Genomic DNA, 280,885 nt, shown 5'->3' with positions numbered 1-280,885 from the left:
GTCCGAAAACTGCGAGTTCCGAGTTGTCTCGAATGCAGCGTGAGTGCTATTTAGCGGCCTCGGAACGCCCCCTGCCTGCTGCTCACCATGGATAGATAGATGGATAGATGGATAGATAGATAGATAGATAGATAGATAGATAGATAGATAGATAGATAGATAGATAGATAGATAGATAGATAGATAGATAGATAGATAGATAGATAGATAGATAGATAGATAGATAGATAGATACATACATACATACATACATACATACATACATACATACATACATACCTTGGTCAAAGTTATGTCAGAGCTCAAGTCTCCTGGGTTTCCCACTCCTATGCATGCTGATGCTTTGTTTCCCCTTTTCACTCCAAAATTGTAGAAAACAAAAAGTATACACTGATATTGCTTAAAATATTGCAAAGGAGTGTTTCATGTTTAACGTTATGCCTTCTGGAGATCATTTAATCTTCCACTGCTTAACTGTTCACATTAACAGAAGTTTTGACCAGTGGTGCCCAAACTTTCACATGCCACTGTATAGGTTAGACATGTTGCAGTGGTGTTTTCATTGCATGGCAAACTGCTATTACTGAATATACCAAGTTGCAATAATACAGGGCCTTGAGACAAATCTGGATTGCTTACTGGGCACTTTTTTTTAATCTTGGTGAATATTTGACATAGAGCCAGCAGAGAGCAGAGAGAGACTGTGTGTGTGCTTATTCACAGTAGCCTATAGGTATCTTAGGTTTATATTAAGTTTGAGATGTGTGTCTCCTTTCATATTCACAGATGAGCCCTTTCTCATCCAAGTCTTCTAGTTTTCTTAGATCTATACCGTGGTTGGTTTGATTTAGAGTGAGATATAAAATGGGACTCCTACAAAGGGAAGGTGTTAGGTGAATACAGCATGCATTTGCCTTTGATTGCTTTCTTCTATAAACCTCTCTGTAGTGTTCTCCAGTCCTCCTCCACTTGTCCCAGGATTTCTCTTGTGAGGCATCTCACATAAAGTGAGGTCATCCTTGTATATGTGGCTCTCTCCCAGTAATGAATCCACTGCTGTTACTCTCCCTCCCTCTCTACCTCCCTCACTCCCTCACTCCCTCCTTGGAGACTTGGCCGCTGCACATAATCAGTCAATAATGTATAGACAACAAATGATACCACACAGGGAGGATGGGAAACGCTCATACTTTTTGAGAATATCTGCAGGGTTTGGCTGCACTGCTCGTTTTCCAAATTGATTCAATATGGTGTACATGATTGAGGACACTAAAGTGATGTTCCCATCAATGGCCAGAGAAGCAAATGGCAAATGATAATCATCCTGTGTAATCAATGTGTTCCAGGAGCTATATTTAGACAGAATAGCTGCAGCTGCCCAGCAGTTTTTCCTCCCAGTCTTTCTGGTCTCCTTAATGAAAAAGTAAAAACACATAAATGCATTTGCATGGTTTTGCATCGTTCTCAATACCCTCACGTTTGTGCCTTAAGGTGCTTGTGTGACTCAACCCTCCCGCCGCACAAAACCCCCTCCTACTGGCCTCTCCATCGTGAAAGCCCTTTTAAAGATCAGAAGAAGAAAAAACAGTGAAGCTAAGCCAAACGCCACCAACACGCATTTATCTCCAGGATTAAAACAGCTTTAGGCCACTCTGTGAGTCAGCAGACTAAGGCTCTGACTGTGCCACAGTGCTTGCAACATCTTGGGATCAAGGCCCCACTCATCTATCATTTACAATAGCCACCGTCACGTGCCTCATTGTGATGTTTTCTCTCCCGTGCATCCAGTAAAAAGCAGAAAATGTCAAAAATGTCAAAAGAAAGACAGCTTTACTCTGCAAATCCTGTGTCTAATCCGCTATCTGTCTGTGTTTGTATGTGAGCCCAGAGCCCAGCGGTTCTGCCCATGTGACCGACAGGGTATAATCTCTAGGTTGCACTGACTTACATAATACCACTGCAGCAGCGGCAGCAGCAACATCTGGGAGCTCCCACCTCACAGCTGGAGTGGATACAGTTTGTTAGTAGTTTATGTGAGAGGTCAGCGGGGATGTGCATGCTGTTGTTGTTAAAGGGATAGTTCAACTTTTTGGCAAATTGTCCCATTTCCATAATCGCTATAGTTTTAGGAGTAGGTTCGTTACCTTTAATTGTTGGTGCAAACTATTTTTAGAACGGCGGAGCAGAACCGCAAGCTGCTCAGAGCTACGCCACGGAGGCTAACGCTAACTCCAAAATGCTCTGGTGGACAAGTTGTGACCTGCACATTCACCACGCTATGAGATAATAACAGAACGTTACGAGACAGAGTTGTTTTCGAGGTAAATTCATGCAAAACCGCTGATGCGCGTTCCCGTCGGGAGCAGTATTTCGGCAAGAATTTACTTCGAAAAGTTCCGTTATTATCTCATAGCGTGGTGAATGTGCAGGTCACAACTTGTCCACAACAGCGTTTTGGAGTTCTGCTCCGCCGTTCTAAAAGTAGCTTGCACCGACAATTAAAGGTAACAAACCTACTCCGAAAACTATAGGGATTGTGGCAATGGGCCAATTTGCCAAAATGTTGAACTATCCCTTTAAGGTACAAACCCCAGATCTCTAAATGTCAACAAAGAAGAACTTTCCATTTACAAGATTACAAGATAACTTATTGATTTAATTTAAATACTAAGACAGAGTTTCTCTTGGACCATATTCTTGTGTTTACTCCACAGAACACGTCCCTTGTGTTTATGTCTTGAAACCACGTAACACACACATTATATTAGCCGAAGTAATTCCATATACTTTAGGCTTCATGAAGCATAAGTCAGAACATATCGTGTGCTGTGGCCACGCACAGTTGCTGCCACTTGAAATGCTGCATGCTTAATACAAGGCTGCGTGCCTCAGACAAGAGGAGCGCTGCCCAGTGATCCATAATGCCCTTGATGTCTGTCATGGAAGTGAATGGCCGTATAGATTGATAATGTCTGGCTGTCTTCCCAGCTTGCTATTGAATTTAGCTTCAGCTATACTGCAATCTTACAAGTGCTTGTCATGTTGTAGGCAATCAGGGTGGAATTACTTACCACGCTGCCTGGTTATAAGAAGAAGTTTGTGTGTGTGTGTCTGTGTGTGCCTGAAGGGTTGAGCATTATTTGTATAATTCATGCAGGATGTAAAGATTTGCCTAATTTCAATTGTGGGTGCGGTTGCTATTGACAAAACAAGATCTGGCATCATATCCGTACACTGATGTGGCTACAGGATAATTTGGTACAATGCAAATAATTCTGGCTCATGTTTTGTGAACATGCAACAGTATAATTAAATTTTTTGTCACTTATTTAACAAGTAAAAACAGGGAAGTAGGAAGAGTAAGGATGCATAGGCCTTGATTATATATATTAAGAGCTGTTAATTGCATAACTGCATTATTATTACTGATAGATGAACATATACACAGGTAGGTATGAAATGTAGTGGTTTGCAAATAAAAAAGTAGTATAAAATGAAATATACAAGTGTCAAAGCAAAGGCATTTAACGTGAATTTAATTCATCTTTAACAATCAAATTTAGAAATATGTTGGGGGGTTTTTTTCTTTGAGGAAAGAAGCAAGTTATGCAACACATATCACTGTTGTAAAAAAACAAGCTCATGTGCTATTTATTTTAATATATTGTATATACTACACTGATGTATTGTGCAGCATTAAATTTGACTTATTGTCTTATTAATAACAGTTAAGCATCAATTTACTGATGTCTACGCTCTGGAAATTAACACTTTACTCATCAGCATCCAAACACTCATAACTGTGTGCACTGTATACACTGGAGGAGCAGTGACTGATGACTGGTAAGATATTATTATTGATGGATTATTGAATATAGGTCAGCCGCCTTACATGGGTGTGTGAAAAGAAGAAACTACAGGCGTCTGATGTAATTTTGAAATATGGCTGCTATATAGAAGAAAAAAATCAATATTACTCCTACTTTCAAAATGATAGTATCCACGGACTCGGGTCACATATGTAAGAGGAAAGTGTTTCTTGTCCATCAGTTTGTCTCTTTTTCTATAGATTTAGACTCCCAGTGACTCACCGCTCTCGTGCTGCTGCTGGTCAGTGTGCATGTGTCAGTGTTGGACTGAGTTAATCCATCAGGCCTGTTTAACCATACTGTGGCTGATCCTCTTGGTAAATACACCAGCACTAAGTGGCTTTCAATCATTACCACCAAGTATCCCTAATAGTACTAATAGGCTTAGGACAAGTTCCCCCCTCCCTCCCTGAGTAGACCCCCCCCTCCTCCTCTCTCTGTGTGATACGGGTGCTTACACAGACTCCAGCTTCCACTATGTGGGCATATTAGTGTCTGTCTTGTTGCATTAGCATGAATATCTGTCTTACAGTGGTGGACCAGGACTCCCGGGAGCCAGGCTGGAATCGTCGACCCACCACTTACGGAAATAGAGAATAAATGAATTGGCTTTTAAAGTGATTGGTTGGATCAATAAAAAAAGAACTGACAATTAATCTTGAAAAATTAATAAATAATACGCTGCTTTTTGAAGCCAGGACAAGTGTTAAAGGCAAAAACAAGAGGCGTCCAGAAAGTCAGTGGCTAATGGGTGGGCTATATTCTTGATGTTGCAGTCATGTTGATTGTAAATTTGTTGGTCTTTATGAATTAGGGTGACCAGGTGTGTCCCAATTTTAACCCCTTGTCCTCGCGTCACGGTAAAGAAAAGCTGCTGCTTATTCCTCGCCACATTTGCAATGTACCTGCAATGACTGGGATTCAAACCCTGAACCTCTCATCCAGGATCATTATAGCTAACTAAAACTAAGACTAAAACTAGCAGTGAAAAAATAATTTAGTAAATTAAAATAAAAATGACAATTTTTCCAAAAACCACAACTACGGTAAATAAAAATGAGCAATGCAAAACTAACTAAAACTAAACTGAATTACAGATAACATCAACTTAGTTTTAGTTTTCATGGCTAAAGTTGCAGGAAGCTGCACAGCTCCATATAGGACGACTTCGAGTACGACCCACAGGTAGATAAGAGTGAACGCAACATTATGAGGACTAATGGGAATTAACTAGTCAATTCCTCAAAAATAAAAACTAAATTAAAACTGCTTTATCACTTGTTGAACTAACTAAAACTAAACTGAAATAAAAAAGCAAACTGAAAAAGCTCATGATCAGTGGCTTTACCCACTGAGCTGTCCAGCTGCATGTGTTGATTAGGGACTCGCTCCTCTGACTGTCCACACACACTCACACACCTGCACACAGACAGGTTGACAGCTCCTACATGTCAGTATTCAGAGGGAGAGAGAGAGATGAGATGATCATGTTCCTGTTGGATTAGCTCTGTCTGTACAACGTGTGACTCCTTATGTGAGGGTTGTTGGTTCAATTCCCATGTTGACAGAGATCAGAGCATGTCTGTACCCTCCATGGCACTGTCTAAATTTCTACTATTTCTTTCTATTTCACTCACTCTTTCTTTCTTTATTTGCTTTGTAATGCAGTTTTGCATTTGGAGGATGAAAGCACCAAAGCAGTTCGATTGAAACAGTTTTTTAGCCTTCTAAACCATTTCTCTTGGTGCTCTGTGCTCTGTCTTGTCTTCTTAGACAAGATTTTCTGTGTATAAAGTGTTGTCATATTTTTGACCATGAAAGTGAAATAGAGGTGAGGGACCCTGATTATGAGACATTCTCCTCTGATGAGAATGAGACTCTCCATGTTGGCCCTCCGGTGTCTCTCAACTCTCTCTTTTCAATTTTAGGTCAATCAATGAGATTTCATTGTGATCTGCATATCTCTCCATAGTCACTCACATAACAGGTGTTTTGGATGTAAAAGGGGGGAATTCTTTTTATTTAAAGGGCTCAAACAAACAAACATAAGGTTCCTGACACATAAACTAGGACATTATAATACATTTCTGGAGGTTTAAATCGCTGGGGTCAAATTGACCCCAAGGATAAAAGGTGTTAGTAAATTCGAGGGTTACTGTAATAATTCTCGCCAGGTGAAAGCTGCATGTTTGAGAGCTGATGTGTGGTGTGAGTCTCCCTCTTGTGGACACACTGTGGTGTTACACCTGCAGGTCAATCTTCTCACTGTAATGCCAATTATAAAAATGCAAGAGTTACAACACTGCATATGCAAAACACTAATTCTTATTATACATGTTTTCCACTGTGTGTGTGTGTGTGTGTTTTGTGTGTGAGACTTTAGTTCCTAATCGGCTGCTTAAAATTCCTGAAGGCAGTTGGTCACAACTGGGTGAATCACTGCAGCTTCACTGTGTGTGTGGGTGTGCACGACACTAACTGTCAAGGTATATGTCTATGAGTGTGTATTAGTGTGTATACGTGTGTGTGTGTGTGCCAGGCGGCCAGGTGGGTGGTATTGGGTTTCCTAAGCAGCTACTAATTCTTCACCTAACACCCTGACCCCCTTACTCTGTGACCCAGAGAGACGGAGGGAGGGCAGCTCTTCATCCACTTCACTGGACCTGGTCACGGACGACAAATTGTGTGTGTATACCTTTGTGTGCGTATGCATGTGTGTGTGTGTGACTGATGGATCACTGCTGAATGAACCTGGATCTTTATAAATAATCCACAAACAGCGCCGGTGAAAGGTTTTTCCTTTCACTGCAGTGTTTGTCTTTGCAAATGAAACTCTAATAGGATTTTAATAGGAATGTCTTGATTAAGGTGATTAATTAAAAACTGATTTCTTTCCAACTCAACTATTAAAGCACATTTTAAAACGAGGAGCGCTGGTGTGATCTGGACTTACGGTAAAAAGGCTTCGGGAAGTTGTGTCCTGTGGAGCATCTAGGAAATCACTGGTTTGCAGATGCACAGTGACATTTAAAGGGGATGTCTGCTAAATTAAATTAAAGCTTCCCTGTTTGTGCAACTCCAGGATGTAGCCATGGTTTTTGTTTTGGCCTCCTCCCCGGTTTTGTAATACCATCAAGAAATGTGAGATAAGGACGATGTAGTTTTCTTCTTTGTAATTACATCAACAAAAGACTGATCAATTACAGAGCATACATACAAACATACATATCAGGGTTAATTGTACAAAAAAACTGTATAATCGTCCAAATTATCTTCAAAATAATTGAAGATGTCCTTTTCCTGTAAAAGAATTACTTGTCCTGTTATATTGATATTGATCTGTTGTGTAAATTGTGTGGGAATGAAGAGGAAACAATTCATCATCTGTTCTATCAATAATGTGGATTTTTCCTCCTTCTCCTCCTCCTCCTCCCTGTGTGTTGAAGGTGAGGTCATTCATGTCAGTCATAATCACTTTGTAACTCTGAATGTGACTGTTTTTCTTTTTCTTTTTCTTTTTTTTGGCACAAACAACCTTTGATTCAGTAGTTTACATCTGATAATCTGATATCTCAGCTCACATCCTCAGGTTTACTTCGTTGCAGCATTTATATTCACCAAACAGAAACTGAATCTCAGACATGAGTCATGTTTTTTTTTTGTTTTTTTTTGGCGATGCACTTGTCAGATACGGTGCCATGTGGCAGCTGCTGCAGCCGAGCCCGAGCCACCCACGGTGCACCGCCTCTGAATCTCTTGTCAAAAGGTTGAGTAAGATGCTGATGGTGTGTGTGTGTGTGTGTGTGTGTGTGTGTGTGTGTGCGTGTGTGTGTGGGAAGGGGAAGTCTATGCTTTGCTGCTTTTCTGATCTGCTTCATTTCTACCAGGACAAGCAGCTGCTTGAAAATGCAAACCCTCTCCCCTCCATCACTCTGACACACACAAACACACTGAGTGGTTTGGTTAAAGACGTGGTTGATAAATAAAAAATAAAAAAAAATCCTGCCTGAGATGTTAGTTCACTGCCTTGTCTGCACAAATATAGACATTTATTTTAAAAATGTGTATAATGAAACACAGAAAACATAGATTTCAGGGCTTGAGGGCGATATTTTAACTTTTATCTAAAGTGTTTGAATGACTTTTGCTTCAGTTATTGTCGTATGATGTGAAAGGTTGGGCAAACTCTACTGTGTGTGTCCTGACCTCTTTATTTTCTATTTAAAATGTAAATTAGACACAACACAGCATAACCAGGACAGTATGAGGAGAGGAAGACCCTGCGTCGTCTATAATGAACTGTGGTGACGCCTCCAACCTCGACCACACACCAGCAGCAGCAGCAGCAGGTCTTGAGTCTGTTGACTCCAGTGGGAGAAGTGAACATGAGCTCAGATTCTGGTCGATTCTTTCGCTCCAGAGTCACTGAAGTAAATATTGGACTCATTTCTCACAAGACACATCTCTTCTGAATGTTTTGACACGAAAATAAACAAATTTCAGACAATGTCTGAGAAGTAGAGGATCTTTGAATCACACTTAAAGTTGATGCTCTGGTCCTGGTACCAGCTGTGGTTCTGGTTTCAGTCCTGGTTGTGGTCCTGGTACCGGTTCTGGTTCTGGTTCTAGTATCGGTTCTGGTTTTGGTTCTGGTTCTAGTCATGGGCCTAGTACCGGTTCTGGTTCTGGTTTCAGTCCTGGTTCTGGTTCTGAATCTGGTTCTGGTTCTGGTCCTGGTACCGGTTTTGGTTCTGGTTCAAAATCTTACCAAGAATATTTGTCTTATTTCTAGTCAAAATAAATCTAGTTATACATAAAATAAAATTTACCACATTAAAAAGTAGCTTGTTTTTAGACACTTTTTACTTCTTTCAAACATATTTTCACTTGAAATAAGTAGAAAAATCTGATAGTTATGCTTATTTACAAGCACAAAAAACTTGCTTTCACTGGCAGATTTTCTACTCATTTCAATTAATAATTTGTTTGAAACAAGTGAAAATTAACTAAAAACAAGTTCATTTTTAGGTGCTGAGTCTTATTTTAAGTGGAAAGAGATTAGTTTTGACAGGAAATAAGACAAATATTCTTAGAAAGATTTAAATTTTTTGCAGTGCACTCATCCTCTTCTTCATGACGTGTGTGTGTGTGTGTTTTTTTGGAGGAAGTTGCTGTGGTAACCCCAGCTCACAACATGCATCTGCCTGTGTAAATGTATTATTGTGTGTCTACAGTGTGTGTGTGTGTGTGTGTGTGTGTGTGTGGTTGTTTGACGTTGCTGTAGCAACCTCGGCCCCTGCTGACCTTGGCCTTTAGGAGCCCCTATCCCCTCTCTCGGCTCCCCGGCTTGTGGGATTGTGACTGAGCGGCAGCTGGTTTGGACTGGTGTGTGTATATATATGTGTGTGTGTGTGTGCGTGTGTCTACATGAGTTCAGACACGCTCAGTTTGTTTTAGCGGGCGGCGAGCTCAGCGATAAGTCGTCTCTGCTTATCCTGCGGTGGCAAAAATTCTCCCTCCTTCACCAGAGACAGAGGCAAAAACACACAGCAAGAAAAACGTTTACATTTTTTTTTTTTCTAAAGGGACCTCAAATGCGGAAAATGTTTATTATACCATGTTATGATAAGGAAATTTTGTTGATGATGGACTGCAGCACTTTACTGTTGCAGCTGGTCCTGGTTTTACCAAATATATGGACATATTATTAGTTCTAAAAAATGATGGGTAACACTTTATTTGACGCTTATCTCTATAACACATTATAACCATACTTATAATGAGTTATAATGCAGTTACTGTATAACTATAGTTATAAACACTCATAAATTGTCATAATGCTTTATAACAATAATCATAACACATTATAAAGCATTTTATCATGACTTATAAGGTCAGGTATTATAATATGTTATAATTGTTTGTAACTCGCTGACAATGCCCACATCGATAATACATTATAAATCGGCTTATAGTTGTAATGTATTATAGCTAATTGTCTTATAAACATGTATAACTATCATTCTAAACACTCATAAATTATCATAAGGCTTTATAATAAGCATAACATAACATAACATAACATAACATAACATAACATAACATAACATAACATAACATAACATAACATAACATAACATAACATAACAGATAACAGAGCATTATAAGCCATTATAAAATGCTGCTATGCTTATTGTTATAAAGCATTAATATAAACCCTAATGCGTTATAGAGATAGGCGTCAAGTAAAGTGTTACCAAATAAGGAATTGTGATATAAGACGTATTTAGATGCAAAATCTTAATCTGAAAAAGTTGCTATAGTTGCTTAAACAGATGAAACAGAGTAGAAAGTTCAACAAAAAGTCACATTTTCCTTTGAAATTAACTATGAAGTACAATGAAAGTGGTAAAATAGTTCAAGATTGTTTCCAAGTGCAGTCTCTTCCTCTTTAAAAACTGTGTTGATCTATGCAATCATGTTTACAGTAATGTATGTTTGTGTATTGTCCTGGAACATTTTGCTCCCTGTGTGTTGGTGTGTGTGTGTGTTGGTGCGTGTGTGTGAAGCCGTGGGCAGCCAGGTCACAGGTGTTTCATGTGCAACAGTTACGTATGGGGTGTGAATGTTATCAGGAAAACCTCTGGTTGAACTCAGGATGGATTGCTTGCACAGTCTCATGCAGACCAACCAGACGCAAGCGTGTGCGTGTGAGTGAGTGTGTGACTGCATGCGAGTGTGTATGTGTGTACAGTATGTGTGTGTGTGCGTGTAACGGCCTATAATCCAACACCAGAGTCATCAATCACACCTGCTAAGCGACCCTTGTCGTGCTTTTTCTGTCTTCTCCACATGTGTGGGGAGACCATAGACACTACAGGTGAATAGGGTAAAAATTTGAACTAACACATATCACCATGAAACTTCCCAAGATTATCACTTACATGAAGACAAATATTTCTTATATTACAAGTTCTGTCAAATTTTATGTTTAAATACATAAATGAGGCAATATCTAATGAAATATGTGCTAATTTGCATACATTTCCAGAACTGAAATATGAACAATGGATAAAGCCCCTTTCAAAATTCTTGTTTTATTTTGTTGACATATTAGAGTCAGAAGTTACAGAGGGGATTTTGGATATCTCTTTTATCACTCTGTATATGAGAAAATACTGTCACCAGCCCAAAAAAAATCTAATTTTGGCCTGTTTTTAGGAATAAAATGTTGTATAAATCAGGCTGTGAATGATATATCAACAATCCTCTCTGTAAAAACCTTCAGAATATAGACAGGAATAAAACTGGAAGGTTTGGTGTCTGTAAGTGCTGCTGAAGTGGAGATTTCTAGCTCAGAGTTTGAGGAAAAACTCATTTTGAGAAAATGGCCTTTAAAGACTTCTTCTGTAAAATTCCATAGATTGTACTTTTGACGATTTTTTGCAGAAATGACAATTTTTGGAGCCCAGATCATGAGAGAGGGAGCTTCACAATGATACCTGACATGACATGGGTCAGACAACAGGCACAGCACCGTATGTCACAGTAGCTGCTAACTTCTTGCAAATTTAGGAGAAATCTACTGACGAAAGAGACAAAATGAAGTAAAATAAAAAACTTAATGTGGATTTTCTACCATTTCTTTTGATTTTTCTGAAAGAATACATGTTAAAGCAGAAGTAAGCGGAATGTTTGTGTTAATATAAGTCTTAAATAGTTATATCTTCCGACGGCAATCACTTACATAGAGTGTTTGGTCTGAAACACGGGTCTGTCAGTCACTCTGCTCTGCTGTAAGCCGAGGAGAAAACTTTCCTTGTATCCTACAACCTTTATCCAATGAGGAGAGAGAACGGCATAAAGGGGCGGTCCTCTCTGTGTGTGCAGCCAAGGGATGCGCGTGAATGTGGTGACGTAGGGACGAGGGCGGGGACTGCTAACTCCATCGGCTGACAGGAAGTTAGCCAAAATGACCGGATCGCTTACTTCTGCTTTAAGGAAGAAAACTAGCCCAAAATCTCAAAATTGAACAGTGCATGGAAAAACAGTGTTTTTGCCTGTCAGTGTCTTGCCTTGTAGGATAATGGTGAAAGACATAAACACGGTGTTATACGGTAAACCCACAGTATACAGTACAGTACGACCTTGCGTAGACTCGCATCTCCGACATCCTCCATGGCCTTTACAGCGCCGGAGCCTGAGGCAGAGAACCCGTCTGTCCATCAGCGACTTTAAGCCGTCTAATAGTTCACTCTGTTTAAATGACAGGCCTTTCATCTGTCTGTCGGCCCTCTCCAGCTACACGACTTTAATGGCCCTGACATCATGTAAGCCGTAGCAGCTGGCTGTTTGGGTGTGTGAGTGTGAGTGTGAGTGTGTGTGTGTGGATGAAGAGGGAGTTGTTGATACCTGCATGGTGGTGTGGCTCTAATCCATGTTTGTTCTGCTCCAGCACCAGAAGAGAATGTCCCACACACACACTTACGGCACACCTGCAGCCTAACACACACACACACACACACACACACACACACACACACACACACACACACACACACACACACACACACACACACACACACACACACACACACACACACACACACACACACACACGCTGAACCCAAAGGGGGTTGGTTGGTTGGTGCATGGAAAAGTAGAAGTATTTAATACATCCTGTTTGTGCAGAAGTAGTTATTTTATCATCAGAGGCGGTGATTGTGATCTTGAACGTGGCTCAGCTGCAGCACGCAGTGATTTATCTGCATTACTGTTCAATAAAAGCACATTTAAATACTTTTAAATACTTTAAACAGTGTAAGACTGAAAGTATTTTGTATCAAAAGTTGTTAAAATGTGACATGTACACTTTTTTAAAATCAAAATTATCTTTTCATTTATAAGTACATGCCATAATCAAATTGATTTAATGAATAAATCCAGATGTGCGTGTGTGTGTGTGTTTAATTCACCATGGAAAATGTTTATGAGCACAATCAGCGAAAAGAAAAACTAAATTACACAAAACAAAACGAGGATTTGTCCAAAAACAGTGGCATCTGTTGTTTCAGCTCCTATTCGTCTGACTTTAATGTCTGGGAATTAAGTTGTACATACCAGTCAGTCAGTAGGCTAATCTAAGAGAAAGGCAGACGGAGGGGGGGTGGGGGGATGGGACCACCAACATAGTTACCAGGTCTATCTCAAACTGTGTGTGTGAGCGGCAGAGCTGTTATCGCTGCACAGCTTTGATATGAGACTGAGTTTGAGCTGAAGTGGAAAGATTTGCATAGTTCATTTCACAACTTGTCTTATCTGCGCTGACTGAAGTAGCGTCTGATACGACCATCACTACTGCTACTGTGTGTGTGTGTGTGTGTGTGTGTGTGTGTGCATGAAATGGGAGAATATTAGTGTTTGTTGCGCATTAAATCCAGACAGGAAATGCATCTCCTGTTTTTGATTATAAATACAATGGATGTTAAACTAAACTAAAACTCAAAGTAAACTAAATTGTTATTTGACTCTGAAGAGAATATAAATTGGCCGAATATTTTCACTCACACAGACAGACATGGCTGCCCAGAGAGCAGCGTGTCTGTGGTCACTGCTCCATAGAAACAGAGATGCACTTCCTGCTCTATACTGTGAGAAGTAAGAAACTCTCACTTTGAGAAAATACAGGAAAAAATAAGAACATTCCACAAATTGACACCAGAGGAGAAAGTTTCCGTCCTGCTAGGTGAAGGGACGGCAGCTCCTCTAGCAGCCAAATACGTATCAGCCTGCCACAGCCTGAGGGACTCTGTATGACATCACAGATGCATAGATTTATTTTTTATATTGTTGATTTGTATTAATTGTATTTAACTGTATTTATATTATTGATGAATATTTGTTTTGTATTTTGTGCTGTTTGAATATGAATTGCAATGTTGTGGTGCATATGTAAGTATTGTGTAAAATGCTTTGGCAAAAACAAATCTCTGTTCATGCCAATAAAGCAAATTAAATTGAATTGAATTAAATTGTTATTTCATGATAAGTTAAAAAAACAAAAAAACATTGTGTGACTGGTTTGTTATTTCAGAAGGTTTACTGAGCTGATGATGCCTCTGGGTGTTTTTTTTTTCTTCTCAAATCACCGCACTCACCTCCAGGCGCTGGGGTCAGATTTATCTCACGGTGAAGTCTGGACTCATCACCATGGTGGGAAGTGACCTGATCACGTCTGGAGGCCGGGGTCAAACCTCCATCCAGGTCAAATCCAGCTGCAAAGTCTGCAGAGCAAAGGCCCTGAAGAAAAAAAACAAAAAACACAAGGAAATCTCCTTTCATGATTCTCTGTCTTCAGGTAACTAATGTGTCCCTGCACAGTTTGTCTTACAGACTAATTAGCACTAAAATAACTGGTTATTTATAAACTCTCTGAGGTTCAAACTGTAACCAGTGTAGATTTAACACAACTTACAACCAATTGAGCCAATAGGTAAAACTAACATTAGTTGGCTAACATAAGATCTGACACTTGATGTTGACAAATCTCTCATTACAAAATAGTTTGGCCCTGACATTGAATGACCAAAGAACATAAACAGTTAAATATTTACCTGTTATGCTTCTTCAGTTTATATTTACAGACTTATGACACAGACCTTTTGGGGATATTTATCTGTAAAGCACGTAGAAGTAAAATTATAGTAACACTATAAAAACATAGATAGATGGTAGATGGTTTTTACACTTCTATTTAAGACAATTAGGGAGAGTGTCCCAGTGTAGTGTTGTCACGATACCAACAGATTGGTATCGATACCGGTACCAACAAGTATTTCGATACTTTTCGATACTTTTCCAAATAAAAAGAGAACCAAAAAATGTCATTATTGACTTTATTTTAATAGAAAATCTTAGAACTATAAGATATACATCCATAAATAATCTGTAAATCAGTAAACAATCACTGCTGCTGCAGGTTTAAAACTGAAATTTCCATCGATATTAATTTCTGAACTCTTCCTAAGTTAAAACATTAGTGTTCTCTTGTTTAAAAATGAATCTCAACTTGTTTTCTTTGCATTGTTGGTCTTTGAGGTCTGAAAACACTGCATCTTTTTTGTTATTTTGACCAGTTTTTTTAAAAATGCCTCAGTACTCCGGTACCAGTTTAGTACCCGTATACCAAACAAGCCTATCCCAATGTAATGACATTTTCTATAACAACCAATTAACACTTTTCTAAACTCCTTACAATAAAATGTATTTATCGAGTTTTAATGATGCAAGTTGAGTTAGAAAAACCACCGGGTTGAAACTAAGGAGACGCCACTTACGACTTGAAAAGACCAACTTAGTTCTGGATGTTTGAGCCGCTGCTTCAGCCGAGTTATTCAGAATAAAAAGAGCAGGTAAACGGAGAAACGGAGCTGCCAAGTCGGCGGCTCTCCTCCTCCTCCTCCTCCTCCTCCTCCTCCTCTCTGCTACATGGGGAATCAGGTGCGTGTTTGGAGGCAGGCGGACCACCATGTTTATCTGGAGCCTCCATCAGCCACAGACCAAACATGGGCTCGGCCTGCTTCATCCTCTTCCCCTCCTTTTCTCTCTGTCGTTTTTTTTTCTTTCTCTTAAACCCCCCCATATCTTTTCCTCTGAAGAGGCAGCATGCCGCTAAACACCCACAGCTATCAAAGACAAAGCAGGAAGAAAGCAAGGCGGACAGGGGCTTTTGAAAGGTGTGTATGTGTGGAGCCTGCATCAGAGAGGCCCTCGTATTTCAGTGGTCTCACTTCTTTATGTAAATAATACCAATGATTACTTGAATGTGTGTGTGTGTATGTATGTGTGTGTGTATGTGTGTGTCAGTTGAGAGGATATGCTGGTTGGTTTGTCTCTACTTGCTGAAATGAAATGAATGAACAAATGAACTGACAAACAAATCACATGAACACGAGCTGTGATTAAACTTCACACAGCTGTAGGATACATCATCACATCTTATAAACCTGCTGTGGGTGCATTTATCTATACGTACCTGAATCTCCTTCCACACTTTTACTACATTAAAGGGAAGGTTCAACATTTTTGGCAAATTGGCCCATTGCCATAATCCCTATCATCATAGGAGTAGGTTTGTTTAATATTCTTTAATTGACGGTGCAAGCTAATTTTAGAATGGCGGAGCAGAATTGAGAGCTGCTCAGATACGATACGCTACGGAGGCTCATGGGATTTCTTGGTTTCCCTCATCAAACTCCTCAAATACACAATCCAACAACTCCAAAACGCTCTGGTGGACAAGTTGTGACCTGCACATTCACCACGCTATGAGATAATAACAGAACGTTACCAGACAGAGTTGTTTTAGAGGCAAATGCAGAGACTGCTTGCTGAAAAACTGTCCCCAACACACGGTTTTGCATGAATTTACCTCTAAAACAACTCCGTCTCGTAACGCTCTGTTATTATCTCATAGTGTGGTGAATGTGCAGGTCACAACTTGTCCACCAGAGCATTTTGGAGTTGTTGGATTGTGTATTTGATGAGTTTGATGAGGGAAACCAAGAAATCCCATTGGACTCCATAGCGTAGCTCTGAGCAGCTCGCGGCTCTGCTCCGCCGTTCGAAAAATAGCTTGCACCGACAATTAAAGGTAACGAACCTACTCCAAAAACAATAGGGGTTATGGCAATGGGCCAATTTGCCAAAATGTTGAACTATCCCTTTAATGATTTTTGTTTTGTTTTTTTCCAATCTTTTTTTAAAGGTGTACAGAAATGGCCGTTTGTCCTGTTTGTCTCGTCGAGTTTCCACGATTTGCCGCACGAGTTTACCCGAGTAAGGATATAATAAAGATATTTACTTCTATTTGGATAACAATGACACATGGGAGATGATATATAATGTTATTATTCAAATGAGTGAAACAGAAAATAGGTTATTGATTTATTGCATGCCGTTGGTCTTCTCCTACACACCTGTCCATTTTAAAAAGGTGTGCATAAGCTTTGCTCGCTTGATTATTCAAATAAGGACAACAGTAAGAAAACATAAACTAGGTGAGGTGTAAATTGATATGTATGAAACTTGGCATGTATACAAACTTGTTCACACCGACGATTTAAATCTTCTTTATTTAGCTTTTATTAGAAATTCAGAATATTTATCATATCCTGATATCCTTGTTTTTTTGTTTTAATGGTTACTCCTCCAGCTCTTCTCGTTTCACAAACTCAGGTGGACATTTCATTATAGCAACATTTTTTTTAAATCTGTGGAGAGTTTATGTTATAATCTAATGTGTTATTGTGTAGTTGTCATTAAGCTACACTTTGAGCCAGAACCAACATTCATATTTCCACTAATATGAAGTGTCTTTTTTTTTTTTTTTGTCCGGGGGCCTCACTAATTCTCCTTTCAGCCACTAGATGGTGATACACACTCAGCAATAAGCTGCTGGCAGGTCAGCGTCCTGACAGGGGCTGCGTTGGTATTTATCTGATTATCTCACTGTTTGGCTCATCACAGTTTCTGAACCCTCCGACTTTCACATGTCGGATTATTCTTCAACATGTAAAAAAACCCAATGGAGGTTTTAGAGTCTAAGAAGCTGAACATGATACAAATTATAGAGTAAAAATCTTGACTTTGAGGCAAAATATGCACAAAGAGTTTTACTTTTCTTCACTGAATCGATTTTATTGCCTAAAATACACACGTGTTGTTGGTTTTATTGATTCAGATGCACATAATCAGGTACATGCATGTTTATCATGTGTGAGTGTGTGTGTGTATATGGACCTACATCATGCATGTGAGTGTGTGAGTGCATATGTGTGTGTGTTTCCCCAGTGGTTACATCACTCTTTAATCTACCAATTGTCATCAGCTGTACACACCTGTAGGCAGCTGCTTTCTTTACACTGCTGCTCTGACATACACACAAATGCACGGGAAGTTCTCTGTCAGTGTTTACCTGCTGTTCGTCTCTTGGTAATGACGCTAATCCTAACCCCCCCCCCCCACACACACACACACTCCCACCCCCACCCCCCACCCAAACACACACACACATACACACACACATAGACATAACACCAAACTCTCCTGCCTCGCCTTTTCTCATACTGAGTAAATATTTGCTTCTAAAAAAGCTTCAAAGATGTTTTCTTCATTTTTGTTTCATCTATTGTCGCGTTAAATCGCTTGCACAGAAAAAAAAACAAAAACAGGTTTACTCTCATGGGTGTTTTTCATGGACAAAAGATAGAGAGGGAGGAGGAGGAGGAGGAGGAGGAGGAGGAGAGAGCAGGAGCTACCAAAAAGGATGGTCATTGTCCTGATTTAGACACATTGATGAATGTAACAGGCTTCACTTTCTCACTCTTCCTGCCATTAAATCCCACCCAGGTGTGTATTCAGTGGGATCTTTCTTAAAGAACCTTAACAAAAAAAAAAAAAGAAAAGTCCACAGATTATGTAACAGAGCTCAATCACCTTAACTCAAGTGAACAGTGGTGATTTCCCTTGTTTTGTGGCAATTTCACAGAAACTGCAAAAACACGTGGAAGCGCCTTGAAAACAAGTGCAATTATTGCTCTTCAAAACGGCAAAACAAGTCCCGGGTAACATTTTTCTGTTCTGTTCATAAATCCTGTTACATCTTTGGCAAAACCCGCCCCCCCCAACAAAACACAACAAAACAAAACAAAACAAAAAACAGGATATTGTCACGGTGTCTCTGTGTGTCCTTTCTGCCTCACAAGAGGAATCAATACAAGCGCTTTAATATCAGCCAGTTTTCAAGTTTAATATGTTAACGTGAGATTAAAACGCAGAAATATAGTGGTACAATACGAAACAATTTTGTGGATGTGTTTCTTTTTTGTTGCTGTTGTTGTTGTTTGCTAAACAACTAAAGTGAATTAATGATTCCACACTTGAGTTGTAAAACAAACTCATTTCCTGCCTCATGTTAAATTCAATATCGAGCTGAACAGCCTGCTCTTATTTGTTTGATTTGTTTTTATTTCATAATTGTTTAGTTAAGTATTAATCAAGCTGCATTGATTGATTCTGGTCATTTGGGATCCGTAGCAACAAAACTGTGTAGTATGTTCACATATTATCTAGCAAGATTAGACAGATTAAACAGAGCAATAATTTAAATCCTTCTTTGCCTCCTTTTTAGCTCTGTTTTGGTCTCCTCCACCTCCTGAGATAAATATTTGGTTTATGCCACTGGAAACAAGGTAATAAAAGTGTTTTAAATCAGTCAGTATTTAGACTTTTAAAGGTTAAAGAGGAACTATGCAAGATTTTTTACCTTAATTAAACAGCTTTGAAGTAATTGTGATGGTTAAATGACTTGTTACAGGGAGAATGGAGGCTCTCTGTCTTCCACCTAGCGTCTCTTGGCCCAAAAACCAACGTTGCAAAGACCCGGTGTCCCTCCCAGATCTCGTCTTGGTGGCACCGCAACTTCAACACGCCCTGTAATCCATAATCTCTTGTTTCATGATAGATAAGACTACACAAATATACACATTGTAAAAAGTATGTGATACAGTATAACGCCATCTACCGCTCCACCTTCTCGCCGGCTTTGCTGAAAACAAGTGCACATGGTTAGCAAAACAGGGAAAAACATGAATGGACTTGCACAGTTCTCCTTTAACTTGAGACAGAAATACAGTAGTAAAAAAAAATGTTTTTTTCCAGCTGTCCACATTTGGCTCTTATATTTTTTCATTGTTCAGTAGGCTAACTATATTCAAGCTGCATTGATTACATTTGGCCACATGGGGGCAGTAGAAACAAAACTGTAAACACAATATTGGCACGTTTTAACCACAGTCTATGGTTTTAACTATATGAAGCTAATTTAGCTAATGTGCCAGCAAACAGTTAGTAGCCTACCTGTTTACACAGAGACAGAGACAAACCCAAATTCACTTCGTCATGATTTTGTCAGTTGTTCTTCTCTTTTTTCTCTCTCTTTTATCTCTGTTTTGGTCTCCACCAACTCCTGGTTTACTGCCACTGGAAACACGGTGATAAAACTGGTGAAGAAGCAGAACCAACACAATTAGCTGGATGGAAAATGCAAAATAATTCATGGAGTGGAACAAACAGTCTGTGGGTTTGTCACAAAGAGAGATAATTCACACCGAAGTAAATCTACGACAAAGTGTAAGAAATAGCTACTGACCATAACAATAACAGCTGTAAAGTGTCAAGTCGGTGTTGATTGAATAACAGAGGACTTCACATACCCACAGATATACAAAGTGTGTGATTTCCGCTAAAGTGCAGCAGCTCCTGTGTAAGTGGTTTACTTCCTCAGAACTTCATTTCACTTTCCAAAAATGCTAATAGCGTGGACAGAGGGGAGGAGAGGAGGGGGGGTTAGGGTAGAGCTGGAGCCTGTGACAGCCAACAGGAGGAGAAATTAGAAGTGGTGATTAAAGATGATGGTTGTTAAGGAGAGAGAAATGTCTCCCTCCCTCTCTCTCACTCCGCCTGTCTCTCTCTCTGTGCCTGTCTCGTTGCCGTCTCGCTCCGGCTGTACTATCAATGGGAGCTTTCACTTTGCTTTGCATGATAAATATGATGGTTGTGTGTGTGTGTGTGTGTGTGTGTGTGTGTGTGTGTGTGTGTGTGTGTGTGTGTGTGTGTGTGTGTGTGTGTGAGAGAGAGAGAGAGAGGGAGAGAGGGAGAGAGAAAGAGTCCAACAGTCCACTCCAATGCATGAGTGGCTTGGAGAGTTGCCAGCATGTAAAACCTAGCAACAAGATTTGACTTGGCCTGCTGAGAGAGAGGGAGAGAGAGAGGGAGCTGGCATATGCACAGCATGGGCATATGGATCTTTGTTTGTCCGTTTTGGACCATTTAGTCATTCTGTCACTCCAACTGGACTACTTAGCGAATTGGTGCTACTTCTGGTTCTGAATTACACACACACACACACACACACACACATATACACACATATACACACACATATGCACACACACACACATAAAGACACAAACACGTGCGGCTGAGCCAAGACTTGACTCTGCTGCTTTACAGTCTGCTACTGTTCACATGGCCCCTGAATGAAATGAGGAACCTTTTCCAATTAATCCTTTTAACCAACATGTGTGATCCCTGGCTCGCGCCGACGTGGCCTTCAAACTCACCGGGTCGACGCCAAGTCAAGTCGGATCGCGGCCTCTGGGGCTTTTCCTCCTCCTGACCGTGCATCAACACTGTGAATCAGCGATGAAACTCTGGCACCGCCGGCCGACGTCCATCCAATTCAACATCCAGTATATGAGGAGGAGATCCATGTGGGGTCGACTTAAAGGGCCAGTCTGTTTTGTTTAGTCCTCTGTCTTCAGTGACTTTGCTTCTTCCTTGATCGAGTCTGACAGTCTTGCTCTAAGACGTTAAAGGAGTAGTTCATTAGTGACTCACCCTCATGCTGATGAATACTCTGGGGTAGTTTTTTATTCCTCAAAGTGCATCTGGAGACCCAGGAGGGGGGTTCGTAGTCCAACGAAATCCTTGTTATGAGAGTCAACAGCGCCCGACACAAAAAGTCCATAAAACTACAAAAAAAACCCCTCTAATCTTCCTCCTTATTGCTCGTCCGCTGCAATCCAAGTGTCCTGAAGGGATATAGTCCAGAGTTTACTCGAAACGATGTAATTTAGGACACTTTTACAGCCTAAACAGTCCTGTTTTCTCAGAGTATTTGCATGATCAGAAAGAAAAAGATTGTTTCTCATCAATGCAGTGCATTAAAAAAGGTATAATTTGTGATGCTGCAATATAGTAAGGTAAATCTAAACTAAAACTCAGCCTGGATTTGTTTATTTACTCTTTATCAATATTAATATGGACTGAAAATGAAACTGCAGGGCACTGAGAGTACTGACACTATGGATGAAGAGACAGCGCCCTCTCTACACTGACAGGATTTTCTCTGCCATTAAAATTAAACATTTGGAACAGCTGTAAAGACACCTGCATCAGACACTCGTCTGCCGTACTAACGCACTGAAATGCTGGACTTCTGTCTCCATGCTTCCTTGTAGAGTGGCTTTTGCCTTTACAGCAGCAGACTCAGTCAGTACATTGACATGCAGAGCTAAGTCAAGCTCTGCTCACAGCTCGAGTTGGGCGTCCCGTCCTTGTCCCAGTTTACATGCAACAGAGAAAACTGAATAATTGACGGTGTCCTCCTCCTCAACACTACTACTACCTTTTTTTGTTTATAAAACTCATCCCAAAATGGATTGAATCGGCACTGATGCATCAGGCCAGGTGCTCGTTTTTGAACCGGCTTCTCTGCTGCACTTTGTGCCGTCTCCACTGTTGTAAAACATGAGCACATGCATTGTCCAGTTTCAGTCAGATTGAGGCAAATACATGCAGAAGAAAATTGGTTTCCAATCGCATTATCTGGGTGTTTTAGTCGGATTTGGAGAAGTCTGGTTTTAGTCGGACTAACGTGTTTACATGCACTTCAGTTGTCCAGTTCTAGTCAAATTAAGGCCATAATTGTTTTTTTTTCAAGTGTCATGTAAACATACTGAAGGATAACGTTAAATATATCACATATCCGTCATTAACATAATGACATGATCTCACAAGGTTGGTTTTTGGCCAAGAGACGCGAGGTGGAAGGCGGAGAGCCTCCATTCTCCCTGTAACATATCATTTAACCTTCACAATAACTCTGAAGATGTTTAATTAAGGTCAAAATCTTGCACAGTTCTTCTTTAAATGCAGACCTGGGTCTTAAAAAACAACCTGCACTCTCCCTCTTGGACTGAACCAGACTTGAAATGAAAAGTTGAGAGAAGTTCTTGGTGTGTCAATTGAGTCAACATAGCAACGTGTCAAACAATCCCCCCATGGTTCCTATACCAGCTTCAAACCTCTGCAAGAATTAAACCATTTTTAAATTAGCCCTGCTCAGAAATACTCTAAATCTGTCATGCTCTAACGTGGTGTCACATTCCCCCAGATTACCATCATTACAGTAATTAATGCTTTAATTTCTGGGTATGTTTTGAAATGAAACCCAAAGTGCTGTGATTTTAATGTAATATGGGACTAATGTGGAGTGGAACATTTGGTAATCTGGCTCCCACATGCCTTGGATCTGCCAAATGGGTTTTATCTGCTGTTATACGGTTCAAACTCTGAGCTACAGCCGGTTAGGAGGAAAAATAGACTGTGGAAAATGACTTTGTGTACAAGTATTGAAACATTTTTAAAGGAATATTATTTCAGCACTTCAGTTTTTCTCGAAGCGTACGGTGCCGATCGAGAGAGAGGAACTCATCTGGAGCTTTATTTCAGCGCTTCAACTCCAGCTTTCGTGTTTTTGACTAATTTAACACCGTGGATGAAAATGGGAATATGCAGATTTCATAACCTGTGATTTCTTTTCTTTTTTATTTTAACCCACAAATGAGCTGACCAACCTTTGAGTGAATAAAATGAATAAACTCTTTTCTTGTTGTTCAACAGATGAATCACTAACTAGGTTACAGTGTCACATGTAAATGACTTAATGGGCTGCACTTCCTGCGGGCTCCACCTGGCTTTTCTTTGTCCGCACACAAAGTGTCCGATACGTCCAGTTCATTCAAACACTGTTAGTCATAATGAATATTGACAGTGGCGAGGTTTGCTATTGAAACATGCTATTAATAACACGGGACAGATGAATAAGCCCTGTGTCTTATTCTCTGCTGCTGCCGAGTGCGGTCTTTTGTCCGAGGTGGTTTCTGTCTCGTTTGTGCAGCTTTGTTCGGAGCTGATCTGCTCTTCTCCCCGTTGTTCTCCACATTAACCACTTGGCGCTTCTCCCATTGGCTCCATGTCTGTCTTAATTCTCTATTTCTCTGATTGGATTATGACGGCGGCCCGACGCCACACCTGACACACTGAGGTCATCTTTGATCATCTGTCACCGATTTGTTTCCTCTGATACTTTGTGTTTGTTCACAGTAACATGGAGTTTAGTTGTTCATTTTCTCACCTGCTGTAACTAACCGATGCAAACTGCAGTAACAAGTACATTTAGACACAGAACAACGGTAACATTCATAGTTCAGATCTACAACAGCATTAAAGGGATAGTTCAACATTTTGGCAAATTGGCACATTGCCATAATCCTTATAGTCATAGCAGTAGGTTCGTTACCTTTAATTGTGGGTGTAAGCTATTTTTAGAACGGCGGAGCAGAGCCGCGAGCTGCTCAGAGCTACGCTACGGAGGCTCATGGGATTTCTTGGTTTCCCTCATCAAACTCATCAAATACACAATCCAACAACTCCAAAACGCTCTTGTGGTTAAGTTGTGACCTGCAGATTCACCACGCTATGAGATAATAACAGAACGTTACCAGACAGAGTTGTTTTAGAGGTAAATTCATGCAAAACAGCCGATGCGCATTACCTTCGGGGGAAGTTTTTCAGCAACCAGTCTCTGCATTTACTTCTAAAACAACTCCGTCTCGCAGAGTCCGCTCCTCTCACAGTACGCCTGGGGGCGGCTCAGCGCGCGTGTATGACCCGACCTGACTGACTTGACAACCACAACAGAGAGGGGGGCGTGGCACTGGTGCAGCAGAGGCAGGAGAACAAATACGACCAAAGAGTTGAGATTCATTATTAAAGAGTTTAATTAACTGTTGTCAGGGCTGCTTCTCGCGATTGACTGAGAATTAGTTTGCAACGTCGATCCTGTCGATCGCGATCACACCCGACCCCAGAACCGGAGCAACGATGCAACTTCCCTGTCCTTCTTAATACTGTTCCACTATGTCTCATGAAACTTTTGGTTTTCTTATTTCTAATATCTTACCAGGCTGTGAAAACTCGTTGTAGCATTAGAGTAGAGAAAGCGTGTTGTGTTGATTCAGTAGGGGACAATGTGTTTTTATTTTTCAATTCAGGACGATCTCATATTAGCCCATATGGGATGATTATTATTACATTATTATCAGTTTATTCAACATGTTAAATCATGTTTTAGGCCATTTCTGTGTAATAACTGTGTTAAGTCTGCGTAATAAGGCCAGGCAACACACCACCCCGTGTGTGTGTGTCTGAGAATTAGCATTGACCCTAATAAACAACTTTACACACATTAGGAATTTCCTGTATTTAACAAGAACGAGCTCGTCAGGGGTCATCAAACACATCACCGTGTGGTATTGTGTGTGTGTGTGTGTGTGTGTGTGTGTGAGTCTATTCTACTCCATAAACACAAACAGTATCTGACTCACAGACAAACTGGGGCAGCAGACTCTTTGTTCAGTGCATATGTGTTAGTTTGTGTGAAATATTTTCTCATTTTTGTGCAAACAAAAGCGTGAACACAGTGAAGAAAAACAGTGAAAGAGAGAAGTAGTAGTTTGAGAAGAAACACATCGAGGCAACAGAGGAAACTCTGCGTTGTTCACATCCAAGGCCGTTTGTTGACTCAAATGCATCTGACCTTAATCTTCCCATGTTTTTATTATTATTATTATTATTATTATTATTATGATGATGATGGTTGTTGTGGTTCAGGCTCTGTGGAGGTTGTGGAGCCGTGAACACGTGCGGCTCCATGGGTCTAAGACACGCTTCTTTGTTCCTCAAGGCCGCCGCGGGAATTAGACGAGGACGAGTGTGTGACTACGTTTCATCATCGTCGGTGATAAAAACATCAGTGGCTCAAGATATTAATGAAATGTTCAAGATGATGCAAACGATGCTGTAATCTACATTTTTGGAGCCAGTGAGACTGATTCAGTGTTTTTGACATCGAGCCCTTTTTTTTTCTCTTTTGTTTCACTCGGTGTAAACAACCTTCACCACCGTCAGCAGCCTGGATGAATCTAAATAAGTCGCCACTGACCAGTAATATCAGTTTAGCAGAACGATGTCTCTTCATCACCGAGCGTCTGTGAGCTACGTCTGCTCCATCGTCACATTGGCTTTTCACAAACCAAACACGGTAATCAACCATTTTAACTTGGTTTTCAGAATAAAAGTCAAATTAACAAACTAAATTTACAGTAATTACACACCAGCATTAGTTAAGCATTAGTAACTACTGAATACATACAAACAACCACTATTTCCTCATTGATACCAATTAGTTTGACATTTATAAACCCAGTTAAATATATTTAACTTGAAACCTAATCAAATAATGTATTTTCATACTTAATAAGTGATAGATTCAGCACTCATAAATCAAGTATTATATCAGTTACAAACCAGTTAAGTAGATATCAGTGGTTCATTAGATGTGTAAATAAATTATTAACAAACTGTTTAGACTAAAGCAGCACTTATACATACAATAATGTAGACATGTACGGTAACACTTTATAATAAATATACACAAGATTGAGCATTAGTTAAGCTTTAAATACTGAATTCATCATTTATAACACATGGATACTCATTAGTATGTAGTTTATAAACACAGTTAAAAATGTTTTACTCATCATTGATAAGCACTAACTTTATTTATAAAGTACATACTAATCAGTAAGAATTCAGTATTTATTAATGCTTAACTAATGCTTAATAGTACACTGTTAAGAATTTTCCTGTAAAATAACAGTAAAGAACTGGCAGCTGGGTTACCATTATGATACTGTAAAATTTACAGTTTTTTACTGTCATGGAAATTTACAGCTTTTTACTGTTAATGAAGAAAACAGTATGGGACTGTTTTTTTATTATAAAAACAGTAAACAACTGGCAGCTGGGTTACCATTATGCTACTGTAAAATTACATATTTGTTACTGTTACTAAAAACTACAGTTTTGTACTGTATTTGAAAATTACACTGTGTACTGTTTTTTAAGATTACTTTAACAATACTTTACAGTTAACTGATTTGTTTAAAAATACATTATCAGTCTTCACAAAATCTACAAACTACAACAAAATAGAAACAGAGCAGCATGTAATTGCAATATGAAAAAAGCACAGCTTCTTAATACACTTTGACTTTTATTTCAACATGAATTTAGAATCTCCACATTCAGACCACATTCAGACACCTTCTTTAAAAAAAGACGTTACAGACATTGAGCAATAGATAAGTCATAAATTTACAAAGCTCTCAGATGTGTCTGCCCTTTGTATCCTCTTGTAATCTGCTATTGTAATGTGGTCTATGAACATAAAAATCAAAGAAAAGCCACAAGTCCAGAAAAAAATATCCAAAGTCCTGACCTCAGACAGTCAAAAATATGCCAGAATGAAACATTCAAACAGTTGTATGTTCAGAAACAGACACAAATAACTTGGCAAGAATAACAGCAAGGGACTTTCAACTCTGTAAAGGAGAGAGAAAGAGGGTGAGATTGAGAGGGAGAAAGAATTAAAGCAATGAGACAAGATGGTCTGTGTGTGTTATGGGATTGAATAATCTCACCTAAATGAAGTCCTGCTGAAATTCCATGAGTCTTTCAGCATGTGGATACAGTACATGTGGTTTGACTGCTGTCATCCTTTTGCTTGTGGTGCTGGTGCCCCATCCAGCCTTTGGTGCCTCTCAGGGTTTATGAAGCACCTGCAATTAATAGTGTCTCATCAGACAGTGGGAAAATCATTGCACATATTCATTAACAACACAATAAAAAGCAGCAAATGTTAATTTAGAATAGCATGCTATTGAAAAGATGAAAAAAACACATGTTATAGTGAAAATACCTGACGTTTGGGTGAATTCAAGGGCACAGGAGGCATTTTCCTGGTTGAAGATAGAAGGTGGAAAATAAGGTGGGTTGGATTCCCTCACATACGACATGGCCCTCGATGCTGACCATCCAGCGCTGAAGTTTCCTGTTGTTTACCTGAAACTTGACCAAGAATTGCCCTGGTAAATTAAGATGTGCTCACTGCTTTCACCTGCACATTTTTGCAATTTGCAATCAGGCAGACAACACTACAGGTCTAATATTGCTGTGACTTTTCATGTACCCCACATAGGCAACTGAGGTGCATATACCTGACAAAGAAAAGATTATTGCAAACTTGACCATGATTCAACAAACAGGAAGCACCGTGCAATATGAACAACAACTCACAAATACTTACTGTGATCAGTAGCGCAGCAGCAAATAGTCTTCAGTAGGCCTATGTGTAATGTCAAAGAAATATGTCAAAAACTGTACCGTAAATGACGCTCAAAGAACTCAGCAAACATCTTATGGATCATGAGCCCCCATAGATTCATTAATTAATGGCAAACATGGTAACAACAACAGCAACAACAGTGGTCTTATACTGACTAGAAAAAGTACTAAAGCACTAAATTTCTGAGCTAAAATTTAAAATCTGGAATACCTCAGAATGAACAGACCTCTTATGTTGTGGTGTGTTACACCATTAAGGCATTATATGAATGCTTCATGAATTCACTTCATCTATCATCTGTGAAAATTTAGCTAGCTACCGAATCATTCTGTCATGACATGCACATTTGCAATAGGCTGATGAAAACAAACTGAAAACACTGCCAATTTACTTTGTACCAATTTACAAATGAAATAAAACTGCTACTCACCAAATAATTTGCTAGATGGGGGTGGATGAAGGGTCGACAAAGAGAGGAACAGATCCGGCTTCACATGTGTAGTTTCGGTTAAATTTCCCACAATGCAAAAAATACAACATGATACCGTGACTTAGATGGTTTAGATGAAAGATTAGCGGTTAAGTGCTGTATATTAGGAAAACAGTATAGTTCCGTTAAAAGAACAGTAAATTACCTAAATTTAACAGTTTTTGTTTATTTTAACAGTAGAATGATGTATTTAAAAATAACAGGTTAATACTGTTGGAATTCTGCTGTAAATTCACAGCTTTTTCTTACAGTGTAGGCTATGTACTTATTATAAAGTGTTACCGACGTAATGGTCAGTGAGTGTGTTGTATTATAGAGGAGCTAATAAATCCAGACTTTAACAGAGTGAAACAAGTATTTAACAATGTTTAATTGATGCTTAGTGTGTGTAGTATCATATTGTGTTATATTATAACGTGTTACTATAGGATATAATTAAAATAATGGTTTATGGAGGCACAGGGGAACAATCATGACCATTCAGCGTTTTCAGTCCATAAATGTGGAGGTGTGCTGCCGGAGAAAAACAACAAAACAATGAACTAATGGTTAATAATAATGATAATAATAATAATCAGCTTCATCAACAGTGTGTTAAATAAGCAGCTGAACACAACATTGTTTTTATCTGCTTCACTGAACGACGGCGAGCACAACACAAACTTCATGTTGTTTTTCTTTTTTACTTATTGTTTTGGGCTGAAGGAAGTGGGCTGCCTCTGCTGCTGCTCACACTGCAGGAATGTGCTGGATACAGTGTGTGTGTGTGTGTGTGTGTGTGTGTGTGTGTGTGTGTGTGTGTGTGTGTGATGATAATGAGCGAGATGCATCAGTGAGCTGTGTCATCCGAGGGCATTAAACAGGGAGATGGTTTAAAATCAGCACAGACACACACACACACACACACACACACACACACACGGTGACTGTGTGTTAATCCTTCATGAGAAATGCTCAGGAAAGTGACCGTGTGCAGCAGCGGTGTTGTGTCTTTAACAACAAACATTAAATTCTACATAGTTTAAATTAAGATTCACTTTATTTCATTTTCATTTCATTGTTTTTATTTTCATTTATTTGTTTATTTGTAACGGGACTCTGCATATTCATGAACATACAATATGTAAATATGCCAGATTTAGCTCTAAAGCTAATTTCCATCTGCAGTCCCACAGTTCACACTAAAACAACAAGAACAAGAACAAAGCACAACATGGTACAAATACCATATCACAACATATACAATAGCCTACTGTATATCACACAGTAGTCTCAGTCAGAAGGAGCAAGGAGTAGTAGTAGTAGTAGTACAATTAAAATGCATTTAATCGACAAAAGTGTCGTATAGTGCTGTTAAGATTCATTAAAGTGCATCTGTCATAAAGTGCCTACTATTTTTAGTATTCTAAAATAAGAGAACTATAATGTTTACAGACCTTTGGTTATCAGTGTTTTGACTGAAGTGGTGAGAAATGTGTAATAAAAGTTGATCCAGATGATGCACATCGTCATGAAATATCTTGGTACAGTAGGAAATAATACACAGTCAGTAAATTACTGCACAAACAACATAGAAAAAACAGTGGAGCAGAAAACAACACACAACGAATCAGCAACAAGGAAATCCTCAGGCCGCAGGAGGTGAAGGTCGGAGTTGCGTTTCCCTTTTTTGGAAATAATTTCAACCCTGTGTTGGATGAATCACAGCAGGTCTTGGCTGCGTAACAATGTTAAATTAAGTGAATTAAATTGAATTGTATGCAACACAACAGTGAATGAAGAAATGAAGCGGGTGAAGAGAATGACGATGGCAGACGGACGGTGATCAGAAAGTGTTGTTTTTAAAGAACTAACTTCCTGTCTTTTGAGAAAACTGCTTCTTTTTCCTGTTCTGTCTCGTTCTCACACATGCATAAAAACACACATGCACACACACACACGCACACATACACACAGTACACACACACACTCATGCAGGCCTGATTAATGGTACCTAATTAGCAATGGTAATGACCAGGTGTCTGAGAACCAGCCAGCTTCTTCCAGCGTGAGGGGCCGAGGGGGGAAGGAGTGTGTGTGTGTGTGTGTGTGTGTGTGTGTGTGTGTGAAATGTAGTGTGGTGTTCATGGGGCTCCCAGTTCCCAGAAAATCTATTCCCACTGACTGTCACTCCCTCTCTCCCTGTCTCACACTCTCTCTGTCCAGAAAGTACACACACACGCACACATGCACACACACACACACACACACACACACACACACACACACACACACACACACACACACACACACACACACACACATACACACACACATACACACACACACACACACACATACACACGCTGAACTAAAGGCCAAGATCAATTAAGGTTTTGGGCAACTAGGATGGGAACTGTGTTGGATCGAGGGAACTGTTGTTGATGACTGTGGTGTAAGTGTGTGTGTGTGTGTGTGTGTGTGTTGGAGTAGTGTGGAACAACAACAACAACCATAGGGAAAAACTTGATTATTTTGACGTGTATGAGTAAATCCAAGTGCAGACATGACAAATAACACATTTATTATTTTGTTTTTTCATATTTTAAGTTTTATTTTAGGTTCATCTGCTCTCATATAACCTATTCATGTCTATTCTCTCTCTTTCTATAATATAATATATACTGTACATATTTGTTTGTTGTAGGACACACTTAATCATACCGTATAAAGAGTGATCTGACATCTAAAACCAAACACTACAGGCAAAAACATTGTTTTTTCATGCACTGAATTTTGAGCTATTGTGCTTCCTTAAAGGGACTATACGAGGAGTTTTGGAAAGCCGAAGTGTTTTCACACTACATTTCCCATGAGCCTCCGTGCGCACGGTGAAATTCTTGGACCGGCGCAAGATGGACGAAAAGGAAAACATTTGCCAAGAATGTTTTCATTAATCAAGAATGAAAGTCGGAGGTTTGAAGACGATCAGATACCGTCAGTTCCGACCATAAACGGCGATCCGGCGGCGTTATTCCCATGACCCGCTGGGCAGCGTCCAAAAAAAAAACGAAACTAGGAAATTCTGTGCGAGTCGACCACTAAATAATAATATCAAAATAACTATAAAGACAAAACGATATATTTATAGAAAATGGACCCATTAACAAGCGTGGGTAATGTAGATTCATCTGGTTCCAGGGTGCCACTCCGAACGTTTACTTTAATTTGTCGGAATGCCGACCCTTAATTATTTATGGGAAAAGGGTGCCATTACGAACCTGAAAGAAAGGGTGCCATTCCGAACCTGAAAAAATCTTGAATGGTTTAAGGCACGGAGTAAACAAATGTTGTTATGGTGGTAGCGTAGTGGTCAGAGCATCTGATTTTGACGCGGTGGATCAGGGTTCGACTCCCGGGGGAGATACATATTAACTGAGATTTTATTGGCCCCTACCTAACCTTTTTACTAAACTTAACCAACTCCTTTCTACATTGCCTAAACCTAACCAAAGCACAGAGCAAGGACATTTATTTTCAGCAGGAGTGCCGCGGCTGCATCAGACCATGGATGTAATGCATCAGACTCGCACCTGGGTCAAACTTTGGAGGCGGAGGGGGAGGGGGAGGGGCCGGTCGGGCGCTGTCCCCGCGGCGCGTCGTGTCAAGCCGGGCAGGAAGTCAAACCACGAGAGAATCCGGTCAATTTTCAAAATAAAACACATTCGGAACGGCGGCCCCTCGGGAAGTTCGAAATGACGGACCTTCGGGAATTTTCGGACTGGCAGACCGTCGGAATGGCGGTCCTTCGGAATGGCGGTCGCCCCCCGATTCATCTACATTAATATGAGACTCTTTTATGACCAAAAGCAAACTCCTCGTTGTCCCTTTAACTTGTCTTCTTTCCGAAATTGTGGAAAGAAATGGTAGATGTTTTTTTATTTTACTTCATTTTGTTTTCTTTTGTTGGTAGATTTTTCCTGAATTCACCAAAAGTTAGCATGCTGCTGTGACAAACTGTGCCATGGCTCTTGTCTGACCCATGAATGTTGAATGATTGTTGATTAATGCCTGACTGTAACAATTTGTGCACAAGATTGAATAAACTACAACAACCACGACTCCGCGTCGGGCTGAACAACGCCCCTTAGCCGTGGTATAATGAGCATATACCACGGCCTGTCGTGATATATTGCTTTTATAAAACGTGCCTGACGCGGAGTGATAGCCTATATGCTGTGATAAGGCTTTAGAATAGTAGCCGTGGTATACTTAAGCAATATATCACGACAGGTCGTGGTATATGCTCATTATACCACGGCTAAGGGCCATTGTTCGGCCCGACGCGAAGCGGAGGAACGACAACCCCCTTGAGTGGTATAATGAGCATATACCACGGACTGGAGTGATATATTGCTTTTATAAAACGGTTACCAATAATGACAATATGAAAGAGGGATACGCAATCAATTTCATGTAGTTTTATTCAACCAGAAATACATTATCCAATAAAATAGCCTCACTGTGAAAAAATAGTCCCACCTCTCCAGACGTTAGCTCCAAGTTAGCTCTGCATGTCGTCTTTTCCTCCGCTTTTTTTCAGGTGAAAGTTACTGCTCAATCCTCTCTACTATTGTTAACCCTCCCTGGAGGTGAAAGTTAACCTTAAACATGTGAATTCAACTACTTTAGTCCATTTTTTAACATTGTAAAAACACCGACTGTCTTTGGCTACGGACTGCAACAGTCCATTGTCATGGATACATGACAACAACTTCTATTCATACCAGTCATACGTGCCCAAGGGGGCAGTTGTCGGTCTGAGAAGAACTGCAATTCCTCCTCGGCTTCCTCTGGGGGCTGGTGTCAGAAGGGAGCATTCCCCATAGACCCCCATGTTAAAATCGCCGACTTTACATCCTCAATAAACATGATCAAAGCCTGGTGTCAGAACGTTTTTTGGTCTCAACCGATAGTTTCTACCCCCACACACACACTCTGAGGCGGGTGATTTTTTTTTAACTCTACCGTTTTACTGTTATTAGGTTAAAACTCTGACCAATTAGGGCGCGGAAACAGAGGAGTGACAGGTCTAAGCAGGTCCGTGGACAGCTGCTTCGAGGCCAGTGGGCGGGTTCTCGGCCGGCCAATCCAACATGGCGCTGTTCAGGCCGCCATATTTGAGTCACAAAAACGACTCCCCAAAACCAATGGGTGACGTCATGGATGCTACTACTATTTTTTTACAGTCTATGTAGCTACGTGCCTGACGCGGAGTGATAGCCTATGCTGTGATAAGGCTTTAGAATAGTAGCCGTGGTATACTGTATGCTCATTCTACCACGGTTAACAACCAATCAGATTGCTGGATTTCACCTTTCCGTTTTATAAATATATATACTGTATACAATCTGGTTCACATGTGCATTAGATAAAATGTGCTAAATGTAATAAAGCAGCAGCTCATGTGTCTGTTACTGAAGCCGAGGAGTAGGCTATTTGGTTGATTTCTCTGAGTCGTGTTTCTGTTTCTTGGTTGTGAAACTCTCGCTCTCAATCTCACACTTTCTGTTCACTCTGGTTGTCCAAACACAACGAGACACACACACACACATACATGCACGCACAAACCCTCCATCAGCACACCCACACACACACACCTACCTACCTACACACACACGCACACACACACATAGACCTCCTGCTGTGTAGGATTTGGTGATAACCAGTGTTCAGTAGGCAGGTGAGAGGGTCATATGGCAGCAGTGGGAAAAGCTGTTATCAACCTACCCTGTTCCCACACACACACACACACACACACACACACACACACACACACACACACACACACACACACACACACACACACACACACACACACACACACACACACACACACACACACACACACACAGGTTTATCACCCTCTCCCGTTCCCACACACTCACCTTACATCATTACCTGGCTGCAAGAGCCAATCAGCCAATCACACCCCGAGGCGGTGGTCAGGTGACCCGATCAGGAAACTCTAGCAGGGGGATGATGTTACACACACCCCTCCTCTGATAACAGCTCTCTGTCTATCCCTCTCGCCCCTCTCTCTCTCTCTCTCCCTCTCTCCCTCTTTCCTTTTCCCTGCTCTGCAATTTACAGATTCAGTTTCACCTTTGCTTTCATGCAAAGCTGTCGGATCCCAAAGCCCGATGATGAATCTGTGTGTGTGTGTCTGTGTGTGTATGTTCCATGTTTTAAACTTTAAGATGCACTTGTTAATTTATCTCCACATAAGGTCGACATGCTGTATGAGATCAACTCCAACCAGCTGCAGGAATGAAAAAAAAAAGGTTCAAATGCAGTAAAATCAAACCTTCGAGGCACCAGGTGAGATGAACCAGTGTGAAATAAACTCAAGGGTATAGTGTTCGCATCCAGCAGTGTAATATAAAACTTAAAGTACTCACAGTGTTGTCGTTATCTTGCACGCGCGCGACGGGGTGTGTACGACTCGACTTGATGTGAGAACATGTAAATGTTTTCAGGAAAGTCAGAAAGCAGGAGGCAGCGCTAGAGGGAGACAGAGGGTGAGAGGTTGAGAGCAGGGAGATTTAAAAGTGTGTGAACTATGAGGAGATTTTTTTTTATCTGATGTTATATTGATGATACGATCACACACACATTTCAAAGTTCATTAACTTTGAAATGATCGACATAACACAAATAAGACAGACAGCACATAATGTACAGTAGCCTACAGTTACCTTGTTACCATGTATCCTAGTGTAAGGTAAGGTATTGTAACGTAATGTAACATAATGTAAAGCTATGTAATGCAATGCAATGTAATTTAACGCAATGTAATGTAATGCAGTGTAATGTAACGCAACATAATGTAACATAACGTAACACAATACAAACGTTACGCTACGCAACGTAACGCAGCATAACATAACAATGCAATGCAACATACTGCAATGCTATGCAACATTACACAATGCTACGCAATGCAATGCTGTGCAACATTATGCTACGCAATGTTATGCAACAAATGTAACGCAACGTTACCCAACAAATGTAACCCAACAAATGTAACGCAACGCCTAATCGGGGTCATCCCTATGTTCCCTCAGCCCTATGTTCCCTCATTTCTAACTTTTATCGTCACTGAAAATTAGGCCCTATGTTCCCTCAGCCCTATGTTCCCTCATTTCTAACTTTTGTTGTCACTGAAAATTAGGCCCTATTCCCACAGCCCTTTGGTCCCACCATTGGTTGGGTTTAGGCAATGAAGAAAGGAGTTGGTTAAGTTTAGTAAAAAGATCAGGTAGAGGCTAGACAGGCCAGATAGACAGAGTCCAGATAGGTAGAGAGAGTCCAGAGGGAACATAGGGCTGAGGGAACATAGGGCTGAGGGAACATAGGGCTGAGGGAACATAGGCACGCTCCCGCATAATCAACGACATCTGTTGCTTACAGTCGTGTCCACTTTATTAGGCAAACATGTGCAATCAGTTTCTATTCATCACTGTTGTTCCACTCCGAATTCTGCATTTCGAAGTCTGACAATGAGTCTTTTTAATATTGATCAAATATAACTTTTAAAATCCTCTATGAGAACATCAAAAAGATATATACATGAAGAAAATAAAATATAAATGGACACCATATGCATCATTACAATAAACTTAATGCTGCAACAACAAAAGCAACAACTGCTCTATCTGGAGTCGATATTAAAGTTCATGTATGTTATGCATAACATCAGACATTTTTGACTTATTGTGTCATATTTACATCTTGTGCACCAAACAACAACAACCTACCTGTAACATTAAACTACACATCACCTGAACGTTGAGCCTCTCACATGAACACTAGTGACATGACGAGTGTTAACCTTTGTTTTAAACCAATTGTCTGTGACCTCAGCACCGGCTCTGTTTAGTTTGTGTTCGAGACATTTAGATAAAACCTCAAGTTTGATTTAAAGTCTGTCGTCAAACTCGGGGTCCGTAACTTAATATTGATCCGTGACGTTCATGTTGAGTCGGGGCCGTGGACGTGTGGGCTGCGGACGGTGCTGAGAGATTTGTCGGAGAGGTGAAGGTTATGGTTCAGTGCTGTGATCTGCTGACAGTGAGTGACAAGACCCCTCTGCTGTCTCCTTAAGTGAAACAGGACCCCCCTGTACCTGAGCCCAGCCCCGACCCCGCGACCTCTGACCCCACCTGCCAGGTCATTCTCATGCCACCCTGACCTGCCATGAAACTAGAGAGCACCATGGGAGAGAGGAAGTAAGCCGGCATCAAACAATTACCATCAAGGTACCATAAACCCCCCCCCCCCCAGTTGATACCTTGAAACAGAAAAATGGACAAATTGGTCAAAACGATCTCTACTGAAAAGAACAAAGAAGAAAACATTAAGATGTATAAGCAATATTCAATAGTTTGCTTTCATTCTGAAGAATTAATTTCTATCTTGCCATAGATTAGTACATAATACCTGCCCTACTGACAATCCACAAACCTACACAACTCAAAAGCAAAACAGGTCGAAATCTCAATTTTCGTTGCTAAAAATACTTTCCTACATGACACAACCAATATCCATCCTCAACTACAAACAAACACTAAAAAAGTTATTTCCCTTATCCTTTGTTGCTCTCAGCATTTTCAAGTTTGTACTTTTCAAGTATGTTGTTTTTAAAAATGAAATGCGCAACATTTTTGCTCTATTTAATATCTTCTGATAAGCTATTCCAAAGTTTCACTCCACAGACAGATTTTTTTGGGCTGGGGGGCTATAGGGTTCAAATCCAACATGGTCTGCAAGAGTGCGAGACAAGGGGACGCCAAGGCCCATGTGCATTTGTTATTACACAGGCATAACACAGTAATTACATAGCCATGATTTGGCTTATAGGTAATACGCTAAAAGGATCCAAACAGTCTATATTACAATGATTTTTATATGTGTGTGTCTCTTTCTTCAGAAACATCAAAGAGCGACCGTTGCTTCAAGGTGGATGTTGAGTGATTACGTAACTCACAGTGTGCATGTGACTTAAATAATATGAATAGATCTTGTTAACAAGGTGAAACACCGGAGCTCCTGGACATAAACATACATGTACCTGCAGGAAAAACCTTGTGCACATGGGAAAACATTTAAACTCGACAGAAGCAAGGTCAAAGGGTCACTCCACTTACTGATGTGCGTTGGCCTTGCTAACCACTGGAGGCCAGGAACAGGTGCACACACACACACACACACACACACACACACACACACACACACACACACACACACACACACACACACACACACACACACACACACACACACAAACACACACTTAATTGAAACCTCTGCCAGCGTCACATCCGTGTGCTGATGAGGACAGTTTGGTGTTGATCCAGGACAAGTTGAGGAGGACAAACAGATGCATCTGGGATTCATTTTCGTTTTGGCTTTTTATCACAGGACACTTGACTAAATTGACTAAAACACGACCTCATCGTTAGCCTCCGTCCCCCAGAAAGAAACACACAGCAGGCGTTCAAGGTCAATCCCCCCCACCCCCACCTCCACTGTGTTTACAAAAGCAGCTGGATGGCTCTGAATGTGTCTGTCTCCTTGATGCTCTTGGAGAGGCCGCGGGCCGAGATGGAAGATCTCCATCTTGGGATCAGTGGTGCGTCAAGGTCGACTGTTAGAGGCTGCTGTTAGAGCTGTTAGAGCTGTTAGAGCTGTTAGAGCTGTCGAAGGTGTCCTTGTTAGTGTGTGTGTGTGTGAGAAAGAGAGCACATAGCCATCTATCAAGGCCTCTGTCACACACTCAGGTGTTTATTAGAAGAACCTGCACAGGAAGATTTGCACAAACATGTTTTTTTTAATAATCCAAGTATTTTATCTCTGTATATTTCTATATTTGTTATGTCTCACGATTAATTGTTTTCACAATTATTTACAGTATTAAAGCAGAAGTAAGCAGAATGTTTGTGTTACAGTAATATAAGTCTTAAATAGTTATATCTTCCGACAGCAGTCACTTATATAGAGTGTTTGGACTGAAACACGGGTCTGTCAGTCACTCTGCTCTGCTGTAAGCAGAGGAGAAAACTTTCCTTGTATCCTACAACCTTTATCCAATGAGGAGAGAGAACGGCATAAAGGGGCGGTCCTCTCTGTGTGTGCAGCCAAGGGATGCGCATGAATGTGGTGACGTAGGGACGAGGGCGGGGACTGCTAACTCCATCTGCTGACAGGAAGTTAGCCAAAACGACCGGATCGCTTACTTCTGCTTTAAATGCCACATTAAATTTATTGTAAAGATTCCTAAATACCGTCACTTTCGAAAAAAGATTATGTCGCAACCATATTGACCTATGTGCATCCAAGTAAAGGTAAATGCACAGATACTGGTACATTTCCCTAACGTAACACTGAATTTGTAGGAATTTAAATGTTTGCGTGTCATTTGTAATAATAATTTTAAAAAAACGATTAAAATAAAGTTAAACGTTTGTTGTGGATGACAATTTATGACTTGAATATTTAATATATGTTAACAGATACTTGTGTAAATAATTAGTAATTTAATTTCACACATTGGGAAATTAATTAATGCATAATAATCGTGATAATCGTACCGTGATTATTTCTCTGACAGTAATCGTACCAAGAAAATCTTTAATCGTGACATCACTATTTGTTATTCTCACACTTCTCTCAAAGACCAGATTTTTTTTTTTTGTCTCTTCTGTGTAAACCTCCACGGTGTAAGGAAGTAAACACGCACAACGCTGTTCAGTATGGTTTATCTTGGGATTTGGTCCCATCAGGGTAAAAAAAAAATGGGACAGGAACAAGAGCAGACGACTCTCACTGATATCCCCGAGCTCTTATCAAAACTTTTTCTTTTTTGTATTTTACCTTTCCTTCCTGGCAGAGACGGAGGACGAGGAGGAGAACGGTCTTTTATTGTTTATACCTGTGACCTTCCACCGGCCGGCCCTGTTCTCCTTTCACTCCCCCGGGGGTGGGAGGGTGGGAGTGAAGGATCTCCTCTCCTCTCCTCTCCTCTCAACTTATGCACCTGTTTTGTTTAAATAGAGAAATAAATGTCACAGAAGTCATTTAGATCCTTTGAGATGCAGGACAACAGGAAATGTTCAAGTAATAAATATCTATAGATATCTAACAGCATTAAAGGGATAGTTCAACATTTTGGCAAATTGGCCCATTGCCAGCAGTAGGTTCGTTACCTTTAATTGTCGGCGCAAGCTGTTTTTAGAACGGCGGAGCAGAGCCGCGAGCTGCAACTCCAAAACGCTCTGGTGGACAAGTTGTGACCTGCATATTCACCACACTATGAGATAACAGAACGTTACGAGACAGGGTTAATATACATGCAAAATCACTGATAAAGGTTCCCGTCGTCAGTCTCTGAATTTCCCTCTAAAACAACTCTGTCTGGTAACGTTCTGTTATTATCTCATAGTGTGGTGAATGTGCAGGTCACAACTTGTCCATCAGAGCGTTTTGGAGTTGTTGGATTGTGTATTTGATGAGTTTGATGAGGGAAACCAAGAAATCCCATGAGCCTCCGTAGCATAGCTCTGAGCAGCTCACGGCTCTGCTTCGCCGATCTAAAAATAGCTTGCACCGACAATTTATGTTTATGTTTATTTGCACGATTATAAAAACAACAATAAAAGCAAACAATTAAATTGAAAAAAAAAAAGACATGTGCGGATGAGGTAGAAACCCACTACGGGCTTATAGTTAAACCTCACCTATAAAAGCAATTGCACAAATAACAAAGCAAAACAAACAAAAGAAACAAACGTACTGCTAAAACTACAGGGATTATGGCAATGGGCCAATTTGCCAAAATGTTGAACTATCCCTTTAAGTTGCAGTGCGTTGAATTCTCCTGACCACTACTTCTCCTGACTTGAACCAAGTTCACTTAAAGTTTAGTAGTTTACATGGTGTTTTAGTGGAAAACACTTTACACATGTATATGTTCAACACCATCAAATCTGGAAAATGCCGGTTAATAAAATAAATGTAATTTCTAGGAGACCGGTTCGGTTTATGAATCACAGATCTGTTCTTATTTATTTCCCCTGAAGTTGTTCGACCTGGACAGTGACGGGGAGAGGAGTGACGGTCAAAAGTAGAAAAATAAGTAGAATTTCCTCTAAACGTCATTCAGATGCGATGCTGTGTCTTTGTGTTACAGCAGAATTAACTGTCACAAGATTTTTCCTTTGTGCAATGTGTTGTTTTTGTGACTGTGTGTGTGTGTGTGTTCCTGCCCCACTGACCTCAATGGAAAAATAACTTGATATTAACATGACTGCTTTCTCTCTCTCTCTCTTTCTCTTTCTCTCAGTCTTCCCTCCTTCCCTCGTTCTCTCTCCAGCGGTACCTGGTTTCCGCCGCATCGATCCCGCCTTTGTCTCCCTGTAACTAATATGACACATAAAAAGGACGCTGACAATGGGAACGGTGCTAACTTCGGATCAGGCTTCACCTGATACCGAGGCTTTACCCATGAGCCTCGGGGTGTGTACGCGGGGAGTGGGAGGGAGGGAGGGAGGGAGGGAGGGAGGAGGTGGAGGAGGCAATCACAGCTTATTTATCTTTTTCATGTGGCTTTCTTTCTCTTTTGGAGGAGCTATCAGTCTCCCTCTTCAGGAGTTGTGTGATTGTTATTCTCCTCAGGAGGATCCTTTGTCCGTCAGGAGGAAGAGTTTAATACTCAGACCCCGGGGGTTAATAATAGGTTTAACCTCACTGATAAACTTGTGTGTGTGTGTGTTTGTCTCGGTGTGTGTGTGTGTGTAGGAAAGTGTTTGTGCATATCCCCGTCTTCTTTAAGGTGATAGTCTGTGTAATAAGTTGTTTTATAGATAAAACCAATTGTCTTTGAGTGTAGCAGGCGCCGCGATAAGCTGCCAAACACTCACACTGTGGCTGCTGCTTGACTCTAATTGTTCTGCTTGACTCATCTCGGTGCACATTAATATTATCATTAAGGTTGGATGGTGTTAAGTGGGCGCAGGATAAAACACATGCCGCTCTCCGAGTGGCTACAATAATCCTCATGTTCCAGATAACAGCTGATAGATAGGTGCTGCTGCAAAATAACACACACGCCGGCCTGTCGTCGTCGTATCTACAGAGGAGAGAAAATATAAAATCGGGCTCTAATGAGTCGTGCTGCTGCTCTGAACTCACCATTAACAGTGAATCTATTTACACCTGGTCCAGTGTATCCATCATTAAACTGTATGTTACTCCTTTCTGCCATAGAGCGCCATTGTTTGAATTAAAAAAAAAAAAGCTATTACAAACACATCAGTGAGCCTCATGGTTGCCCTCGATGATACAGTCCTACGTTACTGTGAACGCACCAACACATGTCATTTATTTTGACTTGAACGCATTCATCTGCTGCTGTAAACACTCTCCAGATGTGAATGCACAGCTGTTTACTAGTGTTTTAGAGGTCAACTGTTTTAGGAAACAACCGGGACTATAATAATAATATAATAATAATAAACTTTATTTACATAGCACCTTTTTAAACAAAAGTACAAAACAAATAACAAAACAGCAACAAAACCAAAGCAGAGGTACAATCCTGTGATCTACAGTACAGTATGAAAAGCTGAACAGAGAAAATTATAATGTAAAATAGATGCACAAACTGATACTGAGCTGTTAAAAATGGCTTTTTATGAAACTGTCTTTTTAAGGTTGGATAGGTGGATAAAATAGGATTATACTCGCATATGGTTCATCATATACGTATATGAAATATATGTGAATTTTTTCTAATATACCTGTAGTTTAACATGTCCCTACCATATTAAAACAGATTTATATGTTTATCTATGTTGTTCTTATTGAATTCTCACTAGTTTTCCTCACATTCTGAGAAAGTGTCCCTTCATAAAATCAATATATATATTGACAAATAAGCCTATATTTATATTTATGTAGAGATATATATTAGTGCATGAAATTATATAATAGGTGGATGGAGCAGAGATACCAGTAACCTGCCAGAGTTGATCAGGACCACAACTAATAAAAGAGAGAAAATTAATCAGATTAACACTTATAACAGAAAACTAAATATAACTTCCTTCTTGATTCATTATTTATTAAACAAAATGTTGTTGCTTCTCTTTCAAAACGGCACCAACTGGAATCAGCAGTATAATTTAATGCCCTGGAGTAGAGAAGACATTAATTCCCAAACTGCACTCGTGACTGTTTTAAAGGTCGGCTCTCAGAGGTTGAAGGATCAACGCCTCAGTCATGGTCCCGCAAATATTTCAGGCATTCATTCACACAAGCCGATACCAGTGAAGTGATCTGCAGCCACAGCACTTTACACACACAGACATGTCTGACGACGGGTAACCAAATAAAGTTTCTAGGTGTTTTCATGACTTCAACTTTAAGGAAAACATTAATGAGGTGCCAAGAAATAAGTCATGGTATTTTAAGTGTGTGTGTGTGTGCGTGTGTTAAGTTGACACTGAGGTGGAGCGCCGGCTGAATCCTGTCCAATGGTGATAAGACTTTTGATGACAGGGCTGCATTAACCTACCTGACACACACACACACACACACACACACATGCATGCAGGGTGGTTAGGGAGGGACCGGGTGGGTGTGTGAGAACACACTTTAAGAAGCCTTGGCTCTCTGTGTGTGACACTAAACCCCATTCATGGCAACAAACACACTGACAGAGTGTGTAGTAGAGTGAGATGGAGGCGCAGAGAGGAGGTTTATTACACACCAACATGACACTCAGGGGGGCAGAGGGGGGGCGGGAGGGAGGAGACCGCGAATGCACCATGACACACACTTGGCTGCGTGTCATCGTCTTAGCAACGAAGAGGAAGAGGAAGAAGCGGGAACGAGCTCGTACCAAATGATGCTGCTGTGTTCAAATGTTCAAAATATTAGTATTGTTATGTTTCCTGTTTTTTCAGATTATTAGGGACATTCAGACGTGTTGCCATGGTGAATGAAATAAAAGAGGACAGAATCTGCAGAGAGGACTTGACAGTTCAACATCACATTCATGAATTTATGAATGTTTTCCTTGCAGTAGTTTCAGACTGGGTGGACTGCTGTGCGTTTCAACAACCTGAAAAAGAAGAAAACATGAAAAACAAGCCATTGTTAGTTTGAGTGGTTTGGTTTGTTTTGGTTTGGTTTTATTAAAGGGATAATTCAACATTTTGGCAAATTGGCCCATTGCCATAATCCCTCTAGTCTTAGCAGAAGGTTCGTTACCTTTAATTGTCGGTGCAAGCTATTTTTAGAACGGCGGAGCAGAGCTGCGAGCTGCTCAGAGCTACGCTACGGAGGCTCATGGGATTTCTTGGTTTCCCTCATCAAACTCATCAAATACACAATACACAAAACGCTCTGGTGGACAAGGTTCGACCTGCACATTCACCACGCTATGAGATAATAATGGAACGAGACAGAGTTGTTTTTGAGGTAAATTCATGCAAAACCGCTGATGCACGTTCCTGGCGGGGGCAGTTTTTCATCAAGCAGTCTCTGCATTTGCCTCTAAAACAACTCTGACTGGTAACGTTGTGTTATTATCTCATAGCGTGGTGAATGTGCTGGTCACAACTTGTCCACCAGAGCGTTTTGGAGTTGCTGGATTGTTTGTGTATTTGATGAGTTTGATGAGGGAAACCAAGAAATCCCATGAGCCTCCGTAGCGTAGCTCTGAGCAGCTCACGGCTCCGCTCCGCCGTTCTAAAAATAGCTTGCACCGACAATTAAAGGTAACGAAACTACTGCTAAAACAATAGGGATTATGGCAATGGGCCAATTTGCCAAAATGTTGAACTATCCCTTTAAGATCCCTATTAGCTTTTGCAAAGCAGCAGCTATTCTTCCTGGGGTCTTTCATTTTCATTGGTGACAATACAAACCAGCTATAAATGACACATACTTGATACTGTACATAAAAAACAAAAACACATACAAAAGGTACATACTTAATACATACAAATACACACAAAACACCCGAGACAACACCAAACGTAAAAGTAACAAGCTCCTACATTGAATCATTACAAAACATTTACTGTGTTTCCTGTCACACATACTGTAGATGTCATGACCCAAAACTGAAACCAAATATTTACGACAGACCATTTTACAAATTTAAAACTAAAGGTCAACATTATGAGTTAAATAATAACCTTTTCATTTCGTTTTAAAACTTACCATATTTTTTTGCTGTGTAACATAATTAAGGAAGGGCATTCCACTGTGTAAGTGTGTTGGATCGCCAGTTGTGCTTGTGCATATAATTCAGTCATCTCAGCCTCTGTGTTGATGCTCCTGCTGCTTATTTACATGGACACAGACCCAGATCTACTGCAGGAAACACACTGACTGTAGATAACTACTGTGCCACACTCCTGATTCCTGCAAGAACTGAGAAGTACGTCTCAGGATTCAAAGGTTTTTGGTGCAGTGCATCAAGGTCAAGGTCAAGGTAACTTAATTTGTTCCTGTAGGTAGATTCATTCTGCAGTGAAGCTAGTCGACCTCCTTCTCCACACACGACAGGACTCAACATGATGAAGTGCTCTAAATAATATGAAAAAATAAATCAAAATAGGGAAAAAAACATTTAAAAAAAACATGACAGATAAGAAAAAAAAGTATGATAACCCTTTAATTTACAGGCGTAATTACGTGATCATGTCAAGAAATAGCCATGGATAACAATTAATTATAGCCTAAAATATCAGTCAATTTCATAATGTCATGTTAAAGGCAAAATATTACACATGCTTTTAATTTTTTTGGGAAAGGCCACAATTTTTCTCCACCAGGTCTTTGCAATTGACCGTTATTTCTGGGCTATTTCTATGCAATCAATCGTTATTTCTTGGCTTAATTTCTCGACATTACTATGAAATTGACCGTTATTTCTAGGCTATTTACTGTATGATGCAATTAATCGTTATTCCTTGGCTATTTCTTGACATTGTCACGTAATTATCGGCCTGTAAATTAAAGGGTTATCAAAAGTATGTTTCTACTGAATCTGATAAGGTCACAGTCACAGGTCGGTCTCCCCTAATGCTTAGATGGGTTAAAGTGGTGTCGAGTGTTTACACTGAGAAATAATGAAATCCAGAGAAGGTCAATACTTAGTTTTAGTGTGTTTTATTTTAATTATTATCTGCTGAAAAGGCTGAACCTCAGACAGAGACGATCATGTGACCTTGCACAGAGGTTTGAGACAAGCAGAGAAGAGGATGAAGAAAGGACTGAGAGAGAGAGAGAGAGGGAAATGTGGAGGAGGAGGAAGAGACTGAGCCTGATTCCTGAGTTTAACCATCACTCTCCATATGGTGCGATAATGACGAGCCTCCACCCCACAAACTGCATGGGCACAATAACACGCCTCAGGGTTGTGTGTTTATGCGTGTGGGTGTGGGTGTGGACGACCTGTTGCCTGTCTCATTTACCTCCTCACAGCTTGTGACTGTGACATAGCTGAGGGCAAAAACACAAGTGAAGCACTTGTACGTCAATGGTTTTGTGTTTTCAACCAGCCAATAAGCAACTCTTACCTTATAAAAACACATCATTAACACATATTACATCTTTAAAATGCTAAACTATTGGTTAAATACTTGTTTTCTGGACAGAAACAAGAAAAAAAAGTTGTTATTTCTCATCAGTAAATATCACTGTGTTGCTGTATGTCCTAGTTGTCACACTTTGTGCAGGGTGAGTGATAATCGTTATGCATGACTGTTTATCTATATGATCTGAGACAGGCCGGCGGCTGCCAGGCAGACAGCTGGAAGAGGACGACAGTTGTCAGGCCAGAAGCAGAAAACTGGCTTTTGCATAATTCAGGTGTAACGGTCGGCGCTGTCGACAGGAACGTCAACATGAAGGTATCACATCATTAGTCAGTTATATACCCGTCTGTAATATTATCACTTTGTTAGTCTTTGATCATGTGCTAACGCCGCCTTCTGCAGAGAACGTGCGTGCGTTTAAGTGATGTGTGTTTATAAAATAGAGATGTTATAGATTTCATGATGGTGTCATGTGGCACTGAGGATGCAGCAGCAGCAGCAGCAGCAGCAGCACACGCCCTGAACCTGAACGCAGCCCAGCTCAGGTAACAATAAAACATCTGTATAACACTTCGTCCTCTCAGCTTCTCTGTGTAATTTATATTTTTATTAATTCATATGAGCTCTCTTGGATAAAAATGGAAGAAAAAGTCAGAAAACGTGGAAATAATTCTGAAATATTGATAATAAGCTCAAATATAAACACCAACTCTTAAATATAACTATTTAAGACTTATATTAACACAAATATATCACTTACTTCTGCTTTAACAGACAACTAATCCACTGTGACGTGGTTGGCTCCACATGTGTTTCTTCACTATTCAAACAGATGCATCAGGCTGTTGCATTGCTTTTCTACAGTGTTATATGTTTTATCCATGCCCCATACCCTCGAGGGAGACATGTTTGACCTGAAGCTGTAATGACCAACAACAGGCCGATCGGAGAAACATCTGTGATCATATGATGAAGAGACAGAGACATGAAAACATCTGTACGATGTCAACGTCTGTCATGACAGAGAAAAGTTCACAGAGAGACAAAACCTAAAGGAAAAACGTATTCTTCAGATTCAGAAAGGTTTACTTGTGACAGAACATCTTCTTTGACCTGGCTCATGTACGGACATAAAACAATCAATAGATAAAAATGGATATTCCTAAAAAACAAGTAGCATAAAAAGGATGATATGTGTAAAGTGGCGTAGTGCATTAGCATTAATGTTTGTTTAAGATACTTACACTTATACTGTAGCAACGGGCTTGTAGAATAGATGCTTACATATAAGGGTAACACTTTATTTGACGCCTATAACACATTATAACCATATTTATAATGGGTTATAATGCAGTTATAGCACTTAACTGTATAACTATAGTTATAAACACTCATAAATGATCATAATGCTTTATAACAATAATCATAACACACTATAAAGCGTATTATCATGACTTATAAGTCAGTATAAGTACGTAGTATATTACGTTATAATTGTTAGTAACTCGCTGACAATGCACATAAATATAGTTATAATGTGTTATAACTGGCTTATAAACATGTATAACTATCATTATATATTATATATATTTATAACAATAAGCATAACACATTATAGATAATTTTATAATGGCTTATAAGGTCAAGTATTATAATAGAGTTATAATCGCTCTATGATGTGTTATGCTTATTGTTATAAAGCGTTATGATAATTTCTGAGTGTTTATAATGATAGTTATACACGTTAATAAGCCAATTACAACACATTATAACTATATGTATAACGTATTATCGATGTGGTCATTGTCAGCGAGTTACTAACAATTATAACGTATTATAATACCTGACCTTATAAGTCAAGATAAAATGCTTTGTAGTGTGTTATGATTATTGTTATAAAGCATTATGATCATTTATGAGTGTTTATAACTATAGTTATACAGTGCTATAACTGCATTATAACCCATTATAAATATGGTTATAATGTGTTATAGAGATAGGCGTCAAATAAAAGGTTACTTTAATAATGTGAAGTAAAGTCTGTGGATTTAAATAAGGTTTTATGTTTGGGGATCATTCATTGAAGAAGCATCAATATCTTGGTTGTAGTTTGTGAGTGTGGTGAGAAGTAAAGTGAAGAGAGGAGGAGGAGGAGGGATGGGGGGCGGAGGGACACGGCAACGAAAGAAGGAGGGAGAGAGAGAGAGAAAGAGAGAGAGAGAAGATGGAGAGGTGGAAAGTAGAGAAGGGCAAAAGAAAGTAGAGAGGGAGACCATCCTTCATGTACCAGACAGAAGTCTGTGACCACCAGAGACTTCCCCTGAGACCTGCTGCTGCTGCTGCACACACACACACACACACACACACACACACACACACACACATATAGGGAGGGCAGCATGGGCTATAGGCTGAGGGCTGCCTGTCTATCTGCCTGGCACATGGACACCTGAAACTGCTTCAAAGCCGAGCTGAACCCCCCTAAACACACACACACAGACACACACACACACACACACACAGACACACACACACACACACAGACACACACACACACACACACACACACACACACACACACACACACACACACACACACACACACACACACACAGGCCCGTAGGCCAGTATTGCAGTGCTGTTCCCTGTGTGACAACGTGAGACTGTCGCTCTGTGTCGCAGGAACTGGAAGAAGAAAAAAAACAAGGTTGAAGAAACTAAATTTCACATCAGACAGATCTCAAAATAAAACACTAAACTATGACTTATTCAATTCAGACTCATTCATTCATATGTTGCCGTGCATGTGCGTCTCATTCTGCCATTTATAAAAGCATCTTATTCATCTAAGATTTCATGTGACAGATATGAATCTGACTGTGACTGAAGGTGGAAATTATCACACGAATAAAGATGAATGAAAACCTCATAGAAAAAAAAATCAATATGAAGAAGATTAATGTGTCTTCTTGTTTGTCTTTTTGCTTAGATGTGAAGTTTGTGTCCAGGCTGCGTTCATCTCTTTTTCATGTCCCCTGGAAAGTAACACTTGTGTTGTTTGTTTAGTTGAGGTTGAGCTTTGAATCCTGACAGGATGTGACACACTCACAACTCAGACAACCACACAATCGGCGCACAAGAAGAACCAGTCTGAAGTGCTGATGACTAACGATCCAGCAACAAAATATCGAGCTAATAAAACCAAATGTTGTTGCAGCCTGGAGCAATAAGTGGTTCGACTCTCTTCCTGAAGTGAAAGCAAAACGATCATTCTGCTTTGTTTGAAAGAAATCAAATAAAATTGAGCAACAATTGGGTTAAATGAAATAAAAAGGGTGCAGCGCAGAGTCTGTGATTGACATGTGAACGTGTGGAAGTGCAGATGAGCAGCAATAAAGTTTGCACAGACAACAACCACAACAGTCACAACATCAAAAAAAAAAAACACAGAGGAAGTCTCAGATTAACATTTTAATTTATTGCTCCGCGTCTTTGTCAGATGATCTGTCAATTACAGGAAACATTTTCTCTCCGTCTGAGTCGCTCTTCCTCTCGCTTTGTTCCCCCGCTCCTTCTTTGATGTTCACTTGACAAGCAGGATTAGGACAAAATGAACTCTTCTCCTTCTTCTTCTTCCCACCACTCGTCGTCTCACAACGGAAACTGGATCTATATTTTTAGCGGGTTGTGTGGTTCCTTTTTCTTATAATAGGACGAGAGAGAGAGTGGTGACAGTGGTCCTGTAAGAATAGTTAATCGTAATTGTGTTAATCCAGCTGGAGCTATATAGCTATAGTTATGATTAAGGCCGGATTAAAAGACATGCTGATGCTAATTGATCCCTGGTATCCATAGCAACATAGTCCTATAGGGGCATGAGAGGGGAATAACGTACATGCAGCTGCTCGTGCATGGACATACATTTGCGAACACCCAGGAGGAATAGGTAGATATGAACACCAGAGGTCCAAATATTTATTTATCATCATCATGTCCTTGAAAATACATCATCTCTAATCACCCTCTTTTCTGTTGCAGCGTCTGTCAGACCACTAATAACTGTTGCACAAGATAAACTGATGATTTGACTGGCACCACAATGGTTGAGACTTGCTTGATGGTGGTTCTGGTTTGAATAGACTGGTACAAATCAGGAAAACAAACTATTTTTGTTCCACCCTGTCTGCACTCTACGGATGACGAGGTCAAATAAATATATGTAATTTGGGGGAAATGTGCCAAAAATGACTGTTTCTTACAAGTGGAGTTTGTTTTGTTTGTTCGGCAACAGAGAGTTTTCTGCTGTTTCGCTAACCCTCCTCCTGGGCATGTGCATTTGTTTAAGCCGGCGAGAAATCAATCAATAGAACTGTACATACTGTAATGTTATACCCTGTTACGACGTGTATATTTTGTGTAGTTTAATCTGTCATAAACAAGAGATTGCAGGTCACGGGGCACGTGACGTTTGTGTCATGGTGGCACAGAGACAAGAGCTGGCGCTGATCTTGCAAAATTGTTTTTCAGCCAAGAGACACAATAAATGACACACACGTGGAAGTTTAAGTCATTTATTAAACCATCACAATTACTCCAAAGATGTTTATTAATTAAGTCTTATGTCTTTATAGTCGAGACCTGAGCAGAAAACAGTTTGAAACCAAATGTACACACATAGGACAATGAGTTCTGGGTCAAAGTCTCTGTAAACAGTGAGTTAAAGCAGAAGTAAGCGATCCGGTCGTTTTGGCTAACTTCCTGTCAGTAGATGGAGTTAGCAGTCCCCGCCCTCGTCCCTACGTCACCACATTCACGCGCATCCCTTGGCTGCACACACAGAGGGGACCGCCCCTTTATGCCGTTCTCTCTCCTCATTGGATAAAGGTTGTAGGATACAAGGAAAGTTTTCTCCTCGGCTTACAGCAGAGCAGAGTGACTGACAGACCCGTGTTTCAGACCAAACACTCTATATAAGTGATTGCTGTCGGAAGATACAAGTACTATTTAGGACTTATATTAACACAAAAATTCTGCTTACTTCTGCTTTAAGTCATTTATTAAACCATCACAATTACTCCAAAGCTGTTTATTAATTCAAAGTCTTTATAGTCGAGACCTGAGCTGAAAACAGCCTGAAACCAAATGTGCACACATAGGACAATGAGTTCTGGGTCAAAGTCTCTGTAAACAGTGAGTTAAGCATGAAATAGTTAACTCCATCCAGCAATCTCTCTCTCTCTCACCTGCTCTACCTGCTGTGATCTATGTCTCTCTGCCTGAGGGGAAACACAATCATCAGTCAGTGGATCCACCCATCCGTCCCTCCGCCGTGCCCAGGGGCCCCCGGGGCCGCTCCTAACCCCAGAACACCGCTCCCTCCCCGGGATGAAACCCGGCCGCGCGCCCCCCTCTCCCCTCCCAGGAGCCTCCACGGAGCCGCTGGCTTTGACTCGTCTTACAGGGCGTCGATTCAGCCTGAAATCAAACCCTGGTGAGAGAACACAGGGCCGGGACGGGCAGATAGATAGATAGATGGATCGACAGACAGTGAGGTGGAGGATACGGTGGGTAGCAGGTGAACGGACGCATCCAGGCCAGGTTGAGGGAAACACAGAAGACGTCCACAGGGACAAGTGCGGATGAATAGAGGCTGGAAGTGTGTCATTTTCCTGTGGGAGGTGGGGAAGGCAATTTTGCAGAACCTGATCGAGCCTGATGCGGCTACTGTATCTGGGCTTTGACCAAAAAAACCCCAAAAAAAAAATCTGTTATGAAACAGTCCTGTGGGAAGGAGAGAGAGGAACAGGACACTCTTCTACTTACCAGCTGTTGTTTCAGCGAGACACCACACACACACACACATACACAGTAGTTCCATGGAAAAGCCAAGCCCAGTGTAATCCCACTTCTCCAGAACAGCACATATGGAAAACAGAAAGTCATCAAACACACACGCAACAGAAGCGTCTCGCCACTGTAGACGCTAAAACATCTAATCACCTCTTACAATCAACACGGTGCGATGCGATGTGATGTGATGTGCGTGAGAGAGGGAATGCGGTCAGTGCCGTGTACTCCGACTGTAATATCATCTTGTGTCCTAGATTGCAGGAGAAAAAAAAAGAAAAGAAAAGAAAAGAAAAAAAAAGAAAAACAGTCCCAGGCTCCAGCAGCTTCCTGCATTTTCTCAAACAGCAACAATCTGATGAATGGAAATCATGACGAGTGTGTGAAAGTGACAGAAGACAGAAGGTGTTTTGGTTCCTGACAGGTGGATGGAGAAAAATAATAAGTTTGCAAAGTTACACAGAAAGTTCAGGTTTGTGTGAATTGACAGGATTCGGCCTTCACTGTGAATATATACTGTATATAATCTATGACAATACATGACAATACAACACAGTGCGCTTTATGCTTAATTGTGCTCCAAACAATTAGAATCTGTGACAATGGCGCACACATCAGCAGATCACTGAGAAAGTGTTGTTCAAACACAATATGAACAATAAGACTTCCTGCCACGTGTGTCAACAGTAAGAGAAAGTACAAAAGTAGAGAAAGTACAAAAAAAAAAACTGCAGTGCCTCCAATGGCCACTAGAGTCCTGCAGCAACAGTCAGTACGTTTACATGCGAGCGCCTGTCCTCGTCCCAGTTTACATGCAACATGGAAAATCCATAGACTGTAAAAAGAATGGACATAGCGTCCGTGACGTCACCCATTGGTTTGGGGGAGTCTGTTTTGTGCCGCTACTACGGGGGTTTGCAGAGCCGCGCCATGTTGGATTCTACTTGCCATATTTGGAGAGGTGCGGCCGTTGGCCGGCCGAGAGCCCGCCCACTGGCCTCGTAGCAGCGGTCGCCGGACCTGTCACTCAACGGTTCCGCGCCCTAATTGGCCAGAACTTTAAACCTAATAATAGTAAAACGGTGGAGTTTAAAAAAAATTCACCCCCCTCAGAGTGTGTGCGGGGGTAGAAACTATCGATTGAGACCAAAAAAATAAAATGTACCAGGCTGTAAATATGTTTTTTAAAGCTGTAAAATCGGCTATTTTAACATGGGGCTCAATTGGAGTTGCTCCCTTCTGGAGCCAGCCCCCAGCGACAGCCGGGGGGATTGCAGCTTTTTGAACGCGGAAGTGAGCTTCACTTCTCAGACCGACAACTGCCCCCTTGGGAAAATCGCATAATTGGTGGTGTTCGCCTCCTCAACATACAGACCCCTGTCCAGTTGACTTTTTTCTGTCACCGAGTAAATAACTGGAAATAAATAACTTAGTCTTCCCAACCTCAGTTCCCGACCGGACACGACAGACCTCGGGCTTTTTCTTTTTTCTGTTTATAAAACACATCTTCTCGCTGGTTGCACTGTGTCGTCTCTACTGTTGTGGAGCATGATGTGCACATGCATGGTCCAGTTTCAGTCAGATTAAGGTGAATTCATGCAGAAGAAAACTGATTTCCAATCGCATTTTCTGGGTGTTTTAGTCAGATCTGGAGAAGTCCGGTATTAGTCGGACTATAACGTGTTTACATGCACATAAATTGTCCAGTTATAGTCGGATTAACTGACATGTAAACGTACTGAGTGAGTCAATTCCCAGACTGTCATGTTAAAATGTTGCAAACTGCAATATTACAGTAGAAATAAACGAGTTGCATGAGTAAATACACGAGGTGAATTTGGTGTTTTGGATTAGCCAGGAAGTAGGTGGAGTCCAAGCAGCTCTCTCTTCAGCTTCATATGAAGTCTAATGTTCAGAGAAATCCCAACACCTGAATGATAAACTTCTCTTTGGACTGTGGTTGTTGTTGTTGTTGTTGTTTTTTTACTGATATCAGAGTCATAATCATTTAATCATTTAGTTGTAATTTATTCTAGACATTTCCGAGGAAGTTGATAAAGTTGCTGAATCTTTCATGTGGGCCTTCATGTTCTTACTACTACATCCTTCTCTTCTCTTCTCTTCTCTTCTCTTCTCTTCTCTTCTCTTCTCTTCTCTTCTCTTCTCTTCTCTTCTCTTCTCTTCTCTTCTCTTCTCTTCTCTTCTCTTCATTTCAAGCATTTTTTCCAGAAGTTAGCATGCAGGGAAATAAACTTTGAAGCTCTGCGACCTTCAGGCAACGGAGGCAAATGACATAGAGTCAGAGGGGTTGGGGGGGTGTAGGGGGGGGAAACACAGCAGCAAGAAATGCAGCCAGATGAAGAGGAGAGGAGAGTGAGGAAGAGTTACTAGTGATTTTTTTTTTCTGCCATCCAACTATCAAGTGAATTTTACGCAAACTTTTGAGAAGTCCTAGAAAGTAAAATGTGGATTAGACATGCTTCCATCAACCAAAGTCCAAGTTGATGAGAGCACGTCGGTGAGATTGAAGACAGAAGACGAGAAACCAGATGAAGAGATGACAAACAACCTGTCTGTCCGTCCATCTGTCTGTCTGTCTATCTGTCTGTCTGTCTGTCTGTCTACGTAGCTTTAGCTGAAATCTTCCAGCTCTTTCTGCCGTATTGGGTTTCCTGACATTAGCGGCCCCCGTGGCGGCTCCGAGGCTGCTGCTCTTTGAAGCTCCGCCGCTGCTTCTTACTGCTGCTGCTGCTGCTGTCGCTTCGGCTCATTTGGTAACAGGTTGGGAATGGGCCGCTGGCGAAAAATGAGACCTCAGTCGCCGTGGAAACAGGTCCCCCCTCCACCCCATCCACCCCTACCTACCCCTACCCACCTACCTTCACAACGTGGGTTTCAGAGGGAACGCGGCGGAGCGGTGACATTTAGCCGCGGCCTCTCACTGCAGAGCGAGCGACACACGGAGGGTTAACAGGTAAACACAGTGAAGCAGAGTAAACAGAGACAGGAACTCCTCTGAGTATGTGTGTGTGTTTGTGTCGGGGCTCTAATAATGTCAGCCTGCCAGGAAGTGTATGTGCATGCGGACTTTTGTGTGTGTGCGCGTGTGTGTGTATTTGAGCATTTGGTTGTAAATGCCACAGCAAAAAAAAAGTGAAAAAAGTGTGTTTTCCTCCTGGTTTAGACTTAGAAACTGACACAGTGATACTAATTTGGAGTAAAAACAGCAGTGGAAAAGTAGAAAAACAACTCCTGGCTCGAAGCTGGAAGGTCGTCAACGTATTCTGTTACTCTCCTCACAAGGAAGGAGGCCGGTTCACATTCAGGCCCTCTGGCCCGGTTTTGGGTCCCGACCCGGAGTTTAAGAAACCTGGTTTTGCACAATTGGTTTCAGTGTAATGAGTTTTGTCCTCCAGGTGATACCCAGTCATTACTGAGACGCAGCAGCAGCAGCAACGTAAGAAAGGAGCTAAATGTTACAGAGAGTTGAACGTCAGCAGGCATCGCTTTACTGCTGCATCTCCGTTCACCTGTTACTGTTCCTGTTATATCGACCAAATTCATCATGTGGAATTACCTGTTCAATACCGAATTGGCAGCTTGTTTTGGATGATTTTACAGTAAATTGACAGGCTCCTGATTTTTCTTTCTTTCTTTTCCTTATCTTCCTGATTCCAGGGCTCATTGTTATATTTTAAGTGTATAGAAGTTGTTTTTTGGCCATTTTGTGCTTTTATTTTGTTAAGACCAGAAGAGAAAGACACGAAATTCAGGGAGAGAGTGGGAATATGACATGTGATGTGATGTGAGATGCACCATCACCATTCAGATTTTATCAGGTCTGTCCCCAAGATATAGAAGAGTCACAGATTTACCAACACATCTCCACTTTCATCGATCATCAATCAAACTTTATTTGTAGAGCACTTTTCATACAAAGAAGCAGCTCAAAGTTCTACACATTAATCATTGAGGAAATAAAAACAGTCATGGGTGGAAATTAGTTAGAAAGAAATTATATTAATAACCTGGATGACCGTCTGCTCAGAAAATAATGCAAACATTTAAATGTTTACAGTTTTTGGTAAGACTTTATAATAAGTTAAGCATTAGTTAAGCATTAAATATTGAATTCATCATTTATAACACATGAATACTCATTAGCATGTAGTTTATAAACACAGTAAAAATCATCATTGATAAGCACTAACTTTATTTATAAACTACATACTAATGAGTTTTCATGCATTATAAATCAAGAATTCAGTATTTATTAATGCTTAACTAATGCTTAAAAAGTTTTACCCAGTTTTTCTTTCTTTAACTAATTTAAAATGACATCGTCTTAACATTTCTCTTCAACAAGAGCTTGCTGGTTATAAACTTCACCTTGTCTCAGCAAATAGTTGTTGGATGCATTGGTGAAATAATTCAGGAAAAAGCTCAAATAAACAATCAAATATTTACTTTAGACTATGATGAGTCTTGTTCCTATCAGCTGGATCCTGCAGCAGAACCAGTACAGACGTGTTTCTGACACCTCATGGTCCAGTTTCACACGGTTTGGTCGTCGTGTGATTCAGAGCTGCAGCCTGAAGCAGCTGGAGGTGAATGAGAGTGAAAGTGCTGCAGGAGTTCAGGTGAGACGAAGTTCCTCTGCAGTTTAAGCAGTTAATTATAGACATAACTAATTATTAACAGGCTGTGTCATTCACATGGATAAAATTGTACATGATGGGCACATAATCAGAAACATTTTTTTTTATTTTTTTATTGCAAACAGCTTTTCAGAGCAGTAATCAAGCTGAGAGCAACTTGATGCATTTAAAGTAGTTTACATTTCAGTCTATATGCTCTGACTGTCTCTCTCCCTCCCTCCCTCTCTCTGTATGTGTCTCCATCCTCTCTTCTTCTTCTTCTTCTGCTTCTTCTCTGTTTCACTTGTTTATCCTCATGTCTCCCTCCTTCTCTGTGCAGCTGATTAAGAACACAACCTGTTGTTGTCGCCACCACTCTTTCTTGATTACCTACTGCTATTTTTTTTATCCCTTCATCTTCCTCCTCCTCATCTCCATCTCCATCTCTTTTTGGCCTAGCTGCTCGCTCAACCACACAGTGCGTGTTGTGTCTGCGTGTGTCTGTCTGCATGTGTGTGTGTCTGTGTGTGTGTGTGTGTGTGTCTGTGTGTGTGTGTGTGTGTGTGTGTGTGTGTGTGTGTGGCAGTGCATGTCGGGCCTAACGAGTTTGATAGCTGTCACCTGATCTCGGTGATGAGGGTTGCTGTAGTAGCGAGAGGAGCGGGAGCGAGAGGAGAGTTAGGTTTCTCCGCTGTAATTAGTTTTCCCAGCCTCTAATTATACCATACGGAATTACAAGCCTGATTGACTGTCATTTAAGCATTTTAATTCATGGAATTACCCTTTTTCTCTTTAAAAAAAAGAGGGAGAGTTGTTGTTTTGACAGGCGGGCGTGTTGGGATGGAATTGGCAGAGTGCGGACCATACCCATACATACTGGCAGTTTTGACAGAGGTAAACACACTTTGTCAGAGTAAAACAAAGAAGACATACTGTATTATAGTGCGTTAAAATAAATATCCTCAGCTGGTAAACACACACAGAGTAGATTCATGACAGTTCAGGGCCTCATTTATGATTGATTTTCTTTAAGGAAAACTTTAAAAAGAGACATACTGAAGAAAAAAATAACCAACTTTATAGATCACTCTCCTCTCCTCTCCTCTCCTCTCCTCTCCTCTCCTCTCCTCTCCTCTCCTCTCCTCTCCTCTCCTCTCCTCTTAACCCTGGAAGCTGTGTTGTTTTAACCCTCATCTTTAATTCATCCCGAGCGAGCAGCCTGCACTCAGAGCAGATTAGAGAAGCCGAGAGGCGACACAGAGAGTCATTTGGTTTCTCTTCTGTTCGTAATCTTGTTTTTCCTCTTTTCCTCATTCAACACGAGAGGTTTCAATAAGCCTCCGGACACTTTATACTGCACCTCTCTCTTCTTCTTCTTCTCTTTTTTTTTCTCTCTGGTGTGAGCGTTTACTGCTCGCATGTCGTGGCCAACAGATGTAGTCTTTACAATGTATGTCTTTTATATTTAAAACGGTCGATATCCTGAGGGCTCGTACTGTATGATTACATCTCAGCAGCACTTTATAGACAGAAGTGAAGAGTGAAACTGCCTGATGTTCAGATGGTGATGGTGTAATGATGGATGATGGTTCGGTCATTGGATCGCCAACTTTCAAGAGCTTTTCGTTGTACGATTGTACAATGACAATAAAGTCTTCTAAGTCTAAAGTGTAAGTGATTAGTAAAGTGAGATTTCATATTCTTGCATATAAAACAGGTCTGCTAATGATATTATGGTCTATGAATGTATCAAAGCCTCAGTCCACAGAGAAATGCACACAGCCTGTATCCAGACACTTAAAAATGAGCTGTCAGGACTTCCTGTCACTTTGTGATGTCACAACATCATAAATCCCAAGCCCCACTCACATGGACACATGATCCAATATTTGCAGGATTTGTTTTCTGTTATTCTTTATTCTTTTTATCCCATCGCACAGAAAACAGTCAGCCAATCAGAGGAGAGCCACAGAGCCTCCTCTCTTCTGGTTGGCTGACACCTACCTGTTGTTACCAGAGCTCCAGAAAGGAGATGTGAAACTATAGTGAAATGTTTTATAATTAGACTAAGACTAAGGAATCAACTTAATTTGAAATACTGATCTCACTGATAACAATAGTACAGCCAGAATATTCGCTTTTAAAATTTTATTTGCAGCCTGCAAATCATGTTTATGTTTTGATTTGTTGTGTTTTGGCCTGTTGCGCCACCCAGCGCGCTCTCTCAATCACAACGTCAGTGGCATTTCGACGTTGCCAGTTAAGCTTCCACTGAGCTGCAGCTACAGTACGGCTGGGGGATAAAGCCATCTCCAATTGAGATTGCGATAAAAAAGAAAGAACGATTGTTTTCTAATATCTTCTTTCTATTTATTACCTGCTGTAAAGCACTTTGGTACACCGAAAGGATTGTTGTAAAGGGTTGTATAAATGAAGTACATTTACATTTACAAGTACGATATCGGTTATTATGGTCATATTTCCTTGATATCACATGGGAGAAAGAAGCGGCCTGTCACTGTGCCGTCTGAGTGAGTGTATCGAGTTTGCTTGCTACAGGAAATAATTACAAAGTGAAAGTTGGAAAAGAGGGAGGAAATGTAGTGAAATGGAGCCAATGGTAAATAAAGTGATGGTGAACGTGTGGAGCGGTTCATGAGATCAGTCCGGCCAGGTCAGGTCGCCTGTCTCCGGTCATCATGTTTTATGATCCGATGATCAGAAAGTGGTTGGTCGTGTTGTTTATTCTGCGGTAACAAGTCTCATATCTCATCAGCTCATCTACGGCGTGAAGAACATGCACTAAGGCTCCTGTAGTTGACGTGAACTCTGCTCATGTGAGTCGGAGTAAAAAGCTACAGAAATGCAAACACAAAGGAGGTATATTTACTATGATAACACATGGAGATGTACTGCTGCTCCTTCCCTCTGACTAATGCAGTCCAACATGTCATAGAGAGGCATGATCGTCGTTACTTTGAGGCTGACCGTGTGGGTGAGCAGAGCGGAGGTTAGCGTGTGGTTAACTGGCAACCTCAAGTCTGGGGGGCGAGGGGAGGGGAAACAACGCGCCGATGTGTTTTGAATTTGACTGCAGCAACAGTTTCGGCCACAGTGTTAGGCTACATACTGCTCCTTTAAAAGTGTAAAATCAGACACAAGATTATAGTAATTTTGGATGCATCTTTAATGGGATAGTTCAACATGAGCCTCCGTAGCGTAGCTCTGAGCAGCTCGCTTGCACCGACAATTAAAGGTAACAAACCTATAGGGGAGAGTGGGGTAATTTGTGCCATGGGGCAAGTAGTTCCACCCGTTATCTAGAAAACCATAGAAGAAGTTGGTCCTGTGACCACATATTTTTGAAGGGGCATCCATTTCACTCATCCTATCAAGAAGGGAGACACATGGCTTGAGAGGAAAGCACATTTATGTTCAAAAAACAAGTTTTTGCCCTCCAAAGTAAAATTTCTATGATCAAGGTTTTTTGATTGCCATGTTTGAACAATTATAGATAACTTTGAAAACAGTTCACACATGTTTTAGTGCTTTATTAAGCTACACCATGAGTCTATACAGTTAGCATGATGCCAGCTCAAAACAGCTGGGGAATCCTTTTTTCTCAAAATGCTGGGCTTGGGGTAATTTGTGCCAAAGGGCCTGGGTTAAGTTGTGCCAGTGACAGTGCTGTCTGTGTATAGGAGAAACATGGCAGTGGGCACGGATTTGCTTGAAACTTAACATGTGTGATGAGGGACCGCCCCTGAACACACCTGCCCAGTCTGGTTGTGCTCGTAGCCTGGTGGATGAACAAAACCGTGCGTTTCTTTGCACCACAGCCCCCAGCGTGGCTCAGGCCCCCGCGACTGCATGGGGACAAGCGAGGGCCCGATCATCGCCGCTTCTGGCTTTAATTTTGTATTGAATGTCTTGCTTTTATATAGCATTATCATTTGTGAAATTAAAATGATCTGTTTTACTTCAATTATCAATGGCACAATTTACCCCAGTGTATTCTCTCTAATGGCACAACTTACCCCGCACCGGGGGCAAGTTGTGCCAGAATTTTTTTTTTTTTCTAAAGCTATATTTCTGAAACGGTTGATTTAAGATTCAAAGTGATTGTTCCCAGGGATGCACAACATCCTAAACTATATGTACATATATTAGTTGGGGGCATTATTATAACCCCTTTGCTTTAAAGGCAGTTTAAGTAAAAATTGGCACTACTTACCCCGCTCTCCCCTACTTCTATGACTATAGGGATTGTGGCAATGGGCCAATTTGCCAAAATGTTGAACTATCCCTTTAACTTTCTCTTGATAAATCTGGTCACTCTCATGACGACATGTCGGTTATGAAGGTCAAAGGTCTCCGTGAGCCCTGACATGTGGTTGTAACGTCCTACATCGAAGCTTGATGCAGGTTGAATATTGGCTTCATGGACCAAGTCTGTACATCTGATATCCAACCAAAATAAACACACACACACACACACACACACACACACACACACACACACACACACACACACACACACACTGTAATCTGTAACTCAACCCCGTTCCTCATATCAGGTGTGATTCCCCGTCAACACACTGAAGTGATAAATGAGGCAGCACGCTCAGAAACAATAAAAACTGCTCCGTCACAAAAAAATACTGTAAATGTTCAAATTTAGTTTCAGTTCCTCAACTTCCTCAGTAGTTTCAGGAGTTTCCTCAGCACTTTGTCTCAGTTCAGTTCAGTTTTTTGTTCCTTCTCCTGTCACGACACGGGTCTCGATATGATTTCACTTTTTCTCTATTGTTTCTGATTTGTCGTCATCATCGGCTTGTTTGCAGCGTGTGTGTGTTTGTCTTTGTGCCGCAGCTCATGCTGCTGTAGTGACCTGAGAACTCACTGATCTCATTAATAATCCGGCCGACTGAACTGAACCCCCTCCCCTCCTTCCCTCTCTCTCTCCTCTTCTTCTTGTCCTTTGTTTCTGACTTTCCGTCTTCTGTTTTTTCCTTTTGTTCCTGCTTCTTCTGGTCTATTTCTTTTCTTCCCTCTCCATCCGTCTTCACCATCATCATCATCCCGCCTTCCTGCTTTTTGCCTTTTTGTACATCTCTCCCTCTCTCTCTCTCTCTCTCTCTCTCTCCTATCTCTTTCTCAGTCTGTCTCTCGCTCGCTCTCCCTGCAGACTTCTGCCTCTGATAGAGCGGCAGCCCCTCAAACGATTAACTCTGCAATCCCTTAATAACAATCTCATTCCCTCTATCCCTCCCTCCTTCCCTCCCTCCCTCTGTCTCTCTCTCTCTCTCTCTCTCTGAAGCCCTCCCAGTTCATTTGACCACTTTATTTCAACCTCCCATTCATGGGGCTCAGATCACACAAGGGGCTGTAATGACAGCACATTTATTAATTAATTGCATGTGTAATTGCTAAAATTAAGTTTTGGAAACTTGGTAATGATGTGAGGAATTACAGGGATGGAAGGAGGGGACGGGCTTTGAAGACAAGCCCCCTCAAGTTCTTTTGGGGATGGAGGATGGGGGAGGCATTGGATGGATGGATAGAAAGGGAGAGATAAAAAAAAAGACAGGAGGAGCTGGGGGGAGGGAAGGAGGGAGGGAGGGGTGGGAGAGAGGAGTAATCCAGGAGGAGAGCGGCACTGCAGGGCTGATCAGAGTCGAGAGTTTTGTCTCTGGGCTAATCTTCTCTTCTGAAGTGGTGTCATGGCCGTCACTCCGCTCTTTCCGTCAAGTCCATTGGTCTGTCCATCGCTGCGGCTGCAAATTCCCCCATTGATTCAGACTGGGCCACTTTAATTAACTTCCTCCCTGAGATAATGGCTAGCTCAGAGGAATCTGCTCGCCGCGAAAAAACTCAGAGAAAAAACTTTTCCCTATGTCTCCAGAACGGCTAAGGCGGCCCCTCTTCAGCGGCGGGGGCGTAATTTATTTCTTTTTATTGTCGAAGACTTTGTCCGAAAAATGAGATTTGAACATGAGCAGTGAATTGTTTATTGTCTGGGGTATTCGGGAGCAGATGTGGGTTCTGGGTCTCTCTGTGCCGAGACGATAGGAACAGACTCCATTATGTGACGAGTGTGTTATTTCACTGGATGGACGCTCAGATGGGAGAAAACGTCCTTGGAGGGATAAATGGTTTATCAGACATGTGAACTGTCGAGAAGGAGAGAGCGAGAGAGAGAGAGAGAGAGAGAGAGAGAGAGAAGTGGAGGAGAAAAAAGAGGGAAAGTGGAAGAAAAGAGGTGTCTGTAGAAATACAGCTTCGACTCAAACATACAGTATATTCACAGCTGTGGAAAAAGTAAATGTATAGAAAACACGTGAACTGTCGCCTCACCTTGTCGTCTATGTAATGTCACAGTGATGCAGATATGAACATGATATAACCTAAACCACTCACTTGTTGCATGAGATAAAGTTTACAGTGTGTGTTCATACTCTACCAACAACTTTTGGAAATTTGTGCAAAGGCCAAATTGCATGTTTCTCTGCAGAAATCTAACAGTGACAGTCAAATCAGTGCAGTGGCAAAAAGTTGTGAGTTTTTGTTTCTTATTTCATTCCAGGTCGTGTTTTTGCTCCTCTCATCACTGATGTTGTGACTCTTCATAGACTGTATAATAGACTTAAATGTATTTAATCAAACAGTGTTCATCAGTAGGCAGGTTTCCATCCAAAAGCATAAAAATTTTGCACAAAAAAAGAGCAAAATGCTGCACTTCTCGGAAAAAAACATCGTAGCAAACTTCTAAACAGCCGTCATTTGGATAAACTAACCGCACATTGGGGATCTAAACAGCTTTTCGCCTGTTTTACAGCTGTATATGCCGCTGCATTCTGGGAAACTTGTATACCTACTGTATACTGCGTTATGAACGTCGTCAGTCATCGTTTATTCTTAAAACCTGTTTTTCATAGCAGAAAGTCGCATTTTCCTTTTATCGATACGCTGACAAATCCACCCCATTCAATTAAGTGTAAAAACGTTTTTTTTGCGAATTTTCTGCCTTTTTTCTTATTTCTGGCATTTCCATTCAAGTTTTTTTTCCACAAATTTTGAAAATGCGAATAACAATAGGTGGATGGAAACGCCACTAGTGACTAGACACAAGCTGCACCTGGAGGACAGAGATAGAAGAGGAGCTTCGATCTTCTAAGTCAAGACTCATCTCATGTTGTTCCGTCTGCTGCTTGTGGGCCTTATAGGAGTTATTAATGAACTGGTTTGCCTCATTCAGATTTTAGTCCTCACTGCATTCACAATGTTCAGTTATAGCTTTAATTTAGTACAATTTGGGAGCACTGTTTCTTCATTCATTATAGGGACGAGAGGGTGGGAGCATTTAGCAGCTAAAGAAGCAGGTAGAAACCAAAACAGAGCAAAAAATAATGTTTTTACGGCTTCATTAGCCGATAACTGAACACATGAATATATCATTACAGGTATAGATGTATTTTGTAGTTTATTTTTGTAGTTTTACATGTGACTCATGTGATTTGGAGCCTTTGATTGCAGATACAAGTAGCTTGTATTAAAAATGAACAATAGCCTATTTATTAAAAGAACAAACATATAAACATATAAACATAACATAAACATAAACACACAATGAACATGAACTGACTCATTTTCGTCTCTAGGCTATAAGCTTCTTATTCTTTGTGCCTGGGCCCTCCCAAAAAGCTCTTTAGCTTTGTGTCCCACTTTATATAATACAACTACAAAACTACAAAAAAATGTTGGTAACACTTTATAATAAGTACACACTATTAAAGCAGATATCATCGGCACGGCCGTTTCGGCTAATGCTGTGTTCAAGGCAGGCTTTTGAAACCGTAAGTTACAGCTTCAAGTCACAACTACGACTTGGTAGCGTTCCAGGTAACCCGTAGCTCGTGTTTTTACCGTCCTGTTGTCTGTGAAAGTTCCCTATAACGGCCACTCGTAACTTCCGACCCGTGAACTCGTACCAGATCGAACTGGTATGACTTCACAGGAAGGAAAAACACAAAGTACGAGTTTCCTTGAACGCACCATGAGTTAGCAGCCCCCGCCCTTGTCAGGCATCAATTGGTCCTCGTGCTACGTCACCACATTCACGCGCATCCCTTGGCTGCACACACAGCCCTTCATGCCGTTCTCTCCCCTCATTGGATAACACTTGTATCCCACAAGGAAAATTTTCTCCTCGGGTTACAGCAGAGCAGAGTGACGGAGAGACTCGTGTTTAGGCTGAAATACTTCATGTAAGTGATTGCTGACGGAAAATAGGACTATTTAGGACTTATATTAACAAAAACATTCCACTGATATCTGCTTTAAGCATTAGTTAAGCATTAAAGGGACAACGAGGAGTTTTGGAAAAGCGAAGCGTTTTCACACTACATTTATGAGCCTCCGTGCGCACCGTGAAATTCTTTGACCGGTGCAAGACAGACTCATGTTTTCATTCATCAAGAATTAAAGTCAGAGGTTCGAAGACGATCACATACCGTCGTAGCTTCGACCATAAATGGCAATTCGGCTGCGTTATTCTTATGACTCGCCACAAAACCGAAAGTAAAGAAAGCTGGTAGGCTCGACCAGCATTTCCGCCACCACTAATAATAACAAAATAACGATAGAGACAAAACCATATATTTATCGAAAATGGGCCCATTAACAAGTGTGGGTAGCGTAGATTCATCCACATTAACATGAGACTTTTTTATAACCAAATAGAAACTCCTCGTTGTCCCTTTAATAAATACTTCATTCTTCATTTATAACGCATGAATACTCATTAGTATGTAGTTTATAAATACAGTTAGTGCTTATCAATGATGAGTAAAACATTTTTAACTATAAACTACATACTAATGATGAATTCAGTATTTAATGCTTAACTAATGCTTACTAGTTATAAAGTGTTACCCTTAATGTTGCTTACACTTGGTTTTTACAGTAAACTGATATGTGAATAAATGAAATGACACTGAACTTTGAACTAGTTCTTTTCATAATTTTCTAATCATGAACCGATGCTGCTGAAGTCTTCTCCTATACGTATAGTGTAGCCTTCAGTTTCCTTTGTTAACGAATACAATCTACCTATAAAATCTGCTCTTGTCTGACTAAGTTGTTCCACATTTGTTGCCTACTTTGTCCGTCAGGCCTCTAAAATGACCTCTGACCCTGACAGGTCTCAGTGTGGTTGTTTCACTAGTGAGAGCAGCAGGTCTGAAAAGGTCTGCAGCTCCTCCTCATCTACCTGTCTGCGTCCAGAGAGGCACAAAGAGGGGGCAGCTAATCCACGCTGGTGTGGAGGGAGGAGGTGGAGGAGGAGGTGAACCCAGCCAGCCAGCCAGCCAGCCACTCCGCTGTGAGGGCTTGTGATAGCGGAGACACTTGATCACATTTATCTGCAGTTTACACCTTCCTGTCTTGATCTCTGAGCTATACAGGGGATCGCCTTTCCTACTCAAAGAAAAGAAAGCGAGCAAGTGAGCGAGGGTTTTGGGGTGGAGGGAGGGATGGGGGGAGAGAAAAGAGGCCAGGCCCCTCTGTGTGAATGCTGGTTGGGATTGTAAAGCGAGCTGAGCGATGACAGCTAAATGCGCTAATTTTCTACTGGGACTCGGGCTTTGTCTCACAGGGAGGGCTCGGGGCTCAGAGCTGTGACATCGACCAACATCAAGGAGCGTTTCTTATCGCCGCGCTGGTGACGCAGGCGGTCGGCGGCGACTAAACTGTTGTTTGACAAACATTCACTGTCAAGGTTTTGGAAGCATCCAGAGAAAACACGTGTTTGTTACTTTGTTAAATCTCACGCATGAAATGAGACTAAATTCACACAAAGAAACACAATGGAGCAGGATGGAAACATTGGCGAGGAGGAAGTGGATGTTTGCAGCTTAAAAGTGATTACAAGAAAAATTTCAAAATAAGAGAAAGTTTCTACGGTAGAACTGAGCTTAGCTAAGTAGAACATTTGAATTTTTACCCTTTTATTTTAAAGGGATAGTTCAACATTTTGGCAAATTGGCCCATTGCCATAATCCCTATAGTCATAGCAGTAGGTTTGTTACCTGTATTTGATGAGTTTGATCATGAGAGAAACCAAGAAATCCCAGCTCTGCTCCGCCGTTCTAAAAATAGCTTGCACCGAGAATTAAAGGTAACGAATGTACTCCTGAGAGTGCAAAGGGATTATGGCAATGGGCCAGTTTGCCAAAATGTTGAACTACCGTATCCCTTTAAGTTGCTAATTGAAAGCGTAACAATGATTCATTTTTAGATCTGAATAAGACGCCACATGAAAACATTCCTGGACCAGATGATGGTCGTCTGGTCATTAAGACTTCAACACTCATCACTGGGTCTTCTGTGAGTGTTTCGTTTCTAGGTCCATAAGCTGTAAGATATATTGTTTTATGTGAACTAAAGTTAAAGCCTAACAACACATTATTCCAAAAAGGATTTAAGGAAATGTGCAGCCACCATCCAGTGCAAAACTAAACTGAACTGGCAAACGGCTACGTCCATAAAGGTGAGAGCAGCAGCAGTAGTAGTAACGCTGAGTTTTCCACGATGGCTGTGAACTTATCACGACACGTGTATCACACATGACGTTACATGAAGAAAGAACAGTGGCAATATCTTTGGAAACACATTTTCTTGCATCCACAGTGTCTCTGTCTCTTCGGTTTCTTTCATGTTAACCCTGCAGCAGCTCAGCTCCTGACATTTATTATGACTGTATACTCTGATATAAACCATAGTGACAAATTGATGTTATTATATAAAGTCAAGGGGGGAGAGGGGAGATGGTCTTTATATCAAAACAACACATTCCACACAACAAAGAGAGAAAACACGAGCTGACATATGTTACTGTGGGTGTTTTGATCTGATGGTTAAGGTCAGGGAAAGATCATCTTTAAGGTTACATCGCCTGTTGGAGAGACATGTTCTTACTTTTATAACTGTGTCGCTGCAGACAGAAGCTCCTGATCTGCTTTAATGTAGATATTTTGTAGCGTAAGGAAGAGGCCATGTGGAGTGGAATGAATGCGATTATATGGGCGGTTGTGATTTAAAAGGATAGTTCACCCAAAATTAAAATTTCACTCATTATCTTCTCACCCTCATGTCGACTAAGGGCTGGGAGAAGTTTCAGAGTCCTCCGTGGCTTCTCTGAGTCACAGCGGGGCTCCGTGCAGCACTGCATGTCCATATGATGGTAGCAAACGGGGCTCACTTTTCTTCGTCCAAAAACACACACCAAAAAACATCCAAATACCTCCATAGTGCTTGTCTGTAATGTCCCTCTTGTATTGAAGCCCCAACATGAGAAATTGTTCCGAAAATTGTTTGTAGCGGAAGCTCCCAGCACTGCTCTTCCTGGTCCGTCCAAATCTCGCACGATTTGCATCGACACCCAGTTCGCGGCTCCGCAAATCGCGTGAGATTCCGGCAGAGCAACACTGGGAGCTTCCGCTACAAACAGGCTTGAAATATAGACTTGTTTAATTTTTTTCGGAACAATTTCTCATGTTGGGGCTTCAATACAAGAGGGACATTACAGACGAGCACTATGGAGGTATTTGGATGTTTTTTGGTGTGTCTTTTTGGACGAAGAAAAGTGAGCTCCGTTCGCAACCGTCACATGGACATGCAGTGCTGCAGGGGGCCCCGCTGTAACTCAGAGAAGCCACGGAGGACTCTGAAACTTCTCCCAGCCCTTAGTCGACATGAGGGTGAGTAGATAATGAGTGAAATTTGAATTTTGGGTGAACTATCCCTTTAAGTGTGAATGCTCATTTTTACATTTTCACTTATAAATAAACAACTGATGGTGCGATTTTCACTGCGTCCCTTTACGCTTTAAGAATACGATGTGTTAGCCAACACAACACTGATGGTGCCGACAATATTGTGACATATTTTACACCTGTAAGAAAAAAAAACGCAGCTCCTGAGACTACAATATTTATTTGACGCCTATCTCTTTAACATATTATAACTGTACTTATAATTCAGTTATAGCACTGTATAACTATAATTATAAACACTCATAAATTATCATAATGCTCTATAACAATAATCATAACACACTATAAAGCATTTTATCATGACTTATAAGGTCAGGTATTATAATGAGTTATAAATGTTAGTAACTCGCTGACAATGCATTATAAATGTAGTTGTAATGTATTATAACTGGCTTATAAACATGTATAACTATCATTATAAACACTCATAAACGATCATAAGACTTAACACATCATAGAGCATTTTATAATGACTTATAAGGTCAAGTGTTATAATAGAGTTATAAAGCTCTATAATGTGTTATGCTTATTGTTATAAAGCATTATGATAATTTATGAGTGTTTATAATGATAGTTATACACGTTTATAAGCCAATTATAACACATTATAACTATATTTATGTGCATTGTCAGCGAGTTACTAACAATTATAACGTATTATAATACCTGACCTTATAAATCATGATAAAATGCTTATAGTATGTTATGATTATTGTTATAAAGCATTATGATCATTTATGAGTGTTTAACTATAATTATACAGTGCTATAACTGAATTATAACTCATTATATGTATGGTTATAATGGATTATAGAGATAGGCGTCAAGTAAAGTGTTATTTCACCTCATGGCCATATTGCAATTTTTGATTACATGTAAAGTAAATGTGCAACAGTGTATTGGCACTGTAGACACACACACACACACACACACACACACACACACACACACACACACACACAGATGTGCACACACACACTCTTGCATTAAAGCCCCTACAATGTAAAGGAGCAATAAGCAGTGATAATCCCCCCAGGATCCTTCATGGGAACAGTCTCCTGTTGTTTAGTTGTAATTATCCTTTAATATGGGCTCTGATGTCGTCTCTGCTTTCTGGTGCTCTATCACACACACACATGCATACAGTACAATACATACACACCTTGTCTCTGTTGCGCGTGCACACACATACACACACACACACACAGCGTTGCTCTGTGCATCATTACACTCACTGTATTGCCTTACACAGGTAGAAACCTGAAGACTGTGTTAAGCTGTTTAAGACTCTTTTAGCTTCATTAAGACAGACAGAGCTCAGTCAGACAAAGTAGCTTTCACTGAGGCCCACAGTCTGCGGCATTCAGTCATGGATAATTTAACACAGACCAAATGTCAAGTGATTTTCAACTTTTACTTTGATTCTGCTCCCCTTCTTCTATTCTATTCTATTCTATTCTGTTCTGTGTTTTCTATTCTATTCTAGTCTACACTCGTAATAATACAAATGTGCTGACTGAGAAATGTTCTCTTGTCTGGTAGCCAATGTCAATCATCTTCCCCCGTGTTTGTGGAAATCACACCTGAGCCAAAAAGCGCTCAGCAAGTGGTTTCACATGTCTCTGTTAACGCCTGAGGAGGACGACGGGACCGATTCAACTTCAGAGACGCTTCAGAGTAGCATCAGAAATTAAAAAGTGGGTGAGTGGGTGGTGGTGGAGAGGAGGAGGGGGGGAGGGGGGGGGGGGGGGGGGTGAATGATCTGACAGAAATTCTCCTCATGACAAGACAGAAGTTGGTATTTTCTGTTGGTGCGAGTCGCTTTAATGTGGTTTCACAAGCAGACCGGAGATGAAAGCCACGAGGAGTCGTCTTTTAAAAAATGTGAAATTTTTTTATGATCTCAGTCAGCATAAAATTCCTTATATTACTCAAGTCAGAGAGGCTTCTACACAGCCTCATGCTGTTATCCCGCTTTTTTTTTTCTTCACAATTTCCTTTCCTTACATGCAATTAGAGCTTCCTCAGACTTTATACTTCAGTCATGTTTTTCCTCAACAGCTGTGTTAAAAGAAAAAAACACACACCTCTCACCATCATACTATCCTGTTCCCTTTAAATTCATCTATGTAAAAAAAAAAAATTACTTTCCAAGCGATTTCATCATACGACTGGGACATTTTCTGTGGCTGATCAGGATGATGGAGTTGCGGTTATTAGAGACTGAATTAAGCTCAGCACCATGTCTTCAACTTTTAAAAGTCAAACTCTAAACTTTTATATGTGAGAGTGCGTTCCTCAAAATCCATGTGTGGTTACAGATCGCTGTGTCTACTGTACGTTAACATGCTTCGTGCTTATTTTGTGTTCCTGTGTGAACATGGACATGTGCATTGTGATTATACATTTCCCATCTTTAAAGAAACTCTGCATCTGTCTTCCTAAACCTTCCCTGTCAGCTGGAAAAAAAACACCTGCTTCTGTTAAATCTGCTCACCGGTCCCAACAAAAATGTCAATAAACTGCCTCTCTACTAACAAAAAAAAGAAAAGAAAAGAAAAGGAATATTCCTCCTCTGCAGGGTCTGACTCAATCAGTGCTGTGTTGTGACGCTGCTCTGCCACCAGGGGGCACTGCAACTTCATGGCCCTCGAGTGGAGCAGAGTGAGGAAAGGCATGATACGAGTAGTAAGAGTTGGTGACAAAGACAAGAAAGTGCGACAGAGGGAAAGACACAGGGAGAGAGAGCGGTTAGGAAGACAAACAGTGATGGTGAAAGTGGTGAAAAGTGACGTGACAGCGAGAGACAGAGGGAAAAAACAGGGGGAGGTGAGTCGAGGACAAAGACTATAAAACTCTCTATGTGACCTTAATGCTGTGGTCTGACGTAAAACGAGCATCACACCGACTGTAGTTTGGGATCAAATCAGACCAAAATGTTCTTTTTTTTGTTTTGCATCTGTTAAATTTCAGAAATGTCTCAACATGACTCTTCGGACGGTCCTGGTCTGATAACTCTCATTAGGTAAGAGACTCAAAAGACGACAAACTGGACAATGAAAACGTGAAAAAGCCCCAGAACGCCGACGTTATGAAAGAAAGTGTGAGAGTCAACAAGGGGTCGAAGTGTCAAAGCTCCAGACAACAAGGTCAGCACTTTGCTCAAGGTCAAGACTGTATACGACCACAGAGAGAGAGAGAGAGATGGAGAAATATAAAGAAGAAGTTACATTTTAAAGAGGAAAAGTCAACGGTGATGGTTTGGGAGGAGAGTTCAGGTGTCGTCTTCATGATAAAGGATCAGTTTCAAGGTGACAGATTATTTTTCCGTCTTAAATTTACATCTACAGTTTAGTTTCCTGAGCTTTAGGTACATAGTTTAACATTTAAGCATATATTGAATAACAAACACTGTTAGGAGTTAATAAAGACCAATGTGCAACTTTTAGATACGAAACACAGCGGAAAGTAAAAGCACTCACTCACTCACTCACTCACAGATGATGTTTTTCTGAGCTACAACAATAAATGTTCTTTGTTTCAGACTTGGATTATTTTTCATAATGTTGTGGAACAATGAGAAAAGAAGAAAGAAAGAAAGAAAGAAAGAAAGAAAGAAAGAAGGAGGAGGAAGAGGAAAGGAGGAAAAGGAAAGACTGAAAGAAAGAAGAAAGAGACACAAAGAGGAGAAGGAGAGACGAGAGAGAGAACGAGTCAAAGGGCTGGAAGTGTTTCCTGAGTGTGTGTGTGTGTGTGTGTGTGTGTGTGTGTGTGTGTGTGTGTGTGTCCAGGGGTCCTAGAAGTGGGAAAAAAACATCTGTGACCGCAGTGATGTCATTGAGAAGAGTGGCAAGAGAGGAGCAATTAACCATCACACACACACACACACACACACACACACATACACACATACACACACACACACACACATACAACACACACACACACACACATACACACATACACACACACATACACACATACACACACACACACACATACAACACACACACACACACACTGCATGGGACAAAACAGAGCTGTAAAAACAGGGCCAGCTTGCGGCCAGTCAGTCCGTTACCCATAATGCCTTGGGGTCTGGATGGTTGTCACTAGGTTCCGGTCGGCGTGGCAACAAAGCTTATTAATCTGCTGATGGAGGGCCAGCTGCAGAGGTGGCAGACACACACACACACTTGGACGCACAAACACACTCAAACACGCACACGCATTTGGGTTTGCATGCACATAAACACACACACATCCAAAATAAGCACAATTAAGCGACTGTTTGTTGCGACTCAGTTTTAACGCTCTTACACACACACACAACTTCTCTGACACTCACACGCACGCACACACACACATTCTTGTGCGCTTGCTCACCTCTGCATCGTGTTGGTTTGGAGTCCAACACTCTGAAGGTCAACACAACACAACACTCAGCGTGACACTTAATCATTTCTCTGCGCTCGCTATCACAACACGCATCATCACTCACCTTCTCTCCGTCTCTCACCGCTCAACGTCTCTGATTGGTTCGACAAACACACAGAAAGTGAGACTGAAAGTGTGTGTGTGTGTGTGTGTGTGTGTGTGTGTGTGTGTGTGTGTGTGTGTGTGTGTGTGTATCTATCTGTAGTGTGTCCATATGTGTGCGGTGTGTGTTTCTTTCTCCAACTTTAATGCTGTTCCCCCAGCATATCCTTGCTGGTTGCCTAGAGACAGGGATTTGAGCGAGGCCCCTTGGTTCATTCCCACACAGTCTTCTGGTCCGTGTGTGTGTGTGTGTGTGTGTGTGTGTGTGTGTGTGTGTGTGTCTGCGTGTGTGTGTGTGTGTCTGCGTGTGCGTGCGTGTTGAAAGGATATTTCTCTCCTTTTGCCTTTTGATTCATTCTCAGTGTGAAGCCGCTCCCCGTGGAGACAGTATGGGTGGGCAGAGAGGAGGAGAGGTGGAGGAAGAGGAGGAGGAGGAGGAAGAGGAGGAGGAGGAGGTGAAGAGGAAGAGAGGGAAAGAGGAGAGAGAAGAGGAGGAGAGAGAAGAGAAGAGGAGAGGAAATGGGGACAAAGTGAAAGAGCAGGGAGTGATGGAGGTTAAGTTAGGGAAGAGTGGAAGAAGCAACGGGGAGAAAGAGAAAGAGAGAGAGAAAGAGGGGGGGGGAGAAAAAGAGGAGAGGAGCTGCTGGGCTGTATGAACGATGGAGGGAGGAAAAGGAGGGAGAGCTGTTGGTCACACATCAAGGCCTGGAAACAAAGAAGCCAAGAACTCTCCCTCCTCTCCTTCCTCCATCCCTCCATCCCTCCATCCATCCATCCCTGACAAACACAAGTTTCTCTTCTCACAGGAAGAGAGAGGGTCCAAATGCTGCAGCCACCTGACGGACGGAGAGAAGGAGAGAGAGAGAGAGAGAGAGAGAGAGAGCAACATGTGTGCACGGTTCGGTTTGTTTTATAACTCGTTTTCACTTTCATGTGTGAAAGCATCAACAATTATTTACTGCCTCAGTCCTCCACCAGCTGGAACTCCAAGAAGTCCACCTTAAATCTCTCCTCTGTCCGATGAGAACCCGATAATTAAAGGAATAGTTCAACATTTTGGCAAATTGGCCCATTGCCATAATCCCTATAGTCTTAGCAGTAGGTTCGTTACCTTTAATTGTTGGTGCAAGCTATTTTTAGAACGGCGGAGCAGAGCCGCGAGCTGCTCAGAGCTACGCTACGGAGGCTCATGGGATTTCTTGGTTTCCCTCATCAAACTCATCAAATACACAATCCAACAACTCCAAAACGCTCTGGTGGACAAGTTGTGACCTGCACATTCACCACGCTATGAGATAATAACAGAACGTTACCAGACAGAGTTGTTTTAGAGGTAAATTCATGCAAAATCGCTGATGCGTGTTCCAGTCGGGGACAGTTTTTCAGCAAGCAGCCTCTGTATTTACCTCTAAAACAATTCTGCAGTGAGTTGATGACGGTGTTTGTTGTTTACCTGCAGCTGGACTTCCTCTTCCGCTTTGGTAGCCAACAGCATGAGGGTCGTTTCGCACAAGAAAAGCAGGTGTAAATGCAGATATCAGACATAGGTCACTTCAATTGAACATGTAAACAGATGGATGAAAAAATCGGATATAGACAACAAATTGGAATTGGGCTTCAAGGCCTGTACTGTAAAGACAGCCTAACTCAGTGTTGACAAGATTGATTTTCCTTAGGTTATGTGACGTATGAAACCTTGAATCTGTTTCTATGAGACTGCAGCTTCACTGGGTGGAAATATCCTTCACAAGCATCTTGGCATCGGATGTCAAGTGTCTTATATATTAAAAAAAACATTGAATAGATAAGTTAACAAGGCTTTAAAGGCCTGTTTGACAGAAATAATGTTCACGGACGAGGTAATGAATCAAAACTTTATCAATATGTCTCAAAAGAACATATAACAGAAGTACCTGTATGTTCACTTTGAAACATTTTAAGTTACATACAAGTATTATAACTTTATGGGGTGTAACAATACACAGAAATCACGGTTCGATAGGTATATCGGTCGGTTTTTAGGATCGGTTCGGTTAATTTTCGGTACAGTAAGGGAACAAAATGCAAAACATAAATTTGCTTGTTGTTTATTAGGAATTTTTCTAAACCAAATTTACACGTTTTAGTCAAATGTAATTATTTTACCATTATACAAAATATGAAAATAAAATAGAAAATAGAATACTGTTGCCTAATAAGTTCAATAAATTATTCTCAAATAAACAAAATATATAAAATAAGCCTTACAATGAATAAAATATTCTCAAATAACCGAACCAAACGCCCCGTACCAAAACGGTTCAATACAAATACATGTAACGTTACACCCCTATAACTTTAATTGGGAGTTAAGATGTGAAAAAGAAAAAGATTTTTTGCTTATTGTGTGACATTGTCTATTCGCTGGTTATTCAGTGTTATAGCTCAGTTTTATATTTAGTCGGGGCTTAAACAGCATTTTGCAGTGACAATACAGATTTCCTCCAATAATAGGAAACACAGAAAATTACTACTTCGGTGTCACTAATAACAGTTATTACCATTCAGAAAGTAAGTTGGTATCCGTGTTGTATCATCATCATCATCATCATCATCATCACCTCGTAGAAGAAGAGGAAGTTGAATTGTCCCAAAAAAAAAACTGCTTCCCACCTCTGTCACTCTGACTTATTATTTACAACAGGATGAGTCATCATCACGGGGCCCACGCCGCACGGCACTACTGTATCTTACATGACAAAGTGACACTTTAATTTACTTCCCACTAGTTTGAATTCCCACTGTCTTTGAAGTGACGAGGACGTTACACACACACACACACACACACACACGCGCACACACACACGCGCACACACACACCAGCTCTATCGTCGTGTTGATCGCTGTCAAGAGACTAAACTAACGAGTAGAGTGTGGAAGTAAATTAATAGAACAACAACTTTCCTGCTTATCCTCCTCATCCTCCTCTTCCTCATGTCGTACCTCCTCCTCTTCCTCCTCCTCCTCTTTATCATCATCCTCATCATCATCATCATCACCCCCCTCCTCCATCATAATGCCTCCTGATCCCAATCAACCCCCTCGTCCCCCCGCCTCCCCCCCTCCCCTCTGCATTCCTCCCTGCTGATGTCAGACTCCAAATGAACCACAGTGTGTGTGTGTGTGTGTGTGTGTGTGTGTGTGTGTGTGTGTGTGTGTGCGCTAAAGGGTCAGGCTTGGTTGCCAGGACGATAGGCCCTCCAACAGCTTTCTGCTCCGATGCTTTGAGCCCCGAGCCCTCCTCAAAGCATCATGGGAAAACAATTAAAACCTCCTCCAAATCTCTCTCGCTCTCCTTCACTTTCTTTCCCTCTTTGTCCTCCTGTTTCTCTCTCTCTCGCTCTCTCTATCTCTCCATCCCACCCTCTCCATCTCCATCCCTCTCTCTCTCTCTCAAGTTTGAGTTTCCCCCTGAATTAGAAGCAAAGTTTTTATTTTTATTCTATTACCCACCTGAGGGGCTTTATTCATACCACTATAGTCTGAACACTGTGTGTACATGTGTGTATATGAGTGTACATACATGTGTGTGTGCGTCTGGGTTTCAAATTCACTGTGAATGAAAGGGAACAGCACACACAAAAACACACACACACACACACACACACACACACACACACACACACACACACACACACACAGACACAGTGTCTCACCTTGTAGTAGGAGGGATGTCAGAGGCTGAATGTAAAAGCTGAAATCTGAAGCTGCAAAAGTTTCGGACATGGATTTTCTCGCCGGGTGAAAGATCGTTACTGAAAAAGTTACAAACCTTCAAAATCTCTGTTCACACAAACAGAACTAAAGTCCATCTCCTGGCTCAGCTGCCAAAGTTTCTGATGACTGCCTACACATACGACGCTGACATTATCATTAGCCCATATAGACCTTTTGAATTTTGCATTAGTATTATATCATTTTTAAATTATGTATTGCACTCAAATTATGTAGCACAGTATGTTACTATGTCTAGGTTGCTCCCTTTGCACTCTATTGTTTTTGACATTGTATGATACATTTTTATCATATACTTCCTCTTTGTATCCTATTTATCTCCCTTGCACATTTCCCCTTGGAGCTTCACAAGAATTTCCTTCGGGATGAATAAAGTTCTATCTATCTATCTATCTATCTATCTATCTATCTATCTATCTATCTATCTATCTATCTATCTATCTATCTATCTATCTATCTATCTATCTATCTATCTATCTATCTATCTATCTATCTATCTATCTATCTATCTATCTATCTATCTATCTATCTATCTATCTATCTATCTATCAGTGTTTAAGGTTAAAGAGTGAGTGATATAAAAACTCAACCTTCATCCCTCATGCTTTACACATGTTTGTTTCTGCTGTACATTTTGTGATTTTACTGTAATATTAGAGTTCATAGGATTTGACTTGTTTTTGGAGCTTGCCTCTTGTGGTCATTTGAAGAGCTACAGGTTGCTTTCCACTGAGACGTCCTCTCTCTCCACATTACAGTAAGGACACATAACCTACTTCCTGCATGCTCATTGGACGCTGACTCGTGACCTGCAGAGATGTCTGATATGAAAGTTTTCCAGGATGCGAAAAATGACTAATGCCGCAAGGACATCATCCAAACCAATATCACCGCACTGCTATGACATGACTTCACTTCTGTATGTGGTGTAGGTAAACAAGAAGGAAAAACATTCCCACACAGTGTAATTGTATAAACACACAACTATAATTGTACTTAATCACCAGGCTGCGGTGGATTAATGAGCCAAGAGGTTTGATGTGTGATGTCTTGCCCTCTCTGTGTGGAGATTCCCCCCTACACAAGTTTTTCTGTTTACTTTGATACGCCAGTGCATGCTGGGATATGTCTGTGAGGGATCATTCTGGGTTGAGCTTTCTCTATTCTGGGATAAGTGACCTTGAATAAAGGTCAGATTGATTTTCTACACAAAAAGAGAGACTCCAAAGTAAGTGATTTAAAAAAAAATAATAAACAAATCAAAACACCTAATCCCAGTCAGAAATACATTATGCAATGTCAAAACACCATTCATGTGCCTGTTGTAAGGTGGCCCAGAGGGGTCAGCACAATACGAAAGCCACAACACAAATGCAAGAATTGCAACATGATTACATGAATATTGTGGGTACAATTTACATTTGTGTTGTTGTTGCCATGTATTGTGTGGTGGCTTTTGAATTGTGTTGACCCTTCTGGGCCACCGTTCCCTTGTTGTGTTTGCAGGAGGCAAAAGTTGGGAGAGGAAAGTGAACAGAAATAGCCGAGTCAGGGGCGTCAAATAGCTCAGCGGGTAAAGCAGGCGCCCCATATGCAGAGCCTGTCTTCCTCACTGCTGCGCCCCCTGTTCGATTCCACCTGCGGTCCTTTGCTGCATGTCATATCCTATCCATTAAAGGCCTAAAAAGCCCAAGAAATACTAAAAAAAAAAGAAATATAAAACTTTGAAACCCATTTAGTGACGTCCTGTTCCCAGTCCTCAGGTGTCACTGACGATGACGTTATAATAACCAATAGACATGATGTGCAGAATTACATAAACCATAATTAACCTATAGATTCTATCCATAAATCTGATACATTAATCTTGTTTGTCCTGCTCTGTAGTCAGTTTTCTTCAGGTTTATCGTGAAAATTAATTTCACATCCTGACCTTGTCTCAGGAGCTTGAACAGGCGAGACATGCTGGGTCGTAGTAATCCTCTGTGATACTAACTCTTCTCGATCTGACAGGGCCCTTTGTGCACTTTTCTGCATTGTCATTTCCATAAACGGTACAGCTAACACATCATCCGGTGCCATCCTATTATCTCCACATGTACTTTACAAATTAAATTAGGCCTTTCTTTCCATCTTGTTACATTTCCCCAACAGCTGAAATAATTTTGGGAGCCGCAGTAATTTACTACACAACATTAACATTTTCTGTCCCGAGCCGTCACGTCTTCGTCGCTCTGACAAACTTACTGAAGTCATAGATAATTAATTTGATTCTAAATTACAGCTTTCCATCGCGCCGTGCGCCCCTCTTGCAGGAGTTTGTTGTGACAAGCGAGCGCGCCGCTCGTCTCCAACCGTGATTTCTGTCGGCCCCGATGACAAAGATATCATGCGGCGCGTCTTTAAACATGATGCTGACATGTAGCACTTATCCACTCACTCAGAGTGAACAAGACAGCATTGCTCCTCGTGACACTTCCCTCATTTCCAATGATGCACATGTAAGGGGTCGCCTCCGCATGACGATTAGTAATAATAAGAGTTCTTGAAAATTTTGGGATGTACTTTATTTATTTATTATTTTTTTGTCAAGAGGGGAATGAGGTGGGGAGCTGGAGGGGGACAAAAGCTGCCAAAGAGCCATTGTGTCTCCGTAAAACGAGACATTTCTTCTATTGTGTGTGAATGAGTCACTTATGAAGGCAGCAACGTTGTATAAAGGGAGACATTTATTTAATTCTGATTCCGGTCCAAATTTGCATCTGAAACAATGAGCAGGCCTCATTTGATGTGTTTGTGTTGTTGGGTGACTGGAAGCTGAGGAGAGGAAAGGAAAGGAACGCAAAGGAAAGGAACGCAATGGAAAGGAAAGGAAAGGCAGGAAAAGAGGAGATTAGCGGCTTTTTTACATGTGAAATATTATGTTTCTCTTCCACAATGAGTTGTGCCACATGCAGGTTGTTGTTGTTCTCTGGATGATGAGGTATGTTTGTTTGTGTGTGTGTGGGTTGATGTACTGCCACACCGTACTGTATGAACGTTTAGTTTTCAGTCTCAAAGTCAAGGAGACTTTCTCTATTCTGGGATAAGTGACCTTGAATAAAGGTCAGATTGATTTTCTACACAAAAAGAGATACTCCAAAGTAAGTGATTTAAAAAAAAAATAATAAAAAAATCAAAACACCTAATCTCAGTCAGAAATACATTATGCAATGTCAAAACACCATTCATGTGCCTGTTGTAAGGTGGCCCAGAGGGGTCAGCACAATACGAAAGCCACAACACAAATGCAAGAATTGCAACATGATTACATGAATATTGTGGGTATTTGTGTTGTTGTTGCCATGTATTGTGTGGTGGCTTTTGAATTGTGTTGACCCTTCTGGGCCACCGTTCCCTTGTGTTTGCAGGAGGCAAAAGTTGGGAGAGGAAAGTGAACAGAAATAGCTGAGTCAGGGGCGTCAAATAGCTCAGCAGGTAAAGCAGGCGCCCCATATGCAGAGCCTGTCTTCCTCACTGCTGCGCCCCCTGTTCGATTGCACCTGCGGTCCTTTGCTGCATGTCAGTTTTCAGTCTCAAAGTCGATCAATAAATCTCTAAAATTGATTTCTCGCACAGGTCAGTGACTTTTGACTGTTTATACAACAACCTTCATCTCGTCCGAGGAGCCTTGTGGGAGGAGAAACCTTCTGACTACTCATCCCGATCAAAAAGTCAGGTATACGGACTCGACAGAAGTTTATTCAGCCTTTGAATACTGTCTTTTTTATACAACCTCTGTCTGAGTATATGTTTGACTGCAGCACTTGTGTGTTTGAACCTCGGTGTTCATCAGGTCCGTGACCCTGCACCACTCAGGTCACAGCTCTTTCAGAGAAACTTCTTCTTTTCTTTCTTTTTTTTAACCTCTGAAGTGACGTTTAATGATTTTATTTATTGCTGTGTTGGATTGACATTGGTTTTCTATATTTTACAAGTACAGTTGGAGTTGGAAATCTACTGGAGAAAAGTTAAGAAAAAATGAAATAAATGTCAAGGTTCTCAGGTTAGCTAAAGGAGATTACGAAGCTCCACCACTTGCTCCTTCTTCTCTCTGTTGGCTGAACCTGGATAATTCCTATTTTTGAACAATAATCCCAACATCCGGACAGCTCTAAAAGAAAGGTAATGATCACACCAATCAAAACTTGGAAAGTAGGACAGATTGAGGTGGAAATGTTATTCAAAAGTAGCGTGCTAATTTCAGGTCACATCCAGAAACTCATAAAATATGAACCATTTGTGTGAAATTATGTCATAATTGCTGTGTGAAAGCTAAAGTCACACTGACGTTGACCTTTGATCACCAAAGCAGTTCATTCTCAAGTGCAAGTGGTGATTTGTGCCAAAAATGAAGACAAAACTGTATTATATGCTGTCACCAAGAGCGTGACCTTCGACCTTTGCAGGAGCCAAGGAAAGTCAAGACGTTATTGGTAGATGATGATAAATTATACATGGATAAAACCTGTTCACCAATTTCAAGCTATGTTACGTACAGAACTGTGAAAACATTTTGAGAGTATACTTTCTTTCCACTATCATTATTTCATCACCATAAAATTATATTGGCACTAAAGTAGAGAGACACTTGTTATTTACTCCAGTACCAAACATGAATGGCTGTTGTTCCTCACAAGTCCTCCAGTTATACAGCAGAATATTTAGAACATTTAATTTGATGTAATTTAAAAATGACAGAAAAGACAGAGACAGAGAAAGTGAGACACACAAGGACGAGGACTGAAAAACAGACGGAGAGACTTTGGAAGAATTCTTGTTGACCTGCTGTCTGGTCTAGCCTGAGGCCACGTGCACATGCACATGCACATGCACAGTGATGTCAAAGAACTCAGTGTGTGAAAGACCAAAGGACATGTCACATTTTTTGCTGTGTAACATTCCAATAAAATAGTTGTCCTAATTTTAAAATCCTTAAACGCATTCATACAGTGTCTCTTTGGTAATCTGTGCAGCCATCTAGCTGGGGCATTTTAAGCATGCTGGGAAATTTGTTTGTTGTGTGGTCCTGAAAATGTTGGTGTGAAAGGCCCTGCTGATTTTTGTTTGGATATCATTTCTTTAATCTATATTTCTGTTTAGTAATATTTTTCACAGACGATTTTGAAATATGACCTAGTTTCAGTTATCACTCGTGAGAAGTAATTTGTGTTTGGATTATTGATATGGAAACATGTATAATTTCGGTAAGATCTAAAAAATGTCCTCTGTTTTAAGTAGACATTGAACTTCTCGTTTTCATTTCCTGTTTGTTTATTGGTTAGCCAGGTGTCAGTCTGATACCAGCAGCCAATCAGAATCAAGTTGAAGGTGAACGTTGTAACCTATCGGATTCGGAGGAGGGCGGGACTTAACGGAGTGCGTAGGAACCTAGGAACAAGAGCATTAACTTACTGTAGCGTAACCGGTGAAAAATACCGAGACATTATATTATTTGTATGTTAATAAGTTACTGTAGTTCATGTAGTTAACACACTCGGTATTTTTTTTAATAAGTTTGTGTGTCCTATAAAATGGGTGAACGAGTCGTGTTTAGTTTTCAGTCAGTGATGTTGCTAATGCTAACGTTAAATTAGCACAACCTGTTGTTAGCAGGCTAGCTGGAAATACGTTTTCTACCGAGCTTCAAGTTCTGAGTCAGTATGAACTGAATAATATGAACATAAATGATTAACAGACAGAGAGTTTATTATAGTTTGTGGATTTTATTGATAGTTTGCTACGGACGCTGTCACTACTGCTGCTGCTGCTGCTGCTGCAGGAGAGGTGCTAGCTCGTGCTCAGTCAGGACGTTCTGCTGCCATGGAAACATGTTTTGCACACGGACCAGGACGCGTCATCTCCACTGTGGCTCCAACGGCTCCAGAGGAACAGTAAGTACAGAAACAGTTCCATTTCTAGATTATAAGGGACCGTTCGTTATTTATGGAATGGGCCACCGGAGGAAAATGGGGGGGGGTCATGTCATAATATTCTTTGTTGAGGGGTGGGTCCACTAAAAAAAAAAGGTCAGTGAGGGGGGGTCATTCAACATTTTGTCTGGAGGACACTGCAATGCCCGCAGAAAATAAAAACAAAACAAAAACGGGACATTTCAAAGCTGCAAGCACTGACAATGAGAGCAACGGCCCCCGAATCACAACGTTATTTCATGTTGTCTTGATCTGCCCTGAGTTGGTTTCGAACCCGGGTCTCCTGCACCACAGGCGACGATGCTAACCGCTTCGCCAAGAACTCAATAAGGGTTCTGTCCGCGGCTTAGCGCGTCTTTTATGGGTGAGTGAGTTTAACTTCAGTACCATACAGAGGCTACGCTGCCTGCCTGCCTCATTGCGTAACTCTACATAGTCTGAGCAGCACGTACGTTCACGTTGCTTTTGTGAATTGTAAACAAACAGACGCCCCCTCGGTTTTCGCGTCCAGCAGTTTAGCGGCTAATTCAACCGCAGTGATGAATAACTGTACAACTTCATGAACTACATTTGAGGAATAAACGGCAGCTTTTACCTGACGGTAGACCGACGCCTGAGCTACGGTAGCTAACAGTTAGCTGGTTTTATCTACTTTCTCTCTCTCTCTTTCCCTCTCTTTCTTACACACACACACACACACACACACACACACACACACACACACACACACACACACACACACACACACACACACAGTTGTCTGTCATATCTGTCGTAAACCTTGTAATAATACGTTGTTGTTGAGTACGGTTCACATTATTGTTGCTTCGGTTTGAGTGTGGATTAATTGTTAATGGCTTGTTGTGTAATGTGAGCTGGTCCAAAATCGCGATTCTGTTATTGATGAGTTGGGTTTTAATAACAGCTGATAAATGGCACAGAAGGTGTTGCACACATAGTTGTCAAAATGAAATAATGTAGTGTCACGCGCTACGTGATGCGATGTCACGTGTCGGTGGCCGGAGGGGGGGGGGGGGGCATGTATCTTTTGATAAGGCTTATGCAGGGTCATGTTAAAATTTACTGACTCCGACAGGGGGGTCATGTAAAAAAAAAAAAAGTCCCGTGAATCCCTCCGGTGGCACTGATGATAAATAACGAACAGTCCCTAAATGAGCTTCAACAGTGCACCAACACACATTACCATTACTGAATGGTTTAAAAAACAAAAGGGTGATAGTTCTAGGTTAAAAGTGTATATCAGTTAAAGCTAATCTTGGCCTCTCTGCTCCCTAGACAGAGTCATATGCCTGAAGTTGTTGCCCAGTATTATATTTTAATAGCTCTCACCAATTCACTTCCAATACAAAATCGGTTTAAAGAGACCCCAAGAAGTTTGCTTTTGGTTATAAAAGAGTCTCATATTAATGTGGATGAATCTACGTTACTCACGCTTGTTAATGGGACCATAGGCTATTTGATAAATATATTGTTTTGTCTTTATAGTTAGGCTATTTTGATATTATTATTAGTGGTCGACTCGCACAGAATTTCCTAGTTTGGGTTTCCCGGACGCCTGGCGGGTCATGGGAATAACGTTGCTGAATCGCTGGTTGGCATCGTTCATGGTCGGAACTACGATGGTATCTGTCTGATCGTCTTCGAACCTCCGACTTTCGTTCTTGATGAATGAAAATATTCTTGGCAAATGCTTTCGCTGGTCCGTGCGCACGGAGGCTCATGGGAAATGTAGTGTGAAAACACTTCACTTTCCAAAACTCCTCCTCTTTAGTCACTTTAAAATTGTGTATTACAATCCTGTATCAAAACTGAATTGAGTGGGTGAACATCACAAAAGAGAACCAGCAGGATACCCCTAACCTCAATGTGAAGGGGTAAAGATGGGATTGGGCCTAAGTATGTATTTAGCCTATATAATTTATCAAAGTGTGATGCTGAAGTGTTAAAAAAAGAAGAAGAAGAGAAAAAAAACAGTTTTGTTACACAGTGCTCTTGTGTATCTTTTCATACGTCTGTGTTCACCACAGGCCGTGGTCGCGTCCTCCCTGACAGACATCGAGTCCCCTTCTGACAGATTTTAAAAGAAGATTACAAAAGCAGTTTTGCTGTTTTATTTTGAAGGGAGGACCTTAAATAATTTTTGCTTTGATGACTAGAAATAGTACTCGGCATAGTTTGACAGTCCACTGTTGGTAACATGTATGTGTGTGTGTGTGTGTGTGTGTGTGTGTTGAGTGAGACCTCTGGCCAGAACTTGAGTGCCTCTGTCAGCTTTAACTGTCTCCAAAAGCACACCACTGTTTCATTAAAGGAAAGACAAGCAGCCCTCTCCTTCTCTCTCTCTGTCGCTCCATCTCTCTATCTCTCTCTCCTCCTAACTGCTGTTTTGACAGCCATCATGGGCGTGGCTAACGGGCCCGCAAAAGAAATTTGTCTGTCGGTCAGTCTGTCTGTCTGTTTGTCAAATTTTCGGCTGATAAATTGTTGGGGAGAGGATGTGATTCTCCTTTCAGCATCTCTCTCTCTCTTTCCCTCCCTCCCTCCTTCTCGCTCTCTTTCTCTCTCCCTCTCCCTCTCTCTGCTCACCTACTTTTCAATCTCTCCGACATGCATTAAAAGCAACTGAAGGGAACAGCCACAATTTGTAAGATAAGAATTTTCATTTGAATATGAATACTAGTGGGTTTCATTTGTGTGTGAGTGCATGTGTGTGTGTGAGTGCATGTGTGTGAGTGTGAGAGAGAGAGTGTGTGAGTGTGAGTGCAGCAGGTATATTTTGGCATGCTGGGAGCATTTTTTTTTCTTCTTTTACTTGAGTTTTGCTTTTGTATCAGCCGGACATCTTCAGCCTATCAGGACGAGGCAGCGACAGCTGGGATGTTGTTGTCAGGTGAAGTGTTTATTCTGGCACCTTGCCTGTAATCTTTGTCTGCCAGGATGTCAAGGCGATGATGGAAAGACATGACAGAACATAAAACATAAATACGACCAAAACACACATCAAAACATCAAGAAATAAAAGAAGAAAAGAGCAATTTGGGCGGCAATTTGCATCAACTTTCAGACATGAACAACATGTATTTTGTTTTACCCGAAGCTCTGCGGTGCTTTTGATCAGCCGGCAAACTGCTGATGTTTGGCTGTGTACACGGGGAGTTCTGGCAGCCGACAACACACACTACCGGGGGATTTTTCCTCCACTGAATCCAGATGTAAAGAATTAATCACTAGTTTTGACCGAGGATCTAAGGTCACATTAACCAAATAGTTATAATAGATAGAGATTAATTCATTTCCTACTAGTAAATCATCATCATCTGCACATTGGCGATCGATGAGAATCTATAGATGCTGATCAAACAGTCTGATAAACTTTTAGTCTTTCTGTGGTTTTTGCTTCCATCAGTTTTAGAAATGATGATATAATGAATTCATTGTCATGTCTTCTGTGACTGTCTCAAGTCTTTCACTGGATTATTAACTTCATAACTGATTACTATGTGAATTCCAGGGCTGTCAAAGTTAACACAATGATAACACATCGTTGCAAATTCGCACATGTTGTGTTATTTTTGGCCTTTGGCTCAACCTGCAGTCTGAATCAGTAGCTGGAAATGAATCTCTGCTAACCCTTCCCATTTGGCTGGCACTGTCATGGTAATATTTGAGGATGTTTTTTTATGCCAAATGCAGTGAGGCCTTTGCGAGTTTCTGGAAAGTATTTGCTGTTGTTTTCAGTTAGTTATTTCTTTACTATATTTTGAGCGAATTAAAAAAAAGGGTCATTAATCGTGATTGACTGCGGACACATGCCACTAAATATTTTAATTGATCGACAGCCCTAATACAAAACGTGTTCTTTATATTTGTGAGTATTTCATATATTTTAAGTAGGAGCATTTCGTGAAGTGTAGGTTTCACAAACAAGGAGATAGTTAATCTTTTGGCACATAAGCACCACATTGTCATCAGTATCAGGACTTTGAAAAGAATATGCAAGAAAATGCATCTATTCTGCAGAAAGAACCAGGTGGACTTGGAGGAAATCGCTGCTTTTTTCTCATAAAATTGCCACTTTACACTTTACACACCCTAATGCTCCATCATACTAACGCCATTTGGTAGAAACGTTCACCTGGACTCGAAGACAAAACTGAATAGAATTCGATTATCAAAGGTCATAGGTAAAGGTCACGGCGACCTGATGAAACACTGCTTTGTCATGACTCAAAAACTTTACACAGAAGTTAGGACAAGTTTTTGGTTCATTTTTCGTAAGACTCGGGATGGTGAGTTGAACATTTCTGAAGTGCGTTGGGATTTCTGTCCTTGTGTTTCTGCAGTATTTGTGCCGTGATGAAGGAGTTTACAGTTGGCCAAGGTTCAACATTTAACATCTGCCTGTTTTGTGGTTTATTTCTTCAGTAATTTATAATGAAAACTGCAGATAGATGGGGTGGATTGAGTTCATCAAGTTCAGGGGCTGTTCCATCACACCCCGAGATCAACCTCTCTTTCTCGCTCTATAAACCACAAGTTCTTTATAAAAATTTTGGCAGAGGAACTTTTCTTTTTAATAACATTTTTCTGATAATTAACACCGTTGCCCCCCTCCACATGTGCGCCAAAATGAAAAGTCAAAGTCGCAGTCACTTCCATCTTTTAGTCAAAAACATGGATCTGTGAATCTTTTCCAACGTCAGTCCAGACCCAGTTTTTGCTTGGTCATCTCTCACATGGGTGCGTTTTGAATGGTTTTTTCAAGGACCATGATTTTCCATCTGTGCAACAGAAACTAGCAATAAAAATCTCCTCTCCTCTCCTCTGTACCACATCTGTATCCTCCCTCCCCCCCTTGCATCACAGCTAAAGGTGCTGGGCATCTGCCTATATTCCCCACACTGAGAGATGTCTCTGCTGATTAATTGCTGTCTGATCGCTGCTGTTGCTGCTCCCCGCTAATTTCTCTCTGCCTGGGTTTTTACAGCCTGCGGCGGCCTGGGTGTGAGGGTTTCTGGCGGTAATTGTGCGGTATTTGTTGCTAATAGGATAATAATTGGAGCAGGTGCAGATAGCTGGGTGGTTATTGGGCCTGGTGAGGAGAGATGGAGTTTGGCACCACGCCAGGGATGCTCGCTGTGCAGCACGACGATGCAGACACGTAAAAACACACTTTAAAAACCAGAGTGCCACAGAGGGAGGGCAATTATTATCCTTGCCTTTTTTTTTAATCTTCCCCATCCAGCTCTATCTGTCTCTCTGGAAATCTTACACTTTTTTCATGAATGTGTTTTCGTTAATTTGCCTTTTACTTTATCCATCTGTGTGTGTGTTTGCTGTTTCATCACTCTCTCTCTCTCTCTCTCTCTTGCTGCTTATTTCTCTCGACATGTTTTTTTTTTCCAGCTGCGACCTTTAACCTTTTTCTCTACCTCCTGGTGTTTGCAATACTGTTCCATCTAAATCCTAATCTCCTGTTAACTACTTGGAGAGATACGCTAGAAAACATTTACAAAACTTCACCCAAGCTTTTTAAATATGTGAATTCACTGGAAGGTTTCAGTGTTTGTAGCTTTGATCTCTTACTTTTTTCTTTTTTTTTTACTTCTGTTTGTACATGTATTAATGTTACCCAAATCTTGTTTGTTTTAGTTGGATGCCCTACTGCAAGCTTCACCCTCGATGATCTTTGAGTTTCAATAAAAATTTGAAAACATAATCCGATCAGGCAAGAACAAACCATGGTCATACAGTAAGAAATGCAATATCTGATTCATCTTTCAAGCAGCCTTTTACTTTTGCTGACTGTACATGTCAGATCCCATGGAGAAATGCGTAAGTTAAACCCTGTGTTAGGTTTCTCAAGTTAGATAAACCGACTAGAGTTTGTTTATTACTGTGACAGTGTTGACTTTTCTCTGGGGGGATTATTTTAAAAAAAGAAAAAGAAAATGGATGCATGTCTCAGTTTGCCACAAAAGTGTTATGTATCCTACAGACTTCATGTCATCCATTCCGCCCTCACTCTATTCGTGGCGGACATAATGAATGTATGGGAAACACTGCATAGCCTACTCATTTCACTGTAACAACTGCCGGTGAGAACCGGTGTAAAAAGGAAAAAAGAAAAAAAAAATCAATCACGAACTTCATGATCGATTACCATGGCTACCAAGCTTCGATTTTTTGGGGTCAGCCCGAGAATTTTTTTTTTTATCAAATTCAGATTTCAAAGTCTTTGTTTGTCTTTGTTTTGTCTTGGTTAATAGCTAGAGTCAAGCACCTGCAACAGCTGCTGCATTATGGTCATTTGTGTGAGGCAATACCCTGTAACTGTACGTTCACACCAAAAGCTTCCAAAGGGTCAAAAACGCCGGAAGTCAATTCATTTTCAATGAGAGCCCGGCGACACTGAGCGTCCAAAGCGTCAACAGGCGTTGCCGCGCTTCCAAAGCGTCCAAAGCGTCCAAAGCGTCACCAGATGAGAAGTTGAGCCAGGTTTAACTTTAGGGTAATTAGCTATGACGTGGTTAAGCGGCAACCGGCGGCAGCCTGTCAGAATAGAGATGTCCGTCGGCTGCCTTTTTTTTCTTTTTTTTGTATTTCGGCTCCCCAATGACCAGCGCGATCGAACTTTGACGTCAGTCACGTGACGAGCGGCCAAAGCGGCTGAAAATATTTGCAGTTTTGGGAGCTGTCTTGTCTGACGCCCAGCCTCGAGCGTTTTTGACGCTTTGGAAGCTTTTGGTGTGAACGTACAGTAAGGATTTTTTAACTGAGCATTATAATGAAAAAACTTGCAAAACTGATGCACTTCAGACCATGATGACCAAGTTGGCGTTACAGTGCTGTGCTAACCTGCAGACAATTAGGTTTTTTTTCCCCCTCAAGGTTCCCAGACTGAAAAAATATGTATCCTACATTCAGTAAATGACCCTGTGGTGCTAATAGAAATGAACTATGTGGTATTTAAACAGAGAAAGTGCTGTTGCAGTCAGAAAAGTCGGATTTCTTTTTTTTTAAAGAAAATTTGCCGGCAAGGTTACAGCCTCAGCCACCTGCTATTCAAATTATTTACCATACTTTAGCTGCTTGCTTCAAGGTCTCCAGGACGCAAAATGAAAAGCAGCAGAGAGGAAGCAGACTTTGTCTTATTTCCAACATGGGGAAAAAAAAAAAAAATCCATCTGTAAAAAGTGCTGAGTAACACCTCTAACCCTCCAAACCTGGCAAAGCTGCACTTCTGATTAGAGCGAGGAACGACTCCTCGCTAAGGTCACGCGTTCAAAGAGCGAGCCGCCATATTTGGGCAGCAACAGTATGGGGTGTGTGTGATCAGCCCTCCCCTCCTTGTTGTTCCCCCTCTGAGACTCGTTCTCAGCCTTGAATATGGTGATGATATTAATACTAATCATAATATAGCCGGCAATAGATATAGGCTCTGGCTGCTCCGCTTTGAACTGTAAATGGGTTGTGTTTGGGGGAAGAGAGGCGATTAAGAGCCGCGAGACGGTATAAGACGGTAAATCTGGGGAAGCAGAGGTGCCCCCACCCCCTCCTCCGCCGCCATCCTCCCCAACCATAAACAAATAATCCAGCACTGCGTCTCAAACACACACACACACCCCCCCCCATCTCAAATCAGTTTGGATTAGGACAGAATACAGGGATGTTCCCTTTAATGTCACACACACACACACACACACACACACACACACACACACACACACACACACACACACACAGAGGGTGCATCTTCCTTGTGCACCCCCCCCCACCTCCTCATCACCTCCACAACTACCCATCTCTCCCACCCCCCACCCCCCCCACCCCCTCCGCTCCTGCCGCCCACCTCTCCGCGACGCGCTGTGTTTAGCCCTGCTTAGCCAAATGAGCTCCTAATAAATGCAGCGCTGAGCCCGTCTGCTGAGGAGTCGCTTATAATTGGAGGGCTTTCTCCTTCGCTTTAGAGAGGAAAGTATTAATGAAGGGGTGGGGTGGAAGGTGTGTGTCGAGGGTGGAGGGATGTGTGTGTGTGTGTGTGTGTGTGTGTGTGTGTGAGCGTGTGTGAGCGAGTGTGTTTCAAAGGTGGAGTGAGTGAGTGGGTAAGTGGGTGACTGTGTGTGCAGAAGGTGGAGTGTGTGAGGGTGAGCTCTGTATGTGGAGGGTGTGTGTGTGTGTGTGTGTGTGTGTGTGTGAGAGAGAGTTTGGAGAGAGTATTTATAGTTTGTGTGCGTTTTACTGTAAGTCGTGCACAGTCGTGTGTTTCTACCTGGGCCTCGTTAATATGGTAATGTGGCTCCATGTCTTCATTTAATGCTGCAGCACACCAACCAAACACACTCTTTCTCTTTTTCTTTCTTTTTTTATGAACCTGTCATTATCTCTCTATATTTTCCTCCCTTCCACTCCTCTCCTCTTTGCTGTTTAATCCAGCTTGCTACCTCTTTGCACTGCACTGGGAAGCTGTTTTGTGCTCTATTAATAGGGAATCTATAAGTTTATAGATATGGCTCATTTTGGCGTTTTGAGCGTGCACGCTCTAAAGACCCGCAAATCCTTCATTTTGCTTCTTAGTCCTCTTTGTGTTCCTCATCTGTCAATATTACTCTGCCAACAACCAGACTCCGAGCAACAGAGGAAAAAAGGAAGAAGAAGAAAAAACAGACAAAAAAAGATGAAAAAGGCCGCTTTGTTTGTCCAACCCCGGGTAATTAATTTTCCTCTGATTAGAAATGGTGACCAGTATATGTGTGTATGTGTGTCAGCTGACCGCGGTGGACAAGTGTGGAGGCGTTAATTTGAACTGCCATGGACATTTCGATAACGAGATCAGAGAGCTCATGGTCACAGCAAAGAGAGGTCCACCCTAACGTCAGGCCTTATCTCATAATTGGCTGACAGAGTTTGAACTCTGCCAGAGCGCTGTGATGGATGAAAAACTGATTTGTGTATGTGTGTATTTCTGTGTGTGAGTGTGTGTATGTGTGTGTGAGACAAGGTGTTGGAGAGTCGTGAGGACTTATCGTAGCTGTGCGGTCATTGACGGGAGGTTACTTGATGATAATCCTGTTTACCCTGCAGCTGCACTGACAGATGTGATGATGGATTGGCTCGTATACTGTAATATGAACTCACACTGTCACATCACAGGCCCGGAGACCAGACTGATGTGTTTGACAGGATGACACACTTGAACATACGCAAGGAGGTTTGATTTCCCTGATCGACACGTGTCGTTTTATGTTTGACACATACTGTACTGTAAGGAGTAAAACAAAATAGTATAAAATTTACTTTATTGCAGCTGCCGTCACACTGGTAAACAACAAACTTGAAAAATTGCAAGTTTGCACAAGATCTCTCAGTAAGTACCATCTATGTAGTTCTTAAAGGGTCAAAAGGGTAATTGTTTTATTAGGGGGGTTTGGTTATGTAGCAATGTATGCTACAATGTATGCTTAGAAATGGGGCACTTTTATTTTTATATTATTTTTTTTATAGCCTATTCTTATCATCATGTTTAATCATGAATGCCCTATATAGTGTTTGAGACTGATGCTTGTACTTTTTCTTTCTTCTTCTTCTTCTTTTTTTTTTTTTTTTACATTTTTATCCTGAACCAGAAGCATTTTATGATGTTTTACATACTGAAGGTTAACATTAGATAATGACAACTTTAAAACCATCATATCATAAAAATGTGCCTCATGACACTATAATTATGCCATAGGTCAGGGGTCTTCAACGTTTTTCAGGCCAAGAACCCCCAAATTGATGGGGAGATGAAGCAGGGACCCCTACTATATTAAAAAATGTTGTGTGTGTGTGTGTGTTCAGGAGCAGTGGGAAAGCTCCCGTTTGTGTCATAAACACAGAAATATCAACTCTTGACTTGCTTGAAGTTAAAAAAAACTTCTCGGCGCATGTTTGAGTCGCCACCTGACGCTGTCTGTGGAAAGAAATGTACACTTGAAGCAAGTCAAGAGTTGATATTCCTGTGTTTATGACACAAACGGTATGCGCCCGAATGCACCGCGCACGGCAACTGGGTCTCGCGCGAGACTCCGGGAGACTTTGAATTAGATCGACTTTTACAAACATGTCGGCTTGCTTGAAGTAAATAAACTTCTCGGTTCATGTTTGAGTCGCCATCTGACGCTGTCTGTGGAAAAAAATTGCGGCTTTGAGGGCTGTAAACAGCCTAAACAGCGGAACTTACATCCACTCCCATTCATTGCTGCCGTGGCGATGCGGGGACATACGCAACTACTGCAAAACAGGAGACATTAAACTGAAAATCTTCAGATTCCTTCTTCTAGACCTAAAATGTTAGGAAAGTACACCCCAGAGTTGAATTCGCCAGGAATTGTCCTTTAATGTGCCTTTAACTGTAATGAGATCTATTGTGTGGCACCAAAAACAATGTAGTGTCGACAACAGAAATATCATTAACAAGGTAAGGTTTCGTGTCACCACATTACAGAAAATATATGATGTGATCGGGGTTTGAACTTTCTTCACTGATAGACGTGAATTCATATGAGGACTTGACCAAAAACCAGAGATAACAGGGGTGAAAATGTGCAGCTGGCAGCTTGACAACTTAAACCATTCAGAGGAATCCTAATGTAGATTCATGTAGAGCAGCACGGTATCCAGATATTCCAGGTTTAATTGAGCTGCCAGACTCTTGGTTGGTGAACAGATGTCTGGAGGTGTCTGCACGTAAAATCTGAGATAGCGCTGGCCTTCGCTTTGGCTTAGCACATGAGAAATCCCAGCCTAATGAATGAAAGCTCTGAATCCAGGTACTGACAAGGGCTGAACCGGCAATGGGTGGCTGCAGGGGTATCTGAGAGATAGAGGGGGGACCTTAATGCTTAGCACCTTGAAATCCTGCTCTAATGACATTCACCATGGAGACAGTGGCTGCCTAAAACACGAAGACAGACTGTATAGGTAAAAAATGCCTAGACATTAAGGCCACATATAATTGTCCTGCCCCTGCACCCACGGGCTGGTGTGTATAGTGAGAGGTCAGTGTGTAGGAGGTGATGGTAATTTAAGAAAAATGACAGAACATGATTATTTATAATGTTATTCAACATGTACCTTCATTTCCCTGAATGTGGTGGCTTATTGGGTACATGGCCCAATCCCTATTTAAAACAATGATAAACACGCTTTACTAGTAATGAAGCCTCACACCTAAAACAAACAAGTCAAATCATTACCACTTCAGTTAGACTCACAAAAATAAATGTCTGTTTCAGTATGAACCAATGAGGCTTCTGTTTTGACTTTAACTGCAAATAATTGAAGATAAATCTCATAATTTCTCTTTACATCAGCAAAACATTAGACTTGAACATCCCCTTACCACATGTTCATTACTGTAACCATGGCACCAATGGTCCCCTTATCTCAATAAAGTTGTTATTCTAACCCAAACTGCAAAGTTTTTCTAACTTCTTTTTAGTACATTAACCCTTTACAATAAGTGTTTTGTGCCCAAACCATTAAGTCATTGCAACATGTCTGAGATCTACCAGTTTTTGAAAACACTGACAACTATCATCCTGCAGACAGAGGTGTACAGGTTTGCTGGTCCAGGCTTTGTCATGAGTCCAGAGCTAAAAAACAAAGTCCTGGTTCCTCCATCAGATCCGCTGTCTCTGTTGTTGTGGCTTTTCAATCATGTCTTATTAACTAACTTATTTTTATATAAAACACCTTTTACTAACAGTTGCTTCTGTGGCCACTTCCTTTGTTTGAGTTTGAGTAGACCCTTTAATTTCTTTCATTGAATGTGAGCGCGAGAGTAAATGTGTATCTGTATATGTGAGTATATGTTTGTGTGCATATGCACTTTTTCCCCTCATTATGTGTCTCTTTGATTGTGTTGGATGTCCTTTGCCTTTGAAAAGCACTTTAATTGAAAAGTGCTCTACAGTATAAATACTTTTTTTTTTACTTTATTATTATGAAATGCATTTTTTTATGTTAATGTGGCAAGCTTATAGCCTTTCAGTCATGGACGTGCCTCTATCCACCTCCATTCACAAAGCCAAATGCAGGGTACATTGAGCTCCCTATCCAGACCGGATAGAGAGGATCAATTTACCAACAATGCAAGGAGAGTTAGATAAACTGAGACTAACAGAAACATTTGTCATGTTCTTATTGGTAGTTCACCTGAGATAAAGTGTAGTATTTTATTTTTTACACAATGCATCCTCCAGCCTTCACCCAGGAGCAGAAAACAACACAGAAGGTGGTGAAATCCTGGAGAAACTCTGAGACAACACAGCACACCTACGTACTGTAGCACAGAGAGTAAAACCTGAGATCAACAAGGTTAATACTGGTTTGGCTTGAGGTGAGATCTGTCAGTGACTGAGGTTACAGTGCAGAGAAAGAGAGGCTGGAGCTGAATGTGTGTGTGTGATAGAGAGAGAGAGAGTGAAGGCGAGTCACAAGGTCATGTTCATTATGCCAAGCTGCTAAAGAGGGAGCACTACCCTGAAAGGAAATTGACTCCCAACCACAGAAGGAGCTGCCCACAGAAAAGCCACTGTATGGAGGGAGAAAAAAAGGGAGGGGGGGTGTGAACATGACAAATGGAAGAAAGAAACATTCTCTGCCACGATGTGTCTCTCATCGACGCTCACAATAAGGTCTCGGCTGTCTTTTGTTGATTCCTCTGTCCCTCCTCTCTTTCTGTTTTCAGCGGTAATTTGATTTCTGGAAATCAGGGTTTTGTCTCGTGGAGTGAGTGACAGTTGCTTTTGCCTTAATGAATGCGGAGTAGGGGGGGAAAAAAAGATTCTGGTGGATAATGCTGCTCTCTCTCTTGCTCCCTCTCTTATATCAAGCTCCAATAATTAATTCACACATATATCTGCAACATTAGTTCCAGCGGAGATAATTAAGAAAATGATTTTGGTATTGTTCCCCGCCATCTATCAAGACAACGCTGCTATCTGTTTTTTAGAAAAGCTACTAGTCACCATTACCGTATCTTTAAAGGGCAGTGATGTAGCGTTTGGTAATTGCATGACGGATTTTAAGCAACGCTATTAATTGAGTGTAGTGAGTGTGCATTTATCTGCTGTTTTATTCCCATCAAGTGTGTGTTGTACATGTGTGTGTGAGTCTGCGAGAGGGAGATAGTGTGTATGTGTGTGTGTTTAAACAAATAAACTATCTCTGCGTCACATTCATTATCATCTTCAGTCATTTATTTTTCTGCTATCTGGCAGCAAACATTTGTGCGTCGAGTTTCCTCGTCACAGTGACACCATTCAGCGGCGGGCTGCTGTGTTCGGCTGCTGCGCTGTGGTTTTCATTGTGTCTGTATCTTGTTCATCGTGCTAACGTCAACAGCTAACATGAAAGACAACTTTTTATCAATACAGTCTGGCATCAGGCCAGACATTAAATTAAGTGGATCGAGGCAGTGGAGTTATGCTTTTTTTCTGTTTCCTTTCCAAAATTTTTAAACTTCAGGCCTAATTTTTTGTCAAATTAAACAGAAGCAGCACCTGTTTGACACTTTCAAATTTAATTATTGCACTTCCTGCTGCCATGTTAAACTATTAAAACATTTACAGTTAACGTTTACCGCACAAAGTTCTGGCTTTTCATCTTTACTTCCTTTTATCCTAATGCTGAATTAATTGACTAATTGATTGACTGTTTGACCACTTGATGGCAGTGGAACAAACTGAAACACTCTGTTATTTTCTATTCTAACATATTAACCCCTTTCAAAACTGACATAGGCAGATGCATTAGCAGTTTTCTGTTTATTCTGCACAGAAGATTAGTTTCTGGCCACCTGATATGTTCAAATTGAATCTTCCCTTTACTTTCTTCTCCAGCAACTCCAGAAATGTGGGATGGTGCAAGCCCATTCAAAGATTAAAAAGCCAAAACCTTAAACTGAAGCCTATATTGCACCAGGAGCCTTTGTGGAGAAATATGTTATATCAACTGTAATTCTGAGACAGGCCTGATGGACACTGACAAAGTTCATCATCAAACTTCAGTCCATCTTCATCAAAAGCTGCTTCCATTGACGGAAAGCAAGCAAATGATTTTGCATCCATTTCCATCACTTCTCTCATACTGAGGTTTGGATGCTAACCAGCTAGCTCCAGTTTGGTCTCGTTGTTTTCCAATACCGACTCACTGGTGTCTAGTCTGCTCAGAGGACACATTATGTAGCAATAGCAAGCCTGACAAATAGCTGTTTTAAAAGTGTTCCCTCACATAATGTATGTATATATTTATACACACACACAAAATATTGATTAATATCCAATTTTCCTGTCTAGCTGCTGAGCCAAAAGCAAACAATCAAACAAAGGACGTCCTTAGCACAGTCTGTGCTGTTTGTGTCTCTTCGTGTTTTGTGCTGCAAACCAATGCAGTGAATTTATTTTCACCTGGTGCTACACAATGTGAAATGCAGTGTAATGTCCAAAACACATACATACTGGACAATCTGTGTTGCCACACGTCAACAACGCCTCATGACACACAAACAAACACACTATAAAGCATTTATACTGAATATGGACTTCTGCCTGAGCCTGTTTTGTGCTGCCTATTATTTCGCTTGATCCTTCACGAAGAGAGGAAAATATCTGGCAGTCGTAGGTCATCGACTTAAGAATGGTTTTCTCTCCTCGACAAAACAGTTTCTGCTCATCCATTATGGCAGCTGCAAGACTGCAAAGGAGAAGAGGAGAAGTCAAGGTAGCCAGGATGTGCCGGCTACCTTGAACGAGCAAGTCTGGAGCTTTTCTGAGGCTGGACAATGGCACAGTGATGTGCTATCACAGCATGTCGTGTTATGCCAACACGTGTCCTGCCGCTGTTGATGTGGACGCAGATTTCACAGCCGGAGAAGGTGCTTATTCCAGTTTTATTTTTCATATTCTTCATGTGTTTGTAGCATAACTACTGTATAGTCTTTAAAGTGCAAACATGTGACTGGTCTACACATGTGTCATGTCACAAGAAACAGTCACATGTCGATCTGAGGTTTGGCTTCATCTGAGGACCTGTGAGAATAAAAGTCAGACATGTTTTTTGTTTTGTTTTGTTTTGCCTGGTTTGGAAACCACTGCATTTGGGATTTGAAACTGAAAAGTAAATTATTTCAGTTTAATCAACGCTCACACTTATCCAGACCCTTTGACTCTTGAATCTCTATTTCTCTGCTCTGAGTCAGAGTACCTCTTTGTTGCTGCATTTAAGGCTCATTTTTGATTTGTCCTGATCATTCACGAGCGACGACTTCCTTTATTCATGTGTTCATAATGATAAAAGAATAAGTGCAAAGGCTGCAGTTCACAGTGTACGATGCCTTCGTTTTTTTCTTTAGAATTGCAGATTGGAGAGGATGTTCAACAAGTGAATAAAACTTAAACTGAGTGTGACTGAAAAGTGTCATCAGGCCCCAGAGAAATGTGTCACTGCACCTTGAAACACTTGACATGGAGCTGGAAGAAAAGATGTCACATTTTCTTTCAGTTTGAGAGTCAGTTTTATGTCACAGACTCTCTGAAACCTTGTTCCAAGTATTTTCCATGGAGAACATTTATAGTATCTCAAAAGCTGGAACCTTGATTAACGACGGCTAATGAGCCACACAGTCAAGTTGAGGCTGAATTTCATTGTCAATCTTCTGTAGATTGTAAACAAATGTTTCTGGTGTGAAGCCCCTGGTGTGGAGTGGCCATGTGCTCCTCCCAATGTCCAATGAGAAGACAGATGAGGTGTTTGCTGAAGGTCAGAGTTCATGTTGGTTCAAGTATGGAGTTACTTTAGTGTGCATGTGTGATATCAAGATAAAAGTGTGTGAATGTGTGTGTCCGCATACTCACATTTGTCTGACATACAAACTCTGTGTATATGTGAGTGTGTTTTCAACGTGTGTAGCCACTCAGACCTGCTGTGTGTGTGTGTGTGTGCATGTGTTTGTGCGTGTGCAAGCAGCTGTGTGTTATATTTAGTAAAAGGTGCGTTCCTTCGCTCTGACGTCAGTCAACAAGATGATGGACCAAACCCTGATAACTAATGGCCTGTCAGTCACAGAGCCAAACCCCTCCCTCTTAGGCAATAGCCACCCCCTTCTCCAACACCACCTGCCTGATTGTGTGTGTGTGTGTCTGTGTGTGTGCATGCAAGTGGACAGGCTTGTATGTGCTGCATTAGCGTGTAACCTGTGCTCTTGATTGACATCTTGTGTAAACTCCAGTCTCTCTCTGTTGTAGAGCAGGTCAGATGTGCAGCTGATAAGCAACAACAGCTTACACTGAGGTATTTAAAAACACTTTCCTTCCCCCTTTCTATTTGTCGTCAATTTATTAGTTTTTTTTAATATATATATTCTTTTTAAAAGTATATTTTGGGGGCTTTACTCCTTTAAAGGGGAACTATGCAGTGTTTCCTCCAGGATTTTTTTAAAGAGTGGCGGCGAGGGTGGTCTCGTTCTATCCAGCTTGACGGCGCTCGTATTTTTTTCATTCAGCGCACTCAGCTGTTGTTTCAAGCCGCTACTCTTGTACTGTCACATGATCAGCGACTAGTCGACGTCAAGCTCAAAACGTCATTGTGGAGCAGGGTGGAAACCCTGCTTTACATTGTTTTAACATAAAAAAAATCATCATTCTGAAGGTGTGGCAGCTTTTATTTTGCCGTGGCGGTGCGCCACGATCAATTACATGTAGAGGAAACCCTGCTATGCAAGTCTGGTCACTTTTCCGCTGTTTTGCCAACCCTCCACCTGGCCATGTGCATTCGTTTTCAATGACGCTGGCGAGAAATCAATCAATTGAGCGGTACATACAGTACGTCATATACGATATGTATATTTGTTTATTCATTAAACTGTCACTATTACTCCAAAGCTGTTTAATTAAGGTAAAAATGTAGCATAGTTATAAGCTCAAAATTCTGCATAGTTGCTCTTTAATTTATAGGATAGATGAGAGATAAACAACCTCAAACACTCACACTCAGATCAATGGGCACTTAAGTGTCACCAGTCAACCTGACCTAACCTCTGTGTGGACTGTGGGACACCACCTCAGACACCACCCAAAATAAAATCCATTTGCCGATATTAAAATGTGGGAGTAGAGCCCCCTATCAGCGGAGCAGTAGGTAATCAGATTAATCCAGATTTCTAACTGTGTTACTATGTCAAAAAAACAACAACACTGATACCAATGTGCTACTTCCCGTCATTGTCAAGCTAAAATATTTACCGGCTCTAATCTCAAAGCAGCTGCCTTGATATGGAGATGTCGGAGCATTTTCCGCAGAGTTTATCAGAGTTTTATCTTTCCTGAGTTAAAACCTGGAGCACTTTCAAAACTTAATGTGAAGACCTCTGTGTGGGTTTTACAGCTGCGCAGATCGAGTGTCAGCGTTTGGTTTGGTTTACGTTTGTAATTCTCTTTAAATGTACGAGCAGAGCAGCTGGTTCCTCTCTCTCTCAGCCAAACTTAAAGTTAGACTGCACAAAAAAAAACCCACCACACTTCAAATTTCTCATCAGCAACATGCTTTTAATTTTCATATAGTCTTTTAAATAGCGTGTTGGTTTTTCTCCGTCAATCACACACACAAACACACACACACCCACCACCCACACACACTCTTGTTTGTTTACCCTCTGTGTGGTTCCAGGTGAACCAGGCCTGACATTTGAGACCCAGGTGTTGCGTTCAGGAAGGGCTGTGTGTGTGTGTGTGTTTTTTTTCTCTCTTTCTTTCTCCAACACGCCAGAAAAACCAATTAATTAGCTTCCTCTGTGTGTTTTCTCACATCCAAACATCTCATCATGTTTTTACATAACACCCTTTGATATCAGGCCCACAATCTGTGAAAAAAAAAAAAAAAGGTTATGTGATTGTCTGACTGTGTCTTTTGAAGTAACCACTGTGGTTCAAGTTAATCCCATTACTTTGATCTGGCGATATTAAAGTTATTACTGCTGTGACTGAGCAGAAAATGTTTTAATGATAACAGCTTAACTCTGCTGCTGTTGCACTTAAAAGAGAGGTTATTTCTTTTGTGTCAACTGGCCGTAGCAGCAAGTTGATTCAGAACCAAAATGTTTTGTCAAAGTACTTTTTTTTTTTTTTTTTACAATAGATAAGACTCAGTGAATACAGACTGGCCTCTTGCCAACACGGCTGGCAGGAGATTTCCAGCCACAGGGCAGAATTACCAGCGTATGAGTCGCAATAGTGTCGGTTTCCAAAGAACCTGCCCCCCCCCCAAACTAACTGCCCTGAGGGAGGGGCAACAAACACAGCAGGTGTGTTAAAAATGGGACTTAATGAGTGGTACTTTGCATCCAGCTGTCAGGCGGATTTTTACAAACTTTCGCAACACAAATTAAAGTGAAGGTTCATCAGCTAAAGTGAGGCGACAATATAAATATATATGTAATGCTTTTTACAGGATCTTACCCCTGTGAGTTTAATCACTGTTTTATCATTTGTCCCAGGTGAAGTTGTTGTTTTTTTTAAAGCTGAAACATGAAACTACAACAAAACCAACAAATGGAAATATCCAGGCAGGAGGCTTTGATGCATATTTCTTGTGTGGTACAGGATAAAATAAAGTCAAAATTATAACTAAACATCAAAAAGAAGGCAAGTCATTTACTAATTTTAACCATCAGGTCAGAAAGTGTGCTAAAAAATCTAATGTAATACCACTCACATGTCAACTATTAACATTTCTGACAAGACAAAACTGTACAGTGGTCACATCAGGATGTTTTAATAAAGTGAATTAAAATAAAAGTTCAGGTTGTTTAAGCCTGGTTATCAGAACGGATTACCATGACACACAACCCACATTAATTAAGGTCCTGTTTACTCTAGATGAGATTAAACACATGTTCATTCACTGTGTCTCTCATCAGATTATAACTAATTTGTACTTTAATTGATTGTGATAAGATCAGATGTTGATCACTGAGATTTATATATCTATATACATCAGACCAAAGCTAAATCATGAACTGTAACTTTTTTTGGGGTATTGAGAAGATTCAGCTTGAAGCTATGAAGAAAACAACTGAATCAGACATATTTTCTTCTTTTTTATATTCTTAACAACAATTAGTGATCTTATAATTCCTTTCAGACAAAAGCTACAAACATATAGGAGAGCAAATAGGAGAAAAAGACATTTAAATTACACAAAACATTGATTAAACATAGAAAAGATAAAAAATAAAATAAAAGGTGCATAAACAAGATTATTCAAGGTACAATAAATGTGCAAAAGAAGACAAATTAGACACATTTTCACTTCCAAATGTTAAATGTTGAATATTTTAAAGTCTGTCACAATAGAGAGGAAATGAATGGCAGCTTGAATACACTGTAGTCTCTCTCCGGTCCATGTACTGGTGGTAAATCAAAGCGCCGTGTCCTCCCTGACACGATGATCTGACTAATCTCAGGCCAACTCCTGATCACATGACGTGTCAAACAGCAAATCAAAATCAAAGCCCATAAAATCTGACAAACACTAAAGGAGACGAACACGTGTTCACTGGATAAGATAAATGAAGGTTTTGGCTCTTGGCCTGCACACCGTGTACTCTCGCTCTTTTATCTTCTACCGTTCTGTCGATCTTAGTGTGTGTGTGTGTGTGTTATTAAAAAGGTTCTTCCTGTCACACCTGGGGAGACTACCTTCTAGCATGCAACACATCTCTCTTACACACCTCCCTTGGCCCGTAGCCACCTCCAGCTGAGAGAGATTCCCCTTAAGTGCAAGTCTGTGTGTGTGTGAGAGAGAGAGGGAGGGAGGGAGAAGCACCTGTGCCATATTTGCTTTGCATTTTGTTTCATTAATACTGTGAAGTTCCTGACTACGCAATGTTTCTTCAAACAAACACACACACACGCACACCTTACATACACACACAGTTGTGTACCCTCAGTGTGCACATCTGTATGAGTTACACAATCAAACACCTTTAACTTATTCAACTCTACCAAAGTAAATGCTGTCAATATATAAATGTAACTCGTCACAATAACAGTTCAAAGACTTAGTTCAATATTTATTTCCTATCTATCTATCTATCTATCTATCTATCTATCTATCTATCTATCTATCTATCTATCTATCTATCTATCTATCTATCTATCTATCTATCTATCTATCTATCTATCTATCTATCCTGATGTTTCCTCTTTCAGGACCGTGACTTTACTAGAAAGCCGTTGATAAAAGGATGAATAATAACGGAAACTGTATTTGGCCTTTTCAACCTCTTCTTAACATTGTACACATAATTGTTGCAGCAGATTTCAGTCTCGTGTTCGTTCCCTCAGTCCATTTTTTAATAATATACATATTTTCAGGGGTTACAGTGCAGACAAAAATAAAATATCTCGCGTACAGGAGGGGTGGGTGGGGGGGTGGTGGATCGGTGGTGGAGGGGTGAGAGGGATAAATTGCCATACCTCACATTTTCCTTGAAAGTTGCTTGGCATGCTGAAAATCTCCCTGTTGTGGCTCAAATTGCAGATGTAGCCTGAAAGAATATAGAAATAAATGTAAATCTCTCTCTCTCTCTCTCTCTCTCTCTCTCTCTCTCTCTCTCTCTCTCTCTCTCTCTCTCTCCCTCTCCCTCTCTCCCTCCCCCCTCCCTCCTTCTCTCTCTCTCTCTCTGCCTGAGGAAGCTCTATCTGTCCTTTGATTCCAGGGTGAGACGGTTGCATTTCAACACGGCAGCTAAAATTGCAGTGGTTGACTAAATATGGAAGTGCAGCCGCGACATTAAAGAGGGAGACATAATTGAAGAACATAACTACAGGACATCCCAGAATAAGGTGGGGTGATGGTTGTCGCGGTGACGAATCGGTCACAAGATGGGGTTGGTATGTGTGTGTGTGTGTGTGTGTGTGTGTGTGTGTGTGTGTGTGTGTGTGAATGGGGTGGGGGGGGGTGGGGGGCTGCTCCTCCTTTCTCTCTCTGAATCTCTGTCGCCCCGTAATTTTCACGTCACTCTTCCTCCATCTGGATTTCTCTCTCTCACTTGAGGAACCTTCACAATCCAAACGCAAAGTTACACGCTCATAAGAGGATGAAACTAAAACCTGTTTTTTTTTTGTTTTGTTTTGTTTTGTTTTTTTACTGCAGTGGAAAATATGACGAAAATCCAGCTGCATGACACCATATAAATCACTGACGAAATCAGTATGGTAAATTATAAAATGTATCTTCGACATTTATTTTATCATAAATGTCGTTGCTACCCCCAGGAAGATACATTTCTGATGAATTAGAAATGATATGAGAATTTAAGGATGATCTGATCAAATAATATTTAACAAAAGGTCATTCATCCCAGTCTGACTCTGTAATTACCTGCAGCCTGGACTCTGACCATCCTGCACTTCACTTTTATTTGCCATTTTTTGTAATATTCACACATCCCTTTTTTTTTATTCCACTATTTAGGCTGTATTCACAAGGTTTAAAGTTGTTTATTTACGTCCAACAGTTCCAATTTGGTATACAAACTGCACACCTTGCTGCCGTACACCCCCATGCACCCCCCATCTGTGCAATACTTTCTTATGCCTTACCGTGCGTTCACACCAAACGCGATGGACGCGATGTCATCGCCCGTAACGCGAGTATCGCATCGCTTGACACATTTGTCACATTTTTCATCATCGCTTCATCGCGCTATGATGCAACCCATCTCCCGCTATTTTCTTTCTCTCGTCAACCATGGCTGAGTATTGAAATATTAATAAATATAAATACATATGAAATATTCACAACTTAGGAGGAAGCACCTCCTCGCTGACCCTCTGCAGGCATTATCCTTTTTTATTACGATCGCGGTAAAAGTACGACGTTGTGTCATAAAGCTCCGGGAAACGGCCATGGATGTTTTATAGTATTGATCTGAGGAAAACACACACAGCCCCGGGTTTTTTTGTTTGTTTTTCTTTACACAGCCACAGCCTTCTTCTCTGAAGGAGGGTCTGGCGAGCGAGACTACATCCACAGTAATCTTCTACACCATGTTTTGAAATGTGTGTCTGGCGTAACTATGGTAGCTGTGTCGGTGACGTGGTTGGATATCAATGCTGATTGGATGTCGCGGCACAGCATCACGCGATGTCGCTTGGAAAGTTCAAATTTTTCAACTTCAAGCGATACACGTGATGAACGTGTTGGACGCAATGGACGCTTCATCGTGTCGCTCTTATTGCCCGAAACGCGGCGCGAAATCGCGTGTCATCGTGTCATTTACATTGACTTTGAATGGAAACTTGTGGTGTTCATCGCGTTTGGTGTGAACGCATGGTTACAACTGTGAATATAATGTTATTCTATTCTTGTAAATAACTTACAAGATTCACATATTCCTGAATAGGGGTGGGAGAAAAAATCGATTCACATAGATATCGCGATATCTTTTTTGACGATTTTTAAATCGATTTTTTTTTTCAAAAATCGATTTTTTTTTTTTTGAAAAAAAATTTTTTTTGGAATTTTTGAATTTTTTTTTTTTGAATTTTTTTAAATATTGTGCAATGTGTATTTGTTAGCCTCTTTTACATACAGAGAGTACAGGCTTTGAAAAGGGTTTAAGTTCATTTTATAATGGAGTATGTTAATTTATAGGCTCCTACAGTGTTTGTGTGCAGATAAATGTTAAAAATGCGACTAAAAATCGAGAGAATCGGCAATATCGTAGAATCGCAATTTAAATCGAATCGGCATCCAAAAAATCGTAGAAGAATCGAATCGGGAGAAAAGCATATCGTCCCAGCCCTATTCCTGAAACATTTTGGTACATAACTATACGTTTGTCTTACATCGTTTTGGCGTACAGAGACGGCACTAACTAAAGTTATCAATGACCTGAGGTGCAACATGGACACAAAGAAACTATCTGTCCTGGTCCTGCTGGACCTGAGTGCAGCATTCGACACAGTCGACCATGTAATTCTCCTCAACAGACTCCGCACCCTCATTGGCCTCTCTGGTACTGTTTTTAATTGGTTCAAAGATTATCTTACTGGCAGAAAATGTTTTATCAATATTGACGAATGCTCTTCTGAGAACTACGATTTTAACTGTGGTGTCCCCCAAGGATCTATTTTAGCTCCAACTCTTTTTAACTTGTACATGCTGCCACTGGGGAATGTCATCAGGAGACACGGCATTAACTTCCACAGTTATGCTGATGATACACAACTTTACATAGCCGTGTCTCCTGATGACACTGGGCCAGTAGATGCCCTTTTAAAATGTATTTTAGACATCAAATCATGGATGGCAGCTAACTTTTTGCAGCTCAACCAGGACAAAACAGAAGTACTTGTAATCGGTCCTGAAGCACACAGAGAGAAACTAAATTTTAAACTCAAAGCCCTGTCTTTTAACACATCTGAGCACGTTAAAAACCTTGGTGTGATTTTAGATTCAAAACTGAGTTTTAACCTTCATGTTAAAAACATAACAAAGACTGGTTTTTATCATCTTAAGAATATTGCCAGAGTGCGGCCAATTTTATCACAAGCCAACACTGAGACATTAATGCATGCTTTTATCACCTGTAGAATTGACTACTGCAACGCTCTTCTCTCTGGTCTCTCTAAGAAAACCATCGCTCCACTCCAGCTACTGCAGAACTCAGCTGCACGAGTCTTAACGAGGACCAGACAGAGAGCACACATTACACCGATTTTAAGGTCTCTGCACTGGCTACCTGTCTGCTTCAGGATTGATTTTAAGATCCTTTTAATGGTTTTTAAAGCTCTTAATGGTGTCGGTCCCAGTTACCTATCTGATTTGCTTTTAACATATGAACCTTCTAGAACTCTCAGGTCTTCGGGCAGCGGCCTTTTAATTATTCCAAAAGTTGCGAACAAAACATATGGCGAGGCCTCATTTTATCATTACGGCCCACGCTTATGGAACCGACTGCCTGAGGACTTGAGGAGAGCAGATAATCTGGACATTTTTAAAAGCAAACTGAAGACCTACCTTTTTAGCCTTGCTTTTAACTGACTCGCACTATTTCTTTTATTCTGAAACATGCATTCAAATTTAATTTATCTTATTTCCTTATTTATTTGTTTACTATTATTATCTTTTTTATTCTATTTTAATTCACCCATTCTTTTCCCTATTTTATCCCACTACATCTGCTTATTTTTACCTAGTGTCTTTCTGGTCTTCTCTTTTTATCTATTTTACCGCATTTGATATAGTATCTCTCTTATCCTCTCATTTTATCTATCTTATTTCATTTTACCTAGTGTCTTTCTCGTCTTCTCAATTTTATTTATTTTACTTCATTTTACTTAGTGTTTTTCCCCACTGCAAATGAGTGAGTATTAGATAGCGTTTCCCCGATAAAATCCAATGTTCTAAAATTATTGTGTGAATGTGTATGTGTTTGCAAATCTATGTATGTCTCCCTAACATGTTTCCCTATGTCTCCCAATATGTGTCCCCTATATTGCTTGTTTTTAACATGTAAAGCACTTTGAGCTGCCATGGGCATGAAAAGTGCTATACAAATAAAGCCTGATTGATTGATTGATTGATATCTCTATATTTGCATATTCTTCTACTTTTTAACCTTGTATGTTACAAATGCTACCGTAACAACCAAATTTCCCATGTGTGGGATTAACAGTCTTATGTCTTAAAAAGTGTCATTAAAGTGACAATATGGCAGTCAAATACTGAAAGGTAGAGTTTAAATTGCCAAAATTCATCAAATGCTGGTTATATTTTGTATTATTTGGATTTCAAAGAACAGATAAATTCCCTTACTCTGGAAATCCCATATAACATGTACTTTATGCAGACAGATTAACAATTATATAGGGAAATAAATGCCAATGTTAATGCCAGTGTCAGCTGTGTAGCAATAACAAAGCATACTGGTATCTCCTTGTGTTTCCTCTCATGTTATAGTTTACTGAGATAAAGTCCAGGGTCTTATCACTCAATCCATTATCCCATGTAAAGGTAGCAAAGCCACACAGGCAGCTACGTAGACAGGAGCTAAATCATTTCATCTTGATAATTTGATAGACGATCATTCCTTAAAGTAGCAGTAGACGAGGATTCAGGGACGAGGGGTTGAATGAAGCTGCTGCTGAAGAGGCAGCGACGGTGAATCAAGCCGTTCTGATTGTGTGGTCGGTCGAGAGTTGATGAGGCTTATGGATAATGATGGGTTGATACTGTACGTTCACAATCAGCGATGACAGCAATCACATAATGGCTCAGAGAAGGTAATACCAGCTTACACGATAGCTACTGTACACCGTAGATCAGCTGTAATCAATGACGGCATTAACCTGGATGGGTTAATGCTAACACGCCGAATTTTCACATGTTGCGAACCATGTGACCAGACCATCTCTGTGGAAACTATAACAATACAGGTTAAAGTTCATTCAATACTTTTACTTTCTCTGCTGCACTGAAATGTATTTCATATAATTTCAGTGTTCCCAAAAACATGTCCGTCATCACCGTGAGGACGAGTCCAGACAGAGCTAGATGCTAATTTTAGAAGCTCTGAGGGTGTGAACAGATGTAAATCCTGTAAACGTAGAAGAGTTCACACAAAGAGCATAAAATGTACATTCATCCAGAGTGAATGCTGAATGAATCTGCCACCCACGCGGCGAATGAAACCAGTCTCACACGAGTGAATATCAGGATAAACATGGAGTTTACCATGATAAACTAAACCACTTGACGACTGTACATTAGCACAGACTCTGGAGCTACATGTCGTGATCCAGATGTGACATATTTAACTTGTTGTATAGAGGAAGGTCAGATAGAGAACACACTGAACTTACAAAAGAAAACAAAAGAAAACAAAAGAAAAATTCCAAGGCACTCTCTTACCTATAAAATGCCTTTATTAAATTATGGCATGGTCAACATGACAATTAAAAACTCTGACGCGTTTCAGCGTCTAGCCTTCATCAGGGAGTCAAATGGAGTGGGACAGGAACAATGGTTCTTTTATAGTGTTTGTCCAATGACAAGTGTCCACCTGGTTGCCACAACCCAGAGTGGGTGTGGTCATCAGCCCATTAAAGGGACATATCCATGGCCCAGGCCTCAACTAAGCTGAATGAAAGAATAAAGGAACTGAACTTACAACTTAAAGGGATACTTCACCCAAAATCGACAATTCACCAATTGTCTACTCACCATCAGGCCAAGGAAGGGTTTGGAGAACTTTCAGAGTCATCAAAACGCTTTAGGAGTTCAGGGGGGGTCCGGCTGGCAACGGGTTTTCATATAATGGCGGTGGATAGAGTTCACTGTTGAATCGTCCAAAACACACACTATGAAACATCCAAATACCTCCGTACTGCTCGTCCGTACTGACCCAAGTGCCCTGAAGCCGCCACATGAAAAAGTTGTTTGGAAAAAATGAATTTGATCTCTGTTTTTAGCCTTGTTGTAGCAGTAGCTCCCAGTGGCTGCGTGAGGTTTGCTGCGAGATGTTCTTCCGTGTTTACATCATACATCCAATGGTTTACAACGACAAACGGACATCTCACAGCAAATCTCACGCATGCGCACAAACATCAACAACAGAGCCACTGGGAGCAACTCTCCTGCTTCCTCCCACAGTCCAAACACATGCACAGGTGTGAATGTGAGGGTGTGGGGTTGCTGCTGTAGCTGGGATTGACTCCACCACCCTGTGACCCTGATAAGGATGGATGGATGTTTGAGTCTACAGGGGATGATTTTATCTTCCTTAATGTATAATGATAATAATAAATACAGGTTAAATCCGGAACAAACACAGGTTCAGGTTTCAGGTTTGATGCAGCTCAGTTAAACTGTTTGTTCCTGTCTGACCTCTGCAACCAACCTCATAATTGTTCTGTTAATTTAAATAATATAACGTCTGTAAACTGAAGATGTTGTGAGTGTGTGTGTGTGTGTGTGTGTGTGTGTGTGTGTGTGTACGAGAAGAAATACATCCTGCTACACACACCAGTACAAGTCGACCAATTGCCAGTGTTAGAAGAGGAGAGGCCCCCATCCGTGTGTGTGTGTGTGTGTGTGTGTATGTGTGTGTGTGTAATTGTCATAAATTAATAAACATATCTGACAAGTGCATTGCAGGCAGCCTGAGGGCATCATCATGTTTGCAAACAACTCCCCCCTTCACCCCGTTCACACACACACACACAGACACACACACACACACACACACACAGACACACACACACAGTCACAGGCACACACACACTCCCTGAGGAGTAGCGATTGTTTAATGATTCAATTAGCTGTGTGGCGTGCTGAGAGCTAGAGGCAAGATGGAGTGATAATTGATAAACATGTTTAATCCTGAGAGAGGGAGAGAAAGGAGGGGTGAAAAGATAAAACCAGACAGATAGAGAGCGCACACACACACACACACACACACACACACACACAGACACACACACACAATCACAATGATTTATTTATGATTAACGTTCAGATACAGTTTTAGCGTCGTAACCACTTGCAGCAGCATCAGACTCCGTCCACCTGTTCTTCATCTTCTTCTTCTGAGCTGCACATTAAAAACATACATACTCGCTTCAACTTTACCTGAACCCCCCCCCCCCCAAAAAAAAACCAAAAAAAACTGAAGACATGGGAGCGTCATGTAACAGCTGGCACACACCTGGATTCATTCCAGTCTGGGAGCCTTGTTTTATTTCACCACAAAAGCTCACTGCTCAGGAGAGATGCAGCCGTTCATGAAAATAAAGAAAGGCGATAATAAAAGAGAGCTGAAGGAATTCACGTTTCATTTAGCAGAAAATTTCACATAATATTTGCCGCAACATTGTGATGGTAACACAACTATTGTGTTACGTGGCTTGAAAGCTGCAGTCACAATCTTGAAATACTCTTCGGTATAATTTAACTCCTGTCGCTAGATACATTTATTTACCAACATGTTTTATTCACCGAGGCTTATTTGTTTACTTGTTTCTGTCCATGTTTGCAGTGAAGTTCGGAGGCTTTTCAGCACCGGGCAGCCTCAGTGGAGAGACAGTTTGAACAGCTGCTCTGTGTGTATGTTTGCCTATGTCTACAAGTGTCTGTATTTGAGTGTGTCAATGCATATGTGTGTGTGTGTGTGCAGGGGTGGGGAGTAAACAGAGGAAGTCAGCAAGATCTTTTGTGTTGGAGAGAAACGTTGACTTCACCTTCCTGGTCGGCCTTTGGCTGAGGGATTACTGTTAGAGCTGGTCATGTGACCTCAGGATCAGAGAGGTCACCAGAGCCAAAAATACCTATTGGTTTCCACATGGGTAAAAAAACTTCCTCATTATATTAGTAACAACCGAAAAAAAAAAAAAAAACTTCAGAGCTGTCTGACTACTACATCTACATCTATAAGAGAATTCAAACTAAAACCCATTTAAAATAACTAATAAAAAATAATTTATCCATCATCATCCCTTTCAAGCCTTGCTGTCAGTTAAATAAAAAGTGTTCTTCACCTCCACTCTGGAGTATTTCAGGCTTTCTCACTAAACCAACATAAGCCTGATTTGAAGTGATTCATATGGGCAATTAGGTAACGACAGGGAAATAAAACATAATTTATCAAAGTGAATCAAAGCCCCACAGCTCTGAACAACACTGACTCTCCACACATAGCTGACACATTACTGCACAGTTTCCACCTCAAAAATTAGCTGCTAAAAGAAGAATATCATTATTTGTGATTTATTAGCTTCAGAATAAGTGTTATCAAGTTGAAAAGTATGACTCTAGCTTTTATTCTTGCTTAATATGCCAACTTAGTGTTAATTTATGGTTTTGAAAATGCATTTTTAGACAAATGTTCTTCAAACTTGAATTAAATAAGTTGTTCCTGTGCGGTAAAAGATTGGTTGTTTCTTTAAAATGAGGAAGTTTCACATTCAAATCGCGTCACGTTTTCATCATTGTTGGTAGATGGACGATGTGCATTTGCCTCAGGATCGCTCTGCTGCAGGAACAAGCTGCAGCTGAGGCCGTCTGTGTTTCCTAAAGAACTGTGGGACCCCTTGTGACCCAAATCAGGGTCCCGACCCAGATTATGAAGCACACTGATGTCGCTGATTAAAGGCCAAATCCCAACATGTCGGTTTCAGGACCCCGAGTCGTCCCCCAAGAGCCGTGCCCACCCTGAAGAGAGCCCACTGTTTCAACGGGGACACACTCACTTCACCCTATTAGCCCCTCAGAGGAGAGAGAGGGATGTTTCTGAATCTGAGTGTGTGTGTGTGTGTGTGTGTGTGTGAGAGAGAGAGAGAGAGAGAGAGAGAGAGTATGTGTCCTGCTGGGTGGCAGAATTAAAGGAGAGGACTGTTTGAGAAGAGCCTTTGAAATGGACACACATCAACTTGCTCTCTCAGACAGACACAGACACACACACGTGCGCGTACATATACACACACACACTTTGATAACTCCTGAAGCACCCGTTATTGACCATAACCATCTGGCTGCCCTCCAGAGAGACAGACAGACAGAAGAGGGAAAAGAAAACCACACTACAATTGGCTGAAGTGGAAAATTACTTTTCTTTAACCGCCTATCAGACTCCCTCGTCTCTCCCATTCAGCTCTAAGGTTGTTAAAATGTCTTTTTTTTTTATTTATGCAGCATAAGCCGTGCACACAGAATCACATTGTTTTTATACATTGTGATAATAAAAAATGCATTTTTACTATTACCATTTAGTCAAATGCCTAACATGTACAAAAAAGAGCTGATGTGCACTTGAAAAGAAGACAGAAAGGAGAGAAAGACATCGGACAACAGGAAATATGAAAGGGGGAGATGTAGTGTGAGACAGAAAAGATAGAAAAGACAAAGATGTAAAGAGAAAGAGAGAGTGAAGAGTCTCCAATGACCTCAGGCTGATTTAAACCATAGCAATTACCATAAAATTACATTAACAATTTATTCAGGTGGGAGAAATCTGTAAATTCTGACTGTATACTGTCACAAAATGTGAGAGTTGTTGAAAATCTGTGATAGTGGAGACCCCCCACCCCACCGCGACATCATGTCAGGAACATTTCTGACCCCACTGCTTCCCCCAAATAACAGTGAGAGGTTTTGACATGGAGGGAAACTAACAGGGAGGGAGAGGTTTTCTATTGGCTGTAATGTTTCAATGCACAGAGTAAAAACCACTAAAGTTAAAAGTAATTCCTTAAAAATAAAACATAACATAGCCATGTTGAGCATTGTAATGCAACAATAATTTTCATTCGGGGATCATGAATAACTACATGTAGCCAATTTTTTTCTGTTTTATTTAATTCACAAACAGAATTTTTTTTGAAAAAAACATAAATTGAGATTTGACTCCGGTAAGGCAGCAGCATGGAGGATGAAAGGAGGCAGTGAGGCAGGAGGGAAGGAAGTGAAACAGGTAGAAAAAAGGGGCCAAAGAGCAGGAGAAATGAGCACGGGCTGAAAAAGAAAGAATTAAAGTGACCCTGCCCGATCACCAGCCCCCCTTGTCTCTCATAATTGCAGCATCTCCAAAACAAACCAAAACAAACCAAATCAGGCCTAATGTATTTCCCTGTCACAACCGCCTGGCGGGAGCCAAATAGCTGTTGAGAGAAATGTCTCTTTAAAAAAAAAACCACACCACTGGTAAATATGCCTCTCTGCATGGCAGATAGCAGTGCGGGCCCTCCCCCCCTCTCATCTCGCCTCTCATTTGTTCTCTTTCACTTTCCATCTGTTTATTTCCAAGGTAAAGAGAGACAGCACTCTGTGAATGTCAAAACACGCTCCTCTCACTCTGCATCAGCTTCTCCTCAGCTCTCATTTCCTACTTAGACATGGAAAAAATGTTCTTTCTCGCAGTTTCAGCTGCTTATTTCTTTTAACCATGAGAAATATCGTTAAAAATGCTGCTCAATAACAATATTGATTCGGCCATTTAATATATTAGTTGAAACTTGAACTAGCTGTGGGACAAACTCTTATGATTCAAGGATAAACTCTAATGTTGTTATGGATTAATGTGGTTTGTGCATTATGGGCTTTACAAATAAATCTTCCTTTGGAAAATACATAACCTTGGTGTCATGGTTAAAGGAAACATTTACTGCTGCACAGTGTACACTGATAGATTTCCTATTTTATGAAGGGCAGAGATGAAGTAGGCCACTTTCATATCTTTACTAAACTCTGGCTCAGATATACTGTATCTCGAAAAACAACGATTGCCATTTGTCTTGATGAAAGATGCGTGCTTACTTTTAGTTTAAATTTGCACCAAAAAACATTTGCAGTTTTTTTTTATTAAAAGGCAGTAAAATGATAAACCTCATATAAGTACGGTGGCTGCCAAGGGCCAAACGTGTCATGGTCATATAAATATACGACTATAAAAACACATTTAGCCCCATGGAGTTCGATATGTCTGCAAATTGCAATAGCTAGGTTTTCCTATGTTGTTCTTTCCATACATACCTGGACATTTTTCGATGGATTTTTCCGTCTTCTTCAGGAAGCTTCAATAGGTGTTGGTGTGACGTGTCTTATCAGCTGATGTTACGAAGGCATGATCGCCCCGCCAAATTTGAAAGGACACGAGCAACAAAGACACAGTTCAACAGGAAAATTCAAAATCAGCCATCACAGACCACTGCAGAAGAGAAAACGCCATCATGGACTGGGAAAAGGCCAAAATGATCTGTACCGTCCTGAAGGATCAACCTGACAGCAGTAGGCGTGGTCGTCCTGTCAAATTTGGCGGGGCGATAGCATCTGCTGATAAGACACATCACACCAACACCGAGTGATGCTTCTGAAGAAGACGGAAGAATCCATCCAAACATGTCAAGGTATGGAAAGACCAACCTATTCTTGTCTTGTACATAAGAAAAACTAGCTATATAAAAACACAATTGTTTTATTTACCACGTTAATTTCAAATCTTCAAATCTTCTTCTCCTACTGGAAGTATTGTCCATACATAATAGTATAAAATAGTATCATCTGCATAAAGACAAACACAACAGATGAGATCATGTCACTCAAATACACAATAAAAACCACTGGTGCACTTCCTCTTTTTTTCTTTTCACATTGTTCAGCATCACTGTGTTTCTTTATTTTACTGCATTTTCTATATTTAATAGCTTGTGAAAAATCAGTTCATAGTGATGTTAGAGGTAGGAAATCTATTCATTTTTAGGACGATAACCAGGGACAATAATAAATAAAGATCTAAATCAGTCTACCTTGGGATTTGTAAGCGAGCAGTCAGTTAAATGCTTTTTTCTCTGGCAGCCAACACAGAGCAAAGAAGCAATTGTTTGTTTCACTCACAGATGCCTCCCATTCAGTTCAGGTTTCATTTGAACACATGGAGAGCACCACTTTTGGGGGGAAAGTGCCACTTTCTGGCAGAGCCTCTGTTCAAGGACAAGAGATGTGGGATAGAAAAGTAATAATAAAAAAGAAAAGAGCTATATTTTTTTCAAATGTGGATCCTTTTTTTTTTTTTTTACACAAGATGCTTTCTTCATTATGAGAAACATCTGTTTACTTGTTTAAATTGCAAATGCTTTTTCTTAATTCTGCATTAGAATTAATCAGCAATATATCACCACAGAGAGGAATTATAATTTGCATGTATTATTATTATTGTTAATATAGTTGTTGTCATACTTGGTAATTTCAGCATTTGCTGCGTCTGTGTATTTTACCACTAGAGGTTATAATAACCCATCAGCTGCCACCTTAAAAAACTAAAGAGCCGGTGTTTAACAGTCAAGCTTTCAAGGTGATTATGACAAACTCACCTGAATGACAAAGCACCGCCCTAATAACAGGCGTAATGTTTTTGTGTATGTGTCTGAAGTGTGTGTTTGAAGGCAGGTTGTGTGTCATGTGAAGGGATTAACAGTATTTTAATGAGGCTTTAATGTTTACATTTGTACAGGCAGACAGACATACGCAGCGCTCAACCAATGACAGGTCACACACACACACACACACACACACGCACACACACACACACACACACACACACACACACACAGACAGACAGACAAACAGATCAGAGTGTTTTAATGCCTCTCACACAGTATTAATGACAGGACTAAAGCTTATTAGTGGGTTAGAGGATGTTAGGCAGTCAGTCACTCACACACAGAATAATGTAGTTTTGGTGTATGCTGATGTCACTAATCTAATTACAGAAGTGAAACACAACTCGCTATCACCTCCTTGTAATGTAAGCGCATTTAGATGTCCATCAGCTTTTTGTCACTTTTTTCAGTCAAGATTAAAAAAAAAAAAGACTTTAGTTATTTCAAACATAGAAATCCTTCTCTCTGCTCAGTGTGTCTTATGTTTAGTTCTTCCTCTGCCCCTTGTTGTAAAAATGATGGTAGAAGTTTGTTTTCTGCTCTGATGGTGATGGCGCTCAGTGTATTGGAAGCACTCCTCCACTTCCTTGGAAAAAAGCTGGACATTCGATCAATTCCCCACTTAAGAATGATAATTGATGATGCCAATGTTAATGCAATAATAATGTGTTTTTTATGCAAACAAATATTTACATAAATATTTGCATAAAACAATTAAACACTTGAAAAATGTAGGCTACCTTTAAGGAATAAAAAAGTGCCATTCATTTGGGATTAATCGTGATTAACTATAGACACAAGTGATTAATCACAACTAAACTAATGTCCTAAATATTATGGATCAAATTTTGAACGGTCAAGCCATAAATACTCTCATGAATGAATGAAATGAATGAATGAATGTAAATATTTCTACACTGTTTGTGGTCCCGCTGCTTTATAGATTAAAATTAAAGAAATAGTAGTAAATGAATACAGTAAGCTAATATAATCATCGTGAAGATAATGTGGTTATAATTTAGAGAACTCAGATTGCCTCGGCCATTTCCTTTAACGTGTTTCTCTGCGTTTGACATGAAAAAAGTTTAAACACCCTCTACATAATTGCTAATATTTCTATCACTATCATTATGTTTTTTTTACTCATGAGCATTCTGCACTCTATCTAACTCAAATAAGAAAACAAGCACCTTATCCGAGAAATTTAAATGAAGAAATGTACACTGTATTATCAGTATTGTCTCTATGTTGTCCATGTGACCACCTGTACTGCCTCTATGGTGTCCATGTGTTCACCTATGTCGTCCTATGTTCCAAGCTCCTCCTGTATTTATTGTGATCTGTATTTGTGAATTTTATGTTGGGACTACAGATGGAAATCAGCTGCTGAAGCTAAGTCTGGTACAACCATCTTTTCGTTGTTTTACTGTATACAATTGATCACTGTCCTGCATTAAACTAAATTAAACTAAACTCGATCCACCAGTCAAGCTCAATATATCTTCAAACAGCCTGAACTGCAGGGATAGGAAACTTTAAACTGACCCAGTGTGCTCTTTACAACTTATTTTAGATAAATCATAACCATTTCTGACCTTCCACACAGGAAAGAGATCCCCAGCTCTCTCTCTCTCTCTCTCTCTCTCTGTTTCTATGCAGTGAAACACACCTGATGGTCTCAGAGTGAGTGAACAGGGGCCACGCCTTAGATCAACCTCCTAATGCCTGCCTCACTCTGTCTGCTCTGCAAACTGTTTCCCTGCTGCAAGAGCCAACCTGCCCCTTACACTTTGTTTTTCTCCGAGTGTGAGTGAGTGAGTGAGTGTGTGTGTGTGCGTGTGCGTGTGTGTGTGTGAGAAAGCGGTGCAGGGTTTAGGGCGTTGCTCCGGCTAGTTTACTCTCACAGAACAAACAAATCTCTGATGTGTTTTTCTAACCCTGATAGCCGCGGCTGACACCATGTCAACAACTGGATGAAAAATATCTCTTCCTCTCCTCCTCCTTCTTTTTTCTTTTTCTTTTCTCTTCCATCCCCTGTATTCTCACTGTCTCTCTGTCTTTGTCTTTCATTAACATCTTTCATTTTCAACCATTCTTTTGTCTGCATTCAAATCGTCCAGTTCCTCCCTCCACTCTCTCTTTCTGTGTTCATGCCGACTGCGATCCTCCCTTCTCTTTCTTCTTTTGAGGAGACACAGAAAGCTGTAACCACAGAGAGGTTGTATTTGAAGGAAGTGACTGAGCCCAGCTTTACACAACTGTTTAGTGATCTCTGTTGCCAATTTGTATCTGTAAATCTTTAAGGATCCTGTTTGTGTGTTTGTTTGAGCCCGGCCAGGTGTGCTGGATGTGAGCCAAGCCAAGAGATTAAAACCTCAAATCCCATTTCCTCTTATACATATTGCTGTTATAATAGTTCGCTTTGATGTTTTTTTTGTTTTTTTTTTCCACTTGAACTGAAAGTTTAGTTTGCACAGTCATCGAGGTGCTGAGTAGGTTTCGTGGCCGCGGGGTTCATGGAAACCTTTCAAAACAAAAATGATGCGGTGTTACATAAAAAAAAAGATGGTTAACAGAAGTTATTCTGTTAAAACAGGCTTGATAACTGACTGATAATTGTTTCCACTTTGATTTTTATTGCTGACAAATGTCATGTTTTATTGAACTAGCAAAGATTTATAATGATATCAAACAGAGAAAAGCAGCCGCCAGAGAATGAATGAGGTAAAATAAGCTATAAATCAAAATCAATAATACAACACTAATTACTGTATATAAACTGAATAGATGGATATATGGTGCTATAGCTCATTCACGTCATTGTCAGTCACTTCAAACATACAGCAGATGGTGAATGGACTGCACTTATATAGAGCTTTTCTTGTCTTAGAGGCCACTCAAACCACTTTACAATAGATGCAACATTCACATTCACATACACTGATGTCACCCGGAGGGGGGGGTTCACTATCTTTCTTGCCCCAAGGACACTTTGGCATGAGTGGTGGGTGGGAGAGCCCGGTGGATCGAACCAACGACCCTCTGAACGAACACCTGACCTCGTCTAGCTGCGTTGAGGTGATGCAGCGGTTCAGTTGTGGGTTGATTTGCTTCCTGGATGAAACATGAAACGTTGGTGACGCTAAAAAAAATCCTTCACTTAGCTTCTCTCTGCTAAAGATTAAAGCTGAAGAGCGATAATTATGTTTACATTTTTTTCACTACAGATCGAGGATTTAATTCCCAAGACTGAAATAGAAATATAGAAATCCTTTTTTCTTTTTTCTTTTTTTCTTTTTTATTCGTCCCACAAAGGTGGCGCAATCCCCATAACAGCCCTCTACTCTTAATGCTGGTTGAAACCCTAAATAGTGGTATGTTAAAACCTTGTTTAACTGTTATGAGTTGTGAATCATACCCTCACTTCTACACACATGCATGCACACACACACTGTGGTGTTTTGACTGGTATGTCAGAGTTAAGAGATCAGTGCAGACCACCCCAGAAGAAAGGAAAGGAGAGGGAAGGAAAGGAAAGGAAAAAGGAAAGGAAAGAATGATAAATTGTGATTTGTAAGCTAAAGGAAACCATTTATTGTTGCATTTCAGTGCAAATTTTAATACACAGCCTTCAAAGGTATAGAAAGGTTGAAAGTTTTCTTCTTCTTCTTCTTTTTCTAATAGATGTTTAGGGACCAAAAGCTTGAGAGACAATGTATAAAAAAAAAAGTAATGTCATGAAAAGCCAAGGTCTTCTTCTCAGTGACGAAACTTTTAAAAAAAAGCATTTTCTCTCTGAGGCTCCGCTCAGTGATAAATGCACCTGTGTTATTAAAATGTTGGGTATTAGTGGGTAGAATGGCATGTAGAGAAAGTACAGAGAAGCTGCAATGAAAGGAAGAATGTTCCTTGACCTTTTTACCCTGCAGCTAAAAAAGATGAATCAAACAGTTTTGAACTTTTTTAAGCATTGTTCCCCGGCTTTAACTTCAGCGTGAACAGCAGCCGCTACATTAAAAGCTTAATCTGTGATCCAGTCTGTTGAAAAAAAACAGCAAAAAAAGAAAAACACACTGCCTCAGAGAACAGAAAATGAGACAAGTGCTTAGTAAAGCTGATTAAAACATTAAATGCATATCAATAATAAACAGAAGAGGGACGTTTACTGTCATAAACACTAATTGGAGAGCAGTACAGTCAGTGTGATGATGTGACGTTTTTAAAGTCCCATTGTTGTGCGTGTGAGTCCAGTTTGTATTGTGTTTCTCCTGAGCCTGTCACCGTGTACCTGAGCTCCCTCCTGTTTAGTCTCAGGGCAGAGCCGCTCTCGCTCTGGACAAATACCTTCCGGAAAACTTCCGCCCCTCCCCAAAACCACTTCTATCGCCGGGCCCAGACAATACAGATGCACAAAAAGGGCTTGAAAAAAGGCCGGGGCTACACGCAAGCAGCATGAATAGGTGAATCTTACCTGTGCAGAGATCGTGCACGTATGCAAACATTGCTCAAATCCCTTTTTTAAAGTAAAAGTAGATGATGTGAGATATGATCACGTTTTTGTCGTATTTTTTGCGTTTCTACCCAAGACTCCCGTCCAACACCTGGTTATTGAGCAGGACTCTTCAGTCTTTAACTCCTCAGATTCAACCCTAAAGATAAAAGGTTGAATAGCAGGCAATGCAACAAATGAGTTTATCAGATGAGCAAAGGAAGGCAATTGGTTTATAGTATTATATTCTACAATAATCTATACTTTTACTTAAACTTATAAAGTTATAAAATTGTAATGAAGTTGTTTTCAGACACATTCCTCTTTTTATTCCTATTCATACACATCAGTAATCACCTTTGACCAGGTGCAGTGATTACATAGCATACTGACTCCCAGTTACCTGTTTTGAGAAGATTTACACTTTATCTATCAAGAATAACTCACATTGTCACAATCATTTCATCAGAAGAGGTAAAAGACAATTTTATTCCAACTTTATGGGCAACAGTGTATAAAGAAATATTAACAATATACAGTTGTTCATGAAGTAATCCTTAAGAACGAAGAAAATGTTTAATAATGAAGTGAGAAAATCATAAAATGTAATTCTTTCTGATTATCTAATGGATTTCACTCTATTATTATAAATAAATAAACATGTGTGATGATAATTTCAAGATCTTTTCTCCTATTGATTATTAATCAGTTACAAAAACTTCAGGATCAGGAAAAAGTGTAGAAACTGTTGTGGAAATTAAGAAAGTCCATCACAAATGTAATGGAAAAAGTCACCTTCACTTGTCTGTGGATGGTTTCACTCTAAGACACACACACACACACACACACACACACACACACACACACAAACACACATGAGACAAAGAAAAACCCTGGAATGTGTTTACCTGCCCAGCTCTACTCAACTCAACCTGATGTCCAAGGTAAACGTGACGGATCCCTCCCAAACCCTTCATCAGCTCGTGCTGTTCCCACACACACACTCACAGACCAGACAGGCAGGAATGAGACTGGTCCACTGCAGCGTGTTGACAGACGAGGCTTTACGCTGACATCCATCTCGACTGACGGCTCTGACCCGACCTTTGACCTGATGTATCAAACCTGTTCAGGTGCATTTATCAGTCGGCTCAGGTGAACATGTGACCAGCGTCTTCTCACCTGGTGTTAGTGTTATAGTGTCACTGCGCTGCATGAGGACGATAGTAAAGATCCATCCTTTTATCCACTGGCAACACATCACTGAAAACATGTGATTTATCATTATTGTCCACGATCAAAGTGCTGAACATGTTATTTAAGGAGCTTGGTTCATTCAGAAGAAAACATTTCAGAGATAATTCAGTCTTTCCCTTTAACCCTCCTGTTGTCCTCCTGGGTCAAGGAAGGAAGGAAGGACAAAGGGAAAGATGGGGGGAAAGAAGGACGGGGAAAAGGGAGGAAAGATAAATGGAGGGAGGGAACAGATTGGGTTAATTGGGTCAAAAAGGAAGGAAGAAGTAAGGATGAAGGGAAGGAAGGAAGAGAGGAAAAAAGGATTGTGGAAAGAAGGAAGGAAAGAAAGATGGAGGGAGGGAGGGAACAGATTCATTCAAGGAAGGAAGAAGAAGGAAGGAAGGAAAGAAAGATGGAAGGAGGGAACAGAATCATTCAAGGAAGGAAGAAGAAGTACTGTAAGGATGACAAGAAGGAAGGGAGGGGAAAAGGGAAGGAAAGAAGGAAGGATGAAGGAAGGGAACATTTTGGGTCAATTTGACCCAGAAGGACAACAGGAGGGTTTTAATAAAGAGGAAACAATCAGAAAACAGAAACGTATTCAATTAGTATAATTTATCATTCGTCAGTAAATGTATCATTTACTCGACTTTTATTAATGTTATTGTCATTATATTACAAAGTTTATACTGTTTATACCGTTTTATACTGTACAGTTTATGAGTTCAGTGGTGTGTAATAAGGATTTGAGTAATGTACCATAGATATTTGATTGTTTTTTGAGTGTTTGTTGTGGTTGAAAAAATTGCCCCCATACTTAAGCGTTGTGGCTATCGCTAGCGCCGGGTAGCCATGGTGTATAACTCTGGTTTGCCTGCATCAATTTTAGTCGCGTTTCTTGCTCCCCCCAACACTGGGTGACCATCAGGACAACGATTTAGGGGTCAAAAATGACTGGAATTCTCCTTTAAAGTTTGAACTAAAGCTCTTTCTGACTTTTATGCATATTAATACAGTATTTCCAACAGTATGTGTGTATACTCACACAACCCCATGTCAAATAATCAGAGGTCTCACTGTAAAAGCAGCGACACGTGCTTGATGTGTATCACTGATAAAAGATCACATCAACTGCACGTCCTAATGACTTCCTCCACCCAGCATCCTGTGTGCACTGTGGGCATCACATGACGCAGCACTATATAACAACTAACAAGCCCGGTATGTGTTGCACCTAAGATCCACAGCAACTGGGAATTGTTATGTTATTATGGAAAGTCTCCAGTTATTGTAGCATCATACGGCACACACACTCCTGTTTCTTTATAGTTTCCACTTTAAAGCAGGTGAAGCGAAACACAATGTGGGTGATTACAGGTACAACAACGTCTGTGACTGCTGGGTACTTTACATGACATGATTACAGTATCACTGGGACTTTACTGAGGGCGACACTTGAATCCAGTGGCGTCACATGCTACGTAAGTGTTCAGTTACAATACTGTCACACAATCGTACACGAGCTTTTTCCAATTGTTGTCGTTGTTGTCACAGAACCGGCAGTGCAGGCCGCCAGGACTATTACTAACTTAAACTGTCGTCATACCAAACCACAAACCTGAAGGGTGTTAAAGCTGCTGGGGAAATTTCTCACACAAGTTTCATTCACAAATAAAAATAGCCTATAAAATGATCTCATCGCTGCACCTCTGACCGTCCTGTAATCTGCCCAGATTTGCTGCCATTTTCCCTCATCTTTTCATCTTCCGATCGGTTTGACTGCGTGCCAGCTGCAGCTTCCTGTTTTGCCGCAGAGAGCAATAACCTGAAGTGGTTTCTCAGCTCTGTGTGTTTTGATGTCATTGTTGAAGCCGAGGGAACTGTCACATTCACAGGGCGGGTCAGGATTGGGCGTACCGAACCGCGATTAACGTCTAAAATTAAGGCTGAGGGGAGAGGAAGGTGTCGTATAGGTCTGCACCTTGTGAAAAACAATTATCATTTCCTGTCTGGGCTTTGGCGTGATATCATTTTTGGGCGAGTTGACTTGAATGGAATGCACAGTTAGCATAAAGTTTTAAGAGCAGATTTGAATGGAATGCACTGTTAACTGAAAAGGATTAATAAAGATTTGACTTGAATGGTCGGATGAATTAGAGGAGAGGAAGAGAAGTGACTCGTCTGGGAGATTCCTCCAAGGCTAAGCGGCGTTCACACAAGAAACGAACACACGTATGTTAAGTGCATACACCGAGGCTCCCCATCTCCCTGTGTGTGTGTGTGTGTGTCTCACGCACACGCACGCACACACACACACACACAACCCCGATTTCCTCCTGTTGTTGTGTGTGTTTTGTCAGTCTAATCTCTGGTCTAATCCTCGCACTGCTGCCAGACAGACAGGCCCACCCAGGTGAATGAGCCTGAACTTAAGTATAAGTACGTGTGCGTGAGTGCGTGTCAGTGTGTGTGTGTGTGTGTGTGTGTGTGTGTGTGTGTGGGTGTTTGAGAGTGACACACAACCAGTGGATGTCTCAGGTCATGTGCCTCAGATGACACTTAAAGTGGATGTGTTTGACATGGGAACATACAGACATAAAAACAAGCAAGTGTTAGGAGAGGAATCAAGGCCTGTCTGTTAAAAATAGTACAAGAGTAAAGGCCACAGTAAAAAAAAATGTTTAAAAAAGAAGTAAAAACTCAGGATTTAGTTCAATTAAGATATATAAAAAAAGAAGATCTAACCACTGTGGTAAAATATATCTGCCATGAATAGTTACAAGTAATAGGCTACTCTATGCTGTGAGCATGCAGGACATACTGAACAGTCCCATGATGCATTGCAGCTCTTAAAAGCACAATGGTGGGTTACGGTCGGCTGCTACGTCCTCTACATCTCCGCATTCACTCTTCACATTCATTATCATTCTCCTGACCCGGTCTTTGTCTCTTCATACTACTGTAACCCATATAGAAAATAGGGCTACATATATTATTTAAAGGGATAGTTCAACATTTTGGCAAATTGGCCCATTGCCATAATCCCTATAGTTTCAGGAGTAAGTTTGTTACCTTTAATTGTTGGTGCAAGCTATTTTTAAAACGGCGGAGCAGAGCCGCGAGCTGCTCAGAGCTACGCTACGGAGGCTCATGGGATTTCTTGGTTTCCCTCATCAAACTCATCAAATACACAATCCAACAACTCCAAAAACGTTCACCACGCTATGAGATAATAACAGAACGTTATCAGACAGAGTTGTTTTAGAGGTAAATTCATGCAAAACTGCAAGCAGAGACTGCTTGCTGGAAAATTGCCCCCGACGGGAATGCGCATCAATTGTTTTGCATGAATTTACCTCGAAAACAGCTCCGTCAGAAATGATACTAGCTAAGTTGTGGTTCAAAAAGATGCATAAATTACATGTCTGTTGCATACAGTGATTCATGAATAATTCATCATTGTTTGGTCTTATATTTCATACACAGAACTAAGAAAGATGTTCATGTGATCTTAGGTAGAAACTGTAACAGAGTCAGATAACCTAACACCTCTGCACTTTCTTTGTCGGCTGTTTCTTTTTTGTCAGTCTGGTGCACTGTCAGAGAAATTAGAAGACGTAGATGGCGAGAGCAGCCCAGTGATCCTGAGAGCAGTCGGAGATGTGATGAGCCCAGCTGCAGAACCTGCCCAAGAAGACTTGTTCTGAACACAGGTAGGACACACACACTATTCACCTACTTGGGCAGTAGTAGTCGTCAAATTAGTAGACATCAACAATGGACATAAACAAGCACACATACGTACATGCAGATCTTTTCCAGAACTGAAACTATCGGAAAAATTGAGTTAGAGAGATCGATTCAAAAGGAGAGAGTGAACTCCTCTCAGATCACTTGCAAGTTCACTTCCTGTTTGGCTGATGATATTTCCAATTCAAGACTTTCCACACTCTCAAAGGTGAGAGCAGAAGAAACCTATCAACAAAATGTACATTTACTTTACATTAACTTAAGTGAAGAAGAAGCTTGAAAACCTCACAGCAGTGTTTCGCTTGTTTGATTCCCTGCTACAGTCGGACACACTCAGACACACGCTACCTGCTCCGGTTACATGGAGTCTTAATGCACTGAGGAAACTGTGCAACTCACATGTTCTGTATGTTTGACATGCATAGAAAATACATTTCTAATTACACAGTGTCATGTGGTTATCTGGTGCTCCAGCCCCTCACACAACTCCAAAAAAATAAAAATAATAATAATGATATTTCACAGACTGTAAAGTGTAACTTTGAAGATTTTTCTTTAATTTAATCCATGTTCTAGCCATTCCCAGCTGACATTAAAAGCTGAGTTGCATTTTGTATTCAACTGAGACATGCTGTAACTATTCTATATACCACATATGACAAACAGCTAATCCTTATTTATGCCTTGCCAAGCCTGTCACATACTAAGCTGCAGTTGCATTATGGCCAGTGGCAGGTAAAGTACAGTAAGCCTGACTGGATTTGGCAGCATCCTGAGACACAGCCGGTAAAAAGAGTTTCCTTCCAAAATGAAAGATATCCCCCGTTTGAGAACCAGCACCTTCTCCTGCAAAATGATTGTTGGCACGAAAGTCAAACTCGTTGTGCAGCGGCAGGAAGTCATAAGTTATCTGGAGGCCTTTTGCTCACATCCGCGACGGAGCCGCTGCCGATGACGTGATAATCTGTTGTTAAATTACCGATTGATCAAGTCAAGTCATGTCGGGCTGAAACACATTGTGACACCGAGGGCGATTTGGTCTGCGGCCAGGGTTTTTTACACAGTTAACTTTCACAGTTAATTAAGGCAATTTCCAAGCAGTGAGTCTCGGAGAGTACCCGAGGAGAGAAACAGACGCCGCTGACCTTTTTCATCTTAAGATCAATGAGCTGAAAGACAAGTTCTACGTACTGTAGCGTCAAGAGAAAAAGATAAAACAGACTATATTTCGAACTTTAGCCCTCTTTACCTTAGCTAACCGTATCTGTACGACATGAAGTGCTATAGTCCAGCTTTCAAACGAATGTGAGAATGCACAACTTATAAACCACACCTTTTTTTTAAAGAATTTCATAATACATCATCACACTCTCATTTCACATTAACTATTGAATCTTATTCTGACAAAAAAACTGCATGTGGCTTATTTTGCATTTTTATGAGGAAAGTAGTTTGTGCACATTGGCCAAAAAAACAATCCTCACTATCCTCCTGTTTATTCACTTAACGTTGCATTAGCGTTTCTTAGAAAGTACAACTTTAATGCTTCAAACAACATCAAACATTCTCAGAGCAGTTAAAGAAGGACTTTATCTCCTCCTGTCACGAGGCCTCCTCTATTATAGTTGGGTAAAAACTACCAGGTTGTATTTGTTTATTTATTTTAAGAGTATCGGATTTATTTTTCTATTTTTATCCGCCAGTGAAGTGAACGGTTAATAAAGTCATGGACAGCGCCACTCTGCAATTATGAGCCACATCGTGGACGAAGACAGAATTGCAGCTTGAGAGCCAGACATACTCTAAAGCCCCGTCCCCTTTTACAGTGCATTCTTTCACATCGGCTACTGTACAGACTGTGTGGCCACATCGCAAAAGAGAAATTGCACATATCCCCAGATATGGACTTGTTTTTTGGGGGGTTTTTTCAAAGTCTACCAGTTGATCGTGATTGACTCATGGTTGGTGACCTCTGGTTTAGAATAAAGAGCACCAACTACTCCATGTTCTGTATTTGTGTTGTATCTGTATTATTTGTTCTGTCTATTGACAATCAGAGACGATGCTCAGTCTCCTGATCCTTTTGCAGATACTCAAGTGGAAAAATAGAGGTTAAACTCTTTGTGCAGGATGGTCACAAAGAGCCTTGGTCGTCATAAAGACTTGTTTACTGTGAAATGACCTTAACAGCACTGTCAGTCCATGTTGGGTATTCAAAAAGCAAAACAAGTTTCAATAAAAGTTCAATAAAACAGAATCATAATAGTAATAAATAATTCATCTTCAGAGACATTCTCATTTTCCACAAGTAAAAAAAAATCATATATTTTTTTGTCATGCTATTTTTTTAAAAATGTTTTTCCACAACCTGCAGGCAGAACAGATCCCTGTGCTGAACAGTGCAAAAACTACAAGATACAGCATTATATTTACATTATAGATACAGAGGAGGAACATGTCTCGTGTGAAGCTACATTCCTGGATGTGCAGAAAACGTGCCCCCACCTCCGTTTGGCAGACACAACTTTCTTGTTGAAAAGCAGGTTGGGCTGAAGCACCGTGAGGCTGATTGCAGGTGAAGAGGCCTCTTGGTGTGCTGGGTAATTTACATGACATGATTACTCCAGCAACCCTTTTTTTTTCCCTCTCTATCTGTGTGTGTGCGTGTGTGTGTGACAGAGGGAGGGAGGGAGAAAGAGAAGCTGCTCGGGAACAGGGTTTTGTGGCGAGATGGTGTTAAACATCTGTGAGCTTGATGACACTCACTTAAAACAACGAGAGGGAAGGTGGGGGCGGGTGATTGAAGGAAGAAAAGAGGGAGGATGGGAAGGCGGAAAGGGGAAGAACAGGTGGGGTGGGGGTGAGGGGGGGGGGGTCTAAAGACAGGAGGAGAAAAACAGTGATGGAGGGAGCTGCAGAATTATATCCATCAAATTGTACAAACATCAAAGACAGAGAAAATGTGTGTGTGTGTGTGTGTGCAGGCAGCAGACGGGGCAGACGGGCTGCATGGTCTAACTTGCTGCAAAAGCACCTGAAGAAACAACACCAGCCTGGCATGATAACATCTACCCTCACTGCCTCTCCAGCTGCATGTGTGTTTATGAGTGTGTGTGTGTGTTCGCTCAGACAATCGTGGTTTTAACTTCTTGACCCCAGATTTTCCCCCTTAAATGTTGAACTGAAGTAACTTTAACATACTGAACTCTTCCCCTTTATATAACGTCTACAGAGTGAGCGGTATATTCTGAGTGCAGTTGGACGTTTAACACTGAAGCGTGTTACAGTAGTGTTAGGGTTTGATTTCTCCACCAGCAACAAATCAGGAACTCCTCAGCCGAACACATGACTTCCTGTCTACAAGGCTAGAAATAAACGGTCGAGCAGTGCAGTAGTGATGTCCATAATATCTCTGACCGTTTATTTTTGTAAAGAAATCATCACAACAAGGAAAAAGTGTTTGTTTCTGTGGCATACAGTAGTAATGTCTTTCCAGGACGTTTCAGAGTTACAGTAGGCTATCTGACGTAAGTGACTACATGCAAAAACACAAAGTTTATACTGTTTATACTGTACACTATATGAGTTCAGTGGTGTCTTGTAAGGATTCGAGTCATGTACCATAGATATTTGATTGTTTTTTGAGTGTTTGTTGTGGTTGAAAGAATTACCCCCATAGTTTAGCGTTGTGGCTATCGCTAGTGCCGTCTAGCCATGGTGTAACTCTGGTTTGCCTGCATCAATTTTAGTCGCGGTTTTTGCTCCCCCCAACACTGAGTGACCATCAGGAAAATTATTTAGGGGTCAAAAATGACTGGAATTCTCCTTTAAGTTCAGCTCTTGGTTCTCCAGTTCTTGTGCTCAGTTTTCTAAAACTTCTCAATGTTACATTACGTAAGTATATAAGTACAGTATCCAGCAATCAAGGTCGACCCTCTCTCACCTTTACCGATGCTGCACTGACCGTGGATTAGATAAATACTACAATACAACAGCTCAGCTCGGCCGTGCGTGGGTGGGTGGGTGGGTGCACAGGAATTACTGCAGGATTCCTGATGCTGGTGACGCTGCACGAGAGAGAGGGAGAGAGGGAGAGAAGGAGAGGGAGGGTGACGGCTAATTTCAGTGTAACTGGAGCAGCCATTATCACAGCAGCCGGGCCCTGTTAGGTGCTGTTTTCACAAACCACTTATTCACATAGCTTCACCTGGGAAGAGCGAAGATTATACATTATACATCGTACAGAGAGATGGATGTAATCACACCTGTATTGACAAAGAGGCCAGGATGCATTTCACTTAGAGAGGAAAGTCTTTAGATACACGAGGCTCTTGATGTCTTGTGCATTACTCATTATAAACATCTGGTTTCTTATTATCTATATCACACAATGTATAATGTGAGTCATTAAATGTATATATAGTACGGTGGCCCTGAGGTGCAAATCACAACAGCAAAAGAGAAAACACAACGACAAATTACTAAACACATCAACTGATTTGCCGTTGTGTTTTCTGTTTTGTTGTTGTGTTTTCTGATTTGCAGATGTATTTTCTCTTTTTGTGTTGTGTTTTCTCTTTTGCCGTTGTGTTTTCTGATTTGCTGTTGTGTTTACTCTTTTTGTGTTGTGTTTTCTGATTTGCTGTTGTGTTTTGCACCTCAGTGCCACCGTACTATAGGAACTTTAAAAAAGCACCGCCGCTACACCGACCTACCATCACTCTGCTCTTACTTCACCCTGGCTCTCAGGCAGAGGTGGATTAGCAGAGTTATGCTCCGTTTACCTCCACCTGTCATCGCTGTTAGGCCCAGTGTGTGTGTGTGTGTGTGTGTGTGTGTGTGTGTGTAGCTGCATGCATGTGTGTCCTGTGTGCATTCAGCCATGAGGAGCTACCGCCAAGACCCTGCATCATGCTTTCTGTGTGACAGCTTAAACAGTCCCACCCAGAACACACACACACACACACAGACACACACACTTAAATGTGACGCTTTTAGACAGTTAAGCCAACTAAATGCTTTGGTATCAAGTATACATCGTCAGTGGCAGCGAATACGAAAATGTGTTTTTGTTTTTTTTTTTAGTTTCTGTTTCCACTTCAGCAGCTGAGAGGAAAAGATAGAGAGACACAGACACAGAGAGAGAAAAAGAGAAAGAGAGAGAGCGAGTGTTTGTTGTCTTGTTGTGTGGTCCCGTGTGACTGTGAGGGAGCTGCACCTCCACGCCTCACTGCCATCCTCCTTCCTCCTGCCTCCTCCTCCTCCTCCTCCCCCCTCTGCCTGCTCCGGCCTGTTAGCAGGAAGTGTCCTCCCAGCTGACACACACACACACACAGACGCACACACCTACACGCTACACAACTTTAAAATGTTGGCAAAATGCCTCGTGACATGGGAACATGTCACACACACACGAACCTTTCGGAGGTAAAGACGTCTCAGCGTGTCTGAGTTCAGTCTTGGACGAGATATTTATGCTGCTGTAAGTAAATGGATGAAGTGAGGAGAGTGAGTTTCAGCAGGTGGAGCTCTTTTGTCTTCCTGGTAAAGGCAGTGTGACACCAACAGCAGCTTATAGATTATATAGTTTATGGTTGTGGGAAGCTGCGCATGCTGCAGCCATGTTTAAAATGTTTAAAGGGGACCTATTATGCTCCTTTTTGGACAAACTAAAATAGTTCATGGGTGTCTTAAAAACATGTCTGTGATGTGCTTCGGTCAAAATACCCCAAAGATCAAACATCACAGCACTCTCAAAAACAGGGCTCTGCAAAACGGTCTGTTTCAGTGGCCCCTCCCTTTAAATGCAAATGAACCACTCCCTCAGCATTGCGTTACCATGACGATGTCCACTACTAGTACCTATACTGATTTGGCCAAAATGTAGTATGCAAACAAAAGCTAAATCTGCAGTAGGCAAATTGCCAGATCTCCAGTCTGCATCTGACCAGTCTACATTGTGTAATGAAATGTGCCCATGACCTAGTCTCACCCTAACCAAAGATGGTATGGAGTAGTCTTTGCCATGTAGGCTACTGTAACCATGTAACATGTAATATAAAAATGCAAAAATAAATATATAAAATAAATAAAAAATATATGCAGACTGGTCAGTTCATTGTAAAACAGTTATTTATTGATGTAAATGTGGTGATTTGTGCACATAGACTACAGCAGCACTGCTCCTCTCCTCCTCCTTCTCACAGCTTCACTTTTCATTCAAACTAATTCAACTGCCACAATTGTAAGATTTCATCAATGAGACCAACATTTATCTCCTAAAAAGAATAACCACACGGTGGTAAACGTCTAAAAAACCTGCGGGTATGTTTATTAGCGATGGTTTTCTCTACCGCGATGAGCACGGACGTCTGCCCGGCCAAGGAGGCCTGCAGACGGGCTCTGCCTGTATGAGGAGCCGCTGCAGCTCCGGTGCTCCGGCGCTCCGTCGGTCCAGCGTTACGTCGGTCCGACGAACAACGTCGCCCCGGCGGTACGTCGCTGCTCACACAGGTACAGCTTCACTTACATGAAACGTCGGCGTAAACTTCTAAATAAAACTTAGTAAAGTGACGCTACAGCGCTAAAACATGCAGGGAAGAAGCAGGAAGTAGTCCGCTCCGCTCTCCGCTGTGACACCAGGCACAACAGAGCAGCATGGGAGGAGGCGGGGCCGGCTGGAGCAGAGACCTCGGCATGACCATGTAGGGGAGTCCGGCACGCCATGACGTCATGGCGTGCCTCATGTCAAAAAAAGTCAGTGCAACTGAGTGTAACAGGTGTGCAGAGAAATCCCAATCATCTAGCAGGGTTTACCTCCAAATGCATTAACCTCAGGATATGACACTTCCACGGCCTCTAGAACCATTATCCAACATTTTAAACATATATAAAAGTCTGAAAAGCTGGAAAAGCATAATAGGTCCCCTTTAAATAGCTGCTCAAGGTTCACAGTCTGAATGCTGAGTCATGTTAAACAGCAGGTTTTGCTTCAGATGCAAAGCAAGAACACAAATTGAACATCCATAGGCAACAAATGTTTAAAAAAAATGTGTATAGGGTATAATAATGATCAGAAAGCACTACAAAATGGGAAACTCCATATACAGTCGAGCATAGAGGGTGTAATGAGTGAAAGCAGTCACTCTTATTACCTGAATCTGCTCTTCCCACTCTGTTGTAGTTACAGCTTGTTATTTACCTGCTCAGCCTGTAACTTTATAGCTTGTTTCGTTATTTGCACTTTCACAGTTTTGCAAATTTTCAGTGAGAAAATCTCTAAACACCTCTGGTTTGCTAATATCTACCTCGTACCAAACAGCAGAGAGACACAGTTAGTCGCCATTTAATGAGCACAGTAGATTGTTTAGCTGCAGGTTTGCACGCACAGCACAACTTTATACGATAAAAACAGTAGTTTTCTAATGGATTAATACGTCCTATGGAAGTTTCTCTGCCCCCTTGTGGTCACAGTTTACCTAAATGCAGCTTTAATGCAAACTGTAATTTGCTAATGTCTCTGCAAGAGTGTTTTTGACATTGTTTTTTGTGGGATTTAGGTTTTTATGGATTTTTTTATGGAGAGCTGCAGAAAGACAGGAAAATAAATACAGTGCAGTAACGGATAAACCTTTAAAAGTCTGGTCACCTGCCTGTGATTGATTCAAACTGCGGAGCTAAAAACACAGACGACACCAGGTCAACTGAGTTATTTATTCATTTTACTCTAACTTCTCCCTGGTGAATTCAGTGACGGGTGGTTTGTATAAGTACCTGAATTAGAGAAAGATGGAGAGAGAGAGGGATAGAGAAAGAGAGAAAGAGAGAGAGGTAATTAGAATCTAGTGATTAATGTTCTAATGAGTTTATTCTCCAAGGGGATTAACATGAAGGCTAATAGCAGCTGTGCTAAAAACATCCCAAAAAACCCAAAACACAGGAGACAAAAAGGCAGGCAAAGGATTTACTCGTCCAGAAGAGAAGAAAAACATTAGTTTGTTGTTGTTGTTGTTGTTTTAGTTTATTTTGTTAATTTCTGCTCAACCTTGGAACGACCTCGGCTCGGCTCTCAACCACTGAAGTTTATTATCTTCAACTTAGTTGCAGCTTTAAAGCCAAAGATGAACCAGCAAATAAAGCGAATGTAACTCAGTTTAATGTGACGTCTTCTTGGTTTTACTATAAGTTATTGTTTTGATCCGGGGTCACACTTATTTTATGTTTTTCACCAGAAATGTAAAACGAACCTCATGAGTTGTAATCCCACGTACCGTGAAATCCTCCATCATGAGTGTGTGACGTATTCAGTCGCTGTTGTTTCTGCTTTTTTCCTTTAAATCTCATTTCTACCCAGAAGTTTACTCTGGTTTGTGTGTGTGTGTGTGTGTGTGTGTGTGTGTGTGTGTGTGTGTGTGTGTGTGTGTGAGGAAGTTGAGAGATGGGTTAGAGGTGAGAGAAACACAGACGAAGGCAGGAGAAGAGGAGGAAAATATATATCCTTGTAACCAATTGGTTTTTTTGGGAGTGATAGGGAGAGTGACATCCGGGTTGGCTTAGCCCCTTTTCTGAAGGAAAAGGAGAGATTAAGACAATCCGCAGTGAGCCACCTTCCCTGCGCCAAGGTGCTTAGGGACCCAGGGAGCAAAGAGGATTGTGGGAGAGAGAGGGGGCTTCTGGGATAGCGTCGCAGGGATCTTAGAGGGCATTAGCAGTAACGTAGTCTACCTGAGATAGACAGAGAGGAGACCACACCACCGGCAGTGGACCCCTTTGTTGACTGGCTTAGTGGTCGTGTGGTGCACATACCCACACACACATAACACAAAAACACATTCATGCACGCACGCACACACACACACACACACACACACACACTTGCAAAGCAACTGCCCACATACTGTATAAACATGAACACCCCTGCATGCAAATACGGCCGCATGAACAATGATACTCACAACTTATTCAAAAATAAAGTAGAAGATGTATTTAAAAATAGGTCAGTGATTTTACTGGAACCAAAACGAGCCAAACGGATCCTCTGTACTGATATGTACAACCTTTGTGTAGCATTTACAACAGACTATAATGTAGTAGTAATAAGCAGATAAGGCTTTATTAATGTATTTGTCAACTGTTGTGGACATTAAGTAAAACCCATTTATAATGCCCAGGACAAGCTGTAACTATTAATATAATAATCAGTCATATAGTAGAAAAACAGCTAAATAAGGATTAGCGTTAATACATAATGAATGTGCAAGCACCAGTGTTCATGAGCCTATAAGCATTAGCTTTCCATATGGTTTATGCCTAATTCAGACAAACTGTCGAAAACAATCAAATAAGTGGATGATGTCATGCTATAGTTTAGACGTGTTTACTCAGTGATTCAATATTAGAGCACAGGGACGAAAAACAAACAAACAAGAGAATTATATAAATAGATATAAAAGATTATATAAGCTAAACTAACTTATTGTTTTTCTTATTGTAACAGTATTAAGTTAACCTTTTCTTGGACAGTATACAAGAGTTTAATCAATTTAAAGTAGAAAAAGTCATGTGCTAAATCATTTTAAAAGAACAACCTGTGAGGAAACTGCATCACTCAGCCAATCGACCGATGGTGCAACTTTATTACTCAGTCAGTCAATCACCAGAATCCATGCCGACAACTTGAAAAGGGACGATCTCTGCTACGTCTATGGGCCTCCGAGTCTTTTCATGATAATTCATGTTTTGAGCAATGTACAACTTAACAATATTTGTAAATATTTACGTCCTGTACCTTTTCTATTTATTTATGTTAGATCAATATCCTCGCCTCCAACCAGCAATTGTTTTTTGTTCATTTTCCTTATTGTTGTTACTTTTTCATTTGAAACAGCTGACCACTGTGTTGCCTTCCTCATTTTTATTAATAAATGTTTGTGAGAATAATTATATGTGGCTAAAATTTAAAAAAACAGTCAATTATCCTGATAAATAAAAGCATAAACATCCTCAAAAAACTCACTGATGACCTTCAAATGTTGAGGTTTATAGTTGTGAACCTGCACCTGCACTGACTCTACAGACTGTACAGAAATCCCTCAGGTGAACGTCAGGCTGTAAATATGTAGTTAAACCCAACAACATTGCAGTGTGTTTGTGCAGCTTGGTATTTTGTGTCGCATGCAGAAAATATCACATTACATTCCTGACACTGTGTAATCACGCTGGATTTACTCACAAATCTGATGCAAACGGTCGACTCAGTATTTTGATTTTAATTTGTTGGGAGTTTTTTTTTTTTTTTTTGCTGCATGTTGGTATTTCTTAGCTTTGCCACGTTGTCAGAGTGCAGCCTAAATCTAATCTGGGTTCTGCTGGCTTGTACCTTTCCCTGAGACATTGAGGAATTAAGGAGGAGATTAAGGTGTGTGGTAATCTATAAGGATGTGTTGATTTGTAAGGTGGAAACACGGATAAGTATTTGTGAGTGTGTGTGTATGTGTGTGTGAATGTGTGTATGTGTGGACTTGTAGGTTATGTAAGGAAGTTTGACTTTGGGGAAAAGAGCTGTTTCTCCAGAGTCAAATTGTGTTTCCGACCGATACTCACAACAACAACAACAGAGGCGTACACACTGTACGCACACGTGAAGCCATATCAGGACACACACAGATGTTCACTTGTACGCCGCCATTCATTCACAGTGTGATTTGTCTCGTCCGTTAAGATTAGTTGTCACTGTCTTTGTTAGGAGGCTGATTTATGGGCTTGTCGTTGGGCCCAGTCGCCGTCTGTGTGTGTGTGTGTGCGTGTGTGTGTGTGTGTCGCCTCGGGGTAAAGCAGCGCGACAGCTGCGAGAGGCCTCAAACCGATCCACCCTCAATCCCTCCTCTGTGATCCTCCCTGTCCGGCTCGTTGGACTGACGGCAGCCTCTCAATAGCATCACTTTACTGAAAACTATACTGGCCTCAGATCAGTGTCGTCTCTTGATCTTGAACACACGCATCTTGAACTGTGACCTCGTCTGAATCTGAATTATTCATGTAGAAAATGTGGGAAATTTAAAGAGGAACTATGCAAGATTTCTACCTTAATTAGTTCAAGAGCTTCAGAGTAATTGTGATGGTTAAATGACTTGTTACAGGGAGAAGGGAGGCTCTTAAGGCCCTTAAAGGGATAGTTCACCCAAAATTTAAATTTCTACTCACCCTCATGTCGACTAAGGGCTGGGAGAAGTTTCAGAGTCCTCCGTGCCTTCTCTGAGTTACAGCGGGGCTCCGTGCAGCACTGCATGTCCATATGACGGTTGCGGACGGGGCTCAATTTTCTTCGTCCAAAAAGACACACCAAAAAACATCCAAATACCTCCATAGTGCTCGTCTGTAATGTCCCTCTTGTATTGAAGCCCCAACATGAGAAGACCAGGAAGAGCAGTGCTGGGAGCTTCCGCTACAAACAAGCTTAAAACATATACTTTTTAAAAAAATTTCGGAACAATTTCTCATGTTGGGGCTTCAATACAAGAGGGACATTACAGACGAGGTATTTGGATGTTTTTTTGGTGTGTCTTTTTGGAAGAAGAAAATTGAGCCCCGTTCGCAACCGTCATATAGACATGCAGTGCTGCGCGGAGCCCCGCTGTAACTCAGGGAAGGAACGGAGGACTCTGAAACTTCTCCCAACCCTTAGTCGACATGAGGGTGAGTAGATAATGAGTGAAATTTGAATTTTGGGTGAACTATCCCTTTACTTAGTTACTGTAATGCCCTTAAGGCCCCTTCACACCGGGGACGAGACAAATAAACGACATGAAATTATTCGCCGCTGAATATTTCACATCAAAACCATTCATATCGATGTGAATATGCGACAGATGCGACAATTATGAACCAAAGTTTCACTTTGCGTCGGATGGTTTCTCGCCTCCACATCGTGTCTTAAACCCGTTTACTGTAACACAACTACTCGTATATTATCCCTCACCTGCTGTGCCACTGTCATCTTGTTACCAACTTTACTATATCCAACACAGCAGCTCACTGTCTGATCACTGTCCTTCGTTTTGTCTTTTTGAAGTTTGTGTCCCTTGTCAAAAAAGACATGGTGGTGAGCATGGACTGAGATGGTGAGAAGGTGGTGAGAGCAAAGATACTCTATCACTATTTCTAAACCGTCTTTGGTCAGAGACACAGGTTGTTTACATTGTTGTCACGGTGATGTGACATGGGGGTTGACGTACCACCGCTACATGATTGGTTAATGCGTTTATTCGCCGGGCGAAAAAAAAACTTGTCAAATACACAATCCAACAACTCCAAAACACTATCATGGACAAGTTGTGACCTGTACATTCACCACGCTATGAGATAGCGGATAAGTTTGATGAGGGAAACCAAGAAATCCCATTAGCCTCCGTAGCGTATAGCTCTGAGCAGCTCGCGGCTCTGCTCCGCTGTTCTAAAAATAGCTTGCACCGACAATTAAAAGTAACGAACCTACTCCTAAAACTACAGTATAGGGATTATGGCAATAGGCCAATTTGCCAAAATGTTGAACTATCCCTTTAAGTGATTAAGATGTGTTTTATGTTTTGAATTTGCAGGTATTTTCTTAAACTGTTTTGCATTTCAATCCCTACATTTCTCCTACTAATTCATCTGCTCTTGCTCTCTTTCCTCCCTCTCAGCGTCTGTCCTTCTCCATCCCCCTCTCTCACTCACCTGCTTCATTCACTCATTCATTCACACATCCCTTCATCTTTTCTGTCAACCTTTTACCTTTTTATGTTTTGCTCACTGCATCCAAATGCACCATCAAATTAACAAACACAACCATTCAGCCCGGCCCAGGCTCTCTAGAAATGACCTCCTACTGGACGCTGCTGAAGCACACAATTTACAACCAGAGCCAGTCAGCGTTCATGTGCCAATGCAGGAACAGCCAGACATCAATAATAAATATCCCACTACCATTATTACTGTGCCTGTGCCTGTGCCTGTGTTGCTGCTGCTGGCCAGTGCATCTCTGCAACTGGTAGTGAACACAGTGAATGGAGGCAGTTATTGTATACTGCCACTGCTGTGAACTGGCATTTCATCACACAGCTGGATGTAGATCTCACTGTTTATTGTGTTTATACGTTTTTAATTTATTTATTTTCCGCAGCCATGATGAGATGTCAAACAAGACACTTAACACGACCTATACTGCCGTTAGATTTAGCCATTTACCCTGCCTCATCCTCAGAGAATGAATGTGCATCCTTTATGTGCACGCTGGCAAAAACACATGTAAACAATGAAGACGTTCCTCCACAGTGCAGTGCAACCCCAACCTGCGCTTCTTCACCTCGACATCCCGTCTTTAGTGGGATGAGATTTCTGTTATTTACATGCTGTTATATTCACTTGTATATAACTGTAACAGGTGGGCATGAAAGGGGTTTCCCACAGGGAGAGCGAGCGAGCGAGTGAGAGGAGTGATGGATTGATGGTGGACACGGCCGATGCCAACTCTCTGTGACAAGGAGAGGCAGCTGAAACAGACGGTCCCCTCCCCTTTATTTGTGTGTATGTGTGTGTGTATGTGTGTGTGTGTGTGTGTGTGTGTGTGTGTGTGTGTGTGCGCGCGTTGTCACACTGCTTTGGCAGGGGTGGCACAACCATCTGCCTGGTCAGTGTAAGTGTGTGTGTGTGTGTGTGTGTGTGTGTGTGTCTGGGGTAAGACATGCCGAGATAAACGGGTGATTGAGTGTTTGAGGCTGCCTGGTGTAAGTGAATGGAGCACTGGCACTGGCAGCGACAAACACACACACACACACACACACAGTCAGCTGTATGCATGAGACATTAGGCTATAGTTGACCTGCTTGGACACAAACTGGGCAGTGGGCACCATGTTTGTTTACAGCTCAGTGTGTGTGTGTGTGTGTGTGTGTGTGTGTGTGTGTGTGTGTTATGTGTTCCAGTATGAGTGTCTTTTCCTCATCTAACTTCATAGTCCAGTCATTTTATGAAAAAAGGTTGAACAAATTGCAACATACGACAGAGTATTAGGGCCACATTGAGAAAAAAAAAACACAGACTTCGAGTCATAGTCGTACATTTACGATAATAAAGTCGTTCATTTCCTACAAGAAAAAAGTCATAACATTACGAGAATAAAGTCGTAAATTTACAAGAATAATGTCGTACATTTCTTACCAGAAAAAAGTCATAACATTATGAGAATAAAGTCGTAAATTTACGAGAATGAAGTCGTAAATTACGAGAATAAAGTCGTAAATTTACGTCTTTATTCTCGAAGTTTGTGATTTTTTTATTTCTCAATGTGGCCCTAATACTCCGTCGTAGCAACAGAAGCAAACTCAACTGATTTTTTTTGTATCATCAACATGTGCTGAGTGAGGGAAAAAAAGCCCAGAAGAATCCCACTAGGGGAACGTTTTGAAAAAGACCAAAATATAGCCCATTCATACGCCTATTAATTACTTTTCTCACGTGAATAGGGTACAATTTTTAACCTTTAGATATCTCCATGAAAACTACTGAGTTGATAAAAACTGTATTACAAGTTTTTTTTAATTCTTTGTTAAAGCCCCTGTACAGACTTTTCATTTAGTGTTGATTTTGGCGGCCTCTGTGGACGAAAGCGGTGGTGTTTTGCCGGAATGAAGACTGCATTTCCCACTGTTGTGAAGACATTTGTCTGGCCGCGTGTAGATTTCTTTTGGAAACGTCGGAAAGAAGACGGGACTTGCCTTGAAAACTTTTTTTTTTTAGTATTTAGTAGTTTTAATGTATCTATTTGTATCGTTTCGTCAGTGGTCCGACCCGACCATGCCTTCCAGAGGTATAGAATTAGACTACGTAGAAATAGCGTATCTTCACACTGATGGGCTCATTTGCTGTTGTAGGTAACAGAGACACATCAGCAGAAACCAGAGACTTTTGCGTATCCAGTTAAAAGCTCCGTACCGGGGCTTTAACATGAGAAAACAGTGCATAATATAATTACGTATGACTAATTTGCATACATACAACACCAGATCTAAACATGCGTATAGCAAGTGAAAATGTCTTGTTCAATCGTAAGTAATCAACTGGGTGATTTTCATGGAGATATCTAAAGGTTAAAATTTTTACCCTATTCACGCTCTATGAATGGGCTATATTTTGGTCTTTTTCTAAACTTTCCCCTAATGGGATTCTTTGGGATTTGTTTGCTTCTGTTGCAATTTGTTCAAGGTTGACCCCCATTTTGGCTCAAAATTACTGGACTATTATACGTGTCCTTATTTATACAAGTGTTTATCACTTTTATGTTTGCCTGCCAGCATCGTGCACATGTCTTGTGTGTAGTATGTGGGTGTGTTGGGGACAAATTTTCAGTCTAAAAATGTGTTAATTGGGGACGACTGAGGACAGAAGCCAAGGTCAGGGTCCAACCAGGAGATGAATGATAGTCTATTGTATATGTGTGCACGTGCCTGTACTATGTGTGTCTTCTGCACTCTCTCCAACTCTTTAAAGCCTCGGTGCTGTGAATAAATCTTTCCCTCTATTGAGGAGTCAAACTGCCATGACATCTGTTGTTGTGTCACACAGTCAGCGGTCCAGACTGAGAGTGTGTGTGTGTGTTTATACTGTACATGTGTGCATCTGTGTGCATGTGCATTTACATGTGAGTGATATTTTTATTTTCCATGCATGAGAAGGTGACGCTGTGCTCTGACTACATATTAGGGTAAAAAAAAAAAACTTACTTACTTACTTGAGAAAACTTGAATGTTTGTGTTTATTGTTTTGTTTTTTGTGTATTTTCATTTCACCAGGTTGGAAGAGCACAGGCAACAATGACTAATGACATGATGACACTGAGATACTGCTAAATCCAACTGAAAATATAGAGTTTGATCAAATCTTGCACTGAAGGCGTCATGCAGAACAAGCTGCTTCTGTCCGAGCTTGCAAAGTGAAGGTGTGTTTCCTTCACAGACATAAAAACATATACACACTCATTGTTGAGTTTTTTCCTGCAAATTTGTGGCTTTAAACTTGAAAATAGTGAGTTTTAAAAGCAGAGATGATTGAACCACTCCCTCTCCTCCAGCTATTGGCCCAAATCCACTGTTGTACTAAACTTTATCATTAGTTGAGTAAAAGTTTGTTTTCAGACATGACTTAGGCAAAAGGTCCTATAGATATCAGAAATGTCACATCCTGAATGATCACAGGAACTCTCTATGCGTTGTCTATATGTTTCTATTGTGTTTTATAGATAAATATACATCATGTTTTATGGGGAACTAAGTAAAAGTATCAGTGTCGTGTCACTCAGGACTGAATTATCTCCTCAAATTGAGTCTCATGTCGAGAAACTGCTGAGTCTGAGTTTATCAGTTAAACCTGATCTCTCTCTCTTTTTGTGAATTAGCAACAATCAAAAACCTGTTGGCTCCTGTTTGTTCTCTGCAAAGTAAACTGACTCATCTCACTGAGCAGCTGCAGCACTTTCAGCCAGACGAGGTCAAACTAACACCGAATAAACATGAGATCAGTTCTCAGTTTCAGTTCTGATGTTTAACTTTCACTAGTACGACACAGTAATGTGTTTTCAACCTTTTTTTTAATAATAATAAATAATAATGTGAACTCAGCTCTTTGTTTATCAGATGAATCTTGAACATAAAAATGTTTAATCCACAAAGAAAAATCACAGCAACATCAAACACTGATGGAAATTTCAAGTTGTAAATGTTTAACAGGAAGAAGACAAATACACCAAGTGAACATAAGAGACAGACAAACATCATAAATAGTTTAAGCTTGATATCATTATTAATATATTTCAGAAATTTATTAGGCAGCCTGAAATTTACAGGATGATTTAGTTACAGATGGTCACAATAGGTGCACAGGTGATGAAAACAAACATACATAGAAGAAAACCATGTATGTACATGATAATGGGGACTATAGTTCTTCTAAATCTGATTACACAATAGAAACAAGGGATGTGCAACATGTAGGAGGAGGTATTTGGTTGGTTTCGTGACTAAAGATGTAAGAAAATTGAAAAAAGAAAAAAAAACTTGTCAAAGTGTCTCAAATAAACTCAACAGCTGATGTTTGACCTTGTGCCACAAGCTGACGATTCACTTCACAGAGACACTGAGACAAAAGAGCACAAACCGGGTTTTTGGTCGTTTTGTCTCTCTCTCTACTCCTCTCTCTCTCTCTCTCTCTCTCTCTCTCTCTCTCTCTCTCTCTCTCTCTCTCTCTCTCTCTCTCTCTGTCTCTCTCTACCTCCTCTCTCCCTTCATTTCTTATTTCTCCCTCCATCCTTTAATCAGACAAAGACAGAAACCACTGAGCAACAGTATCTGCTGTAATCACACTTGTCTGTCTGCAGCCTATTGACTCTCTGGTTAACTGAGACCCTGTGTGTGTGTGCGTGCGTGTGTGTGTGTGTGTGTGTGTGTGTGTGTGTGTGTGTGTGTGTGTGTGTGTGTGTGTGTGTGTACATGCGTGCGTGCATACCTGTGTTACAGTTATAACACTACAGAAAGAGAAAACTATTGATGATCGAATGGCATCATTGCACATAAATATTGTTCCCATAACATTCGTTATTACTGTACATATATGTTATTTATAATTATCTACCTATATACAGTATATACGTATATGTATGTAGAGAGAGAGTCTTACTTCCTGTTGTGTTTTTGCTTTCATGACAGACATTTCATTTAAGTGTCGTCTCAGCATTTTCTTCACGTTTCCTTCTGAGCTGATACAGATGTAGTTGAACCTTCATGTGATTCCAGTGTGTGGCCTCTCCACTCATTTCAGCTTTATATCCATATATCTATCACTCCCTCTCTCTCTCTCTTTCCCTCTCTCTCCCTTTGTCCAATGTCTCTCACTTACCCCCTCCCTCCCTCCCCCTCTCCCCCTCTCCTCCTCTCCCTCTCTTCCTACCTGCCAGCTGCTGCTCTGGGCCTCCTGGCTCTTACAGTTCTCCCTCAGACAAAAGAATGGGTAGAACTACAAAAAAAGAAAACGTATGACAGCTATGAACTCCTTTGTTCTCCGGACCACTCTGTCCTCCATATTACCTTGTTCTAGCGTAGTTGTCGTCGACCCCCCCTCCCCCCTCTATCCCTGAGGGAGTCTTCCTGGTCTCTCGTGCCTCTGTCTTGTCCAACGGTCACTCAGACCCAGACTCGTCTCTCTGCTCTCTGACACTGGGCCCAGGCGTGTGAATAAACACATTTTTGTTTAGAAACCGAAATCAGGAAGGAGCTAACATTTCTTTTAAATTATATATTAACATAATAGAGGGGTCTGACTGATTCAATCGTCTGATTTGCGCCTCAGTGTATGTGAATGTGCCAGCTGTTTTTGTGCCTTCAAACTTGCAGACACACAACAAACTGTCAGTAGTTTCATTCACAAATGATGTCCTTGCATTAGTTGATCCACTAGAGAAGAATAATGTTATAGTATAGTGCTATGTTCATTCATTCATACAGGTTTCCTCCCCAAACAACAATGTAGGACTGACACAATTTAGGGCTTGTGAAAAGGAAGTGTGTGTGTGTGTGTCATTATTAATCAGAGGCTTTTGCCCTCTTGTGTTAACTTGTGTTCACTTGTTGTGCTTTTCTATCACTCAAAGTGCTTTACACTGTTAGTCACATTCACTCATTCACACACACATTCATACACTGCTTTATAGCTACAAATATATATATATATTGCGCTTGATATCTATGTATTCACACACTGATGATACTTCGGGGGCGAGTGTGGGTTCAGTATCTTGGCCAAGGACACTTTGACATGTGGACTAGTGGAGCCGGGGATCAAACCACCGATCTTCTAATCCGCTTTACCTCTTGAGCCACAGCTGCCCTTTGATTGATCGCCCCTGCTTTAGCACATAGGTCTGCATACATACAGTACCAACTTTTATTTTGAAAATTATCTTTAACATTAATATTAGAGAAGTGAATTTTGTGAACGTCTATAGCCAGAAAGAATAAACCAGAAAAACAACAAAAGAAACTCAGTAAAACTCTTTCATATGAAACGCATTTAGTTTAATATACTTGATTTAATAAATATTTATTTTGCAAAAGTTCCAGTAAGTGTAATGTTTTTCTCCTTCACTAACTGTAAACTACTGAATAATGGGAGTTTAGTGTTTGATTTTAATTTAAAAGAAATGTCTGAGCTTTATAAAACCAAGTCTGTCTCCAACACAAGGCTGCTGTCAGCGTTTGTCTGAGAATCAATACAATCCCAGAGTCCTTGGAGCAGCGAACACCACGGACAGCGACATGGGATCTCAGGTAGCACATTTTTATTTAAGAGATAAACACAACTAACATAAATCTGTCTCTTGACTATAGCTCACACACGGTGTGAGTCAGACTTATGATTCTGATATATTCAACAATTTATCGTTGTGTCACCCAAGGCTGCGAGGCATTCAGGTGCTGCAGACAAAAGGAGGTTCACATGGGATTCTTCTTTTTCTTTTTTCTTTTTCTTTTTTGTCAGGGATCAACGAACCCCGTCCTGCCACAGCTACACCAGATCTTTATGTTGTATGTCAGGAAATCAATGTGTCTAATATTGTGCAATATTAGTCAAGTCAAGTGACTGGATGTAACTGAGGAATATCGTTATGTTGAGATTATTTATATTCACTTTTACAACAGTCCAGACCAAATAATGTGATTGGAGTAGTTCCCTAATCCATAACAACCACTCTGCTTTATTAACCCTTAAATAGCCTGATATTAACAGTCGTTATCTATTTTAGGTTGTAATAAACTTTGTTCAGATCAACACTGATATCTAAATCTTGAACAGGTGCATGTTTATACTTACACACACCGCAATCTACATCCACTTGCATGGTGACATCACATATTCAGATTCACACTGCTTATCGGCAATTATCTGTTGTTTCAAAGGCACCAAGAACCTGATGAGTTTAATAATTGATCACAGCCTTCATCTCCGTGTAATCAGATTAATCTAATTCCATACATGTAATCCACTCCATCTTCCTGTCTGACAAACTGTCTAAAAAGGATGTTTTCAGACAAAATATTTGTGTGCGTGTGTGTGTGTGCAGCTCTCCAACTGTGTGAGATCAGACTGGATTCCTCACAGGTTGAGATGAAGTGCATTGTGGGAAGTGTTAATGTTTAACTGTGTGTACATATGAGGCAACACTGAGGTGAGAGAGGAACGAGAGCTGGTAAAGGAGGTGAAAGTTTGATCTATCTATCTATCTATCTATCTATCTATCTATCTATCTATCTATCTATCTATCTATCTATCTATCTACAGTATCTACAGTATCTATCTATCTATCTCAGTTCCTCTCATTAACCTGTTGCCCTCGGGGGTGTTAATAATACAGGAGGAACTAATTTTGAATTTGACACCAAGGATTACAGGCCTTTAGCTTTACAAAATACCTCCCGCATTAATTATTCAGGTTGCAGGGCCCGCTGACGGACCAATAGAGAGGCAGAATTAAAGATGGACTGATGTGGAAGTAGACTGATGTTGTCAGTCACAGTCTACTGTGGAAAAGAAATGGTTTTTAAATTCGGTCTACTTAATTTTCATAATGTTTTAACTTTAAATCAAATAAAAGTCGTAATCTTACAAGAATGCCTTCATAGTTTTACAAGAAAAAGGTAATAATATTATGAGAATGAAGTTGTAATTTTAATTTTATATTTTATTTCTCATACATTATGACTTTTTTCTTAAATTATTATGATTTTCCTGTAATATTATGACTTTCTGGAGATAATATAATTTTTTCTAAAAATGTATGACTTCATTTTGATAATATTGTGATTTTGTTCTCAAATTTTTTAATTTCTTTTCTTTTTAGATTTCTTTACACACATGCTCAGTCTCAAAGTGAAGCTGTGAAGTTTATCTTCAGCTCTCTTTCTTCTCATTGTGTGTTTGTTCGTTGTATCTGAGTTAGTTTGTTTGTAGGTGAACTACACAGGTGTGACGCCAACATCTGACTGGAATGAGGATGTATCTATATCTATCAACACCTGATTTTAATATCAGTCAAAGCAGCTGTTTATCCATCATTTTCATTTCCATCACGTGACACCGTTTTGGTCAGTTTTGTTATTGTAGGGTTTTGTAAATGAGGCCTGACCTTCTACATCACAATGTTCACTGCTGGTTTTACTGGTTGTGCATGGGTTGGTGCACAAAGACAACAAGCAGTGATAAACAGCTGCTCCAGCCCCGTTGGAAAGTCTGAACATAACGTCACGTTTAAGAGACGTTTAATTCCGTGACTGCTGAAGACACACAATCCTTATATCCTGCTGGAGGAAACATCTGGAAATATGGATGTTGATAGTCTGCTGATATTATATCTGGACCTTAATGCCTTTCTTAAAAGCTATACTACATGAACAAAAAAACAAGAAAACCCCAAAAGGTAAAAATAAAAATATAATTGGAGCAACTTAATTTTTAAAATGTTGCTACTTAAAAAGGTGTGTACATTGTTATAGTAATTAACTAGATAATATATACAATTACTTAAAAATAACATGGTAAAACTAGTTGGAGTAGCTCAATTTTTTGAGTTATCAATTTAAAAATTTGCCTTTAGATTAGATTAGATTAGATTAGATTATACTTTATTTATCTCAGAGGGGAAATTAGTTTGTGACAGCAGCCTTAAAAGAAGAAAAAGCAGGACAAATTATACAAAGAATAAAATACACAATTCATAAATAAGAATAAGACTGCTGGGCAAAATAACAGATTAAAAAGTGATTAAGTAAGAGGTAATTAAAATAATCTTTGACTGAAGAGGTAAAGCTAATTCCCCCAATGTATTGTTGTTTGTTGGTTCAATGCAATTTCAAATTAAGTTGTCATAACTAAGAAAGACTAATGGATTGGAAACTGTCTTTATAGAGTTTATAGTGGAAAAATACAGACGGATTCAGTCAGTGTGAGCTTCACTGAAGAGCCCACGTCCGTCTTTCTTCCTGACACTGATGTTAGGATACAGCTCAGCTAAAACTACAATTCCCAGCAGCCCTGGCGGGATTTGAACCAGGAACACTGTTTCCTATCCTATGCGGCCCCCCCGCCCCCTCTCCTCTCACCCCCCAAAAGAACAAGTTGTGAAACACTTAGAAGCAGAGGGACAGAGGAGAAGATGAATGTGATCTGCATGGGACTGGTGCGTGAGTATGATGTGCTGTGAGGATTACTGGTGCTAATACCAGGTGTTAGGGAGCAATCACCCTACCCACACACACACACACACCTACACACACACATATACACACAAACACACAAACACATACACGTCACGGCCCGTCTCCAAGCACCTCCAGCTTTCCATCAGCACACAGAGGAGACAAACACAATACCCACGCACAACTGTGTGACTCACCTCACACGCACACCTGTGAACAAGCGAGTATAAGGCATCATCATCAGCACACACACACACACACACACACACACACACACACACACATGTATCACCGTGCATTTCCAGAGCTGGCTGGCTGCCTAAGCTGCTAATTACAGCTGTGTGTGTGAACTCTCACTCTCACTGACTGAACAACCCAATATTAAACACTAGAGAGAGAGAGGGAGAGAGAACCTCAGGGTAGTTCCTCCATAATCCATATTTAATGGCTTATTATGGTACAGCTTGTGGTTGTGTTCTGCTTGTGTTTTCATTAGGCCGATTAAAGGGATATTTACAGAAACCTTCTGTTCTGTAAATAGTTGATGCGTGTGTGTGTGTGTGTGTGAGGATGCTTTTCTCAAACCGTGCAGCGTTTGACCTTCATGCCCCCTTTTTTTTTCTCTTGTTAATATACAGTAGTCGTTATAGAGGAAGTTATGGGATGCTGAAAGCCCCTTAAGCCACAAAGTCGATGGCTCACAGGGCTTGTGAAAACACATTTTATTCTCCGTATCAAACAAGAACGCGCAAATAATTCAATTTTCACATTTCACTCCCGTCAGTGATCGTCCGTTTCTAAGTAAGTCGCATGGGAAGTGATTATAAAAGTCAGTTTGGTCTCAATACAGTTCCTGCATATACCTCCTCCTTTGCATAGCTCAGTTTATCATTTCTTAATTTCTCCTTCCTTTATTTCCATTTACGAAACGATTCGGACAAACATGGACGCCTCTACTCTGACTGATAAAAAACTTTTTTTTTTTTTACTCCTGAGCGTTCGAGCCGCTGCTTCCTCCTCCCAGTCTCTGAATGAATGTAATGTCTTCTCTCTGCGCGACCTCTGCGACCTCCATTGTGGAGGCACGCTTTTATGAGGAGTCAGAGGGAGACGGGCAGATGCTGAAAGAGAGAGAGAGAGAGAGAGAGAGAGAGAGAGAGAGAGAGAGAGCGTGCACAAAGTGGAGTAATTAAATGTGGCGCAGACGAGAGGTTTATCCTTGAAGTCAGGACACAATAGCTGCATGTGCCTATACTGACACCACAGTGGCTAATATACACTCTGCCCTATGCTGCACTCTCGCTTCAGTTCAGATATGTTTTATTTTATTTTACTTTATTTTATTGCTATGCTTATTTTTTTCTATTAAATATATGAACTTACCAGTGTGTGAGCTCAGAGCTTTTCTCCTTTTCTAATTTCAAAGTCAAAATGTTCTCTTTAATCTTTTGTCCCAGGAAAAAAGAAATCACTCGCTTCTCCCAAACAAAAGCTTTCACCTGGATTTTTTTTTTTAATTATCAAGAGTCAAGACCTATTTAGGAGTAATAACGCACATCTATGTCCAAATGTACACATCATGAATGTTATTCAGGAGTTAAAGGCAAATGTTTGTGTTTAAACTGTAATGATACTGTATAATGGTTACTAGCTACAAACTTTGTCCCGATATGTTACTGTTACTTTTTTCATTTTAAAATGAATGAATGTGAATTAGAAACTGACAGCGCAGCAGGTAGTATAGATAATATACGGCGTGTATCATTAGAGGTGGACAAAGTGCACAAATCCATTACTTGAGACAAGATACAAGTAAAAACAGTTTTATTTTGGTAGTACAAAAGTAGAAAAGGTATGTTTTTGCATTTTTCTCAATGCACTGCTTTGTTATTCCACAGTAGATTAACACAACCTAATGACTGTGAAACAACCAAGTGAAGCTATTGACTGTAGAGCCTGAAGAATATGCTACAAAACAAAACAAAACAAAGCAAGGAAATGGCTATAAAACACGACTGAATCGATAAAGGGAGTTGGATGTGATTGTTTTTTATGGTCTGTAATATTTTCACATTATAGAATTTAATTTATTTTTAGTTTATTTGATGGGGACAATGCAGGTTAACATAGTAACACTTCCACTTGTTACAAACAAGTCAATGTGATTGTATGTAAAAGATGCTTCAAAGTTAGAGTACTTCATAAACAATGTATGTGAGCCAAAGTACCATGTTTGTTTTTAATGTTGTGTAGCAAAAGTTTCAAAAGTGTGAATACTTATAAAACATACATGAGAACAGTGTGCAAGTAGATAATTATAGCAGAGCTACGGTGGTGTAACTTGCCACAGTGTTTCAATGGCTGTACTGTAGATGAATCTGATCTGATTATCTGATATATTGATTATAACATCTAGTTATACATCGCTATGTACATTTTTAAAGTCTAGTGGTCTTACCCACTGCATGTGTTGTCACGTTGTACATTAATACATTAGTGTGGAGCACATTTACACGTTCACTTTCATCCGCCCTGAGTGGAAACTTTGGGTTTTGTTCAGTCACTCCAGTATTTCCCAACGACTTAGTCAACACTTAAGCTATCTGCATGCTCGCCTCGGTGTGTGTGTGTGTATCTTGCTGTGCCCCAGTGAGCCAACTAAGCCTTCACTTTACCTCAAACATGTGTGGAATTTTCCCTCCACTCTTCCTCCTCCTCCTCCTCGTTCTCCTTCCTCTTCAATATTTATCTAAGTTTATGTGGAACATGTATTTGACGTGTGACGGCCTTGGGCTGTGCCACAGCAACACCTCAGGACTGTTGTACACTGTCATTGTTCCTAGCGCAGAATTAATAACTAATGGAGATAATTAATTACCGTTGGTTTCTAATCTTGTTGCACTTTGTGAGAAAAAAAAACAACCTTGAAGAACATTGAACCCTAATAATGTAGGTGGAGATGCGGAGATGGCAGCTGTTATGAATAAAATCCTACATTTTTAGAGTCCATATGAAAAGTAATTCAGGTGTGTTATTCATATAATGATTTATTTTGATTTCAACAAAGGAAAATTTGTGAGTTACATGTGATTTACCACTAAACCCGGAATATGCAGGTTGCTTGTTAGCGTCTTTCACCTCATCGTTTTGGGTTGTACAGCCTTCGACTGTTGCAGCTTTCAGCATCAGGTTTAGTAAGTCAGTTAGTATGGTGCGGTATTGATCAGCTACATGTTATTCACTGTATTATCCAATCTATTTGTATCATTGCATTTATTGTATTCAGTATCCTACTCAAAAGCCCGACCAGGGACAAAGACTGCAAATTAGCTGAAGCTAGACATCTTGTATGCATCACATTTTCCATTTTTTGTGGCAATGTTGTATGTATCGTCCCTGTTAAATAAACATTAAAATAAATAAATACATGTTTTCATCCGGATTTGATCGAGCTTAAAGGTCATGGGGTCAAAAACATAACTCATCGGCGTGGTGTTGATTTGCTGCACCGCCCTCTGACGGCTAAAAGTCGAACGCCGTCCTCACCTAAACTACCACAGGTAACAGCTGGACAGGTGCATTCCTCACCTAACCAGTCACAAACTATGTAAGGTGCTGTCGTCACACACACACACACTCAGTGATTATTGCTCTTCCGACACTTCTCTCTCACAGGTGTTGAAGTGAAAGGATGATGGAGGCGTCTTTATTTATCCTGGATTGCGATTTGCTGTATTTTTAATTCTTGCATGATGCAACACTGCACACGTCTCACCTTTATAATAGAGTGGGTGTGTGTGTTGTACAGTGTGGGGGCGGATGTGTCTTCTGATGTGTGTGTGCAAGCATGCGTGTCCCCCGATAATGCCCATTCTGTCTGTTTACCTGCATGTACGTGTGTGTGGGTGTGTGAGAGTAGATACCCATAATACTGTTAGCTTGAGGTGGTGACAGAGGAGGAAGGTAACAGTTGCAGAGTTTTCCAGATGACTGCCTGCACTGATGGCTCTCACTGATATAATACTATAATGACCAGACTGAATGGGACACAGAGCGTGCAGCGTTACAACTGCTTCCTAGAAATCATCCTCATATATGTATAAATATATATATACACACACACACCTAAACTGCAACAGCAAATACAAACTGAGATGTAATTACAACTAGATTACACTTCCCGTGTAGTAAGCTGCAAATACTTTGCTGCTTCAGACAACAAACATGTGTTTTCTTTTTTAAGTATATTTTTTGGCTTTTCATGCCTTTATTTGATAGGACAGTTGAGAGAGACAGGAAATGAGGAGGCAGAGAGAGGGGGAATGACACGCAGGACAGGGCCGCTCGACGCGGGATTTGAACCGGGGCCGCCTGCAGTGAGGACTATAGCCTCAACACATGTCTACACATCTACCAACTGAGCTAAACACCACCCCCATGTGTTTTCCAGTTAATATCCACTTGTTGTGGATTGTATATTTAATATTTATAGTGAATGATATAATTTGGTTTTATTGTTTTTGATGCTAATGCTCTATTTATTAATTTTGTATTGTTTTATGCTTTTAGCTGTTGTCATTCATGAAAAGCTCTTGCAACATTGTTTTGAAAAGTGCTTTGGATACGTTTACTCGTATTTCATGCTTTCAAGATTTTGTAGGTGTGCACCAGCCTCCATACCTTGAAAAGTGCTTTAAAACAATTGTCATTATTATTGTTATTATTATGTTGCAAGGTAATTCGTCACATATTTTCATACACATCTTGTTTTCATAGTCCAGAGAGTGATGTAATATTGAGTAAAACCAAACCAGTTCCACCCTACAAGTAGACTGGAGATGTTTATCAGTGTCTGTGTACTGTGAGGAAATGCAGAAGGCAGGAGTGCGGCGTGGTCCACCAGTGGTTCACCTGCTAAAGTGAAACAAGTGCCGGGTTTGAGCGCTTTGCTGCAAACCATTCCATTCTTCACATTGAAGGTGGAAACCCCAGTTTAGGCTCTTTGTTATGGTTGGTAAATGATCACTGTCTGGTTCAGTGTTGAAACATCCAAAGTAAGATTTCTGCAGAAATACCTGGTGACTGTTTCTGTTACAGGTGCATTCTGGGAAACCCAGGGGGAAATTGGCCTTTTTTTTATTAATATTATGGGTAAATTTCTTTTTACTATTCTATTAATATAAATATACAATATTATATTCTGCAGTTTTTTCTTCTTTCTTCATCTTGCGTTATTATGATTTGCTCTCTGCTGTTTTTGTTCAACGTGTGCTTTTCATTGAATGCCGTTTACTTCGTGTTGAACATTGTCCTTGAGCCGTCACAGCAACTTCACTGCAGCACATGTGAAACTTCTCCTTACACCACAATATCTCATTTTGTTTTATTCAATATGTGTTGTGATGAACTGCGCAGGAATAATGTGTCCACGAGTCGGTCTGAGTCAGTTCTGCACTCGGCCTCACTGTAAACACACAAAGAGCAAAAACACGTCGGTGTCACAGGAATTTTCCAACTTCAGAAAAAGTGTAACCTGCCAATTAAGGATTGAACCTTTTGTGTCAAGCCTGGGCCAGCTGGTGTGTATGTGTGTGTGTACATGAGGAAGTGATGGGGATGAGGCTCTGTCAGCAGGCAGGATTAGACCCAGAGCAGCTACGACAAGAAGAACCTTTTCAGTACATCTCATCAAAGACACACACACACACACAACCAACCCTCCTGTGCTGTTCCACACTGTGAACGGTTAAATCAGTGCGCTCAGTCAGTACAACACACCTGCTGGCGTGTGTGTGTGTGTGTCTGTGTGTGTCTGTGTGTGTGTGTGTGTGTGTGTGTGTGTGTGTGTGTGTGTGTGTGTGTGTGTGTGTGTGTGTGTGTAAACCCTCCTCCAAGCAGCAGGGTTTTAGCGAGTGCATTTAGAGATCAGAGGTTTCTCAGGGCGATAATACAGCAAACTCCACTCCCTCCTTCCCAACCAAACCAAATACACCTGAAAACACTCACACAGGTGTGTGTGTGTGTGTGTGTGTGTGTGTATGTGTGTGTGTGTGTGTGCAACAGGGGTTGGCGGGGCGAAGGGGAAGGGGAGGAGGAGAAGGGGTGTGCAGGGGAGGGGAAAGTGAACACACAAGCACTTGCTCTCATATACGAAAACAAACACAAGCTAGCTCTCATATCTCATATTCTCTCACACGCACACACACACACACACACACACAGGTCCAGGGCTGGCAGGCAGAGGATTACAGCTCTGTGGTGCAGCTTAGCTTGATGTGAAATGTGAGGAGGCCTCGGATTGAACTTTCAGACTAATTCAATAATTACAGCTGTTTAAGGAGAGGAGACCTGTCTGTCTGTACCTGTCTGTCTGTCACTGTGTGTGTGTGTCTGTCTGTCTGTCTGTCTGTCTGTCTGTCTGTCTGTCTGTCTGTCTGTCTGTCTGTCTGTCTGTCTGTCTGTCTGTCTGTCTGTCTGTCTGTCTGTCACTGTGTTTGTCTGTCTGTCTGTCTGTCTGTCTGTCTGTCTGTCTGTCTGTCTGTCACTGTACCCGTCTGTCTGTCTGTCTGTCTGTCTGTCTGTCTGTCTGTCTGTCTGTCTGTCTGTCTGTCTGTCTGTCTGTCTGTCTGTCTGTCTGTCTGTCACTGTACCCGTCTGTCTGTCTGTCTGTCACTGTGTTTGTCTGTCTGTCTGTCTGTCACTGTACCCGTCCGTCCGTCCGTCTGTCTGTCACTGTACCTGTCTGTCTGTCTGTCTGTCTGTCTGTCTGTCTGTCTGTCTGTCTGTCTGTCTGTCTGTCTGTCTGTCTGTCTGTCAGTCTGTCACTGTGTCTGTCTGTCTGTCTTGACTAACTGTGCCACTCTCTTATCTAACAGAGACCTACCTGTCTTCCTGACCACCTGCGTAACTTCTGTCTATCTAGTTAGCATCTTTGTGTGTGTGTGTGTGTGGCCTGGTAATTATCAGGTCACACAGGGTTTAGTGGTTGGCTGCAAGAAACATGGGCATACTGTAGTTGCCGTGGTAACATAACATGTGGAGCATGTTGACGAGGCCGAGCCCCACCTCCTGCAGACCTCACCTGGTTTCAGACTTTGACAAAGTTTGCATGTGGATTTCTGGCTGACCTCATTCAAATGACATTTACTGATGACTTTTATGGTTTTGTAACGCCATGTTCATGTCCATGTTTCACACACACACACACACACACAGACACACACACAGAGAGAGAGAGAGAGAGAGCTCATGCCAGGAAGGCTTTAGACAGTCAAAGGAGGCTTTGATGACTGATGGCTTCTCAACCTTATCTGATACAGTAAAGGTCACCCACCTGGCGACACCCACCTGGTTAGATGTGGGTCCCAAGGTGTAAAAATCTTTACTTAAGGATTAAAAGCAGTTCAGTATCATCACATTAGTAGTTAATGCTGCCAATAAACTGTTATTTCAGTCTAATGGAGACTTGCTGGCTGTGATGTTTACATTATGTAATCCAAAACGCGGCTAAAATGAAAGTCTTTTTACATTTTGATGTTCCTATAAAAACAAATATGTTAACCTCTTGGTCTTGGCTCATGCAAATAAAGACATTTGATGATGCTTTCTAGTTAAGCAGATGTAAGATCAACAAAGTCCTGAGATCATTTTGACAGTTACAGTTATATATAGTGTGATTCGATTGGATTTAAAAATTCAAAGGGCAACTGGGGTTGTTCTTACAGTAGTATAAAGTTCAACCAGGATGATGCATGATGGGAAATAATATCAAAGGAATCTAATAGTGACACTAATAGTTTGCAGGGATCTAAAATCTCTGATTTATGACTCATTGTCTTGAGATGTGAGAGACTGTTAATTCCTTTGTTAAGTCACCCTGTGTTATGTGGATATAAATGACCTTTATGTGTAAAAACCTGGATGTTCCCTTTAATATTCACCTGACAGTTTGTTTTTTTAAACGATATTCGATATGACAGGATGTCTTTACTGTAAGAGTCTCTCTTGGTTTGATGAAACGTGGCAGACCTGCAGAACAATGCAAACCAGATGTTATTAAATTTGGAAAATGTTGCATTAAGATTAATTAAAATGAAATTAATTTGAAAATTAATTTCAGCAGTCATTATTATTTAGCCTGACTCTGGTCAATGAATTTACATTTTTTACATTTCAGGGCATTAAGCTAATGCTCTAATCCTGAGTGATTTGCAGTCAGGCAGTTAAACCACACGATCATTACAGCTCACCGACAGTAAAGTGCTCGCACTACAGTGTGTTTTTTTTAATTCAAATAATAATAAGTGACATTATTTTTATTTATTCCTATGATTTGGTCAGTAGTTGTAATTTTTGGTGCAGGGACAAGAACAAATACATCAACAATGGTCATTACGGCTCCACTGAGTGTTATGAAAGTGTGAGTAAAACCTGAGCCACAGCAGATAGACAGAGATCCTGAACAGAGGCTGCATTCAGGTTCTTCTGCCGCGCACCAAAACAGTAGTTAGTGCGACTCCGACTGAGGTCATGGAAAAGCTTGTATACAAACAACAACAAAAGAATAATGGAGCTCACGTTGTTTGTGTTATTACAGCCGCTCTGTGGTCTGTGTGTGTGTGTGTGCGTATGAATGTGTGTTTATGTAAGTGACTCCATATACGTAAGTGTGGCAACCCCAGTCGTACAGTAGCCTATAGTACAGTGCATGGAAGTAATGTGTATGTGTGTGTTTGTGTGTGCGTGCATATGCGTGTGTGTGTGTGTGTGTGTGTGTGTGTGTGTGTGTGTGAAATCAGATGAGCTCATTGTAGCACTATGAATGGTAATCATACAGCCCCCTCTCAGCAGCCGTGTGTAACCTACTGAAACCCAAACAAGAGATGAAGTGTGATAATACACACACACACACACACACACACTCACACACTCACACACACACAACCCCACACACACACTATGATAGGATATGCAGGGCTATTGTGGAACTTGAACCCTTATGTCTCACTGCCAGGTGATCTCATGTTTTGAGAGAGAGAGAGAGAGAGAGAGAGAGAGGCAGGTACAGTGAGGGAAACCAGGACAGTAATAAATACACCAACAGTGATACTGTAATCTGATATATGCTGCAAATGTATCTTCATAAAACTTAATTACTGTCGCTATCAGGAACTAAATACTGAATAATGTATGTGTGAGTGGGCAAGAGTCGCCATCTTTTACTGCATATGCATAGTGCACATGTGTGACATGGAAACATCTGGATTTAAACATCTTTATATTTCATGTTGTGTTATTAGCTTTCTTACCACTTTTTTTTAAATTATCATAACCAGAAATAATAATGTTATGATTTTCCCATAATTACAAGAAGAAAAAGAAGAAGGAGAAGATCAATGAATGACTGATTTCAAATAAATAATACAAGAACTATCTGTTCATTGTCTAACCACAGTCATACACATTAATACTGATAATAATTATAATAATTTTATTTATATAGCACCTTTAAAAACACAAGTTTACAAAGTGCTTGACAAAACCAGGAACATATGAGGCAGAATCACAGACAAGTGCCATAAAACCATAAGAGACAAAACTGCCCAAGCAACACAGGCAATAAGAAAATCTAACAACAAACTGAGACCAGGAGGAGCCAGATTAAAATGTAAGATGCAGGTAATTAGATGAAGATAAATAAAGAGGGCGTATACATGAAATGGGTGGATGAGAAGGGATAAAAGAGTTACAACAAGTGAAGGCATAAAAGTAAAGCTGTAAGGGCATCTGAATAAAACTGTGAGTGAAGGAGGAAATAAAACAAAACAACAAGGACGAATAAAAAACATTTATTTGTTATGTTAGACAGTGAAACTAATAGAATAGAAATTGGGAAATTAAAAAATGATATAACACAATAAGAAGACAAAATCATTTTTAATCATATTGCCCATGTGATATTAAATAAAATGTATCAACATATTTCAGGTAAAATACACAACAAGTAGATCATCAGTGGAACAGGAAGTACTTCAGGTAACACCTGTGGTGAAACCTCACAGGTGTTTTCACTTATTTAGCCTGATTAGACGTCTCCTGTTGCTCCTCTTGCACCTGTTGTCGACTTCACACCTTCATCACTCTCATCAGCACCTGACTTTTCTCACTCAGACCTGAGTTCAGGTGAGAATAAAGCAGCGCATCTGTGTACGAAAAACAGCAGGAAAGAACTTAAAGGGATACGCCAACATTTTTTGCCTCACTCCCGAGTCCATGACAAGCAGATAGACACCATCCTTTCGACTGTGCGTGCAGTAACAAGGGAGATAGAGCCGTATCGCCCGTAATTAGCTTAGCTCAAACACTGGAAGTGTATAGGTAGTGTTAGCCTGCCTCCACCTAAAGTCATCAGAGACACTCAGCAACTCTAAACGGACCGATCTTCGTCTCAGAGCTGACAAAACTCTCCGGTAAGGCATCTTGAGAAGTCAAATGCTGGTAACGAGACGAGATCGGTCAAAACGGAGGGTTCAAGCAAAGACGGTTTATTTTGGTTCAAGCTAGCTACATCGAGGGTAGGTTAGCTTCCTATTTCAAAGTAAAAGCACTTCTGTATGTAAAGGGCAATGGGTGTTTTATTTTGTGAAAGTAACCGGAAGTGCGTTAGTCACAACGGCTAGCTTGAGTAGCGCCGAATTTGTCCGAACAAAATTGTAAACAGCTGGTATTTAGACAAATTAACGACCCACTGCTGATCTAAACGGCTACTTTCTCGCCTAAAAATGTTTGAAATGTTGATAAAGTGATATATTTACAGAGTTTAGAGCTAAAATGAAATCAGCTTCTGACTGCTGATTTTGGCTCAGGTAGGAGGCAGGCTAACACTACCTATACACTTCCAGCCTTTGAGCTAAGCTAATTACGGGCGATACGGCTCTATCTCCCTTGTTACTGCACGCACAGTCGAAAGGATGGTGTCTATCTGCTGGTCATGGACTCGGGAGTGAGGCAAGACATGAAAAAAAAATGTTGACGTATCCCTTTAAAATGATTTTTTTGTGGAATAACATTCAACCTGTTGAGCAAAAGGAGTGATTTGGAGTTAGGAGTTCAGAAGTGATAAATGAGTCCTTCACCATGTGTTTCTTTATGGAGCTCAGTGAAACAAAGCAGCTTGAAGTCGCAGTTTTTCCTGATGAAAAGAAGAAAAAAAAACGATGAAAACAGCTGCTTCTACAGTCGAGGGAACAAAAGACAAGTCACGTTTTTCCTTACATAATGACCACCTCTTCTGACAACCCCCTTTAAAAACCACACACACACATATTATGACCCCTGTGAGCCCCCACCACCCCTCTTGCCCCCCGTCAACCCTTGCCCTCTGACCTGAGGCTGTGAACAGGTGGATGCTTGGGAAGTGGCGGCGGCTACGGGGGGATATTATTCGTTCTAATTAGTCTGGTGGCCTGGAAGAGCCAGACTTTGTCCTCTGCTTTTTTAGCCCTGATTAAAGTCAGAGATCTTCACCCCACACACACACACACACATAGACACACACACAGGGATCAGGGTCAGTTCAGACGAATCAATACTGTTTTGTTTCTGGGTGTGAATCGCTCAATAAAAACCAGTGTAAGTGAAGTTACTGTAACAGTAACCAAATGCATCGTGCAGGACTGGAGGGGAAAGAAAACACTGCAGAAACAGTGTGTTATCGGTTGTACACAAACCTCAGCTCAGCCCATTGTTGCAGTCACATGTATTTTTCTTCTGCTACAACTCTGGTGTAAAAAAAAAAATGAAAATTTTATTCACGTCTCGTTAAGTTACCATAATCACAATATCTCCCCATCTAACCCTGAGTCTAACTTTAACCATACAAGCTCAGATATTGTGAATATATTATCTCATATAATCATTAAAAAAAACTAAAAAACAAACAAACTTGGTAACCCTTTAATTTACAGGCCGCTAATTGCATGATAATGTCTAGAAATAGCCTAGAAGTAACGGTCAATTTCATAGTAATGTTGAGAAATATAGCCAAGAAATAACGATTGACCGTAGGAATAGCCCAGAAATAATTAATTGTAATTGACAATTGCCAGGACTTGGTGGAGAAAAATTCTGGCCTTTCCCAAAAAATTTCGAACATGGTTCCCATGCTTCCTGGAAAACCTGGAAAATGGTTGACCAATTTTCCAGTCAGGGAAAACACATGGAAAATAAGAAAAAGTCAGATGTCCTGGAAAAGACACGTGTTTGTGTTGTTTTTGTTCATAAATCATGAATTTGTCATAATTTCTAAGAATGTAAGAGATTATTTCATAGATAAGTTAGAGCCATAGACTGCACATCTTTAAATCAGACTTCTGGGGATGAGAGAAGAATAAACATAGAAACAATGGTTAAATGTACAAAATAAGGTACAACTGTCAAAAAGAACATTTCTCCAAAGCATGAATGGGACATGAATTAGTGTATGGTGTAATAACATGGCTGTAAATGTCCTGGAAAAGTCCTGGAAAATGATTTCAAGAAAAGAGTGGGAACCCCGTTCAAAGCATGTGTCATCTTTTGCCTTTAAGAAAAACATGACATTACTATGAATTGACGGTTATTTCTAGGCTTTTTCTTGACATTACGACGTAATTACAGTAACGGCCTGTGAATTAAAGGGTTGCCAAAAACTTTTATTTTTATGTATAAGCTGCTGGTGTTCTGCTTTTTTTTTTCAGTTGACAGATATTTTTGGGCTAAACTGTTCCTTTAAGAGCAGAGAGAGGCACTGAGGTGAGAGGGACAGGAGGAGGAGGAGGGAGGGAGAGAGGGAGGGATGGAGGGCAAGTCACCTGTGGTGTGGGAATGGAGCAGTGCTCTCCACAGGGGTTGGTGGTCTCCTGCCCCCCCAACTCCCCACACACATCCCTCCACATCCCACTCCACTTACCTCATCCCTCTTTTCACCACCTCCTCCTCCTCCTTTTTTTTGGATACAGCTGCAGGAGGGGAGGAGAGGAGAGGGGAGAGGGGAGGTGTTTATGGGCAAAGTGGGTGGGTGGGTTTAGTGGCAGAGAAGTGACAGGAGACGGAGAAGACAGATCAGAGTGGACGAGAGGATCAGAGGTGAAGCAGGTGGTTTCACCCACTGACCTTGGTCAAGTCTTATTGTCTCTATGTAAAATCCAATCCAATCCAATTTTATTTATATAGCACAATTTGAACAAACACAAGGTTTCCAAAGTGCAGCACAGCAAGATAAAAATACAATAAGTAACACAACAGAAGCACAATAAAACAATGGACACAATAAGATAAAATAAAATCCGATAAAACAAAATTAAAATCAATGAGATAAAAGAGATAAAAGATAAAACACAATAAAATCAAATAAAAAACAAATAAATAAAATCATTAAAATAAAATAAATGAAGTCAACTTCCTACTGGGTGTTGAAAGCCAAGGAGAAGAGGTGGGTCTTAAGGCGGACAGAGAGGAGGCCTGTCTGATGTGCTGAGGCAGATTGTTCCAAAGTTTTGGAGCTGCCACAGCGAAGGCACGACCCCCTCTGAGCTTCCGCTTTGTTTATATACGTTTCTGTTGTTGTTAAATAGTTAAAATAAACACTAACACAATTAAAAATATACAGCTCTGGAAAAAATTAAGAGACCACTTCAAAATGATCAGTTTTTCTGGGTTTTACTATGCAGGTACTGTATGTGTTTGAGTAAAACGAACACTTTTGTTTTGTTCTATAAACTACTGACAACATTTATCCTGAATTTGAAATAAAAATATTGTCATTTAGAGCATTCCTATTTATTTACAGAAAATAGCAACTGGTCAAAATAACAAAAAAAGTTCCAGTGTTCTCAGACCTCGAATGATAATAATGCAAAAGAAAACATGTTCATATTCATTTTTAAACAACATAACACTTTTTTTTTTTTTAAACTTCTTTAGAGTTCAGAAATCAAAACTGGTGGAATAACCTCAATTTTTAATCGCAGCAGTGGTTTTTATAATCGTCATTAAATACAATTTGGTTCAGGTGATCACCTCATCAGTGCCTCATTAAGTAGAGTGACTGTAGAGTGTGCTTGTGTTGAAATTCAATAGACACGGGAAATCGAACGGCTGCCTGACATGTAGAAAAGCTGATTTATTAAGTCGTGGTCTCTTTATTTTTTCCAGAGCTGTATGTATGATATAATATGTTTTACAGTAACAACATCTATTGCACGTCTGTCCATCCTGGGTGAGGGATCCCTCCTCTGTTGCTCACTCTGAGGTTTTTCCGATTTTTCCCTGTTAAAGGGGTTTTCCATGGAGTTTCTCCTCAGTCGATGTGAGGGTCTAAGGGCAGAGGATGTTGTTGTGATGCCATGTGAAGCCCTTTGAGACAAACTGTTTGTAAAAACGGGCTATACAAATAAAAATTGCCTTGCCTGGCCTTTTAAAAGTTGCACATGTGTGGTCGGTCGCGTGTTCATATGGCTGAACACGTTTTCTGTCGCTGGGAATCTGCAGCAAATGTTGGTGACAATACATCAAACTACACATGATGACGTAGCGAAGGGTGCATGTGTGTGTGTGTGTGTGTGTGTGTGTGTGTGTGTGTGTGTATCTGTGTGTGTGTGCTGCCCTCTGTCCCCTAGGCAGCTGCTTCCAGATGACCCCCAGCAGTGAGCTGTCACTGGACATCTACATCACACACACACACACACACACACAGACACACACTCAAACTTGTGTTGCCTGTGTGTGCGTGTACATATGAGTGTGGTGGCCTCTTTTCTGCTTGGTTGGGATTCTGTCACAAGTATTTGAAGCGTCTCGCAGCCACACACACACTGACAACCAGTGACACTAACCACAGGAGATGGACAGACAGATGTAAGTGTGCAAGTGTGTGTGTGTAACAGTGTGTGTGTTTGGCTGATGTTAATGATGAGAGAAACAGTCGTGCTACAACGGTGCCGCCAAAATCACGGCCCATGACCTGTTATCAGCAGACACACACATGTAAACGCACACTTACACACACACAAATGTAAAATGTAAAATCATAATCAAGTCGATGTTTTTCTTTTATATTTTCACCACCACACCTGAGCGGTCACCTGCACTGCCTGGGCCTGTGTGAGCCGGTGTAAACAGGAAGTAGATTGTCCACTGATAGACTTGTTGGCATTTAAAAAAAAAAAAAAAAAAAGCAACAAACAAGTGACAACAAAGGCAGCTGTGGTGTAAAAAAAAAAAAAAAAAATACAGAACTGAACTCCTCGATAACTTCAAGCAAAGACAACAAAGTCAGTAAAGCTTGTACTGTAATTCAATACCTGGTTGTCAAGGGTCATGAGACACAATGAGGGAGCGACAACAATGTCGTCATCAATTTTTTCAAACTAAAACGGGGTCAGAAATGTTTCCAAAAGTTTCTATTAAAGGGATAGTTCACCCAAAATTCAAATTTCACTCATGTTCTACTCACCCTCAGTTTCAGAGTCCTCCGTGCCTTCTCGGAGTTACAGCGGGGCTCCGCGCAGCACTGCATGTCCATATGACAGTAGCAAACGGGGCTCACTTTTCTTCGTCCAAAAAGACACACCAAAAAAACAACCAGCGGAGCCATGAACTGGGTGTGAGTGCAAATCGCGCGAGATTTGCACTGACACAGGCAGAGCAGTGAACTGAGACACTGGGAGCTTCCACTCCAAACAAGCTTAAAATATAGACTTATTGAATTTTTTTCGGAACAATTTCTCATGTCGGGGCTTCAATACAAGAGGGACATTACAGACGAGCTGTGTGGAGGTATTTGGATGTTTTTTGGTGTGTCTTTTTGGACGAAGAATAGTGAGCCCCGTTTGCGACCATCATATCGCAATGCAGTGCTGCGCTGCGCTGTAACTCAGAGAAGGCACGGAGGACTCTGAAACTGAGGGTGAGTAGAAAATGAGTGAAATTTGAATTTTGGGTGAACTATCCCTTAAGGACTGCTGAAAAACCAGATGTAGCAGTGTAGGTGTAATCTAATGCTGCGTTCAAAAAAACTGCGAGGTTGGAATTCCCAACTCGGAAATTTCCGACATCATTGCGTTCACGCTTCAGGAAGAAGAGAAAAAAGAGAAAAAACATGTATACCCGAAGGAAGTTTGGCATATTGAATAAATTATCTCTGGTCATTATGAAGTAAATATCAAAGTTACATAGAGCAGTAATATCACTGGGTCCAAAATAGCACTTAGTGAGTCTGTTAAACTTGTTTTATTCATTTAGTCCTGGTTTGGAAGTGTGAGAATAATAAGCTCTGAGCAGACCGAGATCATTTATCACAGATTTTTACTTTTATTTATCTAGTGTGGCTTCTTCTTTTCTTTCTTTTCTTTTTTTTTTACACCTTTAAACTAACAAGGAAATTGTGCAGATTTTTCTTTAGTTGTGTGAGATTGAAAAGTCGATGATGTTGCTTGTTGTCAGGCTGCTGCATCTTCAACATGAAAAGATTTGGGTGCATGAGGACATTTACAAGTGGATGACTCTTTCTCTCTCTTTTCTTTGATTAAATATGAATCTGTTAGTTGTTGTTAGTGAGCGTGAATGACATTTGTCAGTTCATTGATTTGTTTTTGTGAGATGTGTCACAGCTTCTCCTCATGCTACAAAACCAAACACTTGCTCCTTTTCTCTTTCCACACAAACTAATATTGACTTCTGATAAAGAGCGCACAAAAGTTATTACAGTAAATGAGAGGACAAGAAGGACACTAGTAATAGATAAGACAGACAGAGACAGACACACACACACACAGACAGACACACACAGACAGGAAGTGAGCACGTTTCTTTCTTCCCACTCGTCTCCGACTCGACTCACAAGCTGCACGTCTGACAGAGTTTTCCGGCAATCTCCTCTAATCTGTTGAAACAATGTGCTGAGGTGTGTGTGTGTGTGTGAGTATGTGCGTGTGTGCGAGAGTGTGTGTGACTAGGGTAAACTAGGGTAGGGTCCCACACACCACCGTGATTGGGGTCAGAGGTCACCAGGGAACCAGGGAGCTGTCATGCTCCATTACTTTGTGCTTTGGGACAGAACTAAAACCTGAGTGAGGCACACTGAAAACTTTTCTTTTTTTTTTTTTTTAGTCCACTTAACAGCCCCATTTTACACTCATCTGGACACTTACAGGTTTATGCATGACCACACACACACACATGCACACACACACCCAAATGCACAATACTGTATATGCAGGGTTCATTAGGCTGAAGAGATTATGCTATATTGCTCCTAACAAACAAGACTATGTATGATGTTGGGCGCTGGACTGTACAATCTCATGTAAACATCTATTGTCTCACAGCATCTTAGCATTGTAGCTTGTTAGGCTACGTAGTTATTCATCCAACCAGGTGTTATTCTTCAGTCAACATTAAACAGGAACTATGCTACATTTTTACCTTAATTAAACAGCCTCCGAGTAATTGTGATGGTTTAAGGGGGGACACTACAGGTGAATATCACCATGAAACTTCACAAGTTTATCACTTACATAAGACAAATATTTTTTGTATTGCATTTTATGTTTTTTATGTCAAATTTCACCATGTTTTTAGGAATAAAATGTTGTATAAATCAGGCTGTGAATTATATATCAACAATCCCCTCTGTAAAAAACCTTTCGGAGATTTCGGACTCAGAGTCTGAGGAAAAACTCATTTTGAGAAAACGGCCTTTGTACTTCAACTTTATTTGTACTGTAAAATTCCATAGATTGTTAATGTAAATCATACTTTTACGATTGGTTACAGATATGGAGGAAATTACAATTTTTGGAGCCCAGATCATTGTTCAGGAGAGAGAGAGCTTTACAATGATACCTGACATGACATGGGCACAGCACCGTGTGTCACAGTAGCATGCTAACTTTAGGTGAATTTAGGAAAAGTCTACTGACGAAAGAGACAAAAAGAAGTAAAATAGGAAAAAGAGGAGGGTAAATCTGTAGTAGTCATAGCACGAGCACTGCACGCTTTCCACATCACGACATCAAGATATCTGTTGATATCAAACTCACTTTCTTTTCATGCACAGCTTTTCAGTGAGCTTGTTATGAAAGAAAACATCTCTTTTGTACTGGAACAACAGACCTACTGTGCTTTAATCACTGAGCTGGATATGATGAGAGTCAATCACAGGCAACAAACCTAACACACAGGTCTACAAGAGGAGAAGCTGAACAATGCACCGCAACGTACAGTGACTTGCCCACCACCTCATCTTGTTAGCATACTTTTTCATTTTTCATTTCATGTAACCTTTATTTAAATCTCAAGGAGTCATTGAGGGTAGACCCTTGGTTTCAATGACGTCAAGAGCACATAAAGCACAAAAACAAAACACTGAGTAGAATTAGATAGAAGACATGAAGCACATTCAGACAACAACAACACCAAACATAGCATCATTAAAAACAGTGGCATTCAAAAGTAACATTACGAGACAGAGTTGTTTTCGAGGCAAATGCAGCCGGAACTACATCCCAGACACGGCTGCTGGGCGGAGGGATTTCAAAAGTAAAAGTAGTTCTGAGTATTTGCTTCATGTGTCATAATGTTACATAATTATACATGATTATCTCATAGCGTGGTGAATGTGCAGGTCACAACTTGTCCACCAGAGCGTTTTGGAGTTGTTAGATTGTGTATTTGATGAGTTTGATGAAGGACAGGGGACCTGTACCCTTCACCTCCATTGTGTTCACTGAGCAGCTCACGTCTCTGCCCCGCGGATCTCAAAACAACATGCACCAATAATTAAAGGTAATGAACTTACTGCTATGACTATAGGGGTTATGGCAATAGGAGAATTTTCCAAAATGTTGAACTATCTCTTTAAGAGTCTGTTGTAAGAAGTTAAACCAGATTTACCAAATTTAGAGTTTGTCTGGACTGGAGTACATGGAGCAGGTCGAGTAGTTTCTGTGTGACCAGTATGATAAATGACTGAGGTATGATGACGTGTTTCCTGTTAAAACTTTATAGATAAAAAGGTGACAGTGAACATCTCTCTTGATGGATAAAGGTATCCACATTTAAAGGGATAGTTCAACATTTTGGCAAATTGGCCCATTGACATAATCCCTATAGTCATAGCAGTAGGTTCGTTACCTTTAATTGACGGTGCAAGCTGTTTTTAGAACAGCGGAGCAGAGCCGCGAGCTGCTCAAAGCTACACTACAGATGCTAATGGGATTTCTTGGTTTCCCTCATCAAACTCATCAAATACACAATCCAAAAACTCCAAAACGCTCTTGTGGTTAAGTTGTGACCTGCACATTCACCACGTTATGAGATAATAACAGAACATTACAAGACAGAGTTGTTTTAGAGGTAAATGTAGAGACTGCTTGCCGAAATCAGCTGTTTTGCATGAATTTACCTTGAAAACAACTCTGTCTCTTGTGAAGGAAACCAAGAAATCCCATGAGCCTCCGTAGCGTAGCTCTGAGCAGCTCACGGCTCTGCTCCGCCGTTCTAAAAATATCTTGCACCGGCAATTAAAGGTAACAAACCTATACTGCTATGACTATATAGGGATTATGACAATGGGCCAATTTGCCAAAATGTTGAACTATCCCTTTAACTTTCTCTGCCCCTGAGAGCTCATCCTGCTGCAAAGATGCAAATACACAAACTCAGAAAACATCTTTATCAATGTGACAACACATGTGCTGCAAAAAAAAAAAGATAGAAAAGACCTCTTTGAGCTCAGAAGGATTCAACTTCCCTTCACTGCAGGATCCACCAACCAAGAATTTCTGACTTCCTCTCTGGTGCGACGTTCGGCCTTGAACCGCTGGTACACGACCGCTGAAGAATGTTGATTTTGAAAAGGTTGTAATGGGTTTGTCCTTTTTCTATTCTGAGGCAACTTTCCACTCATCTAGGCACAGACTGCCTCCCTGACAGAAGGTGCTCTCAGCTGTCCGCAGCCTATTCATCACTCCAACAGGCCGGCTGACTTAATGTCTGCTACCTCTGCTCAGAGACACGTATGTGATGATGGAGCGCACAGTCGGCCCGGGGCAGCAGGTGTGTGACACAGAGAGAGGCAGGCTTTTATCTTTCATCCCGTCTGGCTGAGTCAAGATATGATCGATTGGTTGGATGATTGAACTCGCTATTAGCAGAAGCTACAAGTGGTAGATTTCATGGATTTGAGATCTGTCACGACTAAAACAAACTATTTAATATCTTGCTTTTCAAATTAAGGCTCTGATTGAGATTTAGATATATTCACAATGAGTGTGCAGGTTGCTGGCTAGCTTAGCTTACTTAGTTTACTTTATTTGTTTATTTTTGCAGTGACAGTATACATTAATCGACATTTCTACAAGATGTAAACTGCCAACCTGTAACAACCTGTAGTCTATGCATATTACATGATACATCCCTAGAATAATACTATATAAAAGCACATACATTGCCAAAATAGTCATCTGTAAACACACATAGGCATAGAGCAAATGGAAACATATAACAAGCGTGTAGTACAGTACATGAAAGCACATAGCTTGCAGAAGAAGAGCGCAGCAGATACTGACACATTTCCAAAAGGACAAGCAACTAAAGCAGACAAACAGACAAACAAACGACACAGTAATCATGCAACAATAAGCATGCTACAAGAAGGTGATATAGACGAAGGACATGCATATCAAACAACAGTCGTAATGAGTCTGCACACACTTCATAATTGACTACATGTGATCACAGGACAGATTGAGCCCCCCAAAAATATCCATCCCGATTCCCGACCTCTCCCAGAGTCTCTCTGCTCGTTCTGTAATTGTATTTACGGGTTTGAAATTTTCCAAATTAAACGTGACATGTTTAAAAAGTTGACTGTAGGTTGGAGCATCTAACCTCTACAAGTGATTTGATGTTCACTTTCCCACTTTGAGTGCAAAAGAAAAACAGGAATGTGTCGTTGTTTTTATGTCGACAGATTAGGAAATAATTACAGATAGCTGGGAATGATCCGTGGAGAAGGAGGTCCTTCATTGTGGACAGGACACATTTGCTGTAGGAATGTGGACACATGTGGCCCAGACCGGCACCGAATGACCAGATCTTGTTTCCTTACAGACTATTTCTTGTAGGTACACTGCAAAAACTCAAAATCTTTCCAAGAATATTTGTCTTATTTCTTGTCAAAATGTCTAATTTATAGTCAAAACTAATCTCTTTCCATTTAAAATAAGACTCATCAAACAAATTTTCACTTGAAATAAGTAGAAAAATCTGCCAGTGAAAGCAAGTTTTTTGTGCTTGTAATAAGAAAGAATAACTTGCCCCACTATCAGATTATTTTAAGTGAAAATATGCTTGAAAGAACTAAAAAGTGTCTAAAAACAAGCTACTTTTTATGTGATGAGTCTTATTTTAAGTATAATGAGATTTGTTTTGACTGGAAATAAGACAAATATTCTTGGTAAGTTTTTGAGTTTTTTGCAGTGTAGCAGATCCACGACTCACACTGACTTATAACTGGCCTCTGAACAGCAGCACTCACAGACGTCCCTGCATCATCTCATGTCGTTTAGTTTCAAAATCATCGTCTTTTTCAACTTTTTCCAAACTTGCAACATTCACATGCCTTCATACTCTGGAGCAACAGAACAGGCGTTGAGCAACTTTCCTCTGGTTGATAAGAGGACACAAAGCGGAGCTGTGGGAGCTGCAGCCGCTCAGATGCTGGGATTTGCAGCAGGTCTGTGTGAACTGGGTGGTGATGGTGCAAGCTGCTGCTAAACAAGCAGCTCGTGTTTGGTCCCAGTCTAGTGGAAAAAAACCTGCCTAACCTGTCCCACACTCTCTCTCTCTCTCTCTCTCTGCTATGCCAGTGTGTGTGTGTGTGTGTGTGTGTGTGTGTGTGTGTGTGGGCTACTTACCTCACTGGGTGCTGCAGGAAAAACATCCGAACATTCATCAAAACAGCATAACATAGATGAAGATAAGACTGTTCTGTTTTTGTATGAGAAGTCTGTTTTTGAGCGTGTCCCCCTCAGAGTTAAGAGAAAGAGGGTTTCCATGTGTGTGTGTGTGTGCGTGCGTGTGCGTGCGTGTGTGTGTGTGTGTGTGAAAGCAGGAGGGAAACACCGTGTACAGACTACATTTAGTTTTAAGGCCATACGCTTCCTTTCTCGAGGACGAGTGAGAAAACCATCAGCACTGTTGTGTGTACGTGTTTTTATTTTATTTTTCTCATTTCCCCTCAAAGTCTGAACACACACACACACACACACACACACACACACTTACACACATTACAGGCCTGAGCTGCCGTGTGCACGGTGTTGGTGGCAAAGCGTCCTAGCAACAGTGGCCAAAATACCAGAGATAGTTTATCGTTGCCTTTCAAGATGTCACCGTCCATTTCCCAGTAAAAACCTTGAGAGATGTTCTGAAGCTGAATGACATCACACCACTTCTTCTTCTTCTGCTCCCTGTTAGCACAACAACCAAAGCTTCATTTCAACTGTGGAAACTTTCCACAGGAACTAGAAACATTTGGAGGAACTATGTGCATTTTTACCACAGGATCTGTCTAAACTTAAGCTTACTGATGGAGGTGTAGTGCATTTTGATTGATTTGCTTTGACTTAAAGAGGAACTATGCAAGATTTTCTTCTGTCTCTTGGCCAAAAAAAAACAACCTTGTATGATCAGAGCCTCCGACCCGGTGTCCCAGCTCTCGTCTCTGCAGCACCATGATGCTAATGCGCCCCGTAACCCGTAATCTCTTGTTTATGACAGATAAGACTACACAAATATACACTTCGTAACACATATATGATATATATCATTATCCATTGCTCCATGGATTGATTTATCGACGGCTTTGTTGAAAACAAATGCACATGGCTGGGAAGAGGGTTAGCAAGACAGCAGAAAACAACCGGACTTGTATAGTTTCTCATGATGGAAACCACAGGAACCTTTTTACTTCTTTTGGTGAAAATGCACCTCAGTGCCGTCCTTTATCTGACGAGGACAGTTTAAAATAAATTGTGCATCTACAGAAGGAGCAGCTTCTTCTTTAGCCTGTTGAATTAGAACAAAGGGATGTGTGTGTCTTTGTGTGTATGTAAACCAGCGCAGATAGTTGCATGTCAGCTTGTTTTGCTTTACTCCCTGGGATTAACTAAAAAAAAAAAAAACACTGCACCCGTAGGCGTCTGTTGTCCACATAATAGTGATTTATCACACCTGCAGATAAAAGAAACATTGTCTGTTTGGAAGAAGTCTCAGTCTGATCTTATCTGTTTATAAAAGTATATAATGTAATGATAATTAACAAAACCAACAGTGTCATTAACTCTTTGTCGACTCCTCTCCTCATCTCTCCATGTGCGTCACGGTCTTAACACAAACACAACTGCAGCCTCTCGACAATCGAGCAAATAAATCTACAACACTTTCATATGTCAGCAGCTGAGGAATCATAGTAATAATATCCAGTGAAGTGTAAAAGTGGGATTTTTAAATATCCACTTGAAGCCTTCTGTTCTTTTCATTTAAGGAAGCACAACTTAAAAGTGAGAGCGTTAAAATGTTTGATGAGGGATGGGCCCGCGACTTTAAAGTGTCTAAAGTTGTTTTTTTTTTTAAAAAGTCTTTCATCTCTCTCCCTCCCGGAGACATTTTAATATGTTACACATTAACTGTACAGATGGTGTCGGAGGCGACAGACCAAACGTGTGCGTGGCAGAGGCGTGTAATTGTGCCGTCGCTCGACTCGGGACGCGGTTTGTTTTCGAAAGCTGCGAGATGATTGGAGCCGATAAGACGAAAAACCTCTAAATATAAAGCTGTGGAATCATTAAAACCATGTAAATATTCCCCTCCAATCCCTTTACACTAATCCGCACCATGGCCAATGAAACCATTCATTAGAAAATCATCAGCTTTGCTACATTCCAGGATTTTTGACTCTTTGCATGTGTGAGGAGGAAGCCTCGCGCGCGCGTGTGTGTGTGTGTCGTGTAGCATCATCGGCCTTGATGGTGCGCTGCTTATTTATGCAAATCACTGTCATTTTTATTTAGGTATAACTGACAACATTAGGTTTTAATCCTGAGTGGAAAATATCCTGCAGATTGGTGAGGTGATCTGTGAGTGCGAGTCGCTACCTGACGTATCCAGAGTTCATGTTTTTTTATTTTGTGAACTTTCCTGCTGCTTCGGCTTCAAGGTCAAGAAACTATGAATTTAAAAAAAGGAAAAAACAACAATCATATTTTCTATTTACCTTAACAGAGGTTTTGGGGGGTTATGAGGTATCCTGTCTTATCAAGGTTACATTTTCTAATTAACTCTGAGGCCACAGTTTGTCCACAGACTACAAACTGAGCCAACTATGTGAGGATTACATGAGACAGGGCTATTTTCATTACTGATTCAACCTTTTTTTTTTCAATCGTTACACCCCGAGTTAATGAGCTGAACATCTGAACATCAGATAAAAACCTAAATTTCTTCAATCTACCCCTCTGTAATTGTAATAAAACTGCGACTTAAACAGGAAGTGTAAAGTTCAAAGGATCTTAAACTCAAACAACACAGTTTTTTTTGTTTTTTTTGTTCATGGTATGTTTATTGAAGGTTTATTGAAGGTTTATCCGTATCCAAGAATGACAACAGCACATAGCCTACATACAAACAAGAAAGAAAATAAAAAATGATAATAATAACAATAAATAAATAGATAAATAAATGGAGGGTTAGGGGGGTCAGGAAGGTCTCACACATGTACCAGAGCAGTTACATGACGAAGTTCACAGTCATAGACAAGTTTTTGGAGAGGAAATCTGCGTGCATACGGTGACGCAAAAGTCTGTGGAATTCACAACACACAACACCACCAAGTCTGCACACCTGTGTACAACCATAGATATATATAAGAAGACTAGATGACTCACCCGCCGCTGCTGCTCATTGACACGTAGCCACACGGCGGCCAGCATGAGGACGGGCAACTCTCTCCCTCAGAGCATTAAGCCTATGGTGCATGTTCTGCTACAATGACCAGAACTTGCTCAGTTTTTTGTCCGATTTCCAAACGGTTTGATTTTTTATGAACGTCTATGCAGTTGTGATGCAGCATACTTAAAATCACGGATAATTTTAATCATGTACTTTTTTAAAATAAAAGTAACATAATGCAAATAGTTAAAGCAGAAGTAAGCAAAATTTTTGTGTTAATATAAGTCTTAAATAGTTCTATCTTCCGACAGCAATCACTTACATAGAGTGTTTGGACCGAAACACGGGTCTGTCAGTCACTCTGCTCTGCTCTGAGCTGAGGAGAAAACTTTTCTCGTATCCTACAAGTTTTATCCAATGAGGAGAGAGAACGGCATGAAGGGCTGTGTGTGCAGCCAAGGGATGCGCCTGAATGTGGTGACGTAGGGTCGAGGACCAATAGATCCATGACTGCTAACTCCATCGGCTGACAAGAAGTTATGGTGCGTTCAAGGCAACTCGTAACTCGTGTTTTTCCGACCTGTGAAGTCATACCAGTTCGATCTGGTACGAGTTCACGGGTCGGAAGTTACGAGTGGCCGTTATAGTGCACTTTCACAGGTAAAACAGGTCGGAAAAACACGAGTGGGTTGTCTGGAACGCTACAAAGTCGTAAGTCGTGACTTGAAGCTGTAATTTACGGTTTCAAAAGCCTGCCTGGAACGCAAACGACCGGATCGCTTACTTCTGCTTTAAAGTAATAGCAACATACTGATTCATTTTTCACAGAGTTATGAATAGTTTTTTTAGTTAAGATGACTGGATCACCTATCTGCTGCACTGTAACTGCAGCCAGAGTCAGAGCAAGTTGCCCGTTCCATTATGGCCGATTGTGAGCTACAGTACATCTGCGCGTATTATGATCCACCCCCTCGTGTACAACCCAGAATTTTTTCCTATTCATCCTCTTCTTCTTGATTTCCAGCAGGCTGTACGCCGGCCATCGTAATGCTGCCCTCCGTGCCCTCCTCAGGTCATAGCAACTAATGTTATTTTGTACATTGTCCCTGATACAAATAAACTTATTAAACTAAACTAAACAATCGGAGCAGACATTTTGCGTTTTCACCCTTTACATGGGGATGCAACAGCGGAGTGTTTTTAAGATTTCCACTCTGGAGGGTAGTTTCACTTTTTTACGTTTTCAAGCCCCGAAAACGCAAAACGAAGGGCACATCCGGTGAAATATTTTGCCGTTTTCATCCGTGAGAATTGTCGTGTAAAACAGGGCCTTAGTGTCGAATCTTGTTAAGTTTTGAAAACATTCTAATACACAATGAATGTGATGGCGGGTGTTGTGATTTCCAATGTCTCAAAATTAGACGCCTATAGCGATCAAACAAAGAAAAGCAGAACAATCTGATGATTGGTATCGGTATTATAGATTTTGATAACTTAGTGGAATCTGATAAGACACCAAATAGGGCCCTGAGTGGACATCAGTGGTCCAAAGTTTTTTGAAATACATTTGTTTTATTTTATTTCGCATTTATTTAACCAGGTCGGTCCCGTTGAGACACAATGACCTCTTTTTCAAGGGAAGCCTGGCCAAGACAGCAGCATAGAAAAGTTACAACAATTGACGTGAACAAGACACACAGAAATCACACAGCAACAGAGATAAAATACATTACAAAATAGAAGCAACAGGACTAAGGCTCCGGATTCACATTAAAACAAGAACAAGTGCGGTATGAAGCTGCTCCAATTTCTCTCACACAAGTTTTCAAAGATCCAAGGTTGATGACCTCCTTTAACTGTACTACATCAGAGAGAGTGGAGAAAACACCACAGTTTTTCTGCTGAACATGATTCAGTCGACTGAGGTTTGGTGCAGTGACACAAAACACACACACACATGCACGCTGTCCTGAAGCCAAGATGGAGGAGAGGGCCTCCATTTCAGTGGGTATCGGTGAACCTTCCCCCAGGTGTGTGTGAGTAAGAGAGAGAGAGAGAGCCGAGGCTCCGTCCTTGGCAGCCGGTTGGAGGAAAGATTATCTTGACAAATTGGATAAACATCTTGTGTGTGACAGGATGCTGATGGAGGGTCTGCCTTGCCCACACACACACACACAGTCACACAGACAACACACACATAGTTACACACACCTGGGGTAGTCGGTTTGTTTAGCCACAGACCATGATGTGTGTATTTGTGTGTGTGTGTGTGTGTGTGTGTGTGTGTGTGTGAACCCAGCCTAAAGGCAGGTAACAACAGGTCTCCCTCCTCAAACAGAGCATGCAGGTTCTCAGGTGTGTCTACCTGCTCGGCTTCAAATCTCCACCTCTTTACTCTGTGCATGTTTGCACACATGTGAATGTGTGTGTGTGTGTGTGTGTGTGTGTGTGTGTGTGTGTGTGTGTGTGTGTGTGTGTGTGTGTGTGTGTCTGTGTGTCTGTGTGTCTGTGTGTGTCTGTGTGTGTGTGTAAAGTGGTAGTCAATAGAGGATTTAATGACCTCATTGGTGTTTTCGTCGTCTTACATAAGTTTATAATTTCCTTATGACATAGTTTCAGTGTAAATATCAATAAGGTCATGAAAGGTCAAAGTGTTTCAGTGTGTTACTGTTGATTATGACTGATCCCAGGTCTGTAGTGAGATGGTATGTTCATGTGTGTGTGTGTGTGTGTGTGTGTGTGTGTGTGTGTGTGTGATTAATGAGCCACACGGACACAACAACAACAATAGAGTGTGTGTGAGTTACAACTTACAAACTGAATTTGTAAGACGGGTGAGCTACTGAGTTGCATTATGGGAAATGTAAGATCTAGTCAGAGTAAAACACACATGCCATCTTTTGCCTATTTAAATGTCTCTCTGGAAAGTTTCCTCGCGTTCCATGACATGAGTCCAATAAATTAAAAACAACACCATTAAAGGTGTTCAGAAATGGCCGTTTGTCCTGTTTGTTGCGCCTCCTTCCACAAGTTTCCATGAGGCTAAGTGATGGAGCGCAGGGATCTGGAGGAGGAGAGTGGAGTAGGGACGGAGGAGAGTTTGTGTCGGTGGTGGTGGACGAGTCTCCTCGCTCTTCTCAGACGTTTGATTGACAGCTGATGGATCCTGATATCAGTGGCTGATGAATTGTAAACAACGTGACGCATAATTCACGCGACTGCATTATCCAATGCAAAAAAAAAAACTACCCCACTTTCACCCCGGATTTACTCGAAAGTAAAATTTTGCTACATCGTCTGATAGATGAGTGATTACACTAATGTTAAGACAAAGAATACCTTTAAGTTCTGTTTTTTCATCGTTATTGTGCAACAAAGTGCGTCAGTCAAAGCTCAGTGTTAAATGTTGTCACTCAAACTAGGAATGGTCTGAGGAGCATTTCATTTCATCCTTTAAAAAGGGGGATTATTGATGAATCTTCTTTCCTTTAGTGTTGATGCTGTATTTTTGCTCTGTATTCAAGCCAAAGTTGAACTGATGAGATAAAACTAGTGTATATCTTTAGCTAAAGGGGATTTAGTTTTCAATCCCACCTACACACACACACAAACACTCACACTCACATACAGTACAGTGTGTGACCACAGACAGAGGAGTCGTGGAGTCATGTAGAGGTTAATATATCCACTCCCACCAGCTCTTTTAGTCCTACTTTGATGGGTCCATCTCTTTTTAAATCCAGGATTTGGCGATTCGTTATCGCTGTCCCTCGCTCCTTCTTCTTCTTCTTCTACTACTTCTTCTCTCTCTTCTTCTTCTTCTTCTCCTCCTATCTGTCCGTGGTTCTATTTCCTCTCTGCTCCACAGGGGGTTTGGAGATCTCACATTTGGAGGATTTTCAGCGCCACTTTTGTCTTAATTAAACCAACAGCCCGGCTCTGAGCTGCAGCGCATGAACAGGGAGATGACTGTGCTGCTGCTGCACAGAGGGACGCTGAAACACTTCTGTGTGTGTGTGTGTGTGTGTGTGTGTACATGTGTGTGCGTGTGGGTGGCACAGAGAGGTCACAGGCTTTAGTGGTAGCGTAGCAGTGTCATCTTTGATGCTTAAACTCGCACTTTTCATTTTAGGCACTTAGCCAACACTCTTATCTAGAGAGACACAGAATAAGTAAAAGCCAACATTATGATAATAAGTATTAAAATACCACAAAGCACAACATGAGCAGCAAAACCAGCAGGGAGGTGTGGTTATTTTTTACTGGAGCGACTGCAAAGTAATAACCTGCTACATTTTCTTTTCAGAACTAAATATATAAAAGCTTCTTTTTTTATTTTTATTATAACAATCAATATTTAGCAGTAGCAGTTCAAATGAGCTTCACTGGCATAAAAACACAACAGTGTTTGTTTTATTGTTGCGCAACAATGCACAAGGAGTATCAGTAGCAGCTCCCGCCGTTTAATTAAACAAGTAACTGTGCAGCAATGAAAATAAAATCAATCGAAGTGTGAATCAAAGTCTGGTGTTTTAAATCAGTCTCTTTTCTCTTTCCTAACATTTTAAAGTCACTGTTTGAAACAACAAAAGCTCAAAGAGTTCAGAATCAGACCAGATAACATTGTTCATGAGCTCAGCGTGATGTTGGCAGCACAGGTGGCGCTGTGGCTTAGTTGGTTAAAGCGCCTGTCTAGTAAACAGGAGATCCTGGGTTCGAATCCCAGCAGTGCCTTCCCATCATTTCCTCAAGAGGAGTGATGAAGTATTTATGATGTGATGTTGACTTCAGGTTTCTGCTGCAGTGTCGGATTTCTGAGTTGTCTTTCATCTGTGATTTATTTACGCTTCAAATCACCTGCAGCCACCGGACGACACAGCCGACAATCTGCTTCCTGTTCACACCTCTGGCCTGTCAGAAATTGTGGACTCTACGATGGTAAAAAAAGTATTTTACAATACAGAAATTAGGCATGCACAATATCAGCAAAATGTGCGATGTGCAATGACACTGTTCGATATTGTGACGATAGTATGACTTGCGATAAATAAGAAAATATTTAAGTGTGCATATTAACCGCACAGTTCCTGAGTCTTTCAGCTTTAACCTTCATCTTGTGTCAGCTTTCTGCTACCATCTCTTGTGTTAGGGTCTCAAATCAGCTGTAAAACACACTAAAAACAGTTATTTATTATCCCATTTGTTTCTCATCCCTTGGTTATGTTGTTAGAAAATGGTTGGTTTTGCACTTATTATTTCAGTTTTAACTCTCATCATTGTTCTTATTGTTATTGTTATAACCAGGTCAAAACCTTTGATTTTGTTTGTTTGTTTTATTTTGTTTAAATAGAGGTTCCTGACAAAGTCAAAAAGCCTTGATGCTATAAAAACCTGAAAAGGGGTCAATGGTGACCTGAAAACAAGAGGAAGGTTAATAAGTATCCTCAGAAAACTTTTATTGAACAAATTGCACATGAATAATCAGTCAATTAAACAGGATGTTAATTTAACCCTTCTACAACCTTTTGCGATGTGTTTATTACGCATGTTCATATCGTAATATGACGAGGCCTAATAGAAATCATCTTCACTGCAGAACACACAGACTCTTTTGTCAGCTCCGTGTGTGTCTTTTTGTTCTTTTGCACTTTCCCTGACAATCTGCCTTGTCTTCGATGAAGACTAAATAATTTAAATCAGTGGTCTTCAGCTGCGGCGACACCAGCGTTGAGAACTGTGAAGTCAGTATTAACAGTGACAGTCATCACGTCACGTTCCGCACATGCACTTAATCTTCATCACCACAACTTTCAAATAAAGACGTGGTGGCGGTGGTGACGATCGTGGCGCTAGTGCTGGTCAAGTGACGGCGAGGCTTTTACTTTGGTAAAACAACACAAAAAACAGGGTGTGTGTGTGTGTGTGTGTGTGTGTGTGGGAACAGGTCTTACTCGTTAGCCACTGATGCAACACAGCTGAGAACACACTCACACACACACAAGGACTCATTGTTTAATTTGTTTGTTATGGTTTTTTTTTTTTACCAATTGTGCAACAATCTGGACTCCGACAACAAAAATAACCCAAAAAACCCAAACTGCCTCCATTAAGAGAAGAAACAGCCACAAAGAGAGAGGTTGTTGTGCATGTATGGTACTAGTCAAAACCAGTCCCTACACACACACACACACAGCATGCTGGAAAGACCATCCTCACAAATCTTCAACAGTGGACAAACAAATGTGAATCTGTCATCGCTAATTGACCCTTTGTCAAATCCCGTCCTCCACAGTTACTGTTGCTAGGTTGGACAAACAATGGTCACGGAAGGGTTAACTCCCATTGGAAATCATTGAAAATTAGGCAGATTTAAATTGCTTGTAAGGAAAATTTGAATTAACTTATAGCCTACATTGTTTTGGTCACTCCCTCTAGCTAGTAGCTTACGTACGTTACCTACAAGCTAACACTTACCGGTAATCTCCGCCGATCTCCCGTTTCTCCTCATAAAACTTCACAAAGTTCAAAAGACATTAGCAACGGTAACGTTACGTTTGCTAGATAACTTTGAAGGTTAAAGTAATATGTTATGTATACATAGGCTGCTTATTGATGTCTTGGGTTTGGGGAATGGGATAAAAATGCCTCTGGGAATACGTTCAGATACCGTGAGTCGCTATTGCAGGTACCAGGCACACATTTTAACCATATTGAAAAATTAAAAAGTAGCCAGTTTTTGCCGAAAAAATTGCTTTCTACCTATCTCGTTTCATCCCAGGGTTGTCCAACCTTAGAATGCTGCGCAACACGTGACATGGGGAGAAGCGCTCTGATTGGTGGATCAGCAGACCAATCAGAAGGCCAACAAAGGGTCAGTTGATTAATCTCAGGTTATTACTGAAATATTTGGTATTGATAAATTGGAGACTGTTGTTGTTGTTGTTGTTTGGGTCTCAGAGTGGTGCTGATAGAAACTCATCTTCGCCTGCCCTCAACACACATAGTCAGTACTAAAGTCACACACACAAGTCATGCACACTTGGCTACACACACACACACACTTACACACTCTAAATACAACCACTGTTGTCAAAACCTACTCAATACAATGTTGCCAGTCTGTGCTTTTCTAAAAATACTCCAAGCAAACAACATAGTCTGTCTAGTGTGCGTGTGTGTGCGTGTGTGTGTGTGTGTGTGTGTGTGTGTGTGTGTGTGTGTGTGTGTGTGTGTGTGCACAAGTGAAAGAGGCCACTAATCAACTAACAAAGAGCTTGTGGAAGAGAGAGGAGAGCAGAAAAAGGGAGAAGAGAGGAGATAAACGGTGACAAAATGCTGCAGAGAGAGGTCAAAGAGAGACAAAGAAGGTAAATGAATAGATAATAAGTTGGAGCCGAGCGGAGCAGAGTCATGATGAGGCAGAATAAACGTCATTTTGTACCCGAGCACAAACTTATTCAGTCTGTTCAGTTGTATAAACAAGTGGCGATAAATAAATCAATGGGGGTGGATGGATGTTTTCCTGCAGCGCAGTCTTTTCTTCTCTGTAGTTTGTTTGTTTTTTTCTTTCTTCTGGTCAAAATGCAAAAATACTTATTGTATTTGTATGTTTTTTACTTTGTCAGTGTCATTTATAAGGGTCCCTTAATTAACGTTATTAAGCATTAATTAACTCTTTACAGATATATTAACAATCATTATTATGTATTCCTTCGGATTAGGAAACACATCAATTGATGTAGCCCATTAGTAAGCAGTTAATTAGTGTTTACTACTCAAAGTTAGTAAGTAATAATAGTTTAATGTAATAAAAGTTGAATAATGTAATTAGTTATCATTATGTATGCATTACTCAGCATTAATTAACACATTAGTTTATATCTTAATGCTTAATAATGTACTAACTTAAGGGACCCTTATTGTAAAGTGTTACCATAGTTTTTAAAGTGTAGTAGGAGCTGATTAGTGTCAGGTTGGCTGGTTTTTTGTTTGTTTTCCTTTGTTTATCATGTCAAAGGATGAAAAAATGAACTTTTAAGTTGTTAGTTGTTAAAATAAGATAATGATGGTCGGAAATTTGACTTTAATATTGATTACTGTTGTTATTCTCTTATAATGATAATAATAACTGTTGACTGATATTAACTCTTAATACGTTTAAGAAAAAGTTTACAGACAAAATAACTCAAGGATACGAGCCAGTGCATTTAGTCTTTTATCATCAGCTGTGTGAGTGTGTGTGTGTTCATCGAGACACACACACACACACACACACACACACACACACACACACACACACACACACACACACACACACACACACACACTCACAGAAGGTTGTTCCAGTAAAAGCATTGGCAGACCATGTGTGAAACCATTTATGTTATTTGTTTGCTGGAGAACGGTCGGGTAATTAAAGTTTTCAATCATGAGATGCAGATTGTGATTCTTTTAATTTTCTATTCTGGGTCAAACTTTGTGTTGGAAATGTTTCACTATAGCGATCAGAAAAAACTCTGTAATTAATGATGATGGTGATGATGATCATAATAAACTTTCAAACAATATTTGCAAAGTGTTTTAGGAAAGATGATCCATCACATTAAAGCCAACAGAGCTGTTTAAAACACAATTAACACACAAACAATGACAACAGTGACAGATACAGCTGAAATCATAATAACAGACATAACAGAAGTGTATTCACATTTATTTACATTTATAAAAATCAACTCTGACCAGGTATCAGTGAAAACTTCCTGCAGCAGTAAAAACATCAACTGTGACGTCGCTGTGCAGCTGAGATGAGACGCAAACAGGAAGTGAAATGTCACATCTTTTAATTTGAAATGACAGAGAGGAGGATCATGTGACCTTTGACCTTCTGACACCGTTCACTGTCACAACTCACAACATCACACAGGTTTGTGATTAATGCAGAGTGAGACGTCGTTGGTTTATCCAGCAGCTACACAATCTACTTCACACAAACACATGCACACACTGTTGTTCATGATATATAACGCAAATTCTTATATAAGATACAAAACCAGTAGCCTGACAAACCAGACTATATCATTAACATGTCTAGTCTGGCAACGACCGGTAGACCTCGGCTCAATCCAGGGGGCGGGATGAAGGCTGTCTTTCAAACTGCCTCTGCACGCAATAGGGTAGCGCTACGACCAATCAGAGCAAAGAGCCGACATAGAGATGACATAGATTAAACTTTTCCCATATCCCGTCGGCAAAACACCAAATACATCCTTCTTCGAAATGAATGACTTCAGTGCAGTTTCTTGCTCAACTTTTAAAGAAAATGACAAGTTTAATTCTTTCAAAGTTGATGCCAACGCCGATTCAAACGATTCCTTTGCCAAAGCCATCTTGTCATGTTTTTCACCATTGCAAGTATGTCGTCATGGCGTTAAGCCCGCCCAACGACTCTCTGAACAGATAGAGCGCTGTGATTGGTGAACACAAACGGTGTTCGAGACTCCAAAAAGTTCCTATGGCTCGTTTCTAGACCCACCTACGGAGCAAATGTATTTGCTGCCGCTAGGGTGCGTCTAGATTTCTAGGCTACAAAACCAGATGTTGTCCATTAATTGACCTGTTCTTGCTTCACTCCAGATGTGTAAACGCCAACACCTGCTCTCCATGATGAGGTGTATCAGGTACACTGAGCCCACCTCAGGTGTGATGATGTCGTGTATGTGTGTATGTGTGTGTGTGTGTGTGTGTGTGTGTGTGTTGGGTTCAGCAGGACCGTGGTACTGGATCTGTTTTTCCCCCTGTGGTACTGCAGAGGGCTAATTTACAGCTTACACACAGGAAATGACCTTAATCCCCTGAGCTTCCCCTTAATCTGCAAAACTCTTTCTGTTCTTCATGCTCCAAAAGATCGGGCAACACACACATCCTCACTCACACACACACACACACACACACACACACACACACCTACACACCTACACACACACACAGTCCTGAGCTGCTCAGTGGTCAATGTAAAGGAGATCCCGTTCAAGGTGATTACGCCTCGTCTTCAGGACGACAAAGAAATAATCCAAAACACTTTTCATGACTTAACATTATTCCCACAGGGACCGAGTGTGATATCTCACTGCTGCTGCTGTTTACCCTCCATGTTTTGTTTTTTAAAGGGATAGTTCAACACTTTGGCAAATTCTCCTCTCACCATAATCCCTATAGTCATAGCAGTAGGTGCATGTTGTTTTGAGATCGGCGGGGCAGAGACGTGAGCTGCTCAGTGAACACAATGGAGGTGAACGGTACAGGCCCCCTGTCCCTCATCAAACTCATCAAATACACAATCCAACAACTCCAAAATGCTCTGGTGGACAAGTTGTGACCTGCACATTCACCACGCTATGAAATAATCATGTAACAATACGAGACAGAGTTGAGTTTTTGAGGCGAATGCAGCCAGAACTACATTCCAGATGTGGCTGCTGGGCGGAGGGATTTCAAAAATGCAAGTAGTGTAGAGTGATTGCTTCATGTGTTGTAATGTAATATACATAATTATACATGATTATCTCATAGCGTGCTGTGCAGGTCACAACTTGTCCACCAGAGTGTTTTGGAGTTGTTGGATTGTGTATTTGATGAGTTTGATGAGGGACAGACCACGGATCTCAAAAGAACATGCACCGATAATTAAAGATATAAGGAACCTCTATGACTATAGGGATTATGGCAATAGGCGAATTTACCAAAATGTTGAACTATCCCTTTAATAGCTTCATATCACTGTGAAGAGGAAACATCTCCGTCTCATGTAAAATAATGTCTTGTGACTTTCAGCTGCTTCTCTTTGAGTTGTTGCCCGTCTCACCTTGGTGATGATATGGAGGCCGATGTTGCCCCCCCACCACCTTCCACCCCAACAACACTTGGCTCTGAGCGCTGCCAAGGTACACAGTGTCCTCCTGTGAAAAAACAAAACAAAAAAAACCCCCACCATTTTGGGCCTGTTTTTAATGGGGTATTTGTTGCCAGGGCAACACAGCAGCCACCAAAACGATGTTTTAGATGTTTTTCTGGCAGCAGCTAACGTCCATTTTGACAAAATAAAAAGCATAAACACAGACATCAATATTTTCTGTAATGCCGGTTGATTTTTAACCCCCTCCCTCTTCCTCCCCACCGCTGCTGAGATGTGACACACACACACACACACACACACACACACACACACACACCTCTCTGCTCAGCGTGGTCATGTGATAGCGGCACTCATCTCAGGTATTATGGCCATTACAGCGTTTTCACACATCAGCTAATATTTTTTATATTTTTTTAATGGACAAATGTGCTTTTAAATTTGCATAAATTCCTCCTCTCGCCTGACACATTTATTAAAAAAAAAAAACTGCTTCTTTTCCTCTCATGTTAATACCACTCAAGCACTTGGCCGTGCTCCCAGCATGCTGTGGGGCGTCCGTCCTGTGATGGAGCAGGGAGAGGTGGTTTGATTTGTGCCACTCTGCCAATAATCATTTCACCTTGTTCCTTCTTCTTCTGTGTCTTAACATCTCATTATGATTCTAGAGAAGAGATTTTAGAGAGAGATTTTAACAGGTTCTGGTTCATGTTGATGTCAGAAAATGGTTGGAAAATGTTTTTTTTACGATCGCTATGACCCACACATCACACCTAAAACGCAAAATTCCCCAAACAGTTTCCATTTCCTGTCTCTATCGATTAAGGCAAAAGTCCAAAAATATAAGAAAAGAAATCGAGACTCATCAGATTAAGGAGCTTTTGCAAGTGTCTGTTGTTCATTTTTGTTGATCTTGTGTGAATCGTGGCCTCCGTTTCCTGTTGTTATCTGACAGGAGCGACGCCACAGGTGTTGCCTTCTGCTGCTGCAGCTCATTGTGTCGTGGTCAAGGTCTCGGTCTGGTCTCGGTCTCGGTCGAGCTGGACCAGTCAAGACCACAGCTGCTGTGACATCTTTTTTTTTTTTTAAGTTGCAAATGTCTCTCTGTCGCTTGCTCACTTTGGTTTATGTGATGTAATTCAATAACTTTAAGATAATTAAAATCATATCTGCTTGTGTAACCATCTGAAAAACTTGGCTGCACCAGTTTTAAAAGTGGGAGAGACTTCAGCAAGTGCTGTGCTGTGTTCTTCTGTCCAATCCAAACTTGGTTTCAATTAGATATGGTTTACTGTAGATTTAATATAAAATTATCTTTTCTATTTAGATGATAATGTAAATATCAAGCTACATAATTATGATAAATACTGGTACTTAATACAGTAATGGTCTTGAAAATGCTCTTGTCACATTAGTAGCTCATCAAGATGTTGTCCATCCATTTTGCCTTTTCGACATTTTCGTTTGAACTTTGACAGATTGTCTTGACCAGTTCTTTATCCTGTTAGATATTTGACCAAATTAAGTGACTAGTGATGATATGACATTAATATATCATAAACATAACTTCTTCTTGCTGTTTTCAATTCCAACGTGTCTTGTCACCCACTTTTCTTTCCCCCTTGATGACAAATAAGTCACCCAGTGATCTTTCTATTACTCATAGGTTAGTAGTGACACTGATCGCCACAGTTTACACTGCACCACTATCCCTGTGTGCAACAAGCTCAATTCATTCAGTGCTTCTGGTCTCATAAAGAGCTGCATTATGCGCCACATTTCCTCAAAGTTATAGTGAACACAATACAATTAAATAAACAGTCCGACTCCTACAAAGTGTCCAAAATGGTGTTTGCACATGGATGTGATAATAAAACAAGTGAGAATAAGAAGCTCTACGTTCTGTATCATACTGTATGTATCTGTGCATCTGAAGGGGGAAACAGAGGAGGATTGTGACAAAAGGGCATCAGAGGAAAAGGCCAGAGGCTGGAGATGGAGGGAGACGGGAGGAGAGAGAGACAGACATGTCTGTGAGTTCTTTCCTGTTGTGACGAGGAGAAAAGAGTCTTGTCTGCTGTTGTCTCTCACACTGAGACTGTATTGTGTTTTGTGTGTGTGGTAATCAATGCCATCAACTCCGGTCACAGCCTGCACTTCATCATGACTCTGTGTTACTGCTCGTTCAGCGGAGGGAAAGATAGGAGGGAGGGGGAGGGGAGAGATGAAATGACGTGACACAGTTTGATATGACATGATGCATGATGGGAGACTTTAGCGTTAGTTTATGTTTCATTATTATAGAAAGAGAAGATAAGACGCAGAAATGACACGAGGTGATTCAGGAGGAGATGGGCAGAGATGATAAAAAAGGGAGGTGAAGAAAAAGGATTGGAAAAGCGTGAGGAGATGGGAGGAGATTAAGAGATGAGAGGAGAGGAGATCAGATACAACACAAACAAACTGTCAGATTTACAGAGGAACAAACAGCACACGTCTGTCTGTCAGTATGAGATATAATAATATAATATATAGAGGGTTGGGTATGTCACAGGTTATGTATGAATATAGGGATGTGTATATGTAAATGTATGCAGATGTGCATATGAATGATATTGTAGTGTGGTATATGTAGATATGATCTATAACAGGACGTGTATAAATAGTATGTAGTATGGAGGTATGTGTGTGTATGTCGTGTATATAGGTATATTGTGAATAGGAATGATAGTATAGGATATGAAGATATGAATCTATAATATACGTAAATAGTATGTATGGGTGTAGTAGTAAAAGGTGAGGAAGCTAAAACCTCACCTTGTTTTTGGTTTTCTTTGTGTTGTTTTGTTTTTATAATGCTTATGTACTGATGTTTTAGTTTCTTTTGGTTTTTTGCTTTTATTATGTTTCTGTATATGTCATTCTGTCGGACCCCAGGAAGAATAGAGAATAGCTGCAGGTTTTGCTGCTTACTGTAATAAACTGAACTAAACTAAACCAGGGACACAATGCATGTGATTTTAAGAGGACTGGCAGGTGGTGTGTGGTCATAACAAGACTTTCTATTTGTTTAATTTCACACACACACACAGTTTCAACCCGGTGACTCACAAACATGTGCATTTATTTAAAAAAGTAGAAGTAAAAAATAGGAAAGCGCCTCAAATTTTGAAGGTGAAGTGAAGATGTGTGTGTGTGTGTGTGTGTGTGTGTGTGTGTGTGTGTGTGTGTGTGTGTGTGTGTGTGTGTGTGTGTGTGTGTGTGTGTGTGTGTGTGTGTGTGTGTGTGTGTGTGTGTGTGTGTGTGTGTGTGCATGGTCATTGTCTGCAGACACAGTTGCATCGTTTGGAGAGCTGGAGGCAGAGTGTGTGGCACCAATTCACTCTCTGTCTGTTTGGGGCTATTCAGCTTTTCAAAGGAGAAACTGATGACTTACACACACATACACACTCTCTTTCAACACACACTCACACATTTATCGGCCAAGTGAGTCGGCACATTTGTGTCTGAGTGAGAGGAGACTGTAGTGGATCTCTGCTGTGTACTGTAGTTATAAAACTGATGCCATTGTTTACCATGGTAACCACTAAAGGACAATTCCAGGCAAATTCAACCTGGGGCTCTAGTTTCCTAATATGTAAAGTGATAGTTCAACATTTTGGCAAATTGGCCCATTGCCATAATCCCTAATAATAGATAATAACTAAACGCTACGAGACTGAGTTGTTTTAGAGGCAAATTCATGCAAAACCGCTGATGCGCGTTGCCTTCAGGGGCAGTTTTTCAGCAAGCAGTGTCTGCATTTACCTCTAAAACAACTCTGTCTCGTAACGTTCTGTTTTTATCTCATAGCGTGGTGAATGTGCTGGTCACAACTTGTCCACCAGAGCATTTCGGAGTTGTTGGATTGTGTATTTGATGAGGAAAACCAAGAAATCCCATGAGCCTCCGTAGCGTAGCTCTGAGCAGCTCACGGCTCTGCTCCACCGTTCTAAAAATAGCTTGCACCAACAATTAAAGGTAACGAACCTACTCCTAAAACTATAGGGATTACGGCAATGGGCCAGTTTGCCAAAATGTTGAACTATCCCTTTAAGGTCTAAAAGAACCAATCTGAAGATTTCCTTTTTAATGTCTCCTGTTCTGCAGTAGTTCTGCCTGTCCCCGCATCGCTACAGCAGCGTATAATGGGAGCGGACAGATCTTAGGCTGTTTAAGTTGTTTACATCCCACAAAATCGCAATTTATTTTCACAGACAACGTCAGATGGCTTCAAACCGAGGAGAGAAAGCCGGTAAAACGTGGATCAGGTAAACAATACAACATCGCCATGGCAACATATTGTCACATGTATTGTTTTGCCTCGTGCTGACGGACCACTTGTTTACATAGAGGCTTGTTTATGCCGCTACGTGCAGCAGCTGTTGTCTGTCATCCGTCTGCCCAATTTCACGTGAATGCAACATGAAAAATACGATTGAGTTGCCTGCAATATATACAACCGCAACGCTAGATGGGAGTAATTCCTACTAGAGGTCTTCACGGGTCCAATTTGACGGACCCGAACCCAAATGGACCCGTGAAAATTGGACCCGGAGCCGACTGGCCCTGAGCTATTATTGTAAATATGAGTTCCGAACCCGAACCGAACCCTTAAAAACCCGTGGACCCGAAATGCCCGAGTTGCTTTATGATTTAACACAAGTTGTCTAGCGTTAAATAAGACTTGTTTTTATTAGCTACTACTTTCTGTTTCTTACCTAAACGTAGTCTTCTTCTACCTGGTTCCGGCTGCGGCCGCTGCCAGCCCCCCCGGCCATAACGTGATGTAAACAGAAATAAATCCACGTCGTCATTTTCTTGTTTAGATGGTCATGTACTGTAATCCTTCTTCTTAGCCATTGCTAACGCCAATCCACCGGTCATTTCCTCTTGTTTAATTAACGTTATCATTTTGGAGTTGCCATGTGCTTTGCGGAGCATACCGCAGTAACAACACGCTACGGCAACTCTATTGTTTAACTATTTTGAACCATTAACCATAACGTTACGTTAATAAACAGACTTTTTAACTGCCCCGAGTCCTGACCTAGGCTCTAACTTTTGCTTGAACTGTCACCTTTGACGTCATCATGAGAGTCATGTAGTTGTTTTGATCACGTGACATAAGTCACACAGGCAGCTCGCAGCCTCGCATTGGACGGAAGGGGGAGGGCGGGGGTGATTGACAGCTGTGACAGCCAATCGCCGGGTCCTCTCGGGTACTGTAGGACCCGGCCTTTCACAATAAGAGCCCCGAGACCCGAGACAAACTCCACCGGTTCCGACCCGGACCCGGAGTCACTTCTTGTGAATAAACCCAAAACCCGAGCCGGGTCGGGTCAGAACCTCGGTTTTTTGGGTTGTCGGTTTTTTCCGAAGACCTCTAATTCCTACACAATGTACCTTTACAGTGAGACTTTAACTATGGAGACAGAGACAGCTGACCTCAGTGCAGATTTGCAGTGCAGGTTCAGTGTCTCTGAGTTTCTCTAACCTGTGTGTGTGTGTGACATCGTGTAACAGATAATTAGCAGAGGTCTCTCCATCAAATCTTTAATCTCATGCTTCAACAGTGAGACAGACAGAGAGAGAGAGAGAGCTGCCTTCTCCCTGACCCTATGGCTGAACTGCTATAATGTTAAACCATTTCCATCCTGCGTTTTCATTCTACGGTGTGTGTGTGTAAGTGTGTAAGTGTGTGTGTGTGTGTGTGTGTGTGTGTGTGTGTGTGTGTGTGTGTGTGTGTGTGAGAGAGAGAGAGAGGTGAGATGAAGAGAGTATTCCAGAGGGCTTGAGGGCATTTCACAAAGGGTTAGGTTTTCAATTACAATGTGTGTGCAGGCGCCTGTGTGTGTGTGTGTGTGTGTGTGTGTGTGTGTGTGTGTGTGTGTGTGTGTGTGTGTGTGTGTGTGTGTGTGTGTGTGTGTGTGTGTGTGTGTGTGTGTGTGTGTTCACGTGCTCTATGACAACCCTGTAGCTCTCATCCACAAGCTGCCCTGCACAGTAACACACAGGATGACTGACACTGAACACTGACATGACGATCAACCTCAGTGTTTGTTTGTTTTGTCTTTTAACCACAACCTGAGTCAGAGAGACGAACTGAACCCAGGTCAGATATTCATTTATTGGCCAACTCCCAGTGTTAGAGTACACACAGGCTATATACACTACTCACAAACAGTTAGGGATGTCTGGCTTTTGGATTAAATTTCAGAATGCACCTAAAATGCACTGTAACCTTTACAGGTGAACTTAATTTAACCTTCTCTAAACTTTTGAATGCACATGTCCAATGTTCAAGTGTTCCAGTCCTTATTGAATAACATGCTGTTCTCTAACAAGGTGATTAACCGCAAACATCACAAGCACCGTCTGGTTTAGTGGTTCAGTTGTCATCGACCCACTAAATGTTCTGGTTCAATGACAGTTTGTATTCAGTCCTCTTCTCTCTCCCTCTACTCTCCACCTCTCCAACACTTTGATCAAATTGTTATTGAGACATTGAGATGTTTGTTGTGCTATAGCCACCACTGTTGTTAGCTTTTGTTTGAGATAAAGACATTACCATTGCATCCTTCTCCTTAAAAGGCCTCATGATAGAATATCACTGTAGCAGGAAGTTTTTATAGGGATATTCTTGTCAAATATCCCTAATTTTTGTGAGTAGTGTGTATACATATGTATTTATGGAAAATGTGCACACTGGTTGTATTAGTTAATGTAGCCACAGTGTGTAATAGAAGGGTCTTAAAAACTCTTTGACTCATTTTTATTAGACAGAGGTCAAATGAATCAAGTCAACATAGCTATGTGGATTAAAATTCAGTTTTATGGGACAAAATTAAAAACTGTAAAATGTGTCGTATCTGATTTAAATGACTCTCGGCTCCTGTTAGACTTTTTTACTTGAATATCTTGAATAGGTTTGTTAAAGTCGACTGGATGCAGAGTGTGTTTTTTTCCATCAGGGACAATGTGTTTGTTACAGCTTGACCTCTCGCTCCCCTTCACACACACACACACACACACGGCTGCACACAGGGGATGGTTCCTGAATGGGGTTGGAGGTTACACAGTCGCTCACATGTGACAAGTCATGGTTATTTCCAGCAACACAAAGGGAGCTCTGGATGCCAACAAACACACACACACACACACACACACACACACACATACAGATCTCAGAGCATCCCATCATCCCTCCACTGCTCCAGAGACTGAAGTCTAAATATCATTCAACCGTCTCACACAGAAACAGAAAGTGAGTTCATTGTGTTTTTTTTTTGTTTTGTTTTTTTATCTTTGTACTTGTTTCGACCTGTTGTTCATCTGCACAACCTGCATTTCTTACTGTAAACATCACACACACCAGGTTTCCTTATTCAAGATGGAGAGACACACACACAGAGAGAGATCGCACCACACTTGTGCATGTGCATTTAAAAATATCTCACTCTCACATTTAGTCGTTTGCTGTGACTACGTCTGACATGGGTTGTCGGGAGGGATATATATTATATATTATTAGTTTATTTAGGGGAGATTGTGCAATGACATTAATCATTTACAGAAAATGAAGAGATGGTTGCACCAGATTTAGCTCACAGCTCATTTCCATCTGCAGTCCCAACATGTAACATCTAACAAATACACAGGAAACCACAAACTACTATACAAGAGTGATACACAAATAGACAGTAGACAACACATAGACATACAAAAACAACAGTTTCCACATCTAAAATGACCAGGTCAAGTGCAACACACCTGAGAAAGGTGTACCCTATCCTATATAATCAGTGGAAAGAAAAGCTAAGTCTTACAAGATACAAATATATATAAAACATTTTAAATTTCCACGATTCATATTCCATAAGATTTTTAGATAATTCCATGAATTGAGTGCATTAAGAAGTACTAAGATACATTTTTTTAAGAGACTAACTAACTGAGTAACAAGTGCCCTGTTTTTAAACGTGCTGGAAACTTTGGTTCTCCAGTAGCCATTGTTTTAAATTATGAGAAAAATTTAAAGAGTTTGTTCTAGTGGGATTCATGTTGGGGTTCTCTTTTTGGCTTTTTTTTTGTACTTCACTCTAATGCAGACGCTGCGATATAATGTGAAACTGATGTATTTTTCTGTACGGTCTGCAAAAATTCAATAAAGAAATGGGGGGGGGGTCTCTCACTTTGTTGAGTTTTAGCTCCACGTCACTGAATCCAAACCAAAACTAAGAATAAACTGTTGTGTTTAACTGTGATTGTCGCTCTCACTGTCCCACAAACTCCTAAACCTGCTTGTTACATTGACAATGTTCATCTCCAGTAAACAACAACAAACACAGTTTATTGTTTACGCTGAGTGTGTTTCCACCTGTGTATCGTCTCCAGTGGTGATCAGCCTACTGTCCACATCTGGATTAATACAGGACTCGCCACACTCCACAACACACATGATGTCATTATGCAAATGACTTATTTATTCAAAATATATTGTTTTATATGTGTGTGGGGGTTTTTTTTCCAACAAAGACACAACAACAGAGCAAATAAACTGAAACAAATGAACAACAGAGACAAAACTCAGTGGCTTGGATGAGGATGTTTTTAACCTTTTCTCTATTAGTCGCCTCTTTATTTCGCATTTTGTAAAAACTAAGGAATTTAAACTAAAGTAAAGTGTCACATGCTACAAATCAGTGATTGATTGATCGAATGATTGATTGCTGGTGTGGTCCAGTGCAGACTTCAGAAAGTTTTTAGTGTAATAATGTGAGTGTAACTGTTCTGTTAACACCACTATTTATTATCATTATTATTATTATCAACAACAAGCATAACTATAGTTGGTAAGTGCAGCATCTACTTTGATTTATTTCCTCCCTCTCATTCCTGTGTTACAGTCTTGAACAGTTAAAGCTTTAATCATCTGAAACATCAAGGTTTTTTTTTCTCTCTGTCACCGACCCACAGTGAAAATCAAGCCATTGTCTGTGTGTGTGTGTGTGTGTGTGTGTGTGTGTGTGTGTGTGTGTGTGTGTCGTCCCTTCACTGTGTTTACTGATTAATCTGTCATCCATCACTATCAACTCATCTCCGCCCTGCAAACACAGATATCAGTGATGGATCACTCTGATCTGTATCAATACACAGGACCTAATCAATAAGGTTAAACACACTAGTGTCAGTTTAGAGTGTGGGCAAACAAGTGTGTGTCTATGGCTGTGTGTGTGTGTGTGTAGGGAAAAGTCGGGCAGGGGGTTGGTTGGTCTGATGTAACAGAGTTAGTTTCATCACCTCAGGCATCGAGGAGGAGGAAGAGACAGGAGGGAAGGGAAGCGACATGAAGAGTCTAAAATGACACACACACACACACACACACATTAGGTGTCAGCTTTTATCAGGAGCCTGTGTGGCTGTGAGTTATGACCATAGCTATGCGATCATTTACACTCACTGCTGCACGTAGCCAGGGGCGATATATCTCTGTGTGTGTGTGTGCTGAGGTGACACACATGCTTGAGTGTATCAGTTTGTGTGAAGATGAACAGAAACAGAAACTTTCAATATTTTCCCACAGAAGATGTTTCCTCTTTAATTAAACAATAGATAGAATAAGACTCTTTATTTGTTTCACTTTTTTATATTAAAAAAAAAGAACAAAAACACAAGAAACAAAGTGAGAAAAGCTTTTTAAAAATGAGTTAATCTTCTTGTTAATGTTTGTTTACATTTGATGTAAATTATCACAAAAGAGTTACCTGATAACTATAAGCTTCACAGTTTTTAAAAAATATTTATTTCACTTGGAAAGGATTACAAAAATAAATGTATTCAGTAAAACTTTAATCAAACTAGAAGATGTGAGTATTGTAGGTGAAGAGCTGAGCTGTGCTAGTTTCTCGTGCATCCATATGACAATTAAACTGATCATTAATTAAAAACAAACTTAACTTTTCAGAAGACAGAGTTTATTAATTAAACATCTTGTGCAATAAAAAACTATCTCCAAACTTCAGCTTCCTCTGACTATGAGTAATAAAGTCTGTATTCTATATCCAGTGGCTTTAGATATTTATCTGTGTAACGTTGTCTATGATAAAAGACACATGGAGAAAGATAAACATAAAAAATAAATTAGCTGGATATTGGCAGAGCTGATCTCATTCTGTGTTAAAGGGATAGTTCAACATTTTGGCAAATTGGCCCATTGCCATAATCCCTATAGTTTTAGGAGTAGGTTCGTTACCTTTAACTGTCGGTGCAAGCTATTTTTAGAACGGCGGAGCAGAGCCGCGAGCTGCTCAGAGCTACGCTACGGAGACTAATGGGATTTCTTGGTTTCCCTCATCAAACTCATCAAATACACAATCCAACAACTTCAAAACGCTCTGGTGGACAAGTTGTGACCTGCACAATCACCACGCTATGAGATAATAACAGAATGTTACCAGACAGAGTTGTTTTAGAGGTAAATTCAGAGACTGCTTGATGAAAAACTGTCCCTGAAGGCAACGTGCATCAGCGGTTTAGCATGAATTTACTTGGAAAACAACTCTGTCTGGTAACGTTCTGTTATTATCTCATAGTGTGGTGAATCGCTCGCGGCTCTGCTCCACCGTTCTAAAAATAGCTTGCACCGACAATTAAAGGTAACGAACCTACTGCTATGACTATAGGGATTATGGCAATGGGCCAATTTGCCAAAATGTTGAACTATCCCTTTAAATAATAGGCTCTGGGATTAAATGTGAATAAACAACAATGATATTAAAATGAAAGTTATAAGAAGAAGTGCGAGACAGGAAGGAAACAGACAACAGGTGTGAAAGGCAGCAGGTTTTTTTTTCTCATCTGTGTTATTTCTCTGCCTTGAAATGCAGAGCGCTGCGTGTGTCCAGTCCACCTTAAATCCTCCTTTCAGCCGCGGTCGGGTCGCTCCAGTCCACATCAGTTCAGCTTGATTCACTTTAATTCAGTTTGCTTCACCTGGAAATGGCCTCACACTGCTGACAGCAAGCTCCCACTTACTGCAGCATGTGTGTGTGCGTGTGTTTCTGTGTGTGTGTGTGTGTGTGTGTGTGTGTGTGTGTGTCATCTTCTCCAGCTCCTTCGCTCCAACTGGTTTGATGTTGCTTCATCAGCGTCGCCTACAGAGACCGAGACAGAGACACAGAGTTAGTGCAGGTGAAGACTCTTCCTCCAGGACGTCTGCTGCTGAGGAACGACTGTGAGAGTGTGTGTGTTTTAAAATATTTTGAAGTGTAAAATTGTGGTTGTATGTTTGTTGTCAGGAAACTAATGACGCTTAAACCTCCTGTTTTCCTTCTGGGTCAAATTGACCCAATCTGTTCCCTTCCTCCATCCTTCCTTCTTTCCTTCCTTCCTTCCTTTCTCCCTTCCTTCTTTCCACAATCCTTCCTTCCTTCCTTCCTTCTTTTTCCTTCCTCTTTTGATCCAATTGACCTGATCTGTTCCCTCCCTCCATCTTTCTTTCCTTCCTTCCTTTTCCCTTCATCCTTCCTTGAATGAATATGATCCCTCCCTCCATCTTTCTTTCCTTCCTTTTCCCTTTCCTTCTTTCCACAATCCTTTTTCCCTCCCTTCCTTCCCTTCGTCCTTACCTCTTCCTTCCTTTTTGACCCAATTGACCCCATCTGTTCCCTTCCTCCATCTAGCTTTCCTCCCTTTTTCCCTTCCTTCTTTCCTCCCATCTTTCCCTTTGTCCTTCCTTCTTTCTTTTCCTTCGTCCTTACTGCCTTCCTTCCTTCCCTTCATCCTTACTCCTTTTCCTTCCTCTTTTGATCCAACTGACCTGATCTGTTCCCTCCCTCCATATTTCTTTCCTTCCTTTTCCCCTCTCTCCCTTCCTTCCTTCCTTCCTTTTCCCTTCATCCTTCCTTGAAGGAATATGATCCCTCCCTCCATCTTTCTTTCCTTCCGTTTCCTTTCCACAATCCTTTTTCCCTCCCTTCCTACCCTTCGTCCTTACGTCTTCCTTCCTTTTTGACCCAATTGACCCCATCTGTTCCCTCCCTCCATCTAGCTTTCCTTCCTTCTTTCCTCCCATCTTTCCCTTTGTCCTTCTCCTTCTTTCTTTTCCTTCCTTCCTTCCTTCCTTCCTTCTATCCCGTTGTCCTTCCTTCCCTCCTTAATTCCTTCTTTCTTTCCCTTCGTCCTTCCTTCCTTCCTTGACCCAGGAGGACAACAGGAGGGTTAATTCAGCCATTGATAAAAAAAAAAACTACAGATGAGCGGAGGTGTGTAAGTCAAACCCAAACACACACACACACACACACACACACACACACACACACACACACACACACACACACACACACACACACACACACACACACACACACACAGAATTCAATCATGTCTGTGCTGCTGCCTGAGGGAAACACACTGTGGAAACCTCACTATGCTGGAAAATCTCCTTTTCCATGTTATTTTACACAGCAGCACCTACATTACACACACACATACTGCACACACACAGACACACACACACACACACACACACACACAGTCTGACTGAATTTACACAAGGAACCAAGAGATCAGATTTTTTTTTTTTTTTTTTTTTAACTCTTTATGGTGCAGATCTCATGCCGTCACGCCCGTCTGCAGCAGCCGAGCCGGTGACTGACCGTGTGAGGCTCACAGAGCTAATGTGATCCAGGGACAATGGAGGGTTTGGTTTGTGTCACATGATCCGACTGCGGCCGCCATGAAAATGCGACTGGCTCCTGACGCAAGGGTGTGTTACAGCAGGGAGGGAGAGCCTCTGTTTGTCGTCGGTGGACAATAAACGAACGCTGTGTCTGTCTGTGGTTTAATAATCATGATCACATGAACGATACAGGAAGTAGAAAAGAACCACAGGAGGTTGTTCAGGTGCTCGTCGTTCTTCACAGGTGTGTGGTTGATGTCAGTGGAGAGCTGCGATGGTTTCAAGCTGCTGTTGGATTATTGTTCATTTCTTGTCTGACACTTTTTATAGTTTCCATCAGGAAACCAAAATACTGTCGCACAAACAATTTAAAGGGGAACTATGCAAGCAACAGAGCGGTGGATAACGTTATTTATCATATACCATGTTATCATGTGTATATTTGTGTAGTCTTATCTGTCATAAACAAGAGATTACAGGTTACGGGGCGCGTTTGTGTCTTGGTGCCGCAGAGACGAGAGCTGGGACACCGGGTCGGAGGCTCTGATCTTACAAGGTTGGTTTTCAGCCAAGAGACGCTAGGTGGAAGGCCAAGTTACAAGTCATTGATTTAACCAGCACTAGGACTCTGAAGCTGTTTAATTAAGGTAAAAATGCAGCATACTTCCTCTTTACGTGAAAGCAGCAGTGACATCCTCCAGCTATCCATCTTCCACTGTCAGACCTCTGGTGCACGAGAAATATCATCATGTTTGAATATCGTTGAGATCTGGTGGCACCAGATCGTATTTACTGACGTCCAGAGATCTGTCTGTCTGACGTTTAGGGATAGTTCAACATTTTAGCAAATTGGCCCATTGCCATAATCCCTATAGTTTTAGCAGTAGGTTTGTTACCTTTAATTGTCGGTGCAAGCTGTTTTTAGAACGGCAGAGGAGAGCAGAGCCACAAGCTGCTCAGAGCTACGCTACGGAGGCTAATGGGATTTCTTGGTTTCCCTCATCAAACTCATCAAATACACAATCCAACAACTCCAAAACGCTCTGGTGGACAAGTTGTGACCTGCACATTCACCACGATAATGAGATAATAACAGAACGTTACCAGACAGAGTTGTTTTAGAGGTGAATTCATGCAAAACCGCTGATGTGCGTTCCCATCAGAGGCAGTTTTTCATCAAGCAGTCTCTGCATTTACCTCTAAAAAAACTCTGTCTGGTAACGTTCTGATATCATCTCATTGCATGGTGAATGTGCAGGTCACAGCAGTCCTCTTGCTGTGAGGGGACAATGCGAAGCACTACATCACCATGTATCTCACTTGGCCAAATGAAGAAAAAAAAAAAAACAGAATGAGAATGAGACCAGAATTGAGGAGCTTTAGTCAAGATTGTTACACAAAAAGAGGACGACTTCATGTGGTTCGCCAACAACAACTTCAAAAGCCATACTCTCTACTTCCTTCTCCACATATCCCTTCCAGGACCTTCAAAATAAAAGCACTTCACACTTCTCCTCAGTAGCTACCGTATATAACATATCCCAACACAGACTGTCATCAAACAGAATGAATCACAACAGGAAACAACCAACAGACTGTCCTCAGACTTCAAATGTCAAGATTATTATGAATGTTAATGTTTTTGTTTGTGATATTTAGTTTTCACTTTAAACTGAACATGAGCAGATCAACAAAAACACACAGAGGACTGAGATCAGCGAACGGAGAGAAATAACGTGTAGAGCGTCTCGTCAAATCGCTGCAGCTTAACCGGCCCCTCTCTCTCTCTCTCTCTCCAGAGTGTGTTTAGCAAATTAAAGGCCGAGGATTTTTTCATAATTGTCTGTTTTATCATTTTATTACAGCTAGCTTTCCTCTGAAGGGCTCCCTTTATGATTTATCAAATACAATTACTGCGTGACTTATTTCAGGAGCCTCTCCATGGCTGAGGACCATTAGTGTGTGTGTGTGTGTGTGTGTGTGTGTGTGTGAGCCGTGGTGTATTTAAATAGCATTAAGTAATTGGAAAAACAGGAAAAGAGGCTGGAAAAGCTGAATTGTCTTAGTGGGTTTATTATTTCCCCCATCCCCCCATCACTGTGTCTGTGTCTCTGTGAATTTTCCAAAATTAAAATGAAAGAAAATTGTGTTTTAACTGATACAGAGAGAAGTCGTTTGGACAAGTTTGGATTTTTTTTTCTCCGGGAAGCAGAAAGAGAGGATAAAAAGAGAGATAGAGAGAGAAAGAAGGAGGTTAAATCCATACCTTCAGCAGCACGTTAATGAAGTGTAGGTGGCGCCCCGGTCGGCGCCGCTAATTGAACAGTGGAGATTACAGCGGCCACCGCTCCTCTGTGAAAAGGAGGCCGTGTTCATTAGTCGCCTCCGTTTAATATTCATTCTGACAAATGTGTAGATAGTAATCTATGCAGAGAGCCGCTGCTGCTGGGACGACGACAACCGCCACTTCAAGTGTTGGAGTCGTGCTCATGTTCATCACATCATCACCAGATAACGATCATTTATTTCTGTATATAAATGTAGTTTTACTGAAAATGAGCTGGTGTATTCTCAACGTTTTAAAATCTCCTCTGAACCAAAACACCGACTCATTAACAAACAGGAGCTTCATTTAAAATCATTACGTAAAATATTTCACACAGAGGTTTGATGCCGGTGAATATTTTAATGCACTTATTGGCAGAAATATAACTGGTCACATACAAAACAACAACAACACACGGCCGAGTTTGTGAGGTTTAAAGGGATACTTCACCTAAAATCGATAATTCACCAATAATTCAATTGGAGAACTTTCGGAGTCATCAAAACGCTTTTGGAGTTCCAGGGGGGGTCCGGCTGGCAACGGATTTTCATATAATGGCGGTGGATAGAGTTCACTTTTGAATCGTCCAAAACACACACTATGAAACATCCAGATACCTCCATACTGCTCGTCCGTACTGACCCAAGTGTCCTGAAGCCGCCACATGAAAAAGTACTTTGGAAAAAATTTGTTTGATCTCTGTTTTTAGCCTTGTTGTAGCAGTAGCTCCCAGTTCCGTGTTTACATCATACATCCAATGGTTTACAATGACGAACGAACATCTTGCGCATGCCCAAACATCAACGCAGCCACTGGGAGCTACTGCTACAACAAGGATAAAAACAGAGATCACATACATTTTTTTCCAAACAACTTTTTCATGTGGCGGCTTCAGGACACTTGGGTCAGTACAGACGAGCAGTATGGAGTGGAGATTACAGCGGCCGCCGCTCCGCTTTAAGGGGTATTTGGATGTTTCATAGTGTGTGTTTTGGACGATTCAAAAGTGAACTCTATCCGCCACCATTACATGACCATTATGCGTTGCCAGCCGGACCCCCCCTGGAACTCCAAAAGCGTTTTGATAAGTTCTCCAAGCCCTTCCTTGGCATGACGGTGATTAGAAGATTGGTGAATGATCGATTTTGGGTGAAGTATCCCTTTAATGGGGCTGGTGAGTGGTGCTAATTTTGAGACATGTCAACGAATAAACCATGTTGTGAAGAGCAGAGACACGTTATTAAGATTTTCTGAACACGAGAGTCTTAAAAACAAGATTTACCAAAACGTCTGCACATTAAAACGAAGCTGAAGGTGTCGATCCACGTTTCATCCAAAGAGCAGAGAAACACATGAAGAGCCACATGTGTCAGTGTCTCGTCAAACTTCAATGAGTTTCTCTGCTATTTGTTTATAATTAAATAAAGAGAGAAACATGTGGCTCTAAAATCTGCCACAGAGGATTAATTGGGCTGAGAGTTGGTGACTGTGAAGGTTATTTCCTCTGGACGGATCATGTGTTTATTTCTATCTAAATATTTTAAGATTTCAAAAGGACAGTTCAGGTTTTTCGATGTTTTGACGATCATATTCCTACACACCTGACGCCCTCACTGAGTTATGTCTCTTTAGGTATTTAGGGAAACTGTTTATACTGGAATACTGGTTGAAAAACATGTAGTGGCAAAGGAAAGTGAAAGACGCTTTTAAAAAGTGTCCAAAACACATAATTTCTCCTGCTGTTCGATCTCTGAACTGGGACCACACTGTCTCTGTGATAACCTGAAGAGAACAAATATGCAAAAACAAGATTATCTGGTTATGTTTTATTCTTTATTCTTCTTCCTCTGTTTGATTAGTTTTATAACTTCTGACTCTAATAATATGTCAACAAAATAAAACAAAAATTTTGAAAGGTGCGTTATTTTTCAGATTTCTGTTCTGGAAATGTATGCAAATTAGCGCATATTTCATTAAATATTGCCTCATTTACATATTTAAACATAAAATTTGACAGAACTTGTAATACAAGAAATATCTGTCTTCATGTAAATGATAACCTTTGTAAGTTTCATGGTGATATCTGTTAGTTAAAATGTTTACCCTATTCACCTGTAGTGTCCCCACTTAATGCATTGATTAATGTGCGTTGTCCCAATTCAATAAATAAATAAATAAATGAAATGAAAAGAAGAAGAAGAAGAAGCCTCAACATCTCCTCCTTCTTTCCTGTGTCGGTTCTTCACCTCTTCTCCTCCTCCGTCTTGTTTGGGAGAAGCTGGGTCGGACTGGTTTACTTTCCAGTATAGAAACCATCACGTCTCTATCAGGACAAAAACAAAACTCCTCTCTGCTTCTGTCACTTTTCTAACCCCGGCGAACTCTCCTCCTCACCCTCACCCCCCTCCCCCTCCCTTCAGCTGCCCGTCCAGCTCAGTGGGACCCTCTCTCTCTCTCTCCCACTGTCTCTCTACCTCTCTCGCCCCCCCCCACCCCCCCTCTACTCCCCCCCTCGGGGCAGAAGTAAACCACGCCTTGAGGCCCTGCTCCCATTGTGTGTCCTCTGCTACTTCTGTTTGGGGCCTTTGTGTGACGCTAATCAGCCGTGGGGCCGTGCTCAGCCCCGGGTGCGTGTGTGTGCGTGTGTGTGTGTGTGTGTGTGTGTGTATATGTGTGTGTATATGTGTGTGTGCGTGTGTGTGTGTGTGTGTGTGTGTGTGTGTGTGTGTCTGTGTCCCTTGCCCTCATTACGTAGCCACACTGGGAGGCCAGCATGGGAAGTTTCTGCTGCACTATACACCTCCCTCCCTCCATCCCTCTCTCTTCCCCTCCCTCTGGCTGTCCATCACTCCCTTCCTCCTCCACACTCTCATCTCACCATCACAACTCTGCACAAAGCTGCACCGACACACCGCTTTAAAATCACAAACGGTTATCATCGGCCTGTTTTTAGTCATGTTGTTTTCAGCTGCTGTTGTTTCCTCCACAAAGTGTCATTTAGAAACTTTAAAAGTTTCCCTAAAACAGATTTAACCCTCCTGTTGTTGTCCTACTGGGTCAAGGAAGGAAGGAAGGACGGAGAGAAAGAAGGAAGGCAGGAAGGAAGGACAAAGGGAAAAAGGAAGGAAGGGAAAAAGGAAGGAAAGAAAGAAAGATGGAGGGAGGGAACAGATTTGTTCAAGGAAGGAAGAAGGGAAAGAAGGGATGAAAGAAGGAAGGGAAAAAGGAAGGAAAGAAAGATGGAGGGGGGGAGGGAGGAAACAGATCAGGTCAATTGGATCAAAAGAGGAAGGAAGAAGAAGTAAGGGCGAAGGGAAGGAAGGAAAGAAAGAAAGAAAGAAAGAAAGAAAGAAGGGAAAAGGATTGTGGAAAGAAGTCAGGGAGAAAGGAAGAGGAAAACAGGAGGGTTTTTAGTTTAACTATGCTACATTTTTACCTTAATTAAACAGCTTTGGACGTAATTGTGACGGTTTAATAATTGAAATGTAACTTGTTAGAGGGAGAGTGGAGGCTCTCTGTCTTCCACCTCGCAAGTCTCGTCTCTGCGACACAAAACTACACAAATATACACATCGTAACATCGTATATGATATAAAGCGACCGGATTTACATAGTTCCTCCTTAAATCGACTGACTTTTATATCGTTTTACACGACGACAAAGTGATTTAAGCACTGGTGTCGGTGACAGACTCACCTCTGTTACACTGTGACGACACACAACCTCTACTGTGTGTGTGTGTGTGTGTTCATCTGATTTGCACATACTGTACATCACATTACATTGTGTCATTCATTTCCATAACAAATGAACAAAGAACAAAGAACAAAACTTATTCAACATTCACCTCAGTTCATGTGAAGAGGTTGCGATTTGAATGTGGCCGTCCCTCATAAATAACTGAATGAATGAATGTGACGGACCGAATCCGTTCACTACAGGTGAGAGTGAGTCTCTCGTATTATAAACTACATGTTTATAGTGAGCGACCTGATGGAGGATAGTGAAGTGAGTGTTGTTGGAGCAGATTTCAGCTTCTTTTACATGTTTTATTGTCAGTTTGCGTTTTTTATTTTGTGTTTTCATGTTTAAAAAAAAGTCTGTTTTTGTTCTTTTGCTCAACGAGGCTGCATGTTCCCTCTTTGGGATCAATAAAGTTCTGTTGAAAAAGTTTCCTCTTTACAGGAAGTCGGAGGAAACGTTTGGAAGAAGAAGCTGCAGCCACTGAACTGAACTGTCTGTTGCTCTTTATTGCCCCGTCTGTCCCCCGCTGAGTTGCCCCCCCCCCTCCTCCTCCTTCTCCTCTTCTTCACCTCCTTCTCATCTGTCCATCCCTCCTTTTCTCCCCCCTCGTCTCCTCCCTCCCTCTTCACACATCCATGATGTATCACCTGTCTGTGTGTGTGTGTGTGTGTGTGTGTGTTGCCTTGGTGCCTGATGGGGTTTTAGCCACTGGAGCTCTTTGACTTGAGGACAAGCGTTGTCTGTTCATCGCTCATCTAAACACACACACACACACACACACACACACACACACACACACACACACACACACAGCTACATGGTTATCTCAAATTACACTGTGGGACTGAGAACATCTCTCTCTCTCTTTCTCTCATTTCTTCACCTGAATCATAGTCGACCTGTTCTCTCTCTCTCTCTCACCTGACCCACAATTCGTCTCCACGGTAACCACGTATGGTCAATTTAACGACCCATATTATTCATGTCTCGCGCAACATGAGCTGTAAAACTTCTCCCTGCGTCGGCATCTATACCTGCCGAGGTGCCTTTGAGCAAAGTGTGACTCCTGAACCGGACGGAGAACAGATCTGTTATCAGATCATTTATCTCAAAGACGATATAGAGTCAGCAGCGTGTAAATCCGTTAGTAAAGCTCATTATCCACTGAGAACATACTTGACTTCAGAGCCGCAACAATTAATCGATTCATCGAACAATGAGTCAACTATTTTGATAATCGAATAATCGGTTTGGGTAGTTTTTTAAGAAAAAAAGTCCAAATTCTCTGATTTCAGTTTCTTAAATGTGAATATTTCTGGTTTCTTTGTTCCTTTATGACAATAAACTGAGTATTTCTTTGGTTTGTGGACAAAACAAGGCATTTGGTTAGCGCCTTGCATGGCAGCTTCCGCCATCAGTGTGTGAATGTGTGTGTGAATGGGTGAATGCGATGTATGATATACTGTAAAGCGCTTTGGGTATCGTTCAGGTATAGTAAAGCGCTATATAAATACAGACCATTTACCATTTACCATTTGAGGAGGTCGTCTTGTGGTTTGGGAAACACTGATTGACATTTTTTAACATTGTATTGACCAAACCACTAATCGATTAATCGTCTAAATAATGGACAGATTAATCAATAATGAAAATAATCGTTAGTTGCAGCCCTACTTGACTTACATGTTATTTTGAAATTGCGTTACTTTTTTATAAAATACTCAAGTAAGTCAAATGACTTGGACTTCCCTCACTAACCCTTAGTTAGTTCCAGATAAACGTCTTTTTTCCGACCAGTTGATGAACTGAAAAAAATGTGTATACGTAACGGGTGTTTTATTTTCTGATGGGACTTCTTGAGTCAAGGCAACGGCGTAACGGCGCATTTTATTGTCGTAACAGTGTTGTAACGGAGGAAACAGTAACTTTTTTGATTAAAGTAACGCTGATAGTAACGCTGTTATTTTAAACTCCGTTATTCCCCTGAAAGGACCAAGACCTGGAGGCCTGTTCCCAGATCAGATGACGACAACTGAACGGCCGTTTTCCCCTCACAGAGTTTCCCCAGGAGACCAGACAAGAACCTGTTTTAGGGAACTCAGAAATTTCAGAGGAACCAATAATTTAAGTTTATTCCTCTTCTAAAGATCAAGGCAGCTCTGCATGCAGGAACCACCATGACGTCACTGATCAAACATAGCACCACTTTGTTCATGATAAAGAAAACTGTTTCAGTCGTCTTTTTAACCCTTAATTGGTTTAATCAGATGTCATTTCTCTCCTTGTTTAGTTCTTCAATGGATCTCACCTGTGTCCTTGACAGAATAAAGACCTGCTCCATGCACTGCTCTGTGACTGCAGGGGTTAAATCTGAAGCCAGTCTCCTTTAGCCGTGACACTTTTCCCAACTGTAGGAAACTGGAAACAGAAACAAGTTCAAGCCCAATGCTAGAAAATACCAGCAGCTTACAGTAAAAGTGAATATTTGCACTGGAGAAACAACAACGTCAACTTCAAGGAGAAAGAGAAAGTGAGAGTAATCCCAAAGTAATAAGCACCTGCCCTGTTAAACCGCTACTGTGAGGGATTTCCACTAAGAAAGCCGCTACGACCTTAAAATATCAATTAAATCTCTCGAGTCTGCTGCACAGGGAAATACAGGAACCGTGTGTGTGTGTGTGTGTGTGTGTGTGTGTGTGTGAGTGAGAAATAGATGATAATTAGTGGTGACTCAGGGCTTCCCTGACCATAATCCCCTGAACAATCTACACTCATACAGGTGTTCAGTAAATCCAATTACCAACAGAAAGGCAGAGAGACGACGGCGCTAAATGATTATTATGATTATTATTATTATTATTATAAGTGCCAGTAACAGCTCTGCTTCTTCTTTTTTCCTTTTCACTAAAGGTAAAATATACAATTATCTGTGGAAGAATAAGAGCAGAACATCTATACTTCAATCAGAGTTTTACAGATGTGTTGAGGTCAACAGCTGCATGGACATAAGAGTAAATGATGACAGTGTATTTACACACACCACACAAGGGAAAACAGGATGTTATATTTCAATAGCTGTGTTTATATGTGTGAGCTCGTGCTCTCAGAGACGGTAATTGAGCTTTGGTTTAGGGCGCATGGCTAATTACCCCTGTAAGACCGTCTCTGCTGCGTCTTTTGTGCTCCTACGTGTATCGCTTTCAATATGTAAGTCCAGATATTGTGTACAGTGGATCCAGAGTGTGTCACTGTGGTATTGTGCAGACCTCATCCTCTGATCCCTCTGCCATGGTTCGCAGACCACAGAGCTCTGACGGGCGGCTTTCGCAGCTTATTCAAATCAGGGCCCTGTTGCATTTGAGCTGCTGTTAGTTTTAGCTTTACAGTGAAGATCCAGTCTGAAGAAGTTAGACAAAAGGAGAATCAGAGGCAGCGACTCCGCGTTCGTCTCTGGTGGCGCTGATGATAGTACACAACAAACATGAGCCAGGATCTCTAGATGTTGTTTGTTGACTGTCCAAACTCCAGAGGAACTCGTCACATGACCACGCTGCTTCCACAATACGACAATGTTTTTTTTTGCTCCTTATCAGAAACGATCTCTCTCCTGAGACTAACACACCTCAAACTCACATACCTGAGCAATCAAGTACACTGAGCATGTACGAGCTGGTGTAAACAGGAAGCAGAACGTCTACTGTGTAGTGGTTTAATTGCAAAAAATACAACAAATGAGGAACAGTAAAGAGCTGAACACGACAGTTTTCCAAGGTCTACACCACAACACAGCCCAGGAGTTAAAACGGAGTCAGTAGTGTTTCCAAAATGCTCAGTTTTCTATACTTTAAAACTAAAGAGTGACATGTACAAAAGGCCAAAATATAGTAAACAAATCCGTTTCAACAAAGCCAGTGAGAAAGCAGGCTAGTGATATATTATTCATATAAAGATATAGATGTATATATATTTATATCATTATGTATCGTTGGGACACCGGGTCAGAGGCGTTAAGACGGTAGGTGGAAGACAGAGAGCCTCCATTCTCCCTGAAACAAGTCATCTAACCATCACAATTACTCTGAAACTGTTTAATTAAGTTAAAAATATTGCATAGTTCCTCTTTAAAATGTGTACATAGGTAACACTTTAAAATAAGTACACACTATTAAGCATTAGTTAAGCATTAATAAATACCGAATTCTTCATTTATAACACATGAATACTCATTAGTATGTAGTTTATAAATACAGTTAGCGCTTATCAATGATGAGTAAAACATTTTTAACTGTGTTTATAAACTACATACTAATGAGTATTCATGTGTTATAAATGAAGGATTTGATATTTATTAATGCTTAACTAATGCTTAATAGTGTGTACTTATTTTAAAGTGTTACCGCATACATAGCTACATTAAAGGTTTATCTTGGTTATAATGTAATCTGTGCTGCATTAATACTTTGCAGGTGCTGAAAAAAAAAAAAGCAAGATGTCTGGTGCTGTTTTTTGTTCTTGTGTTTCAGACATTCAGAAAGCAGAGAAACAACAGATTAATGTGCACATGTTTTTCTATTTATGACCATTTGACTTTTCTACAGTGTCACCAAAAGTCAGTGTGGCCCTGCAGACTTTTTATTAACAGTTTGAATGTTTGACACGTCCATGTCGATGCGACACCAGATGTTGCATTTCAAAGTGAAATAAAAGTTAAAGCAGATAACAGCGGCACGGCCGTTTCGGCTAATGCTGTGTTCAAGGCAGGCTTTTGAAACCGTAAGTTACAGCTTCAAGTCACAACTACGACTTGGTAGCGTTCCAGGTAACCCGTAGCTCGTGTTTTTACCGTCCTGTTGTCTGTGAAAGTTCCCTATAACGGCCACTCGTAACTTCCGACCCGTGAACTCGTACCAGATCGAACTGGTATGACTTCACAGGAAGGAAAAACACAAAGTACGAGTTTCCTTGAACGCACCATGAGTTAGCAGCCCCCCGCCCTTGTCAGGCATCAATTGGTCCTCGTGCTACGTCACCACATTCACGCGCATCCCTTGGCTGCACACACAGCCCTTCATGCCGTTCTCTCCCCTCATTGGATAACACTTGTATCCCACAAGGAAAATTTTCTCCTCGGGTTACAGCAGAGCAGAGTGACGGAGAGACTCGTGTTTAGGCTGAAATACTTCATGTAAGTGATTGCTGACGGAAAATAGGACTATTTAGGACTTATATTAACAAAAACATTCCACTGATATCTGCTTTAAGTTTCTTGCTTGAAGTTCTGTCCTGCAGGAGCCACTATATATACATATATATATATGGCATGACATCCTCTGAAATGTACTGTACAATTCTCAAACATATACTTGGGATAATTCAAAAAAAAAAAAAATCTCTGGACTTGTTGCTGCACAGTGACATCATGGCGAGCAGGGTAAAATCCCTCTGCAATAACTAATCCACTGTCACATCACAGCTGATCAAAGTGTGAGGTCATAAAAATAACTCCCTCCTCTTGTGTTCTTATAATTTTCGAGGATATTGATGGAGCCTGATTTGTCAAGGACAAGGACTCTATCTGGCCGCTGAAATACTTCCTGAATATTACACTTGGTTCAAAAGTTAAGAGACTTTCGGAGAAGATGAAGGAGAAGCTTGAGCAGTCGGAGGAAGAAGGTGCAAGGAGACACACTGAAGTTAGTAGAAAGAGGAAAAGAAGAAGGCGACGGCAGACTCTTGCTTCATTCCCTCCAAACTTGTAATGGAGGTTTGATTAGCAAGCATGTAATGTACTTTACCCCCACGGCTGGAGACAGAGGGAGAGGGAGAGGAGGAGGAGGAGGAGGAGGAGGAAGAGGAAGAGGAGGAGGGGGGTGAAAAGAGGTGAGGGATGGAGGGAGAGGTATGGAGCAGGAAGGAGGAGGAGTGCATATAGGCTGCCCTCTCAGCAGGTCTCCTCCTCCTCCTCCTCCTCCTCCCTCCACGCAGGACACAAGTTCCCCTACGTCTCTAAAACCTCACATCACCTCTGCCTACACACACACACACACACACACACACATATACAAACGCCATCTCCTCCTCCTCCTCCTCCTCCTTCCTATAGCTGCACCATTGCACCATGCTGTGTGTGTGGTGGGTGTGGGTGGAGCAGAACGGGGTTGGAGGTCAAAAGCAGGAAGAGATTTAGTTTTTTTGTTGTTGTTGCTTTGTTTGTTTGCTTGCACGTCTGCACGCAGGAAGCTGTTGTTGTTGTGCACAGACAGACACAATGAAAGTTTATTTGAATCCAGACGTTTATCTTTCAGCTAAAAAGAAAGCGTCCGTCAGCGCGTCGCTTCTAAAAACTCACTTCCACAAACATTTACTTTGTCGAACATGTTTTTCATCTTCTTGTAACTTTTTAAAATGTAGATAAAACACTTGAATCCCAGTTAGTTGATTTACTAGACTGAGTTAATACTTTTTTTTTTTTTAAGCGTGACTCTGTCAATTAACCTTGGAAACGTGACTGATGAGCCGCTGAATGTGAAGGACTCTCCACGCTGAAAACACAACCTATTCTCAAAGCTTCTTTAATACAAGAACAAAACAATTAAACATGGAGTCTCTCCCCTCCGTCCTCCCTGAGCCTCCCACCATGCCAGATCAGCACCTCCCCCCCCCTCCTCCTCCTCCTCCTCCTCCTCTCCCCTCTGCCTCGCTGTGCTGTCGGCTCAGGGTGTGAGCAGAACAACGTTAATGTGTGGAGACACCTGACAAGCCCGTTGGCCTTTAGGGCACAGCCTAATCACTCTGGACCCAAACCCATCGGGAATTAAACCTGCAAAACCAAACAGTCACTGTGGGAGCTGGCTGGCATCTGCCGGAGCCGTTTGACTGGCTGCTGCTGCTGAGGCGAGGAGGCGAGGAGGCGAGGAGCGTTACGGACCGAGCAGTGACAGCGAAAATGAATTTAAAGAGCTAAATCTTAAGCCTGATCGACTCACACACAGACCTGCAGCGATACCAGGCGCTACACATTATACACAGGCTGCAGCAACTAGGTTTAATTTAATCTAAGATTAGCTCCAATCAGAGTTTAGTCAGATCCAAGCTCTGCTGCACAATTTCAAATTAAACCTGGTTTAGTTGAGATAAGTTTATTGACTTAAAGTGACTTTAATCAATACGGACAAGAGTGCATTTTGAAATTAAAGTTAACATGGAGCTGATTTTCCTAAATTAATAGTCACAATGTTGCTAGCTACAAATGTGTTGATCACCATGTCAGCCCTGTCTCCTGCTTAGCTCCACTGACGAGGTTTAAAGTTAATCCAAGATCACAGTTTAAAAACAGAACAGACTCAAATCTAATGTCATGTTAAAGAGGAACTATGCAGGATTTTTATCTTAACGATGCTACATTTTTTACCTTTCAACCTTCATATATTTTGAGAACTTGTGTGATGGTACATCAACTTACAACAGGTTGAATGACACCTCTGTCATGGCCTGAGGGGGTCTGTATCATTATGGTCTGTATCGCCTTCACTGGCACCAAGCAGCCTCCAGGTTGATGGTAGGAACCCCGAACTACAAATGTACCGACTGCTTTACGGCAGACGTCACTTCCCCCTTTCCCCATCCGTTAAAAACACGGAAGTCGATGCGAACGCCTATGTGGGATAATTACCACTATCACGGCAGAAGCAGCAAGAAACCAAAGAAATTAAAAGTTTTGTCTGAGGAGACTGAAACGAAACAAAAGAGGGAGAGTAACGGGCAAATTCCACTGGATGCGGAACGGCTGCGGCTCCGGCAGCCCTCCGCGGCAACACGCAGAGCTTTTAATTTTGCTGGAGCACTGTGCATACATTTTCATTAATTCCCAAAATAAAATACACCATGTTTACAGCGGATCATATTTCCCACACTACAACTTGAAAACGTTGTAACGAGCTGAGGCCTGAAGTCAACAGGTCGAAGGTTTTCAGACACCGTTTCACCCCGTTGACACCATGAACGAGGAGATACTGATTGTAAAATCACAAAACAGGCAGATCAACAAGTCAGCACCGAGTTGTTGCACGCGACTGAGAGATCAGGATGTTTACGACGCTATGCGCGCTAGTGCTCATGGGAGATGGGGTCTTCCTTCAGGCAAAACACTACTGCTTTGGTCCACTGGCGCCTCCAAACTCAACCAAAACTAGAAGTTCTTGAGTATTGCTTTAATTAAACAGCTTCAGGGTCCTAGTGATGGTTAAATCAATGACTTGTAACTAGTTCCTTGTAAGATCAGAGCCTCCGACCCGGTGTCCCAGCTCTCGTCTTGGAGCCCCATAACCCTTAATCTCTTGTTTATGACAGATAAGACTACACAAATATACACATAGTAACATCGTATATGATATATAACGTTATCTACCGCTCTATTGATTGATTTTCTCGCCGGCTTTGTTGTAAACAAATGCACGTGGCCGAGAGGAGGGTTAGCAACACAGAGGAAAAGCGACCGTACTGACATAGTTCCTCTTTAAAGTAAAAACTAAACTGAGGTTTAACTTCAGTCTTAATCTAAATTTCACACTAGTTGAACGTAGACCATGATTTCTTTTTTTTTTTCATAAAAAAACATAAGAGAAGTTAAACCTTGTTGGTGTGATGCCGCCTGTTCTGCAGCGAAACACATCATCATTCGCCCTCTGTGGGTCATTTAAACCAGGACACGACGACTGTGACGATGGTAAATCTGACAGCATTAAAGGGTCTCAGGGTTGAACCCTGCACACATGCACCACTGACACATCCACATCCACATGCTATTGTATTTAAAAAAAAAAAAAATTATAATTCTGCATGAACGAGCAAGAGTCTGATAAACGCTGGCATTTGACAACATAAAGGAGGAGGTTTGACAGAGAGAGGCCAAGAAGTCAGTGTGAAGATGTCGCCGTCGTGTGTTTGAACCAACATTAAAGCTCCTTCTCTTTCCTGCCATTCAGAGTACAGTAGTGCGTTAACTTTAAAATTAATGGGGATTTTCCAGTGTTTAAAGTACAGTAGCTTGTTAACTGCGGTATCTGTTAAGCCACGCAGGGCCCCTCTCCGCTCCCTCTCTCTCTCCAGATGCCCTCATTAATTTTAGATTGGCTCTAAATGAGTCTCCTTCATCGCGGCCGAGGTTTTCTAAATTAGATTCATTTATATTTAAATTGTGAAACAGGCGTGGTTAATGAGAGAATCGTTATTTTTTGGGGGGGTTATTTCAGATGGGCTGATAGTTGGGCAGCTCAGTGCTGTGTGAACTGACACACACACACACACACACGAGGTGCACAGTATTTGGGCTTTTCTTCTTTTTCTCTCTTTAACATTATAAATGGCCTATCGACAGGATTTCAAAATAAAGGCACTCTCAGTGGTAACATGGATTTTTTGTCAGAGAAACCTCATCATCTCACGTCTTTTCTGCAGGAATGCACGAATACAAACTGGTAATAAAGGCATTTCTTGAAAGATCATAATCCAAACTGGACAGGAAGAATACAGTAAAATAAAAAAAACAGGCCTTCTGTACAAACACACATAATGTTATCCTTGTTTGTTTTTTTATTGTTAACGCCTAATTTAACTCTCTTAAAGCGAACGTGTCACTTTCAACACATCTGTGTAGTTTTCAGCGCCACATGTGGCAACAAAAAAAGGGACACACATGTTGACTTAACAGGTGCCTCCGTCGACACGTGACGCCGCCTACAAAGCAGCGGGACGCCGCTCAACATAAACTGCTAAAAAAAAGAAAAAAAGAGGTTGAAAATGTCGCATCTGAGGAAACAGAACGTGAGGTGGAACAACGGCGCTCCTCCCTATCCCTCCATCCCATCCTTCTCATAAAAAAAAAACACAACTCAAACAGTTCTTTACAGGCTCCTTACACGGCGTCTTACAGCTCCCAGCGTCCTATAGCAACCCCCAGCTTCTCCCCGCCAGGAATTTGACTGTTAGGAATCTAAGTGCCAGGCGTTTAAAACCTGAGGAATGCTATTGTTCTGGTCACAGCTGCACTAGCGCTGGCCCGGCTACTGCTGCCACTGTGTGTGTGTGTGTGTGTGTGTGTGTAGGACAGAGAGGGAGAGAGGAGGGGTGGGTGATGGAGGAAGGAGGACGGGAGGAGTCGAAGGTGTGAAAAAGGCAACTTTTATGCGTTTCCAGTGCTCTGCGGTCTCATGACAAAGCAGCACATAGCTGACAGCAAGTTGACACATTCCTCAGGCCTGACTGGCTGCAGAGCTCTCTCCACCTCCCACTGTCTCTCTCTCTCTCTCTTTCCACTTCCTCTCCTCCTTCTCCTCCTCCTTCTCCTTCTTCTATCAACCTCCAGCATCATATGTCCCACTTCATGTCTATCGCTCACTTTGTTTCTCATCAGATAAATGTAAAACACACACAGCTCATGTGTCTCAGTCTTCTGTCATGGTGAGCACCTCATTGTTTAGACAGAGGGAAACTAGTGATGTTGGTCTTTCATTATGTTAAATATTATATTAAGGACACTAGAAATTAATATAATAAATGACATATACGACGTATAACTTTCATTTTGAGATTACAGAAGCTAAAATGGAAAAGAATACTGTGCTAAATGGGTTACCGTACATATTTAGCTGATGCAGAATGTGACAGCTGAAATTGTTGCAAACACAATTGTGAATGAAAGTGTATCTAAATGTATATACGTATACTTTTTATTTTATTTCATTTTATTTGTATATATTTGATTCAGTGAGTTGTATTTGTTTTGTTTCATTGATTCTTTCATTGATGCTTTGGCAACATAGTTCTCGTAACATTCATGCCAATAAAGCAAATCTGAATTGAATTGTGTATCATCCTGTGACTAGTATTTTCTCTGTGTATCATTCAATGTGACTGAATGTATGTATATGACCTCATATTCGTGTTAGGAAAAGAAATAATTATGATGATTTAATGATTTAGGTGATGTAAACAGAGTTTTCCTTTCCTTTACAGTTTCAGAAAGGTTATAAATCACAGTAGCCTATATCACAACGTGTAAACATAATGTCATATTTAAGGGGCCTCTGGTGAGTCCTACATCTAGTTGACAAGAAAAGTCAAGGTTTTAGTCAAAACACATGTGATTTTTTTTTTATTTGTATGTTTTTTTTCAAAGATTTATTTTTGAGCTTTTAATGTCTTTATTATGATAGGACGGAGAGAGAGACGGGGACGACGTGCAGCGAAGGGCCACGTGTTGGATTCTCACTCGGGATGTTGCGGTGAAGACGATACCTGCATGTGATTGTTTTATTTGTTTGTTATTTTCCTGTCACAAAAACGTGTCATACACTGTAAATAAAGTTCTGTTTGAATGCTGTATAGCTTCACATTGTGCAGTCGGAGGCTTTTCTTTTTTTACTTTAATAGATTTCATGTTTTAACTAACTCCACGCCTCCTCTGACTGCAGCTGCTTCGTCAGCTCTGATCCTCAACGTGCACACACACTCACACAGTTTTGACTCCCAACTGCGGTTTCACCATATGAATCAGCCTCCTATACGACACATGCTCCAGGAGAGGAAGCTGAAGCAACAGTGGTGGGGTGGCAGAGCCCCTCTCCCTCTCTCCCTCTCTCTCTCTCTAGTAATTACCATCCAGCTGCTTGGAGGAACAATGCTTGGCTCTCTTCCAGACGGCTGACTTCATACACTCTGTGCCACGCTCAATTTGGAGCGCAGCGGAAGCTGGGCATGACTGGCACCCTCCAGGGCATTGCTGTGTCTCTCTGTGGGACTCAGTGTGTGTGAGTGTGTATATGTGTGTGTGTGTGTGTGTGTGAGAGTGTGTGTGTGTGTGTCTTACCCTAAAACCTACCGGTCCCCATCTACCGTCCGGTTCATGCAACATCCTGGTCTCTTGACTGGGTCGTCGCTCTTGTGTTACATCACTGAGGAGAGAAAACAAGAAGAAAACTGTCAACATCCACTAATAATCAGTGACACTGGATTTTACAGTTGATCTGCTGCTGATTTTGAACAACAGTGTTGTTTTTCTAACTCCTTCACACATGAACTAGTGGTTTTAATTACTCTGATTTTATTTAGTATTTAGGTGAAGATCTGGGTTGAGGCAGCGCCGACGGCTCAGACCTGCATCAACACTTCAGAGTTTTAGTTTTTAGTTTAGTTTAGTGTTTATTTTGGTCTTGTAAAAACAAGTACAATAGACAAATATAAAAGTATAGATACAAAACAAAACAAAAACACAACAAAGCAATACAATGCACTTTGACTGAAAAAGTGTAGGCTGAAGCATCAGCTTGTTTTGCCTACCCGTCTTAAATTAACATTTTCCGTTCACTCATTAAAATTTTTTTGACAAAACAAAAAACTTGCATATTCTACATACAGCAGTTTATGAGCATACTGGTATTTATAATTCAGTCTTATATGTATTAATGATATTATTTTTAAATAAGTTTTTGAATCTGTCAAGTGTGTTACACAGTTTGATTTCTAGATTATTCCATTGATTGATTGTTCGTACCTTTGCTTTTGTATACACATAAGTCCCTCTTAGTTCATATCTACTGGTTTGAGTCTGAAAGATCCTCTGGAAGCATATTATTATTTACTTTATACATAATTTGAACAGTTTTATAGTCCACAAGATCATTGAATTTCATTGAAGGTCTGTAGGTTTATGAAAAAGTTTGTTAAGTCTCAATAATCAGCCTTGTTGATTATCCTTATTGCTCTCTTTTGTAATATGAAAATTGGTTTTGTAATTGTTTTATACGTATGCCCCCAGACCTCTATGCCAGTGGTTCTCAAACTTTTTTACATCAAGGACCCCTAAATATACACAAATTAGACCACGGACCCCTATTGGACAAAATTTTGAAGCAAACACCAGAAATACACAAATATTTGTTCAGAGACTGAATAAAGTTTTGTACATTCAAATTAGGGCCAAAGGTGTGAATTTTTGGAAATATTATAGAGAAATTTCTGGAGAAAAAAAAATTCTCCAAAAACGTTCAAACATTTCTAGGAAGAAGTGGTAAAATTCACAAAAAAAAACTTTAAAAAAGTGAACATTTGTTGAGAGAAGCAGCACAGAATTAACCACGACATCATCTCCTCTGTGTATTTTTAGTCTAACTGTGTCTGAATTCAAAAAGGAAGCAGATTTAATAAAAAAACACTCTGCTGAGACTGAAAGGTCAAAGTTCACAGTGGATCCTTGTTCCCGTCTGCACCTCCGGCGGATGCGACGTTGTTGTGTTACCAGGCAACAAGTGGCTCCTGTTCAGGCAAGTGACTAGTTAGTTTTTCTTTCCCCCTAGTTGATGCACTGCAATCAAGTTTGAGTTGCAGGAAGTTGGAGCTTAGTCCGCGCTGTTGTGTTAGACTGATGCGAGGTTTGGCTAAAGCTAATGTAGCAGCAAATCTACCAGCAGCCGTCTGAATATGAAGAACTCCCTCATTATACGGGTCAAAGGAAGCTATTGTCCCTCCTCCTCCTCCTCCTCCCCAACACACACACACACACACACAGGATTTGGAGAAGGGATGAGGGTAGAGCTCAGATAAAATCCACTCCCATCCTCCTGAACACAAATAGTGGATGTATGCATCCAAACCTCCAAGCAGTCATTGTATAATACTGTACTATCTCTCTCTCTCTCTCTCACACACACACACACACACACACATACACACACACACACACATACACACACACACACACACACACACATACATATATACAAAAGCACGCACACAAACAAACACACATAGTGTCATCCCCACCCCCCACCGCTCCACTCAGTCCAAACTTGGCTGAATAGGGAGCAGTACGACCCAGCTCTTCCTTCTCCGGCACAATGAGGACCTGTTTGGGTACAGTATGCCCAGTTACCCCGATCCCACTGCCCAAAAAAAGAAACACAAACAAACACGCACACACATGCTGCACACACACACATGCATACAGACATAGCGAGCAGCCCCTTGGTCTGGTCTCTTGCTGTTTTGGACAGAGGGGCATTTAAAGAGCAGAGAAAAACAGCAACAGTTGCTAATTGTTGTGTAACTGTGACGAGGAGACGGCAGCAGCAGCATCTTTCAGAGAGTCGCACCATCCAGCTGACGTGGGGCGATCCCACTCTGATCATCTGTGACCAGACACTGTGGATCTGTCACACACAACACAACACACACACAAACACACATCTTTCACTTTTTCCCCCCTCTGCTGCAGACCGTCTCATATCATTGGTGTTCACGTCCTCCTTTACATTTTCTCTCTCTGAAACTGTTTTAGCTTTGTACTAACAAGCGTCACGATGCATCACATGACCACTAAGCATCTCTAAAGTTGGTTATTTAGGAAAAGGAAGGTAAAAAAGTACCTTTTTTCTTGGACGGGGTAAGGGCAAGGGTAGTAAACAACAGATATGACTGAATCAGGGTGTGAATATTAATGTCTATATTAAAGTAAAGAGTATCAAAAGAAAGAATATTAGTCTCAGTTTCTGCCTGTTGAGACGGAGAGAGAACTTTCACACTAAAACCTCCAGAAACTTTTCCAAAAGTCTCTCCTTTACGGCTTGAGAACGTAGTTGAAGTTACATGACGAACATTTACAGATGAACAGAAGCAAAACTGTGTTTGACCTGAAAAAAGATTTTTATTTATTATTATCTCATAGCGTGGTGAATGTGCAGGTCACAACTTGTCCACCAGAGCGTTTTGGAGTTGTTGGATTGTGTATTGGATGAGTTTGATGAGAGAAACCAAGAAATCCCATGAGCCTCCGTAGCGTAGCTCTGAGCAGCTTGCGGCTCTGCTCCGCCATTCTAAAAATAGCTTGCACCGACAATTAAAGGTAATGAACCTACTGCTATGACTATAGGGATTATGGCAATGGGCCAATTTGCCAAAATGTTGAACTATCCCTTTAAGACAATGCACACACCTCCCATTGTCGGACACAACATGAAATTACTCCAGTTAGCTCAGTCATGTTGTAACTCAGATATCCACTGGAGAAAATATTTTTTCATGGACCGTTTATTGAGTCAAAGTTATTAAAGTTAAACAGGTAACCGTTAGCTCGGCTAATCTATGATAACCATGACCAATTACAAAAATGTGCACACATAAATAGTAATGTTTGTCCAATCATTGGTTTTATAAACTTTACAAACATCAGATTAGTCTAAACGGCGATAGTGACATGAAAAATGAGATAAATATAGCGAAACTCTCGTCCGTCACTATTGTTGTCATGCTGGTTTTCTACCCGGAAGTAGTTGAAAACAAAAAGGCGATTGGTTCTATAAGAGGAGGATAAATATAAGATATGAATAAAGATTTATACGTCAATTATAATAAATAAATGTCCTCATGCTATAAAATATATATGAGAAAATTGCATAAGTTACAGTGACATATTGAACTCAGTGTCACAGTGATGGAGGTGGGAGGAGTGTGAACCCAGAACCAGTAGAGACCAGAGTTACAGGTTCTGTTGTTAACATGTTGTTGTTGTCAAGAGGACGTCACCCACTGCTACGTGGTCAGTTGGACCATCATCGTCGTCATCATCATCGCTCACACCTGTCTCTCACACACACATTCATCTGAACTCCTGCAACAACACAGTAACAGTAATGTCATTCCCCATTTGCAGCGTGGCAGAGGGCCAGGCCAAAGCAAACAGAGGTGTGTTTCTGATTTGACTGCTCTCACACACACACACACACACACACACACACACACACACACAGGTCACTGTCGAACACACACTTGTAGTTTTGAACTGACCTGAGTGTCTTTAAGGATGAATTCCAGAGCTGCTTTTGCTTTATTTTGTTGTAATTTTAAAGAAAAAACGACACTGAATACTTTGTTGCTGAACAATAATCTACTACTTTACTTTACACTTGGTTTCACTTTCCTACAGTCGACTTTACACCTGTGTTATTCACTGTTGAATTCACTTTTATAAATGCACTTCCTAGTTGATTTTACCTTCCTAAAAAACACTTCCCTTTAGAGAGGGTTTCAAGTTTTCAGCTAGCTAAATATTTTTTACAGTTGGAATAAAAAGTATGTTATAGTTGCTTCCCTTCAGAGTTAGTTTACGTTTCTGTATCTCACAGTTGAGTTTCCTTTCCCATGTGTCATTTATTTACAGTTGTTTTTTATTTACTAAAAAGTTCTTTCTTTTTTTAGTTGATTTAACTTTTTGTTTTCCTGAAAAGCTCTCTTTTATTTTTTCTACTTCACAGATGGTTTCACTTTCAGCGTTGGAGCATATGTGTGAAGCAAATAATCCTGCTTTAATCCAGTGTGAATGAACATGAGGAGATTTATGCATATACACATGGTGGCTGGAGGGGTGGGAACACACTGCATGAGTGCACTGATCTGATACTATTATACATGTGAGTGGAGGTGAATGTGTAATCGAGCACATGTATGTATGTATATGTATATGTGTGTGTGTGTGTGCGTGTGTGCGTGTACAGTACACCTGAGCCTCCACCTGTTCTATATGTGTGTATTTCTGAATGAATGAATGTACTGTGTTTATGAATCACACACGTACGTTTACAGACCTTGTTAATGAGAGTGCATGTGGGTTAATTTCTGTATGTGTGTGTGTGTGTGTGTGTGTGTGTGTTAACAGCAGAGAGAGGGCCCCCAGGCAGGGCCCCCCACAGTGTCCAGGGGGATTGTGGGTAGTTGGGAGAGGGTTTGGATTCTGGCTTTGTTTGTCTCTGTGTGCTGACATCACTGTGCTGATGGCACCAAATCCCCCGTTCTACTGCACACAGCACTTTCTATACAAAACACCAACACACATATGCACACACAACCTGAAACACACACACACACACACAACGCAGTACAAGTTATGCCAACTTGGCCAAAAAAAAAAAAAAAAAGTGCTTTCTCTTTTTTTTTTCTTTTTTTTTTAAAGCGCACATGCAGACATCCATGTTTGCATGTAGGCGCACGCACACACATACACACACGTCGTATTCGGGCCTCTCTGGGAGCGACTTCATCTGACAAATGTGCGTTTTTAAAAACACATTTGTCATCGTCTTCCACCTGCTGATAAAGTTTTATGACCCGATGACGCCCTCTCGTATCAACATCCACAACTGGAAGCTCAATCAGTCACTAAATTAGATTTTAATCACGGATCAGAGGTTTAGTTGGTTCGTTAACTCCTAAATACCTGTCTTCTACTTTATTTACTTATTAAACATGAAATATAGAATAACTGATTCTTCTTTACTCTTGTCACATATTTGAAAGTTTCTCTTCATGTCAGCCATTAAAACTCCTCGTTGTCCCACACACACACACTCATATTAAGTCTATTTGCTAATAAGCTCAGCTATCTGACTCTGTCTTTACACAGCCTGGTTACACATTAACTTCCCTCCCTCCGCTGCTGTCTTTGGTATGTATGGAGTTCAGAAAGACGGTGAGAGGAGGAGGAGGAGGAAGAGGAGGAGGAGGAGGAGGAGGCGCGTAATCGGGTTGACGACACTTCCTGGAGGAAACAGGGCCGTCGTTATTTCTCATCACTGAATTGTTCGGTTGGTTAAAAAAAGGTTCAGAAGTCGTACGATCCTGTTCCTGCAGGTTTGTAGGGCACACAGCGATTTAATACGGTCACACAGAAATCCTCACACACACACACACACACACACTGAGGTATACACAAAAGACACACACACACACACTCTGCTCCTGAGGACCCAGGCGAGCTGATGGGATGGACCCAGCACTCAGAGCCACTCAGAGCCAATCAAAGCTGATGATAGCTCAGACATTTATACCATCCATCCATCCATCCGTCCATCCATCCATCCATCCGTCCATCCATCCATCCATCCATCCATCCACCTCCACCACCGCTGCTGCTGCTGCGGTGTCTCTGCCTCGCTCACTTCCACTCTCACATGCACACAAACATTTTTTTAAAAACGTGTCCCAGTGAATTGCCATTATCGTTACCATATCACTCACACAAGGAGGGAAAGAAAAAAATAAAGAGGAGAGAGAGGGAGGGAGAGCAGGGAATGGATGGAGGCAGAAAAAAGATGGAGGATGGAGCTGTGTGAAGATTTTGAGGAAGCTGATTTCATGAAACGCTGAGGACGAGAAAATTCAGTGAAACAATCAGTACTTTTAAATTCAAAATATATAGATGAGTTTGGAGTTCAACATGTCCGTCTGATCTACAAGAAACTGAGTTAATAATCCACTCAGTCCAGCTCAACTTATAATATTATGTCACTATAAGGTTAAAACATATTCCAAAACAGTTTTCCCTTGTTATAATGCAGACAACCTTTTCCTTAAGCTTGACCCCTTGAATGCAGAGCTGCAAGTCTCTTATTTTAAAGACATATCTTAAAGGGATAATTCAACATTTTGGCAAATTGGCCCATTGCCATAATCCCATATAGTTTTAGCAGTACATTCGTTACCTTTAATTGTCGGTGCAAGCTATTTTTAGAACGGCGGAGCAGAGCCGTGAGCTGTTCAGAGCGACGCTACGGAGGCTAATGGGATTTCTTGGTTTCCCTCATCAAACTCATCAAATACACAATCCAACAACTCTAAAACGCTCTGGTGGACAAGTTGTGACCTGCACATTCACCACGCTATGAGATAATAACAGAACGTTATGAGACAGAGTTGTTTTAGAGGGAAATTCATGCAAATTCCTGTCGGGGTCAGTTTTTCAGCAAGCAGTCTCTGCATTTACCTTGAAAACAACTCTGTCTCGTAATGTTGAACTATCCCTTTAAAAATAATAATAAATATAATAAAATGAGAATGCATTTTATTTATAGTTGAGTTTCAGGACACTCAAGCACACAGTACAACACAGAGTAAATATGATATAAAATAGTGACACAGAAATAAGTTACACTTATTGTGTATCAGTGTTACTCACTGACTGAGTTCGGTTCAGTTGACACTTTGCTGTCAGGCACAAAAAAGGCAACTTTAGTTAGATGAATGACGGTTTGTAAACACAAGTGTCATTAATCAACTTGACTCAAATTACCTCTAAGTAGCTGTTTTGTGTCGCACAACAATTTAGCTCTGACGCCTGCTGTTGATTCAAGGTCTGTTCACAGGTCGATCAACAAATCAGATCATAGTGTTTACGTTTTTTTGAGGAGGACGGGTTGTCAGTGAATCCTAACCGAAACACGAGTTCATTTAAAGAGTAAATGCAGCAACTCAACAGCTCATTGGCTGAGAGACGACTCAGGCTGAACACTGTTCACCAGAAATACTATTAGTTATTGGAAATAGACAAATTGGAAAAAGTCTCGCTAAAGCTAATATTGATGATATTACTCTTCTATAGTTATGTAGCTCAGTTTTCAGGCCTGCTGTGAAAATGTGAAAAATGAGAAATAATGTTTATTTTAAAACAAGAAAAACGTGAAGAAGAATTCAACTGACAGTTATTATTAAATAAGTGCATCGCCTACAACTTTAGCAAGTGATGTACTACATTTCCCAGAATGCCTCTCAACAACCTGCAGACAATGGGCCTGAAAAGTTTGAATTCAGCAGCAACAGGAAAATATGAAAGTTGTAACATGATGATGGAAAAAAAACAGTGTGAGAAACTGATGATTGTTTCTGAGGGATAAGGAAGTAGGTGTAGCTGTGAGCTAACACACACACACACACACACACATAGTGTACACAATCGCCTGCATGCTCGCTGATACTCAGACCCATTTTCCCAACGGTTGAAAAGTTTTTAATAAACTTTTAATGACCACTCCAAGAACACGCCCTGTCCTCTGAGTGCTGCTTCTCAAACGCTTTACACACACACACACACACACACACACACACACACACACACACACACACACAGAGCGAGAGAGAGAGAGAGGGTCCTGTCAGGGCTAACTAAGCGGAGTGGCGGGCAGGGCAGCGTTTGGATTGGCTGGACAGGGGTTGCCGGGGGTTACGGTGGATTTGGTGGACCACCTGCTGAGACTCAGCCGCCAACTGACTGAAAACATTTACATCAGAAACCACCCAGGATAGAGACAGACAGAGAGAGAGAGAGAGGGAGGGAGGGAAACTGTGAGAGAGGAGAAACAAATAAAGTTTGGACTGAATATTACAAACATCGTCCGAATCAAACCGCTCACATAACAACGCTGGTTTCCTCTTCCTGTTGCCTAGGAACCTCAGCAGCCCTGATGCAGCCTCACACACTGGCCTTTAAACACAAATAACTCATGTTCAAGCACAGACACACGAGTAGAAAAACTAAATTTGGGTGCCGGACCCTCTGAGAAAACGGTAGAAAATGTCTGTGACGCTGCCGTTTGTGTAGGAAGCTCCTGTCACAAAGTCTGAGCTCCAGTTTACAACCGGCCGCCTCATTGTGTTGCACCTGCAGTGGCAGTGTGGTGGCAGTGGAGGACTTTCTACTGTCTGAGGCGAAGCGCTCGTCTGGGACCGATGAGCTGAAACTACTTCCCGTGCTGTCCAAGGTGTCCGTGCGAGTCCACACACACACACAGAAACATACACACACACAGGCCGGGGCTGTTTATGTGCACAGGGAGCGTTTGGCCCTCAGTCAAGGCAACAACAAAGTTTCATTGACAACAACACAAAAGCTGCGGTGACCGTTGGACCTTGGCTGGGCCAGAATTAATGTTTTTGTTTTTTGGGGGTGTCTGTACAGCGGCGCTGGTCCTGGACCAGCTCTGAGTCGGTTGGTCGGTCGGTCGGTCGGTCGGTCGGTCGTCTACTTCCGGAAAACATGACTGACTGTACTGGCTGTGGATGGTTTGAACAGCTCACAGCTCACAGAGGGAGCCGGGCCCAGGCTGTTGTAGCTGCACTGTGTGTTCTTTATTTTGCAGCCACACAGCATCTACAGTGATGCAAAAGTTTGGGCACCTCTGGTCAAACTTTCTGTTAATGTGTTAAACAGTTCAGCAAGTGGAAGATGAAACGATCTCCAAAAGACATAAACTTAAACATGAAACACTCCTTTGCAATATTTGAATCAATATCAGTGTATTATTTTAGTTTTCTACAACTTTAGAGTGAAAAAGGGAAACAAAGCAGCAGCCTGCAAAGGAACAGGAAACCCAGGAGACTTGAGCTCTCAGATAACTTTGACCAAGGTATCAGACACGATATTTACTATTTACACACTGTGATAGTTTACAGGGGGGGGGGGGTACTAGGTACTATGCAGGTGGCCCAAACCTTTTACTTTTCTGTCATTTTGGGGGCTACTACGTACTAACTATGCAGGTGGCCCAAACCTTTTACTTTTCTGTAATTTTGAAAATATAAAAGATGAAAAAAAAAATATATATATTGTTTAAAATGTAAAGAGAATGTGTCATCTGCAACTTAATGCCTTTTGGAGGTCACTTTATCTTCCACTTGCTGAACTGTTCACATTACTTTTGCATAATGACGCTGTATGTAACATATGATCTATCAGCGTTTATGATCAGACTATTGAACAGACTTGGTCAGTGTGAAGCAGTAGAAATGGGAGCATGAAAGCAACAGCAGCAACAGTCACTGAGGTTTAAGTTTGCTGATCATCACACTGAAAGGATGGAAATGAACACCAGAGCAACTGAAGTGAAAAAAATCCAATTATAACAAAGAGTAAATCCAAGTCAGCTATCGCGCATAATCAGCTTAATTTCAATCCCAGAAATTGAAAAAAAAAAAAAAAAAAGTTCTGGTTCCACGACGACTGTTTTAGATGCAGAGCTTCATCTACATCCCGTTCCCCTCCTCATGTATAAGGGCCCATACGGGGGTCTCCTCAACTCTTAGGCTAGTGTGTATGTGTGTGTGTGTGTGTGTGTGTGTGTTGGGGGGGGGGGGGGTGAGGTGCTGCTGGTGCTGGTGGTGGTGGGGGGGTTATTCTGACCCGCAAACTGACCTCCTCAAACTTCAAACTGAATACTTCTGGCAGTTACCACGACGACAGAGCTCTCCAAGCCTTATCCTACTTACTGAGACGAGACGAGGAGCGAGAAGGAGGAGGAGGAGGAGGAGGAGGAGAGCAGGAACGAGAAAGTAAAGAAGAAGAGAGGGAGGGAGGGAGAGAGAGAATGGTGTGGACAGAGAGAGGGAGGTAGAGAGAGAGAGGAGGGGGAGGTTGGGTGGGGGAGGAGGGGAGTAGGGGGAGTTAGGGGAGGTGGGGGGGGGGGCAGAGGGAGGGCAGCCAGGCAGAAAGCGAGAGTTGCTGCTGTTGCATCTCTGTGTTTTTCATGAGTAGACAGTTTACTGGGAGATTATTCACAGTCTGGTATTTAGCCTTATTAGGCCGCTGCTCCCAATACACAACCCCCCCCCCCAAACCCCCCAAACCCCCCCCATCGTCCACGGCCACACTCAGCCTCTTTGTGCCTATTTGTTTATTTGTAGATGATGTTTTTTTTTTTACAGTTTCCCTCACCTTCACACTGTCTGTACTAAACTTTTACTCAGTGCACATCGTGTCCTTTTCTGCTGTGAGCTTAAAGGGATAGTTCAACATTTTGGCAAATTGGCCCATTGCCGTAATCCCTATAGTTTTAGGAGTAGGTTTGTTATCTTTAATTGTCGGTGCAAGCTGTTTTTAGAACGGCAGAGCAGAGCCGCGAGCTGCTCAGAGCTACGCTACGGAGGCTAATGGGATTTCTTGGTTTCCCTCATCAAACTCATCAAATACACAATCCAACAACTCCAAAAACTAACAGATGCAGTTACAGAAAACAAATCAGCTGCTTATGAACTGAGTTTCCAGCAGACGAGGTTACAACATCACACCACCTCCTCCTCCTTCTCCTGCTCCATCATTCATCCGCTCAAGGTTTTTTGTCTTTTCACCATAAAAACATGTGGTTATTAGTCCGTTCCTCATTTCACACATTCTCTCCTTCTCCTTGAGACACCAGTGTCATTTTGGAAGAATCTGGAGAGCTTATTATAACTATATAGCAATGGCATATCTCATCTTCTCCATAGCAACCGCATCCAAGTCCAAATGAGTATTGCAGCATTGAGCGGCGTGCAAAGAAACACTGTTTATCGCTGACGGCCACGCATTAAAAAGGGAAAAGTTAACTTCACAGCTCCAGTGTGTGGTGTTCTTTTTTTTTTTTGCGTGAACCTCTTCAGGCTTCACTTCAGTATCAGCTGTAAAAGACTCAACTCGTGACATTTTATGGTTAATAGCTTCCTTCAAAGTGCCGTATAGAAACCTCCCTCCTCGCTGCTAAAACATCCTGCAGGCCCGTTAGGAAACACGGCCCGAGGTCATTCCTGCTCACACACAGCAAGAGTCCGGTCACCAACACAGTGCGAGTGTGTGTGAGTGTGTTTGTGTGTTTGAGAGAGAGAGACAGAGTTAAAGGAACAAGGTCTATCATCATCTCATGTGTGTGTGTGTGGGTGATTGTGAATGTTTGACAGCGTTGACTTGAGAAGAGCAATTAAGAGATAGAAGACGACTCTGAATCAATAGCCTTCATGTTTGTGTCCCGGGGCGAGCTGCTGTCACTCGCTCCCTCACCAGCCCCCGCTCCCTGAGCTGATCGATCAATCTCCACTTTTAATCTGTGCTCATCATCGGCTCAGCTTCACCTGGCTCGTTCCCGAGGCCACGCCCCCCTGCCCACACCACTCCACGTACGTACGCAGCAGCTAAAAAGTAACCAACTCTGCCCTACAAAGGCAAAGTGCAGTATCTGTAAAAATGCAAAACTGAGAAAAACAGCTTTTTGTGTTTTTCTTTTTTTTAAGCATCAAATTATGAATAACTACCAAGTCTATAATTGATTAACTAAAGGTAGACTGAATTAAATGTATTTTGTAGTTTGTCTTTCTGACCAATTTTGACCGTTTTATGACAGATACTGCACTTTCGCCTTGGTTTTGGTGCAGATACTGCACTTCGGCTTGGTATTAGCTGCAGATACTGCACTTTGCCTTGGTTTTACTCCAATGAAATTATAGAGTAAGTTATAGGATGTAGGGAGTACAGTACTCTTTGCAGATGCTGCACTTTGCCTTGGTTTCACGGTGCTTTTTTGGATGGACAGCAAAATAAAAAACCCAATAACTCTGGAAATTTTAGCAGTACCAATATCAAATTCTACCAGATTGAAGAGAATATGCCACAATTTTGAGTTACACAGACCTGAACCGTCCTGCTCTGTCCTATGGTCACATCTTTACCTTTTTAGGAAAAAAATGAATTAAATGAATGATTTTTAAATGCACTCTCCACTCTGCTGCCTTTTCTTTATCACTGCACTTTGGTTTCCTTGTTATTCATTGTTTCTTTTGTTTTGTCTTGTGTTAGTTTCTATTTTAATCTTTTGCTTTGCTGACAAACTGTAAGAAAAAAAATCTGAGATGTCCTGTCTCATCCTCCTTGTCCTGCCATGTTAACCAGCCACTCATCCCCTAAAATATCGCTCTGTCCCATCTTGATACATCTTTTCTCGCCACATCCAGTTCAGTCCAGTTTTAGCTTGTCTCACGTCCTGTCCCGTCCCTCTGTTCTTCAGTCTCCAGGACAGTATTGCAATATTGTGTGTGTCAATACTGTATTGATTCACGGACGCCAGGTTTCAATCTTAAATTCTATAAGTTACAAATACAAATTGAAGTTTTTTAGTATTAAAACACTGGACTATGTGGCCGTGTTGGTCATTGGATCTGCTTTAAAATCATTCTGCAAGAATAAATATGATTTAAATGAGATGAACAGACTGACTGAACTGCATGTTTTCCTTTCGGGACATGATCAGCAGAGGTGATAAATCACAATGTATCACAATATGTTATCACAAAAAAGCAATTGTATCATATTGTGGCTTGAAAATTGTAGTAATATTGGCCTCTTACCATCCTATATTAACTCTTTAGTATCTTTTAATGCAAGTCTCTATCATACACGGTCAAAGGACTGGCTCACACTGCTCTGTGCACCTGCAACCTGGACCACTCTGCAAAACCATCTGCAACTTACCACACTTTTTATTATCAGGACGATTTAAATCCATAACTGCATCTTATTCTTACCTGCAGCTGCTCCTGTTTTTAACTAGACTTCTCTGTTTTCAATTTATCTATGCTTGTATGTTTCAAACGTTTTGTGTTTTGTCTCGGTCATATTGTAAATGAGATTGCTCCTCAATATATTTCCAAGTTTAAGGTTATAATAATATCATTGGGCGTCCGTCTGGTGATTCCCACTCCAGTCACACGCTGTCCTGTGATGTCTCGTCTTCTCCTGTCTTGTCTTGTCTTTTCTATGTCTTGCCTATGTTGCATTATGTACAGCACTTTGTTTCAGCTGTGGTTGTTTTAAAGGGCTTTATAAATAAAGTTGAGTTGAGTTGAGTTGAGTTGAGTTGTCTTGTCTTGCCCCTACATGTCATATGCAGTGAAGTCTTGTCCTCACTTGTCCAGAGTCCAGTCCACTTCTCTCTCTCTCTCTCTCTCTCTCTGTCCTGATCATTAATGTGTTCACGGTGGCGTCCCTCTGCTCTGACAACCTACAAACCAACTCAGTTTCAACAGAATAAAAACTATTGTGGTGCTTTCAAACTGAAGGCGGTTGCTAAAATCTTTTTATAAACTATTCACCTCCATCAATAAGAAGCTGGGACCCAGCAGGCCGCTCTGAGGGGAGGAGGGGAGACGAGGGGATGGGGGGTCCTAATGTCCTTTTTCCAAACAAAATCATTCAAATAATTCAAAATAGTTGGCCAGCGAAGCTTTTAATTTGCACAGCTCCACATTCTTGAACAGCTCGTTCTCATGGAGCGGTGAAATCCTTCATGTGAGCAGGAACCAGTGACCTCTGGTATAAATCTGCCGCTACATCCAGAATCAGTCTGTTATCTGATATTCTCATGTTTTTGTTTTGTTTGTCATGTGCCAAAATGTCCCTTTTTCATCCTGTTCAGACACATTTTGTCACAGTTTTGTTTCTTCTATCTAATATTCCGCCTTTTTGGCATCTTTTTTTCTTTATTAGAAACTATTCTCATGGGGGTTTTTTTTCCACTGTGCTTTGAATTATTATATAGTTTACTTTGTCTATTAAAGTAAATGGCTGGTTAACAACATGTGTCTAAAACAGTTTGTTTAATCTCTCACTTACTTATTTGCTAACATCTGTTTAAATCACATTTTCCCATCTAGGATTTTCACCCCCTCCTCCTCCTCGTCTTCTGCGCGTCATGACGACTTAATCTGAGCTTGAGCTGCAAATTGTACAAATCGTATTGATCGTCTGAGCGTCAGCAATGAAACACAACAGAGCGGTCTAATGTGCGCCCTGCTGCAGGGTGGGTCACAGTGGGACAGAGATGATGTTCACACATTAAAGCGGCGGCCGTGAACATGATGAAGTGCAGGAGGCCAAAGGAGGAGGAGGAGGAGGAGGGAGAAGGGGGGGTGAGGGGGGAGGGGGGAGGGGGGGTGAGGTGGCGCCCGGGGCTAAAACACGGTCCCTAAACCGTCCCTCAGGGCGGCGTCGCAGGCTCCAGCTCCGTCAGTCGGTTAAGTCGGTAAGTGATCCCGGCTGTCAGTTAATCAATATGAACAGGCAGCAGCTGTCACACATCATCGCCTCCCCTGGGGGTCGTTGTCAAGACGCAACATAAAAAACATATGAGGGCCTGTGTGTGTGTGTGTGTGTGTGTGTTTTATTTGATCCACTTCTAATGGGCCTTTATTATTACAACCAGGCTCTGGTGTCTCACAGAGTCACGGTCAAAGTGAATGGAGGCATTAGATGTGTAAATGAATTCACTCACTTATTCTAGTTGATAAATTGTTATTAATGATCCAATAAAAGCCAAACATTCGCTCTTTTACATCACTGTAAACCGAATATTTCCTCCTCCTATTTAGATTTACGATGTTCTTTTTTTACACATTTTATGAATTAAACATTAAATGAGGTTAACCAACAGCAGATGAACTGTTTGCCATGTTGTTAAATCTCGACTTTAAGGGGAGACACTACAGGTGAATAGGGTAAAAAAAAATTAACTAACAGATATCACCATGAAACTACACAAGTTTATCACTTACAATAAGACAAATAATTTTTGTATTACAAGTTTTGTCAAGTTTGATGTTTAAATGTGTAAATGAGGCAATATCTGATGAAATATGCACTAATTTGCATACATTTCCAGAACCGAAATCTGAACAATGGATAAAGCCTCTTTCAAAATACTTGTTTTATTTTGTTGACATATTAGAGTCAGAAGTTTTTACAGAGGGGATTTTGGATATCTGTTTTATCACTCTGTAAATGAGAAAATACTGTCACCAGCCCTAAAAAAAATCTGCCCTGTTTTTAGGAATAAAATGTTGTATAAATCAGGCTGTGAATGATATATCAACAATCCCCTCTGTAAAAACCTTCAGAATATAGACAGAAATGAAACTGGAAGGTTTGGTGTCTCTAAGTGCTGCTGAAGTGGAGATTTCTAGCTCAGAGTCTGTGGAAAAACTCATTTAGAGAAAACGGCCTTTAAAGACTTGTACTGTAAAATTCCATAGATTGTTAATGTAAATCGTTCTTTTAGGATTGGTTGCGGATACGGAGGAAATGACATGGGTCAGACTAACTTTTGGTGAATTTAGGAGAAATCTACTGACGATAGAGACAAAATTAAGTAAAATAAAAACACCTTTATGTGGATGTTCTACCATTTCTTTTGACTTTTCTGAAAGAAGACATGTTAAGGAAGAAAAAGAGCCCAAAATCTCAAAATTGATCAGTGCATGAAAAAACAAACAAGTGTTTTTGCCTGTTAGTGTCTCACCGTAAATTGGAGCTTAAGTTGACTAAGAATAAGTTGTGCACATTAGTTTAACACTGAGAACATGTTGGTGAATTATCTGTATATTAAAAGTGAATAAAGACATTTGATACAGCAACTGTGAGTTTTGGGTTAACTTCTGTTGACAGGACGGCTCTGAGGATGTTAAAGCACTGGGGGAGTGGGGGGGCTTTTCCTCTCCTCTTTCCTTCCCTCCTCTCCTTCTTTTCCTTCCTTTCCTCTCCTCTCCTCTCCGCTAACGTGAGACAGTGAAATCTCATCCAGCCACTCTGCCTGCCCTTATAGCCAGCAGCAGGGAGGGACATGTCATTTCACTTGTGAGTCCATGTGTGTGTGTGTGTGTGTCCCTTACTGCGCAACACACAATGACGAGAGCAGAGGGAGGGGGTGAGGAGGGGGAGGAGGGGGTGACAGGGCTCTGATCTCTCAGATAGGGAGATAGCCACCTGATTCAAATGGCTCGCTTGTTCCCGGCAGTCACTCGATCGGCGTGTGAACTGACTCCTCTCTTATTTACAATCAAATGCTGCTGCACTGACCTGCCCAACCCAGCCCAGGCCAGACCTGTCTCCCCCTCACCCCCTCCCCCTCCTCCTCCTCCTCCTCCTCCTCCTCTCTTACCCCCACCTCTCTCTGGCCTATATATTATATTGCCATGTCCCTCTCCCTCCCTCCCTCTGTTACACACACACACACAGACACACATGAAATGCTGCGATGGAAACTTCCAGAGATGAATCTCGCTGCGATCACGCAATCTCCTGAAATACAAGACTGACCGAAACAGTGATAAAGTCGATTTTTTTCCCCCCCTCTTTTCTCACCTACATCATAAAAAAATCCTTTTTTTTCCTCTCCTCTCTCTCTCTCTCTCTTTTTTTTTTTTTTTTTTTTAAATTCTCTGATATCACATGATATGTCATGTCCGTCCAGTCTGCAGCTTTTGTGTTGTGTATTGTCTGGCTGGTCTTTCCTGGGGAGTATCCTCTGTTGTGATGCGTGAGAGGCTAAAATAACAACAAAAAAGAGAAATAAACTGTATTTTAAGAGGGATCGTCACAGATATTATAAGCACAGCTACAGTACACTGGTCATTTTAAAGACATTCACTTCATATTCTCATTGTTTCAGTGCTGCTTCTGAGGATTATGACAAAACTACATGTGCTTTTTATGAATAAGGCCTCATTTGTGGCAGGTTTTATTTGAGATTTTAATCTATAATCTAAAAAGTTATGTTCATGTCTGACATGTTTTACTGTTGGTGTCTAAGTATGGGACAAATAATAACTAAAAACTAATTCTTAATGTACTGTTTGTATGTGTGTGTGTGTGTGTGTGTGTGTGTGTGTGTGTGTGTGTGTGTGTGTGTGTGTGTGTGTGTGTGTGTGTGTGTGTGTGTGTGTGTGTGTGTATTTATGTGGAAACAGGTAGTACAAAACTCTGATCTGCTCTTATTTGAAGTTCAAATCCTGCAAGAACCCAGTCTCCTCAGAGGAACCATTGAAATCCCTTCTCATCTAATCTAATCTAATCTAATCTAATCTTTTATAGTCTTCTAATAGTTTATGTCAACTCTTGAGATGATATTGAAGGTTTTGCAGACACTAGCTCACTGTGCTGCTCTGACGGATTCCCAGTCGACTTCAAAGCAGCACAGAAGTGGAGAAAATGATGTTAAACTGTCAACATTTTTTACAAAAATAATAATTAAAGGTCCTCGTTCTGAGGGAAAGTTTCTGGGAGGGGGGACAGGGGAACAGGGGGGACGAGTATAAATCACAAACGCACCCATTTAAAAATTCTTCCAAATGTGTCTCAGTCTGAGTCAGTGGAGAAACCGACTTGCATCTGCCGGCCGGGCCTGTCTGTCTGTCTGTCTGTCTGTGTGTCTGTAAGTAACTGTCCTGTCTGATTATCTCTCCCAGTTGGCCCCGAGGGGACACCCACACTGAAAGAGGCCACTCTTCCATTCAACAACAGCTTCTGTCAGAGAGAGCAGAGAGGGAGAGAGGGAGAGAGGGAGAGAGGGAGAGAGGGAGACCTCAGAGTCACCACCAGCTCCAGAATAGCTGGATAGTGACTGATGCAATCAATCGAAATCTACACTACAGTCCACCCGATCGACTGGGAACCAGGAGGCTTTTTTTTCTCTTTTCTTTTTCTTTTTTTTTTTTGGAAACGTACGATAAAAGAAAATTGCTCTTCATGCTGCAGCAGCAGCAGCAGCAGCAGCAGCAGCAGTCGTATACTATATAGGATCTGATCAAATGCAGAAATATTCAAACTGAACGGGTCCATGCAGCGAAACATCCTGTAACCACATCCCAGCAGAGCAGATTATATATTAACACACGATTACATCACCGAGCACCGAGCGTTTGACTCACATCAGCCGCAACCAGTCACAACAAACTGATGTATAAGATATTTAGTGTCTCTCTCTCTCCGTGAGCCGCCGTGCCGCCGTGCGCCAGATTACAAGATGTGAGATACGGTATAATCTGCCAGATGACGAGCTGTCTGATTCCATTAAAGCGTTAATTATTATGACACTATTATTATTATTATCTTAAAGATTAATAATAATAATAATAATAACCACCGATCGTGTATGTAGCAGCTTTTATGATGGTGGGAACAGCTGCTACTGATATCAGAATCAGAGAGTTCAATCATATTAAGTTGAATTTATTTTGCTTGTGTGAACAAAGATGAATTTTTTATCAAACGCATGATGTTTGAAGAAGTCTGTGATCCTTCATATCGGAAATGTTTTAAGTGCCTGTGAGAAATCATTTAGCCAACAAGTCCAAGACAGTGTAAGTAAAGCAGCAGAGGTTCCCGGGTGAGATGAATAATTCACGGCTGAAAGAGATATGGCATTTCCACTTGGAGAAATGTAATCTGGGCTGATGTTCTGTGTGTGTGTCAACATGATTTGTTGTAACAGCCCAGTATCTCTGCTGTGGTGAAGGGTCTAAATTCATCAGCGTGTTGTCGTCTGTTGCCGAGGCCCGTGACACAAAAACATTTGGCAAATGACATTTAGAGGGATGCTGCTGCTGCTGCTGCTGCTGCTGCTGCTGCTTTCATCCAGCGAGCAGTTATCTGATGATGTGCTGCTGATTCCTGGAGAGGAGGAGGAGGAGGAAACACAAGTGAGGAGTGGATGTGTGAGAGATGAGCTTGGCCTACATAGTATACGTATAGTGTGTGTATGTGTGTGTGAAGTGCTGTCATGTTGATGAGTAAAAATCTCTGTGACACGTTGTAAAGTGAAACTGTCCTTAAAACACATTAACACCTTGTCTGTGACACAAACAGAAATGTAGTCTCTAAAAAACTGATGCATCAACCTCTTGTTTCTTTTACACATCAGCAGTGTAAACTCAAAGTTTGTAAACTCTATGGTCTGACTGTGAATCCTGTTATGAATTAATCTACAGTTTTATAGTTTCAACAACAGCGGAGCTACAAACATCTGATCAATACAGATTCAACTCTTTAAAGTATTGTAGAAGTGTTTTAAAGCCTGAGTCTATAAAGAGACCTCGACCCTCTTCAACACTTTTAATCATTATTTCATGCAGCTCTTTGAAATTTCATTACTTCTCCTTCTACATCTGTGAAATTTCCTAATGAAAAACGACTTTGACCTTACGACTCTTTCATCACTTCTATAGGTGAATTATTTACCACTTTCATCAAAACTTCACTTGCTCAGTTTGAACCAGTAAATTGACCATTTAAAACTCTGTAAAGGTCTGTGCATGGAGAAAAACAAACCTTATTACTATTATTATTGTGCAAATAAAGCACAGATAGATAGATAGATAGATAGATAGATAGATAGATAGATAGATAGATAGATAGATAGATAGATAGATAGATAGATAGATAGATAGATAGATAGATAGATAGATAGATAGATAGATAGATAGATAGATAGATAGATAGATAGATAGATAGATAGATAGTCTAGCATTTACACTTTCAGTTTCTCCACCCTCCATCCATTCAGAAGGCTCGCGCATGTCCCCGAGGGCTAGAAAGGCACGCGGACTGTGGAGTGGAACCCCCCCACACACACACACACGCGCACACACACTCCCTCCCCTTCCCTTTTTTTTTTTTTTTTTTACATTGCTGTACATGCACCATTTCTAAAGCTTTTATTCTGAAAAGCACGCACACAGCACGGACGCGCAAACTGGTGCTGTACGTCAGCGTGAACGCGCATGTACTGTTAACTGCAGTTATTACGGGCCTGTTGGATAATACTGGAAGAACACGCGCGTTTTTATTATTATTATTACACTGTAAATAACTCTAATAATATTTTATTTTCAGATTTAACATTATTTACTTTACATTAAATCTATTTCAGACCTTTTATGGAGTTATTTCCCCTCCGGCCTGACACACAGCCACACCTTCAAACCCACTTTTTTTTTTTTCTCAGGCCACATTTCTGGATGTGTCATATTCTAAAATAGGACGCCCCCCCTCCCTCCCTCTCTCCCTCCCCTCTCTCTCCCCTCTCCCCGTTAATGTGCGAGTGGAGTTGTTGGTCAACAGTTGGGTCGGGGGGCCAGGCAGGGGGAGGGAGGGCCGCGAACAATGGCCTGTGCTGTTGTGTGCTGGAGTCGGTGGAGGGAGAGAGAGAGAGAGAGAGAGAGAGGGAGAGAGAGTCAGGCTGATGACAGAGTGAAAGAGGTTAGTGTCTATGCTGGGAAATGAGACCAGAGGAGGGGGGTTCCTGTGTCTGTTGGCTTGTTAATGATGATTCAGTCCCATCAGCTCAACAGCCTTCTCTATCAAGGAATCTGTGAAAGCCTCCAAACTGCCTCCACTTCACACACACGCACACGCACACGCACACACACACACACACACACGCATCCAAGTGCACATTTTACTACAGTGAAAGTATTAAAGCAAACCGCTTGTGAGCGCATGATGCAGGGAACAATTAAAACCAACGGATAAGAGAGAGATCTGATCGATTACATGTTAAAAAAATCGATCGTAGCTTCGCAGTGACGTTGATCTGTTCACACTTTCGTTGCAAAGAGAAACGAAAAACTCTGATTTCCCCACGCAAAGACTCGATCAGCTTTCAACAAGTGCCGGAGCTGTAGAGCTGTGGACAGCGCGGCCACCAGACGCCGGCCTCAGCCTCAGCCTCAGCCGACCGGATCAGCCAAATGTGTGTGTGTGTGTGTGTGTGTGTGTGTGTGTGTGTGTGTGTGTGTGTGTGTGTGTGTGTGTGTGTGTGTGTGTGTGTTAGTGGGGGGAAAACCCCCAGTTTCTCTCCACCGTTTTGCAGCAATGATCGCCTGTTTTCTCTTTCATCCCACCCGCTCCCCTACCCCCCTCCCCTCCCCTCCCCTCTCCTCCGCTCCCCTCCACCCCCGGCGGGGCTGCCAGCCTCCTGGAGCCGCCATGGGTGGCAGTCAGCCCGGGAACCCGCTCACATTGTTCCCGGGCAGCGACGTGCAGCACTGGAGGCAGAGGAACTGTTGCTCCGAGGTCGCAGAAATATTAATGTTGTGTATCGAGATCACAGAGACAAGTGGGTTTTTTTATTTTCTGTGTCAAATTTGCTTGATTATTGTTATTTTTATTATTATTATTACAAACTTTCTCATTTTCCTGATTTATCTTTATCCTAAATTTGAACTGATTGAAAAAAAAACCTTGTTGGATCTGGTGGATTTGATCCATCCTCCTCATATTGGATCTGCAGATTACACCCCCGCCTTTGCCCTCTCCCCTTCCTCACCCAGCGCCCCCTCACCCTCCTCCTCCTCCTCCTCCCCAGGCCCGAGGAGGGGCATCAGTAAACACAGTCTCCAAATTTCCGGACAACAAAGGAGCAGCAGACCATGGAGCAGCAGCAGCAGCAGCAGCAGCAGCAGCACTTTCACTTGTAGCTGCCGCTCCCATGCAGTCACCTGTTGCTTCAAGCTGCCTGCACTGGCTCAGCCCCCCCACCCCCAACCCCCAAAAAATAAAAACACCCGGAGTAGACAAACAGATAAATAATTAAGACCCTGATGCTGTTGATGAAATAATGCGCCTCTATTATTTCGATTTAATTTAAAGACGCTTTTTTTATTCTGGCAGCTCCGTGAAGGCCGCGGCTCCTCTCCTCCCTCTGACCATATAGCTCCTGAATTGGAGCTGCATTGTCCTCCTCTCCTCCTCTCCTCCTCTCCTCCTCCTCCTCCTCCCCACAGCAGCCAAGCAGCTCAGCAGCCAGCACAGCCAGCCAAGCGTTTGACGTTATTAAATAATAAAGAGATGCTGATCTGCCTGCATTGTTGTGAAGGAAAAAAGGCCAATTAGCGCGCCGTTATACTGTCATTATGGCTGTATTAACTCGAATTAGTTATAAGACAATGTGCAATATTGACACTTGCATTTTCCCTTTTTTTTTGACTATAGGGAAAATTAATCTGTACGTTGAAAAAAAAAAAAGCCACCATGCCATTGTAAGAGTGACTGTAATAGCCCTAATAAAACTAATGGTTTTCAATCTGAATGTTTAGATTATAAACACATAATAAAACAACAACAGGAGGAAATTAACAGTCTATAATTAGATAGGCTATATTTGTACTAATGAAAAACAGTGTGGTTTTGGTCTATTATCATGTTTGAATATCAGATTTGTGATTTTTATGAGCTAAATGAAGAATAATATCACTTTTAACATTCACCAACTTTCCAGATATGAGCTCATGGCAGAGCTCAGATCAGTTTTCGCGCACAGCAAAAGGATGTCCCTCACAGGCTACAGTACAAAAGGCCTTATATTGTTATTTGTCGGCTCTTCTTCTCAGAGAAAAATACCTCACCCCCCCCCCCCCCCACCACCACCACCACCACCTCTCTCCTTCCTTTGCACTTTCTCCTGTCCTACAGTGCGTTAATACACGTATTATCTATTAGAACTGATAATAGACAAAACATCTTTAACTTTATTTTAGGGCCAGTTATACTTTATGAAATTTCAAATAATGTCCAAAAAACAAAAACAAAAAACATTTTCCTATTTATCCTATTTATGATCATGGCATAAAGGTATAAAGTTGGCATAAAGTTATAGGAATCAATGACAGGCTGCACGAAAAAGGTTAAAAGTAGCTGACTGCGAGCTGTGGGGCTGAGCTGCATAGAGTTTCTACACTACAGACCCAGCAGCCTCTCGTGAAGCTGCTATGGTCAGAAACTACAGGACGGGACTGAGCTGCATGTGTTTTGTTGTTACTACAGTTACATTAAAAACAGAAAATAAGACAACAACTGCTGCTGCTGCTCGGTGCTGGTTGATCCGCTGCATTCCTCTAATGACGGCCTCTATAAAGCTGTCAGCATCAATGAGCACGAATGATAAACGGAGCCCGAGCCGCTGGTGACGTGGAGGGAGGAGAAGGGGGAGGTGGGGGGGTCGGAGGAGGGGTGGTGGTGGTGGTGGTGGTGGTAGAGGGGATGGGGAGGGGTGGGGGGTGGGGGGGGTCGCAGAGGCCTCGAGCCTCTGAGAATGCAAGCAAAGAGCAGCGCGAGGCTGATGGCATGCTGGTCTGTGTCAGTGTGTGGTCCTATTCAATGGAAGTGAGTGTGTGCGTGCGTGTGTGTGAGTGTGTGTGCGTGTGAGAGAGAGGGAGAGAGAGAGAGAGAGAGAGAGAGAGAAACCCCCTTCCACACACACACACACACACACACACACACACACACACCGCCCGCTTCCCTTCTCTGCACCTGCGCTAGATCAGCAGGCTACTGGCTGCCATTCAGTCCCTCTACGCTCCACACACACTGAAACACACACACTGAAATACACACACACACACACACACTGAAACACACACATGCAGCCGAAACACACGACAGCTCTCTGCTCTGACAGTTTTGCTATTCAACCATTCTCGCAGTGTTTCTGTGGTGGAGGCAGAGATGTCGGGAGACTTGAGGAAAAAAAAAAAAACTCCAGGGCTGCAGAATAATAACGAGGAGAAAAAGAAGACTGAGGGTGATTTACAGGCGCAGTCACACGCAGGAAAACCACAAATAAAATATTTTTGTCATGTTTATGCAATTAAAATAAACCCTAGATACAATCGCGTGCTTATACAAATGAATAAATCAATAATAATCACTAACTGCCTCTGGGAAATTATCAAATAATTATTTGCTGCCAAGTGTCTTTTATGGTGTCATGGAGATTTGAAGTAAAGATCTTTAATAATAACAACAATAATAATAATAAATAGAATAATGAGCACAAAAAAGAAAAAAAAACGTAAAATTAAAGTTTTTAGAAACTATTACTGTAACTTCATGTTGTGACGTCACGCGTAAATGCGTAAATACTTAGGCCGAGTGAGTCCGGACTTTAGTCTGAATATTCAAGTTCAAAGGTTTTTGATTTTATTTGTGGCTAAAAGTTTAGTGTCCAGCGGAAACACACACACACACACAAACACACACACATAAGGAGCAGCGCTTCATCTGCCGGTGACGTCATGACCCCCCTCCTCCTCCTCCTCCTCATTATCCGCAACATGGTGAAAAAGGAAAGTGGCTCTCGTTGGATTACAGGGCCGCTAAGCTCGTTTTGTTTGCCCATGTGTGTGTGAGAGAGTGTGTGTGAGAGAGAGAGAGGGTGAGGGGGGTCATTTGACCTAATTTTAAAAATCATATAATCTCAACAACAAACACAGGATTTGGAGCTCGGCCAGTTTCAGCTGTGGACCAACAACTTCCTCCATCTTTAATATGAATTATCATCATTATTACTAATGTATTGACTCATATTTAAAACTTTTTTTTTTTTTTTTTTACTCTGAGGCCTGAACGGAGCCGCTGCTGCTGCTGCTGCTGCTGCTGCTGCTGCGACCCAGATCAGATCAGACTGTAAAACGATATTTTAATCTGTGAGGAGCGGATTCTTCTTCTCACCAGCACCAACTTCTACTGTTTTACACCTGTGTAATGAAACACTTCAACACACACACACACACACACACACACACACACACACACACACACACACACACACACACACACACACACACACACACACACAGGTTACCATAGATAACATCTGGGAGCTTCTCGCTCTCTCTCTCTCTGTGTTTTTTTTTAACCGGGGGCAAAAAAAAAAAAAAAGCAGAGGCGCGCGCTTACCACCTGTTGCAGTCCAAATATCCTCGAGCTGCGACAGCCAGACTCTGCACGCGAGCGACAGAAGGGGAGATGGATGGATGGATGGATGGATGGAGGGATGGATGGATGGATGGAGGGATGGATGGATGGGTGGGCCTCTCAGCTTCTTTCTACCTATGTCACACAGAACACACCTGGTTGCTCAGTCTCGACACAACAATCAGAAACAGTCGCCGTGGAAACGTCACAGCTCCTCCGTCCTGGAGGATCCGGCCTCTGCTGCTTTCTGCTTTATCTTCTTTTTTCTTTTTCTTTTCTATTTTTTCTTTTTACCAACGCAGAGAGAGAGAGAGAGACACCTGATTCTCTGTGCTTGTGCTGCGCCGTGGCAGCGCCTTTATTTAATGTTTGAACAGCAGCGCCAGGCAGGTTGCAGCTTCCAGCGCCTCTGAGATTAAATCACATTTTGGAAAGCACAGGGGCTAAATGCGGGCTAATATTTTTCTACCGAGATAGCAGCGATATCAGTGTTTTCAGAGGGAACATTTACTACCGTGTGTCCTAGTTTAGTTTGTGCTGCAGCAGGTTCACGGGGCCTGCAGGCAGGGCAGCACAAACAGTGGAGGGGATGAGTTTTATTCTTAGGTTGTTGTTGTTGCTTTGGAGAAGAAAATAGGAAAGAAGAAAAAAAATCTGCAACGTGAAACGATTTGAGTTTGACTTTAAACATTATCCCAGGATAAAAAATAAAAATCTACGAGCTGTGAAAAAGCTTCAGAGTGAGAGGAGAGAAACACTGTGACTCCATCCCTCCATCCATCCATCCTGAGCCAGCTCCTCTACAGCCGTTACAAATAAGCCTCAGCTCTTTATCCTGCTCCACACGAAATGCACGTTGATCTTCAAATACATCATTTATTCTCCGCATCCACTCACTCACACACCTTTTTTCCCACCGTGCACATTAAAGCTGAAAGAGACTCAGTCGGGGTGAGAGGAAAAAAAAGAGAGAAAAAAAAGATGATAATAATAATGTGGCGCGGGGCCTCCGGGGCCTGCAGCAGGGGCCCGCGCGCGGTGTTCACGAGCTCAAGAAGAAGGAGAAAGAGGAGAAGCGTCTCTACTCTCGTTCGACCTTTTAAAACCTATTTGTTTTACTCGCTGTTCTCGGCTCTTACAACAACCGATTCAGACGCCTCGGATCAATAATTAATGAGGCAACCAACGATCATTGACCTCGTGAATGTCCGGCTAAGAGAGAGAGAGAGAGAGAGAGAGAGAGAGAGAGAGAGAGAGAGAGAGAGGATAAATACCGAGGGGCCTCTTCTTCTTCCTCTTCAAATATTCATCCACCGGTTAATGTGAGCTCTGCTCCCCCGGGACTCAGCCTGCAAGACACAACGGCCCTAATCTAACTCTCTGTAGTACACACACACACACACACACACACACACACACACACACACACACACACACACACACACACACACACACACACACACACACACACACACACCTCCCAGATTTAAAACCGTTAGTTAAATTCAGAGCGCGCTGCTGTTAGCTCATCATAAGGATTATTATTATAGGAGGTGGGGGAGGGGGGATGGGGGGAGAGAAAGGGGAGGCCCAACCTGACCCGGCTCGGCTCGGCTCGGCTCGGCTGGCAGAGAGATGCATCATGGGAAGTTAACATTGTTTGGAAGCGGCTGTGTTGCTTAACGGCACCGACAGACACCGGAGCCGTGAGAACCGGAGAGTTAACGGAGAAACAGCGGAGCCCGTTTGATTAAACATTACATTAAAACACTCGGCACTACAGAGTGTGTGTATATAGCCTATGTATGTATGTGTGAGTGTGTGTGAATGTCTATGAGTGTGGAGTTATTACAGCGCGCGAGGAGAAACGCATCCCGCATGGCTCCTTCCTCTGAGGGCTCGTGCACCTCCAATTTACACCTAATTGAACATTTACACATCGACACTGCAGCGTCCGAGAGAGAAACATACAAATATAAACGACTGAATGAAAAGCAAACGACAAGAGGAGCTGAGGCCTGAGCTCATCGTGTCCAGACAAACACACACACTGCTGCTGTCACAGTCACGCTCTCCAGAGAAATAAGTGAATAATAAGTTGAATAATCAATAAGTTAATAGATATTAGCGCTGTCTGATCCTTCCTCCCTCTGTCCCAGTCCACAACAGGCCCAGTAGAAGACTGAAAATCCTATGTGATGCATTTTTAGAAATTAAAAGTAAAATTGATTTAAGAAAAATAATATATATATAAATGTATATCTATATATAACCTGGGCCTCCACAGCACTGCTGCTCATGTATTGATTATAGAAGAGGAGAAATGACAGTCTATACCTGCGGGCGTTGGACATTTTGGTGGAAAAATCTTCCCCCTTTTTAGGAAACAGGCAACAAACTTTGGCTCTGACGGGGCCATGATCCGCAGGCACTAGAAAATAGAAACGTGGTTAACCACGACGCATCACAATCTACAGGGTGATCAATAACGTTTAAAAAGGCACACATTACTATTAAGAGTCGCCTTTTACATTTATATATATACACACATATGTTTTTTTGTTTTGTTTTGTTTTTAAACTCTGACACATTACATTCATAAAAAGTGTTGAATTAAAGAATTAACAGATGACAACTCAACATGTGATTGGCTGCTAAACACACACACACACAAAAATAAAAATCAAAACTCAAACAATTTCAAGTATCCAAATTTCCAAAATTTATTCATTTCAAACTGCATATTGAAAAAAAATATACTCAGCTGAAACTGTAACTGTTATTATTATAAGGATGGTATTAGTTCCGGTATATATATTTACATGGAGTGGTTGGTTTGGGGCTTCTGCGTTTACAGGCCACAAAAAATTTTAAAATACAACTACGGGAATGAAATTTTTCTGTTGAAATAAAAACTTAAAATATCACAGTAAATATACAGAAATTGTACAAATCAATTAGAAAATAATAAAGAGCACAAGCGTCATAACCTCTAACAAGATGAAGAGTGGGAGACGGAAATATAAATTAACAACCTATATGAGAGGATCTTATCTTTTTTTTTTTTTTAAGAAATTAAAATGTTTAGTAACATTGACCTTAAATGAAAAAAAAAAAAACAGTATTACCTGCTTGGTTTTATGTCCCTTTTTCTTTTCCAATGTTTTGCAGTCATAATAAAAGTTGCTCCAGTTCTGCCTTTTGTTTCACCTTTAATATTTTCTGCAGAACTGGCAGTGTTGCTTTATATATAATAATAAAAAAAAACAAAAAACAAAACAAAAAAAAAGAAAAGAAAAATGCAACCTCTTTGCAGTTTTAACAAACAATTTCATCTGATTGTAATGTTTCTTTGATAAATACTGTACAAAAGGTGATTGCAATAATAAAACATTTGATTGCGACTCCCACTTTCTAGACTTTCCAAACTTCATCCACCAGTGAAGAGGAGGAGGAGGGGGGAGGTGGGGTGGTGGGGGTGTGTGGGGGGGAGAGAGGAGGAGGGGGGGTCTCCTACCGTGTCCTCTAGAGCTTCCTTAGAATAAAATGAAAGACAAAAAAAAAAAAAAAGAGTCGTGTGTGTCCTTTTTCCTGGAGACTTCATCTATACAACATTTCCCACCCCGAAATTTTTCTGTACAAAAATAGTCCAACGTTAAGTAGTCCACAGTTTCTCTTATAAAAGTTTCTTTTTCCTCTCTTTTTTCTCTTTGCTTTCTCTTTCTCTCTTTTTCTTTCTTTCTTTCTTTCTCTCTTTACATGTGTGTTAAGGGCAGCGTGCCGTTGATCGTCGTCCCCGGCACGGCGCTCTGGTAGTGGCCGGACATGTGTAGCCGCGTCTGGGCGCTCTGCTCGCTCTGCACCTCGGCGCCGGGCAGGTACATGCTGATCATGTCCCTCAGGTCTCCGCTCTGGCAGCCCGGGGGGGGCGCGGCGCCGACGCGGTGGGACGACGAGGTGACGACGGGCGGGCTGGAGCTGCTGGACTCGGACTTGACCACCGAGGAGGGCCCCATGGAGCCCAGCGCCGTCATGGTGGTGGGCTGCTGCGAGTAGGAGGACATGGAGTAGGTCGGGGAGCCGTTCATGTAGCTCTGGCCGCTCGTCATGCTGTTGTACTGCTGCAGCGCGCTCATGTCGTAGCGGTGCATGGACTGCATCTGCCCCGCGTTGTGCGCGTTCAGCCCCGGGTGCTGGTAGCTCAGCTGCTCCTGCATCATCCCGTAGCCGCCGTTGGTCGCCCAGCCGTTCATGTGCGCCGCGTAGCTGTCCATCCGCTGGTTCACGCCGCCGCCCAGCCCGCCGCCCACCCCGACGCCGACCCCGCTGCCCATCCCGTTCCCACCGGGCGCCAGCAGCCCCCCGGGCAAGGTGTACTTGTCCTTCTTCATGAGGGTCTTGGTTTTCCGCCGGGGCCGGTATTTGTAATCCGGGTGCTCCTTCATGTGCAGGGCCCGCAGCCGCTTCGCCTCGTCGATGAAGGGTCTCTTCTCGCTCTCCGACAGAAGTTTCCACTCGGCGCCCAGCCTCTTGCTTATCTCCGAGTTGTGCATCTTGGGGTTCTCCTGGGCCATCTTCCTCCGCTGGCCCCGCGACCACACCATGAAGGCGTTCATGGGTCTCTTGACCCGCTCCGGACTGTTTTTCTGGTTGGTGCCGCCACCACCACCACCACCACCGGACGTGTTGGTGTTGCCCGAGCCCCCCGTGTTGGTCTGGGGAGCCGGGGGCTTCAGTTCAGTCTCCATCATGTTATACATCAGGAACAGCTTTTCGGTTGGGGTTCTCCCGAGTAGAGGAAGAAAAAAAAACACACACTCACACACACTCTCTCACTCACTCACACTCACTCTCTCACACACTCTCACACACTTTCAACAAACTCCACAGAGCCAGAGGCAGGACAGGGAGACAGGAGCGCGCCGCCGCTGCTGCTGCTGCTGCTGCTGGTAAAAAGTTACCTGTCGATTTTTCTCTGCAACTTTTTCTCTGGACCAAAGAAAGAAGAAGAAGAAAAAACAACAAGCACCGAAGCCGCGTCTCCACACACTCTCCCTCTCTCTCTCTCTTTTCCTCTCTCCCGGCTCGCTCAGCAGTGGAGTGTGTGTTGGCGTTGAGTGTGTGTGTGAGAGACAGACAGACAGAGAGCCTTCTCCTCTCCCAGTATAAAGTCCCTGCTGCTGCTATGATGATGTTGTGTCCACAAAAACTTCTCCCGTCAGCTTCGCTCCCGAAAAAGCAGCATTAACAAACTGTACTTTTTCGCCTCTGTGTCCGTCTGAGCCTTGACAACTCCAGATAGTTTTTGAACAAGTTAATAGACAACCATTCATGTGACGGGGCTGTCAGCGAATAAATGGCTTCGACCTGGCCAATCACAGCCGGCCTGCTCCCCTGACACACCAATGGGAGACCTTAATTAGCATAAAGGGGCGGGGTCTGCCCTGCCCCGAGACACACACACACACACACACACACACACACACACACACGCATATAGCACTATACACGCACAAGCTGAACCATATGAGCCAATACAAGAAGTGTACATATTTACTATTTCCAGGCTTATGGAGACATTTCTCTGCAGGAAATACACGCACGGTGGCACTTTTATCAAACAGAGGAAGAGGAAGAGGAAAAGGAGGGAGGGAGGGAGGGGGGGTTCAAAAGCTTCCTGGTTTTTACTGTAGTTTGTATTTTTTCTTGTGGAAAGTTTGTGTCTAAATCAGGAAAAAATAATAAAAGTTCATCCCGCAATAAAATAAATAAATAAATAAATGCAGAATATAAAAAGCAAAGTGAGTCAGTTTGATTATGTTTTTCTGAGTGATTTTTGTTAAAATGTAAAAACAAAATAAAATCACAGAACAGTTGTGTGTCTGTCTGTTTTTTTCTTTTTTCTCTCCAGTGATGATGATGATGATGATGCTGCATGTCTCTTATTTTGAAAGTCCAAACAGGCTCGCGCTGACCCCGTTGTTCAAAATCAAAAAGTCACTAATTCCTCCACTTACGGCCCCAATAACATAACAACACTTAAATAAACTTTGTTAGTTAACTGAAAGCGCTGAATGGCGGCGGTGTGTGTGTGGATAGAGAGAGAGGGGGGGGGCATGACTGGTTTTTAGCGTTGAAAAGAGGAAAGGTAATCCAAGATGTTTCCCCCCTGGTCCTTTTGTTTAGTGAAGTTGAATGCCAACACACAGAAGGCAGACGGGCTCATCTCAGCACAAATAAGCGGTTTTTGTTTGGGATGTTGTCGCTACATCTGTCCGGACAAAGACCCAACTCCACTCCACTTCCACCGCCACAGTGCTGCTGTTGTTGTTAGGGCTTTGTAGTTAAGGGGAGGTGGGTGGTGGTGGTGGTGGTAAGGGGTGGTAAGGAGTGGAGGGTGGGGGGGCACGGCCTATACCGGGGACACGACGAGAGGAGGAGAGAGAGAGAGAGAGGGAGGAGAAATAAAGGTGAGGAATATTTTAAGATAAAGTGTTGTTTGCTCAGAAAGGCGCAGCTCATTCATATATAAGCCTGAACAAGCGTGTCAGCCAATTAAGTGTGAATGAAAAGCGGCCTCCACCTGCTCCAGCACTTTATTACTGTGGATCAAACCGACCACACTGCGATTATTTATTATTATTATTATTATTATTAGGCTATTATTATTATTATTATTATTATTATTATTATTATTATTATGATATGACACCACCCGTAAAGCCAAATAAATCACTCCTATGTGTTTTTTTTAACGTGTCCAACGCAGCTGAAGTTATTTCTCCTCTCTCTTTTTTCTCTGACTCTGGGAGTGTTGGTGCTGTGCTGCCACTTGTTTTGCTTTTTCTCACCCCCTCTCCCCTCCTCTCCCTCCCCGAACCTGAAATCTCCATCCGAGGGAGGCCGCTAGCTGCTACAAGGCGTCCTGCTGCGTGACACCAGCGCCGCCTACTGGACACAGGCGGAAATACACAGAGAGAGGGAGGGAAAGAGAGAGAGAGAGAGAGAGAGAGAGAGAGAGAGAGAGAGAGAGAGGTGGGGGTTTTCTCAGAGGAACAGAGGAGGTGGCTGTTTTTAGAAGTTCTGGTAAAGATATAAGAAAGGCTAAAAATATTCTTTAAAATATATTTATTATCCCCTCACCAACGACAGGCAGTGAGAAGGAGAAGAAGGAGAAGGAGAAGAAGTGAGGCGCTGCAGCCAGACAGGCCCAATAATTAAAGATAGATCAAGTACATACACCTGAAATAATTTAATTTAAATGCGTGTCTGCAGATTAAATCATAATTGAAAGTGAATAGATCAAGCCTTATTATTTTTGTTTTAGTCATTTGATAATATTTAATGGAGGAGGAGGAGAGGAGAGGTGTGCATGTGCGCTCTCATTATTACCGGCCCCGGCAACCCTTACATAAGATTCATCTTGTGCGTAATGGGGCTGCGAGAGGCGACACATGCAGCTCGGTCCATTATAATGCAAGGTTGAAATGGGCCGCTCGGCTGTTATCTGCATCTGAGTGTGTTCCCCGCTACCTCTAATCTGCTTATGATAATAAAGGAACAGCGGGGCCCTGCAGCTCTCTGAAAGCAGCAGGCCGCAGCCAGCCAGCCCGGGGAATGGCCCCTGCATCCACAATCATCCTGAATTAAAGCCGTTGTTTGACAAAAACCAGGAGAAACTGGCGGGGCGGCTCCCTCGGACCACTTGTAAGCCCACCACCACTACCACCACCACCACCTACACTGCACTACACTACACTACACTACACCAGCTTTTTAGATGGATACAGCAAATATAGAGTGCGGCACGCTGGGATATCAAAAATACTGTTTTGTGGCTACACAATTTGCTGGAAAAATTAAAAAAAAACACCCCGTAAAATAGAGCCACAATAAAACTAGAGAGATTTTCTTTCCCCCCCAAAAAAGAGAAAATCTGAATCTCACTCCTATAATAAAAAAAAAGTAAAACTATGTCAAATGAACAGAGCCGATGGCGATGTCACATCTCAGTTAATCCTCATTATAATCACATTTATGCCTATAAAAAAAACTATAAAATTATAAATCCAATCAAAGCGAAGCTAAAATTACATTTATATACAGTATGTTCACCACAGCGACAGATTTCAGCAGAAATGTAAATAAACGTGTGTGTTGTTGCCACTAGGGGCCGTACCAGGGGCTCGAGCCGCAGCCAAGGAAACACTCCATCATCTATCTACACATTAATAATAATATAAGACCGGTGTCTGCAGATAATTATAAAAACATATGTGTAATGCTATTCTACCCCCCCCCCCAGATAACGAATAAATAAAATGCTCTTATTTTGAAAGGACATCACTGACACTTTCATTTTTCCCTGAATTTAAATTAGAACAATATTTATTTGGTTTAGCGCGATAATGACAAATAAAGTAAAAAATAAAATAAATGAGATTATAACATAAACACAAAAGTTTACAACAAGGCTGTTACAACTGACAATATGTCGTTCAATAAATATAATGAGTTAAATATAGTAATTTAAGTGAAGTAAAATAAAACTGATAATGTGATTTAAATCATGATTTTAAACTTAAGGTTAAATATGTGAATATTGTTTGTTTTTTTAATAGAATATTCTTTACAGTAAAAGCGCCTGAATGTGAGTTAAATTGAATTAGGACGTTTTGTTTTGTTTTATTTTATGTCAAACGTTATTATTTTACGTTTGTGTTAAACACAGTTGAAAATAGGAAAATAATAAAACTACAATAAAGAAAACTAAAGTCAGATTTGATGATAAACTCATGAACAAATGATGCAGAGAAGCTCCGGCTCACGATGCCACGAGCTGTCATTCCACAACACTGCATGTTCCACACACACACACACACACACACACACACACACACACACACGCACTCAACACACACGCACGCACGCACACGGACTCAACACACACACTAACATACGCTGCACACTGACACACAGAGATACACAGACTGACACACACACACACACGCACACACACGCACGCACACGCGGGGCTTCTCTCCACCGCACTCCAACTTACTGCCAGTTTGGGAGTTGTCTTCCTCTCGTGTTGAAATAAAACAAGCCGCCGCTCCGCTCCGCTCCGCTCAGCCTCCTCCACCTCCACATCCTCCTCTTCCTCCTCCTCCTCCTCCTCCTCCTCCTCCTGCGGCTCCTCTCACTCACTCAGCCGGCGCTCAGCCTCATCTGTCCGGGGTGCACGCAGCTCCATGCGCCGCCGGCCGTCAAACAGCTCCAAGCGGCGGCCTCAGTCTCCGCATGTCACATCATCCCCCCCGTCACAACAACCACACACAGACAGACCGACGCTCCGCTAGTCCGCTGCGGCTTCGCTCCGGCAGCCCGGCTGGGCGCTGTGGCTGTGGCCGCCGTGCATGCAGCCTCCCTCCGCGGTCCGGTTGTCCCGCTTGTCCCGCTGCCTCCCTGCCCGCCTGGCTGTCTGGAGCTCCGCTGTCTTCTCTCCGAGAGCCCTGCAACAAGAAAAGCCGTTTATGGCGACACACAATGTGAAAAGGGGGCCGATTTAAAAAGGAGAAGAATGCAAGCAAGAACAACAAAAGTCAGTTATAGCAAAGTCTCTATGCCTCTCCTCTCCTATCTTCCACCCCCTAGCTTAGCCCACATAATGAGCAGGAAAAAGCTTTATATTTTGTTCACTGGGTATTCACAGATAATTTGAAGCCATTGTTTCTGCCACAGATGGTTCTTTTTAATACAATAACGGTGCTCTTTGTGAATAGCGAGCCCACAATAAAAATCTAAAGCGTCCTCCTGAATAACCATTTTGTTCTCTCTTGTATAGGCCGAACAAAAGCGCCAGTGAGGTAATGGCCTGCCTTATTGAAAGCCTCAGAATGGGGATTTGATAAAGATTTTTTTTTTTTCGCTCCTTTTTTCCTTTTGCACAAAGTACATGGCAATGTCAAAGAGAAACTGACACGGTATGAAAAGGAAAGCTCAAACAGAGCTTAGTGCTAAAAGTTGCATTGGATATAATCATAATAATGATAATAATAATTATTATTATTGTTATTGTTATTAGCATTTCAAAACTTTGTGAAGAAGTCAGAGGTGAGATGTTGTTTTTTTTGGGGGGTGGGGAGTGGGGGGCTGCAGCAGCAGAGCAGGTCAGGTGCAGGCGTGTTATGGTTTTTTTTTTCTTTTACAATGGAGCTTAAATCCTGCAGAATACATTAGCCTCCAAAGGTCTGTGCTGTGGATTTGGCACAGTCTCCTAATTTTGCATATAGAGGTTGAGTCAAGTTGTGCTTGTGATAAAAAAAAAAAAAATTAAGCATCCGGGGGCATATCCCTCTGTGTCTTGCAGAAAAAAAACTCCTGTTTCTAATTCTTCCCCCTTTTTTCACTATACAATCAGTAACAGGAAACACTGCGTGGCCCCTAAAGCGTTGATAAGGCCACTGTAAAATGCCATAAATGCATGGGTGTAAATGGGGGAGAGGGAGGGAAGGAGACTGGTGTAACCTGCTAAGGTTGAGGTGCACGCCTGCAGGTGTGTGTGCAGTCAACATGTATTAGCCCCCCCCAGCATGGACCCGGGCTGCAGCCACGATGTCGCCACCCGGTATATACGGTTGATGTGATTTGTAATTAACTCATGGCTAATCAATAAAGCGTTTAACAGAAAGCACAATGGACACACAGGGGATGATCCCAAGCCAAACATATTGGATGTCAGTGATCGTTACAAGGTGAGGACATCCTGTCTATCACAGAGGTGTGTGGGGGGGTGAGGGTGGAGAAGATAGGGGGGCATTAGATGAGGAGGAGGAGGAGGAGGAGGTGAGGGGTGAATGCAGGGAAGGAGAGAAGGGCAAAGAGGAGAGAGAGAGAGAGGGATAAAAGTGGGGGAATAATGGAGGATAGGAAAGATGAGGGGGAAGAATCCCATTTCAACAGAGTCAGTTTCCCCCTGTAACCATTATCCCTCCGCTTCATACCAAACACATGTATGTGCGGCACGTCAACACACTACACACTACACAGTACACACACACACACACACACACACACACACACACACACTGGATTAAGAACAAAGCCGCACACATCTTACAACGGCCTACATCACACAGGAAGCACAAAGGAACAAATCAGTCACAGATATTTTGGCAGGATTGTGAACAACATCCAGAAATGAAAAATATGTCCACACACACACACACACCGAGGAGCAAAAAAAAACATGAGGCTCTTCACATAAATGAGCTGAAGTTGATAAATGTGGAAATAACAAGATGAAAAAATGTGAAACTTCTGGTTTTAGCATCGTCACTGTGTTGCCGATGTTTCTTTCACATTTGTTTGAATGAGATTGTGTCATAATAATAATAATAATAATAATGTAACGATGGAACAGCCCTCAGTTGCCCTCTGGGGTATTTGTGTGTACGCATTTCAGTGTTGTATTGAAACTGGTGTGAATGTGCTATATGTTTTACGTTTTTACCTGCCTGCAAAGCAAATTTCCCTCTAGGGGGACAATAAAGTCGAAGTTGAAGTTGATAAAACAGAATAAAACTGATTTTTAAAACAAATAATCTGCATTAAATGACTCATCACAGCCAAGCAGCAACGTGATGGAAAAAAAACAAAAAGAAGAGCGCCACCTATAGAAACAAGAGACTGGACATCTGCAAAGACGCTGTTGAACTGTTGACAGGTGAAAACACAGCGACCACGAGGAAGAGGAAGAAAAAGGGAAGCAGAAGATAAGCGTTTTGAGGAATATTTAAAGAGTGAGAGACAAACAGAAGCAGAGAACGAGGAGAGGGGGGGACGGGTGAGGAAGAGGGGTGACAGAGAGACAGGCAGAGAGAGGATCAGTGGCTCTCAGTGTGAATAGGCTTAGCAGCAAAAGAAATATGACTTTGGCTCGGTATCTGATCAATCTGTGCCATATAGTCTATAAACCACAGTCATACCACTCATATTAGAGAGCTGGAGCACTTTTAATTATAAACCCATCCACAGAGGCCTGAGAATGTGATGATAGCATGTTGGAAAAATGTGAGGGAGGGGGGAGATGGAGAGGAGAGGGGAGAGGGGGGAGTCCAGTGGCACCATGAGAGCCTTTAGAAAAACCAGCATCATCATTGAATGCTAATGCATTTTACATTGAAGCTGCCCATTGACACACACTCACAGCATACTTCCACACACACACACACACACACACACACACACACACACACACACACACACACACACACACACACACACACACACACACACACACATTTATATTACACACACATGTTAGCATCTCCATATGCATGAGAGTGGACACATTTGCTGCGTCTGTTTTGTGTGTTTTCTCGCAGCTCGGCCTGATGGGAGATCACCAGTGGGCTTTTTTTTACCCCCTCTCTTTCCCTTTGTGTATCTGCATCGCATTGTGTGTGTGTCTAAGTGTGTGTGTGTGTGTGTGTGTGTGTGTGTATCAGGCACACTGACACAGTAATCAGTGAAAAGGGGGGGCCCTGTTGAAGGAGACGTGGCCAGCGAACTGTCAATCAAGTCAAACACACACACACACACACACACACACACACACACTCATATTGTCATTTGTGAAGACAATATCAGCAGAAACGGCAACACTACTACACAACACAGAACACACCTAAACTCTCTGCTGCTCCTTGCTCTCGTCGTTTGTCCCCGTGGTCCTTAAATGTCTCATCTTCAAGGTCTGTCAGTATTTGTTTTGTTTTGTTTTGTTTTTCTAAAGGGACATTCCACGTTTGATCTGCAGGAAAGATATCGGCAGATGTTCAGTTTATCTAGATTTGGCAAATGAAAATGTTTTTTAGCAGCGTTTGTTTTTTTGTTTCGTCTTATCTTGTCGTGTTGAGGGAGCAATCACAGAGACCGATGCAAAAAAAAGCTGCAACTTAAAAAAGAAGAAGATCTACTCATCTCATGTACAACTAAAAAAAACAATTTTATTCTATATCTAAAATGTTATCATGCATGCAACTACCTGTTCATGAATGTCTGCACCAACTAAACCTATAATCTAATTCAAAATACTGAAACAGTATTTTTCTTTTTCCTGCAGAACTCCCCCTGGAAAATCTGCAAAGATGGCGTCAGGTTTTATTATAGAGAGGATGACGGACGATCGGTCACCAACGCTTCTGCAAACAGGAAGTGACAAAACCAGAACCTTGACGATCGCACAGCTGTTTATTTTACGTCATCAGATGAACTCGCAGTGGACGACTGAGCTGTTCACCGACGTCTCTAAGCTACAATCACATCCCTGTGTAGAACAGTAGGGGTTAAAGCGAAGGTGAAGGTTTCCCCCTCTGCTCGGACACACATGCACACACATACACACACACACACACACACACACACTGACTCCACCACCACCATGATGATGTAACACAAAGCTTTGATGTTGCTTTACAAGTTTCGGCGCGGTGGACCAACTTTTCAATAAAGACTTGAAAGTGCTAGTGTGGACATAAAATTTCCATATGTAAACAGCATTTTCAAATCTATCTGCTGCAGTGTGGACATGGTCCGACGCTGAAATGTGCAGGACAGACACTGTAAAAGTTGAGGATTAGAAGCTTTAGAAAGATACTAAAATGCTGACCACCACCACCACCACCAGGAGGGAAGCGGACAGGCGGACGGACGGTGGTCAGTCCTGCAGCTGTTTGTTCAGGAGGCAGACAGGAAGAAAGACGCGCAGACACAGCTGTCAGATATTTACTCGAAGACGCTGGCTTCAATGGCGTCTCATTAATGAAGAATGCAACGTAAACACTTTGAGGAGAACGTTTCACCGGCTGCTCCTCCGTCCTACTGGAGGAGGATCAATAAGTTCAAGCAGAACAGAAACAGATTTGACTCTAAACATGATTTTGAACCATGACGGAGGGCTCTGCCATCCAGTACTCCCAGAAAAGGAATAGTTCAACATTTTGGCCCATTCCCATAATCCCTATAGTTTTAGGAGTAGGTTCGTTACCTTTAATTGTCGGTGCAAGCTATTATTAGAACGGTGGAGCAGAGCCGTGAGCTGCTCAGAGCTACGCTACGGAGACTCATGGGATTTCTTGGTTTCCCTCGTCAAACACATCAAATACACAATCCAACAACTCCAAAACACTGTTGTGGACAAGTTGTGACCTGCAAATTCACCAGGCTATGAGATAACAACGGAACAGTACGAGACGGAGTTGTTTTAGAGGTAAATGCTGAGACTGCTTGCCAAAAAACTGCCCCTGAAGGCAACTCACATCAGCGGTTTTGCATGAATTCACCTCGAAAACAACTCGGTTTTTTGTAGAGGTTTTAAAAATATTGCAATATGCTGCATTATATTGTGATTTATTATCTTTTTTCAACTGCTAATGATTAAACTTTTTAAATCATTTGTTGTTTCTAATTAGCTAAACTTCTTTGTCTGCTCAGATTGATGCTTGGCGTCCGTATATATATATATATATGTATATATATATATGTATATACACATTGATACAATATCACCATGCAAAATATCGTGATACTGTGTTGTTTTTTACCCCCAGCCTCAGAGAACGACTCCTCAATGATCTGCATCATGAGACAAACAGCAAAACAGCTCAACAGCAGGAATCTGACACAACTCCATCAGATCAGATCAGTACTATGCAACAGACACAGTTCATTAAAACAGAGAATGAAGACAAACATCAGTCTGAACTAACGAGGACATCTGAGCTGTGCTGTCAGTTTAACTTCATCACAGATTCAACCATTAAGAGAAAACCTCAGACTTCAGATTAAATGTGAGATGAGTGGATGATGTCGTCACTCACCACCACAGAATCAGATGATGTTTAAAATATAATTTAAGTTGGTTATGTGTAGTTTTTATAACATGTAAAAAAAAACCTCAATTTCAAGCCAACTTGTGCCATTTAAGGCCCTCGTCATGACAACCACAGCATCATCTGTGAGTGGTGTTTACTGAAGCTCATGTCAGATTATTCGACCGGCTCCATGACTGACACATATTTGATGAAAAATACCGAAGCCTGATCATCAGATAATCTAAATGTTCAGCATGACATCACATTAAAATGACGATTTATATAATAACCTACTCAGTTTTTTTTTTTGTGAATGACAGCTAATAAGCAACCGATTACTTCAAAGATTGACGACCGTCATCAGAAAACCTGACTGACGGCTAATGTGATGCCGCAGCAGCTGGTTGCATTTTTAAAGCGAAATTAAGCGACAGATAAGAAATCGAATGGAAACACTGAGCTTTAAGATTTAAGATGAGTGATGGTCGTTAATGATGGAGTCAGATTAGCGGACGGACTGAAAAGGACGACGGCTGAGAGAGACGACTGCAGCGGCGGCTGCGTCCGCCACATGACGACGACAGCTGGATCTGATTTAGAGCCGTCCGTCACAGGAGATATAGAAGCACAAACACACACACACACTATATCACAAGCTTGTGCAGGTACACAACAATAAAAAAAGTGTGTTTTGTAATTTATTTTCCTTGGTATCCAGAGAAAGGAGGAACTATTTCTAGAAACAATGCCCCTGGGAACAAGGAGCTGTTTCGTTGAGTCAAACATGGCCGCTTGACCTTTGACACAGCTGCTGCTCTGACTTATCCAACACAGGTGGAGGCAACATGGCTGTTACCTGCTGCGTTGTACTGAGCCTTCATTAATTACAATCACAATGACAATGTGGAACATGATACCTGGTATAATCACTAACGCACCCCGCAAGGCAAGTTTTAAAGAGACCCCAGGAGTTTGTATTTCGTTATAGAAGAGTCTCATATTAATCTGGATGAATCTACATTACCGATGCTTGTTAATGGGTCCAGTTTTGTCTTTATAGTTATTATTTAGTGGTCGACTTGCCCAGCATTTCCTAGTTTCGGTTTCCCACTCGCTAGTTGGCATCGTTTATGGTTGGAACTACAACGGTTTCTGATCGTCTTCAAACCTCCGACTTTCGTTCTTGATGAATGAAAACATTCTTGGCAAATGTTTTCGCTTTCGTCCGTCTTGTGCCAGTTCAAGAATTTCACCGCTGTGTGCGCAGAGGCTCATGGGAAATGTAGTGTGAAAACACTTCGCTTTCTGAAAGTCCCCGTATAGTCTCTTTAAGAAATTGCTGAGAGATAATGTTAATAACAACATTATTATAAATCAAAGGAGCAACTGCAGTTACTATAAGGGAACAAGATATTAATGATTTGTCTTGGTTTTGTCATGAAAATGTTTTTAAATTTACTTGTTGGATCAGATAACTGATATCTATTATACTGTATGTGACATGTCATGTTTTTTGTAATACTTTGTAGTATGTGGACAGACCACAGGAAGAGTATCCAAATAAAGGGGCTCCCCGGATGAAGAATAATGTTCCAACTCCAGCATCTCATTGATTTATAAACACTATTAAAAAAAAAAAAAAAGCAGAATGTGTGAATAATTGTTCAGCTTCCAAAAGATTTGCTTGAAAAAGGTCTAGCACCGAAACGTTGTCACCCTCTGACGCACATGCCAACGAAATAGATGTGCGAAGATTTTAGCTTTTTCCGACTTCCAAAAGTGAAATGACAACAGCTGCAGAATGAGTGATGTTATGTTCCCAGGCAGCTGTGCATTTAATTAGAAAACAGGTTTAGAAACAAGCACCAAACTTCAACGTCCATCGACCTCCACTGCGCTGTGGTGGCACCGGAGAGAGATACATCAAATCTGAGGAGATGAAACAAAACTAGGAACAAAGGAAAGATACCACAACTTTGTGTTTTGTGTTCTTCCATAATGTTGAATATGCCGCAGCATCTCCTCTCTCATTAATACACACACACACAGGCCTCCACACACAGATGCTCATGCACGAAACTGCAGCGACATTACACATGTACACATCTGAGATGCTTCACACTCCCTCCATCACACTCTCATCTCTTCCCCTCTCTCTCTCTCTCTCTCTCTCTCTCTCTCCCGGCCACCGCTGGTTTTGTTTACAGGCCAATTTGAATGAGAATGAATCTCTCTCGGATGTTTCTAGAAAGCGGTCTAATCCGCGCAGGCTGCTGCGAGGCCCCGGCCCCTTTTGTTTGGGATTACTGCAGCTTAGCGCTTGCTAACAATGAGGAGATGAGCAGCTCACCTCGTCGCCGCTAATGAAGTGTGGAGAGTCATTTAGCTGCTAGCTAGCTGCTACCGAGCCGGGATGATACCTTCACACACGCCTGCACACACACACACACACAGATGCGTACACACATGTTTGTATTACTATACATGTGAGGGCACTGACTGGTGACGTTTATTTCTCTACTATTTATCCCTCGCTCCGGCACATCTGAACCAGTGCGTTGCCATTACCTTTCCGCTTAAGTAGCTTCAAAAAAGTTTATTATTGCATTCAGAGTGTGTGTGTCTGTGTGTGTGTGTCATATATTTGTTTAAAAAGCTTCACAGAAACTATCATGAGTATGTGAAATTAAAATTCAAGATGCCAGTTTTTTACAGCTGCAGCATCCTTCAGCATTGTTTTGCTCTGTGATTCAACCTGACGCATGACGGACGTGCTTGAGTGTCTGGCGTTCACACTGCGAAGGTTAAAGACTTTATTTCTAATGGAAATCTGATTGTGATCTCAACCTTAAACCAAAAGTCTCATTCATTTGTGGCTGAAGAGCTGACCTCTCTGGACCCGACGACGCTCATTCAGAGCTCAAACTTTAAATCTTTGGACCTATAAGATTCTGGTGTTGTGTGTTTTTGTGTTGCATCAAGGATATTTGAATGTTTTATTCATGTCGTGGTTTTGTTGAGTGTCGACCTGTTTGTTATTTCCTCTGCAAAGCTTGTGAGTTTGTTGTAAAGTAAACTTTAACTTTGTTAATATAGTTAATAATACAATACACACATCATATTTCATACATGCACATTACAAGCCTTGCAGTGTGCATGTATGAAATATGATGTAGCACAAGGTCAGCCATGAATAACATGCAAACACACCTAAAAGAGTCTATTATTGTAAATACTACTACGAGAAACATCTTTCTTCATTAATGTAATATAACCAGTAATCACTGTAGCTCTAATAATAATAATATCTGTGTGTCGTTGTCTTGTCTCAGAGCATCGTAAAGTTCACCACCATCAACTCAAACTAGACTTCCTGGATCGTCTTTCATCTTTCATCCTGTCTCCTTCACCTAAACAGAACGTAAATCTGAAGAATACTTCATGTGCGCTGGGCTGCAGATCTCAACCAAAGTCGAAACAAATACACACATCCATGTTGGTGTGTTGTTTGTTTGTGTGTGTGTGTGTGTGTGTGAGAGTGTGTGTGGGGGGGAGAAAATAAGCCAGAGTCACCGGGGGAGAGAGACACAGAGGCAACAGGAGAAACAGGAAGATTTAAGCCTGGCATCAACACAGAGAGAGAGATAGCAGAGGTCCACACTGAGAGTATGTTGGCCTGTCTTCTGACAAAGTGACTGAGCCTGAGAGGAGGATGGAGGAGGAGGAGGAGGAGGAGGAGGAGGATGAGAGGAGAGGAGAGGAGAGGAGAGGAGAGGAGAGGAGAGGAGAGGAGAGGAGAGGAGAGGAGAGGAGAGGAGAGGAGAGGAGAGGAGAGGAAAGGAGAGGAGGATGATATGTATCCAGGTCTGCGGATCATTATGGCAGGATCAGACCTCTTTGATGGACTTGGATGGTTAGCAAGGGAATGGCTGTGCTTTGGTAACATACCAGGACATCCCCCTGGCTTTTACACACACACACACACACACACACACACACACACACACACACACACACACACACACACACACACACACACACACACACACACACACACACACACACACACACACAGGAAAACAAAGACACGTTTCGTCTCACACCTTATGCTCCTCAGTAGATCTGCACTAACGTTGCAGCTAAACAAACAACCCTGAAAAATGTCAATCATAATTTCCTGTAGAAGACAAAAAGATGTTAAATGTCTGATAAACGGTCCAATAATCTAAATATGTTTCAGTCCACTGTCATTTAGAGGATGTTTTCTTGAGGAGAAGCAGCAGATTCTGATACTTGAAAAGCTGCATTTCCCCATAAAGGGATAGTTCAACATTTTGGAAAATTGGCCCATTGCCGTAATCCCTATAGTCATAGCAATAAATCCAACAACTCCAAAACGCTCTGGTGGACAAGTTGTGACCTGCACATTCACCATACTATGAGATAATAACAGAACGTTACGAGACAGAGTTGTTTTCGATGTAAATTCATGCAAAACCGCTGAGGCGCTTTCCCGTCGGGGGCAGTTTTTCAGAAAGCAGTCTCTGCATTTACCTCGAAAACAACTCTGTCTGGTAACGTTCCTTTATTATCTCATAGCGTGGTGAATGTGCAGGTCACAACTTGTCCACCAGAGCGTTTTGGAGTTGTTGGATTGTGTATTTGATGAGTTTGATGAGGGAAACCAAGAAAACTCATTAGCCTCCGTAGCGTAGCTCTGAGCAGCTCACGGCTCTGCTCCGCCGTTCTAAAAATAGCTTGCACCGATAATTAAAGGTAACGAACCTACTGCTATGACTATAGGGATTATGGCAATGGGCCAATTTGCCAAAATGTTGAACTATCCCTTTAAAATAGTTGCTACTTAATTATCTGCTAATCAACTCATTCATAATTTTGTGATTTACTCTAATGGAAAGAGAGAAAAGTAGGTACAAGAAAATGACACAAACAGCAGCAACAAAAAGGAAGTAAAAACCTGCTCTCATGTGTGCGTATCAGTCGTCTGTTTACCGTCAGTGTGGTGTTATATTATATTTGTTATATTTACTGCAGGATCTCGGCTTGAGAAACCAACACTGCCCACACACACACACACACACACACACACACACGTAAATATTTGAGGTTTGTTCTTGTCTGTTTAGCAGCTGGTTACAAAACAAGTTAAACAGGGGGAGAGGAATTCCTGCAGGAATTCACCACCAGACTTTTTTCTGACCTCTGTTTTTATCGTGTGATCAATGTCAAAGAGTAAAATCTTTCAAAAAGTTTGCAAAAAACTTGCAATCTTACTGTAATTAGTAAATTTGAGGACAAAATACTCACATTTCACATCATTTATTCTGGCTCACATCATGCAAAAACACGCTGACATGTTTTGGCTACGCAGCCTTCATCAGAGAGCGTAAGAGTTAAATTTCAGTCTGGTACAGAACGGGACAATAACATGATGAGACACTACTGGCAAAACCTACTGAGGCTCATTTCCCTTGAAGCAACCTGCAAACATTTTTAAACAGGAGTCAACGTGGTCCATTTCTGTTTCTTGTAACATTTAAGTGTGTGATGTTCTGGTCTCAACCTTCAAAAAAAACAACTGATACAAAGACTGAGCGTGGACAGAAATTACAAATGTTTCCTTGAGCGACTCTGAAAAAATTCAACACACACAAGATTCTGATCGAGTAGAAATAGTTGCTGTTTTTGCAACACACACACACACACATTACAGTGTCTGTGACCGGCCTATAGAAAGTCTTAGAGTCAACAGGCCGTAAACTGGCGGAGTCATAAACGTTCAGTGTTTATCTTCAGGCTGACAAACCTCACACCTCGCTGATAATGTGTGTGTGTGTTTCAGGACGGCCTCAAACACTGTGGTCAGAGCAAGTCGTGACTTTACACTCCCTACACACACACACACACATACACAGTCCTGTCTCCATCCTATTTAAACAGCACCTGTTGAATTTCACAACCAGCTCATAAAGGAGCAGAAACGCGCCGAGATCCACGAGAAAATAAATCAAGGCTGTTTGTCTAACTGTGTGTGTGTGTATATGTGTGTGAAAGGTTAAGATAGTGTGAACAAGTCACAGACCTCATGGCTGCATGATCTTCTTGACATAAGATGCAGCACCACATGTTCGCCCCAGATATACAGTATATACTGTATATTGATCTTTGATAGGAGACAGTAATCATCTTTTTCACAGGTGGAAATTTAAAAAAAAAAAAAGGACCAAAGGCTGATTTCCATGTAGCAGCAGGTGTTGTGAGCGCTGGACCTCTGTCACACTGTCAAACAGAGCAGAGCTACTGATCATCTTATTGGTAAAAAAAAAAATTGTGTATTTGCTTCTGTGACAAATCAAACAAACATGTCTGCTCTGCTGTCAGGAAAAGTTTGACTCTTTGCAACATTTGATCCTTTTTATTTTGTAAATCTGCTTAAAATCCCTGTAACCTTTGTTTGGAACTTGGAGCTTTAAAGAAACTACGGCGACTGACTGAAACACTTTCTACTGTGATCAATTGATAAAGATATTTGTAGTCAAATAAATTATTAAACAAAAAAGGGACTCAAGGACAAGATATTGTCCTAAACAGACACACAATATGTTTAGTTATCACTACACCGTGCATCTGCAAATTCATGTGGCCTTAATCAGGTGCATATTACAACATAAGTGAATATAATATGTAGGTACCACTTTATTTGACGCCTATCTCTATAACGCATTATAACCATACTTATGAGTTATAATACAGTTATAGCACTATATAACTATAGTTACACTCATAAATGATCATAATGCTTTATAACAATAATCATAACACACTAATCATGACTTATAAGGTCAAGTATTATAATACATTATAATTGTTAGTAACTTGCTGACAATGCACATAAATATAGTTATAATGTGTTATAATTGGCTTATGAAGGTGTATAACTATCATTATAAACACTCATAAATCATCATAAGGCTTTATAACAATAAGCATAACACATTATAGAGCAATTTATAATGGCTTATAAGGTCAAATATTGTAACAGAGTTATAACGCTCTATAATGTGTTATGCTTATTGTTATAAAGCCTTATGATGATTTATGAGTGTTTATAATGATAGTTATACACCTTTATAAACCAATTATAACACATAATTATATTTATAATGCATTGTCAGCGAGTTACTAACAATTATAACGTATTATAATACCTGACCTTATAAGTCAAGATAAAATGCTTTTTAGTGTGTTATGATTATAGTTATAAAGCGTTATGATCATTTATAACTATAGTTATACAGTGCTATAACTGCATTATAACTCATTATAAGTATGGTTATAATGAGTTATAGAGATAGGCGTCAAATAAATATATCAATAATCAATCATTCTGACTTTGCACTACATGTAACCTTCAGTTAACACATCTTCATTCTTACTGAAGTATAAATCAAAGGTCTTTAATTTGCTGCTGCTTCAACATATGTAACTGATGTTGAGTGTTTGACTCAGTGACACTGAAACAGATGGTGACACGTCTCTGTGCTGCGTCGACGAGTGTGTGTGTGTGTGTGTGTGTGTGTTAGTGATTCACCAGTGGATACACACACTGTTATGACTCCACAATATGTTCATACTTCTGTGTTTGCTTGTATTATTCCATGACTGCTGCATTCCACCGATTGTGTGTGTGTGTGTGTGTGTGTGTGTGTGTTTTCCCTCCAGCAGGCAGGCTGTCATGTTTCAGCCTCCTACGGTTAACATCTGCTGCATTTAGCGCTCACCACGTCGCCCTGTGATACACACACCGTCTAATAGAATCAAACGTTCACACACCGCCGCGGTTTATCATGTCACACACACACACACACAAGCTCATTATTCTGTCAGCCCCGTGTACCAACCAACCAGTGGCTAGATTTTTTTTTTTTTTTACCACTGAAACCTGTGCTGTCAACAGCATTTAAACCCACAACATTAAAGCACATTACAGCAGCGCAGCATGTTTACACCACTCATATGGAATTACAGATGCTTTTTAACTCTCTTATTTGTATTTATTTGACATTATACATGAGGACATTGAACGCCTCATTCGCCTGAGTGTGTTTATTTGGCTCCAGAGCTTTTTTTGGGCGGCTTTGGTCACTTTAAAAGGATAGTTCAACATTTTGGCAAATTAGCCCATCGCCATAAACCCGCTATATTCATAGCAGTAGGTTCGTTACCTTTAATTGTCGATGCAAGCTATTTTTAGAATGGCGGAGCAGAGCCGCGAGCTGCTCAGAGCTACGCTACGGAGGCTAATGGGATTTCTTGGTTTCCCTCATCAAATACACAATCCAACAACTCCACAACGCTCTGGTGGACAAGTTGTGACCTGCACATTCAACACGCTATGAGATAATAACAGAACGTTACGAGACAGATTTGTTTTAGAGGTAAATGCAGAGAATGCTTGCCGAAAAACTGCCCCTGACGGGAACGGTTTTGCATGAATTTACCTCTACAACAACTCTCTGGTAACGTTCTGTTATTATCTCATAGCGTGGTGAATGTGCAGGTCACAACTTGTCCACCAGAGCGTTTTGGAGTTGTTGGATTGTGTATTTGATGAGGGAAACCAAGAAATCCCATGAGCCTCCGTAGCATAGCTCTGAGCAGCTCGCGGCTCTGCTCCGCCGTTCTAAAAATAGCTTGCACCGACAATTAAAGGTAACGAACCTACTGCTATGACTATAGGGATTATGGCAATGGGCCAATTTGCTAAAATGTTGAACTATCCCTTTAATGGTTTCTGTTCTCAAACGCAGTTAAAAACTTTGATGATTTCAAAACACATAAAAGTAATTCTGCTCTTCTCTTTCTTTTTCTCTTTCTCTTTCTTTCAAACACAACCCACAAAAATCCAATCTTCATAACAGCTTTACACCTATTAGCTCTGATGTGGAAAACGAGACGACTCCACTGATGTTCACATCATCAGCCCTAATACCAAATATTTCTGGGCTCCCGAGCCCAAACAATGCCAACCATCTATACTGCCAGACCAATCCCTTAATGGAAAACTCTGTGTCCTCCGCTCGCCCATCCAGGCACTAATGTAAATGAAAGGCATGTGTGTGGGACAGAGGACAGTGTTGTTAATGTGTGGACAGGGACAAAAAGCCAGGGTCCAGGGGTATTGTATTGACCCTGTGACACATATACCCCAACCTCAACACACACACTCACACACTGTCACCTCCCCCCTCCTCCCCCTTCCCTCTAACCTCCCTCCTCCTCCCTTCTCTTCTATTGACGGCTCCTCAAAATCAATAAAAATGATCTTGGGAGTCCATCCACCATTTGGCTGCATCATCTTGGAAGTGCCTTCTTTTGAATATAGCAGCCATACTGTACAATGGGCCAGCCGAGCGCGTGTAATTTGCCATTGATTTCCCTCCCCCTCCTCCTCCTCCTCCCCCCTCCCTCCTTCCCCTCTTTCCTCCTGACTCCTTAGCCCCTAGTCACTGCACACAACACAAAAAAAAAAAACTAACTTCATCATACACCCTGTTAATGCACATCATGCACAATAACCCTCTTTTCTCCTGCCCTCTGGTAATTTCACTCTTTCTTTATCTTTCTTCGCTGCCTCTCTTTTTCCTCCTTTATCTCCGTCCGTCCTCCTCTTTTTTTGCTTTTCGTGCTTCGGCCCTTATTCCCTGACATCTCTTCACAGGTCACTGTTCTTTCTCTGCAGTAATGGACGACCTGTGCAAATGCTGTCTGTGCACACAACCTGTTTTTTTTTTTTTTTGCTGTTTGTTTTTTGTGTCTACATCCCCCTCAGTCTCTTCTGCATCTTTTCTGAACATAATATCCCACATATTGATGTTGTCCATCTTCAGTTTCTCTACATATTCAACACTTTTATCAGGAATATCTTGTCTTTTATTTTTCACTAAATGCTACAATCCACTTTTAACAAGCTTAAAATCAATACATTTATATTCATTATTAATTTATTATGCAAAGATTTTGTGTCATGAAACCAGTGTGTCAATGATGATGCGCTTTTATTTTGAAATATCTTGAAACCTACTGATCTACTTGACACAATTAGAATATATTGGTAATTTGTAAAAAAGCAATTTACCATCTATTATTTTTCATCAAGTATATGTCACCGATAAATAATGAGGCCAGTTTGTAGATAAGCAGCACATGAGACAATCTAACAAAAAATAACAAAAATCGGAAGTTAGATTTTCAGGTCAGAGCCACTGCAGTTTATTCAGTTCAGGATTAAAAGTCTTGATTGAATCCATCTTAGATTAAAGTGCAGAAGCTTCTTCGTTGACTCAGGTGACTCATCACAGTTTTGACAGAGATCAAGAGTTTGTTATTACTATTATTATTATTATTAAAACAGATGGTTGAACAGTACAGTATAGTGCTGGGTGGATTTGCTGAGCTCATGTCCCGTGTCACTGAGCTCCTTAAGCTTCACGTAATCAGAGGTAAAGAAGATGTAAAAGTGTTTTTGACACTTCACATTAAAAACAAAACTGACAACAGTGCAGAAGGTTACATAGGAGTCTCTTTTTTTGTTTGCCTGTAGCTACCTTTTTACCTTGATTTGTACTCAAAATTTCTGTTTAAACAGTGATTGAGGGGTGGGGGGGTATTCTGCAAGCACAATCTCTGTTTAATCTAGGTAAAATATGTGTATTGTCATCAGTTACGTATGAATATGGTTGGTCAAATAACTTTATTTGAAGTACAAATTACAAAGTACAAAAAAATAAATTGTGCTGGCTGGATTTGTTAAGCTCACTCTGATGTCCCGTGTCACTGAGCTCCTTAAGCTTCACATAATCAGAGGTAAAGACGATGTAAAAGTGTTTTGGACACTTCACATTAAAAACAAAACTGACCTTGGGGTCAGAGGTCAGGATACACAAACCCGAAATAAACCAACGACCCATCTAACACCAACACAATCTAATCAACAGTAAACTAAAGATTACTTCAAAACCAATTATACACCGAATATACGTCGAACAAAAGCAGCCAAATCTCACTTTTGAAAAACTGGAACTGACAAACTATGAATCTTTCCATTGATTAATAATCGATCGATCCCCTTTAATCTTTGCAGCACAGAACAGTTGCTGCGTCACTCACACAAAATACTAGAAAACAGGTCAAACATTAGTTTAGTGAGAGCAGAAGACGTCACTCTCTCTCTCTCTCTCTCCCCCTCTGAGAACTGGTCCGATGGCGACACTAACATTTACATTCTCCGTCATCGTTTCCGTGACATTTCCCCCGGTGGTGGCGACGCCTCTGCTCACAGTGATGACCTTTCTGTGATGAAACTTTCTACTCGCAGCCGTGACATTCCTGTACTCTGTGATGATGATGATGATGATGATGACGATGATGAGTGTACAGGTCAGCAGGTTTAAACATGGACGTTTCAAACATCAGTCACAGTGTTTGGAAACATCTGGATCTCAATGTAACAGATGTTGTGTGTCGGTTAGGGTACTTTCCACGGGAATTAACTGGATATATGGGAATTAACATGAATATATGGGAATAAACGGGAATAAAAATCTGAAATTTACAAAATTGAAGGTTGGCCCTTAGTAATATTTTACTCAACATTCATGTTTTTGTTGTTCAAGAAAATAATTGATTGTTCATACAAGAATTAAAACTTGATAAAGTTCTACTCACAAATAAATCTGTTGAAATGTCATGTTTTTTAATTTTTTAATTTTTAATTAATTTGCATGGATGTCTGCTTATGACAAAACAAACATATTTACATTTATGTTTGGATATGATACAGTTTGTTTAAATTACCCCCAATTTCCAGTTAATTCCCATAATTCCCATGGAAAGTTTCCAATTTGGAATTCCCCAGCTTAACTTCCCATGGAAAGTTTCTGGAAATTTACCCGAAATTTTCACCCCTTTGCAACCCTAGTGTCGGTACAAAGATTTATACACACACATTTGAACTGAAGCAGCGTACACACACACACACACACACACACACAGACAGACACACACAGACAGCTGTCAGTCAGCCTTTCAGAGCCGTGTGTTGTTTGTTAAGTCTGATACTCTGCCTCAGCTGCTCTAAGCCTATTACTGTATTCTTTCTCTGCTGTTCACAACACACACACACACAAACAGACACACACAGACACACACACACAGCGGTGCTATCAGTAAGACCTTATTCAATAAGCCGAGCAGCCGTATCACACACACATCACTCTCTCCTCCATAAACACACCCTCTTTTTTTCCTGAGTGGTGTTGTCGTCCCTGTTTGTTGAGAGTATCGTTTACAGCCGAGGTGTTTGAAGAAAGACACCTCTCCCGTGTGTGTGTGTGTGTGTGTGTGTGTGTGTGTGTGTGTCTTTAGAGTGGGGCTTTGCTGCTCCTGACACCGTTATCAGCTCCAGTCGAATGTATTTCTTATCGAGGTGGAGGTGTGGAGGGAGCTGGGGAGTGTGTGTGTGTGTGTGTGTGTGTGTGTGGGGTACCGACGACGACCGACAATACAAGCTTATCAAACGTCCTCAGCCACGATTCGGCCTGTCACTCAAGACCCACGTGCACAACCGTCCACACGTGCACACAAACACACACACACAAACACACACACAGCAGGAGCTCTTGTTTTGATTGATAGATGGTTTTCCCCAACAAATAGAAAACTGGGATCAACAACATCTTCGTGGCCTCTACTCGACACACATGTGGTGGTGTGCCATAACCGATGGATGTATGGATGTGTGTGTTTGTTTGATACGTGTGTGTTTGTTTTTGTGTGTGCGTGAACATTTTGTGTGTGTACATGTGACAGAACATTCCAGAGTAACAAAGGTGGGATTAAGGATGCATTAGTTGTGGCCGTGGAGCGAGAGGCCTGTCAATAACAGCAGCCAGAATAAACCCTGAAACCTCGATAAGAAGACAAAGGCCGAGCCAGATAGCAGCAACAAGCAGAGAGAGAGAGAGAGAGAGGGAGGGAGGGGAGGGGGGAGGAGGGGGAGATGGGGGGAGGCAAGGAGGGATCAATAGTGGAAGAGAGGGAGAGGGAGAGGGAGAAACGGATGGATGGAGAGGGAGCGGGAGGATCAATACCGAGAGAGAAGAGAGGGAGAGGAGAGAAAGTTTTCACAAAGACAAACTGAGAGGGTGAGGGAGGAGGGGGGGGGAGGATGCTGAGAGCCGGGACGCAGGTAAGAAGAAGAAGGAGAAGAAGGTTTTTTTTTTTTACTGAAATGGGTCGATAATGAGAGCAGTAATGTTGTTGCATTACATCGTTTCGCTGCTGCAGCCAAAAAGTCACCCAGAGCATTTTCACTGACAAAGAGACAAAGACCACACATTTATATAACAAAATATAAAATAACAGATTTAACTTCTAATGGATTAAATGTAGTAAAAAGAAAAAAAAGGAAAAAAAAGGAAAAAAGAGGAGATACATTGACTTCACTTTGAGACAAGTGAGTTTTATCTCGACTTTTATGTCACGACGACCGTGTCACGGAGGATTTACAACATCTCACTAAAGGCAGCTCATTTAAAGTGATATGCCAACATTTTTTTTTCGTGTCTTGCCTCACTCCCGAGTCGATGACAAGCAGATAGACACCATCCTTTCGACTGTGTGTGCAGTAACAAGGGAGATAGAGCCGTATCGCCCGTAATTAGCTTAGCTCAAACGCTGGAAGTGTATAGGTAGTGTTAGCCTGCCTCCTACCCGAGCTGAAATCAGCAGTCAGAAGCTGATTTCATTTTAGCTCTAAACTCTGTAAATATATCACTTTATCAACATTTCAAACATTTTTAGGCGAGAAAGTAGCCGTTTAGATCAGCCGTTAATTTGTCTAAATACCAGCTGTTTACAATTTTGTTCGGACGACTTCGGCGCTACTCAAGCTAGCCGTTGTGACCAACGCACTTCCGGCTACTTCCGGTTACGTTCACAAAATAAAACACCCGTTGGAAGTGAGGCAAGACACGAAAAAAAAAATGTTGACGTTTCCCTTTAACTGAGGATGAGTCAGGGAGACTTTGGTGTGTGACTGTGAATTTATGTCCTTAAAGGTCCAGTGTGTAAAATTGGGGGTAAAACCGTGATATCTAGTGTTCAGATTCTAGTTTGTAGCGCTCACCCCTCCCGTCGGCAAAGTGACGATGGTGTGGAGTATTTCAGGAGCACCGAGTGATGAGGATATGTCTGCTGTTTCCTACTCCTTCTTCTTCGTTGGTTTATTTATGCACGTGAAACTCGATAACGTGCTCTCTGTCTGGCTGGATTTTTCCGTCCGGGCTGCCGTACAAACATGGCGGCACAAGATGGCGATACTCTCTAAAGCAAGACCCTTGCTATATGTAGATATAAAAGAATAATTATAAGGCAACACATTTTATTTTATAGCGATTATACACTTATACAAATATATTCAAGGGTAGTCTATTCAGATTTTGCCAATACATCTGGCCAATTATTGCACACTGGACCTTTAAGAAGCGATTTGTACCATGATTTGTGTGTAGATACATTTTGGATTGTGTTGCATTTGCATTTTTAATCAATGAATTTAGTTTTTATATCAATGACGATGCACAGTTACCAGAGAGAGTATAAGGCTGCACAATTGATGTATTTGAATATGAAATATGGCCAAGTGCCAACACTGCATTTATGTATTTTTTTTGATAAAGATGAAGTGTGTCATAACATTGTTGTCAGCACTATAAGTATTGTGTTGCTATAGAGACGCCCTGGCCAACAAATCATATTCTCAGGACGTAAAGAGATGTGTTTGTTTGTTTGTTTGGAAGAAGATGCAATAAAAATTACATCATCAGTTTTTTTTTTCTTTTTGAAGTGAACAAATAAAGTAACAATGATCAATCACCATCATATAGCAGTATCTGCCCATATAATCACAATTTGATGGCGTTTTTTTTGCATATCCTGCAGCAGCCCTAATAGAAAGCATGGTTTTCTTGCATGATTTATACAATGCAGGTTATAATGACCTGGAGTAAACTTATAATTGATGCAAAACGACCAGAGAGAGCAAAGCGATGCAAGTCTCTCTGAGTTATGTGTGGAGAAAAAGACCGATTGGGGAATTTTCTGTTAAGAGCTTGAAGCTTCCTCCCTCCATTAACTCAGCAGACACAGACCTGAGCCAAGGCCGGCACAGAAACCCAGACTTCACTGTCTTACAAAAACATCCACATACAAAGTTTTCTATTATTTGTTCCTGAGACTCAGTGAAAATCAAAGTGCTGAGAAGAGTCTGAAGCAAGGTCTGTAACGGCTGGTATTGTCAAGAAAAACCCTCAGAAAGCATCAGAGTCTGTTCTGGTCTAAATGTTCCTGTTGAAATATCAGATCCACAAACACACAGACGGTGAATCCGAACGAGGCCATCGATCTCAGTGTTGCCTTCAAGGGTTTACGTTAATAAAGCTGCATTTTATTTCCTCTCTAGGAAACAACATCATTCCACGTTAAAGCTTCTCCAGTCAAACCAGCACAGATTGAAATCTTACAGCAAATTAATTCACCTTAATCTTTGTTTCTTGTTTCCTTTAGTTCATGTCATGTTTTCACTTCTTTGTTTATTTATCAGCAGGATTTGTCGAGAAGCTCTGAACAAATTTGCACTAAACTCGATAGAAGGATGGATTATAGAAGAAGAAGACGTTACATTTTGGTGTAGGAACAATGTAGATCTAGTATTTTCCCTGAATATTGCAAGATTTTTAAAAATATTTTAATAAATTTCTACAGAAATGATGTTTGTATCTTGACACATTTACGGAGTTGAGGTGTCGGAGTTGGTGCAGATCCAGGTGTGGATCTGACACACAGGGTGCAGGATTGTTTGGCCTTGACGGGGGAGCGAGCGTGGCGTTCTTGTTCTCACTGTGATGTAAAGTTGTCGGGATCATCTCTGTGAATAAAGCTCAGCTCGGCTCAGCTCGGCTCAGCTCACAGCGGATGATATGAGATCATGGACGCAGGTTGTTTAGGGAGTGGCAAAAAAATAAAGATGCAATCTCTCCGGCTGTTATCCGTGCAAAGATCACCGAGAGAAATCGACACCACAGGACATAAATTATTCTCATATTCAGGATCTGGAATCTTGATTTTTGCTCTTAAAAGCTGAGAAATCCAGAAAATCATCGCCTCATCAACACTTACTTTGCTTTTATGAAACAATGTGACTTATGTAGTTAACCCTCATGTTGTGTTCATTTCATGTTAACCACTTTTGTGTTCCCGGGCAAAAATGACCGCTCTATTAAGACTCAGAATCATAAAACTGTAATAATGCATAATTATCCTCATTTTGTTTAATTAGTTTTCTTAATCAACTTAAGTTCTTGTGAACATTAAAGGTTTTTAATTTCTATATCTGTTATTTATGGCCTGTACTGTATACCTCATTCATCTGAGCTAATGGCATCTGACAAATGAGGATGTACTTGAGCTCAGTTTTTTTTACACTAATTGTAGTTCCCCCATTCATTTCTAATGGCCGGTCAAGGGTGTACAAAAGTTGAATAAAAAGCACAAAGTTGTATGCAAATAAATATAATTCATTTTGTCTGTTGAAATCCTCTTTGTAGACAAAGTCATGGAATCTCAGGTCAGTCTGATCACATTTAACTACATTTTTCAGAGATAAATTCATTTCGACCGGAACATAACATGAGGGTTAAGTAGATTTTTTTCCATTTGTTTTGTCTGAATCATTGAGTTTGATAAACGACAGCGACTTCGAGTCAAAGCAGAACAAAGTTGACGTTGTGCAGCAGCTGAGGCTCGACGAGCTGTGTTTTGTTGGAGAGGGAGCTAAATAATTAATAATTCGCCCTGCCTGTACTCCATTTATCACCCTGCCCAACGAACGACGACGTGCCATCTTGAGTTGAGGCGGTTAGAGAGCGGCGCCGGGCTCTTAGTCACAACAATCCTACAGAGACTTGAACCAATGACAGCAGGGCGGCGGGCAGGCGGGGAGGGAGGGACCCGGGTAATTGTTTCACCGGCTCTCATTAATTAATTTCCCCTTCTTCAATTTATACTGGAAACACTACATAGGTCTGGGAGGTATAGGTAATGATACAGAGGCAGAGACATGAATACAGAAAGAGAGCGAGAGACCTAGCGAAAGCCTAGAGAGACACAGAGAGAGAGCGAGAGAGCGCCCTGTTCCCGTCAGTGTGGCAGCGAGCAGCTAGCTGTCACACAAAGACACACACAATGAGGCCCGGCAACAAACAGCCACTTAAAAAACAGCCTGGCAACAGAGAGCAAATTCAATTAGAGAAGTAATTAGTAGATACAGGGCCAGGCAGCAGGCTGCAGCGACGCCACAACACAGGAATTAATAGGCGCGGATAGGAGGAGGACGCTGTCATAATTAAGAGGCAATCACCTATGTCAATGAATACCTAAAAAAAAACACAGCCCCCCAACGCAAAACTATTAATTCAGTGATCAAAAAATATTTCAGGAGATGATTAATACAGCAAATTCATTTTAAAAGACTAATTTCTGGAAAGATAGCAAGACAATTGCACATAATGTACTCCGCCTGGCATTTATATTGCTAATTAAATTTTTTTCTTTCTGATAATTTGTGGAAGGATTGCTCTTCCCCTCTCCGCCTTGCCTCTCCCCCAGTGTGTGTGTGTGTGTGTGTGTGTGTATGAATGCATGTGTGAATGTGTGTGTTTGCTTCGTCTCAGAGTTATGAACCAACGGAGGCAGTGTTGCAGCGGTAAACACACTCCAACACACTGCAGAGGCTGTCGAACAGAGAGCTCAGCCTTTAAAACGCCTCCTGGCAGAAAAACTAAATTAAAAACACACACACAGCCGCCGCCGCCGCCACGCATGGACGAGAGAAACGACACGAACACGCAACAACAACAGCAACAGCGACAACAAAAACTTGCCGCTCTTTTCCTCCTTCAACTCTGCAGCAGCATCCCTCCACTCCACCCTCTCCTGAATTATCTCCACAGATACAAAAGACCTGGCAATTAAATTAGACGATAAGGACGTGAAATAAATCAGCAGGTTATTGATTGATTTGTCTCTCTTGGGGTGGAGAGCGGCGGCGGCAGCGGTTATATTTTCACACCAACGGCTCCTCCATCACTAATTACTGCAGTTTCTAAAATCCCTCAGATGAGACACCAAGGTTTCATACAACACACAGAAAACACACACACACACACACACACACACACACAGGGATCTGAGGGATTAGGAGAATCATCACAGAGTGTAAACAACACAAACGGAAACGCGGCCTTGGTTTCTAACGGCGGCGGGATGTGGCCTGATGTCGCCATCCACATCGCAGCAGCAGAAGAAGAAGAAGAGAAGCCGTGTGGGAGTCATTCATCTGAACAACGACCAGCAGCGTCCAACATACAGGACACTCTGACTGGAGGCTAACATCTGTAACATCTGTTAACTTCATATATATATATCATAATTATAATGCAGACAAATACAACATGATAATATGGTGATTATTTGTCTTTTTAATCATGAATTAAAGGGATACTTCACCCAAAATCTGTAATTCACCAATCATCTACTCACCGTCATGCCAAGGAAGGGTTTGGAGAACTTTCTGAGTGATCAAAACGCTTTAGGAGTTCCAGGGGGGGTCCGGCTGGCAACGGATAGAGTTCACTGTTGAATCGTCCAGAACTACTACTACAACAAGGCTAAAAACAGAGATCACATTAATTTTTTCCAACAACTTTTTCATGTGGCGGCTTCAGGACACTTGGGTCAGTACAGACGAGCAGTATGGAGGTATCTGGATGTTTCATAGTGTGTGTTTTGGACGATCAAAAGTGAACTCTATCCACCGCCATTATATGAAAATCCGTTGCCAGCCGGACCCCCCCTGGAACTCCTAAAGCGTTTTGATGACTCTGAAAGTTCTCCAAACCCTTCCTTGGCATGACGGTGAGTAGAAAATATTGGTGAATTATTGATTTTGGGTGAAGTATCCCTTTAAGCCATAGTTGTTGGTCAGTGTTCAACTGTTCAACTATCAAATGAGAAGGTGTTATTCCCTGATGAATTGCAAGGATTAAAGCTTCGTTAAGACGTTTATCTTTGGTTTCCAACATCAGAAGTGAACTTCCAAGTGACTTTTTAGCATCTGATGCTTTTACTCGACACTTAAATCTTCTGGACCAGTTTTTCAAGAAAACATTTCAAATTTTGATGCCTTGAAGTGTAACAGTGGCGACTTGCTCTCGTCCTCTAGCTGTTAGCAGCTCAACAAAGACTCATGTCCTACTTCATACTTCTAACACTGATTGCTCAGCCTGTGACTGACCACGTGTTCAAATCATCTCAAGATTCCCAACCAACTTTTAAATCCCCCAAATATGATGAAAATAAGTTTGGAAATAGTTCAGATTCTCCTGAACTGAAAGATGCAAAAAAAAACAACCTGAAACCAGGACCGAAAAGTAAAGTTTGCGTTGGATGCATTTAAGTCGGAGGGTCTCCTGAGAGACACAGTAAACTGATAAACACAGAGAGGAATTGATAATAGATGAAAACGATTTGCTGTTGCCTCAACAGTCTCAATTTCAACACTAAGAGAGAGAGAGAGAAAAAAAATACCTTCACATTTTATTTTATCTTCTATTCCGGAAATGAAAAGCGAGGCCCACGTCGAGCAGAGGGAGAGGTGGGTGTCATGATGAGAGCTTGAATTTCCACATCCACATCTTTTTAAATACAGATTTAGTTTCTCTAGCGGCGTTTTTTTTTTTTTTTTTTTTCTTAAAATGGAGGGAGATCTCCATACGCTGAATTTACATATTCATCTGTGACAGTTGGAGGTTATTTGGAGCCCCCATTTTTGGAGTGATGTGAGAAAAAAAATATCCACTTAGCCATATCATCTCCAACGATCGGGGACTCATAAGCCTGGCAATAGGCTGAGAGGGGAGGATAACACTAATATGGCCTCAGATTTCTATGCAGGACTAGTTAATGCTATTTACTGAGGAAGGTAGATGATCGACTGGAGAGCAGAGGGAAGGAGATGGACATTAAGTGGCCTTCGGAGTCTGTGGCCGCTGCTTTAAGAGCCAATTACCAGGCTAATGGAGTTAATGCCAAGAGATGAGATGGGCTTGGGAGATGAGAGACGAGAGACGAGAGAGAGGAGAGGGGGATAGCGGGGAGAAGCCTGACACGGAGACAAACTGCAAAGCAGAGAGAGAACGATTAGTGTTTGTTAATCTGATGGGCAAATCACACAAGCATCAAACGTACAGTAACAGCAACGACGACGACGAGGACGAGGATGAGGATGAGGAGGGGGAAAACCAAAAAACGGGACGGATCTGTCTCTGTCTTCTGTGCTTCATGATCCGTCATGTTAGGCTGCAGATTAAAAGCGTGATCTCCGGGCTTATGAACGATTTAGCCAATTACCAACGTTATCTAAAAACGCTTTAATTTGCCATTCAGAGCTGCAACAGGGGCCCTCGGAGCCGTCAATGAGGGTGATTAGAGCCCAGATTGCGGCTTCGGGAAAAAGAAAAAAAGGCCCCCAAACATCTGCCGTCAGAAGTGACTTGGAGACGTCAAGGCAGGAAAAAAGGAAGAACTCTTCAACGGCTGGTATCTGATTAGAGAGGAGAGGAGAGGAGAGGAGAGGAGAGGAGAGGAGAGGAGAGGAGAGGAGAGGAGAGGAGAGGAAAGGAAAGGAAAGGAAAGGAGAGGAGAGGGGAGGGGAGAAGAGGAGAGGAGAGACAAAGAGAGGAGAGGAGAGGAGAGGGGAGAAGAGGAGAGGAGAGATAAAGAGAGGAGAGGAGAGGAGAGGAGAGGAGAGGAAAGGAAAGGAGAGGAGAGGGGAGGGGAGAAGAGGAGAGGAGATAAGGAGAGGAGAAGAGATAAGGGGAGAGGAAAGAGGAGGAGAGGAGAGGAGGAGAGATAAAGAGAGGGGAGAAGAGGAGAGGAAAGATGAGAGGAGAGGAGAGGAGAGATAAAGAGAGGAGAGGAGAGGATGAGAGATAAGGAGAGGAGATGAGGGATGAGGAGAGAGGAGGAGAGATAAGGGGAGGGGAGGAGAGGAGAGGGAGGAGGAGGAGAGGAGGAGAGATAAGGAGAGGATAGGGGAGGAGAGGAGAGGAGAGGAGGAGAGGGGAGAAGAGGAGAAGAGAGGAAGGAGGAGAGGAGGGGAGAAGAGGAGAGGAGAACAGAGGAGAGGAGATAAGAAGAGAAGAGGAGAGGGGAGGAGAGGAGAGGAGGAGAGATAAAGAGAGGGGAGAAGAGGATAGGAGAGGAGAGGAGAGATGAGGAGAGGAGAGGAAGGAGGAGGAGAGGAGAGGAGAACAGAGGAGAGGAGATAAGGAGAGAGGCGAGGAGAAGAGATAAGGGGAGGAGAGGAGATAAGGAGAGGGGAGAAGAGGAGAGGAGAGAAGAGGAGATAAGGAGAGGGGAGAAGAGGAGAGGAGAGGAGAGGAGAGGAGAGGAGAGGAGAGGAGAGGAGAGGAGAGGAGAGGAGAGGAGAGGAGAGGAGAGGAGAGGAGAGATAAAGAGAGGGGAGAAGAGGAGAGGAGAGGAGAGATGAGGAGAGGAGAGGATGAGAGATAAGAGAGGGGAGAAGAGGAGAGGAGAGGAAGGAGGAGGAGAGGAGAGGAGGAGAGATAAGGAAAGGGGAGAAGAGGAGAGGAGAACAGAGGAGAGGAGATAAGGAGAGAGGCGAGGAGAAGAGATAAGGGGAGGAGAGGAGATAAGGAGAGGGGAGAAGAGGAGAGGAAGAAGGAGGAGAGGAGAAGAGATAAGGGGAGGAGAGGAGAGGAGGAGAGATAAGGAGACGAGATAAGGAAAGGGGAGAAGAGGAGAGGAGAGGAGAGATAAGGAGAGAGGAGAGGAGAGAAAGAGATGGAGAGAGATGGAGAAGGGAAGAAGCGGTGGAGAGACCTGAGTTGGTCGGCTGCCAGACAGCTCAGTGTGACAGGGAAGGCCCATCTGTGCTCCCCAACACTCAAGATGGCAGATGTAGAAGCAGATTGATTTTCATTCAGCTGTCATGATACACAAGTGGAAAAAAAAAACACTTGTACACACACACACACACACACACACACACACACACACACACACACACACACACACACACACACTCATGGTGTTTGAGAGCTCTGTCAAGTGCCCGGGCTGCTGTTGGCTGTCGGTCTGCCAAGCTATTTCTCTCCTTCCTGTCATTTCCTCATTCTCTTCCCCTCCCTGTTTCTCCCTCTCTCTTCCTCCCTCTCCGTCTCTCTGTCTCTCCTACTCACTCACTCCCTCTTACTCTCTCTCTCTCTCTCTCTCTCTCTCTCAACGAGCGCCCGCAGAATCTAAACGCCACATCTGGCGCTCAAATTAAATCATTTACAGTCCATAGAGAGAAGCGGCATTTAGTGACAATACAGCCGGTGGGGAATCAGTGTGTTTTCTCTAAGCTCTGACACCGAGCGTCTCCTCCTGGCATCTGATTAGATGTCATCGCGCTGCTGTTCAGATGTTGCGAGACGTGTTTTCTTGCCTAAAAAAAAAACGGGAGGGTTGAAAATGTCATGGAGGGAGCTGATCATCTGGTGGCGTCGCCTCTGACACCTGCACTCCCTCTTCTCCTCGTGTCACGGCTGCCTCCATCTGTGGGGGCCTCTTCACTTCGGCAGATTTTTGTTTTGTTTTGTTTGGGAGTGTGCGTTAACTGTAAACCGTGCGACTGAAGGTTACTAGACTGAGGAATAATGAAGACGTCGTTCCCTTTGGCTTCCACAAATGTTTACAAGGTCGGTCGGCGAAGGCGCTGGCTTGAAATGATGAGACTCGACTTCGAAGTGATGTGAACAAAAAAAACACAGAGAGTCAAACTACAGAGAGAAGAGGAGGAGGATGTGCTGCTCAGACGCCATTTTGAATAAAAGTCTAAAGCAGAGTGTGGAAACCAAGCAGCTGAAAAATGAAGGAAGTGGCAACAAGTGCAGTTCTCTGAACGGCCACTAGAGTGTGGCTCCAACAGCGAGCCAGTCCCCATAGACTTCCATGTTAACGTGTCCAACTTTACTGCAGAAATAAACACCTTTACAGCCAGCTTCAGACTCTACAGCAGTGGTTTCCAACATTTTTTGGCTTGTGACCGAATTTTGACATCACAAATTTCTGGGGGACGCTGTCAATCAAGTGATAACTGTTGCATATGCCCCCTTTCTCCTCCGCCTTAAAATGCGACCAATAATATTCTTTGATCTCCAAAAATGTTTTTTGGGAAAAAAAAAACAAAAAAACAGTTTGAAATATTGTGTCCATTTCCTCAGTGTCCACGTTGTTCATCGGCTCACTTTCTCCTTCACGTTCACGTTGGTAGCCAAACTGCGACTGTGCATGCGGGTTGTTTCATGCAAACAAAGCAGGTGTAAATGCAGATATCAGATATGGGTCAAATACTTCTAATTTTCCATCCCCTTTCAAACTGAGCCGTGTCCTAACAACACGGGAACAGACAGTCAGAAAAAAATCTGATATAGGCAACAAATCGAGACCTGTAGAGTAAAAACAGCCTTAAACCTCACTCAGGACAACAGTCTGTCCCCAGTTCAGGCTCGTCTGTGTGTTCCTTTCAAGAAAAAACTATCAATAAATAATAAAAAGCAGGAAAGAAGGAGGCGGCCTGCTGCTGCAGCGATCCCCAGAAAAATAACCAGATTTTAGAAAATGCCTCAAATAAAGCTGATTTGATTTGTGATAGTGTAACAATACCATCGCCATCACCACCCCATTGGCAGCGTTTTCTTTTTACTTGTCCTAAATGGCTCAATAACAATAACTAAATGACTTGTTAAGACAGAGATTTACACTATGAAAAAGGTAAAAAAAAGTAATGCCATCTCACTAAAAGCACAAAACACACTCTCACATGACAACTGCTGTGCATAATGTGTCCACACATTCACGGAAAAACGAACAATGATGACCGCTGGGGTTTCTGTCAATCAGCTTCGTCTGTCTGACACTAATAAAACATTCCTCTCCCTGCTAATCACATTCAGCTGCCATTAGCTGATGCTGTATCAATGGCTGATTCAAGCCTTTAATAAAATCATAAAACATTTCTCATTTCTTTTTCTTTTTTTTCTCCTCCCAAGAATTCATAAACATGTCGTCTTTTCTAACTTTTTTTTAGGGGTTTCGGGCGCTCTGATAGAAGCCTATTGACTCGTAGCTCGGCCTGGGAACAGACTGACTCCTGTGAAATCCCTATAAAATATGAGAGTGGAGGTCATCCGTCATTATAGTCCGACGACGACGACAACGACACAGGCCTTTGTTTGTCCCGGCGCTGGCTTGTACTGGACTGGTCTGGCTACTGGGGAGACTGTAATGTGTATGTGTGAGAGAGAGCGAGACAGACAGACAGAAAGCAGTGTGTGTGTGTGTGTGTGTGTGTGTGTGTAAGAGTGTGTGAGTGTGAGAGAGGGAGGCAGTTGACCTAGTGTCAATTAGGAGCCCATATCGTTCCATTCCCCGGGGGCGAGGCCGGCTCTGAAACATTAAATCATTTCATTCACTTCAGACCGATCCTGCTGTTTCCCCTTCACACTGCCTGTGTCTGAGAGGAGCTGCTGCTGCTGCTGCTGCTGCTGCTGCTGCTGCTGCTGCTGCTGCTGCTGCTGCTGCTGCTGCTGCTGCTGCTCTACACACTCTCACTAAGCTGCCCCATGGAAGTCGCCTCAATCTCAGAGGCTGTGACACGGCAGCAACGCCTCCCGTTTCAAACCCAGAGCTAAAATAACAACAGTTATCCTCACATTAGTTTGATTAACAGTGGTAAAAGCATAACATACTGTATGCTGTTCTGCTAATGCTGTGATGTTTGTTTGGATGTCTTTCGAGCATCAAAAAGTACTGCTGGGGAAGTACATCAGCTACATAAGGGAGAGAGAGAGAAAGTGTGTTTTTTCGTCCCGACTACTGTACATACGCGCACAGACCTTTTTAAAATCTGAATTAACAGAGTGGGAATGGAAATGCCACTTGCAAAGTAATTCACAAATGCTAAATAAAAGTTGAGGAGAAAGTGCAACGCCATTTTGCTTTGACATAATTCCGACCAACTTGGGCTGCTTGGATCCTAATACCCGAATTCCCGAGTCGGAGTCCCGAGTTCAAGGGCCGTTCTATTCTATTGCACTTTTCCGATTCGGAGGTCGGATCTTTCCGAATTCCGAGTGCAATCGAACGCAGCACAACTAGAAAATATATTTAAAGAGGAACTATGCAAGTCTGGTTGCTTTTCCTCTGTTTTGCTAACCCTCCTCTCGGCCATGTGCAATTGTTTTCAACAAAGCTGGCGAGAAATCAATCCATGCAGCGGTGGATAACGTTATGTATCATATACGATGTTACGATGTGTATATTTGTGTCGTCTTATCTGTTATAAACAAGAGGTTACGGGTTACAGGGCGCCTTTGTGTTGATTGATATTCAAGAGCCAATATTTATATTCTTTGCACAGCTTGTAATATTTAACAGGGTTCACTTAAAGCAGAAGTAAGTGATATATTTGTGTTAATATAAGACTTAAATAGTTATATCTTCCAACAGCAATCACTTACATAGAGTGTTTGGACTGAAACACGGGTCTGTCAGTCACTCTGCTCTGCTCTGAGCCGAGGAGAAAACATTTATCGTATCCTACAGTTTTTATCCAATGAGGAGAGAGAACGGCATGCAGGGCTGTGTGTGCAGCCAAGGGACGCCGTGAATGTGGCGACGAAGGGACGAGGACTGTTATGGTGCGTTCAAGGAAACTCGTATTTTTCCGACCGTGAAGTGGTACCAGTTCGATCTGGTACGAGTTCACCGGTCGGAAGTTACGGGTGGCCGTTATAGTGACTTTCACCGGTAAAACAGGTCGGAAAAACACGAGTGGGTTGCCTGGAACGCTACAAAGTCGTAAGTCGTGACTTGAAGCTGTAATTTACGATTTCAAAAGCCTGCCTGGAACGCAGCATTAGCAAAAACGACCGGACCACTTACTTCTGCTTTAAACTAGATTTTACAATTGAAAACTTGATTGGACTGGACATTTTTGTATGTCAACAAAATATTTTAAATTGCACTGTCATTCATTCATGATACATTTCATGTTTATCAATTAAACTATAGGTCCTGTGATTTCCATAATGTTTTGATAAATGGTGAAGCCCTATCTGACACCAGTGTACCTGCATGAAGTATGACTGAAATACACATACATTAAAGATGAAACCTTCAAAATAAAAGCTCACAACAACTAAGATTATGTTTTACATCATCACGATCAATACAATCTGGAAAAAGAAAAAGGGGTTTCTGTGTTTCCTGTTGAGCAGCTGCATGCGTTTGACAGAAACGTGTCGGTCCCAGCACCTGCAGCGTGAAGAAGAGCAACACATGTTGATGTGTGGTGGTGTGGCTGAGAAAGTGTTAATGGAAACCCATGTTTACACAGCAGGGGGACGTGAACGATGTAACACAACAACACAACACTACATTAA

The 280,885-nt window shown here is 41.4% G+C and overlaps 1 protein-coding gene, 2 long non-coding RNA genes and 1 other non-coding gene across 5 annotated transcripts; 1 reads left to right on the top strand and 3 right to left on the bottom strand.

Moving 5' to 3' along the window:
• Positions 1 to 72,231: 72,231 nt before the first annotated feature.
• On the bottom strand, positions 72,232 to 248,564 carry LOC146989094 (uncharacterized). Of its 2 annotated transcripts, XR_015035743.1 has the most exons (4): positions 248,420 to 248,564; positions 214,093 to 214,165; positions 194,375 to 194,618; positions 72,232 to 72,278 (listed from the first exon to the last, which is right to left on the bottom strand). It is a non-coding gene; the product is annotated as an uncharacterized LOC146989094 (long non-coding RNA). The 2 variants fall into 2 exon arrangements; XR_015035742.1 differs by lacking the exon at positions 72,232 to 72,278 and having other exon boundaries at positions 194,190 to 194,618.
• Positions 177,175 to 177,248, top strand: trnat-agu (transfer RNA threonine (anticodon AGU)). The gene has a single exon. It is a non-coding gene; the product is annotated as a tRNA-Thr (tRNA).
• LOC146989096 (uncharacterized) lies at positions 242,057 to 242,768 on the bottom strand. The gene is made up of 2 exons (XR_015035737.1): positions 242,634 to 242,768; positions 242,057 to 242,600 (listed from the first exon to the last, which is right to left on the bottom strand). It is a non-coding gene; the product is annotated as an uncharacterized LOC146989096 (long non-coding RNA).
• sox2 (SRY-box transcription factor 2) lies at positions 243,114 to 244,230 on the bottom strand. The gene has a single exon (XM_085775055.1). It carries the CDS (start codon positions 244,116 to 244,118, stop codon positions 243,114 to 243,116), a length of 1,005 nt encoding a protein of 334 aa, XP_085631181.1. The 5' UTR covers positions 244,119 to 244,230.
• Positions 248,565 to 280,885: the final 32,321 nt, after the last annotated feature.

Source organism: Trachurus japonicus, chromosome 4, assembly GCF_045865225.1.
Source record: "Trachurus japonicus isolate A0001 chromosome 4, Traja_1.0".
Taxonomy (NCBI): Eukaryota; Metazoa; Chordata; class Actinopteri; order Carangiformes; family Carangidae; genus Trachurus; species Trachurus japonicus.
Note: the sequence above shows the minus strand (reverse complement) of the source record. Positions and strands in the feature narration are given on the sequence as shown.

Excerpts from the sequence above, each read along its gene's own strand:
- sox2 (XM_085775055.1), bottom strand. The coding sequence starts at position 244,118 with ATGTATAACATGATGGAGACTGAACTGAAGCCCCCGGCTCCCCAGACC.